Source organism: Stenella coeruleoalba, assembly GCF_951394435.1.
Source record: "Stenella coeruleoalba genome assembly, chromosome: 19".
Taxonomy (NCBI): domain Eukaryota; kingdom Metazoa; phylum Chordata; class Mammalia; order Artiodactyla; family Delphinidae; genus Stenella; species Stenella coeruleoalba.
The window spans coordinates 3,437,934-3,726,291 of record NC_137165.1 but is presented as its reverse complement, the minus strand read 5'-3'; the positions used below and the strand labels follow the sequence as shown (position 1 = coordinate 3,726,291).

Below are 288,358 nucleotides of genomic sequence, written 5' to 3'. Positions count from 1 at the left end.
AAAACGTTACTGTTTTACGTTGACCCTCTAGTTTTTCCAAGCAGGCTTTTCCAGAAGCCTAGCTGATTGGCACGTCTCAAACCGCTGTAGGTCACTGAAAGGCTTGGGCTGAACCTGCAGCCTTGTCGAGGAGCCACACAGGCAAATCTTACTGAATACTATTATTAATAATAGACTTGGAACTATCCCCACACGGAACTCCTGCGTGATGGGAAGGACCCTCGTTTCTCTGAAGGAAGAAGGGCACTGAGGACGAGAGGAAGCAGACACTCACCCTTTCTGTCTAACTTGAAAGCCTTCGGTTTCCCCGTCTCTGTGGTCTGTGGTTGCCTTCAAGAGAAGGGTTTTGCAGGGTGAGTCCCTCTTTAGGAATCCAGAGACCCAGCCAAGTCAATTGTCAGGATGTCCAACATACAAAAGCCGCACCCTTGGGCTTCCCTGGTGGCGCAGTGGTTGAGAGTCCGCCTGCCGATGCAGGGGACACGGGTTCGTGCCCTGGTCCGGGAGGATCCCACATGCCGCGGAGCGGCTGGGCCCGTGAGCCATGGCCGCTGAGCCTGCGCGTCCGGAGCCTGTGCTCCGCAACGGGAGAGGCCACAACAGTGAGAGGGCCGCGTACCTCAAAAAAAAAAAAAAAAAAAGCAGCACTGTTTCTTGATAAACCGAGGGACTAGTGCCTTTACAGGAGAGCTTGCTGGAGAGGCTGCGTGCGTGCGTGCGTGCGTGCGTGTGTGTGTGTGTGTGTTTCTCACCTAATCCCTTATTAACACCCACAGACAAGCCTTGAGCTCTTTCATTAAGTTCTTTTTGGCACCCTTTCCTTATAGGGAGAGAGCCACCTGAGTCACTGGCAACCCGGCCAGCAGTTTCTGATTGCAATGATTCATTTTACTATTGTTTGAGAAATCTCAGGATACGGCCTCTCTGCAGTAGTTAGATTACGTGTACACAGGATGGTCAGAGACTCTGGTCACCGGTACAGACCAGGAAGTTCACAGACAATCGTAAGGCAGGGAGGTCGGTGCCAAGATCCAGGTTTACACACGATGCTGCTGAAGGACGGAGGTGTGTGCGCCTCGTCGGGGGTGATCAGGGAAATCTTTTTAGAGGAGGAGATGCTTTAGGTTTGGCTTAAAAATAACAAGGAGTCACCTAGGAAATCACAGAGGAGAGAATATCTAGATCAAGCATAGAACCTTTGGGAAGAAGAAAAAGAGAACAGAGAAGCTTAGCACGTTCACAGACAAGGGGCTCAGGGTGCCTGGGAATGATGGGGGTGAACAAGAGGTGCAGGCATGGGGGTGGGGCAGGGAGGGGGCTGAGGTCAAAGGGCCCCATCAGGTAAGCCAAAGAGTCTGGATCTCATCACAGGGGCCGTGAAGGACTCAAAGGCTTTGACGTGGCCAGACTCACCCTTCAGACCCCCTACTCCACCAGCAGTCTGGAGAATGCGTTGGAAAGAGAGGGCGGAGACGGAGGCCAGTAAGACAGCTATGGCATGTCCAAAAGGCAGGGTGGTGAGTGTGGATGGAAGAAAAGAGGGGCTGAGGAGTGCGAATCCCTGGGAAATTCTGTGTTAAGAGTAGGGATGGGACCGGCCTTTTCTGGGTCCAGGCAGCCTGAGCCCATGCTCACCAGGGGACGGGCTCAGCAGAGTTGGGAAGCCTGGCTGCGGGGGGCTACCCCCAGGGACAGCAGCTCTAATTCAGAAAACATCAACTTCCTGGTCCCTTCTGACCATGACACTAAACCCCGCAACTCCTGCCTCTGCTGGTGGAAGGGATGCAGAGAAGAATGTTTCATAGTCTCGAGAACCTCCTGGGTGTGAGAGATTCATTTCCCCTGAAAGGGCTTGGAATTTCACTCCCTGCCCTGATGTCCTTAGAGCGCTTGAGGACTGGTCTTTCAAGCCAGCCATCCCAACCCACCCCAAGCAAGAAACTTTGGGGCAACTGGAGAACAGCTGGCCATAGTAAAGTCCCCTAAGCCCGGGGAGTCATATGCTAGTCATCAGCAGGAGGGCTGGGGTTTCCTGGAGAACCGCGTTCAACCCTGTCCCCTTCCCCGACCACCACCGCCAGCACCGCCCATGTGTAAAGAAGTGTTCTAGGATCAGCTGGAGATTGTAAAAGAAACAAAAGACACAGTCCCCATCCTAAAAAACGTCTCATCTAGCTGGGAGAAGCAGAACATTCACATATGTACAAAACAACTTAAAAACACATTTACACAGAAACAAAATTGAAAGCAGAAGTGGAAGAGACCACTTCCTAAACGAGGTCACAGTTGTAGGCTGTATGCTGAGCGCCAGCAAAGAAAACCTCCCTTTCAGAGCTCGCCTCGTCCTGGAAAGGTTTTGAGAGAACGTGGAAGAATTGGTTGAAAGAAAAATAGAAACCTAGAACAAAAATGCCCAGCGTTAAGTCAACATAAGCAGGGGATAGCTGTGCTTCAAAGCTACGGCTTCTTCTTCCCGGTGAAAACGAAGGCATGATTTGTTATGTAGATTCCATGATCGGATATCAATGGGACACTGAATTCTAAAATTCTACTGCTCACAGTGCGGTCCTTGAACCAGCTCCACTGAGCTTGTTAGAAATGAAACATCTCACGCCGATCCCAGACCTACTGAATCAAAATCTGCATTTTAGGAAGATCCCAGGTGGTTCCTGGGGTCCTTAAAGTTTGAGAAGCATTGCCCTAAAAGTCATCCGTCACCTGGAATTTCACACAGGAGATCCTGAATAATAAAAGAGGCCATCTATCCACAGGGTTTTCACAACACATGTGGGAAGTAACCGAATGGCTGTTTCTGACAGCAATTTTTGAAATAAAAAAGGATGTAACAATAAACTTAAGGCAAAGAGTTCTTAGATCTGACACCAAAAACACCACTTATTTTTTAAAATCTGGTAAATTGTAAATTGGACTTCATCCAAATTTAAATTTCTGTCTTCGAGAAATTACTGCTAAGAGAGTGAAAAGACAAGCTACAGGGCTTCCCTGGTGGCACGGCGGTTGGGAGTCCGCCTGCTGATGCAGGGGACGCGGGTTCGTGCCCCGGTCTGGGAGGATCCCACGTGCCGTGGAGCGGCTGGGCCCGTGGGCCATGGCCGCTGAGCCTGCGCGTCCGGAGCCTGTGCTCCGCAATGGGAGAGGCCACAACAGTGAGAGGCCCGCGTAATGCAAAAAAAAAAAAAAAAAAGACAAGCTACAGTCTGGGAGAAGATATTTGCAAACAATATATCCGACAAATGACTAGTATGTAGATGATATAAAGAATTCAACACTCAACAGTTTAAAAATCCAATTAGAAAACAGACAAAACATATGAACAGACATTTCAACAAAGAGGAGATGTAGAGGGCGAGTAGGTCAAAGAAAAGTTGTTCAACCTCATAAACCATTAAGGAAACATACATGAAAACCCTGATGGTTTATATCTCCATATACCTATTTCAACAGCTCAAAGAAAAAGTAGTGATAACACCAAATGCTCGTGAGGATGTGGAGAAACTGGGTCTTTCACACATTACTAGTGGGAATGTAAAACGGCACAGCCACTGCGGAAAATAAGTCGGTAGTTTCTCACCAAAGTAAACATACACTTACCGCGCAACCCAGCAATCACATTCTTGGACATTTATCCCAGAGAAATGAAAACTTAGGTTCACACGAGAACATGAATGCTCACAGCAGATTTAGTCACAGCCAAAAAGTGGAAACAACACAAATGTCCTTCACTGGGTGAATGGTTAAATAAACTCCAGGACCTCTGTGCTAAGTAATACCGCTCAGCGATAAAAGGGAAGGAACTGTCGATACTCAGCCATTTAGATGGATCTCAAGGGCATCGTGCTTAGCGAGAAAAACTAATCTCAAAAGGTTACGTACTGTGGGATTCCATTTCTATGGTGTTCTCAAAAGGACAAAGCCATAAGGAGGGAGAACAGTTTTGTGGTTTCCAAGAGACGGGGATAGCATAGGGGGTGGGGTGACTGTAGAGAGATAGTGGGGGCCACTTCCTTTGTAGGGATAAAACAGCTCTATTTCCTGATTTAGGTGATGGTTGCACAAATCTATCCACGTGAGCAAACTGCTTAGAACTACACACACACACACACACACACACACACACACACACACACACACACACAGAATGAACCCATGTAAAAACTGGTGGAAATTGAAAAAGGGTTTTAGTTTAGGTTCCATTACGGTACCAACGTTAATTACCCGGTTTTGATATTGTATTGCAGTCATAAAAGATGTCACCGTTGATGGTTCACAGGACTCTGTACTATTTTTATAACTTCTTGGAATCTATAGTTATTTAAAAATAAAAATTAAAAAGTAAATGAATAAAAGCTAAATCTAAAGGCAATACGGCCAAAAACCAAGATAATGTGATTTAAGGGCCATTGATATTTTGGTAAACCAGCTTTCCAGAAAAATAAAAATAAAAACAAAAACCTGATTCCTACCTTTTGCCAATTTCTACCATGTAAATACTCCCACTGATTGATGGGTAGCTAGTTTCAAGCTACCCATCGGGAGAACAGCTGGCCCGAAGAATTCCTGAATAGATAACAATCGTCTCTCAGAAGCCAGTACAGAAGCTCCAATGCACCACTGCCTTCTGATCTGATCCCTGGACCACCTTTCACAGACTGGCCTGGAGAAACTTATGAAAAATTCATATTCCTGAGCCCCAGGCCAGAACCATTGAGTCAAAGTCCTGAAGGTTCAACCGGGAAGGTGCATTTGTCACCAGTTCCTCAGGTTATCTTTATGATCTTTAAAAGTCAAGCACCGGCTTGTAAGCCCGGCTACCGGAAGCAGTAGGCAGAGCAGAAACCCAGCCCCCGCTAGATTCAAAGGAGTAGAATGAGTCGTGGAATTTAGAATGAGATTTTATCACCAGCTAGTAAAAGCAGGGAATCAAAGGCTGACTGGTTTGTGGGTTGTTGAAGCTAAGTTCCTCTGAACGCCCAAGTCCCATCACAGTGATTTTCCACAAATGGCTTCTGACTTCAACAAGTTTCACTCTGCTTTCTGTTTAGTCCTCCTAAGAAAAATCAGGGTTCAATTAAACTATTACTGATAAGACCATTTTTTTAAAGTAACATTTCTTTTTTAACCCATGGTCTAATCCAGTGACCCCCCCCCCCAACTTTTATTGCACACTGGAATCGTTTGAAGAACTTTAAAAGATATGGACATGGTCCTCCCCACTAAGATTCTGACTTCATCGATCTGGGACGTGGCTTAAGTTTTAGGAGATTTTGAAACTGCCCAAGCGGTTCTAATGTGCAGGAGAACCACTGCCGGATTCTACTGTATCATAAGTCTTTGAGTTTGGTTACCTGCTGTACTTTGTTTGTTTAAAATGAAAATTTTATTCTTTTGGAATAGGTAATACAAGTTTCATAATTCAAAACAATATTAAAACTATATAGTGAGAAGTCGTGCTCCCACCCTCCTCTACCCCAGTTCTGCCCTTCCACACACACCTCCACCCTTACATGGTATTTCCTTCCGGGATTTCTTTGTGCAAATTCTATATATGCAAATACACGTGTCTATAACATATTCATATTTGCATATATAAATTCGAAGGAAATGATATAAGTATATAAATATACAGACAGATAAATAATGTATTGTTGTTTTTTAAATGGCCCACATCAAAAAAAAACTTTATTAAAAAAAGAAAAAAGAAGGTATGTCAGAAGAAATCTAGAATGCAGCACAGAGAGACAAAAATATGAAAATATGGAAGAGGGCTGAGAGATATGGAGGGTAGAGTGAGGAGACATATATATTGTATACGGCCTCGTTTGATTGTGTTTGCTTTACTGTGCTTCAGAGATATTGCATTACTGTTTTACAAATTGAAAGTTTCTAGCAGCATTGCATATAAGGAGTCTATCTGAGGTGCCAATTTCCCAACAGCGTTTGCTCCCTTTGTGTGTCTGTGTCACATGTGGATAATTCTCGAAATGTTTCAAATCTTTTTATTATTAATAGTTGTTACGGTGATCTGTGATTAGTGACCTCTGATGTTACTACGGCAAAAAGACTACAACTTCCTTAGGTGATGGATAGCATTGTTTTGCAATAAAGTATTTTAAATTAAGTTTTCATGAATCCAGTTTAATTAAGTTTTAATTGATTAATGCAGTTTTTTAGACAGAACGCTATCCCACACAGACTACAGTATAGTGTAAACTTAACTGGGAAACCAAAAAATTTGTATGGGGGGCTTCCCTGGTGGCGCAGTGGTTGAGAGTCCGCCTGCCGATGCAGGGGATACGGGTTCGTGCCCCGCCTGCCGATGCAGGGGATACGGGTTCGTGCCCCGGTCCGGGAAGATCCCACATGCTGTGGAGTGGCTGGGCCCGTGAGCCATGGCCGCTGAGCCTGCGCGTCCGGAGCCTGTGCTCCGCAACGGGAGAGGCCGCAACAGTGAGAGGCCCGCGTACCACAAAAAATTAAAAAAAAATTTAAAAATAAAAAAAATTAAAAAATACATCAAATTAAATTGTTAAAAAAAAAATTTGTATGACTCACTTTATTGCGATGTTCGCTTTATCGTGTGGTCTGGGATAGAAACTGCAACATCTCTGAGATCTATTGAAATATACCTATGTGTGTAATATATTCATATTTGCATAAAGGAATTCCAAGGCTATACAAGGCTATAAATATACATATAGATATATAATATATTGTATATATAATACACATACGTGTATGTACATTTACAGCCTTATATGGTCTCCTTGGAATTTACTTTTTGTAATCAACTGGACAATATGCTTACATTTGCTCTTACGTGAATTCAGTTCACCCAGCCATGACCAGGCACTGACATTTGACGTGTCCTCCGTCACAGCTGTAGGGTGGCACTCACAGTGCAGAGAAGAGTCTAGAACTCCAGTAGCAAAGGTCAGATTAGTGTGTGAATGTGCGTGTGTAAGGGTGTGAATGTGCGTGTGTAAGGGTGTGTATGTGTGTGAGGAGCTGGTTGCCCTAGATCTCGAATAGATGGGTACAGTTAAGTTTCTGAGCCTGGAAATCAGAACCAATTCTGCACTCATTCATTCACCCAAACAGAGGCTCAGAAAATAGCTACCGCCCAGAGTTCCTACCTGAGACCACCCATTGTCTCCATCCACCTCTGGGCAACAACTCTCAGCAACTGTTTGAAAAAAATTTCCCCTGAGTCAAAATCTATTCTTCCTGAATCCTGAGCAAGAGATGTTGGAGCTTAACAAGTCAGGCCAATGGCTGTACCCAAACAAGTTTTGGGACGCCGATGCTGTGTTCTTTTTTTCTCAGACGGAAACCAGCCAGCATTTTCAAAATTGAGAATTTTCCTATAAAAAAAAATGCAGGTTTCAGGTCTAGCTTATAACACGAAGCTCCCACTCCCTCGTGGCTACAACCTGCTGGCCCAAGTGAGGCCATGGCCTTGGGACAGGTCACATGACCTCCGGACCCTCCCGTTCACTCAGAGGTCTAATTCACTCTGTTCTGTTACCTGCCAGGGCCCCCTCGGCCTCCAAGCTCCCTCCATCCTTCACAGGAGTTTTCGCTGCACAGTTCACCTCTCACACCGCAATGTGAAAACCAGTGGGTCGGCAGGTACCAGGGGTAGGACACATCCCCCGCTCCGCCACTTTCCAAAACCTCACCCATATCAACACCGACCCCACCAGCCTGTCCGGGTCCCTCTGTGCTTACTTCACCCAGAGGGTCGAATCCCAGTTGCAGTGACAAACTCTAATGGCTGGAACAGTTTTTTAAATTTACTTTGTGGATGCTTACACGTGCCACTCGGAGCTGATTTAACACCAGGTCCTGGCAATCTAATGGCCCTTCGTGATTAATACCAGTCATTTGTTCAAAGTTAACAGCCCCGGAGTGACAGCCATAGATAAATGAACCACATTAGAAAAACACTAAAGCAAGCATTTATAGAGTGGAGTCATTGAAGAATATGATGGTGATAGAGATCAGCTCTGCCTACCATACGCGATGAATGAATTTGCTACGTTGAAGTCATTTTTACCCAGTCCCTTTCCAATTGTCCCGAAGTTGTCCGTATTTATCTTGATTAAAAGACAAGCCAACTCCTAGAGACATTAATGGGTTTTATGTTCTTAGAAGTGAATATCACAAGCAGATGGAGAAAGTGAGGGGGGCGTGGGGAGAAGGCTTTACATTTCCATCCACACAGTTTATCCCAACGAACCCAAGGCAAGGGGGAAGGGGCCGCGGTAAATTAGAGGACTTTTTACCCCCTAAGTCCGCCAAGGACAAGTAGACAAATTTGGGCTTTGCCTTCCTCGGCTCAGGCCTGCCTGCGCCTGGTTAAATGGTCACTCGGTGGAGAAACACATGGGGCCGCAGACGATTGCTTGAAATGCCACTCCCGGTGTTGCGAGGCTGTTTCCAAGGACACAGAGTTTAAATCCTTGTTGGACTCTGTTACCTTCACCGATATTTAAACAGAGGGCGGAGGTCTCACCTCTGAAGAGCCAATGCTGATTGGTTCCACTGGTTTGGGGGAAAATACTCCTACCACTTAGGAAGTGACAGGACTCATAGGGACCTCGCTCCACAGTTTATGGATGAGGAAACTGAGCCGAGGGGTGAAACTTATTAAGCTGGAGAGGTGGGGTGTCAGGGCCACGGTGAAGGGTCAGACGCCCAGCCCCTAACCGGTCTCTCCTTTCTCACCACTGCACAGGGAAGGGGAGGAGGGAGAATACCTCGGGACAACCATTTGGGACTTACCTGATACAGAATGTCAAGACAATAAAACTTGCTTCTTACGGCCAATTTTGGGGCTCAGCCCCTTCCTCCTTCCCTTCCAGAAGGAGATGCTATTGCATCTCCTTATGGAAGGGGACAACCCGGTCACCTGGACAGTTCTGCAGCGTATTTGGTGTGATTTTCTGAATCAGTTGCTTTGATGAATCAGCTCCCGGGTCCAGGTGATCCCTGTAACAGGCTCCAAGGGCTGAGAATATAACCACGACCGAATCACTTGGCGAGGAGGCTGCCCTTCTGTCCAGTTGCTCAGATTTCAATCGCTACCTGGCGCATCTTCCAGTATTTCCTGGCTTGGCGACTTGGAAATGTAAATTCCTGGGGTCTGTTTCTCCGTCTGCAGCCGTGGAGTAATGGATTTCACTTAGGAGATCTTTGTGGGGACGGAGCTCTCCAGGTCGGGGGACCACCCGTGAACAGGGGTGGCAGCTGTGATGGGAACAGGGCCGTGCAATTGGTCCCTGGGCCAGTGGAGGAGGACCTCCTGAGGAAGGACTTGACCCAGGCCACACCGCGTGTTAGCCGCAGCCGGGGCACCCAGGTCTCCGGGGCACTCCACTCAGGGCCCCGGCAGAGGTCCCCATGCTGAGTGACAGTGGGAGCTGTCACTGCCGGTGTCAGGGAGCAGTGGGGAGTCGTGGAGAAAACGTAGTGAGTCAGGAGTCTCACCCCCCCACTCTAATCTGCCCCTATCTGCTGGGGGATTCTGGGAATATCTCCCCACCTCTTGGTAAGATGAGGGGCCGCACGACATGATGGGGTTGCCCACGGGATGTGAACAGGCTGGTGGGAGATAGCGGACGAGAGGTCACTTAAGAAAAACAGCGAAGCTGAGCTCTGGCTGAGCTGCCCGTCCTCTCAAGCCCTGGAGGGAGGGGGTCACCAAACGTCCACAGGGACTGAGACAGGCTGGGGCCTCGGACCCTTTGCTGCAGTGCTGCAGTGCTTGCACCTGGACACACCTCTCCTGGAGCAAGAAAATACAAAGAAACTGTATGGGACTAAAAATAACTGCGTGCAGCACAGTTGGGGCAAATTATGGACAAAAGATACAAAGAGACCAAAAAACCCAAATGACACTTCTGAAGAGTCCTGAGCAGAAGCTGGGTACTGCGCATGCCCCCTCCTCTCAAAACCACCAGAGCAGTGGGCAAGTCACCTAGGTCTGTCACCCCTCTGGCCCAACCCCTGGACACACCCCTACCTTCACCCCATATAAGGAACAAGCTCGCCCACTCTCAGGCAGCTGGCAAACAACGGGACCTGTTGTTTGTTCTCGCTGCCCCCGGCTGCAGCAGGGGCCCCAATAAAGCCTTGCCTGGGGCTTCCCCGGTGGCGCAGTGGTTGAGAGTCCGCCTGCCGATGCAGGGGACGCGGGTTCGTGCCCCGGTCCGGGAAGATTCCACATGCTGCGGAGCGGCTGGGCCCGTGAGCCATGGCTGCTGAGCCTGCGCGTCCGGAGCCTGTGCTCCGCAACGGGAGAGGCCGCAACAGTGAGAGGCCCGCGTACCGCAAAAAAAAAAAAAAAAAAAAAAAAGATGCAAGGATTTATCAGAATCTGGGAAGCGTGGTTGGGGAAAAGCATGTATCTATCAACTGGGGACGTGAATTTCAAGCAGTTGAGAAATAGCTACATCATCTGAAATATCTAACTAAACATTTTTAGGAAATTGACTTTTTTTCTATGCCATGAGTGGGAATACGCCGCAAACCTTTGAGAAGGTTTCACTTACTACCCCAACTGTTTGGGGACTATTTCATTATTTCCACCCAAGTTCAGGTGCTGGGCTTTGCCTTCTAAACCATCACTGTTCAGCTTAGCGCTAAGAACGCCTACGCCCTGCTTCAGGGATGTAGCCAGCATTCTCGGCTGCTGAAAGGGGCAGCAGGAGGGGAGCTGGGCTCGTAGAGCATTTTTAATGCCTTTGACAAAGCCTGGAGGTCCAGGCCAGCATCCTCCTCTGGGTAATGCATCTGTTGAAGGAAGGCCCTCACCCCCTGGCAGTGAAGGCTAACGGCATCCTGACTCCTCAATGGGAACGTCGCACACTGCGGTACTCGTTGAGATGCTAAGGAATGGTCCATGAGCGATGGCGCGCCTTCCTCTGGGCTCCAGGCACTGTTCACAGATGTGCCTCCAGTGTAGATGCCGGCCCTGAGCCTCCAGCCATGATGACCCCAGAAGGCACTTAGGTCCAAACTTCCCCAATTTCCTTGAGGGCTAAGTCCCGTACCCTTTGTCCTGCCCCCTCTCTACCCAGGACCACCTTCTTTTGGCATCCCAAGGCAGGCCGCTCCTTCCAAAGTATTTTTCTGGTCTATTGTTAAAGCTTAAACTTCACACTGTGTTTCTCTGGGGTCTTCCCTTTTCTTTCTCAATTTGTAAGTTAAAAAAAAATGAACATTTGGTCTCTGTTTACATTGCCATCATAACAACTCCAGTTCTATTCAAGGTGATGTTGATGTACATGACTGATTAAAGGACAAGACACTTACAAGCAAATGAGGGAAAGAAATGCAGAAAGATTAAAATCTTAAGAGCGTTTCAATACATTCAGACTCATTTGATGTCATATGTTTCAAATATATTTTGCCAATTTATCATGTAGTCTGTGTGTATTATGATGCATTTTTGTTGGTGGTGGGTCTTTTTAATAGAAGTTTTCTCTTTTTATCCTTTTTTTAAGAGGGTAAAGTGTTTAATATTTTTGGAATCGGGTCCTTTTTTAAAGTTTCTTACTGTATGCTTACAAGGACATTTCCATTTTGAAAAAAATTCACTGTGGTAGGGAATTTTTTTACGGTAGTGAATTTGTTAATTCACCATTTAAATAGAGAAATAGCCATTTCCCTGTCACTTAGTCCGTAGAGCTAATCTCTCACTGCAGACACCAAAAATGCTAGATTCTCACTTTCCCAGCATCCCTCGTAGCGAGAGTGGTCATGTGACCCAACCCTGGCCAATGAGAGAAAATGGAGACTATTCTGGGGGCTTTTGGAAAAGATGTCCCGTTGTTATAAGAAGGAAGAAAGCTTTACCAAGGAGGTCCCCCCTACCCCCCGCCGTCCTTACTGCCTCCTTCCTTCTTGTTTTTAGAAGCAATTCTGCATAAACTGGATGTCTGGCACTAGGGCAGCCATTTTGCTTCCGTGAGGGGATGTGACCAAACCCCAAAAGGCAACCTGATGAGGATGAAAAGATGCTTCTGATGAACTGATGCTTTGGGCCCCTGAATCAGCCTGTGAGCCCCTTCCTCCGGCATTCTTGTAACGTGACATAAGTGAAGCTCTCTTGTCTTAAGCCTCTATGAGTCAGGGACACTGTGACTTGCAGATAGAAACAACTGACACTCACACTTATATTTTCTTTTTCTTTGTGTGTGTGTATGTTTTAGTTAACCCAAATCCAAGATTTAAGATTTGTTTCATTTTCTGCTGTGAACTTTGTTTCTTATAAATGGTTAATTAATTTTTCCACAAATGTTTATTCAGTGATTCATACTTAATGTTTTAAGATGTCACCTTTAATATAGATCAGATTCTTTTCTATAGTAGGCTGTCATTAAGCCTCAAATTCCTCATTAATAAAATTGTTATAATAATAGTGCTTACCATATAAGGTTGAGAGATAATGTAAATTTGTAAGTCCAGATCCTGGCACAGAGTAAATATACCGTATATGTTAACTATTATTATTACTCGTTACCATTCCTATCATTATTTTATTCCTGGCCACAAACTTCTTCCTTGGTTTCATTTTTCTTGTTTTTTGTCTTTGCTGTATATCTTCATTATATACTGTTTTTAATTCTAATGGTAGTTAGCATTATATTTGGCAAAATTATGTTTAACTTCTTTTACTTCAACTACAAATTCAAAAATGAAATGGTGTTCTTGAGCCTTTCATATTTCAGAAGCACTTTTTAATAAATTTAGCCCTTTAAAAACAATTCTACACCTCTCTATTGCCCAGTTCCTCTTCTTACTTGTTATATTGAGTTGGTGAAGTCTAGAATTTTAGGTCCATATTACTATAATTAAATATTGTTTTTCTCCTAAATATCTTCTCCTTTTTTTTTTTTTGCGGTACGCGGGCTTCTCACTGTTGTGGCCTCTCCCGTTGCGGAGCACAGGCTCCAGATACGCAGGCTCAGCAGCCATGGCTCACGGGCCCAGCCGCTCCGCGGCACGTGGGATCTTCCCGGACCGGGGCATGAACCCGCGTCCCCTGCATCGGCAGGCAGACTCTCAACCACTGCGCCACCAGGGAAGCCCTCTTGTCCTTTAATAATAATTCTTGATTATAATTTTAATTTTGTTTGGAAACCAGATTAAGCAACATATTCAAACTTTAATTCACCTTAACTTGATATAAAAGTTGGTCACCACTCATTCTTTTCTATCAAGATTTTATACAATCTCAAGGCTTCTTTCTGTTTCTTCTCTCAGATGGCTGCAGTATATTATAAATATTCTTCTCAAGAAAGATACATATTATTGATAAGTCTCTTGCAGAGAATGTCTTGTTGTTCCCTTCATATGGGAAAAAAAAAAGAGTAAAATTCTTGAATCACAATAAGGAAGGAAAAAACAGAAGATAAGATCAGAGAAATAATGCTGGAAAGGGGATGGGTCCTGATTTCCTAAGGGCCTCTAGAGCCTTTGCAAAGATTTGGACTTTTACCGTGAATACCCAGGGGAGTGACGGAAGGGTTCTGAGCTGAGAAATGGAAGGTTCTAACTTCCATTATTAAATGACCATTCTGGCTACTGTGATTAAAATGGGCCAGAGACTGTTATAATGATCCAGGCAAGGGATGAAGATGCTGGCACCAGGGTGGTACCAGTAAAGTTCCAGATCTACTTTGATGGTAGAGGCAACAGAGTTTCCTACTGGATTTGATGTCACAGATGAGAGAGGAGATGAGATTTGGGGCCTGAGTCTGAAAGATGGACCTTCCATCAGCTGAGATGAGGAAGATGATAAGTAGGGATGATTTTAGGGAAGGGGGGCATTAGGAGTTGGGTTTAGACATGATAAGTTTGAGATGTCTATTAGGTATTTAAGTGGAGACACTGAGTAGGCGGTTGGATATATAAGCCTTTCTCCGTGGAGTTTGGGAGAAAGACCTGCATTGGAGATACACACTGGGAGTCATCAACATCTAGATAGTATTTAAGACCATGAGGCTAGGTAGACTCCAACAGTGTTTTTTATAATAATACAAATTATAAAACGTGGAACTCTTATTTTCTTCTAATGTATAGTTGAATAAGAACAGATTTCTTTTTTTCAAGATGCTGGGTGTATAAGGAGGAGTGACCTAGTTCAGAGTTCGTTGACCTCTCGCTGATCCACTGCTGGAGGGCCGGCGTACCCACACAGCTCCGAGCCCAATCTAGCAGGCACTCAACTCTCATAGTTCTAATTACCAAGATGGGAATTTGTCTCTCACAGCCCCTGCTGGGGACTCTGATATTTCCACGTGACCAAGAGCTTAGCATCCAAAATCCAGCACGCACGGCCGGGGGCCCTTCCTCTCACTTCACTTGGAAGATTGTCGCCTACCATGGCCAAGTCCTCCCGGCCTTCTTCTGCCCTGCTGGCTTCTGGAAATTATTTCTTCAAGAATTGCCAAAGACTAAGCCTACAGAGTAACTGGATTCCTCCCCAGGCTCGGATTGTGGGACGAAATATGAAATACATCCCTATCTCGGCTTCAGTGGTAATATTATTCGTGAAGAGGTTAAGTCTGAGCAAACCAGGTGGGAGAACCCAGATGCTTTTCCTCCCTCAGGGCCTGTCTACCTTGCTCTGTCTTCTGGCCTTGGGTTGTTCATCAGGCTGATTTTCAATCCCGCTCTCTCTTCAAAACTACTTGGGAGGGAAGCTGAAAGAAATTCATAAAGACCTGCTAGTCAAGGTGCCATCTTAAGCCATTTCAACTACAAAATAAAGTCACTCGGCAAAGAGATCATGCTAACATTCAGAAACGTAAATTTCTAAACTCTCATCACCAAGGCCAATGTACCAAAGTCAACAGAGAAACGCCAGACAGTGGATACTAAGTTTCCTCTCTCAGATCCCTGAACATTTTATAAACTATCTCATTTATCTCTCCAACTACAAAAAAAAAAACCCCAACGTTTTTTCCAGTCTCTTGCCATAGACCTGGCATGGAGTAGGTACTGAATATTTGTTGAATGAAAACATGTTAGAGTTTGCAGGGATTATATAGATCATGTAGTCACATTCTGTTATCAAGGGGGGAGCGCTGGAACCCAGCGATGTTAAGCAAATGGTCCAAGAATTCAAAGGAAGTTAACGAGAAACGATCATTCCACCATGAGCTTTCTAAGTGGTAGGTCCTGTCTAAGGGTTTCACAAGTGTAACAGCAGTGACTCTCAGTGTACAAGCGCTGACATGCAAGAAATACCCATTTCGCTGTTTTAAGTCCAATAAAATCTAAGTTGGAGCCCTGAGACTACTAGGCTGGTGGGAAATTCAGTCATTTGGGGATCCCTCTTCCAAGAATTGCAACAGAACCAAGAAGGTCTATGAAATATTGCAATGGTAGGAAGGGCTTCTGGTTCATCGTAACCCTGCTGAAACCCTCACTCACTCTCTGAGTCTGTAGTGATTTATTAAGACTTGGAAGGCTTTCTGCTCTGTGCCACCCATGGGTGAAGCTTAGGAATTGGTGCCTGGGCTGGATGAAGCCTCCCTAAGCATCCTGAGAAGATTGCCCTTTGACCCCACTGTGTCTTGACACTTCAGGAGGAAGCCTGTGACTTTGTATTCTTACCCAATCCTGGCTTCTAACACTCTTCTTTTATTGTAGAAACAAACTGATAATCTCTCCCCCTCCCACTCCCTCTATCTCCTGAGATCCCTCAAAGGAGATTCTTTGAATGGATTGCATCATTGCATCACTGCGTTCAGGATTTAGTAAAACAGAAGCTGGGAAGGGAAGAGGCTACCAGGCGACTCTGCTATCATTGAAATCCTTTTCCAAAGCAGAGAAGCATGAAAGATCTGTTTCCTTTGGTGGAATGGATGTGGGGGGAAAACACCTGTATTTCTCAAAAAATATATGGCCAGACTCAGACTATTTCATTAAACCTCACAACAGATTTGTGACGATGATTTTCAGATGAAAAAATGGAAAACTAAGAAGTCTTGAATAACTTCTCCGAGTTAAGGCAACTGGTAGGTGGCCAGGAAAAGAATCTGCCCAACCTCAAGCCTATGCGCTTTCTTCTGTGCTGGCTTTGGAGAAGTGGAGAGAATGCGGCGAAGAGGTGTGGAAGCATCAGGACCCGCTGGCACGAGCCGGTGGGCCCGTCGTGAGATTGAACGGACAAGTTTGCTCACCTGGAGTCAAGCGTCTACAATGGAATTTCCCTGGTGCCGAGAAGAAGGATGGTAGAAAGAAGTTTGTTTGAGGAGCAGAAACAACAAATCTGAATTATCAAGTGGGGACACTTAGAAAAGAAGGTGCCTCGGACCTGGTGCTCTGGGCCTTGGGCTCTCCATCCTGAGCCATTCAATGTGCTCCAAAAGGCAAGACATGTTTTGCAGCATTATTTTGAGCTGGGCTTTTTTTTTTAATGGATTCCAAATGAGAACCCTGTCCTCTTCGTGGGACAATCCCTTGTTTTAATGCCAAAGCTTTACTGTTTGATGGAGGAAATGTTGTCAAAGTATGGTTCCCATTGCTCAGTCATCAGAGAACACATGGGAGGGATATATAGACTTCCTGGACACACACAAACACACACACACACACACACACACACACACACACGAATAGCTTTCTTAAATAATTTGATGATGACATTTGGAATTGATCTCATACATATTAAACCCTCTGCAAAGTCCTTGTCTATGAAGAGAGGCTTTAAATACTAAGCTTTCTTGCCTACAAAGATCAAATACACCCTCTTGTGGATAAATGGCATATTTTATTTCCAGATGATTTCTGTAACAGAGCTCATGAGATGAGAGTTTGAAGAATAATGAGTATTTGAGAAGAAACAATGAAACTTACCATGCATTTTTAAAATATCAGCGAGGGTTTCCCTAGTGGCACAGTGGTTAAGAATCTGTCTGCCAATGCAGGGGACACAGGTTCGAGCCCTGGTCCGGGAAGATCCCACATGCCGCGGAGCAACTAAGCCCGTGCGCCACTGAGCCTGCGCTCTAGAGCCGGCGAGCCACAGCTACTGAGCCCACGTGCCACAACTACTGAAGCCCGTGCGCCTAGAGCCCCTGCTCTGCAACAGGAGAAGCCACTGCAATGAGAAGCCCACGCACCGCAATGAAGAGCAGCCCCCGCTCGCCGCAACTGGAGAAAGCCTGCGGACAGCAACGAAGACCCGGTGCAGCCTAAATAAATAAATAAATTTATTTATTTAAAAAATTATTTACAAAAAGAAACTTGGAAGCATTTTAAACTAGACAATAGTAGGATCTGATTTGTATTTTTTTTAAAGATGCCTTTAGATGCTGAGTAGGAAGGGGATTCTGAGGGGAGAAGAGCCGAAGCTGAGAGAACAGTTAGGGGGCCCTTGTTGGGGCCAGGAAAGAGATGACCGTAGGTAAGAGCAACAGTAGAGCAGAATTTCCGAAAGTTACATTTGGGAGCTGTGATTGACAGGACTTCCTGATGGACTTAAATTCTCTGGTATGTATCATAGCTCAAAATTGAGATGTCTATCTTAATGAAAATGAATGTAACGCATCTGCAGTAAATATGTTTATAGGAAGAGAGAGATGAGCCACTGAAACCTCAGCAGGAGTGAAAACAGGGGTCAGTGTCTGGGGAACTGCACTCAGAGTTAAGGAGACCCTGTCGTCAGAACTCTCCTGGTGGACGTGTTGGAAGGAAGGACACTGCCCGCCAGCCTCGCGTTTCCAAAGCAGAGGTTGAGGAAAGCTGGTCGACAGGAAGAGAGTCCCCACGGTTGGCAGCCTCTTTTTCTAGCCCACGGGGACCCCAGGATCTGAACTGGCCAAGGAAATTTAAAACATAAATTCTCCCTTCCCTCTGCTCTGCTCCTGAGAGATTTCAAAAAGAATCACACTAATTCTTGCAGAATCTATGCAAAAATTTCAGTAAGGACATACACCTACTATAAGGGGTGAATGGTTCAAAAGGAGACCAGTATCAGGAATCCCAGCAAATTACTTCCTTCAAAACAGACTCCATGCAATTAGCAGAAGAAAACTTTTCCAAGAACTTTACATTCTCAAGGACATTTAATTTTTTTTTAACATCTTTATTGGAGTATAATTGCTTTACATTGTTGTGTTAGTTGCTGCTGTATAATGAAGTGAATCAGCTATACGTATACAAATATCCCCATATCTCTTCCCTCTTGCATCTCCCTCCCTCCCTCCCTCCCTATCCCACCCCTCTAGGTGGTCACAAAGCACCGAGCTGATCTCCCTGTGCTATGCGGCTGCTTCCCACTAGCTATCTATTTTATATCTGGTAGTGTATATAGGCCCATGCCACTCTCTCACTTCGTCCCAGCTTACCCTTCCTGCTCCCTGTGTCCTCAAGTCCATCCTCTACGTCTGCGTCTTTATTCCTGGATGTGACTCCATTTAAAAACAAAAACAAAAACAGGTCATTGTAAAATAAAACAAGCATCCATCGTGCCCTTCGTTACATAAAGTGTCATATGTACATATAAACTTTGAACATTACACACGCACATAAATGAGGAGTTTTCTATCTTTTCTACCGTCTGGAATCATTCAGATTAATATACACATTATCGGTTCCGCTATATTGATTTCGGCTGCAAGATCGTTTGAACGTCGTTTCTTTTCAATGGTAGTTCTGTAATCACCATTTCTGTATATTCTGTGATTGTTCCAGTTTTCTAACGCTTCTTGGGTCCCTTTCAGAACTTTATATTTTAAGAGGAGACTCTCTGTGTTCTCAAGATTTTATAATAAGTTGCCATTGCTGTACACAATCATTTCTAATATTTTTAATCTCTTCCACCTTTGTATCTCTTTTCTTGTTACTAACATGGTATAATGTGGCCTTCTTTCTTTTCTTTGAATCAGAACCAGCAGGGAAATATCTATTCTATCAGTCTTTTCAGATACCAACTTTTGGTTTCATTTATCTTTTCAACTCTTTCTCTGTTTTCTAATGAATCCACATAAGCTTTTATCTTAATACCCACCTCCTGCTTTCATTTGGTTTACTTTGTTTTTCTTTTTCTCATGTCTGAGGTATATATTTTGTTCATTTGGTTTTGGTCTTTTCTCAAGATTAAAGATAACATCGTATACAGCTATACAGTTTTCTAGAAACGTAAGTTGGATCCGGTAGGTTTTGGGACTGAAATATTTTCTTTGTTATTACGTTTGAGAAAATTTGTTTTGTTTTTTTTTTTTAGTTATGATTTCTTATTTGGGTAAGGGGTTACTTACAAGTGTTCCTGAATTTATTTAAAAATCATTTTGGGTCCACTTTTCATTGTTGATTCTTAGTTTTATTGGATTATGATGAAAGAATGTGGTCTGTTAACTTTCTACTTTTGGTAAATTACTAAACTTTCTTTTGGTCAAGTATATCATTATAAGTTTTCCACAGATATTAAAAAAATCACATTTTCTCCTCAAAGATAGTCATGTTCTCCTTCTATCAATCTCTGTGTGTGTGTGTGTGTGTGTGTGTGTGTGTGTGTGTGTGTACGCATGCACGGGTGTGTGTGTATACCAAAGAGCCAAATTTTGATTGTACGTTAATTTATAGATTGTATTATTCAAATACCATGGATACCTGCTTATAGCTTGTTATTTGATTTGCCAAATGTTGAAATTTCCCACTATAATTGCATTTTTTTAATAAATCTCTCCTTGTATCTTCAATTCTTCAGACATTATAATGTTTAATAAGTGGTGCTACCATGATCTGATCTCCACCTAGACAAAAACAAAGCCAGACTCATCCCAGATGTAGTCATTCACTGCACATGAATTAAACATTTAAATGTAAAAATTAAAAACCACTAGAAGAAAAGTCAGGAGAATATATAGCTCTAGAGAATATAGCTTTCCAAAGAAGGCTAAGAAGTCCAGAACCCATACAGACATTTTTGGCTACATAAAATGTCTAAACTTTTACATTAAAAACAAAACAAAACAACAACAAAAAAAACCGCTGTACACAAAGGGAAAAGGCAGATGAAGACTAATGTAATGGCAAACGTTCCCAGGCAACTCCCCTTGGGCCCTGGGACCATCCTGCAGAGCTCACACCACAGTATGGCTTTCCCTCTTTGGTTACTGAATTGTCTCAAATTAGTTGAAGCCTATAGGCCTTAACTATAGAACAGCATTGTGCATCTTGATCAGCAAGAGTTTAAATCTATGTATCCACACCGTGTTTGAAATTAAAGCAGGTGTTGACCTATACCAGAGTCATTTCAAGGAACTGGTGGGTTACCTGTGCCTGGGTGGTCCAGCCTCTGAACACCTAGTGGTCTCAACATAATGACATACCACTTACCCCACAGAGGTGAGGGTCCTGGGGCCCATTGTCAAGAACAGGCATAGACAATTCCATACACACTGAGTTCCCACTTATGACTTTTGTACCAGCTGAGAACTGCTGGCAGAACCCATGAGGGAAAAAAACCCATTGCTTGGGATATGCAAAAGTCCGAGTCCTTCTCCTCTGTTGGCATGGTGAGAAGTCGGAAACTTTACTCCTGTTGAGTTAGGGATCTTCCACTTTCTGCCCCAGTGGGATGGGAAGAAATAAGACATCACTGAAACCTGCTACTTCTGCGCTCATACTTCTGAGTCTAGTTTCTCTGTGTAAGAGTCACTCACAGGAAAGATAGGATCTGCTTTCAGACACTGGAACTAGACAGTGCATCTCCAATCAAACTAACAAACTAGTAAAACATGTGGACAACTCAAATGACAGACCAAGTGTTAATATCCCCGAGATCAAAAGAGCACCTATAAATCGAAAAGGAGGAGATAATCAAGTATATAGAAAGATGTGCAAAGACTATGACAAGCAAGCCACAGGGGAGGAAATACAAATGGCCAGGAAGTATATAAAAGATGCTCAACTATTATATATAGAATGGGTAAACAATTCCTGCTGTACAGCACAGAAAACTCGATTCAATATCTAGTAATAAACCATAATGAAAAAGAATATATATATGTGTATATATGTATGTATAACTGAATCACTTTTCTGTACAGCAGAAATTAACACAGCATTATAAATCAACAATACTTCAATAAAATAAATTAAAAAAAAATAAAAGATGCTCCGGGTCACTCATCATCAAGGAAATATAAACAAAGCAACGATCTGATACTATTTTTCCCCTCAAAATTGACAAAGACGAAATAAACCATAGTATCCAGGGCTGGAGAAAATGTGAATAAATGGTGCTCTCATACACTGGTATGAGTGTAAGTGACTAGAATAGCTTTGCAAAATATTCTGGCAATACCTGTGGAAAGTTAGGATATGTATGTCTCCACAAGATCACCTCAGGAGATGTAATCTATAAAAATAAAAGCACCAGTGAGATGAGAGGTACAATGTCATTCGTTGTAGCAGCATCTTCTATGAACATTCTGGAAACAACCTGTGTCATTAATTAGGGGAATGCTTAAATCAAACTTGATTCCATTGTATCGAGGAATGTTATTCAGACATTGGAAAGAAGGAACCAGATCTTTATCCCACACGGTTTTCCAAGAATAGTTATTTAATAATACTAATTAAGGAAAAAAAGAAACTACTCAAATACAAAAGAGAAAGAAAAAACAAATCTATAACATGAAGAAAAAGAATATAAATATTGTTATATATTGCATATACAAGAAGAAGAAATTTATGAGAATACTATATACACCTATGTGTACACATACGTACAATAGTATATATACATACGTACTCTTGGAAAAGCTGATCTCTACAAAAGCATAAATTACACAGATTCACTCTTCCCAGTGGAGGAAAACCTGAATAGACCATTATATATGCAAGTATCTTTTAAGAAGTTATTTGATACTATCCCCAAAGAGTGCTGGGTCAGATGGAATAGAGGCAGAATTTTCACAGACTTTGAAGAACAGACTATATCTCTGCTATGTAAATTGTCGTGGAGCAGAGGGGAGAAATCTCATTTGGGGAAGCTAGCATGACTGATGCAAAAATCTGGCAAAAACACAAAATATGAGAACAAGGTAACCTGCCTGGATGCCGATAAGGTTAAGTAACATAAAATCAAAACAGGCATAAATCACAGCTTTGTGTATGAAGGGAATCCTGTGAATATTTTAATTCACAAATAACTTCATAAAGTTAATGTAATGCCAGTTAAAAAAAATCCAAGAATGTGAGGGGGGGTTTGTTTGTTTATTTGGGGGTGGTTGATGTGTGGTTGGTTTTTTCATAGGGAAGGGGGAGAGAGGGAGGGATTGTCACTAAAATTCTGAAGTTCCTCAGAAGAATAAACATAGAGAAGAGACACACATGAAAAAAAATTTAAAGAATAGTAGTGAAGGAGAATTACTTCACCAGAAAGCAAACTATATTTAAAATGATTGAGACCAATGTGGTATTGGTACAAAATAGACAGACAAATAAAGAAGAAAATCTAGAATAGCACAAGATGAACAAATTAAATGACACATGTAAGTTTTCTGTTCAGAATAGAAAAAAATAAATTTTTCAAAAATGCGATTTAAAAACTTGGTTAACGATTTGGAAAAAGATTTTGTTCAACCCAGACCTTGAAGTTAATTCACTGGTAACCCAAGAGATGCAAAGAAAAACAAGGTATTATACTTTCTTTGCCAGGCAGATGAGGAAGGATACAGATATTGTGGTCCAAAGGATTCTCCCTCTGTTGGTGGGATTAGAAATGGGCAAAATTTTCTGCTGTGCCCCTTCATCATACGTTTCAACGTTTAAAAACTGACACAGTAATCCCGCTTTGACGAACTTATTAAGGAATAGATAAGTGTGTTCAACCTGTAACATCGTGTAAAAACTAGAGAAAATAGGTTTTCCCACTGAAATAAAAACTTTTGAAATGAACCCAAGAAGACTGAGAAAACCAGAACAGGCCCTATACCAGAGAACAAATTGGACCGGCCACCATGGAGTTACTCCTGTAGGGAAGGAACTGGTTTCCGATCATTTACAGCTCAGTTTAATACATCCTTAAGGAACAGAGAATGCCTGTGAATATTTGAACCATTCCAGACTAAAGGAAAGAGAGAAAGTCCCTCCATGAATCGGGGGGATGTTACCAAACTCGGGTTCCTGTGCCCAATGCACAGTGAGGCCAAAGAAACCAAGACATGTGAGTCTGGAGCAGAGGAAGGTTTATTGCAGGGGCCGCAAGGAGCACAGGTGCTTCTGTTCAAAAACGCCGACCTCCCCAAAGGGTTTCAGCAAAGCAGTGAATTAATTAGCTGCATGGCTTGTGGGATCTTAGTTCCGCAACCAGGGATTGAACCCTGGCCCCCGGCAGTGAAAGCCCAGAACCCTAACCACTGGACTGCCAGGGAATTCCTATCAGCAAAGCATTTTTAAAGGCCAGGTGAGGGAGGGGCATCCCAGCGTATGTGATCAGCTCGAGCACGATTCTCTGACTGGTTGATGGTGTTCAATCCTTAGGCGCCGGAAGGTCTGGGGGCTACGTGCTCATCATCATCAAGGAGTCAATTTCTTCCATTGGGTGGAGGTTGTAGCATCTGAAAAACTCAGGAAATCTGCCTCCGATACTATTATCTGGGTACTTCAGAGAGGCCCTAAAGCAAAGGACATGAAGAAGGGTCTGTCCTGGGAAAGTCCAGAGGGTCCTGCGTGGTTCCATGGAGATGGGCAAGAGGAGAATTCCCACAATGGCAGCCTGCGTGGATCTCTCTCTCCACCCCAGAGTGGGAGGCTCCCTCTACCTTTCAATGCCTCCACCCACCCCAGGGCACGGGGATTTGGGAACCCTTTGTTGCCTGTGGTCAATAAGGTTTCAAAGGAACTTCCACGCTCTTGGAGTAAAGGAGAGGTCACAGACCAAGAATGAAATGCAAATTATCTTGCCTTATTATCCTGCCATATTATGTATGCATACATTTCTAAAGAATTTTCCAACAAATATTTTCAGAAGTAATCTCTAGTTTCTTGTGTTTTTGTTTTGTTTTTTACTAATTGTACCTTCTTCCTTAGAGTGTTCCATACTGTTTGAAGCTCTGAACAATAAACATGTTCTTTTATAATTAAAAAAAGAGCTCTTTTCATGTCAAAAAATTATGGGAATTTATAGATAGGTCAATTGAGGGGGCAATTGACATCTTTACGGTATTAAGTCTTCCTGCGAAGGATGATGGGTAGGAATTAACTCTGTTTATTTGAAGCTCTGCTTAGGGTATTTCAGGTAAGTTTCGTAGTTTTTTCGTGTACTGATAGGTATTTCATATATTTTATTGATTTGGGGTGTTTTTTTTTGTTGTTGTTCTTTGTTCTTTTGTTTGTTTGTTTGTTTGTTTGGCTGTACATTGCAGCATGTGGGATCTCAAGTTACCTGACCAGGGATTGAACCTATGCCCCCTGCATTGGAAGCATGGAGTCTTAACCACTGGACCATCAGGGAAGTCCCTGATTTTGTTAATTAGGTCTTTTTTTTCTATTTTAACTTCAAAGTAACTGTTGCCAGGATACAGGAAGGGATTGAGTTCAATGTATTTCTATGGACTGGCTGTCAGGAGGAAAGTTAACATCCTGGTTTTATAATCAACATTGGTGCAAATAAGTGCCTTTGGTGTCTTGCCCTGAAGGGGTGTTTGTGGTTTATTTCAGAAAGTTGTTCTTTTTATTGGTTAGGAAGTATCCCGTAGTTGCCTTTTTACAGAGTTTTTTTTTCAGGAATCTTTCAAAAATATTTTAGTATATATAAGGATTTTCTTATGCTGGTTCCTCCCAAACTATTAATACAGTCATTATTATTAATCTATTTCTAAAACTGAATCATCCCTGGGTTTTGGGAGGGGAACAAAACAACCCCACCCTTCAAGGAACAGTATTCTTTTATCATCGTAATTCTATTGCTAATATTTTTCTTTGCTTTCATATATATTTATAAATGACACGAGTGTAGCTCTGTTTTCATATGCTACATTTCTCAGGCTTTCTTAGCTACACTCTGCTAACTTCATAGAATGAACTGGAAAGTTTTCCACTGTTTTCCGTGCTTTTAAGTGCTTACGTGGTATAGAAGCTGTTTCTAAAAGAGCTGATAGGGGTTAGGGATGAACAAGATTGGCCACGAGTTGATAACTGTTGAAGCCAGATACTGCTCTGTCTACTTTTGTATATGTTTGAATTCTTCATAACAAACAGTTGAAATAATTTTTTTAAAAAAGAGCTGATAGGGCTTCCCTGGTGGCGCAGTGGTTGAGAGTCCGCCTGCCGATGCAGGGGACATGGGTTCGTGCCCCGGTCCGGGAAGATCCCACGTGCCGCGGAGCGGCTGGGCCCGTGAGCCATGGCCGCTGAGCCTGCGCGTCCGGAGCCTGTGCTCCGCCACGGGAGAGGCCACAACAGTGAGAGGCCCGCGTACCGCAAAAAAAATAAATAAATAAAATAAAATAAAATAAAATAAAAAAGAGCTGATAGACCTTGTGTCTCAATATCGTCCAAACATTTTACAATGAACATTGTAGATTATTTTTATAATCTAATAGAATGAATACTTTATTATACAAAATATGTTGAAGAATACCTAGACAAGATGAAATGTAATGATAAATTAAATAAAAACTAGGTTGTAGAAATCGTCTGTGTGGAATAATCCCAAATCACTATAAACACAGGCATTGAAATAAGCTGGAAAGAAATATCACAAGGTTAACAGAGGTTATTTCTGGATGACAGAATGACCAGTGATATTTATTTTCTCCTTTGAGTTGTCCTGCATTTTGCCACTATTTCCACCATTCACATGTAACATGTAACATGTCTGCAATTAGAAATAAGTCGATGAGTGATTTGTTAAAGACGCTGTCCCCTTGAAAGTAAGAGCTGAGGACATAATCGTGTTCATTGTCTCAGAAACCAGCATCTACTGCAGGATGATCAAGTTCTGTCCAGAAAGGCTCAACCATGCCTTTCCTCTCCGTCCATTAACAGTGTCCCACAGGAAACTGAAAAGAGGCAAGGAGCAAGGGGTAAAGGTATCCCGAGCTTTCTGGGCAGTCGTGGGAGTAGAAGGGTCAGCCCAGTTCCCCTGAGGATGGTCACCAGCCAGGGAAGGGTTCCAGCATCTATGATGAACTCATTTTGCAGACATTTCTAAGAAAAAGTCAACAATTTAAAAGATGGTGTCTCACTATTGCACTACAGCCGTACCATGATGTGCATTGTATGGTGGTGGTCCCTAGATGCAGAAGTGAAATATGATTCTTCGAAGAGGCATTGAGAGCAGATTTCCTCAGGTCGGGACTTATTCTGGTCCAGCTACCCTCACACACATCAGTTTCATATCCAGTCCGGCCAAGAAGTCCCTCTGCCTTCTCTCTGTACAGAATCACGGGGCATCACAGCTCAGCTCCGTGATGGGAGGGATGCTTCCCATCCCTCCTACCCTGGCCGCCCCAGCAGAGACAGCAGCCCTCGGCTCCTGAGACAACGCAGAGGAGAGGAAATGCCCATCCATCTCTTTCAGGTTGTTTCTCCCTGATCTCCAAACATCATTAACCCGGTGAAAAATTCCATAAAACCAGCTGCGTGGCTTCATGTCAACACAAAAGTAAACTCATCGTCCTGAGAGCAGAGATGCCCTGGAGTGTTTGCGCATTACACACACCCTCCCACTTGGCCCACCTCTGCTTTCATGTAACTGGAACCATCTGGACCATGTGATGCCCAGGCGCTGAGCAATCTTAATGCAGGAACATGCAGATTAGACACACGGGTCTTCCCACAGCTGCCTGGCCACGGCAGCCTGCTGTGAGAGGAACAAATGTTCCTTTCCCATCATCTTTCTTTCTTTCTTTTTCTTTCTTTCTTTCTTTGTGGCAGTAGAGGTGTCTGACAAACTCCTAAACTCAGTTCATGAGTCATTTCCTTTCCAAGGCTGCCCCTGATTCTGTCCCAGGTGTCCTACCCTTCTGTACCTATCTCCCTACTAGCAGTTTGTACCAACAGCCAATCATCCGTTTGCCTCCCCAACTGATAGTAAGCTCTTGAAAGATTAATAATTACAACAAAGGGTAGCATTTATTGCACTAATTGCTGCACTAAGCACTTAATATTTATCACATTTATTACAATAGTTATATGAGTTATAACATTTACATCATTTATATCATCACATACCTTGGACTCAATATATCATCATATATACATTATACTTAAAATATGTATATCATTTCTCAAAATAATCTGCAGGTCGATTCTATCACTGTTCCCATTATACAGACGCATAAACTGAGGTTTAAAGAAATGAATTAACTTGCCCAAGGTCCCTAGCTACTGGGTGGTGAGCTGTAGACTGCACAGCCCAAGCACTGCCTATGGCTCACAGTAGGTGATACACAGAGTTACTCACCTCTACAGCCCCAGGACCTCGCAGCCTGCCTAAGACAGAGAAGATAACCAGGATACAGTCATTGACTGCATACCTGACACATTTAACAGCAGAGTCAACAAAGACCACCTGCATGAGGGAACAGAAAAGCTTCAGGAAACTTCAGGGTCAATGTTACGGCCTGGTTACTTCTCTGACCACCCTCTTTGATTTACAATGTTGTGTTAATTTCTACTGTACAGCAAAGAGATTCGGGTATACTTATATAAACATTCTCTTTTTTTTAATTTTTGAATTTTATTTGTTTTCTATACAGCAGGTTCTTATTAGTTATCTATTTTATACGTATTAGTGTATATATGTCAATCCCAATCTCCCAATTCATCCCACCACCACCACCCGCCCCCTGCCACTTTCCCCCTTGGTGTCCATACGTTTGTTCTCTACATCTGTGTCTCAATTTCTGCCCTGCAAACCGTTTCATCTGTACCATTTTTCTGGGTTCCACATATACGCGTTAATATATGATTTTTTTTTTCTCTTTCTGACTTACTTCACTCTATATGACAGTCTCTAGATCCATCCACGTCTCTACAAAAGACCCAATTTCACTCCTTTTTATGGCTGAGTAATATTCCATTGTATATGTACCACATCTTCTTTATCCATTCATCTGTCCATGTGTACTTAGGTTGCTTCCATGACTAAATGTAAATAGTGCTGCAATGAACATTGGGGTGCATGTGTCTTTTTGAATTATGTTTTTTTTCTGGGTATATGCCCAGTAGTGGGATTGCTGGGTCATATGGTAATTCTATTTTTAGTTTTTTAAGGAACCTCCATACTGTTCTCCATAGTGGCTGTATCAATTTAAATTCCCACCAACAATGCAAAAGGGTTCCCTTTTCTCCACACCCTCTCCAGCATTTGCTGTTTGTAGATTTTCTGATGATGCCCATTCTAACTGGTGTGAGGTGATACCTCATTGTAGTTTTGATTTGCATTTCTCTAATGATTAGTGATGTTGAGCAGCTTTTCATGTGCTTCTTGGTCATCTGTATGTCTTCTTTGGAGAAATGTCTATTCAGGTCTTCTGCCCATTTTTTTATTCTGCATGAGCTGTTTATATATTTTGGAGATTAATCTTTTGTCTGTTGATTCCTTTCCAAATATTTTCTCCCATTCTGAGGGTTGTCTTTTCATCTTGTTTATAGTTTCCTTTGCTTTGCAAAAGCTTTTAAGTTTCATTAGGTCCCATTTGTTTATTTTTGTTTTTATTTCCATTACTCTAGGAGGTGGATCAAAACAAATCTTGCTGTGATTTATGTCAAAGAGTGTTCCTCTAAGAGTTTTATAGTGCCCGGTCTTACATTTAGGTCTCTAATCCACTTTGAGTTTATTTTTGTGTGTGGTGTTAGGGAGTGTTCTAATTTCATTCTTTTACATGTAGCGCTCCAGTTTTCCCAGCACCACTTATTGAAGAGATTATATTTTCTCCAATGTATATCCTTACCTCCTTTGTCATAGATTAGTTTACCAAAGGTGCATGGGTTTATCTCTGGGCTTTCTATCCTGTTTCATTGATCTATATTTCTGTTTTTGTGCCAGTACCATATTGTCTTGATTACTATAGCTTTGTAGTATAGTCTGAAGTCAGGGAGTCTGATTCCTCCAGCTCCGTTTTTTTCCCTCAAGACTGTTTTGGCTTTTGTGTCTCCATACAAATTTTAAGATTTTTTGTTCTAGTTCTGTAAAAAATGCCATTGGTAGTTTGATAAGGATTGCGTTGACTCTGTAGATTGCTTTGGGTAGTATAGTCATTTTCACTATATTGATTCTTCCAATCCAAGAACATGGTATATCTCTCCATCTGTGTGTGTCCTCTTTGATTTCTTTCATCAGTGTCTTATAGTTTTCTGAGTACAGATCTTTTACCTCCTTAGGTAAGTTTATTCCTAGGTATTTTATTCTTTTTATTGCAATGGTGAACGGGATTACTTCCTTGATTTCTCTTTCTGAACTTTCGTTTTTAGTATATAGGAATGCAAGAGATTTCTGTGTGTTAATTTTGTATCCTGCAACTTTACCAAATTCATTGGTTAGCTCTAGTAGTTTTCTGGTAGCATTTTTAGGATTCTCTACGTATAGTATCATGTCATCTATAAGCAGTGACAGTTTTACTTCTTCTTTTCCGATTGGTATTCCTTTTATTTCTTTTTCTTCTCTGATTGCCATGGCTAGGACTTCCAAAACCATGTTGAATAATAGTGGCAAGAGTGGACATCTTTGTCTTGTTCCTGACTTTAGAGGAAATGCTTTCAGTTTTTCACCATTGAGAATGATGTTTGCTGTGGGTTTGTCATATATGGCCTTTATTATGTTGAGGTACGTTCCCTCTCTGCCCACTTTCTGGAGAGTTTTTACTGTAAATGGGTATTGAATTTTGCCAAGATTTTTCTGCATCTATTGAGATGATAATATGGTTTTTATTCTTCAATTTGTTGATATGGTGTATCACATTGATTGATTTACATATAATCCTTGCAACCCTGGGATAAATCCCACCTGATCATGGTGTATGGTCCTTTAAATGCGTTGTTGGATTCTGTTTGCTAGTATTTTGTTGAGGATTTTTGCATCTATATTCATCAGTGATATTGGTCTGTAATTTTCTGTTTTTGTAGTATCTTTGTCTGGTTTGGGTATCAGGGTGATTGTGGCCTCATAGAATGAGTTTGGGAGTGTTCCTTCCTCTGCAATTTTTTGGAAGAGTTTGAGAAGGATGGGTGTTAGCTCTTCTCTAAATGTTTGACAGAATTCTCCTGTGAAGCCATCTGGTCCTGGACTTTTGTTTGTTGGAAGATTTTTAATCACAGCTCCAATTTCGTTACTTGTGATTGGTCTGTTCATATTTTCTATTTCTTCCTCGTTCAGTCTTGGAAGGTTATACCTTTCTAAGAATTTGTCCATTTCTTCCAGGATGTCCATTTTATTGGCCTAGAGTTGCTTGTAGTAGTCTCTTATGATGCTTTGTATTTCTGTGGTGCCCATTGTAACTTCTCCTTTTCCATTTCTAATTTTATTGATTTGAGTCCTCTCCCTCTTTTTCTTGATGAGTCTGGCTAAAGGTTTATCAATTTTGTTTATCTTCTCAAAGAACCAGCTTTTAGTTTTATTGATCTTTGCTATTGTTTTCTTTGTTTCTATTTCATTTATTTCTGCTCTGATCTTTATGATTTATTTCCTTTTACTAACTTTGGGTTTTGTTTGTTCTTCTTTCTCTAGTTCCTTTAGTGTAAGGTTAGATTGTTTATTTGAGATTTTTCTTGTTTCTTGAGGTAGGCTTGTATTGCGATAAACTTCCGTCTTAGAATTGCTTTTGCCACATCCCATAGGTTTTGGATCGTCGGGTTTTCATTGTAAGTTGTCTCTAGGTATTTTTTTATTTCCTCTTTGATTTTTTCAGTGACCTCTTGGTTATTCAGTAGTGTATTGTTTAATCTCCATGTGTTTGTGTTTTTTATGTTTTTTTCCCTGTAATTGACTTCTAATCTCATAGCGTTGTAGTCAGAAAAGATACTTGATATGATTTCAATTTTCTTAAATTTACTGAGGCTTGATTTGTGACCCAAGATGTGATCTATCCTGGAGAATGTTCCATGTGCACTTGAGAAGAAAGTGTATTCTGCTGTTTTTGGATGGAATGTCCTATAAATAAAATTAAATCTATCTGGTCTATTATGTCATTTAAAGCTTGTGTTTCCTTATTAATTTTCTGTCTGGATGATCTTTCCATTGGTGTAAGTGAGGTGTAAAAGTCCCGCACTATTATTTTGTTACTGTCGATTTCCTGTTTTATGGCTGTTAGCAGTTGCCTTATGTATTGAGGTGCTCCTATGTTGGGTGCATATATATTTATAATTGTTATATCTTCTTCTGGGATTGATCCCTTGATCTTTATGTAGTGTCCTTCCTTGTCTCTTGTAACATTCTTTATTTTGAAGTCTCTTTTACCTGATATGAGTATTGCTACTCCAGCTTTCTTTTGATTTCCATTTACATGGAATATCTTTTTCCATCTCCCACTTTCAGTCTGTATGTGTCCCTAGGTCTGAAGTGGGTCTCTTGTAGACAGCATATATATGGGTCTTGTTTTTGTGTCCATTCAGTGAGCCTATGTCTTTTGGTTGGAGCATTTAATCCATATTCATTTAAGGTAATTACCGATATGCGTATTCCTATTACCATTTTCTTAATTGTTATGGGTTTGTTTTTGTAGGTCCTTTCCTTCTCTTGTGTTTCCCACTTAGAGAAGTTCCTTTAGCATTTGTTGCAGAGCTGGTTTGGTGGTGCTGAATTCTCTTAGCTTTTACTTGTCTGTAAAGCTTTTGATTTTTCTGTTGAATCTGGATGAGATCCTAGAGTGCTTACTGCACTGTGCGATCACATCTATCTGAGCGCTCATCTGTCCAGTTGCCTGTCTGCCCCTCTTGACTATAAAGTCCTCGAGGAGATCGGCACCCCTGGTGCTTAGTGTCCTCTCTCATTCAATAAAAAACGACGGAATGAATGAATGAAATGCATCCACTTCCTTCCAAATGCAGCTCCTCCTCACTTCTCTGTATTTTTTTTTTTTTTTTTTTTTTGCAGTACGCGGGCCTCTCACTGTTGTGGCCTCTCCCGTTGCAGAGCACAGGCTCCAGACACGCAGGCTCAGCGGCCATGGCTCATGGGCCCAGCCGCTCCACGGCACGTGGGATCCTCCCGGACCGGGGCACGAACCCATGTCCCCTGCATCAGCAGGCAGACTCTCAACCACTGCGCCACCAGGGAAGCCCTCTCTGTATTTTTTAAACTAATGATGCCAAAAGCTTTCCCCATCACTCTGGCTGGACGGCATCGCCTCACCAGACACCATCAAAGCCCTTCCTCTTACTGTGTTGTGTCTCTCTCCTGCGGGGCAGTTCGACACCACCGTTGAGGAATGAACTCTGACTGCTTTTCGCAGGACAGGGGTCCTCCAGGAAAGAGCGAGCCTCCTTCAGATTCTCTCCTCCCGGGTACCTGGCCTCCTGGAGGTCTGGCTTGATTCAACTTTAGGAAAATAAAGAAATGTGACCCCGCATGTATGCTCCAATATCCGAAAGCAATCATCGTTTACAATTTTCTTGTCCTTTCTTTCCACCAGGATCCTGGTTTAGACCCTGGCCTCACGTTCAGACTGTGTAAACAACCTCCTTACCATACATCAGAGGATCTCCCATGGAAAGGGAGCTGGAAATCAGATCGATACCGCACGCCCTCTCCTGGCTCCCTCCGAGTCCCCGAGCTGTAAAGTGACTTGGGCGTTACCAGGGTCTGCGTCGTTACCAGAGCCTCACGCAGACCCTGGGCTCCTGGGCTCTCAGAGCCCTTCGGGGGTCTTTTATTCTCAAACTCACCCTCTCATCTCTTAAGACCACTTTACAGCCTGTCTCTTTTCGATGTTAAGAAGCAGAACTAGGCTCGTTCAAGAACAGAGGAAATTGCACATTTTTAAAACATCAGATTGTGAACTGTGCTGAACTAAACGCTTCCATTTCCTATAAATCTGTTTCCACTCAGTCCAGCCAGGCCGGGCCTCCCGGGCGCAGTCGGTGGCCGCGCGTACCACCCAGTGGACACAGCCTGGTACTACACCTGTGGGGGAAAAAGACCCTGGCCAACATCTGACTGCAATTTCCTTAAGGCTATTTTCACCGATGAATTTCGACCCACGTTCTTCTCTGTGTCAGTGAGCTGAGCAGATCAGCTAGACTTGAGCGGTGTTGCCACTGGGATATGATGGAATTTCAGGAGAAAATAGGGAAATCCTGCTAGCACTCATGACTGTTCATTTCCCTTTAAAATATGGAGCAGGGGAGGGTCTTTAGAAAAGGCAATGAGAATTTGCTCATTATTAACCAATGGTACTTAGAACCTACTATGTAGTGACGATCTGCTTACACCTACCTCTAAGTCCCAGACTCCTAGACCTTCATGCACAGTTCACCATTTCTCCTAGCCAGATTTTTGTAATACAACCAGCATTCCTGATTCTCGGTTGGATAAACAGAGAAAAAAGAGTTCAAGAAGCCCCTCAGTGACTCACAGAATCTCAGAGGTTCACAATAATATACACAGGCGTACTTGATGGTCTACAGTGGCTGTAACACCTTCTAGAAATTCAAGAAATTTAATTTGTACATGTTATGAAAATACAGGAAATGAAAATACACTTTAAATGACCGTCCTCACCCTTCTCAAGCTGTGAGCTAATAATTATAAAAAAATGAACAGTAAGTCAGACACAGGACACCTATGAATAAATTTTAAAGTCTCCCCCAAATCGCGCCAGTTAGCCTATATCTACCCATACTCTTCGTTGTGGGGATTAGATCTACCCCACAACTACCGAGCCTGCACTCTAGTGCCCACGAGCCACAAATACTGAAGCCCGTGCGCCACAACTACTGAAGCCCGCACACCTAGAGCCCGTGTTCCACAACAAGAGAAACCACCGCAATGAGAAGCCCACGCAACGCAACAAAGAGTAGCCCCCGCTCGCCACAACTAGAGAAAGCCCGCGCGCAGCAACGAAGACCCAACGCAGCCATAAATAAATAAATAAATAAAGATTATTTTAAAAAATCGATCATGGCAGAGCAAATTATCTCTTAAAAAAAAGTTTTCTGTGTTAGTCAGAAATGGCCATTTGCTCACATAAGTGGCTGTAATAATCCGTCAGTGAGGACGCTTTCTTCCGAAAGTATGAAAAATGGCTGAAAAAACAAGATCATTTGTTATTTCAAACAACAGGACTTGAAGGCAAGACTTGTTCAAAGTAGGTTCAACTTGTCCTCAAAGACCAGGTCTTGTTATTTTTCTACCCCAGCTAGACTCACGGTCACAAAAAAGCACAGGCATCGCTTGTAGACACAAAATCCTACAGAAAGGGCGGGGCCTTTGCGCCTGCATCTCTTTTACTACAAGAGACCCCCCTCCCAGCAGCCTTCTCCCCGGGCCCCCCCAGCCAGTCTTAGCTGCAAGGGAGGTGGGAAAAGACTCAGCAAGCTTCATGCTCAGCTCTCTTCTGGGAGGGGGTCCTGCCGGGAGGCATAGGGGGATGGGTGGTTAAATGACCATTTGGTTCTAGTTCTAGTTTTTTCTCTTTTCTTCTTTCATCCCCACGTGCTCAGCATTACAGCATGAGCCCCTTCCCCACAGCATACAAGGAGCATCTTACTCTCTACCCCACCTTACCCCCTCCCTCGCTACACAAACACAGACACACACACATACACACACAGAGCTTCACTGCATTCACTCAGCCAACGAACATATGCTGTGTCTATGATGGGCCGGACACTTAGCTAGATGCTGGAGACACAGGTGAACAAGGTGGGCGTGGTCTCTACCCTCTGGGAACGTCTGCTCCGGGCAAGGAGCTCCCCAGACCGTAAGGGAAGGGACCGGCAGGTACGACGGACGCTGAGGGACCAGCAGGGTGGCACCCAGAGGCTAGGTGGGCTGTGGGGCTCCCTGGGCCTCCCCCTCCGCCGACCCTGGCCTGTGGCACCCCACCCTCACCCCAGGAGGCCGTGAGCTCGGTGGCTCTGAGCACCCGGGCAGCCGGCCTGCCCAGGGCAGTGCAGACGAGGGCCAGGAACCTGTGGGTGACCTTCAGGGGAGCGGGACGGATGGCGGATCAACAGATAAACTTGGAGGGTGGAAGAGATGCATGGGAAGTGAGGCGTGGGGAGGGTGGGAGGGAGTACAGAGGGACGAGACTTTCTAAGAAGAACAGTGTTTCCAATCAGTGTTTCTATCAGGTTAACTTTAATTCTGTGTTGACACTGGGTTTTGGCCACAAGGAAGAGAGAAGGGCAGGAAGCAGCCCTGGGCTCTGACGGGGCGGCCTGTCCGTCATCACCTGGACCCGAAGACAGAGGGCCTGGTCTTGGTCTCCCGTCCCTGCAGCCAGAGCTCTTTTCCCTTGGGATTTGCAGGAAAGAGGACCCACCTGTTGCCATGATGCCCCCCGCCCCCAATCACAGACACCATACAGGGAGCACGTGAGGTGTTCCAAGGACACCTGTGGCCCGGAAGGATGACTTTAGGAGTAATAAACAGGGAGGCCCTTGGCCCTAAGCACATCCTACCTCAACTTGCAGATGGAGTCACAGCGTTCATTACTTAACGAGAAGCAAGAACTAAAGATGCCAGAGTCTAAACAAGGTCCCACGGGAGAAGCTGGGGTGCTGGGCCTGGACACCTGGTCGGGGGAAGGGCCTAGGGTGGGGGATGGGTAGTCCCCAAGGGTGAGCTTTCGGGTACAGAAAAGTACAAACCTCAGCCATCAGTCAAAGTAACGCTGTCCTCAGCCAGTAAGGCTTTGCAGAGAGAGAGAGAGAGAGGTTCAGGTCTGTTCCAGGACCATAGGGCTGGAACCGGGAACCAAGGGGAGGAAGGAGGGCTTGAGCCGTACTTAAATGGGATGCTTGCAAGGCAGTGGAAATAGCCTTTTCCTCCAGGCTTTTTGGTTCTCGGCTGGGTCTCTGTAACAACAGACAGATTGACAAGAGAACAGGATCCACATGCGTTTACCGTGAGCTGTATGGGACACAGGAGCTTTCAGAAGTGAAGACCCCAAGGAGTGGTACAGCCTGAGCGTTTCTGTGCCAGTTCTGATGAAAAGTGGAGGGTCCCGGGAAGACGTGATGGGACCACGGGTATGAGCTACGAGGGATGAACTGGGGGGGTTGGCAAGGCTGTTCCTTCAGATTCCTCAGCTCCGTCCATCTTCGCAGACGAGGACCCTCCTCTCCTCCGGGTACCGGGAGGGCACCTCGCACATGCTTCAGGGGAAGGTCGGAAAGCCCTTCCTGTACCTGCCGTTTCTCAAATGCCTTTGCTCAAAAATATTGCATACGCCCAGCGGCCATGTTTTGGGGTAGCATGTCCTGAACCTCGTCTTGTGTATCCACAGCGAACTATTAGAAACAGGTGCCAGGAACAATTCAGCATCCATTGCCCGTTGCTGTCTTGGTTTCACCGAGGTTTTACCTTTGGGTAAATTATTTCACTTCTCTGCAGCTCATAGATCATCTACAAAGACCTACTGCAGAGCACAGGGAACTCTACTCAATATTCTGCAATAACCTATACGGGAAAAGAACCTGAAAAAGAATGGATATATGTATATGTGTAAGTGAATCACTTTGCTGTACACCCGACACTAACACAACGTTGTAAATCCACTGTACTCTAATATAAAATAAAAATTAAATTAAAAATAAGTAAATAAAATAAAATAAAACGGGGCTACAGGTATCCACCTCGTGAGGTCATGTACGAGCCCTCGCCTGGGTTACACGTGGTGCGTGCTTTGAAGGAACCCTTGCAGGTGTCAACTTTAAAAAAAATGCACAACGTGAGAGTTGTGAGTTCAGTTTTATTGGGGGCAAAATGAGAACTGCAGCCCAGGAGACAGCACTTCAGTTAGCTCTGAGAAACTGCTCCAGAGAGGCAACGGGGAAGGTCAGGATAGATGTGATTTGGGTGAAGGGGGAGGGGAGTCCATGCGATCGAGCACATATTATTCTGCAGCACGTTTCTGCTAGTCACGAGGAGCAGTCGTCACCATGAAGGATTTTGGTGCTTTTCTAGATCCGAGGAGATACAAGAACTGGGCTCATAAAATCGGCTTCTGAAAATATTTAACTCTCTGAAGATCTGTTCTGCCAATTTTCCCAGAGCACAGAGCGCCTCATTTCTGCTCTCCACCCTGAACTCCTTTCGGGGGGTGGTGCAAGTCAGCAGCTGCAGAGCACATGATTTAATCCTTGTAGAGGTAGATGGCAAGTGTCAATTGTAGTTGACACAGGTATGGAGGTTGGGGGGCAGTGGGATGTGGTCACTGCTGCTCTGAGAGATGTTGGACTCTTTGCCTGAATACCCCCGTGTTTTTGCTTTTGTCTTCAGCTCTGGACCTTTCACAGATTTCTCCTGGGTTTGAAGTCTCTCAGCTGGTCCTCTGCTAAGGATGTGACCCCAAGTGGTTCTTTATGATCCCTTGTCATTAATGGCCTCACGCAGGTCAGCGTTCTCCACACCTCACTGAGCAGTTTCTCCTGTCTCTTCCTTAAGGAAGAAATAAGGTTTTCAAATTCACCTGAACATGTAAAGGGACAGATCGGACCTCTAGGGAATCCCCTAATTGACAGCTCAGCCCAGGTCCCTCCCCTGTCACTCCCAGGGGACTGCAGCCCATCTGCCCCTGCATCCTCCAGAAGCTGCTTCAGCGGCTGAGTGGGCTTCCGCACGCCCTGTACCGCTCTGAACGTACCTGTAGACAGAATGTCTATCTCAAAACGGAGATCATCTATGTTCCCCTCTGTGAGAGGCCCCCAAACTTTCCTGACGAATGAATTCTATTGTGTGTGCATCTATGTACTATACATGAACATAGAGGGCTCCCTAGTGTTCGACGAATGAATTATGCGTTATACATTATAGCTTTATAAAATTGCATAATACACAAGTATATAATAGAAATGGTTAACAATGAACTATAGGTCTCCCCATAAGTTTGAGAGTTCCTTCAGGATAAAGGGTGTCTTTCCCATGTCTCTGTGCCTTATAACTAAGACTAAATAAATGCTAATTACAGGAATGAATCTATTGCACACTTGCTGTGGAAATAGACACCTAGTGTTACACACTTTTTTAATTTAAAAAGATTTTTATAAAGTAGTAAAGCCATTTGTTGCCTATAATTAAGTCTTGGTTGGGTGACGTGGGACTTAGCATAAGTGACTCCATTTTGGGCCTGTTGTCTTGTTTTTAACAGAATAGACCAAAATGCAATCACTTATATAGGAAGAGGTGACATATATAAATAATATACAGTTAATATTTGCTTTGAAATTTAAAATTCATTGGTACGGAGGATGTGTCTCACTATGCAAATGACTGACGTAACTTTGCATTTGGACCAAAACATTGAGGCGCTGGATCAACTTGGCTCTCGAGAGAGAGCGTTCAGCGACTGTGCACTTCGTACGGGTCCTCGGAGCTCCTTTCTATCTGCCAGGTTGGATGGTGCCTGATTCGTGAACTGTTGAATAAAGTCAATGAGATCTTCAAAACTAATTCAGTTGAATTTTGTTTGTTAACATTTCCCTCCTCCTGGGTTTGAGGTGGTTAAGAAGGAAGATGGGGAAAGGGGTGAAGGACCTGACAACCAGAGTGGGCTTTTAAAGGGATCCTTCCTTTGCGCCATTTTCTGGCTGAAGCTGAATTGTGTGTCTAATGTTAATAGAAGTGAAACAGGAAAGAAAATGCACTGGAACCATTATTATTATTAGTGTTATTGTTGCTGTTATTATTATTATTTTTATTTTTATTTTTTTTTTGCGGTACGCGGGCCTCTCACTGTTGTGGCCTCTCCCGTTGCGGAGCACAGGCTCCGGACGCGCAGGCTCAGCGGCCATGGCTCACGGGCGCAGCCGCTCCGCGGCATGTGGGATCTTCCCGGACCGGGGCCCGAACCCGTGTCCCCTGCATCGGCAGGGGGACTCTCACCCACTGCGCCACCAGGGAAGCCCTGTTGTTATTATTATTATTACAATCTGATTTCTACTATCCTTCCAATAAGTGGGTACTGTGTAATCCCACTCGTGCTACCTACAGTGGCCATCCTCTTACGGACGTTACTGCTCACAGAATCTTCAGAGAGTGAAATAGCGGGATGCCCAGCTCCTTCTGTGTGAGCGTGATGTACTGAATCGATATTTGAATTTTAAAAGTTGGCCGTTTTCAGGGCTCCGTGTTCAAGGCATCTGATGAGAATGACTGTAAAATACACAAAAAGTCTCTGACAATTTCCTCAAGTCTGATCTCGGCACCCAGACAAAATGCTCATGACAGGTCCACATTATTTGGTAAAACGCTTGAAAACCAAGAGCCTATCGAGAACGATCCTTCCACCAGCAGTAGTTCTCTCGAGCTGTGAGCGTATCCACATTTGGGTCTTTGCAGGAGAAAAGACAGTAAGAAATGAGGTCAAGCTGGGATTTTCAAGCTAAGTTAGCAGCTCAGAATGAAGGCGTATGAATCTCTGCCTTTCTGTTGTGTGGAAAATCTGCCAGGGGCTAAACTCTGTTGTTAGATGGGCCTCAATAAGCAAGACAGGTTAGCTGGGGAGGGGAGGGAGGGAAAATGTGGCTTCCTGTGGTTTTCTGAGGGTCACATCAGTCTTAGGAATGAGGGATACTGGGGGCAGCTAAACATATGCAAATAAAATGCAACTTTTCGGAGGGAATTTATTGAGTTCCTTCATTAGCACTGAGGCCAAGGGCAGTCCAGAGCTAATGCAAAGTAGATCTGAGGGTTTCCTTTTGTTTGGTTCAAGGTCCTCCTGGCGGTGGAAGTAATGGGGTGAAAAGGCGGACAGCGCTGTCCTTGAAAGGAAGCAGGACCTGTGAGCAGTCTCAAGTCCTTTTGGCTTGAATACCAGCCTTTGTCTCCGAAGGACCATGGCTTGGGCTCCCCGAGAGTCCCAGTAATGAAGCAGTTGATTAAGACCTCATTAAAAGTTCATTGACATTCATCGCGACCCGAGCCATCACTGCAGCCCAGAGAGATGGAGCAAGAAAGGACTGGGACCAGCCAGAAGCTTAAACCCTGGGTCTGAATGCCCTCTCTGCCACGCCATGGCTCTGTGTTCTTGGGAAAACATTTTAATCTTCTGAGACGCCACTTTTCTCAGCTCGAAGTGACTCCGATTCAACGCTGCCGTGAGCAAGTACTTTGAGAGCTTTAGTCGTTGTGCGCATCTGCGCTCTTACCATCACCCCTTTCCTGTCTTCACCTGGTCGTGGGAGCCCCTTTAGGAACAGCCAAGACATTTATTTCTTGCATCGCAGCACTGTGAAGCTTCCTGAGGCAGGAAGACCTCTGAGAAATACAGTCAGGTTATCAGAAAACAAGAGTCTCTGGTCTCTGGCAGGCGCTGACACAATCCACTCGGTCCCCAGGAAAGGAGAAAGTGCAGGCAGCTTAAAGCGTCTCCGCCCAAAGGTGTCAGGTGTGCTCTTTTGCCCAAATTCAAGCTCCTGGCCTCAGATCCAGGAACTAACTAAGCACAGCCGCAAATCGCAAAGTGTGTTCTAGGGACCACTTGTTCTAACAGATGTCTGGCCTTCCACCAGGGGGCTGGGGCAGGGAATTCTGCCTGCTTTCCCCAAAAGAGCCCAGGAATCTGCAAGGCCACCTTCTTTTTTTTTATTTTTAGTGAAATATAATTGATTTACAATGTTGTGTTAGTTTCAGGTGAACAGCAAAGTGATTCCCTTATACATATATATATATATTCTTTTTTCACATTCTCTTCCACTATAGATTATTACAAGATATTGGGCATAGTTCCCTGTTCTATACGGTATGTCCTTGTTGGTTATCTATTTTATATACAGTAGTGTGTATCTGTTCATTCCAAACTTTGAATCTCTCCCTCCCCCTACCCCAAGGCCACCTCCTAGACCGTATGGTTCCATGTCAACTTCAACCACTGGACTCAACACGGGCATGTTTTGTTGTGTTTTGTTTGGACTTAGACCTGTTAAAAAATAAAATTTAACTGAGTAAAATTTAAAGATCTTATTGGCTTTACTCAATGATTCATAAATTGGTCATCATCCAATCCAGCAGAGAGGACGGAGCTCCGAGGAACTGTACAAAGTCAAAGACTTTTACAGGCAGAAGGAGCGGGAACAGGAAGTTGTACTCGGCCAAAAGCAGGCTGGTTACGGCAAGGTCACTCACTTCCCTTTAGGGGATGCAGGGGTCCACCCGGCAGGTGACCTCACTGGCGCTGATCAGGGGATTCCCGATTCCCTGGTTTAAGATTCCGTTTCTGGGAGAGGCTGAAACTGTAATTAAGTCTTGGTTTCCTGACATGGGGTTCAGCATCAGTGACTCCACTTTGGGGCGGAAATGGCCTCTTCTGCTCTGGGACCCTCCTTCAGCTCCTCTGATGATACTGTAAAAATTTCCATCCCTGACCATCACCTCCAACCTCGAGTACCCTCTCACTCTTCCTTTCTTGCCGATGGTTGAGATCTCTCCTTGTCCTGGCAGGGGAGAGAGTCTTACTTCAGCTCCAATTCTTCTCGTGCTCCGAGAGATGATATATACTTCACGTCTGATTCTTCCGCTTAGAGCCAAGTTTCTGAAAAATCAAAGCTTTATTCTCTCTACTCACAGAAGAGCGGTGGCTTTTAATTCTCTATTTGGGCTACAGATTTCTGAAGGTCTGCTTCAGAGCTCAAAAGGCAATAAATTTTTTTTGTTGCTCTCTCTGATTCTTCCCTGCCCAGAAGGCGATTTATAGAGAGTCCCACTGGCTATACGACTGCTTGGTGGTGATGACAGAGCGGTGTCTACAGAAAGAAGGATTAGAGGTAAATGGTGTTGGCATTTTTTTTTTAACTTTTTTTTTACTTTTGTAACTGAGCTATAATCGACACATAGCATTGTGTAAGTCTGATGCATTTATATTTTGTCAGCAACATTAGCTAACACTCTTATCGTGTCTTGTAACTACCATTTCTCTTCTGTGTTGAGAACAGTTCAGATCTAGTCTCTTAGCAACTTTGAAGTTTATAATGCAGTCTTTTTTACTATCATCGCTATGTTGTGCATTAAATCTCCAAAACTTATTTCTCTACCAGTTGCAATTTGTACCCTTAAATAACGTCTCCCCAAATCCTCCACCCCCAGCCCCTGGGGACCACCAATCCAGTCTCTTGTTACAAGTTCAGTTGTTGTTTTCTTTAAGTTTCCACATATAAGTGAGATCATATAGTATTTGCTTAAAGACTCGTCTCACTGAGCATAATGCCTTCAAGGTCCAACCATGTTGTTGCAAACGGCAGGATTTCCTTCTTTCTCGTGGCTCAATACTATTCCATTTCATATATACAGACCACATCTTATATATGCATTCATCAGTTGACAGACCTTAGCTTGTTTCCATGTCTTCACTGTTTTGACTGATGCTGCAATGAACGTGGGTCTGCAGATATCTCTTCAAGACAATGATTTCGTTTCCTTGAGATATACACTCAGAAGTGGGAATGCTGGATCATATGGTGGTTCAATTTTTAATTTTTTAAGGAACCTCCATACTGTTTTCTATCATGGCTGCACGAACAGTGTAGGAGGGTTCCCTTTTCTCCACGCCCTTGATGTTAGCACTTTTTAAAGGCCACTAAATTAACACTGTTCATTCTCCTCCAAAGTGCAAAATGAATAAAAAGATAGAGGAATCAGATGGAGATAAATGTTAGCTTGATTACTGATAAAAACTGGATTGGATGACACGGTCTAGATGCACAGCTAAATGGTCTTGCTAATTTTTTGCCCTTGAATTCAGTAAATTTCCCCCCTGGTCACTGGCCCAGCTTAAAGCCCAGAGGTCTTCCCTGTAATGCTACTCTATGGAGAAGCAGAGGAGGCTTACATTCCATGGAGAAACTCATTCCAAAAGAGACCCATCAGGCCCCATGTCCTCTTCAACACTCATCAATTAAGTAAGTCATTTCTCCTCCCTTGGGAAGGAGAGAATAAGGAAGGAAAGAGTGGGGATTTTCCTTGAAACATGAAGAATCAAAAACAAAGTGTTCTAAAAATATACATATATGAAATTAGAATAACAGCCAACCCAACTCTAAAGCATTATTTGCTAATAGTATCATTATAAAGTTCTGAATTCAATTTGCTTGTATTTCATTTCAATATTTTTGCATCTCTATTTAGAGGCTAGGTTGTTCTCCACTTGTGTTCTTTGTGCAATGCTTTTCAGGTTGCCCTCAAGGTATTGCAGTACTATGGTGTGTGACAGGACTTCCGCTGGCCCCTCTAGGGCCACCTCCACCTTCCTCCACCTGCTGTCTGCCCTAGGAGGCTGACCCACAGGGACCACATCGATGGACTCCATTGACCTGTGGCTTCCAGTTGGGTTTGGCCAATGAGGAACCAGGAAGGAAATCGGAGGGTGGGAGAAGAAGGGGGTGAGGGCATCTATTCTCCCAGGCCTTCCCTGCAAGTTCACGGGAGGCTGACTGGGTCCAAGGAGCAAAGATCACAACTGCTGCCAGGCCCTCCTGGGAGGTTCTGATAAGACCCTCTCCCCGCCCCTTCAAGCCAAGGGTGGTGAACAGGACTGCACTACCATCTGGTACTTCTGCATCCTTCCCACACCTTAACTGAGCTCTCTTCAAATTAGTCAATGTGAGTGTGAGATCTGTTTCCTGCTGGGAAGCTGATTGATACGTGTGGTTAGGCTCACTTAGTAAAACGAACTGGAAAGCCTTCTATTTTTATCTATGCTCTGGAACACATTAAATAGTGCAAGAATTTTCTAGCCTTTGAAGGTCAAAAAGCTGCTTTTTAGTGCCCTCTTGGCCTCGTATTTTTGGGATGGGATAGTCCTTTAACAAATGTTTAAACATTTTCTCACGGTGATTGCTTTATTTAGGTCTCTTCCTTGTGTCAAGTTTTGAATTTCCTAGAAAAGCTTCCATTTCCGTAACAATTTGAAATGTATTCACATGGAATTGTTTCCAGAATCATCTTTTTATTGTTTTAATCCACCTAGAATCTGTGGTCGCCTTCCCCGTCTCACTTCGACTGCGGTGTATTTGTTTTCCCTTATTTGGGTTAAGTTTATCTGGTTGTGTGTGTGTGTGTGATTTGCCCCAGGTCACCCTGGGCATCAAAAGCAGAATCCGTTTTCTGGTTATCAAGCCAAAATATTTTGCCTGCAAATGACAGTTTTCCCTGAGCCTCTGCCTGCCAGTCGTCCGGGCAAAGAATGAAAAGGAGCCCCAGATCACCCAGGGTCAATCCCAAAGTGAGAATTTCAGGAATCGAAGGGAGAAGCAAGTGAGTTCTTTCACAGCTCTGCATCCTTAAAGCCGATTCGTACCTTGCTAGAGCCTGTGCCGTAGGTGTTGACTCTCAGCCAGATCAGCAGGCACATGAGAGAGAGGGCAGGAGAACTCCCCACTCTGATCTTCTGGGTGATAATACTTTTAATTTTCGTCAGCGCAAGACACTGTCCCAAACCAGAAGGGGTTTGCCTAATTCATCATGGTCCCTGGCCACACAATGGGACCCCTGACAAGCAGAACATTGGAGAGTGAGAGAAATGGACCTCACGAACGCTCATGAATTGCAAATGTTTCTTCATTAGAGGATGCTCTCCTACTTGGGACCATCTGCTTGATGTAACGGGGCCCAGGTCCTCAGGCTAGAAACATCTGTCACTTTAATCATTTTACCTCTTAATTAAAGCGCAACCAAAAGGAGGCCAAACATCGCTATGACCCTGAACAGGTCAGACCTTAGCCATACAGACTGGAGAACGCATCTGCCTGGATAAAGCATGAGTGAGAGCACATAGGTGTGCGGTTCACCCGATGTATGTGCTCCCCACTGAGATCAAACAAATTTGGGCAAATGAATCCCCTTTCCCCATTCACTTTGTGTAGCATTTCAAAGACACTCTGTCTTCAAATCGAATTGATCTTCCACCGGTAAGGCCACCTGACCAGTTGTCTGTGAGCTGCTCTGCCCTGCGGCATCTCTGTCAAGCAGTTAATGATCTATAAATAAACACGTTAATACGCAGGGGAGATGCTATTTAAAGGAACCCCATGCTAATACTTTTGCACCACAAAGAATTCTTTTATAATGCAAATAGTCACCCTTTAATTGAGCTATCTTGTAAGTTCAGATTTTCATATGCATTTTCCATGCGTCATCAAAGAAACAATGCGTGGAAACACTCCAGTTCATGCCCAGTAAAGCACTTCATAAGTGGTAGGTGACACCATTATTTCTCACTTTGGGATGTACCCATATTGTTTTGAGCTTAGGTCAAATTGTAAGCACGCCACCGAGATTCTGCGTATACATCTGTCTAACCCGCCTCACTAGTCTGTAGTCTCTCTAAGATTCTAGACGTTTATATTTCTTTTATTTTGTTTCTCATAGAGCTGTCTTGTGCTGAGTTCTGTACTAGTGAAATGTTGATATCAGTTGATACCAGCAAAAAAGTCATATATGCATCTTTTAATACTAAAAATCCTTCCAAAATGCTAAAAAAAATACCTATATATATAGTTTTTGGATATATAGTCAAAAACACTGGAAACAACCTAAGTGTCCATCATCGGATGAATGGATAAAGAAGATGTGGCACATATATACAGTGGAATATTACTCAGCCATAAAAAGAAACGAAATTGAGTTATTTGTAGTGAGGTGGATGGACCTAGAGTCTGTCATACAGAGTGAAGTAAGTCAGAAAGAGAAAGACAAATACCGTATGCTAACACATATATATGGAATCTAAGAAAAAAAATGTCGTGAAGAACCTAGGGGTAAGACGGGAATAAAGACACAGACCTACTGGAGAACAGACTTGAGGATATGGGGAGGGGAAAGGGTAAGCTGTGACAACGTGAGAGAGTGACATGGACATATATACACTACCAAGCATAAAACAGACAGCTAGTGGGAAGCAGCCGCATAGCACAGGGAGATCAGCTCGCTGGTTTGTGACCACCTAGAGGGGTGGGATAGGGAGGGTGGGAGGGAGGGAGACACAAGAGGGAAGAGATATGGGAACATATGTATATGTATAACTGATTCACTTTGTTATAAAGCAGAAACTAACACACCATTGTAAAGCAATTATACTCCAATAGAGATGTTAAAAAAAAAAAAAAGGGAGAGACCTGTACCACCATGTTCATTGCAGCACTATTTACAATGGCCAGGACATGGAAGTAAGTGTCCATCGACAGATGAATGGATAAAGAAGATGTGGCACATATATGCAATGGCATATTACTCAGCCATAATAGAAACAGTCCTTTGGTTCATTTCTGCCAAAAAAATTCTTGTGCTTAGTAAACAAATAGAGCTGGAGTGGCGTGGAAGTATAGCTCAGTGGTAGAGCATCTGAATGCAAATAGAGCTGGAGGTGGAAAAATTATGCAAATGAATCCTATTCAAAATCTTTAGTTTCTTAGTTTTAACGGAGGTAAAAGGAATATTCTATTACCCAAGCAGGGGCTCCCTCTGTGGAAATCTACTTTGGAACCCATACATTGTAACTGACTCCTTGAATTACCTACTTGGGAGTGGCGTGAGAAAAGCACCCATAATTTAAAGTTTCAAGACTGACATCCCCTGTCTACCTGGGTAATGAAAGCCTTTCCAGTACTTTTGAAGGTGCGTCACGGATTTCGTCAGGTAAAAGAATATTCATCTCCTTCAGGATGAACAGTGCGAATCTAGTGCTCTTAGAGAATAGTCTTCTTGTTGTTCTTTTTAATTTGGCAAAGCCATAAAATTATCTTGGGAAATACCTAATGGAAACCAAAGGAGCACAAAGAGTAAAGGGAATGCTTTTTCACTCAATTAGGAAATGTTTCTTGTCTGCAGTCCTTCAGAGATGTGGACTCACCGTATATTTCTCAGAGATTTAGGTCCTGATAAACAGGGTAGGCGCCTCAAGGTGGTCCCATACCTCTCCCAATCTTAAACCTCCGTGCCTGCCGCATACGGATCGGCCCACTGAAGACTTTATATTCTAAATCCGAGCGCAGTAATAAAGCTTAGGCATTTTTAAATCTTATTTTTACCTTCTTCTTGGCTCCAGCTGGAATTCCAAAAAGAAAAGGATCAATATCAATCCCAGAGACGATCCACTGGAAATTCTCAACGTGTAGAGTTAAGTTTTAGAGTCCACTGATCAGATTGTGAAGAATCTAAACATCACGATCAATTATGTCAAATCAACAGGTCAATCGATTGTGAACTGTCTTACAATTCTCAGCAGTCATTGCACAGAAGTGCACATGACTTGAAAACTGCCAAAAGTGTAGAAAATGAGTCCCCCATACAGTCCCCCAACAAAACACGCTGATGTTTTCTGTGTACTAATACGGATGGAGTTCATTCCACACTTCCATCCTCAACACACAACACACAGCCCTCAAAATCAATCTCATTAACACCAAAAATGCCTTAATAAAATACTAGCAAAAATAACCCAACAATATGTCAAAAGAATGCTGCTTTCCAAAAAGTGGACTTGACTCTATTAATAAAATCAATGAGTCAATATTAAGAAAACTATTGATAGGATTCACCTTTCTTTTTTAAAGGTATAAAAAAATAAAGTCTTCTTGATAAAGATTGAAAAAAATTGGTAACATTTAATATAAATTCTTGGTTAAAATTCTTATTAAGTGGAGAATCAGAATTATGTACTTACTGAAATAAATTATTGTTAAATAATTATAAGCACTAGCGTTCCTATTAAATTCAGAAAAAAACTGGAATCATGTCTACTCTCACAGCTATTATTTGGCATGTTCTAGAAGTTTTAGAAAATTAATAAAATTTTAAGAATTAAGAACTGTAAATACAGAAAAGGAAGAAAAGGCACATTATCTCCCTTTTTTTCTGTTCTTGCTATGCTGTGATTATCTATGTGAAAAGCCAAGATAATTAACTAGAGAAATATTGAAAATAATGAGGCAATTCAGTAAAAGAAACGAGTATAAAACTTGAGAAAAATCAATGTTCCAACATGCCCACAATAACTAGCAATAAAACACCATAGAATAAAAGAAATTCACAAAAGCCATAAAGCACGTAAATGCCTAGAAACAGAGTTAACGTAAAAGTATAGGACCTACATAATGAAAACAAAAAATGTTACTAAAGTGTAAACAAAGAGTGGAATCATTAGAGTTTATCCAGACTGTGTGCCTGCCCAGGACGTTATCAATGTTCCCCCCAATTGACACTTATACATTTAAATGAACTCTTTCAAAATAAATACTGAATTTTTGTTTTCAAAATAAAAGGGTCTTCTTGTAGAATAGCTCATAGCAGCTTATAGAATAGATAACTTCTTCTGGCCAAGAACTACTAGAAAATCTGGATTCTAGTTTTTCATCTGTTTGACAGCATCAAGAGATACCAAGACCTCCAGGACTCAGGCAGCAGATGTGAGAAGAAAACCCCAATATCCTTTCCTAAATTTCTGTTTAAAAAATTTGCCAATTAATAAGCAACAGACCAAGAGATTGAAAAGCTGTCCTGAAGGCAGTTGCAAAGGGCAGGAAGGCTAAGAGCGTTCTTAGCACCTCGAAAAGTTGGGGAGACAAAACTGAAGTTCAGAGTCGCTAAGACAAAAAGGGTTCAAGGTCCTGGAGAGAAGATAATTGCAAAGAAGCCAGCCTGACACCTCCCTGCATTTGCCATTTCATAAGCGGTACCCCCCTGAGCGCAAACACAAAGCAGCTGCTAGGAGGGCAGTTTCGAACCAAAACTCCATTGCTACAAATTCCTAAGATTGCAGTATTTCTCAGAAGAGCTCAAGGACGGAAAATAAATGTCATCAAAACAACCCTCTGGGAAAACCCAAGATTCTGTGAGTGAAGAGCTATGTTAACCGTTCATCTCTAATATCCTGTTTTGCTTTATATCGCTCAGAAGGAGTAAGAATCTCATCCCTTTAAAATATACATCTGAAAGCACAAAAAATAAAAGGTGACTACTTTCCAAACAGAAAGAACAGACCTAATGAGAAAATTAGCAAGGGCTTGAGCAAACAGCTGTCCCTTTTCTTTTCTTTTTTAGGAGCTTTATTGAGATATAATTCTCCTACTATCCAATTGACCCATTTAAAATATACAGTTCATTGGTTTTTAGTATATTCGCCTCTGTGAAAAGAGGTACAACCATCATCACAATGTTAGAGCATTTCATCACTCAAAAGGAAACATCCTACTTTTTAGCTATTGCAGCCCTACATCCTCATCCGCCCTTTCCCAGCTCTAAACAAATCTGTCCCTATCCATTTCCCAGTTCTGGATTTTCATAGAAATTCAGTCGTGTAATATGCAGTCTTTTATGACCGGATTCTTTCACTTAGCATCAGATTTCCCAGGTTCATCCATGTTGTCGCACGTAGCAGTACCTCATTACTTTTTATGGAGAAAGCATGTGGATAGACTACGTTTTGTTAACTCATTCATCAGCTGAACTTTGGGGCTGTTTCCATCTTTTGACTGTTATAATTAATGCTGCCATAAACATCCACGTACAAGTTCCTGCTCAGACACATTTGTTCATGTCTCTTGCATAAATACCTAGAAGAGGAATTGCTGGGTCATAGGGTCATAGGGTTGCTATGCTTAACCCTTTGAGGAACGGACAGTATTCTCCAAAGCCGCTGAACCATTTCCATTCCCACCAGCGGTGTATCTGGGCTCCAATCTCTCCACCTCCTCATTAACCTGTGTTATTATCAGATTTTTTGATTTGAGCTTACCTAGTGGGTATGAACTAGTATCTCACTGTGGTTTGTGTTTGCATTTCCCTGATGACCAAAGATGTTGAACATTTTTTCCAGTTGCTTACTGGCCATTTGCATATATACCTTGGACAAAAATCTATTCATGGGCTTCCCTGGTGGCGCAGTGGTTGAGAGTCCGCCTGCCGATGCAGGGGACACGGGTTCGTGCCCCGGTGCGGGAAGATCCCACATGCCGCAGAGCGGCTGGGCCCATGAGCCATGGCCGCTGAGCCTGCGCGTCCGGAGCCTGTGCTCCACAGCAGGGGAGGCCACAACAGTGAGAGGCCCGCGTACCGCAAAAAAAAAAAAAAAAAAAATCTATTCACGTCCTTTGCCCACATCTTAATTGGATTATTTGTCTTTTTAATATTGAGTGTTAGAGTTCTTTATGTATATTCTGAATACAAGTCCTTTTCCAGATATATGATCTGCAAGTATTTCCACACTTAGAATAAACTATGGCAGACGGGTTCCCAGATCAGAAAGACTGGCCCGTGGACGGGAGATCCACCACAACCACTTGCAAAGGAGCTGGTAGCAAGTCCCTGTTTCTACTCAAGATGTTTTAGTTTAACATGCCTCTGTTTGGGGCAGCCCCCGTGAGTTATGTGTAGAAAAAGAGCACAGAGTTGGTCCAATTTTTCTGGAGGCAAAGTTGGCCATACCTATTATACTTCTTAAAAATATGCATGCCCTTTGTCTTGGTAATATCCTTACCAGGAATTTAGCCCTTGGATGTACTCTTAAAATGCACCAATATTCATGTGTAAGCATGTTCACTGAAGCATTCTGGGTAATAATAAAAACCAGGACACAATCAAAGCGTTTATCATTGAGGGACTGGTAAATAAGTGTGCAGCTACACAGTGAAATACTAGGCAGATCTGGAAAGACTGAAACACAGCTCGCTAAATAGAACAAGGTATATGTTCCTATAGAAAGATCTCCACTTTATATCCTTAGGTGAGAAGAACAGCATGGTGCAGAAGAACGTGAGTACTTTTCTCCATTTTGCGTAAATTTTACAAATGTATCTGTGTGGGCACTGCATTTCTTCCTGGCAGAAATCATAAACTATGTCTTCTGGTTACCTTTGGCGAGAGACCATGGAAAAGAGGGGGAAAAGAGGCTTTCGCACGTCATGATCCTGGATGTATATTACTTTTTTTAATGCCAAAAGTGTTACCTAAATGGTGAGATTTGGGCCATTTCTGTTCTTCTTTGTTCTTAATTATTAATTTTTATTTTTAGTTAAATGCTATAAAAGAAACCTTATGACATAAACATGTGCAGTTTCAAAGTTCAAGCACGTAAAGTGAAATTCCCAGTTTTTTCAATCACCTTGTGGCCATCTGTGCCACTTTACCCAATCTATCCGAGTCAAAAGAGAGAAAGCGGGTCTCTGCTGGAAACCTTGGGAGGGAGAAGCCCTTCCATCACGGATGTCCAAAGACGCCAGAGCAACCCAGGTCATCTGCCCAACAGCGGCTCCGTGACCCTCTTCCCTCTGCTCCGACACGCACCTCGCACCCTCACCCACAAAAACCCACAAGAGCTCAGTGAGTTACTCTGATGTTTATTTGAATGCATCTTAGTCCACACAGTTGGTATAAAATCAGAAAAAGCGAAGCAAAAAATATAAAAAAAAAAAAAAAGGTCTGGAGTCTTAGCATCAGAAGGGCACCGTATATACATCTACAGTTGGTGGCCAGTACAAGTCATTGCCAGACAGTCCTTGGAGTCAGAGGACAGTCTAGACCATGCTGCATCCCAGGAACCACTGTCCCAGGGGGTCTAGAAGCTTGTCCTGATGCTCCGACCATAAGGAAAACGTGGGAGTGATAAAGGCGGTGGTTTGTTATTCATTATAGTAATAACAGCAGCCTAGCTAGGTACAAATGTGGTTATAAACCATTTATCTTACACAGAATTATTCAGGTCTCCGTTCGACTTCATGCTGTAAAATTGTTAATTGAATTTCCAGTGAGGCGTTTAGACGATTAGTGATCACAAGGAATGGTAAATACATAGCACCACTTCGTAGGTTTGTTGTCCCCAATTTCTCACCTAGATGCGTGACCGGGACACCCCCCTTCAAGGGCAAGTATTCCAAAGCCACAAGCCGTGATTCTCCGAGGGCTCCAGTTTGGGGGTTCTGTCCGAGTGCAGGTAAGGCTGCACACAGAGGCGTGGGCAGTGCATGTCTGTGTGTGACGCACTGGGTCACCCACAGTAAAAGGGCTTTGGACCATTTGGGGTTTCTACCCACACTTTGGTTTTCTAAATGAGGTGGAGTGGGAGGGAGGCATCTTCTTTCAGACGAAAGGGAAGGGGCAAGATGGACTTATTTTATTTCTGGGCAAAACAAACAAAAACAAACAAACAAAAAAACTGAGCTTGATTATACGGTTAGGATGTCAAGTTCCTTAGCTACTTTAAGGTTCAACCCAAGGCTGATGGTCAACACATAAAGCAAACAATACTATGTACATATATGTAAAAAGTGTTATAAATAGGTTTTATAAACCGTCGATATTATATACATCTTCAATCAACACTAACCACCCCCCGCACCTGCTCTCTGTTTGGTTTGGTTTGAGTTTGGGTTTTTTGGCTAGCTCCTTTTTTTTCCTGGCTTCTGGTTTACTTCCTCCCTCCCTGCGTGCGCTCAGACCCTCGGACGTCCTGTCCCGGTGCCTCATTCACGTTTCCGCAAGATCACATAGATGACGCCGCTGAGGAGGGCCAGTGGGAAGGCCACCCAAGCCAGGATGTAGGCAAAGCCGTAGGAGTTCTCCGAGTTGAGATGCCATTCCGGGTGCCTGACCGTGTAGATGGATGCCGCGCTCATCACACACAGACCTGGGAAGGAGAGGGACCAGCTGGGGGCAGGAGGGGTCATGGAGCGGGGACCCTGCACCACCCCCAAACCAGACTCCATGGGACCCGGAGCACCTGCCCCACCCACCCTGCTCTCCTCCCAGACTCGACCCACCTCACACACACACACACACACACACACACACACACACACAACAGGGCACCCTTCTCTCTTTCTTAGGGAGAAGGATACGGGCTGCAGGAAGAGAGGGCACGTCCATCTCAGGCAGGAATCTGCCACCAGATCCAGAACTGGCAGGAGGGGCTCAAAGGTACCGGAACCCAGGAAACGATCTGCTCTCGGTGTCCAATCTATGTGACCCAGACCATGGCTTCCAAGGTCTCCCCTCCTCTTTCCTCCTCATTTCCTTTAACCGTCACCCATCGCCAGTTGACACGAGGTGCCCAGCGAGAATTCGGGTGGCAAGAGAAGCCCACCTATGTCTTTGCAAGGATGGCTGGGTGTGGGAGCCCCTGGAAGCCGGTAAACCACTCCACAGATGGGTGGCGGCATCCTCTGAAATCAGGGAAAGGGACACCTCACCGTTATCTGAGCGGCACTCACACGGAGCACAGGGGCGGAACGCCATGCTGACCTCCTTAGCAGGATCGCTACATCAGAGACCAAGCAAGCAACGCCCATGGGCACCACTAGGCAGACAGAAGAACACGTGGAGAGGAAAGGGGGGAAGGACGCTGCAGAGAGAGGAGGTGGTCACGGGCAAGCTGCGTGGTGCCTGGTCCCTTTCAACTGTTCTTGGTCCCCCAAGGTTGGTCTAAAGCCCAAACAAAGGTGAAAGGGTATCAGATCCGCAGGCAGGTCAGGCAACCCCTTCCTTGTCTACCACACAGCCTTGGTGGAGGGACAAGAAAATCCTCCACCTGAGATCCCACAAAGCAGGCAAGTTCAAGCGTGACGGTCCATGCCCACGGTGACGGTCAGCATCCCTGCAGGGAGGAGTCCAGTGACGTGAGCACCCCAGCCCAGAGCGGCACAAAGCCTGCTCTGTCCGCTCCTGAACACAGGGGCTTTGACAGGCTCTGACTGACTCTATTATAAGTCCAGAACGCATGTGGGATGCCTGTGGGTCCAGAGCCCCCCAAGGCCCGGACCACCTACATCTAACCTCACTGCTATTTGGGTTATTTAACTGGACACTGCGACTCTGTTTGAACAAAGTGCAGAAGTGGGACTGTGTAACATTCACTGCCCCGATAAGATTGTCCTTCTGCAAGTCAGAGAGAGAAAACACCCACTCCATTGGCCCCCGTCGAGAGAGCCACACAACAGTCTTGGGACCACAGGGGCATCAGCTCCAGGACCTGCCACCTACAGATAGCCCGGGAGACGGGAAGACATCTGTTTCCGCGGGGAAGTCACAGCTGGCCAATGGTCACAGGAGGGAAACTGCGGTTTCGATCTGCTGGACCTCAAGGTCTATAGCTCACCTCTCCAAAGTGCTAATTCTTGCCTGTCTCTTAGGCTATATCTGACCTACCCAATGATGGCAGAGCCTCAAAGGCGAGGCAAGAGCAAGCGAGAGAGTGAGATGTAAGCAGAGCATCGAAGGGCAAGACAGTGTCCAGCATCTTCCAAATGGGGCGTGTGTCTAGCCAGCAACAGCATGAGAAATGTAGTGATAGCTGCGTGGACCAGCTGTGTCCAGATTTCCCCAGCAAAGAGAAAATAGCAAAGAAAAAACACTTTGTCTATGACCTGGGGGGAGCGAGAGAGACAGGACACACAAGTGCAGTGACTAACTCAGTGGCTTAATTATATGACATTCGCCCTGGGAGAATCTCAGAAGTAAAGGGATTTATGCTTCGCTTCAAGAATCCACACGCTTGTACACTTGCAAAGTCAACAAGAGGATACACACTTTATAATTACTGTTGTCGGGAGACTGATGCTTTAGGGAATATATCATTACAAGGCTGTCTGTATGCAAAGCAACAGATGAGCCCCGGAATACAGAGCAGGTAGTGAGTCCCGAAAAGTCAAACACTTCTCCCAATAACGGGACTGTGATTCGCGTTCTTGGCCACCAGTAGGTGGAGATGCGTTTTTGAAGGTCTCCGTGGAGAAGGTAAGTGAGGCCACCGACTACACGCAGGTGTGCTGCCCTCCCCAGAGATGAGCAGGGAGGGGCCTGCGTCTGGGAGCAAAGGTCAGCTGTACGTGGAAAGGCACTGACCCTGTCCAGACAACACAGAAATGCTGGCCGCTCAAGACTTCCCAAGAGTTCCCCCCCTGCCTCAGCATGGCTGGGTCTGCATCACTAGACATGCTCCCCGAAGACCAGGCCTCGAGCCCCCTTTAATGGTGACAGCAGCCACAGGTGAACAATCAGAGCCCGGCATCTTTAGAAGGGAGTCCCCAAGAGACCAAAGGCAGAGGAAGGAAGGGAGGGGGTTCTCTAGGCTTCCTCATCTCCATTCTGTTCGGTTCAGTCAACATGGAATAAGCACCTGGCATATGCGGGTACCATTCTGGACGCTGAGTGCACTGAGATCCACAAGACGTGGTCCCCACCTTCAAGGTGAGTGTCATCCGGAAACAGACACAGCAGTAGAGACTTCCAAGAGAGTAGGATGTGATTCCAAGGAAAGGAGAGAGAAACACACCGGATGCCCTGAGAGCACAGATCGATCAGGGGCCTGGGGAATCCTGAAAGGGGACACGGGGCTTGACCGGGGTCTAAAGGATGTGGAAGAGGTGGCCAGGTGCTGAAAGGTGTGAAGGAAATCCCAGATAGAAGGGAGACCACGAGCGCGGCAAGGAGGACGGAGGGCCCCGTGGACACCACCAGCGGGTCCCACTCAGAGTCTCTGTGATGGAGGCTGGAAGAGAGGGCCACCAGGGCACTTGACGAGGTTGTGGAGGGAAGCACAGCTTTTGTGGAGGAGAAACAGGATCAGAGGTGTGTCCAGAAAGACCGCCCCAGATTTAGAGGTGGGGACAAGATCGGGGACAGGAAGGTGCGTGAGTTGGCTTCTGCCCAGCAATGGTGTTTGCAAGTAAAAGAAAAGAAATGAGCACAATATCTAGGTGTGACGCCACACAACGGAGGAGCCGGTGGGGGACTGGGGTGGGGGTGGGCGGCTCTGGCATGACTGCCTGGTGGCTTAACTTAGGGAACTTGGGGACATGGTCTTGCAAGCTGAGGAAGTACAGTTTCAAGGAGAGAGATGGCAACAGTATCGAAAGCAGGGGAGGGAGTCAGCAAATGGCCATCCGTGTACATCCGTGACCTCTGCCGAAGCAGCTCAGAGCCTGGAGCGAAGCCAGGAGCCTGGGTGGGGCTGGCTAGGGAGTGAGCACTGGGGGAGACCACCGAGATGGGCAGCGGGAGCGCCTCCCTGGAGCTCGTTTCGTGAGCGAGGCCCCTGTCTCTCCCCACCTCGCCCTTCAGGCCACGAGGTAGAGAAGGAAGAGGCTGGAAGGTCCATTACCCGGAGAGCACTGGGCTCTCTGTCCCACCCACACCGAGCCTGCTCTGTGCCGCCAGCCCCCTTTCCATTCTCAGCCTCCGTGTGATTTCTGCAGCCTTGCAAGTCGCCCACAGCATTACCAGATGCCCATCTGGGCCCAGCCAGGGCAACATCTGGGATGATTCGCCCAGAACTGGTGTTTCTTAACGTGGTCTCCGACTTAAGCTGTCTTGGAACCACTCAGAACAGGGAGGGCACTGGGCTTTTATTCCTCCCCCAGATTTTCATTCTAAATGCTCTCTACCCACCTCAATGTGTATGAAAGAAAAGGAACAAAACAAACAGAAAAAGTAAAAGTCACTTTTAAAAGGAGTTTCCTACCATCCTTGCTGTTCCTCGTAATCACAATAAACACAAATTGCAGAAACTACACAGGTGGCCTGAGTTTAATTCTGCCAAGGGAACACATCACCCAGTCACCCAACAAGTGGGACATTCAGGGCGTTCTAGGAGGTGTGCGTGGAGCTCGCCGCTGGGTGTGACTCGTGAAAGAAATCAAAACATAGTCTGTATCTCCGTGATGCTTTCCCATCCTGTGCCACTCAACCCAGCAGAGCCGGGGCCAGGGTAAGCACTGTCTGGGAACAGATGGCTGCAGGTCCTGAAAATAAGAATGACTCCAAAATCCAGATACAGGATCAGGACGGTCCTTCTCTAAGAAGAGGGTTTAGAAGAATTGATGGCTCGTGGATAGGATGAGCTCTGTAAATCATCCTAGAAGAACTTACAGTGGGATTAGGGCAGGTTAATGGCTGCAACAGTGGTGCCCAACTCTGGATGGACATCAGAGTCACCAGGGAGCAGCCCTGCCCAAGAACTCTTTTTTTTTTTTTTTTTTTGCGGTACGCGGGCCTCTCACTGTTGTGGCCTCTCCCGTTGCGGAGCACAGGCTCCGGACGCGCAGGCTCAGCGGCCATGGCTCACGGGCCCAGCCGCTCCGCGGCATGTGGGATCTTCCCGGACCGGGACACGAGCCCGCGTCCCCTGCATCGGCAGGCAGACTCTCAACCACTGCGCCACCAGGGAAGCCTCCAAGAACTCTTAAATGAGACTCTCTGGGGATGAAGCCTGAGCACCAGCGTTTTTTAAAAGCACCCCCTTTCTCACAAAAGGTGATTCTGGTCTGCAGCTGAGATTGAGGAGCACCCAACTAGATGACGGAGCCTCTCAAAACGTCTTCAAGAAGCAGCCAACCTGGGCTTCCCTGGTGGCGCAGTGGTTGAGAGTCCGCCTGCCGATGCAGGGGATGTGGGTTCGTGCCCCGGTCCGGGAAGATCCCACATGCGCGGAGCGGCTGGGCCCGTGAGCCATGGCCACTGAGCCTGCGCGTCCGGAGCCTGTGCTCCGCAACGGGAGAGGCCACAGCAGTGAGAGGCCCGCGTACCGCAAAAAAAAAAAAAAGAAGCAGCCAACCTAAGAAGTATGTAATCAAGGAAAGACAGTTCTTAAAGGTGAGACTCGCAGCTTATTATAAGTGGAGAAGAGATGATGCAGTGAGACAGGCAGCCCCACAAGCACAGGCAAGTCAGTCATCTAGAGCCAGGCAGAGATGGCTCCCAAGTCTGCAATCAGCCAAAGAGCCCCACACGCCTTTCACCTGCCCTTCCTGCATGCTCACGCGTGTGTTTAAAAAGTCCACAGCTGGGCCCTCCAGAAGGAAGCTACGCAGAGACGATCCGGCCCTGACAGCCCCTGGGACACTCAGCATAGTTTGGAGGCTTCCACACAACAGGCTTCAGTGCTTCAAGAAGCATCTGCCCTGCGTGGATCGCAGCTACGGTGGCCACAACCCACTTGTGGATTGCACATCCCATGATGGAAGGGCTCCTCCCTTCCTTCCTTCCTTCCTTCTTTCCTCCCTCCCTTCCTTCTTTCCTCCCTCCCTCCCTCCCTCCTTTCTACTCTCCTTTTTGTTTTCTGATTGTTTTTGCTTTTCTGATTTGTTCCTTGATATTAAGGGGTAATTTCTCATCCCCAACAACCCTTCCCTAACTGTCTCTCTAGTTACTGAATCCTTCATAGGCCGTGAGATAGGAAACACACATGAGCAGGGTTGTCAGACACTGAAGTCTGGAAATCTCTAAGGGAAGTCCCCACTCTCTTAAATCCCAAGTTTAGTAGGAAGACCCTACAGCAAGTTCAAACACAACATTCTAGAGAGCTGAGGTTTCTAGAAGACTAGCTCTCTCAGGTCCTTTTGACCGGACGGAACAAGCACAGAACATTCTTAGGACGTACAAAGTACAACCGCTACTCTGGATCAACACTTCAACCTCCAGACAACTTCCTATTCACAGATGGACGGCTAAACTGACAAACTGATAACCGAAAACTAGGTCTCGGGAGAGATAAGAAGCTAGATTTGAAGGGGATAACGCAAGAACAAACCATGTGCTTCTATATCCGGAGGTTTTCATGGCAGAGTTCTAGAAGGCTTGGACTGAGTTTGGAGAAGAATCCAAACAGTGAAACGAGGAGGAATGAGTAAACAAACTTTGGAAGATTAGCAAAATCTCAGTACCTAAGAGCATTTGGGTTGAACGAAGTACTTATCTCTGGACTTTGGTTTTTGACCGAAAATGACCTTGCTAAAAAGACAGTGTTAGAGAATTTTAAGCTAAAATATCTCAGTTGGAAAAATGAAGATGAGGCACTCCCTGCCCTGAGATGTCCCTTCAAAAGTAAGTTCGCTCTGTCCAATGTTTCCAGTCTGACTAGTCCTGGTGGTGTAGACTCATTCATCACAGATGTTTGGGAACTTGAGAATCATAAATGGGGTAGATTTGAACTCATCTTCCACGGTCAATCAGGTTCAATGAAAGATCATATCAAAAGCAGAGTTTCTGCTTTGGATGTTGCGTTCCTTAAAAACTCGGGTGGATTCTGAATCTCTAAATGTATTCAGTCCACGTGGGATGGGAAGAAATGGGGGCACCCGGTGTCCTTGCATGAGCCGTGTTCATTTAGCCTCTCCCAGTCTCAGTTTCTTTATCAGTAAAATAACGAGTGCTTATAGATCAAATATAAGTATTTTATATCACTTTTTCTTGAGGATATAATCATTGATACCATGGACAGGATCACCATTGATATCAAACTGCAAACAGGGAGCCTAAAAGGAAATCCCAGAATATATTCTAGTTTTCTGTGCTACTTCTGGAAATGGGGTGAATAATGATCACTGCTCCTAATGTACCCAGAAATGATATCTCACTGAAGAATTGGTAATTTAGCAAAGCTGGCAACACTCCCAGAAGCTTGGCTGATATAATAAAACCTTGATAAAATCAAGTAGCAAAGCACTGTTTGGTTTTGAAATTCCAAACGGTGCACATTGACATATTGTATTTAGGAATTTGATGAGAAATGGTTCTCTAGTTTACTTACTTTTTCCAGTAAAGCGTAAGTCTCTGGCTTCTAGAAAAGGGTCATCGACATTCAACGTCAGGTTGTGTCTTGCCATACAAACCTATGTAAGCCATGAGCTCTGCCTGCCCATCCATCCACCCATCTACCCATCCATCCATCCAGGACTTGTGCGCTGTTTTCAACCCTCCAATGACTGCTCATGAGTCATGGTGGTGCTTCAGCAACTAAACAAGAGATGCTACAGCCCTGCCCACTCAGGGGCCAGAAGTGAGAACATTTCACAGTCCCCAGATGTACTCTGGCACATACAGATTTTAAGAGTTATTAGCCTGGACTGTAGAATCCACCACACCTGCTTCCTATGCCTCTCCAGTGCTCTGCTGACTCAGGCCACTGGCCATCAACGGACAGAAGGATAAAAGGAAACGAAGTGAGACAACGGCCAGAATCCAGAGACAAGAGCTGGAACGCGTCACGTCTAGGACTCTGCACACGGTGCGTGTCGATAACCTGGAACCGATGGTGTGTTACACATGCCGAAAGGAAGACACCAGTAAGTCGGAGGCTGGTGGACTCCAGGGGCCAGAGTAAAGGAGAGTAAGAATTTGTCAGGTGACTCCATCACTGCTTAGAGGTAGGCGACAGGTACCTGAGAGCAACCTCGGCAGCAGATCGGGGCCATTTCCGTGCTGAAGCAGGGATGGTCCCGGGGCATAACGTGAGCTACAGAAATCCACCCTGGCCTGTGCTCTACCGACATCCTCAGCATTTACCTCTGATGCTATGTCCAAACTGTAGCTCCGCCCCAGGTTAGGGACCCTCCTTCCAGAACCCCTAGCCCTGTTTCCTATGCACCCCGTTCCATGGAGAAGTGGAGAGTTCCCAGATTCACACACACACACACACACCTGTGCTATATGAAGTCCATCCACGGGGAGGACTCCTGCACGCCAGTCATTCTGAGCCACGCCCTTCTGACGGATCGTGCTTTAGTCTGGGGGTGCCCAGCCCCCTCATGGACTCAGTCATCTCCGACTTACCAGCAAGGATCTGGAAGACTCCGGTGATGTAAAACCGGCCCCCCTTGGTGAGGGTGAAGAGCTGGCAGAAGAACAGGAACAGGGACAGAACGCTGAAGATGATGGACAGGATCATGGTGGCCTGGACAGACTGCAGCCATTCTGAGGGAGGAGACACTGGGTTAGGAAAAGCCCGGGCGCGGGCGCGGGGAGGCGGGGCTCTGCCGCGGGGGGCGGGGCCCGGGGCACCAAGACAGCTGAAAGCCACTCCCCACCCACCCGCCCCGGGCAGCAGCCGCATCCCTCCTGTGAACAGAAGTCGGACTATCCACCTTCCCACTCTTAAAAGTCATTCTTTATTTCCTGCTTTCTTTTGGAGGGAAAAAAAAAGGTATTAAAACGTGTTTAATTGTAGACGTTTTAAGAAAAGGCTCTAAGACACTACCTAGTCCCACCGCAAGGAGTTAAACTCCAGTTAAAATACATTGAACTCCCTTCCAGTCTTTTAGCCAAATGTGTTACTTACACAGATGTGCGTGTGTTCAAGGGGCTCTGAGCCCCGCCCTCTGCCTCCTCCCTCCCTGCCCTCAGGGGTTCGAAGGGCTTCTTGGAGTCCCTGGATTCTGAGAATAGTTCCAAACCACTGTTCAACATATTAGCATCCCCCAAGGAGACAGAGAGACCGTGGGGATGGCTGGGAAGACGCAAATGCTATTGGAGCCAAGACTAATTCTGTAGAAAGTCGCAAGAAAATGCTGATGGGAAGAGCATGCTTTATTTAGCTATGAACGCCTCTGCTCTCCCTCAGTCACGCTGATCTCAGAGCAGTGGGTGCTCAGTCCGACCATCAGATAGCACCACGGATGACCCTTCCTCATCTTTGCTGAACCCCCAGCCTTAGATCAAATCTCCAGGCACCCAACTGAAATTCAGGCAAGGAAGGGAACTCTGTAGTTCACCATCTACTGCAAATGAAGGTCATTTCAGGAAGGAACGGACAAGAGGCAACAACCTGGGCTTAACACCAGAGAGGGGAACTTGCAGTGTGCCCCCAGGAGACCTCCAGGGGCCCTGCCAACCTGTCGCCTGCATCTTTCCTTCCAAGCACCTGAGAATCGCTGGGGCGGGCGCTGCTCTCAACGAGAAAGATCAATTAGAGAAGACCCAGGTTTGATCCTCTCCACTCAGTAAAGGATTAATGGGTCTTGGCTTAGAAAAACACACACCAGTGCTTAACACAGTAGAAAAAGCTGTGAAATCGCGATGGTTAATCATCAATAACTCGCGAAGATGTTCCCTTTTTTTTTTTTTCTCTCTTTTTGGCCACACCACGCAGCATGCGGGATCTTAGCTCCCCATTCAGGGATCGAACCCAGGCCCCCGCAGTGGAAGCACAGAGTCAACCATTGGGCTGCCAGGGAAGTCCAATAACTCACAGAGGTGAACCTGGTTTGAGCTGCGAGTGGCTCAAGGCAGAATTTTAAGGGTACTGGTTAGGGTAACTGTGACTCGAGTTTCACAGACACAGACATTTTTCCAGACTGAGACCGGAAGCATTTTAGAGTTGGAAGAAGCCTGAGGGATCAACTAACCCACCCCTTTGTACTGACCGAGATTTCCAGAGATGTCTGGATGAGCCCCACTGGCAGAGCCAAAGCTGGGAGGCCCCTGATTCTAGTCTAGTGTTCTTTCCACCATGACGGACTATACGCTGCTTTTATCTTTGCAATTTCTTTGTCAATTACGGTTCGAAAAGGATGTCTAATGCGTTGTGAGCCATCCCAGCTTCATTTTTGTATCTCTAATTGAACCACTATGCCCAGCGTAGCACTTCTTCTGGAGGAGTGATCTGCAGCAAAGCCAGTGCTGCCGTAATGTCATTTTTTTGTAATAAAGCAATTATCCAGCACTTCGGTAGGTGAAGCTGGAAACAAAGAAATCTGAGCCCCAAATCTAGAACTAAAACAGTGATTCTATTTTGCTGCAGAGTGGCCTTCAAGGCACACCCTCAGAAGGGGCACAGCTGGTGCAGGTGACATCCTAGATTTCCCTCTCTGATTCTGAGATCTTTTCCTAAAGTCTTTACCTATCATTAACAACAGGAAACTTCCGCCAGACCTCATATTTAGAGAAAACTCAAAATCATACATGTTAAGCCTACATCAATAGGAGAAGTCCCTTAGATTTAATAACGTAATGAAATTCTTCTCGAAACTCTTTCACCAGGAACTTGAATTTTAGTGCCAAGCTCATTACAATTGAGTTAGCTTTCCGTAAGCTGTTTCTCACATCAGATCCCAATCAGGAAGTCAAGGAAGTTTTTATTCAATGGGTCTTGGCTGTACACCTACTGTTTTGAGCCAAGCTCTCTGGTTTGTTCTGGGGATGCAGAGTTGAAGAAGCAAGTTTTCAACCCTAAGCACAATAAGTAACACACATACACGCTGAGAGCAAGTCCAACTATATCAATCACAGCATGTGTGAATGGGTTCAGGTCACTCATTATAAGATGTGGAACTCCATCTTGAATTACATCATTTGTATCTGTAGCCTGATACAAGAGATATACCTAAAACCAACAACAGTTGAAAATCAGAAGATTTTGAAAAGAGACACCAGGCAAATATTAACCAAAACGTACAGTAATAATAGCATCAGGCGGACGGGATTCAAATTGAAAAAGAGGAAAATGGCCAGTGAGGGAAGATCCAGTTTACCATGAAGAAATAAAAGTCATAAATTTCTAGGCATATAATACCATGGCCTGGAAAAAAAATAAAGCAAAAAATAACTGAAATGTGAGAAGAAATTGATAAAGCTAACAATCATAGTGGAAGATCTAAGCATAGCTCTCTCAGAATAGATAAATCAAGTAGGTCAAAATACGGTAAGATATAGATTATTTGTATTACAGCGTTAACCAATTCAGTTTAATAGCTATGTAGATCACGTGTGTCCCTTTAACAAAGACTACAAATTATTTTCAAACACACATGGGATAGTCTTGCAAACTGCAGCAGGCAACAACCAAAAAATCTCAATACATCTCAAAAAAAAGCAGACATGATGTAAACACAACTAAAGGCAAACAGAAAGTAGAAACTCAAAACAAACCAGCCAACATAAATTGGGACATTTTAAAATAGTATCCCAGATAATCCCTTGGATAAAGAAATCAAGATGAGAAGTAAAGATTTCTTCAGCAAGGAATGATATTGACAGTACGTGTGTTAAACCCACAGGCTGTGGTCCCAGCCGTGCTCAGGCCACGCCCTCCATCAGAACAGGCCTGGGTACCCCCGGCTTAACCGGCTACTTGCATATTTTTGCCCCTGAATCCCTCTCCTGTAACAAGTGGGATTAACTATCTCAGAGGATTGTTGTAACGATCAAATAAAAGTGTTGATATAAAAGCTCTGTACAATACAAATAACCCCGTGAAAAGGCTGAGCTGAGGGGCAGGGTAAATGAGCACCTACAGACTGTTCCAGGATGGTACCTGGAGCGTCTCCACCTGGGCCGCACCAAGTACATGTATAACGGGGACAGCCGTGTCCACATAAGCCATGTTATTATAAGGTGCCAACAGGAACACCAAAAAGTATTTTAATACAACTCTGCTATCATTTCATACGGGATCTTCAGCACCGAGTTTGGCAAATTATCTGTGACGAGTCAGGTTGTAAATAGTTTAGGCTTCGCAGGCCATACGGTCTCCGTGGCAACTACTCAAGTTTGCCACCTTAGCAGAAAATCAGCCTTAGTCGATATGTAAATGAGTGGGTGTGGCCTGTTCACCTAATAAAATCTTATTTACAGAATCAGGCCGTGGACCCGACTGGACCTGCAGGCTATCGTTTGCCAGCCTCTGCTACAGACAAGCACATCCGACGTACAGAAAACAATTGTTAGAGTGGAGAGACCTGGACGGAAGGGAAAGCCCTGTCCACTGCAGTCCTGTTTCATACACATCAACCTTCATGTGAGACCACCGTGCCCAGTGGTGAGTCTGAACTTCTACCCAAGCCCCAAGGCAGTGATACTCTTTTCTCCCAAACCACAAGCTCAGGGTCGTTAGCAGAGCCCATGATCAGCGCCCGAGAACTATTCGTGGAATCCCCGGGGGCAGCGTTGTAACCTCCAACGTTGGTGCCAAGCACAGGAATTAAAAGCCTTTCGCAGACCTGCTGTTCTCATGCGCATGCCACGTAATAGGGCTGCTGACAGCTCTCTGACGTGGGCCAGGCCGTGGCTGCCAGCACACCCACTCCCCCCGCAGAAGGGAAAGCTGGAGATGCCCAATGACCAAAGGTCAGATTCCTGCCCCAGCGGCAGCTAAGCAATGAAGGAAATACATCTGCCCCCTCAGCTGTATTCTTAGCCCAGGGCCTAGATCTGGTGAGCTAAGAGCTCAGAAGGGATGCAGCCCTCTTCAGTGCACCAGCCCCGCTGCGTTCCTTTGCCTCTTTCACTCCCAGCCTGGAGCCACGCCCCTGGCAGCCCCTCCCCACCTTGCATTCCACTCAGGCAGTTCATAAAAGCTCTCTGACTCCATAGAGAGAACAGGTTTTCCGGAAGTGAACGGAAGGACGGTGGCCGTTGAGTCAGAGGATAAACTGGGGGTAGCCAAGCCAGGAGGAAAGAGGCCGTGGGGGTGAGTCACCCCTGCAGGAGTAAGTGCCGCCCATTTGCATAATGTTGTGCTGCTTCCCAAAGCGGGCGACCCGCCAGGCCTCGATCCCCGCCGATCCCCACCCCCAAACCTCGCTACTCTACCCACCGCCATCCCACAAACCACCGCTCTCCTTCCTCCTCGAGATGAATGTCATCCCAGAGACGGCTGACTTGCCCAGCGGCCTGCCTCCTATCCAGGTGGCCTTGGCTGTCAAGCTTCGCTCACCGGTGCCAGCCTATACGGGGCCCCGCGTGGTCCTCGCCCAGGGCTCCAGCTTCTTCCCATCCAGTCCAGCTGGGAGCTTTGAAATCGGGCCCAGGGCTCAGGCTGACTTTGCCCGTGACCCACGCAGGATGCTTGCCAGAGGGGAAAGCTACACAGGGGCTTTCAGCTCCCTCTGGCCAGGAGCTCACGCGGAAGAGGAAGGCCACGGGGGAGGCTCTTTCAACTCACAATCACGAGGGCATTTCAACTGCAGCAGAACCTCTGGCTGATGACTAGTGAATAGAAGTTCAAGGCGCTCTGGCTGCACCTGACACCATCACTCAGTTAACTGCCCTCCTAACCAAGAGGCTTCCTGATGGGCACAGGAGCTAGTTTTCCAGAGTCTAATTTATATGTGTGGTTTGATACCACAAGTCTTATTCTCACTAGTCTTTAGACTTGAACAGGGAATTTAATACAGCCATTGAGGTTCTGAGGTTACTGAAAATATTCAGCTGTTTCAGGCTTCCTCCATTCCCTGGTTGGAAAACTCTAGTAACAGGAGGGCCAGGTTAGGCTGTGTTTCCCAGAGACTTGTTGCTGATTAAACAGAAAAACAGAGGGAGTGGCTTCCATGGTCAAGTATATTAACCTCCCTCCTCGGACACTGCAATGTACAACGACATACTCAAGGCTCTGAGAAGTCTTACCATTAAAAAAATAGCCTGGGTAACTTTTAAATGGTGTTTTCCAAATTGACTTATTGGAGAACCATTTTTGTTGGTGTTGTTAAGAACAGGCCACCTGGACATGCGGGTTTTGGCCACAGACAATGACAGTGGAAAGGAGAAAGGCATTTTAACTGCCCGATCACAAGCTGTGCTGATGGAAATGTACAGGGAAGGAGGGTATGCCTGGGGGGAGGGGGCTCACGATCTTTGGCTTTAAAAGGCATTCTCCATATAAAAATAATCAGAGGTCCCCTCTCCTTTTTAATCCTAAAATATAAAAAGGAAGCCAAGCATCATGGAAATTAAGAGCCCCCAGCCCACCAGTTGTAGGAAAGCACCCATGCTTCTCTCCTCCCCATGCCTGCTGAAGTTCTACCCCATTTCCCAGGCCCGGCTCAAAGGTTCCCCTCCCCGCACCCGCGGTCACAATTATATCCTGAACAGGAAGAGGCTCCAGGACACATGGGATGCGACGGGTGCCTACTCAAGGTCCCACCTCCACGCTCACCCTATTAGGCCACCGGGCACCTGCCCCAGGTAACCAGCTCGTAAGAGGCAGACCCAGTGCAGAAAAGCAAGGACTCCAGGTACCCATCCACTGGGGTGCTGAGGAGTTGAAAAGCATGTTTGAAATCTAACAAATTAAAGGATCCTGCTGCCCTTCTTTAGGTTTGGCATCCACAGAACATAGGGAGGAAGGAGGAAGAATGGGACAGCAAAGGGAGAGAGTTCCCCCTTCTCTGCTCGTCCACCTGCCAAGCCAAACCACGAGCCATCTGCAGAGAAGCAGAAAGGGGCCGATGCTTGCCGTCCAGAGGCCGCACGTTAGCCAGCTGGGACAGCCAAGGACTGTCACCAGCACCAGAAAAGCCACTGCAAGAAGAAGGCAGCACAGAGAAAGGAAGATCCTGGGGAGATAAAGCCACAGCCTCCAAATATTTGAAGTCAGTCTGGGGACACGATGGGCATTTAAACTCCTTGAGGACAAGTTTGCAACCCGTAAAACCCAGGTCCAGCCCCCCAGGCATGAATGAAGACATCCAGAAACGACTGGAAATTCAGAGGACAGTCGTGGTCTCAGCTATGTAATTTGTTAATGACAGCATCCCAGGGCATTTCCCCCGCATCACCGGGCCCTCCTCCCCAACCTCTCTGCCAGCTCCCTCCTGTACCCATCCGGCTGCCGGAGTGTCACAGAACTCACTCTGGACACCTCTGCTCCTCTGCCTCTCCTCTCATCAACTCCCCGGCACCAGGATGTCAAATACCCTCCGTAGACACGGATGACTCCAAATCTGAATTTCCAGCCCAGACCTCTGCCCTGAGCCACAGATTCCCAAATCCAGGTGCTTTGCTGACATTCTACATTCTCAGTGTTAACGGCCAGGATGAACTTTCAAAACACAAGTCAGGTCACGCCACTCTTCTGCTCCAAACCCTTCAGTGTGGCTGGGCTGTCCTTCTCAGCATCATGGCCCGAGCCGTCGGCCCGTCCTCTCCTGCCTGTAGCACACTCAGACACGCCAGCCTGGCACTGGTGGACACACCAAACTCTTCCTGCCTCAGGGTCCTGGCCCTCCCATCACCTTCTGGAATTCTCTTCCTGCAGTTCTTCACACAGCTGGTCTCTCCCATCTTATAAGCCTCCATCCACGGGACTCTGGCAGGAGGAGGCCTGCCATGACCAGCTGCTTCCTCCCCAGTGGTGACTTGCTATTCCATCGCTCTCTCTGTCTCCTACAGAGCGTTGCCCGCTGCCCACAATGACTCATTCATTGTCTATCCTCCGTCTCCCCTGCGTAACTGTGAGCTCCATCCTCCGGGGCAGGGGCTGGTCTTTCTTGTTGAGCTCTGTCTGCCCAGCACCTAGGATGCGCTCCATATATTTGAAGAATGGATGAATGGACCACGCTGGCAGCTCTGAAAATGAAAGACGTTCTCTTGAAAGGTGGTGAGTTCCCCATCACTGGTAGGATGTGCACATGGTGGGCACATTGCAGACAGTCCGAAGCTAGTGGGATGGGAAGGGGGATGAATCTGATGACCTCCCAGGTCCCCGCCAAGGTCAGAGTCTACGTGTGTGCTGATGACCACATACTCAGAAGCCTTCATGCCAGACTTCCTCTTCTCAGGCACCAAAGACCAAATCCACACCCTCAGGCCACCCCACGGCCAATCCCTGCTCCTAAACTACAAGGGATGCTTTCTTGACTCTGGTAAAATCCTGGAAATGCAATTTAAATTTTTTTTTTTTTTTTTTTTTTTTTTTTGCGGCACGCGGGCCTCTCACTGCTGTGGCCTCTCCCGTTATGGAGCACAGGCTCCGGACGCACAGGCTCAACGGCCATGGCTCACGGGCCCAGCCGCTCCGCGGCATGTGGGATCTTCCCGGACCGGGGCACGAACCCGCGTCCCCTGCATCGGCAGGCGGACTCCCAACCACTGCACCACCAGGGAAGCCCAATTTAAGTTTTTTAAAAAGCAAAGCCTGAGCTTCCAGGGCCATATGGTACAGACACAGGTCTGAACAAGCGTTCTGAATTAACTCATGGATGCTGGCATCTGACGAGAGACTCCAAGGGTTGAAACATCATCATTATGACACCACGTCCCACTCCCTGCACCTCCCTCGCCTGCCAGGACCTCCTCATCCCACAAGGGCCTGTTAAATCAAGAGTCATTACTGGGTCAGAGCTTGCGGGTTGGCCCAGGGAGCCACAGAGATTTTAAATTGCAAAACATGAACCCATAAGTGCAGAGGGCCTCCTGTGTTTTCTAAATTCTGACCAAAAGCTGAGCCTCAGATGAAGAAATGGTATGATGTCCTTGCAGAAATGACAATGCCACCAAGTGGATAAACGAGATATATCTGAGATCACAGAAGACACAGACACAGGAGACCACCGAGGGCTCAAGTCGGGGGCTCCTGAGATTGGCAAGACTTATTTTTTTCTAATTTTCAATCCGAAGCATTGGTCTAATGCTGCCCACAACCTAACGGCCACGAGGTCGCTGCTGCTGGAAATAGATAGGTGCATTTCTACTTTGTAAGATTTCTGATGTATTCTGCCTTATAAACGCACAAGACTTTTACTCCATCTTGGAATAAAACAGCTGAGAAACGCATATAAGACAGAGCAGGTCTAAATGAAATCATAAAAATTAGAAACCATCCATCTGCACCAAACTCCTTTCTGGGGTCTAGAAGGCTCTACAGGCTGGCCGCTGCTCCATCTCCTGTGCTCTCTGTTCCTCAACTCTGCCAGGCTCCTTCCCGCCCCAGAGATCTTGTCCTCGGGAGGTCCCGCTGTCTAGAACCTGCCCCAGATGTCCCTGTGGCTGACTCCTTCCTGGTCATCCTCAGGCGGTCATTTCTCCAAGAGGACAGCCTTCCTCACCCAAGTCCCTCATTACACATCACCCTGCTTTATTCTCTTTGTCTTTCCTATCACTGCCCCTGACTATCCATGTTTCTTGACTGTTCCGCCCAGTAAAACGGAAACTCTTGTCCACTCTTGCAGCCTTGGTGTCTGCGGTGGAATCTTCTACGGGGCAGGTGTTCAATGAATAGTCCTGCATGAAAGAACAGAGGGAGGGGGGAAAGGAGGGCAGGGGGAGTCCTGAGGTGGGAAGTTCAGGATCAAGGAAGTGAGAGAAGGCTGAAATTCCAAGATGAAGGGGAGGAGAGATGGGACGTGAGGCTTAATGGGAAACAGGAACAGATCATTCAGGTATGGACCTTAGCACAGATGCTCATCTGAAGATGCAGACCAGTAAAGGACCTCTGAGAGGTTTTAAACTGACAGTAATACGATGAGGTTTGTATTTTTAAACATCATCCTTGATTCAATATGCAAACGAGTTACAAGGAAGGAAGAAAGGTCAGGAGTTAGGAGGCTGCAGCAGCGGCCCTGACAGTAACTGCAGGCATGGTGATGGGCGTGGAGTGGGACCTAGGATGCTTCTGAGAGGGGAGAGAAGGAAACACATCCAGGCAGACTCTGGGCATGAAGCTCACTGGATGGTGAAGCGGCATCCACTAAAACACTAGAGACCATCAAAGAGGGAGATCGGGTGGAGGGGGGCAAAGTCTGGCCGGTTTGGAGATGCCTCTGGACATCCCAGCCAAACTGTCAGGTAGGTTAGCTGTATATGCTCATCTGGAGGTCAGAAGAGAGGTCTGGACAGGAAGGAAACAAGGATTCAAGAGACATCATGAAACAGTAAGACTTGTTAACGACTTGGGAGGTGGAAAGAAAGAGAGGCAAGTCGAAGGAATCTCCAGTTTCCAGTACGGGTCACTGTCTTGCTGATGGCGTCCAGGACACAGCAGAGATGGGCCATTTGGAGAATCCTAAAGTAATCGGGCTCTGCTCTGAAACTGCATAGGACACAGCAGAGCTCTCGTGAAAGAGATTGGTATGGAGCGGGGTAGTCAAAGCCCTGAAGGGAAGAGTCTCAAGCCAGGCTTACTGGGAGGTGCTCGCTATTAAATTTCTATGAATCGAGAAGCCATGCTTCCCATGAAGCCAAATGACTCCATTCTCAGCCTCCCTTGTCACTAGGTGTGGTTCTGTGATGAACTTCCAGGAAAAGATAAAAGCAGAAGTGTGTGGTCTATCCGGGGACGTTTCATTAAACGGGAGGGGGACACATTCTTCTCCTCCTCCTTTCTCTACCCTTGCTTGAAGGGTAGAGAAATGGCTGGTGCTCTAGCAGCCTTTTGGTCCATGAGGATGAGGACCAAATCTGAGAGATGGCAAAGAAATAAGCTAGAAAGTGCCTGGGGCTCTGACAATTTCCTGGAACAGCCATACCTATCTCAGGCTGCCTACTTCCACACTTCTTTTGAAAGAGAGAGAAATAAACTATCTTATTTAGGCCACTACCATCTAAAGATGCACTGTTTTATGCAGTCAATCTTAATCCCATTCGGAACGCTAGCCAACCGGTCTAATGTGTCCTTCCATTGCCTTCCCCTTGCTTTAGGTCATCATTGCCTCAGTAGGGAATCGCCTCCTCCTTGCCTGCATTTATTTAAATCCTGCCCATCCTTTGGAGGATGGATCAAATCCCCCCTCCCACATGAGACCTGCCTTCCACTTCCTCCCCTGAACTCTGGCGCTGCCCGCCTGTCCCCACTCCTTGGGTATCTGGCCTATGCTGCCCGCACAGTGATTCATCCCCCTGCACAGAGCTCAGGACTGTCAAGGCCAACGTGCACATTCTCCAAGTCCTTATATCCCTCAGGCCGAAAGGCATTCAAAACAAGTCATGATAAATATTCCCCCACTAAGCCTCCTTCACCTCCACCTGCAGACGGGATCAGGATGGGGCCAGAGGGTGTGTAAATACATTTAGAAAATGGAAAAGCAGACAGAGTTGAGGGCATTTAGTGAGGAATCTAAAACTACTCTAATATCAAGAAAGAGTTTGAGGGAAAAAAATCTAATCTGTTTCCTTCCAACCGTATAACATAGACGTTTGACTGTTGTGCAGTTAACGTGGCACAAGCACCATCCGTATAAGAAAAACAAGGGAATGACGCCCTGCAGAGGTGCACGGCCCCAGCCCCCACGTGCAAAAACAAGCCCCTTCAGCAGAAATAGCAAGTCTCGTAGACCAACGCGTTTTCACATAACATGCTTGCAACATATTCTTCACAAATTGGTATCTGTAACGAATTACTTTCAGTTACTAAAATAAAAAGTATGTTTGAAACATTCTAAGAGCAAATACGGACCAAGGTGACTGGTTTACAACTAGCAGAGTTCATCTGTAAAGGCAGTCTAATTGTTTTTAATTCTGTATTTTTTTCACCTCTTGTTTGGCACAGAAACGGTTCAACCCAATCGAAAAGGCGAAGGAGTCCCAGGGGCTTCACCCCCATCAGAGCTGAGGTTGTAACACAAGCTGACCCATCAGAAGATGAGAGCAGAGATAGCGACCACTGGGGAAGCTTAAATGGGAAGTTCTGACTTAGAATCAGCCCAAGTGCAAACAAACCCAGCTTGTCCAGAGTTCCTCAGAACGCCCTTACTGGGAGAGCCGAGAAGGCAGATGCGGAGGAGAAGCACGATCTGGGACCCCCCCCGCCCCCCCGCCCAGGGAAGCAACCACGCGGATTTGGATAAAGACCCGCGATGCACACCCCAAAGTCACTGTCAACGAACCCAGGAAGGTGAGCTTGTACACAAAGAGCCAGCTGAGCGATAGGAATAACGCTGGTGCCTCTTTGAGAGCTGCTGCGAGGGCGGAACAGCAGCCACTCCCGACCGCAGAAGATGCAGGAGGCAGGTCCGCAGCAGGCAAACATCACGGTCCAGCAGGTCGGACAATTTAGATCACTGCGCCTCTGCCGACTCATCCCTCTTGAAACCCAGCCGGGTTGGAGTATGCCTGCCAAAACTGCTCCTTCCGGGATTGAGTCGAGAAACCCCTGCCAACCCCACGTGGCCAAATGCCAGTTGGGCAATGTCCAGGTGGACACCTGGGGGGGGGGGGTCTCAGGGAAAGCCGGCCCTTGTGGGCGGAGTCACCACTTGTGGCCACCAGGTGTCAGTAGCGAGCAGGGAGCCTCCCATCCTGAGCTTCAAGGAACTCCAGCCAAACCCTGCCCCGGAGACCGGATGCTGTGGCTTTGGGGCCAAGCAGTGCTGTGGCCACATGCGCAGACGCTCCGAGTGTTTCAGTTATTTGATTGCCAACTCACAATGCAACCTCTAGGGTGGTTTGAATTCAATATCCTTCACAGACTCCGAGAAAAGTTTAAGGACTGCTCCCTTCAACAAAGACTGGTGTCTTTTCTTTTCTTCCCCCAGGAAAGTGGAAACATAAAGCAGGGTCTTCTAGTCCTTGCCTATCCTCCCCATATAAACTACAGTAGTTCGAGCAGTTTCTCTTTATACTGAGGTTGGAGATATTTCGTTGGTGATACTTCAGGGACAGCTTGAGTACTGCTGGGTGCAGAGCCCTGAGGGGAAAAGTCCCGCAAAGAAATTGGACCGTGCACATACAGAACGAAGGGCCACTGCCCTTCCTGCTTTGTTGAGCTGCGTCTGAACTGGTTTCTCTCACTGAGCGTAACATCTTCAACAGAAATACTTGATCTAGGGGCGGCTGCAGCCTCATCAAAACGTGTACTTTGCTGGTCTTTAAACCCAAGATGTCAGGAAAGTTCTGTCACATCTATAGGTACTTCCCTCTCCAGGCTAAGGACATGTCCTTTGGAACACGAGACCATGCAGAGCCTGGCCCACCGTGTCCTCAATGCCGGGCACTGTGGCCCCTGCCAGGCTCCACGCTGCCACCAGACACCTCCCAGTCACCAAAAAGAATGCATCCTGTTTCTCTCTGCCTCTCCACATCCAAAGACACCAGGTCCCCACTGAGCCCTCCGTCCCTCTGGGCACTGGAAGTAGCTGGTGAGTGCTTCCATGGCCAATTAACTCCTTAACCTGAACCCAGGAAAGCCTGGTTTCCAATATCTCACAGAAAAGATGCTAAGGACAGAGCAGAAATACTCCCGGGCTAAGCTTGGGGTTGTGCAAATAGCGTCAATGCCCCATCTTGCAACGAGGAATCGCTCAACAGCTATGATGCTAAATGGTACCCCTGAGGCCCAAGATGCAGAGAGGAAATCCTATAACTGGAGACCAAAAGCTGGCCCGTCTATCCTCAGGACAGCCCCCCCATCACTGCACCAGGAAGACACAGGACATTCCTGGATATCCTGCCACCAAACCAAAGACGCTAACTGGACTGAAACTCCCAGTGGGGTCTGCCTAAGGTTTTGCATCATCACTGCTTATGTGTGTCCACATTTCTTCGTTCACAAGAAGCCTTACACAAGTGATGGGAAGCAGGGGGTGGGGTGCTCTAGGGCTTCTCTGTAGGTAGAGAGAACGCACAAAGACTCCCCAGGATCTCAGTGTAGCCAGTGAAGCGACCGCCCCTCCCCTTTTGTCTTGGGACGTCTTGGCCATGTCCCACCCCACCCTGGCAACAACTCTCTAGCTTATGTCTTCCAAGAACAAGTGCTTCCAGGTCTGGACAGAGAAACATGCCGCGGACAGATCAGGACGAACCTGTGGAGCAAAAAACCATTCTCACCGTTTGCTGACGATGTGAAACAGTGTTGGACGTTGCCCAGTGAAGAGGTGCTACAGTTTTGCCAGAGGTCGGTCGCGTGTCCGTTGCCCACCATCCATTGCTGGAGAGAACCAGACGTGGTAAATCAGGGGAGTCCGTGAGGAGTGACGGAAAGGGGGAGGGAGAAGACCAAGGGTAGGCAAAGAGCAACCTCCTCAACCTGTCTACGGGGCCTGCCCCTGCCCTGCCCCGGGGCTGCCTAGCCAGAGTCCAGGGTCGTGCTTGAGAAAGGGGAGATGTGGTGGTCTGGCCCAGACAGCCAGAGGGGAGGGCCGGGGCTTTGCTAGTGAAAAGCACTCTGTAAGTGTAAAAGTACTACACACACACACACATAAGTTGCTCTGCGCCGAGGTGTGTGCTGTAGTAGAAGGAGCCGTGGACTCAACCCAGGACACCTGCATCCAAGCTCCCCCCACCCCCCATCTCCCGGGTATCATTCCCAAAGCCGCAGCCACTCTGAGCCCATTTCCTTACTTACAATTCCTATCAACCTGACAAGATCGCCATAAGGCACACTTAAGATGTTGGCAGGATGCTGGTAAATGATGGACCAACTCACCAATCCCCAACATAATTATTTCTCAACCTTTGAACCAGGCCAGAACATCACGCCTGGGACTTGCTGTATATACAGAAGTTAAGGCCACGGTCGCATAACTGCCCGAGTCTGGGCTTAGCTTCAAGAAAATAAGTTTAAAAGCTAATGAGCTTGACGTCTGATGGTTTTGCAACACAAGTTATCCCAGTGACCTGTTTGTACTGGAGGAGGCTTTTCTAAGAAGCTACCACGTCCACAGCGCAAAGCAGACCTGGGGCTGTGAACTCTTAGGGAAAAGCCAGTTTGAACTTTCCAATTTCAAGTCCTAAAGGCTGTTTTATGAACTAAACCGCCCATCTGACGGATGCCATTTGGAGAAAAAACAAACCTTCCTAAATACTCCACTTCCTTCCTCAACGACCCTGCATTAAGGAAAATGCTACACAAGCTTATCAAATGAAGGGCCGGGGTTGGGGCGGGGGGAACCCCTGGATCTGTACCTAAATTCTCTGGCTTAAAGAGAGGCCTGCGTGGCTTCACCTAGCCCCGCGCTCGCTTCCTTCCTCCCGCTGAATCTGCTCTGGTTTTCGCAAAACTACTTTTGAAAAGGCGCGGATTGCCAGAAACTGCAAAGGGCCCTGGGATGTCTGAGACGCTTTGTCTGCAAACTGGAGGGGACACAGTTGGAACCGCCATCCGGAGGCCGAGCTCGGGGTGAGCCCCGGGCGCCCCTCCCGCCCGCCGCCCGCCCGCTGCCCGCCGGAGACTCACGCTGACGATCGTGGAGACGAACAGCAGCACAAGCACCGCGACGTGGAGGACGATGATACCCAGCAGCAGGAGAAGCATTCTGGCGGCGAGTTGTGCTCAGCGGAGTCTCTGCCTGGCCGGAGAGAGGGCCGAACTGGACGTGAGGCCGAGCGAACCGGCCTGACCGAGCGAGCGAGGGAGGAAAGGAAGGAGGGAGGAAAGAAGGGAGGGAGGGACGCGGAGGGAGGGTCCTGCGCTCGGAAGGCCCGGGCCTGGCGCCGCGCCCGCCCGCCCACCCCGCCCGGCGACCGCCGAGAGAGGGCAGCAGCCGACCGCGGCATCCCCGCCCCACAGTCCGTCGAGCCCGCCTGCGACCGAACATCTTCTGCTTTTGGAACAAAACAAGTGGTACGCACGACGCACGTCGAAGTCACCCCGGGAGGCGAGGTTTTTCCAGAGTGCCAAGCAGAGGCCGCAGCGCGCCTCCACCCACCTGGGGGTTCCGGGGGCAGCCCAACGAGGAGAAGGGGGGCGGAGGGCGAGAGGTCGCGTTCCCCCGTGGGGTGGAGCTGGGGGAGAGCGGAAGGGGCCCAAATTTCTGCGAGAGGCCCGGGGACACCAGCGGCGAGCTGGGAGGGAGAGCGCGCGGCGGGAAGCCGGGTTCCCAGACCCCAGGGCGCTCCGCATTCCGCTAGGCTCCCAAGTTTCCACCCAGTTCCTCCCGCGCAGGGGAGCCGTCCCGGCCCCAGCACAGCTTGGCATCGACACCAGCGGCCCCGGAGAGAAGGCGCAGAGCTGGATAGAGCGGAGAGGAAAGAACGGCCGGAGAGAACTGCTGGGGCCGGCGCCTCCTGCCCACCGCGCGCGCTTCCCCCGGCAGCCCTGCGGGCCGGGCCGTTGCGCTCCCGGGACAGGGGCCCAGGAGCCTGGATGGAGGGGAGCCAGTGTCCGGTGGGAAGGAGAGGCGGAGGGAATGGGTTGGGTCCCAGGAGAAGCGCAGCCGGACGGAGCCGGCAGGACATCTTCTCTCCGCCACGGCGTGGTCCTAGCCCCACATTTTGCAGACCTTAGGGACTGAGATCCGCCGACCTGTGGGAGGATTTGCACGTCTGCGAAGATGAGCTGCGTTTGGGGGGCTACTTCAGGACAGAATCTTGGGCCAGAGACATCGTTTCAATAACTCGGTTTTTAAAATACCCAATCGCAAACCTCTCCGTTCCTCCCCTTAAGCAACACGTTCAGTGAAACTCTGGAATGTGCAAGAGGAAATAAGCACGATTTTCTGATGTCTCCCAGAAGGTTTAAATTAAATCCAGTGACTCCTAATGCCGAGGGCAGGGGGTGGGGGTGGGGGGCACGGGGGTCCTGTACCCCGGAGATGTCCACCGCAGGGACCGCTTTGCCAGTGAGTCCAGCGAGGCGAAAAGTGCTCCGCCCCTGCCCCATACCCGGACACCAGCACCCGCGTCCCCGGCGGTTTACAGACCACCAGGCACCCCGCAATGGGTCCCTACAAGCCCCGTAGGAAGGACGCGAGACAGGCGGTGGTCTACCCGCGATCGGGGACCGCGCCAGCCCGAGGCCCCCTGCTCCGCGCGTTCTGTCACCGTCTACGAAAGATGCCCACGTTCCTCTTCCATCTCCTCCACTTTCCCTGCCAAAAGCACTTACAGCCCAAAGGGATAGCTGTCCCCGATCCTCGGAGATCCTCAGAGTGGCCTCGGGCACAGACCGCGTGCGTCCGCTCGGCGGCTGGCGTCCGGAAAGACAGCTGCTCTGCGGGGCTGCGTGCGCCGAGCTAGGGGCCGGAGGGAGGATCCCGGCGTTCCCCTTTAACGGGAACAACGCCCTGTCTGCGTCGCTGCAGTAGGGTGTGTCCCCGGGTCAGCGTGTGCAGGGGGGCGGGACCCGGGGAGGGGAGAGGGCAGTGAGGAGGGAGGCAGGGCAGGAGCCAGTTCCTCGGCCTTCACTGCGCCCCAGGAGACAGTCGATGACTCCAAAACAGCGGTGGCTTGTCCTCGAAACTAGGAGGCAGCGAGCTTTCTCACCTCCGCTTCCCTGGCTCCGCGGAGGTCACGGAGACCAAGAGTTGACCGATATACTGGCCCTTCTGCCCACGTGGGAAAGCCCACCAGAGGTCGCCTCCGTGGGTGACCAGCGCGGGGCTCCGGGGCGCACGCAGTCGGACCGCGCCCGCGGGGAGAGCCAGCCTGGATGCCCCTGCCACGGGTAGGGGGAGATGGCACTTAAGCGCTGGCAGACCTCCCTTCCCTCGGGTCCTGGCGTCCCTGGCCTGCCCTACAGTCCTAGCGGGGCGCACCCGCGCCAAGCCCGCCTGCGCGATCAGCGCCGGGTGCCTCGGATTCCCGGGACCGATCTAGCGGGTCTGCTCGGGTGAGGGTTGGGGGAGGAGGGAGAGGCCTGCCCACTGCAGGACAGCGCGCCCTGGGGTCGCTGGGGAAATCCAGACCACAACCCGGAACGCTCCAGGCGAGTTTGCCTGGCTTGGCGCCCGGCCTCGGCTCGCGTCCCCGGCCACAGGGTGGGGAGTTGGCCATTTGAGGTGGGGGAAGCGCAGCCAGGGAAATCAGCTGATTCACAGCCGCCTGAACGGGGTCCGCCCAGCGTCACGGGGAGAGAGGATAGCCCTTCCGGGCGCACGACAGGCGCGCCCCAACAAGACGCTCTGGGGGTCCAGCCTTGAGGCAGGAACCCGGAGCGGGAAGGTGGGTATTAAACGTCTGCCGGCTAATGCAGCAGGTCGTACACAAGACACCTACACCTGCCAGCGTTTGTGTCACAAAACATCATCGCTCTGAACGAGTCAAATACTCCCATGCTACTTATTTTACTATATGAAAGTAGCTGCTTATTGTAGCTAATTGTACATTCTTCAGGTAAAAATAATTTGAAAAAAATCTTCCAACAATGGGCTTTCAAAAATCCTTAGATTAAAAAGAAAACTCCTTGTAAAGTTTTCGCTCAGCGCGCATGACACACTCTGTGAGAGGTGGTGTGGTCCAATGGTTAGGCACGTTGCCACTGGGTTTAGACGAACCCGATTACCCTGCTTACTCAGGGTTGTGGATTTGGGCAGTTAGCTGAAGTTTGGGGTGCTACGGTTTTCTCATCTGGAAACAGGACTGAGAATGGCCATTTTAAAGGGTTATGGTGTTGATTAAAAGAGTGTGTGAAGCAATTAGCATAGCGTCTGGAAAAGAATAAAGGATCAGTACCCAGTAATTGTCACTATTATTATCATTATTAATTATTATTTCACATTTAATCCTCACAACAACCTTTTAAGGAAAGCCTGACCCCCCTAAACTAAAATTGCTTATCAATCCCATAGATTGAAAGCACATATGTAGGTAGAAGGACTACCTTCTACCTACCAATGGGAGTGACCTCTCGCCTCCTGGGTCATGGTCTAGGCCGGGTTTGCCCTGGGAATTATTGCCCCTCTTCATATGCCATTCAGACATTTTTATTTATCTAACCAATGTTCACATGGTCACCAGGTACCCGGGACTATTCTAAGCACTTTATAAATATTAGCATATTTAACTCAGGAGTTTCTTTCCCTTCCTTTCTTTTGTTCCAACTAAACTTTTAAATGAAGTATATACATTTAGAAAAGTGCACACGTGGTCAGATATAGCTCATCTCTTCCTTTCTTTTGAATCCAATGCTTTTATCAATAACCAGGTCACACCACACTGTGGGACACCTGAACCCACCCGTCCCTGGCGGTCACCTCACTGCCCCTCGCCTGCGTCCCGCCTACTCAGCCCCGAGGTGTGGAAGACAGGATACCACCCAGTGTGGCTGGTGTCACCAGCTCGGCCACACCCAGAGCCCAGCCAGGGCTCCGCTACAGGTGGAGCAGAGGTTAGGTTTCTCCCTAACCTGCTTACCAATCCAAGGCCACCTGTCAGCTGCGTGTGCAGAGCTGTTTCCCATCAGGGAAGGCGCATCTGGTCCCCTTTCTCCCTTCCACTGTGGGTACACTGAGGTTTCTAGATGCTCCTAGAGGGTCCTTCTCGCCTCCCCAGCCAGAGTATATATCCAGCTCTTAACCAAGGATTTTAGAAATCCTCTGACTCTCCGGTGAATTCCAACACACACGTGCCACCTCCCCTGCAACGCTTTCCATTTGTGGTTGGCAGGACGCGGGGCTGGGCAGCTCTCTGCAAAGCATAAGCACACACCATCCAGAGGCAGAGTTTGCCAAGACAACTCACCAGGCCAAACGGTGTAACCCCTTCCTCCCCGCGGCTTTCTTTGCAGTCAAACGTGACGGAGGCCCAGGCAAGGCCCCCCCGGAACAGGGCGGTGGAAAGACCGGCAGCTGGCAGATCTAGCCCCGCTGCTTCCAGCCAGGCTTCTCGAGATGTGCCCTGGGGGTGCTCCCTGTAACTGAAGCCAGACCGGGCGTCCACCCAGTTTATTCAGGGGCTGGTCCAATGCTGGGATATGTCATGGTGGCCTGAGAGCCTCTCAGCCTCTACTATTTAAAGAGACAGCGCCCAGCTTTGCGTATTTGAGAGTAAACACAATGATCCCAAGAGGCCCTGGGGGGTGTGGAGAGCCTGGACTCGGCCAGGAGAGGAGCTCTGGGTGTGCCCGTTCTCACCGCAAGTGGCAGCCTGTGTGAGAAGAAAGAGGTCCCCCAGTCCTCGGTCCCATCCCCCTCCCCTCCCAGTGGAGTCTGCAAAGATGAAATACACTGTGTGTACAACACGTGTGTGCAGGTAGGTTCCATCCTTTATCAACAACATAATTTTAAGGGGCTCAGACATTGCACAGGTCATCTCTTCACAGCATCTCTGCAGGGAACCAAATCACGTCCACGGTCCCAGCCCCCAACAGCAGAAGGGCCCTGCTACCTGCCCTGTCTGTCTAGACCCCTCTGTGCTCTACCACATGGGCGGGTACTGGAACACAGCTCCAAGAAATGGGTTCTTTCAGCTCTGTCTTCCATGGGCCTTCAATCGAGTCGTGATTAAATGTTGACCTTCATGAGATAATTCAAATAAGCAAAGCTCTGTTGAGAACATTCTAACCTGTGGGGCAGGACAGGCTGGAAGGACAATTGAAGAGCTGCTGCGGAGAGGTAGACAAATGAAAGCTGGTGTTCCTCGGGCTCTCTGCAACTTGTCCCCCTTCGAGCTCGGAAAGCATCCTCCATCTCTAGCAAGTCCTCTTGGGTGGAAGCTTCAAGACAAGGGGACTTGGTTTCACTGAATGAGTTTCCTGGATTTCTGGCAGTTTCTCCCCACCTTATGTCGAGGGTCCCCCATCTGCAGCGCCCATGCATGCGGGGACGTCCCTCTCTGCCACAGACGCTTTGCGTTCTGTTGGCCTCCGCAGTCAGGAGGTGGCCTGCTGGCCTTCCCCCGTCCTACCCCCAGCCAGCATCTTTCCAGGCCCAGTGAAACCATTTAGCCTCTTTTCATATCTCAGATCTCACCCTCAGCTGTTCCTCAGAATCCCCCGAGAGCCTGGGAATATACTCGCCCGGGCCCAGAGCCGTGGACGCGGTGGCCTGGGAGGGGGCTCAGGTGTGGGTCATTTCTAACGACCCCGGATGTTCCAGCATCCAGCCAGCTTGTCATAGGGTGTCAGGCGGTCCCCGGTTGCCTTCCAGCCGCCTTCTCTTGTGGAACCCAAATCGAGGTAAGTCCTAGTGTGGGCTGCAGTGTTACACACGCTGTGTTCAGAGTCTTGCCAGGCAAAGCAGGGGCGTGTGTGTATATTTGGGGTGTGTGTGTGTGTGTGTGCGTGCGTGCGTGTGAGACAGACACAGACAGAGGAGATTCCCACAATCCACGGTGCTGATGGGGACCGATAAGCATGATTTCCCGGCCTCCCCAGACAGCCCTCTTCCTGGGTGCCCCCATGATCCGACTCTGAGGCCTGCATGACAGAGGCCACTGCCCCTCAGGCCAGGACTCAGCCTGGAGACGTCTGAGAAGATCTTCCTGCTCCAAGCCCTAAGGATTCAGAGGAAGGAAGCTCGGGTAGGGTGGGCTGTGGGGAATAGATCTTGCTTCTGGCTGGATTGAGCCAGTCTCATCAGCCCGCCATCCTGGCATGAGCTCCGCAGCCGGGACCTGCTCTCCCAGCCCTGTGCCTCCTTCCACGTGGCCCCCTGCAGCCAGGCCCTGAGGGCCCGCTGGCTTTGGCTGTGACCTGTTTGACACGCTTCTGGAGGCTTCGAGGCGTGGGAGCCGGTCACCGCCATGCTCTGCTGGCCCCTTCGTGGGTCGCAACACGCTGTCCCACCAACCTGGGCCAGCGTCTCTGCCTCCCCACGGTCAGCCGAGGAAAAGGCCTGCCGAGACCTCTCTCCCGCTTCTGGAGGCCCCTCTTCAGCCAGATGGGACCCCACTCCAGGCATCTGTGTTGAGCAATGTATCCTGAGGACCACGGAGAGTATCCGCTGGGCTACTTGCCATGATAATTAACAGAATAGTCACCAGACCCCATTTATTATTATTATTATTAAATTATCTCCTCCCATCTTCTAGCTAGGGAAAATGAGAATTGGGCAAACTCCCTGAGGAAAGAAAGTGAAGACACATCAGACGAGCTCGTCCCGACTGGCTGCACTGTGCTACCTCAGCTCCCTAGAGATAAGTCACCCACAAGTCACTCACCAACGTAATAACAACAAGAATAGCTCCTATTTGCCTGGTGCTTCCTGCGTGTGCGGCATCATTCTGAACATTTTGTGTGAATCAGATCATTTTATCTTTACAGCAGTCTTTGGAAACAGGCACCCCATCAGCCTCTTTTTTACAACGGGGAAACCAAGACACAGTAAGACACTGAGTGATTTTCTCAAGACACCCCGTGAAGAAATGGCAGAGGCCACATTCAAACCAGGCACGTGGCAGCAGAGCCCACGCTCGGTACCCAGTGCTGTTTGGAGTCTCTTATGGGCGTCCGACGCTCATAGCACATCGGTACCTTTTCCGTGGCGCTTCCATAGACGTTATATAATCTAATTCCCTTTTCTCACCAAAGATACTGACACGCTTTATCCATTTACACACCCAGGTTTCTTTTCTCATTAAAAAAGGAAGAGAATGTCCTAAAGCCTCCACCAACTGCCCCAGTCCTGTGCGTCCCCCTTCCCAGCGCCCTGACGTACCCTGCCTTGGAGGTGTCACCGGGTGGAATTAGCACGTGGCTGACAGTTTGATTTCAGAAGACCATCACTGTTCTCTACGGGGAGGAGAATCCGAGCAGATTCTGAAAGGGAGAGGCAGCCCTTATTTTCTGCACTTACGGTGGCGAAAACGCGGTTTCATATAGTCTCTTACCTGAAGGGGAATCATGACCGTTTTTCTAGCTGGAAACTGAGGCTTGGAGAATTGACAGTGTTTCCTCCAGGGGCCAGCGAGTACCTGCTGGGGCTGGGACTTGCAACCAGCTCCTCCGATTTCCAAACCTGTGATTTTTTTTTTTTTTCCATTATGCAGACTTCCCAAAGGAAAAACAGAGGTGAGTCTCAACTGGGCATTTGTCCAGTGGATGAAGTTGTTGTTGGAGCATCGGCCCCTCACCAGGCGCTCGGTCAATATCTGGGGAGTGTTTTACTCGACCAGGGAGGACTTTCCTGTTTCATGGCAGCCAGCAGCCTGCGTGGGCGTTCCTGGCGAAGCCCGGACTCAGCTGGACTGAAAGGGTCCTCCAAAGGCCGGCTACTGCCCCATCCAGACTCTTCTGAGCAGCTTATTATTAAGAGAGCTAGCAAAGGAGGGGAAAGAAAGCAGAGCAGAGGGAAGGAAGGAAGGGGAGGGGGGAGGAGAGAGGAAGGAACGAAGCCGGTGTGACTTCCGTGAGCAGATCCCGCTAGAACTGGATGTGTCTGAAACTATGTCATCTCCAAGTCCCTGGAAGACATTCTCAATGAGCAACAGAGAAGCAGGTGGAAAGCAGCCTATGAGACACAAACTCTGGTTGGCCCAAGGCTGTTCCCTAAGTTACACAAATATACAATGTATCATGGGATAAACTGTACCTTTAGCTCCGTCACCTGTGGGAGAGAGAAAGCACAGACTGATCACGTGGAACCAATGGCATGATACAAAATACAAAGAATTCTTTGTTCCCAAACGCACTGTTGCTTAGGAAGGCCAGATTCCATAGATGCAAGCGGAGGGGGGAAGGCAGTCTTTTCTCTGACATCTCACGAGCTGGCAGAGCCAGGATGCAGAAGCAACTCAAGCAAGAGAGGGTCTGGATGGATTTGTACCTGGGATTGGAAACTCTGAAGCTTTCCTAAAAACTTTTACTCCTAGGGACATTTTTCTGCTCTGGGTGGGGAGAGGCTCCCGGAGGTGGGGAAGGGGACAATCTTGCCACATAAGGATGATGGGCTAGGAGAGGCGTGGATGGACTTTCCAAGCCCTGTGGAGACCAGGTGCGACAATGCCAATGTTGGTAGTTGTTGAGGGAGGTGGACAGGGAAGTCCACTAAAAGCCGAGGGAATGCTTGATTCAGGCTGTGGGGCATTCATCACCAGCAAAACACAAAAAAAGCAAAACAAAACCAAAAAAGTACACCTGAAACTAACACAGTATTGTAAGTTAACTAGACTCCAATAAAAATTTTTTTTTAAAGAAAGGGTGCACGCAGACCATCCCGCAGGAGACCTGGGGGGGCAGGGGGGCACACCCGCGAAGCCTCGTTGCCTCCACGATGCTTGCTTCTGTCCCATGAGCGCCTCTGAGCTGGAGGAACGAGGTTGCACTTCAAGTGAACTTGAGAGCAGAAGTTTTCCTCCTCACGACTCCTCAAACCACTTACCCAGCGTGAAACCTCAGCGGAAGCCAAGGATGTTCACAGATCGAGGTCAAAACCTTTGCAGAGGTTCAAGGCAGGACTGAGCAAAGCTTCAAGTATTTTTACTCTTCATTGTTAAAGAGTAGGAAATTTCTCCCCAGGGGACGTGGGTGATAAGGCCTGGGCTTCATGCGGCAATTACCTCAGAATTCTGATCCAGAAATTAAAATGCTAGAAATGTGGATGTGCTAAACAAAGAATGCAGCTATATGTTTCAGCACTTTTATAACGAAGGAAAACATGAACATCCTAAACCTCGAACAATAGGGGAGGGACTGGACAAAAGTCGGTACAGTCCTCGGATGAAATGCTGTGTAGATATTAAACATAACGTTGAGGAAGATGATTTAATGAAATGAGGAAAAGTCAACAACGCGTGGTTGGAGGGGGGAGTTACAAAATACCATCCCTATAATTGATCGGCACTCCCCGGGTGCTATGCTAAAACCTCGCATTTAATACCTACAAAAATCCCAGGGTGGGTGGACCGCTGTGACCCCTGCAGCCCCACAAGGCTAACCGAGTGCCCAAGGGCACAGAGCTGGCAGATGGTGGAGCCCAAGTGTAAACTTGGACCATACGTCACTAAATTCCATCCAATGTACCATCTTAGACTCATCCCAGGTTCCACAGCGACAAAAATGAAAGACTGCAAATCTTGGAGAATGACAGCTAACGTCTGTGTTTCCAACTTGTAACATAAAATGGGAAAAATAAGGTTGCATGCAACGGAACATATCACAGGGTTATTCATGATTAATAATCACAGATCTTAGCCTCGTGCCTCCGACACGATGAGCCTCTGACTTTTCTGGTGTCAGTGGAGGAATTTGCACTCGGCCCACCCCAGGGAGGGGTCAGCAGGGCCTCAGGCCAGGCCTCGCGTCATCTTTTGTGCTGTCTCCAGATGGGACTCACACACCCAGGCACGGAGGTGGTAGGACACCCCTGAATTACAAATGAAATACGATGCGTATCTTACGATGTTGATGGTCAAATGTAAGCGTTTACGTGGACCGTGAGTTTGGCAACCTTATGTTGTTCGTGTTTAAATACATCAGGAGGCTCAGAGAAAAAGCGGGGGAGTGGCCTGGACTTTGGTTGTTCTTTAGGAACCCTGAATAAGCCAACAGTTCTTTAGTTTAGTATGTGACTTTGAATCTGAGATTCCCTGCAACCCTCAGCAAAAGCAAGGTCAGACATGGTTCAGATGAAAACTGTGGTTCATTCGACCAAGGGCATTAAACTGACCCCCTTGTCTTACTAGCTTATTTCTCAGAACCTCTCCCTCCCTCCCTCCCTCCCTCCCTCCCCCCCTCCCTCCCTCCCTCCCTCCCTCCCTCCCTCCCTCCCTCCCTCTCTCTCTCTCTCTCTCTCTCTCTCTCTCTCTCTCTCTCTCTCTCTCTCTCTCTCGCCTCATCTGTCCTTTATGCCGTGCAACCATAATGAACTCAAAATACCCTTAATATCTGAATTTCAGTACCTTGTAGTTCCTAAATCCTTGGAAGACCTCAGGGCCGTTTTGAATTTTCCTCCCAAGTGATGTATCTTCAAGAGTCTCCCCAAAGGATGCTCTACCTGACACACTCACTCCTCTATAGTCTTGGATCCTTGAACTTACAATCGTGTCTTGGGAATCCCTAGGAGGGAACTAGGTGATGAAGCGTTTTCTAAATGTATGGTACCATGGAACGTTTGTTCCCAGATTTCTTCCCGAGACTTAGATTCCCTGGAGCTCACTACTGGAAACACTGGGCTACGTGACCCTCCCCGGCCTCAATCAGTGGAGACAAATGGAAGAGATGGCATTTCCTCAGACTGGCTCCAGTCACATCAGGAAATGAAGAGGCGATGTGTAGGTAGCAGGCATCGGCTAAGGCCCGCAGGCCAGCTAACTTCCCCCCAGCAGGGAAGAGACAGCTTCCACAGGGTCTGTGATCCTGAGTAAGGAATCGGCTGGATGTGGTCTGAGGTCATCGGAGCAACGTGGTTCCCAGTCGCCACTCAGGCTCTCCCCTGTCATACGTTTATTCTCCTTTTAGGGGAACCATAGCATCTTAACTCGGGGTGACCTCATCCTGGTCTTCAGAAGAACACCCCAGAACCCAGTTATGGGGTTATAGGAGTGATCCGAAGGTGGCCTCTGGGTATTGGCCCCTCAGTGGTTTATATCTTGAGCATAAGCTGAGACCCATTACCTGAAGGCTTGCTGGCATCTAACGCCAGTTTTTACACAGCCAATCAGTTTAAAATAGCCGGAATGAGTAAAGTTTTAGTTATTTAGAAGCTGCCTGCTTTGCATACCCCATGAAACCTCACCTCACATCTGAAGGCTACTGATGAGAGCCTTGTGGTTGTAAGACCCCCAAACCGCTTCGGTCCTTCAGTCCTCTGACCCAGAGACGCCCCACCGGGCAGCTGGGCAGCCTCAATGGGACACCCCCCCTCCTGAGGAGTTCCTTTCTTCTTCCCTTTCTGGATGGTGGTCCCTATGCAGGGTCTCATGCTGTGACAGACCTTGTCTCTCATGCAACCCTGTCCAAGAGCCTAATGAAGCTTGCTGTGTGTTACAGCTTCCTGTGGTCATATCTTTTTTTCCTAGATCAGCCCCAGGCCCCTCTGACGCACCCCAACGTATAGAGAGAGGTGATGCGTGGAGGAATATTGGAGCTGGTGCACAGAAACCCAGCGATGGCCGTAGGATGCAGGCTGCAGGGGAGGGCAGGAAATCCTCCAGAGAAACAGAAGCATCCTGGTCGTATCATCATGCAGACCACCCCAGCTTCCTCAAATGACCCAGCTGAAGAGCTTCTTCCAGAGAACCAGGGTGAGAGTGGTTGGCATGGGTTGCCAGTGATGGGCCCCCAACTGGAAGACCTTCTGACAAAGAAGCTTCACTCGATCCAGCTGAGGGAAAAGACCTGTCATGGGGCTGGATGCCTGGACCACTTAGCTATGGAGCTATGTAAAGGAAGAACCTGGTCCATGAACCTGTCCGTAAGCCTGGTGGCACCAGAGCCCCACTCTCTGCACGCCAGTGGGTGTGCGTCCACTCAGATGACTGCTGGGGCCATTTTCCTTATTTTTTTTTTTTTCTGGAAACGTGAGGTTTATTAGAAAAGGCAAGAAAACTTTTTCTGCAAGCTCAAGTTTCTCTATTCATTTTTTTCTGTTTTTTTTATTTTTTATTTTTTTGCTGTACGCGGGCCTCTCACTGCTGTGGCCTCTCCCGTTGTGGAGCACAGGCTCCAGACGCGCAGGCTCAGCGGCCACGGCTCACGGGCCCAGCCGCTCCGCGGCATGTGGGATCTTCCCGGACCGGGGCACGAACCCGTGTCCCCTGCATCGGCAGGCGGACTCTCAACCACTGCGCCACCAGGGAAGCCCTTCTGTTTTGTTAAATTGAGGTATAGTTGATTTACAATGCTGTGTTAGTTTGAGGTGTGCAGCACAGTGATTCTGAAAAATCTTTTTCAGATTTCTTTTCCTTTCTAGGTTATTACAAAATATTGAGTATAGTTCCATGTGCTATACAGTAGGTCCTTGTTGTTTATCTATTTTATATATAGCAGTGCGTATCTGTTAATCCCAAATTGCTAATTTATCCTCCCCCCACCATGTTTTCCCCTTTGGGAACTATAAGTTTGTTTTCTATGTCTGTGGGTCTATTTGTTTTGTAAATAAGTTCATTTGTATCATTTTTTTAGATTCCACATATAAGTGATATCCTATGATATTTGTCTTTCTCTGTCTGACTTACTTCATTTAGTATGACGATCTCTAGGTCCATCCATGTTGCTGCAAGTGGCACTATTTCATTCCTTTTTATGGCTGAGTAGTATTCCATTGTATATATGCACCACATCTTCTTTATCCATTCATCTGTTGATGGACACTTAGCTTGCTTCCACGTCTTGTCTATTGTGAATAGTGCTGCTATGAACATTGGGGTGCGTGTATCTTTTCGAATTAGAGTTTTCTCCAGATATCTGCCTGATGGAGCCATTTTTCGCCCAACAATTTCACCAGCTGATCCCTACTCCCTATTCTTTATGCACAATGTTATGTGTGAATACCTGCGTGAATAGCTGAAACCAGTTGGTGTTGTCTTAACAACCACACAATGAATGAAGATCGAGTTCCCAGTCTACACCAGTGGTTGCTTCTATATGGGAAACAAAAGCCACACAGTTCCTCTTACTAAGGTCACTGGACTTTACTGGCTTCTTCCATGATGACAGAGTAAACAGATGACTAAGCGTTTTTGGCATCCAAGGCCATCGACAGTCAGAACCAGACTCTGGGAGCAGTGTACTTTGAACATCTTAACCTCAAATATGTGAAGAGGAGGAAAACTGAAGGTCTCTTAAAAACATATTCATTCACGGCTTCCCTGGTGGCGCCGTGGTTGAGAGTCCGCCTGCCGATGCAGGGGACGCAGGTTCGTGCCCCGGTCTGGGAGAATCCCATGTGCCGCGGAGCGGCTGGGCCCGTGAGCCATGGCCGCTGAGCCTGCGCGTCCAGAGCCTGTGCTCCGCAACGGGAGAGGCCACAACAGTGAGAAGCCCGCGTACCGCAAAAAAAAAAAGTAAACATATTCATTCAGTAGCTCTTTAGTGAGCAGTTACTATGGGCCAGGAGCAAACAATGTCACTTGGTCTCTTCAATCTTGATTAGATGCAAAAATAGCCGGGAAATCTTCCCGTCCCTGTATGCCCGCCTCTCTGCAATGTAGCTTTTCTGTTCCCTCCATGAAGAGGTACAGTCTGTTTCTCCACTGTTTGAATCCGGAGCTGACCACATGACCTGCTTTGGCCAATGGGACATTAGCAGGATGACATCAGCGGAGGCTTAACCCCCACTTGCCCATTGGGGGTTACTCTCCTGCTGCTGGGCACTGTTCCCCATCATCCCAATAAGCCCAGGGAGGCCTGCAGGGTATCGAGAGACCATACGGAGCATGAGCTCAACCATCCCGGCCAACACAGCAAAGGCCCCAGACATGTGAGCCACCCCAGGAAAGAACAGCTGATGCTGGCCCAGACCAGAAGGGATGCCAAACAAAACCCAGCCAGCTCTCAGCATCGTGAAAACCAATAATGTGTCATTTTAAGCCACTGAGTTGGGATGATTTCTTACGCAGCAGAAGCTAACTGATACATGAAGAATCACAGGGATGGGGTTTGGTACCACACAGGTTGTATTCAGAAGCAGGACTCTCTGCCAGCAGAGCAGAGGCAATGTCCTCGGGGGTAGTGGATAGACTTGGTGGCGCTCTTGGTGCTCTGGGGCCTGGAAAACAGGCTTCCATTGCTGGCTCAGCTGTGTCCGTGAAGAAGAAGAGTGGTAAGGTCAGAGAGACTGAGAAGACTCCTGAGTCTCTGTAGGATCCTATAGACATGCCAGATGGACGTGTCCCCTGGTCACGCACTGGATGTCATGCCACGTAAAACTGCTCTGAAACCTTCTAAATTCTCACTCTCAACTTCTCCTTACTCACAGCAGCCCGGTACTAGTTTTTGAGCCAGCACCGGTCCCATGTGTGCACAATACTTCCAGCAGCATCGCTGTGGAGAAGGCTGAGCCCAGCCCTGCCGTTGGTACAATCCCTGGCCTGGAACCGCGAACTCTCATCTGTGGCATAAGCTTGACTATTAAAATGTTTTCTTTGAACACCGAAACAAATAGTACTTTTTCAATCCCCAACGCAAGGCCTATGGAAAATCAAAAAACAGGAAAGCTTTTATGAAGGACAGAACCCTTGCTTGGGAAGAGTGCTGAATAATGAAAACAATAACTCTCAACGTTCAGCACTTCCTTGGCTAGAAAAAGTAGTTGTACTGGGAAGTATCGTTCTACCACCTGTGGGTCCCAGTTTTGATGGCAACGCTGATCTGAGTGCCGGCCCTGCCCCGAGCGCTGGTACAAGCACTGCCCAGCGAGGATCAGCTCTCAGGGCTGCAGGAACTGCACTCCAGCCGGCGGAAGGATGCAGCCTGCTCTCTGAGCGGCCACTCCCCTCCACGGAGCTACCACTTTCTTAACAACCTGCAGACATCAGGACCACGAAGGGTGTCGTTTCCAGAGAAATCTGCAAAGTACTTTAAAGAGTGTCCCTTGAAGCATCTTCCTGAGGGAGGGTCTTGAAGCCTTAAGATTTTCCCTTCATGGGTGGAAACAAAGCTTGACATATGTTGAACTGTTCTTTGGAAGGGGGGAAGATAAGACTTGTCAAAGGGTCAGGGCTGCGGCGGCTCCTTGGCAACAAAACTGCCTGGAGTCCCAGGACATTCTAGAGCCAGCTATCCTCCATCTGGAGAGGATGGTTATCTCTGAAAGGTACCAGCATCCGTCCATTGCCAAGACCAGAAGCTGCAGCAGCATCCCAGCCTCTTCCCCTTCTCTCAACACCAGTTACCCACTGGCCACCAAGTGTTAGCAGCTGCACCTTGGAAATGTTTCCACCACCTTCATTCTCACGGCAACTACTCTATTTTAGGCCCTGGTTTAATTTCTCTGAATTACTGCCAAAGCCAAAGGCTCTGTCCGCCTCCATTTTGCCACTATCTACTTACCATTAATAATAACAATCATCACCAACGTATTCTGTTCTGGACACTGTGCTAAGTACTGAAAATTTGACCTGAGAAATAGTTACTATTCCTTTTCACCAACATTTTATTATGCAAAAAATTACCAAAAAATTCGACAGAGTGACCCAGTGTACACCCAAATTCCTACCACGTAGAGGCTCTATTTGCTCCCTTTTAGCGGCATTTGCTTTATCACAGAATTATCCATCTACCAACCCATTTAACTTTTACTCATTTAAAAGTAAGTTGCAGATGCCAGGGTATTTTTCACTCTTAAATAACGTGGCATGAAAATCGTTAAAGTGCAACACATGTTTAACTTTTCTGAGGTAAGATTTACATACAGTACAATGTGCACATCTCAAGGGCATCACGGGTGGAACTTGATAAGTGCATCCACCTGAGTAATACAGAACGTTATTGTCAACCCAGAAAATTCCATCAAGCCCTTTGCCAGTCCATCTCCAGCCTCCAGGGGCAACCACTGTTGACAACTACTATTTTTGGAACTATTATTTGTGTTGTTGTTTTTTAACCAATGAGGGAAACAAAGCTAGAAACAGTGAACAATTTGTTCATAGAATCAGTCAAAAAACCTGGGTCTTCCGATCTCCAGAGACCACTTTCTCAGCCCTGTTTTGTCCACGGAGCTTCAGCCAGGTGCCTCTACTGAGGTAGCACTGCCCACTAAGGGCTCCATGGAGCACGCTAAATATTTCTTGGGAAAAAAGTCCATGGGAGGATTTCCTGATGGACATGAGCATCTAGAAGAATTCTAAAGGTTCTGAGAAGTCCTGCAATAAAAAAAAATCAAAACAGAGCAAAACGAAAACCTGGTTATAGCCTACTTATTAGCTGACTTACATCCTTTTCTCCTGTAACAAAACTTGCTGTGATGGTGCTTTGAAATATCCCCGACATATTCCGTCCCAGGTGACAGGTGGGCTGCACTTTGCAGCGCCTCTAACGAACATGTGTGTTCTGTCCTGTCTTCCAAGCCCTGCCCTACCCCTTCTCACCGCCTGGAATTCTCTCGGCCTCCTTCTCCTCTCTGACTTGTGCTCATCCCCCAGCTCTCAGCTTATTATTTCTTGGAAAGTTCCCAAACGCCCTGAAAGGACCGGTTAGGAATCCATCCCCTGTGTTGCTACGGTCCCCACTTCACCACCCCCGCATCCCGCCCAAATAGCACTCCTCTTCGTTGCCTTGGAGATTCTCTTTTTATTTGTCCGTCTTCTGCACTGTCTCCGAGTTGGGCCAAAGCACCATTTCTGACTCACAGCAGGTGCTCCGTGGATGACTGTGAATTTTAACCTTGCAGCTTGGAGCAGGGCTGACCTTGTTGGTGAGTCCCTAGTATATCACAGAAATGAATCTGTGACAAAGTGCTGTTGGTCGGGCTCCTGTCCCACAAAACCACAAATGTCACAATCCTGCCACCAGCACCCCGGGGACTGTGCACAGAGGTAGTCGCGGACTGTAATGGGGGCACCCAGGCTGGCTGTTGACCCCTGTCACATCTGGCCCTGGAGGATGGGAAGTGAGTGAGATGGAGGGGCCATCGAGTCCCTGAGGCTGCCCGGAACCCTGGTCAGCTTTGATTTCAGTTCAAGTTCTCATATGTTCGTACAAGCAGCTCCTTTTTCTTCCTCTGTCTCTATTTCTGACAACCAGAATAACTACCTGCACAGCAAGATTTTTAACACTTCTTGATTTCATTGCTGGAGGGTCCTTTTAGGTTAGGAATGTTGAAACATGCATCAGTTTTGTATCAGATGCTTCCAAGTGATGGAGGTGGAATCTACTCCCTGGAGAGGACCCCGTGGACCAGAGAAGGACCAGTTCTGGGAGGAGGCATCGCCCGGGGAAGCGGGGAGGTGCAGGCTACTGAAGGGCGTCCGGACAGAGGAGAGCATCGGACAGCAGGTGCTTGGACCCGGGGTCCCAGGAGTGTGTGGAAGGAAGGTGCTAAGGACTTTTGGTGAGCACCAAAATGCACCAGGCTTAAGTGCCTAACACACTACTTCTGTGTTCTTCAGAGCAACCCTATCATCCCAAGCCAACTGAGGCTCAGAGAAATTAAACGAGATTCCCAAAGTCACACAATTACCATGTGCTTACAAAGAACTACGATCTCTACTACGTGAGCTCCCAACAAAATCACTCTTTTCCATTCCCTAATGATGCAGTTTTAGAGAATTCTTTTCCTTAGATCTTTTTGACGCCTAATGTGGGCCGTATCCATGCTGTGCCCCAATACCCTCACATCCCATTTTAGCATTTCTCTGCACCTGCGCCCCCAACTGCCCCCATCACTGTGCTTCCAATGGCGGGTACCTGCAGGTCTTTTTTGAAGGGCTGCCCTTGGGCTCCTGGACCACTCCACCTGCAGGCTCGGAGAGCTGGTGGTGCCTGGTGTTCACATACCTGCCTTGCACCCCCACCTTGGTCATTAGCCCGACTGTCCGGTTGAGGAGAATGAAAGCACAGACCCCTTGCTTTGGGTCGGGACAACTCGGAGGTGTAACTAGCCCTCCAAGCTTCCCCATAGGGTCAGGACAAGTTACCTTCTGCAGGATTTTGCCTGAGATGGTGGCATCTTTGCTTGGTTCCTCCCCTTTCGCTCCCTGCTTTCTCCATCCCTAACCAACCTGCCCTGGGAGCATCTGCTTAGCAAATCACTTGCTCTTGAAGCCCCATCTCAGCATCTGCTTCTGGAGAACCTGACCTAAGGCACGCCTCACATCCTTTTTGGAAGGTGGCGGGAAGGGCAGGGAAGAGAGGAGGGGAGAGAGAAGAAGCAGAAGAACTTCCTCTTTGGGTTACCTTCCTTGGCTATGACCTCGTACGTTTTAGCTTGAAGTTTCTGAGACATTTATTTCCCCACCACTGATCCCCGTAATTGTTGCCTTTAAGTCTGAAATTAGAATGGTAACAGGACATTCAGTTTGTAAAATACTTAAATAGGCTGGAGGGACCTCAGAGATTGGAAACTGGCCCCTGATAAGCTGAACTCAGCCCACCGACATGTTTGGTCTACACAGCGTAGAACCATGGTGTTTTCAAGTTGAATATGTCGCCAGCATTTCAAACCCGGAGTCACACGAAAATGTCCATTTCTGGCTTGTTTTGAAAAACTGGGATATTAGGCAACACCAATCCTACATTATGTATGGCAGCAAGCGTCTGGCTCAGACTTAAATAGTATATTAGTCAAGACAGAATGGGCTCTGATGACATAACAAATAAAACAAAAAAAAAGCTTAGCAGCTTAACCCAACGAAAGATTACTGTTCATTCACTCAAAGTCCACTGAGGGTTGGTGAGGGCTCTGCTCCAAGCAGCAACTCAGGGATCCAGGCTTCCTCCTTCCTGTGACCCATCATATAAATTAGTAGCATCCAAGATTACTGGGGGGAGGAAGGAGAGGTGGAGGAAGCACCCTGGCGGGTGACCACCCAGCTTGACATTTCGCTTCAGAATCCATTGACCAAAACTTATCAGGTGGACCCAACTCAGCTACAAGGGAGACGGGGCAATGTAAGAGCCGACAGAATACCCGGTGAGTATTTTCTCTGCCCCACAGGAATATGTGTTCTCTGTTTTGCTAAATGTCCACAGACCCTATTACCTGCTGAACATTGATATTTATTTGCCATTTATCATCTCCCACCACTCCTTTCACTCATTACATTACCTGGGTTGAAAGGAGCTGTATCAAGCTGGAGAGCCTCTGGGTCCATAAGAATTCCCCAGTTACCCTTTCAGGGCAGCCCAGAGCCTCGGACAGCCCTCCCCACGGAGGAGCGAGCCCTCAATGCTTAGACAAGACCTTCATCCACTGACCAAAAGACGCCTAACTGTTCCCAGAGGCCAGACCTGTCACCCACACCTCTCCATTTCCATTTCAGCAGGCACCTGGCAGCAGGTAAAAGGGCTTTTGGAATAAACATGGTTTCTTTGCTCTTGTCTCCCAAAATCTCCTCCAGGAAAACAATGTTAAAGTGGGGACTGTGTCTTCAAACCAGGCCACAAAACCTACTTAACAGAGAACGCAGTTGAAATTCCGTCATGTGCAGGAAACAAGCTTTTGTGGGTTAGCCAGGAATGAAAGTACCACTTAAAACTGATGCTATTGGAAACGATATTTCAAGGGCAAACAACCAGCTTATGACCTTTTCCTGCCACGATCACTTTTGTTTGTTTCCGGTCAGCGGTTAAATCCCTATCACCCTCCTTGGCCAGCAACAGAAGTCCCTTTGTTTGGTTTTTGACCAGTATTTTCCAAACAGGCGAGGGTCTTTCTCTTCTTTTGATTTTAGTCACATGGTCGGTACATGACTTATCTTCCAAGAATCTGCCCCAAGATCACTCCCTTCGCGAAGCTTAACCTGACAATTTCCCGCTACCACCACGCACTTTGTATAGAATAGAGCCTTTCTATTCGTGAGGAATACATTCTGAGCACTTCATGAGTTCCTGCATCGGGGCCCACCAGTAAAGCACCCTTATTCTCTCTAAATGCTCTGTTTTCTGGACAAGAACAGTTGTGTCCTTGGAGGTCTTTCATTTCTCCTCTTTTCTATCATTGTCACTAGCAACTGGATTTTTCTCAAGGTTGTTTCTCACTATACTGAGAGTTTTTTATGACACCGTGAAGGTAACTGTGCCAGTCCCCCCATCACTGTCCCAGAAGCCAGCATCTGTTGGTGGGAAGTCAGCTGGTGTCCTCATTAATTTGGCAACATGTTCTTGTCCATACACTTCACACTGTGGCCTCAGCCAACCAGGTCATACCGCACCCAGCAAAATTAAAATCACTGCATGTGTGAATAAACTACGGTACATCCCAACAATGGAATATTATTGAACACACACAATGAGCGATCCAGCTGTGAAATGACGTGGAGGAAATATAAATGCATATGACTTAGTGAAAGAAGCCAACCTGAAAAGTCTATACACCGTTTGACTTCAACGCTATGACATTCTGGAAAATGCAAAACTATGGAGTCAGTAAAAAGATCAGTGGTTGCCAGGAATTTGGGGAGCAGTTAGGAATGAATAAGCAAAGCACAGAAGATCTTTAGGGCAGTGAAAATACTCCGTATGATATAATGATGGGTAGATGTCATTATACATTTGTCCAAACCCATAGCATATACAACACCAAGTGAATCCTAAGGTAAACCATGGGCTTGGGATTATGATGCTGTGTCAGTGTAGATTCATCAGGTGTAAAAACTGTACCACTCTGGTGAGGTACGTTGATAATGGGGGAGGCTGTGTATGTGTGGGGCAGAGGCTATATGGGAAATCCCTGTACCTTTCTCTCAATTTTTGCTGTAAACCTAAAACTTCTCTTTAAAAATAGTCTTTTAAAAAATCAATGTAAAGGGCTTCCCTGGTGGTGCAGTGGTTGAACGTCCGCCTGCCGATGCAGGGGACACGGGTTCGTGCCCCGGTCCGGGAAGATCTCACGTGCCGCGGAGTGGCTGGGCCCGTGAGCCTTGGCCGCTGAGCCTGTGTGTCCGGAGCCTGTGCTCTGCAACGGTGAGAGGCCCATGTACCGCAAAAAAAAAAAAAACAAAATCAATGTATGGCATAGACCTATGTAAGTACTCAGAGACTGCTGACACCATGAATACCAAGTCCATTTGTTGAGAATCTAATTATACTTCATTGCATTTCTTCATTTATTTCCTTAGTGGAGTCTTCCTTCTAGGCTATAAGGCTTGGAAGGCTGGGACTTGTCTTACCATTTTCTGATTCCTGTGGCTAACTACAGTCCCTGGCATAACACAGGCACTTTATTAATATCTGTTGAATGCATGCATGAAAGGGTTGTTGGAGAAACACACAAATCTCCAGACTTCCATGTATTACTAGGAAGCCTGCACGTGAACATGGGGACCCCATGTTTATATATGCACCACACTTTGTTAAATATTGCTTTGAGTTGTTTTACAACTCATTTATTGATGTTACTTCAAGCATTTTAAATTTTCAACCTAATGATTCATCGACTATCCATTCTGTCACTTGGACTTCAAGACAGGTTTAAGGAAAATAGAACGTGGTACAGTAGAATCATAGGATGTCACAAGAATGCCTAGGGCAGTGATAAACGCTTCTTTGAAGGTCTTTATCATCTCACCATCATTCTCTATGACGCTTCCTGAACGCTAATGTGTATAGGAACTTTGAGAGCTTTCCTACAATAAAGTAGGAACCCTCTTTGCCTTTTAATCTGATTAAAAACTTAGAGCATGTGGGCTTCCCTGGTGGCGCAGTGGTTAAGAATCCGCCTGCCAACGCAGAGGACAAGGGTTCGAGCCCTGGTCCGGGAAGATCCCACATGCCGCGGAGCAGCTAAGCCCGTGCGCCACAACTACTGAGACCGCCCGCCCTAGAGCCCGTGCTCCACAGTAAGAGAAGCCACCGCAATGAGACGCCTGCACACCACAGCCAAGAGTAGTCCCCGCTCGCCACAACTAGAGAAAGCCCTTGCACAGCAACGAAGACCCAATGCAGCCAAAAATAAATAAATAAAATAAATAATTTTTTTAAAGAAACATGTTATAAAAAACAAACTTGGAGCATGTATGTGAAGACACACTATTATTATTATTCCCATTTTAAACATGAGGAAAATGGGGTTCCAAGTATAGAGAAACTTCTAAGTCCGCTGGAGTTGGACTCTTCTGCCACCAGCTTGATCTCAAACTTCAACTTTCTCCGGGGCTCATTATCTCCAAGGATAAATACTTCACGGCGTTGGGTGGCTCTAACGGCGGATCTGATAACTCCTGACGAGCCGCTGCCTGGAACAGGCTTAGGATTTTATGTGAACTATTTAGGGGCCTCTGATGAAAGGCTGTGTGGTATGAACACTCAGTCATGGTCCAAACATCTGAGGGACTGAGCTATGTTTATCCAGACCTGGCAGATCTTACGTTCAGAACTATTTTCCTGGAGCACGCTGGAGGGGTTTGTCTTTGCCAGAGAATGTTCCTATATCGTTTCTCTCGAGTGAGAGGAGAGCATCGCCCCTGCTGTGCACGGCAGGGATGCAGCTGCCTGCTCTGCGGCCCTCCCAGGGGTGTGGGAACACAGTTTTCATCAGATGCTTATAAACACTTTGTTCATTACACAGCCCTCTCAGCGCATGTGTGCGGACACCACGGCCAGACAGATACGTGGGACGTCCACGCCAGCTTGTAGACAAGCCCGGGGGTTGTGACGCCAGGTTCTTTTCTTGGCCACGAACTCCAGCCTCAGGCCACTTGTGGTCTGAGTCCTAACCCTGCTCTCAGCACGTGTGACCACATGGCTGCGGGACAAAATGACACAGCTGTGCTGTTGGGGATCCCCCTCTGGAGGCAGGAGATGGCAGTAGGACCCAAAGGCATCATCAATCCCTGGACAGACCCTTTTGTGAATGGGATGATTCGTGAGCATCTTTAAAAGCAAGCCATTTCTTACAAGCTTGATGACCTAGTTTTACCTTAGTTTGGGAGTATGGTTCCTTTTTGCTGTCTCCCAAACTTTACAGAAGCCTGCCTTAAATGCCTCCTCTCAGCGGGGCTCTAAGACATCAAAGGAAGTCACTTTCCACCCCCACTGTATTAGTTAGCCAGGGTGGCCCCAGCAAATTGCCCAGAGAAGACGGCCAACTTCTCCCTGTGTCTTCACCTGGCTTTCCCTCTGTGTGGGTCGGTGTCTAAGTACCCTCCTCTTGTAAGGACCCCAGTCCTGGTGGATTAAGGCCCACCCACACGACCTCATTCTAACTTACCTCTTTAAGGACCCTGTCTCTAAATACGTCACATTCTGAGGTACTGAGGTTTAGAACTTGAACATAGGAATTTTAGGGGGACACACATAACACGTAACACATCCCTACAGAGAACAGTGTGGTGGAGCCTTGGCGATTAATGAGGGATTCTTCAAAGGGAAGACAAATTTGAGAGGAGAGAACTGGAGCATCACGCCTGAACTCCCTTCTCCCCAGAAAAGAGCAGACTTGGAGTTTCTGGGTTTCTTCCTTCCTTTCTTCCTTTCTTTCTTTCCTTTCCTTTCTTTTTTTCTTTCTTTTTAAATTTTATTGGATTAGAGCTGATTTCCAATGTTGGGTTAGTTTCGGGTGTACAGCAAAGTGGTTCAGTTACACATATACATATATCCACTCTTTTTTAGATTCTTTCCCCATACAGGTTATTACAGAGTATTGAGCAGAGTTCTCTGTGCTAAGTAGGTCCTTATTAGTTATCTATTTTATATATAGTAGTGTGTATATGTCAATCCCAATCTTCCGATTTATCCCACTCTCCCTTGCCCCCTTGGTAACCGTAAGTTTGTTCTCTACATCTGTGACTCTATTTCTGCTTTGCAAATAAGTTTCATCTGTACCATTTTCCTAGATTCCACATATAAGCGATATTATACGATATTTGTTTTTCTCTTTCTGACTTACCTCACTCTGTATGACAATCTCTAGGTCCATCTACGTCTCTGCAAATGGCACTATTTCATTCCTTTTTATGTCTGAGTAGTATTCCATTGTGTACATGTACCACATCTTCTTTATCCATTCCTCCGTCAGTGGACAGTTAGGTTGCTTCCATGACCTGGCTATTGTAAATAGTGTTGCAGTGAACATCAGGGTGCATGCATCCTTTCGAATTCTGGGTTTTTTCTGGATACATGCCCAGGAGTGGGATTGCTGGATCATAGGTAGCTCTATTTTTAGTTTTTTAAGGAACCTCCATACTGTTCTCCATAGTGGCTGCACCAATTTACATTCCCGCCAACAGTGCAGGAGGGTTCCCTTTTCTCCACACCCTCTCCAGCATTTACTGTTTGCAGATTTTTTGATGATGGCCATTCTGACCGGTGTGAGGTGATACCTCATTGTAGTTTGGATTTGCATTTCTCTAAGGATTAGTGATGTTGAGCATCTTTTCATCTGTCTCCCACTTTAAATCTCACCCCCTGTATTAAGCTTTCCCAGATCCTAAAAAGAGCCCCCACCTCCATCCTTACCTCCTTACACCACTTCCTTCATGTTTCTTGAATGGCGCTTATCCTACCTTGTCTTCCAAGAACTGCCCCCCATGACCCTGCAAGCACAAGGGCAGACCTGTCTCCTCTTCACTTCGCTGTGAAGTGCTCCCTGCGTCACCTGACCTTTGAGGATCCCACACAAGTTTAACTGGATAGAGTTACCACCCCTTCTACGTGAGCCTTGACACCACGTTCAAGTTCTTTATTGCTACCATTATCTTCTGAGTCAATGTCTTAGTCCGTTCAGGCTGGTATAACAAAATACTGCAGATTGGGGAGCTTATGTACAACAGAAATTTACTTCTCACAGTTTTAGAGGCTGGAAGTCCAAGATCAAGGTGCCAGCAGGTCTGGTGTCTGGTGAGAGCCCGCTTCCTGGTTCACACACGGCCATCCTTTTGCTGTGTCCTCACGTGGTGGAAGGGCAGGGGAGCCCTCTGAGGCCACTTTCATAAAGACAAGAAGCCCATTCATGAGGGCTCCGCCTCCCAAAGGCCCCGCCTCCTAATACCATCACCTGGTGTGTGTGTGGGGGGGTAGGTTTCAACCCGTGAATTTTAGGGGGACACATGTTCAAACCATCGCAGCCAATGAACACTAGTGCCTGAGGGAAGGAACATCTTCCTTTTCATATTTTGGTCACAGAAGAATAGACTTTCTCTCCCCTCCTTATGGAACACTTTTGAAGGGAGCATCGCTGGCCTTTCTCTACCCCCTTCCAGGGCCCTTCCCCAGGAAAGACTGGGGATCACTGACTCACTGCACCGTGAAAATCATCACAGCACTGGGGCCGCTAGGTTCAAGCCCCTGCTCAAGGGCCTGACACTCTTTTGGGTATTACTAGCGACGTAAAGCCAGCTAGTTATCTTCACTCTTGTGCGACAGTCAGTAGCTGAGTCAGGAATTCTCTTGGGGCCCGATCTCTCTCTCTCCATTACCATCTGAGAATGTGGTCCCCAGATTTCAATTCTGGGGTAAGAGCCAGGAAATAAGAGGCCCCCGTCTTGTCCCAAACTTGAAAACGCTCTTCTAATTTCCCACACTTTGCACTGGGATGTTGGGCTCTGAATTGGTAGACCCAATATCCCATTAAAAAGGAAGCATGCAAATGAAAATGCCTCTCTGTTGCTTAGTGAGACCTGTGTTTATAATCAAACAGCAGGAGGAGAGAATGTCCTTCTAAACCTCCATTCACACCGTGGCAATTAGTCAGAAGGTTAAAGGGGGATCAATTAAATAATTGGGGCATCTCTTGCAATAAAGGGAAAACAATAAACCCCATACTTGGTTGAGGGTATTTAGAGGAACATTGTCTGATAGAATGGGGGGATCACATTCTCTGGGGAATCACACACTTTGAACTTTTCAGATGATTCCCATTTCCTGAAAACCAAAGACGGAAGGTTTTCCACATTACCTGTCCCTAGGGATACTGAGTTTTGCTTATACTGTTTTCACAAGCCAACTTTTACTGAATATATATCCATCCTGTACGAGGACATCTATCTAATTCATTTAAGCACTTCGTTTTATTTTCTTTTTAAATTATCCTTTTTTTTTAAATTTGTCATTTTTTGGTGGTGTCACCCTCTGTTGTTTTAAATCCCCAGTTCGCAGAAAAGAATCAATGGCTCAAAAGGGATTTGTTAAGAATAAGAGTGTAATGAAAATAGTAATACAAATACTAGAGCTCAAAATAACCTCATAAATATAAATAGGAAAGAGGAATTCAGTCTAGTTCAAATATAGACTATGAATCTGCACGTGCTAGAACAGTGATAGGCAAGCAGATTTCCCGCAAACAACTCCAACTGGAGAGTTCAATGAAAAGTCTGACAAATGGATTTTTAAACTGGATATCACGGTACTTAGGAATTTCTTTCTTTCTACTCCAAACTGACTTGTCCTGTTCGGAAGCTTTGTTAAATAGGAGTATGAAGATTTTGCATCATTTTCCAACAGTGACCTTTTCTAAATAAACCCACTGAGAATTTTTTTTCTAAAAACAACCTCATAATATTGCTTTCCAGTCTTCAATGGAATATTTTCCTCTAAGGAGTCTAAAACTTCAAAGCCAACATTCAAAGACTTCTCCAAAGCATAAACAGGTTTGAGTCAAAATATCTTCCCGAAGGTTTGCAAAACCAGTTTCATAGCTCTTGACACATTTATGCTCAGAGAAGAAGTCGAATGAGCATGTGGAAATCATTAGGACCATTCCCTACCTATTTCCAGTTCTCTGCCTTCCGTGTGCCTGACAGCACTGCATCTCTTTGAAATCAGGCAGGGCCATGTGACCTGCGTCAGTCTGAGAAATGATGGTGGATAAACAACTTTCAGAACTCTCTCTCTCCCGCTGCCATGACAACTTGTCCATGTTCCAACAGTGGCTTTTCCACAAGTCTGGATCCCAGAGTGAGGATGATGTGCAGCAGAGTCTTCAACTGTCCTGTGCTGGACATGAACTTTGCTGGGCTAGATCTGGGGGCCATTTGTTACTGCAGCATAACTTAGCCCAACCTGACTGATACATAGTGATGGAATTTATGACGCAGAGTATTAACAGCATATAATGTGGAAGAACAACGTCATGAGGGGTGGTGGTAAGGCTTGTGTTTGTTTTCGGTTTGCGGTTGGGTCAAACCACTGATGTACCAACTTTTGAACTCACTTGGAATATGAGTGACATATAATCAAAGAAGAAGAGGCTGGCCACTTTTTTCTGTTGGAAACTTAGAGTACAGAAGAAGAGGTATTTATTTTAGTGAGCAATTATTGTGTGAGTCATGGTGAGGATTGGAAAATGTGCGTAGGGAACACTAGCTAAGTAGGCACTGGGGGAGGAGCTGCCGTGAAAATAAACATCGGTCTTCTCAGGATCACCACTGCGCGTGTTAATTGTGATGCAATAAAGCAGGAAAGATGCTCAAACTGTAAATTACAACCGAGTGGTGTCCATTTGGCATATGTTTTTTCAACACATGGTGTGAAAGTACCTGCGGGAAGTGTAAGATTTTATTCTCTACACAGACTGTATTGGGTAAAAGGCACTCAAATGAGCATTTGAATTTAAGAATGAATGAGTTTGGGTTTTTTTTAAAGCATTACTTGGCGGCACTGATAATATCACTTAAAGCCATTTCAGTGACGTTCAGTGCTTTGTGTGTGTGGAATACCTTAACTATATATTGGGCAATTTATGAAGATTCTTCAAGAGATGGACACTTGGTACAAATGACTTAATAGCAAAGTATTTGACTCTTTCCTGACACTTTATGATTTTTTTTCCATTATCAGAAGAAGAGATAGATGACATTAAGGGGTAGACAGTGTTTTAAAACTAGCCAAATGATGCCACAGAATTTGAAAAATTCAAAAGCTCAATGCAATCAAAAAGTGAGTGAGGAAATGTTCACTGCTCCTTCCCAGCTTTTAACTTTCACATACTTCAACTGTTCTTCCTGATGTTTGACTAGACACAGAGAGTATGTACTTTCATGATTTTTAAAAATCTGTAATCTGTAGAGATTACAGATAATTTTAAAATACTGCTTCTGGAACAATAAGTAAGAATGGCTGAAAGATTTTTAAGGATATTGAGAGAAGTTTTACCTTACAGTAACATTAAAATTGTTATCAAGTAATTCATCTCTTTGGAAGATAATACATGCAGTCTCATTCTTCCAATACATTTAATTTCTCACTCTTTTCACTGGCTTCTTTCCCTATACTTGCAAACATGAACAAGTTATTGTGATCTCAAAGAAACTTGTATGGACTGCCTTGTGTTTTTCTGGGTGTTGCATTTCTGCCCTTCCTCTCACTGCTGGCCAATTCCTGTTCCCCATGGAACACAGCCCTGTTTCCCTTAAATTCCTGTGTTATCTGGTTACACTGTCCTCCCCAAAGAGAACTATTAAAAGTTATCAGTGATCTCCTTCATGCCCTTCAAGTCTTCTGATCTTCGACCTTCTGTGACCCTTTACACGATGCCACACTGGTCCCCACGCTGCCTGGACCCATCTCTGCTCTCTCTCCACTGCCCTATTCTGGACGTCCTCTGACTCTGCTGGAGGCAACTTCTCTGCCTGCACCCCCTACCCCCCATCTCCTTAACTCCCAGAACAGTCCCTCTCCTTGACGTTCCAATGCCACCATTGTTCCCAGCGCCTCTGGACATCTGGGTGTGGGAGAAATGAGCCCCTAAGGGAAGAAACCTCGACACGTGGTTTTCCTTGAAGCCCTTCCATCTTCCTGCTCTGGCCACCACGAGTCTATCCTTCCTACTTCCTTGGTAGCTTCCACTGAGAAGTTCATTAAAAGCTTCTCTGGCTTCTTGCTGCCAATAGGTCAAATCTAAGTCCCTCAGCCTGGCACTCAGGACCACCAGTGTCAGTGCACAAACTTAGTTTGCAGCATCCACACCCACTGCTACCCTAATTAACACTCGGGCCGAAAGAATCTGGATTTCAACCTGGACTCGGACTCTTAGTGGCTGTGTGGGCTTGGGCAGGTTACGTAGCCTCAGTCTCTGCAAACCCAAAGACCAGGGAGTGGCATAGGCAGTGGGGTTTACCACACGCAGCCTGTGTGTGTCAGGCACTAAAGAACCTGCAGGGTTCAGGACCCTTTGCCTCGAGCACAGACGCAGAACACGGCCCATTTGTATAACAGACGGCAACACCTCTGGACCTCTGGAGGTGAACACTTGGGCCCTCCCTTTCTCTTATTTGTCCTTAGAGGTCAACCAAGTGATTCTCTTTTCTCATTGCTCACCCTTTTTTGACCCAATGGAACTATTTTATTTCTTGGCATGCCCCGCAATACTCATGACATTTAATAGATGCTCTATAAAGCTTTGCAAGTAAATGGTTGTTTGAGACCGCCGGGTCATAGCATAGAAAAAGGATCCCTGAGAGTCAGAAGATCTGAGCTTCTGTCTGGATTTGCCCTATTCTGATTCTGTGACACTGAACGACCAAATAGCTTTCCTGAGCTTTAGGGCCCTAAGTTTTCATGTGGAACCCTGCTAATTTTCAGTGTTTAATAGACACATGTGGCAGGTCGCTACCATTCTGGACAGAGAGGATGTAGAACACTTCCATCATTGCAGAAAGTTCTATTGGACGGCGCCAACAGCTAAAACAGCACAAGAGGATGATGACGTGGCTGGCAATAATGTCATAAAATAGTCTTTATGGGAAATGCCTAGAACAGAAGCTTCACTGACAGCAGAAACACAGCCGCCTTAAGTGGAAGAGACAGCGAGTGTCTGTGGGATGTACTCCAGGGCATCGAAGGAATTAGATTAGCAGAGATTCAGACAGGCAACTGAAAAGCCTCATCGTAATCATCTGGGTGTTATCTGAGCTCTCTGCATCATAGGAAGGAAGCGGGGGAAGCAGCCCTACTTTATGTGAGTCTCCAGCATTGCGCTAAAGCTACGAGGCAATTCCCAAAAATACTGCGAAGCTTCAAACGGGAAACAGTGCTTTTCAGATCTTTAAGCTTCTTAATCGATTAAAGAAATTGAGCTTGAGCTGAAGAAGCAAAACGATGGTATTTAGCTCAGAGAAGAGAAGGCTGGGAGGACCCATGGAAGAGGTGATACCTTTCCCAACCCGGAAATTTCACCTGATAACTCTCTGCTCAGTTCTCAGGATCTTCTTCAATATATTCCTATAATGTGTAACTTCCTATAATGTGTAACCTTTAAGAACACCCCTTGGCCAGGTTTTGCTGTACCTGCTGTACTATAAGGTCCTAAAGGGCGGTGGCCATATCGCTCCTTCCACGCTTCACATCACAACCAGAGCATCTTTTAGGAATTGAGAGGATGTCTCTCCTTGCATCAAGCCCTCCAATGGCTACATAGCACAAGTAGGACCAAGATCAAACTTCCACAGCCAGGACCACCTACATACTCTGAGGGACTCAGTGCAAAATGAAAACGCAGGCCTCCTTGTTCAAAAGTTATTAAGAATTTCAAGGGGGTAACAGCAGAGCATTGAACCAAGCACGAGCTCCCCTGAGCCCAAGGCTCTGAGTGACTGCACAGGTCTCATGTCCGCGAAGCCAGTCCTGCCTGTATGTAACTCCTGTTTGTAGCTCCTCACATGTTCAGGGTCTTTGAAAATGTGATTCTCTCCACCTAGAACACCTTTGCAGGCTCTCCCACCCCCAGCACGTTGCACATTGATTTTCTTACCATTCAGACAGTTGCTTAAGCGTCACAACTTCAAGAGAGCCCTCCAAGATGCAATCCCGCTCATAAATGCTCATAATTAGCTTAGTTCTTTGTGTGATTATTTGTCAGTAGAATCCACTGGACTGCAAGCTCCGTGAGGTCAGAGACCGTGTCGATCTCGTCTGTTGTATTATCTCCAGAGTCCAATACAGCACAAACACATGGAAGGGACTCAGTAAAAATTTACTGATTGAGTCAGTGAATAAAGAACGAATTGCAATTTTCCACATACTATATCTTCAAAGAATTGGCTGGTGGGGACAGGTGGAGGGTGACGCTGGAGGACAAGATATCAGTCCAGACCCCAGTTCCTAGCACGGTTTCGCTCCGTACACCTTGCTCTGCTCTCCTCCAGGGATTCAACCAACCAGCGAACAGGCAGACAGAACGAAGCTGAGGTTTGGATTACTTACTACTGAACCATCCTGCCATTCCTACTGGGCCACAATATATCCTCTTGCTTGCCACTGGATTTGATCTTCTATCGTGAAACTGACCAAGAGTGATGGTCATTATTTCACCACTGGGGATAAGGTCTTTCTGCGTTATCCCCGAACATTTGAGCTTTCCCCTCCCTAAGAGATAAACATCATCATCGTCTTCTTGAAGCTTGAACAATAAACACATCTCAGAACTTCTCTACGAAGGTAATTATCCAGCAAACCAGAACTCAAATGACTCTTGAAATTCTCCCTAGATAGCTCTACGTGTGTAGATTTGGGGTTTTCATTGACTCTTCATCTCTAAATTTCATAATTAGACTCCTTTCAACATTTCCTAACATTGTTACTCCACAATGCCTAGTACTCATTTTACTAATACAGTCCTGTGTGTCCTGAGTTCCGTGCGAGCAAAGAAATGTGACCCAAGCTAAGGGTCTTAAAACCCACAAGATAAGATGAACAGAATCCAAACCAAGGTAAGAAAAGGAGGCACCTAGTTCTAAATTCCTTTTTCTCTCTAGAGGAAGTTAGCTATTTCTGTAGCTATAACTCCAGCTCAGACGCAACCCAGAATGCGCACAAACGGGAAAGAACCTATTTTGGTTAACTCGCACCAAAATGCCGGTAAGTGACACAAAACGCAATGGCTCCCCATTTGGGACTGAATGCTCTTTAGGAGAAATACGGTTCCAAAGACCCAGGCACATGGAGAGCAGTCCTACAGTCCATCAGTACCAACGGTTATTGCCAAGAGGATGCCAGAAGAGGTTGATTTCTAGAATTGCGTACATTCTGTCAAATCGGAGATTTTTTTCTTCTATCTGACGATACAGAGTATACACGCAGATATTATCCTTAAATGCTATTTAAAGATAGAATCAAAGACGTTGAGATTTAGGACTTGGCAATACTTTGGTAAAATTAATTCATTGTGTTGATGAGATTGATTGTTCGAAATATTATACCCTCATGGACGTCTCTTGGGAAAAATAACACTTTCGTTTTCAAATAATTTTCTTTAAAAAAACCACAAACTTTGATAGCGTCTAATTTATTCTTTTTTTTTTTTTTTTTTGCCATGCCGCAGGGCATGTGGGATCTTAGTTCCCTGACCGGTGATCGAACCCACGCCCCCTGCACTGGGAGCGCAGAGTCTTAACCGTTGGACTGCCAGGGACATCCCATGATAACGTCTAATTTATTCTGTACAGTTAGATCTCTACCATGATGCCACCAGAGTTGCTTTTTGGTCATGGTGAGCTCTTTAGAAGCTCCTTGCTAAAAGGAAAAAGTTGGCAGCAGAAAGGGTCTCCCAGTAGCTCCCAGCAGGGTCCCCAGGGAATGACCCATTAATCACAAAACAGAACGCTTCTGATGTTGGAAGGGAAAGATCTGGGCTGAGGGAGAATATAGAACTGTTTAGAGCAGAGATCGCAATATTTGTGCTGCTTCTTCTCCATCCTGGACCCCTGCAGGTTAGATTAGCCTTCCGACGTCTAGATTCTTACCTGTGTGAACTCACACATGTCCTCAGACTCCTTCTCAACATTCCAAATAAGCACTGCTATGGTCTAGAACTGGTCCTCAAGGTAAAATAGATTTTCCATCCTTGGAGAAGACATTAAGTATTGCCTCTGTTCTCCATGAATGCCTGACTATAACAGGGTTCAGAAAATATCATCATGGCATCCCACCTAGAAGGCTGGTCTTGGCAATCCCACCAATGGTGGGTCCAGCACTGCCGGGAACAGTTGAAGGGCCAGGGCTAGAAGAGTGGAGACTGACAGGGAAAACTGGGGATACATCCATGAGAACCAATTCCCCCTTCTCCTGAACTGGGTCAGCCCTGCACACAAAAGGAAGGACTCCATTCCCGTTTTCAGTGCAAAAATTATAACCAAGAACCGGACCCCACCTCAGCTATTTCCAGCATGAACTCAGGACTCAAAAGTGCCCTGCGAGGTGTTTATGACAACACTCTCCAGGGATGTAAATGGAAATTGCTAAAATTATAGGTGACTTGGTTATTTAGGGGCAGTTACACACATTTCTAAATCTGAATGATGCTTGGGTGGGTGGAAGCCTTTGACATTCCAGCAGCCCTTCTTAAAGCCACGTAATATTAAAGATAGCTTGAGCCTGAATAGATAAAGCCAGATCACGTGTTGATATTTGCGGACCTGTGATTCTGACGCAAGATCACACTCTGAGTCTTGGCTGCTCGTGGATCCCAGCGTTTGAATATCTGCCCTCGGAAGTAGCTGTGACATTTTAGACCAGAAACCGAATGTTTATTTGTGGAATTTCGCTTTGCCCACAGTTTACCAAAATAACAAGAAAAGTAGCCTTTTCCTCTGTCTGAACTATGTCTTCTTCCCATCACATTCTTGTAATGCTGGGAACATATGTTTAAGTAAAAGGACTCCACACTCACATATTCCTCAAAAAAACTTATAATTCGTGGAAAAAGTCAGCAAGATTTTCCCTGAAACATGTAACAAATAAGAGACGTGGAATTTATGTTTATTCTAACTATTGTCTAAAACTGATGACCACCAACACTTGATTACTCTAACTGCCAAGTGTCTTAGTGGCACTTAAATATCTTTGTTTCCATTAGAAGCAAAGGGAGAATGACAAAACCTACAATTTGATGTCTAAAATGATACACTGAGACCACAAAAATAACCCTAGTACAAGCTTATCATGTTTATGTCAACCCTACTAGCATTTTGAGATGTTTTGTGAAGTTGACTGACCAAGATGTGCTGAAAAATAACTTTTAAGAAACAGAAAGAGAGAGAGAGTTGGATTTGGCATTAATAGACAGTGGTTAGGACAGAGCAAAGAGAACACAGGCAGAAAAAAGATGGTTCTAAGAGAAAGAGGAGAGAAATAGGAGAGAAAAGAGAGAAACCCTTCCCTCCGGTAACTCATCTTCCCATTTCAGTATTTCCAGATCAAAGGATTCAAAGCTAGCATGCTCTCTACATCATATCAAATTGAATTCCAGATGGTTAAGGGTAATTTAAGAAGTCATGAATGGAATCAGAGGAAATTATAGGTAAATAATCTTGGAATGAAGAAGAGCTTTTCTGGTGTAACTCCAAAGAAATAAATCATCACGGAAGAATTTACACATTTCAGCCTCTGAACATTGAAAACCATGAGCAAAATGTAAAGGCAGGTGGCATACAAAGAATATATGCTCGGTACATAGGCTGAAAGTGTCACATGACTGATACACAGAGAACTCTAAAAAACAAATGAAAAAAAGAGAGATACTCAGGGGAAACAGGCAAATAACAAGGACTAGCAACTGACAGAAGAAATTCAAGGGTCCAGTGAACAAGGTTCTACACCACTATTCACTAAAGATGAGCTGGTGAAGAAAGATAACACAGCATTATCAAGATGCAGAAAGACAGGCCCTCTTACAGGCTGGTGGTGGAGTGCTGAGTGACATAAAGTTTCAGGAGGTCAATTTGATAATACACTGCAAAAGCCTTTTTCAATGTGTGCCTGACTTTGATGTAACGACTCCAGATCTAGGAACCTTCCTTAAGCAAAATATTAAAGTTGTTCCCACACATTTCACTAACAAGATTAAATCATGGCTACATTGTGATAAAGAAGAGTCGGGCACAACGAAAATATCTGATAATGGGTAACTGGTCATAGAACATTCTAGAACCTCAGGACAATGGACCATTAAAAAGCCATTAAAATGAAGTTATGGAAAGGGATTAAATGACGTGGAAAGAGTATACATTTTCAAGTGCAAAAAGCGTAAATGAGTTGAGGTGAGCAAAGCACTGGGAATGGTTTCAGCCCAAAGTAAGTGCTTTGTAAGGGTTACTTTACTCGGGATGCCATTTCTGAAAGGAAAATGTGCATAAAAATACAGAAATAGAATATAGGTATATCAAAGCATCTAGTTAGTTTAGAAGTATGGAAGAGTTTTATTTTCTTCTTTTGCTCATCTGTACTTTCTCTTTTTTTAATCGAAGTGTAGTTGACTTACAATATTATATTAGTTTCAGGTATACAACATAGTGATTCAATATTTTTATAGAATAAAATAATAACTCCATTTAAAGTTATTACAACATAATGGCTGTATTTCCCTGTGCTTATTTATTTTATACATAGTAGTTTGTACCTCTTAATCCCCTACCCCTCTCTTGCCCCTCCTGCTTCCCTTTCCCCTCTTGTAACCACTAGTTTGTTCTCTGTATCTGTGAGTCTGTTTCTGTTTTGCTATATTCATTCGTTTGTCTTATTTTTTAGATTCCACGTACACGTGATAACATAGTGAAATAAGTCAGGCAGAGAAAGACAAATACTCTGTTATCCCTCGCCTGTATTTTCTGAACTCTCCAAGAGTGGTTATTTATTGTTTTTAGAGACACCAAGGCAAGGTTTTAAAAAATGATGTTGTGGGGCTTCCCTGGTGGCGCAGTGGTTGAGCATCCGCCTGCCGATGCAGGGGACACGGGTTCATGCCCCGGTCCGGGAAGATCCCACATGCCGCGGAGCGGCTGGGCCCGTGAGCCATGGCCGCTGAGCCTGCGCGTCCGGAGCCTGTGCTCCACAACGGGAGAGGCCACAACAGTGAGAGGCCCGCGTACCGCAAAAAAAAAAAAAAAAAAAAAAAAAAAAAAGATGTCGTGCATTAACAGCTAATGACATGGAAACCCATTTATAGTATAATATATGAATAAGGAAAAGGAGATTACAAATCAGAAGTGTGGTCCCAAGTGTTATTAATTATGTATTTAAATATAAGCATTACATATGATACATATGTGTAAATAAACACTGCATATGTAAATAAATTTTATAGACACATATACTGTCACAGAAAAAGGACTGAAAGCATATACCATAAAATGCTGACCAACTTCAGTGATTATTTCTGGGCGCTGTGACAGCAAGTAATTTACAAGGAGTTCTGGGTGTGTCTTTTCCCTATTTTCCAAAACAGATATCAGCAAATGTTTTTCATTTGTAATAAAGTTATTTTAAAAAAATAAGCAACCCCTGAGATAAGACAGGACCTCCTAGAATGTAAGCAATGTCCCATTTTTCGGCCCACCCAAAGTCAGCAACTTTTTGTCACCCTGGGCCCTCAGGGCTCACTCGCCTGTGAGGTTAGCGAGTCCTGCTGATTTGTTGTAACATGCTTTGTGCTTCTCCCCTCTTGGTTTCCACGGCCATCTCTCTAATTCAAACTTTCCTTACCCGGTCATTGCTTTCACAAGGCCATGTCCCTGCACAGAGCTGTCCATCACTCCCCCTACCCTTGAACCCACCCCCCCGCAACTTTCCAGGGGTCTCAGCCATCCTGTTTCTTCATACACACCCTACGTTATGAATCACAGACAAACTGGTCTACTTACTAGTGTCCAAATGCACTATTTTTCCACCTTCGATTTTGCTCAAACTATCCCCGACTACTACCTTCCAGACACCTCTCCGGTTCTCTCAGAACCCACCTGCTGGGATACCTGCCTCCACGGCCTCAGAAAAGAATACATTGCTCCTTTCCAGCCCATTCATGTTACACAGAGAATACAAGAGTAATACAAATAAGGGTTCTTACCTTGTCTATTACATCGATTGTTTTTCTCTGGCCCAGAGGCCTAGTAAATCGTCGGCAACTAAGGTTTGGAGGCAAACGAAAGGTTTTACGAGACAGGACCGCGGCACATGTCTATAAATACGATCCTTTAATAAGTGAATATAGATTGGCCCTCGTGTAAGTGCGTGCGCGCGCGGCGCCCTGGTTCCGCCTTACCTGGGGAGCATCACACCTAGTCCAGGGGAGGGGGCCCTAGCAGAAGCCCACCAGCCGCCGGGTGCTGGGGAAGCTCCTGCGCATGCTCATGCACTTCTCCTGGTCGATGTACAGGGAGTTGGCTTTGACCGCCAGGTCGTGCTCCAGGGTGGCCTTGGTGTGGACCAGCGACTGCAGGGTGTCCTGCGCGTCCCTCAGGCGCTGCTGCAGGGTCTGGATGGTGTCGTCCACCTCGTACACCTCGTTAACCAGGCTGCGTGGGGAAGAGGCACCTGTTAGGTTAGCAGAAGTCACGCTGGTTATCAGCTCCGCCGGCGCCGAGTGTGGTTACTGAATTCCCACCGGTCACATCAACCTCAGAACTACTTCACGCTGCAAAGCCGCAAAGCAAACAGGACGATCCAAAAGGCACACCAAGGATATTCGGGGGACACCAGCAAGTTTTCATACATGCATTGCGCATACACGCGAATATTAAACCTTATAATATTTTAAAAGGTAAACTTTTAAACATTTGATTTTTTTTAATAGTAAAGATGGGGAAAATGGAAACAGCTCAATTTTCATGCATTTACTTTATCATTGAAAGCTGTTTATATAGTGAGGAAGAGGGGAACACCCAGCTTTATTCAGCGTTTAGAATTCAGCCCAACCTGTTAACTACGGTGGGGGAGGGGTTAGTTAATGGGCACTCCTCCAGTGATAATGCCCCTCCCCCCAGCAATGCCCCAAGGTTCCAGAGTAAATATCGAAACGTCAAAAACCTAATGGGACATGAAAATGATAATTCATGAAATCAGCTACGTAAACCATGAAACAAGCTGCCGTTCTGATTGTGCTGATGATGAAAAACATGACACATTTTTCAAGACAGAAAGGAAAAAAGGCATCATTTCATGTAAAAAATCTAGCATTTCCTCCTCAAATTATTTTAACTGATATCATTTTCATTTCTTTGATTATTAGTGAAACTTTCCTAAATGTCTATTGGGCATTTTGCAATTTTTCCGTGAATTGCCTCTTCCTGTCTTTTGCTCATTTTTCTACTGGGGTATTACTAATTATCTTAAACTTTGGCAAAAAGTTCTTTAAGTTTTAGGCATATTACATTTTTTTTTTTTTTGGTCTGTTAAGCTTGTGGCAAATGTTTTCTCTAATTTGTTTTTTACCTTTTAATTTAGCTTATATTTCGTTACACATAAGATTTCAATTTTTAGTTAGCTAAATCTTTCTTTTTCTTTGTGATTTCTTCTGTTGTGTTTATATTTAGAAACTTTCTCCTCCCAGAGAGCAATTAAGCAAGGACTCCTTTACCCTCTGATTTGGCCAATAATATCCAAGGGGTGGGACCATGTGGTCAATCAAGAGAAAGAATACTAAACAGGTTATAAAAGACAATAGTAAGGATAATAACTTATCTCAGTTGAAACCACCAACTCCAAATTCATCAAATTTTGCCCAGTGATTCAGAGCTAAAGTTTTCTTTGTTGGGGATGTTCATTTATCAGCAGACTGGTTGGGTGGGGGGAGGGTGGGTGTGTGCATGAAATTAACTAAAATGTACCATAATATAAAGAGAATAGTGACAGTGAACAAATAGGGGTGTGGACGTCGCTGCAGGCGGAAAAGGATTTCACGATCCTAGAAAAATACCCAGACCGTGTGGAAATCATTATACCAAGACCATTTTATAGCTTCACAGACTTTGCCACTGGAAGATAAATGGCAGAGGTCAACAAGCCCAGCTTCCTTGCTCTACAGACAAGGAAATTGAGCCCCAGGGACGGATGAACTGCCCTCCCCACAGGCAGACGGCCTACATGTGTTTATACACCACTCACAGTTATCCAGGAAGCTAAGAAGGAAATCAGGAGTCTCGGTGGCCATAATAAGGAACTGGGTCCCATTTCCTGCCCCGCCCACTCAGCTCCCAGAAGCAGAGACCTGGGAAGTTGGCCTCGGCCCTGGACCCTCTGGGTGAGACCATCTCATTTCTATTTGTCATCCCCACAGCGCGGGCCTCCCAGATAATACACAGGGGGCCCAGTTAAATTTGAATTTCAGATAAACACGTATGTTTTTAGTCCAGGTATTTTTTTCACTGCGGTAAGATAGAAACAACATAAAATTTACCATCGGAGCCATTTTTAAGTGTGCAGTTTGGTGGCATCATGGGCAGTCGCACGGCCATCACCACCCTCCACCCACAGAACTCTTTTCATCTTGCATAATGGCAGCTCTGTCCCCTTTCGACACTAACCCCTACTCCGCCCCGCGACCCCCATCCCCCGGCAACCACCGTTCTTCTTTCTGTCTCTATGAATCTGACCACACTAGGTACTTCATACAAGTGGCATCGTCCAGTATTTGTCCTCCTGTGACTGGTTTGTTTCACTCAGCATAATGTCCTCAAGGTTCATCCATGTGGTAGCACGTGTCAGAATTTCCTTTCTTTTTAAGGCTGAATAGTATTCACTACAAGTATTTTTACTTACCGTAAGTGTTTTCTGTGTAAAGATGCCTTGCGGTATTGGGGATATACTAATACTAAAAAATTATTCGTCGTTTATCTGAGATTCATATTTACTTGGTCGCTAATTTGCAAAATCTGGCAACCCTACCACAAGAACCAAAATAGTGTCAGGCCCAAAATTAGCTCTCACAGAATATTCATTTAAGACGGCACCAAAGCCACAACGTCTCTACTCAAAACCCTCCGCCCCCTGCTTTTCGTAAAGGACAAATTGTAAATGTATTATGCACCAAATCAGCAGCTGCTGGTTGAGGTTGTGGGGGGGGGGGGTGCTGGTGGGGGGGAGAGGAGAGGGAAGAAAAGAGGCTCTTGTTTTTTACTCCATATGGATCTGTACTGTTTGAATTTGTTTTAAAATCAGAGCGTGTCTCTCTCTTACTTGTGAATTTAAACAAAGTGAAAAGTTTGACAGAAAACGATAAAGGAACAATGCCTTCATTGTGTTACCCTGTACTGAGTATTATTATGAGAGAACAAGAGGAAACAAGATCCTGATGATAACGGACACCGTAGTCAGACGATGGAATACTATGCAGGCAATACTTTTTAAACAAGAATTTGTTTTTGCCTTGGGGAAGGAGACTCAGAATACAATGTTGGTTGAAAAAGTCAGGATAGAGAACTCTACATGCAGCGTGATCACAATTTTGTTAACGTGCCTGGTGGCAACCACGGTTATCCCTCAACGGCAAGGAGAATTGACGGTGATTTTTATTTTTTATTTCATTTTCTGATTTTCTATCACGAACAGATACAGCTCTTAAAGCCAGAAAGAAAACAATAAATAGTTTCCAAAAAGGAAACACAGTTTTGAGGGACTTGAACTCTCTTTGGCCTTGAACTCAGAGAGGTTACCTGAAGTGCCTCGGCTGGACCGACACCGCGACGGGGCAAACATCACATCTCCATCCGAGGCCACAGCGGACAAATGAAGGGGGTCTGGAGACTCCCCAGGACCGCCCTGCAGGCCCACGTTCTGGACACACCCTCCCTGGTGGGTATGCCCGCAAGGGGCCCACCCACGCCAAGGTGGGGTACAGAGCAGATGAATCACCAGCACCCCAGGCCACCTGCCTGCCCCATCTCAGGCCATGCTGACGTCATCCTTGCGGATGCTGGAACCGAAGGTCTTCTGATCATCCCTGACCCCACCCTCTTCCTCACACCCCTACGTAAAAATGTAAAAATCTGCGGTACCTGTCTCCCCGTGCCCCTGCGCCCTTCCTCTCCATTATGCAGGCAAGTCCTTGAATGTCCCTGCTCCGTGTCTGACCTCAGGGTCTCCCCCTTGCCGTCCCCTCAGCCCACGATGCTCTTATTCCACTCTTCATCCCGCTAATTTACGCCATCCTCAAAGCCCGGCTGGACAGACCCTTCTTAGGGAAGTCCCTCCCTCAGCCCTGGGACTAGTTCGCTGCCCGATGTCGATGTCGTGTGTTCCAAGAGCGCTAGCCCTTCTGTGGCCCTCGGGGTGCTTGTCGTGGCCTGTGTGCTACGTCTCCCTGCCGGCCATCAGGTCCGGGAAAGTGACATCCACAGCCCCTCCTGCAGTTGACAGGGGCACAGAAAATGCTTGATGGATGGGGACCAACTTCTGTCTCCTAGGAGATGCAGCCCATGATGGGAGGTAGGAAGCTGCCCGGAAGTCCAAGTCAAGCGTCTCCCAGGAACGAGGAGCAGACCCCAGGTGATGAAGAGGGAGCACAGGCCAGAGGGAGCCACCTGCAGCCAGCCCGAGGTGGGGAGCACCGCAGAGCACCCCCAAAAGGCTCACGGATGCAACGACAAGCCGTGAAAACACACCCACACCGTGCATCTCCTTTCATCTTAGAGCCTGAACTGTCTTCTTACTTCTAGTGGGGGAGGGAAGGAATTAAACTTAAGTGTGGAAGTTTCCTCTGGCCTGAGATCTGTAAACACAGCATCTGAGAACTGAGCTAAAGGCATATTTTGTTGTTGTTTAGGTCAGGCTGGATTTTAAAAGTACGTTTCTTTTTTGAAGATCCCAGGGTACACAATACCACTAGCAAAGAAACAGATCTTCAGAGAGGCTGTCGGACACGGCTGGTGACGGGATTTATGAGGGTGAGTGGTTTATAATCACACTGGCCTGCTTCTCGTCTCCCAGCCTTCCCTGAGCTGTTTTCACCGCTTCAAAAGGAACTCTGAACCCAAAGGTAGGGACGGAGCAGGGTGACGTGCGAGTCTTCACTCCTGACAGCCAAACGTTAGTCTAGTGGAAAATTTATCTGTCAGGGCTCTTCTGAAAAAGGACACATTAAAATACCAATTTTTTAAAAAAGCAATTCCAGATACTTAGAATGCAGGCAGCTAACATCCTGGTTTTCCCATCGCTGTGTGAAGGCAGCTCAGAGATACTACACCTCCCTCAACTTTCGCCGTTAGAAATACGTTTCTCCTCCCCTTTCAAGGCCACGTTCCACTCTCAGCTTCCTTATTCTTGGCAGATGGCAGACAGCCGTTCTGCTGAAACCACTCATTTTGGGGGAAATTACAGAACCGAAAAAACAGTTTGCATTCAAATACAAATAAAACTACCGTCGTCTGAAAAAAATATATCAAGATTAAGTAAAGCAGAGCCTGGTCTGGCCTGCCCTCAAGGATGCCAAGAATGTTTAGAATTGTTCTTGAAAGCACCCATTTAGAAAAAGTTCAAATGCAAATCAAAGTCTTGAAATGGAAACAGCACTTTTTCTCTGTCCTCACTCCCCTGAGTTTATGGTCCTTGTGTTTTCTTCATCTAGACAGCCAAAGGGCTGCTTTCAGAATGATGAGTTGAGTAAGAAAAATAATCCCCTCCTCCCTCAATAACGATCCTAAATTCCACTGCTGTTCCTCTAGGACCATATTTTTGGCAACGATATTTTAACCAGAAATCTTTACGGAAACAAAAGTAGGTTTTGTCCTGAAGTCAGTAAAGGAGCAGAGGAAATAGACACACTGCAGGGTCGACAGGAAGTAAAGGAAATGCAAATTCTGTTTAGCCGTGAAGGGGGAGAAAAGAGGAAAAATCATTCAGCTTCTCAGAAGCAGCTGTGAATGCCTCATTGTCTGATAACTGCAAAGTCAAATTCGACCACGACTCAAAACCCTTCTGAAAAGCAACCCTGTGTTGGTCTGATGGCAGCCCGGACAATTTCTCTCTTCCCGGCTCTACTTTTTTTTTTTTTCTTTTGATAAATTTATTTATTTTTGGCTGCGTTGGGTCTTCGTTGCTGCTCGCGGGCTTTCTCTAGTTGCAGCGAGTGGGGGCTACTCTCTGTTGTGGTGCGCAGGCTTCTCATTGCGGTGGCTTCTCTTGTTGCGGAGCATGGGCTCTGGGCACGCGGGCTTCAGTAGTTGTGGCTCACAGGCTCAGTAGCTGTGGCTCGTGGGCTCTAGAACGCAGGCTCAGTAGTTGTGGCGCACAGGCTTAGTTGCTCCGCGGCATGTGGGATCTTCCCGGGCCAGGGCTCGAACCCGTGTCCCCTGCATTGGCAGGCGTATTCTTAACCACTGTGCCACCAGGGAAGTCCCCCGTCACTACTTTTGATGACTCCGCAGAAATTGTCGGAGCATGAAACTTCAGCTCAGCTTCTCCCAATAATATTTGCATAAAACCACAATTCATGATCTAATCTAACTGGCCAAATGGATGTGATCCCACTACCAGGTTCCTGTAATAAATAGATACTTCAGCCTGGTTGCCTCCAGAGTGGCGGGCCGCTTCACCTCAGTGATGGGCTGTGTGTGAGTAGGGGTCCTGTGGAACCCACTTGGAGAAACATGTGGCCTGGGTGACCTCCTCCATGGTGAGGGCCCAGACGACAGCTCCACTAGGAGAAACACAGCTACTGTGGGAGACGAAGGCCATTTGAATCTATTCTAGAGCACACCTCTTAGCATCCAACACAGACAACACGCGTGCTGCCCATGGAGGGTGTTTTGCAGTAACGTCTCCTCTGTGACCCTCTGTTTTATCCTCTGTGAGAGTGAGATGAGGATACAGCACCTGCTTTGCTGACCCATCCCATGTGGGCATTGAGAAGGCCAGATGAGCTTAGGTACAGGACGGCGGGGTGGCAAAGGCCCCAGACGATGAAACATGGGGAAGCAGAGGCAAATTGCTGCTTTGTTTGAACGGAGCTCAGCAGGGAGATGGGCAAGGATTCTAACTACGTCTCTCCTTCCTCCCAGCAGTTGCCAGCTGGGTCACCGTCACTCAGCCCGCTTCTGCCTCCATTTACTTACTTGTAAATTGAAGAGGATGCATAAGGTAAAGTGTGCAGGACAGTGCCCGGCACAGAATAAGATCAATAAATGGCAACAGCTATTGTGATTGTCACCGTCACCACCTTTATCAGCATCTTTCTCATTCTTGGCCTCACAAAGACCACCCGAAATTTCCTTCACAGCCTCACCCCACCGCTTGTTCCCTGGGTAAGAGCTCCAAGTCGCTTTGTCCCTAGGATATAAGGGAATTCAGTCGTGCACCAGGCAGACTACAAGGCTAGTGGTCTCTCCCACTGCTCCAGTTCAAGCGCTGCCGCTTCGTCCCTCCAGTTGCTATACATTTCATTTGCTTCTGCACAAAGTGTTTCAAGACCTAAGCACAGCAGTGATGCAATCCAGAAAGAGGCAGATAGGCAGGTACTGAGAAACTGGAAACGAAGCCAGAATGGGGGTGGGAGGGCGGCCAATCCCATTCAAGCCCATCCTGAAAGGAATCTTCCAAGTTAAAAAGAAGAAGGAGAAAATACACCTAGTGTCCAGAAGATGAAGTGTAGTGTCAGATCCCTCCCACCGTGTACACGTGGGGGATGCTTGATGCTGACCAGCTGCTTTCAATTTCTGTCAAGAACAGAACAAACTGAAATGAGCTGAAATGAGCCATCGGGATTAGGGGGTCCTGAGGATGCTCTTAACGATGAGAGCAGGAATGAAGCACCCAAAGAAGCGGATGAGAGCGACGGTGAGAGCAAGCAGACGGGGTGGGGGGAGGTGGTACCCAAAGTCCCTTTTCCGATGAGTCAGGGGCACTCGGACACACACAGCGGCCAACCTCTGTACTGTTTCCGAGACAGGGGATCTGGAAACTCGGGACACTCCAGGGAGGTGCAAAGGAGCCCAACGCCACCTCCACCCCCTGGATGAGGCTAAGTGTTACCACTATTCTTGTGTGTAGTGTTGACGTCATTTCCTTTTTGTTTTAGTCGCGGTAAAATAGACATAACACAAAATTTACCATCTCAGCTCTTAAGTCCCTGGCATTAAGTACATTCACAAACTTGGCAACCATCACCACCTTCCATCTCGAGAACGCTTCATCATCCCAAACCGAAACTCCGGGCTGTTAAACACGAACCCCGTTACTGACACTTTAAAGGAGGCTCTGGCACCGTGACCATCACTAGGCCGCTCTACATCCCCGTGTGCTGGTGGACGAGCCGCAGGAGCTCAGAGCTGCCGGCAGCCTGGGGGTTTCCCCAGAGGAGCCCGAGCTGGCCCTGAGGGCGCCCCCCTCCCCATCACCGTGACCCCCTCCTGGTTCTTCCCCCGTCGCCTCTTCCTCGCTTACCGCAGCTGAGCCGTGTCTCTGCAGAGCTCTATGTTGGGCCTCCGCGTACGCTCATCCAGCCTGGTCTGAGCCACCTTCAGGAAGGCGCACTTGTCCTCAATGGCTTTCTTGATGGATTCGATGGTCATCTCCGTCTGGAAAATCTCCTGCAGGGTCTGTACCAGGAGAAGCAAACGCCCGGGGCTTTGGTACCGGGCCCTCAACAACCTGCTCTCCGACCCGTGCATCGGTGGCCGGGCCCCCCTCACGGGAAGGAGGATTGTCTGAGGGCCTCCTCCCACCAGCCCCATCCGGGACCCGCGGTGGGAGGTGCGGCACCTGCTCCCACCCTTTGGAGAGCATCTCCTCCCGACTCAGCGTGCGAGGACTTAGGCCACAGAAATGGGCGAATGCCGCAAATCCGAGCTCGCTTTCTCCTTTTCCCTCAGATCACCGGCTGTTAGATATTTACTGATACATATTTGCACGTGACTCCGAGAAAAGGGAGGCCAGCAGCTTCGAGGGTCCCCGCTTCCCTCCCACGTCGCTGCATCCTTGCTTCTTTATCGTCCCGCTGCCTCTCCTCACTAATCTCAGAGAGGTTTTCCTGCTAGGAGAGGATTTGCCTTGAGGCAAATCGAGGTCAAGCTTTGGGGTGTCTCACTTGCAAGGGAGGAGCTCATAATCTGGTAACCCCAATTTTATATTCTTCTCTCCTTAAAGAAGTCCCCCGGTTACCTAAACCTGAATCCCTCCCTGGTTCGTCTTCCTCTTCTGACAAGCAAGCCCCCTTCTTGTGCTCTGAAAACCCTGCCTTCTCCTTCGCCTACGACCTTGACCTCTGCCCCCCCCCGGGTCTCCACACCCCCCCATTAGTCCCCTCTTCTTCAGCCGCTTTCCTGTGGCTTGGAGATGCCCCCCAACCATCACCCAAATTCCTTTGAACCCTCATGCCTTCCCCACCACGCTCTCATCCAATCCCCCTGGGTCCTCTCTGGCTGGTACCTTCCCAGCCTCTCCTCAAGTTCACAGCCACATGGACTCAGCAGTGCCCTCGCCTACTCCCTCCACGTGCCACCCACCTAACCTCACAGCGGCCCCCGTATCCAGTCTCTGGCCCTGGTTGCTCTGGTGAGACCACGCACTCAAAGTCAATGATGAGGCCTCTCCGGAGTGTCCCTCCCCTTGAAACCCTCGCCTTGCTTACTTCTCTGGTCAACTGCTATCCTAATCCCTGATTTTGTCTCTAACCCCTTCTCCTCACTCCAGTGCAAGGTGCTGCCCTTGACCCCTTCTCTGCTACCTCCTTTCTCCCTGCAGAGACCTCCTGTAACCACACAGCTTCAGCACTTGTGAAAGCCAGGAACTCTTTCACCTGTCAGTTAAGCTTTGCCCTCTCTTCCAAGCTTTCAACCACCTGCTGAAAATCATTACACTGTTCTATCACCAAGGTCACCCTCAAGGGCTCCCCGCTCCACGAAGCCACCCCCATCTCTCACCACTGGAAATAACTGCTCTTTCTGCTAAACAAACTGAACCTTTTATCTGTAGCTCCAAAGGGTTCTTTCTGCACTTTTCTGATGGAACTTATCATTTTCTACGTACGTGTCTTGTCCACACAAGACACAAGATGGCAGGGTCAGTGAGTCGTCATCTGTGTACACCCCAAAGCCCCTGGCACAGCACCTTGAATGTAGCTGTTATGAGTTGAATTCTATCCTCCTCAACCCCCCCAAATCCATATGTTGAAGTCCTAACCCCCAGATCCCGGAATGTGATTGTATTTGAAGGTAGAACCTCTAAACAGCTAATGAAGTTCTTTAATGAGGTCATTAGTGTTGGTCCTAATCCAGTCTGACTGGTGTCCTTATAAAGAGAGATTAGGAGACAGACAGGCATGGAGGGAAGAGAGCACATGATGGTGTGGGAGAAGGCGCCCGTCTACAAGCCTAGGAGAGAGGCCTCCGGAGAAAGCAACCCCACGGATAACCTGATCTCAGACTTCAGCCTCCAGGACTGGGAGAAAATAAATTTCCGTTGTTTAAGCCACCCAGTCTGTAGGGCTTTGTTACGGCAGCCAGAGCAAACTAATACACTAGTAAACAAAACTTTGTTGAGCAAAGGGACTCCATCGTGTCAGCCTTCTATCGATAAAAGGCCTTTAGGTGGCCCCTCACTGCCCAGGGGACACCTGCCCATCAATGACTTCCACGGCCTGGCTCCACCTGCCTTTCCAAGCTTGTCTCTCTAGGGACACACACCGTCTGCGCCAGCCAGAGGGTCTCTTTACGGACCTGACTCAACCTCTGATTGGCTATACCTCCCGAGGCTTTGTTCACGATGCTGCCCCACCTGAATGCTCGCTTCTTCCTCCAAACTCCCAGAACGATTTCTGCGTTGGCTATTTGGCAACGGTGATCTGTCATGTTCTACTGTTTTTCATCGTGCATGCGCTTTTCACGTTACGCGCACCTTCTCCACAAATATAAGCTTCCTGGGGCAAAAACTACGTTTTATCCTTCTCTCTTCCCTTCGCTGGATGTAGAAGCTGTCTGACCCAACAAATGTGCATCGCCCAAAGAAGACACCATGAGAAGGAAAGGTAAATTACTGCAGCCTGGGAAAACACAGTGCCCTCGATAGGATAATATCTCCTGAGAGCAACAGAGCCAACATGGTAAGGTTCTTAAAAAGAGAAGTGAAACTACTCAATATTCTGCAACAACCTGTATTGGAAAAGAATCTGAAAAAGAATGTATATAAATAATAATAATATATATATTTATATATATATAAAATATATAATAAATGTATATAAAGAATAAAAAGAATGTATATACGGATAACTGAACCACTACACCCGAAACTGTGTTGTGTTTATAACACAACATTATAAATCAACTATACCCCAGTATAAAATGAAAATTAAATCAAGAAACAAAACCAGAAAACTATATGCAGCATAACCCACAGAAATAACAAGGACTCCAAGACCGATACTAAAAAAAGCAAGAGCACCTTGTTTATCTTGAAACCCATGAATTCTGCCTAAATCTTTCATCTTATTGTCCTCATAAAACACTTATACTTAAAACACTTTAAAAAGTTCAATATCAGAAACATTTTGAACCACTTAATAGTCGCCTGTATTTGGTTTTGTATTCCAGAAAAAAAGGCCCGAAATAATTTAACAGAAAACATCCCTACCATATGTTCTAATAATAAATTCACTTCCTAGCTACATATGGTGATTCATTGAACGTTAATAGTAATATTTTTGTTTCTATTAAATACTAGGAACCTTTCATGACATAGTGCATTCTTTGTGTTCCCATTTCCAATTCACGTTGGATTCCAATGTCATGTTGACACCTAGCTACCTGGCTAAAATAAATGGTGCACTCTGTACCAGTTTTCATTTTTCTTAGTCTGTATGGCCAGGAAGTCATGTGCCTTACGGTGGAGATCTGTGGTCCCAGGGCCCCCTGCTCTACCTATCCAGGTCAGCTGCGGGGGCCTCCCAGTGCTTGGCTTACCTTTGCGAGGTGAATCTGAATCTTATTTTTAGCATCTGCAGTCTCAGCAATGCGGCTGGTGAAAGCCAGGTTCACTTTGTTGAACTGATTCCACATCTCGTTGGCTGTCACCACCAGGAGGTTCTGGATGTCGTCTCTTAGTTTCGCAGAGGCAGCTCGCTCGCTCTGGGAGCGAAGAATATTGTCGTGGGTAAATTTGGCCCAGGACTCGGGCACTGAGACCCTGAAGAAAAAAGAAATAGACCCAGACAATGGAAACGATGATGAATCAGCCTAGATTTTCTGTAGACAACCGCTCGTCCGGAGAAAGAAAAAAACCCCAAATCACTTGATCCTGGTTTTACTGCATGAAATGTAAACATCAGAGCAAAGCTTCTTTTAAAATTTTCTTAATTGTTCCTTGTTTGAGTGCTTTCTCTCTGTAAATCCGCAGCATAGATTAAGTCCTCTGCCAATGTGCAGGGGCGGGGGAGGGGATCGGCGAAGGGTATGAGTACGTCCATTCATTAGAAATGTGTGTCTCACCGGCCCCATAAGCGTTACGAAAAAATATTCAACCTCAGGACTAATCAAAGTGGTACTAATGAAAACAACAACATATTAACAACGCTTTGTCAGAATAACAAAGAATGAAGAGAATGATAATTTTCTGGTGAGCATGTTTAGAAAAAGATTCTCTCATCCTGCAGGTAGGAAAGTTGAATGGGTACGGCCATGCCGGAGAGCAAATGTGCATACCTCAGAAATTCCACTTTAGAAAGTGTTTTTATTGAAATCTAATTGAAATCTAATTTATTGAAATCTACTATAACATTATATCAGTCTCAGGTGTGCAACATAATGATTTGATTTATGGGTACCTTGCAAAATGGTCACCACAGGAAGCCTAGCTGACAACATCCACCATCACACACAGTTACAAACTTTTTTCTTGAATGAGAATTTTTAAGATCTACTGTCTTAGCAACTTTCAACTATGCAATAGAGTATTGTTAACCAGTCACCATGCTGTGCTTTACATCCCCGGACTGAAAATACAGAATGCTTCCTGAACTGGCACACCATCACTGCGCAAGGGTCATGCTAATCTCTGTATCGATCCACTTCAGAAATTGATCCTAAGGAAATAACCCAAAGATGTACAGGTAAGGAGATTCATTTTTAGCAGTGTTTATGCCAATCCCTGAAACGCTGGAAACACGCTAAAATGTCCCAAAGTAAAGAAAAATTTGAGTAAATGATGGTACCTTTTAAAAAGTAATCCATACAGCATGCGAACTCACGCTGTAGAAGAATATTTTCACAAACAATGTATTTGACATATCCTGAAGTGAAAAATCAGACAGGCTATACAAACAGCACATGCGTAATACCAATCTTTAAAAATATAAATCGATATCTACACGAGTGGAAGAATACTGGAAGGGCTGACGGTAAATTGTTAATATTGGGCCTCTCTGTGTGGTTTCTTTGCTTGATGGTGTAATAGGATGTCAAATGAGACTCTTACTGTCGATTAGGGTTTTAGCTCAGGCCATGATGACCAAAAATAACATCCTATCTGTTCCATACCCTGACACCCTACAAGAGACGGCTAAGAGTTCATGCTGGAAATAGATGAGGCCCTTTATGGAGGACCAAGTGGTCAGAGTGTGTGTGGTTTGATCCCAGCCCACCCGCCCCTCCACGTCCACCCCAGAAGGAGAAAAGGAAGATGCTTCCTGCTCTCCTCAAATTAAGTAAGAGGCACTTCATGGGGACCACTTAGGACCGAGGGTCTGAATCTGATTCACACCTGAAGAATCTGAATGACAAAGTTGGTACCCGTTGCTGCTCCTATTACAGAAGAGCTAAGAGGGGGTCTGCTTTGGGGTGACCAGCCCTAAAGGGAGCTTTAAAGGGAGTCTCTTTAAAAGGGGGAGGGGCCATGAGTGTGGATATGGTTACAGTTACATAGGCATAGAAATTTGTTAAAACTCATCAAAATGTACACTAACGCCAAATGCATTTTAGCATAGGTGGATTTCACCTCAATCAAGTTGATTTTTTTTTAATGTTCTATGCCACTATTTTCCAAAGAGATGTGAAAGCGACAGGACCATTTTTATAAGATGGTAAAGAAAGATAGCAGGGTTATCAAGATGCGGAAAGACAGGCCCTCTCATAGAGAAAAGAGCATGAACCCAAGATCGTATCCAGGGGCCTGGCAAAGAAACCACGGACGGGGCAGGTGTAAGAAAGAGTGGAAACAAATTATTCAACATTCAGCTGTTTTTCAGCTTGTACTTCCCACCCGGGGCCCACGTCCAGGGCATCCAATACATTGGTAACATTTTATTTTCTTTGTGCTAAACTGTGTTTTCTAGGTTCTTGTGCCTCAAGCAGGTGCTATTTTCACAGTTAGAAATATAAACAATGAATATTCTTCTACAAAAGATTACAGCAGGATGCAAGTGTCTGCAGAACACCGTGCTTACTGACGACCTGTCCATCGCAGGTGCCTCTTACCTTTCCGCATCCTCCCAGGATCTCCGATTTACCTGTGCGCTGCATCCTTTTGAAAGGAGAGAGAATGAATTAAGTGACATGGAAATCACAGAGGCGGCACGCGCCCTACTCACATGGCATTCACCCGCTCCACTCCGCAGAAGTAGCTGACGCCGTCCGACGTGTTTCGCAGGTGGTGGCATTTATCGTCGATGCGGCAAGCCGCCTGCTTGTCACTCAGGTCCTTCTCCAGCTCGTGCTGGGAAGCTCTGTTGGCTCTAAAACACAGAGGGGAGACAGAGCTTCAGGCTAAGGGAACAACGTCACAGGAGGAAGCATGACGGCCCTTCGGGGTGGGGACCCACCTCCAACCCCCACGCGCACCCATGATGGCTCTCTGGGTCTCTCCTCCTTCCCACGATGTCCAACTTCTCCATTAAAAGCAGCTTCCCCTGGAGCTGTCCCTACATGTGGGCGATGAGAGCCCTGCCCACACTGTCCCTTCCATGGGCATGAGACGTGCAGACACACAGAAATTGGTATCTGGAGCTCCCCCAGGCTGGGGCCCATCTTCCTAGTACCCAAACTGCTGCAGACAGGACACTGGTTTGGAGCAATCTGTCCACATCTGTGCCTCCCTTTCCTTCTTCCTTTTCCTCAGCTACGTCCTAACCCCTCTCTCCTCCATTCCTAGAGTGCAATTCCCTGAGAAGTTAGGAGGTATTCACAGCCAGCCTCCCTCCAGCTGTAAATGACCTCACTTTGCAGTTGTGCCAGGCCTGGAGGTAGAAACCGCGGGTCAAAATGGACCTCCCCTGCAGGAGTCAGCGTGTGGAAAGAGGCCAGGAATTGGCAGCCCCCGGCCTCCCGCTCCCGCCAGAACCCTCCTGGGAAGGAAGAGGACTTGGTGAGCTCTGAGATGCCTGGCATTCCTGCCCTGCCATGCAGAGAGAGGACCCGGCAGGCAGCTCAGTCCCAAAGAGACAGGCCGGTGGGGCAGGCGTGGGTGACAGGTGAGCCACGCCCTGACTTGTGGCATAGTTCATTCCACATATCATTACAGCGTGCCTACTCTGTGCCAGGATGCATCACGGACAAAGCAAACGTCACCTCCCTAGAGGAGCTCACATCCTACGGGGGGGTGACAGGCAGTCCCCATAAGGAATAAGCAAATCCTGTGGTTTGTAAGCAAATCAACGCAGAAAACAAAGCAGGAAAAAGGGGGCCAGGAGTGTGAGCGATGATTCTAAATAGGATGGCCAGGGTAGGACTCTCCTCAAGCAGGTGATACCAAGACTTGCAGAGGGAGAACCAGACCTTGCTGCCCATTGGAATATGTCAGGTTTTCCTCTGAGTGGAGTGAGAGACCACCGACTTACAATCTTCAAGGATCATTCTGGTGTGGGGTTAAGAACGGACTGCAGGGGACAGAGAGACCCCATGAGCAGACCGGCGAGGCTACCCAGGTGAGAGATGGTGGTGGCCTGGACCAACGGGGCGGCAGTGAAGGAGGTGAGAAATGCTCAGATTCTGCAGATGCTTTAGAGATGGAACCAGGACTTATATACACGACCAAATGTAAAATGGATGGCTAGTGGGAAGCAGCCGCATAGCACGGGGAGATCAGCTCGGTGCTTTGTGACCGCCTGGAGGGGTGGGATAGGGAGGGTGGGAGGGAGGGAGACGCAAGAGGGAGGAGGTATGGGGATATATGTATATGTATAGCTGACTCACTTGTTATACAGCAGAAACTAACACACCACTGTAAAGCAATTACACTCCAATAAAGATGTTAAAAAATAAATAAATAAAGAGCGCAGGCTCTGGAGCAAAAAAAAAAAGCCAAAGTTGAGCCATTGGGATAGCAGGATTCCATCAGCAGAGGTGAGCAAATCTATGGGTGGGATGGAGGGCTGGGGGAGAAGACAGCAGGCTTTGCTTTACGTTTGAGTGTCCATTAAACATCCAAGCGGAGGTACCAAGTGGGTTGTTGGAATTGGGGAGAAAGGTCTGGGCTAGAAATAAAAATTGGGCAATCGCATACAGAGAGCATGTGAAAAAGCCAGAGAACTGGATGATCCTAGACATTTCTCTACTCCCGGGGCCCGAAAAAGGCCCTGGCATAGAGGGACCACCCAGGAAAGCCTGTGTGCAACTGAAGGGCTGATCCTCCTTAAATTGGCCTGTGCCTTCAGGTAAGTCACTTGACCTGTCAAAGCTCTTTGTTTTGTTGTTTGTAAAGTGGAAATGAGGGTAGCAGTACACAGGTCATCTGCGTTTTGTGAATTCTAAATCAGCGTGTGTGTGCAGAGGAGGAAAGGAGAGGAAGCTGCATCCCTGCTGCTTCCGAGTTCAGGTTACTGGGTTGAAACTCTGGGATTCTTAGGCCTTTCTCATCTGTGGTCTGGGACCATGATGCTCCCCAGGCTTCCTCTCTTGGGCTGACACCCTTGGCCTCCTCTGACCTGACCTCAGAGCCTCCTTAGGAAGGCCTTCTATCCATCCACCATTTAGAGCCCAAGATGGGAGAGATCTAGGCCTCCATGTTGGTTTCTAATGAGATTCCATTCTCAGCTGAGATCCAAGCCCATCTCATGTTCCTTCCTGAATTGTTCCTTCAAGACAAGTGGAGCTGAAAACCTTCCTCCCATCACCTTTGCTGGACCGAGCCCAGTAACCATGTTAGAGCATCCTTAGCCAATCCTCAGCTATCCTCACCAATTTCTGAATTAAGGAGACCTTCCAATGACAGCTTGAGAGAGAACTCAGCCATCTGAATCTCACCGACCTTCATAGCATCGATCTTGATGGTCAGCAGACTGAGCGAAAAGAACCACCACCTTTAGAACCACTATTCCTTTGGCTACATCACACGCTACCCCTGACAACATCAGTACAGGCAGAATCATCATTTCCTCTGTGTGACATATTCAACACTACTCCTTTCCATGGCCGTCACCAAATGAACGTTGACCTTCCTAGTCCTATAAGGCGACAGGCTCGGCCAATATTTTTTCTATGCTGACAGCTGTTATCATTGCTTCAAACCCTCCTTTGATTATTCTTCTTTGCCGCCAACCCCCACTATAAATATTAAGCGCCTACTGTCTACTATTGCCAAGAGAAGAAGAATTTGTATTCTGCTAGAGAGTAGGATGGGTGAACAATTACAGTGCAATGGATGCAGTGAATGCAATGGTGTAATCACAGCACCAAGGACCACGTACCAGGGTTGCCGAGAAACCGGAGGAGAAGGCTGAGTTTTTAAGGAGAAGTGGAAAGTAAATATATAAGTGTGCCACAGTTCATCGCTTTTCCAGCTGTCGGGCTGCACGTGTACAAGTCTATCTCTTATCAAAGAATAAAAGTCTTTTGAGTTAAAAGTAACCTTAACCACACTTCAAGGTTGGATAAAAATCCTTTCTGAAGCATTGCAAAAATTATTTCTTTAAATAAAAGTTTAAAGTAAGTACCCCAAGTACTCATTTTACCTTCTAAATAAAAACGTGTATGTGCACGCGGATGTGTGTCCATGTATAAGAAATCCTTACATAAGAAGCTAGGAGAAATCTGATTGGGAAGCATGGAAGTACAGTTTCGTGATAGAGTTTCAACTATATAGAGAGATAAAAGCTCTTACGCCAGTTGGGCAATGGCCTTGTCCAAATGCAGCTTCATCCTTTCTTGACAACACAGAATAATATCAACCTCCTACCCAAGTGAAAAAAAAAAGCCACATTAATGTTTTGATATTGAACATAACGTTCAGAGTCGACAATGTAACAGAACATTGATGATAGAAAACTTTGTTTCTGGGAAAATCGTGAAGTAAAACAAGAAAAGAACTTTATACCCACTTATTTACCTACACGCCCCCGTGATATTGCTGTCTTAACATAAGACTGAGATTCACCCTTCACAGGGCTTTAGGGAAATATATTATGGAACAAGTTGGGACACGGGTAAAATTTTAGGAGTTTTATTTTTTATCTCTGGTCTTTGATTGAATCAGTCAATCAATCAATCAAATTCTGGTGATACCCAAGGTTGAATTTAATGCATGGCTTCTTCTGTACTAAGTATTCTTCCAAGAAAAGTGAATCTGGAAGGGAAAAGGACAGCCTAAAAGGCAGTTCTCTCAGGCAGTGCATGTGACCTCCAAAAGACCCAGTTTTTTGTTCCAAACGGAGGCCAACCTCCACCCTAGGAGGCCAGGTCTCCCCTTGTCCTGCCTCTGCCCTGCAGCCCAGCTGCTATACTCGTATAAAATCTGCACCACCCATGCCACTCTGCTTGACCACGCACGTGGCATTTTGATGCTGCTGGGATGTATATATTGTTACACGTATAGCAGAGATTTTGTGTGGTAGCAGAGATTTTTCAAATAAATAGTTACTTCCCTCTGAAGTTCATATTCACATTACAAAATTTAGGAACCCAAAATAGCACCTAGAAGACATTTAAAAAGTGCACATAACGATCGCTACCACTTTTTCAAGTGAAAAGTGATCATACCATCATACTGAACATGAAACTTGAACACTTTCCCATGACATAAAACTATACTGCGATGAACAAGCTCAAAAATATTTAGACCCCACCAAGGGGGATGCCTTTTTTCAAGGTTTTGACAAGTACAACCAAATTGCCCTTCAGAAGAGTTGCACCCATTTACAACAATAAATGAGTGTGAGCTTCCTCACCTCACACACCCAGTAGACACTATGGTTCCTCTCAATCTTTGCCAACATGAAAGACCACCCCCCAGGAAAAGCACACTTGTTCAGATTTGCAGGTTACTATTATGACTGGGTATTTGTTCATGATTTGACTTTCTTCTCTTGTGAACCACCTGTTCATGTGCTTGTCTACCTTTTCTGTTATGTTTTTCTTATTTATAAATATTCTTGTATTTAAAATTCAACCCTTTCCCATTATATGACACATATATATATATATATATTTTTTTTTTTTACCAGTTTAGCTCTTGCCTTTATATTTTGTGTGTGGTGTCTCTGATCTACAGACATTTCTGGTTTCTATGACATCAAACGATCAAATGTTCCCTTTGGGTTTCCGCCTTTGTTCATGTGATTTTAGAGGCCTCTTCACTCCAATGTTAATTATTACTCAACTATATAGCCTTCTTATTCTTTTATTGTTTAATTGGTTGTCGTAAAAATATTATGCCTAGAGTTTATTTCAGTGATAACCCTCCTGCCTGATTCTTTGATACTCTGAATGACTGGAGTAAATGAAAAACGCAGTTCCCATGACATGTTAGCAAGTCCCCCTGCCTTTACAGGCAGCAAGGATTTCTCACACATTCTCATTGCAGGTGGTGCCTGTCTTTGATATTTTTGGTTGTCTGGTCTTCATCTTTCTCTATGGCTTGGGTGTGTGTGTGTGTGTGTGTGTGTGTGTGTGTGGCCATTTCATGGAGGTGTTGGCAAAGGATACATGGAATACTGCTTAGAAAATATCACTTAAAACCCAAAATCCCAGTGAGCTTTTATGCTATGTGTACACTATTCACACAGAGGGAATTCCTGGAACTTTCAGTGGAAAAAATTACGTTTAATGAGACTCTTGCTATAAAAAATCCCTTCAACACTACTTTTTATACTTGAATTTAAATAATGTCATATGGTGAACATCGTGGTTGGAAGCAGAAGGCTTCCTTGGAACAGGGAATGCCTGAAACCAAAGACTTTTGTAACTGTCCCCAACGCTAACTTACCTACTAGTCTGCACTCACACATGGGGCTGGTCTGGAAACGCCTCCATGAAGTGACTGCAGGGCAAGGGCCTTATTCCCTCAACCGCCCGTGAGAAGGAAGTTTGCCAGAAGGTGGTGGGTACAGACAGAGGGCAGAAGTGTGAGAAGAGCCCAGATGTCATCAGACCGACAGCTGCCACCTGACACCCAGGGAAGTGAAGGTCATGGCAGAAAACCCAAGAACCACACACTAGGAGCCTGGCAAGTGATGCCACCCCTTCTGGATCCTGAACTTGGGGAGGAAAAATAGACCCCAAGAATAAAAGGGTGGCAGTGACTCCTCTGAGTTTCTCAGAGTCTCAGTGGCCAAAATGAATACACTGTGGCTTGAGATGGAAAGAGAACAAGGAATCACATCCAAGCATTTGAAGAACCTTGAATTAATCCTACTATCTGAGCAGGCGAAACCTTTGCAAAGCATCCCTTACGGTTCTCCTCTTGGGAGCTGTGGTCTTGGGATGGGGTGGCGGAGCGCGGAGGTAGAATAGAGGCTTCACAGCCTTTGGCGTGCCCTCACCTCGAGCAAACCCCCCCCCCCCGTTGCCTCACCCCCCTGCGTCTTGGGTGGAATAGTGGTTAAAGACGTGCTCTGGCATCAGATAGCCCAGGTCCAATGCTGCCTTTGCAAATGCTGGGAGCAAAGGCGAGTTATAAACAAAGGGTAATAACACCTGCCTTTCTAGGTTGTGGGGTAGATAATTATGTGCCTTGCAGATGGAAGCTCTCACTAAAGGGTAGGACTTATAATGCGACATGGATCATAAAGTATGATCTAGAACTTAATCCTCATGTGCGACGTGGCCTCCACCCTCTTCTTGGCTGAGAAATACTGGCCAGGTCACAAGAACTCCAAGTTCTGACCACACACATGGATGTGTGCTAACTCTCGGCTATACCCTGAACTGTGGATATACGATCATTTCTGGGACCTCACTGTTAAACCCAGACCCTGCTTCCTGTGGTTCTATGTATCCACAGATACATACAAACTTAAAGGCTTAACTGAGCCTTTTTAAGTTTGGGGTAAGTGGGTAAACTATCACACTCTTAACAGGTAGAATAGGCTACTGAAATCACACTTTAAAAATCAAACTATAAGTCCAAATGGAATCTGGATAATGGCAAATGTCATCTATAGGAGCAAGCACCCCATTTCTATAGACAGTGTGTTTTGATGATGACATTCTCAAATTCTCACTCATCCCTGAGTTTGGGAAGCAGCGGTGTTTCCTTAAAGATGTGCACTCTCAGTGTTTGCTCCTGAATCACTTGAAGTTGACCCATCACCCAGCTGGTTGTGAGGGGGCTGGGGTCCTACAAGCCATTTAGAGGCGGAAATCCCAGACGGGGAAGGCGTTTCTTGCTACTGGTGGTGAGAATCCACCCAGACATTCTTTGCATGCTGGTATCAGGTTCTATTCAATACTGTCTCAGAGCAGAACCCTCTTGGGATGGAGTCATAGAACCAGTAACAGTACCATCAATAGGAAGGGGAAGGCAGAAGGCATCACGGTCAAAGAAAAGTTCACTTTTAAGCTTCATGAATGTGAACCAAAAAATGAGTTACCAACGTACATACGTCTGGCACTTGGGGAAGCAGAACGAACGCTTAATAGAGTATCCAGGCTAAAAAAAAAAGAGAGACTGGGAAGGGTCCCAGGTACCTAAGGGCTGAAATCTTAAGAAATGGCAGAGATCTTGTGGGAGAGAGCCTAGGAGGTAAGCTCCCGGATGGCTGATCAAAAGCTGTCCAAATGCATATACCCTTTGATGCGTGGATTACAGTTTTGGAAATGTATCCTGAGGAAATAATCAGAAATGCATACAGTTATCAATACGATGCATGTGTGGAGGCAGGGGCCACATGGGAAGAAACCTCTGGACCTTCCCCTCAATTTGGCTGTGAACCTAAAAGTGCTCTAAAACATTGTCTTCTAAAAAAACACAACACTGCCTTTCCACGTCTACATTTAAGAATAAACATCATTGGGCATTTATCCAACAAAAAAAGCACTATTCAAACGCATAGATACACTATAATTCTAACCTGGAAGATATGTCTGTGTGTCTTTAAGTTGGGTGGTATCTACCTAAGTATGATTATTAAAAAGACTGAAATACTCTAACATTAATAGTCATTTCTGTCTAATTGAACTTAGGTGATTTTTATCTTTACTGCATTTTTCAAATTCTCTCAATAAATATCTATTACTTTCATAACCCCCCAAAAATATATCTTTTCTAAAAAATAACATAAACAACAAAGTCCTACTGTATAGCACAGGAAACCATATTCAGTATCTTGTAATAAACCATAATGGAAAAGAATATGCAAAAGAATATACATATATATATGTATAACTGAATCACTTTGCTGTACACCAGAAACTAACACAACATTGTAAATCAACTATACTTCAATAAAAAATAAAATAAAATGTATCTTTTCTAAATACCATAAATATCTGATACTATAACTCCTTACTGTGTCTTTACATAACATCATTTTTTGTTTCTATACATTAAACGCACATTTGCAATGAGGTTTCTTGTTATTGAAGGGTTTGCCCCATATTTACCGTCAGCAACTCTTTTTCCACTTCATCATGAACTAGATCGATTCCCATTCTCTTCTCTCGATGAAACAGACATTCCCGGGCTACCTACAGATACACAAATAATGAAAAACACTAATACAACCTGACTAAAATCAGTGACTAGCACTTCTAATAACCTGTTTCTAAAACAAGGCAATAGATGCTCCCAATACCAACTTTTCAAGGCATTTCCCTGGAAATCAAACAAGAAACTCAGTGTGACAACGAAGTGAATCCCTGCTGCTAGTGAAAAGGTAAAGAGTTTGAAAAAAATTCCTAATTTGGAAAGTTGACAAACTGAAGCAGATGGCATCTACTTAATCCCCACAAATCAGCATCTGAGAAAACTATGTGACATCAATTCCTTCTAGAGAAATAGTTCAATAACCCAGATCATAGTCTTCAAGATCTTATTTCCAAATGTTTTCTACTGAGAAGAGTGAAGAAGAAACAAATGATTATTTAAAGACCTCAAAATATTTGTGTGGCCAAAAATCCAGGTGATTATTGTTAAAGTACCATTTATTGTTTTCCTAATTATAAAAGTAATATGCGGGGCTCCCCTGGTGGTGCAGTGGTTGAGCGTCCGCCTGCCGATGCAGGGGACACGGGTTCGTGCTCCGGTCCGGGAGGATCCCACATGCCGCGGAGCGGCTGGGCCCGTGAGCCATGGCCGCTGAGCCTGCGTGTCCGGAGCCTGTGCTCCGCAACGGGAGAGTCCATGACAGTGAGAGGCCCGCGTACCACAAATAATAATAATAATAATAATATGCTTTATCCATTAAAGAGAAAAAGTAGAGAGAAGTCAAAAATGAGTTATCCATACTCCTATCAGTTTTGTTTGTTTTAAACAGAAGTTACAGTGCCCTCATAATTTTATTCTTTTTAGGATTGATGTTAAATAGTAGACTTGAAATAGTCTATGAGACAAAGTACATTAATGACTCCAATGGAAAGCAGCTTAGATAGCCAACAACTAAATTATGCATGAAATAACATCATGTAAATGTTAAAATACTTTTTTCAAAGAGTAAGTATTTCATGACATGGGATGACTATAATGTTAAATGTTTAAAAAGCATAAAATATAATAGTATGTACACTGTAATCTGGATATGATGTCATTGAACAAAATCTTGGAGTGAATCTCTAATTTTTTAATAGTCTAATGTACACTGACTAGAAGATGAATTAAGGGGTTGAAGGGAACTCTGATTATTTTCATGTGTATTACGAAATTGCTTTCCAGGAAGTTTCTGCTCATCCATAGTCTACTAGCAATATCTGAAGTGTCCGTCTTCTGCACTTTTGCCAACCCTACACATTATCGGTTTTCATTTTTGCAAATTTGGTAAGCCAAAGACGGTTACTTCATTGACTTAGTTTGCATTTTTGTTATTGAGTTTTAATATTTTTGTCTTATATACAGTTGATCATCAGTATTTCCTCTTTTGAGCTGTATCTGTTCATGGGACTAGTTCTCATTTTAATTGGGATCTTCTGATACCGTGTTGATTGTAAATGTTTAAACACACAAGATATCTGGACAAAAACTGCAGAAAAGTATTGAAATTATGCCCATCTCATTGAGAGCAGTCATCACTGAAAGGAGTGTCAAGGGAAGAAACTGAATCTCCTCTGGAAATTAAGTAAAAGGTAAGTGGCTGTCATTTTAAGGGTTCATTAAAGTAAGTGGTGGGTGGGGTGGGATGGGATGTATTGTAGAATAGACCAGGAATCCTCAAAATGATCCAGAGCTCAGAGAAAGTATGGAAGGGCTTCTGATCCCATGGTGAGTTCTTTTAAAAGAATATCATTAGTGTCCTGTCGACCTTTCTCAGGATTTCTGTGGTCGTGTGTATTTGTGTGCACTCGTGTTTAGTGGGGAGGAGGGGTGCAGTAAGAAGCTACGGTGTGCAGGGGTCTCCAGCAAACCCCCCAAACAACTAGACTTCTAGCTCTTCGATTCTCTAATCTCACACAAACATGGAGAAAAAGAGTGTTCGCTTTGCCCATTCACATATACACAACTTCTAAAATAATCTGCATCATTTGGACATCTTCACATACAGAATGTCTTCTTCCAACGGTGGTGGATAGAATGGGGTCAGGGGGCCCATCGCACACTCAGAGGATTAAAGGTAATTTGATCTCCATTCAGAAGCCTGGTCAAAGGCCAGCAACCAACTGAAAGGCTGCCTCTAGGACCAAAACTGGCTTAACTTCTATCCCATTTCTCTATTTAACCAAACTCATTCCATTCCCAAGAAGCTCTAATTTGATCGTTTCACCGTGCCTGAAGTGGAATCATAACATACGTGCAGAAGGCATTTCATGACACAGACTAAAAGAACAGTTTTTTCCCTCTCAAACAACGTTGATGTTAATCCAGGGACAGCAATAACCAAGCAGCCTATTTAAGAGATGGGAAGATGGCATTTTCACCATAAAATACTGTGCGTCTTAAGAGCGTCGCTTTAATTAGCCTCCTTTGCTTTGCATGCAGAATTCTCTCTACTTTTTTTTCTTTCTGGGCTGCACCACTGGGCTTGCGGGATCTTAGTTCCCCAACCAGGGATTGAACCTGCGTCCTCAGCAGTGAAAGCACTGAGTCCTAACCGCTGGACCGCCAGGGAATTCCAGAATTCTTTCTACTTAAATGGTTGTTCGGTATAATGTGAGAAAAATGGCAATGGTTTTATCGTCACTGAAACCCGGTACAGATTTATTGACAAGGGCTTGGCTTCTACAGGGGAAGCGAAATATAATTCAATAGATAAATAACCTCAAAATTTCAACGACAGGGTTATAATCATAAAAATGCACTGTCCTTTTAATAAGGTCTTATAGTTACCTGAAGAGGGGCTTCTGTCTCCATCAAAGCCCTCTCCAGTTTTTTCTTAACATCGGTGAGTTCATTTGTCTCTCCAATCATTGCATCCAACTCATGAATGATTTCAGATTTCCAAAATCCTATGTCGTTGACTCGTTCTCCCAGATTGTGGGTGGAGTCTGCCTGGGTTTTTCTCGTTTGTTGATATTTGTCTTGAATCAAGCGAGATGTATCTACCCTTAGTCTCTCTGAATTGTGTCGGGAGGTGTTGGATTCTTGAAAGTTGGCTAAGTTGGACCTGTACCAATCATCTGGGGTATATCTGGTGAAGAGTGTGGTTCTGTTGGAAACACAGGGAAGCGTGGTGCTCTCGGACACCCTCTGAGATCTGGTGCAGCACGGGTCCAAGGCTGGCGAGTTGGAGGCTGCTTTGTAGTACATGCTTGGTCTCCAAGGCAGGCTCAGACTGTGGGTCAGATTGCAGTGCGGGAAGCAGTTCCTATAGCTTGAGGCCATGGCACTGATGGCTGGTAGGAAGTTGGCTGGTGTTGGTCTAGGGTGGGCATAAGGTGCCGCCAAAGTAGAACCTAGAAGCTCCATGATGCTCAAGCACTATTTGTAAATCTCTCCTGCTTAAAAGGGGGGGAAGCAAAAATAGACAGTCACATAAATAACCTTCGGTGAAAACTCACAGATAAAAGGGTCCATCTGACTTACTATAAGCAGCAGTGTTGTCTAATACATTAGATATTTGTTTTAATTTGATAACCACCTTTACTTGTGATAACATATTCTGCATTTATTTTTTTTTTTTTTTTTTTTGTGGTATGCAGGCCTCTCACTGTTGTGGCCCCTCCCGTTGCGGAGCACAGGCTCCGGACGCGCAGGCCCAGTGACCATGGTTCACGGGGCCAACCGCTCTGCGGCATGTGGGATCCTCCCGGACCAGGGCACGAACCCATGTCCCCTGCATTGGCAGGCGGACTCTCAACCACTGCGCCACCAGGGAAGCCCTGCATTTATTTTTCATCTCTGTCTCTGGATTGTATTCAAATTACATTTTTGTAGATTGGCACTTTGAAGTTTTGAAATATTTTTTCAATCATGAGAAGTAACACCGTCTCGTAACAGATTCAAATGAAGAGCCTGAACTATGCTTTCTAACAGATTGGGATTCAGATCTCGGCTCTGCTATTTACTAGCTGTGAGACCTGGTGCAAATGACTTAAGCTCTCTGCCCTCATCTCTAAGTTGGGAATAATAATAGTAATTGCTACTTTGGTTTGTTATAAGCAGTATTAGCCGCAAGGGGTTGCTGAGCGGCGCCCACCCCCCACCCCCCAGTCTTCCTAAATAAACACACGATCAGAGTAACACCGGTGTGGCAGGTAAGCCAACGTAACTCAAGGAAGTACCTAGATCCCCTTTTCCTGGCAACTTCCCACCTCTAAGCAACTCCGGTATAGACAGACATGCTATGGCAGCCCCTGAGCATTAAGTAAGATGATGCTAAGTATTTGGAATACTTAGCACAGTTCTGGGCACATAGTTAGTGCTCAATAAATGTTAGCTTTTAAAATTACTAGCTCAGAGGTGTATACAAAGTAAAAGATAAATATCCACTCTCCCCCCTTCAAAATAAACTCCTCAGAAGTAGACACTGTGAATAATTCATTACTAGTTGTATCTTTCCAGATTTTTCCTTTTCATATACCAACATATATATTATTTTTAAATCTATATACATATGCACAGTTTTTTAATACAAAAATTGAATTATCTTAATCATTATATGTATCATTCCAGAACATGCATTTTTGAAAATATATGTATTTTGGACCTCTCCCCCTGTTAAAACATAGAGAGCCACTTTATCCTTTTTTACCAGCTGAAAATATTCTATTGTCCAGAATTTGGGGTCATTGTTAGTCCAGAAAGCCAAGGATGCCATAGACTATGACATACTTTTCAGCATCTGAACGTCATTCTGTTTGGGGGTTAATGTCTATAGATGCATTTACTGAAAAGGAAAAATAATATCAGATCCAATTCTGTAGGCTCCTACTCAGAAAAAACAAACAAACAAAAACACATTCAGAGTCCGCCTGCCGATACAGGGGACACGGGTTCGTGCCCCGGTCCAGGAAGATCCCACATGCCGTGGAGCGGCTGGGCCCGTGAGCCATGGCCACTGAGCCTGCGCGTCCGGAGCCTGTGCTCCGCAACGGGGGAGGCCACAGCAGTGAGAGGCCCACATACCGAAAAACAAAACAAAACAAAAAAAAAACACATTCAGTGATTCTTTAAATAGCTGTTTTGATGCCATTGGTACCCAAACCACAAAATAATCTATTTGTAGAATTGTGGCCAAATCAAAATCCACTCGGACTACATGTGATGAAACAGCTACCCACTGCCACTGGTGGTATCCCACCTGACCCTGGCTCCCTGATGTTTTCCTTATTCTTCCCTCCCTCAGCCCCCAAACACTTTATATGGGCCAAGCTTAGAGTACGATGGTAAAAACGAAAGCCTTAATAACCACTTGCCATTCCACACCTAAGTCTGAAACTTAAAACATTGGTTTTTGAAAAGGCAAATTCCAAGTAACTTGAGCCACGAGGGTCCTCCTGGCTACTTTTAGTTTCAACCCCTTCCCCAAGTCACATCTAGAAATAATCCCATCAGTTTTCTTTGAGCAAGAAGCTTCGAGTGGGATTGGACCACTCTTGCTTGGCTTTTCTTAGTTCCTGACAACAATGAATCTAAAAGCTAATGTCACACTTGGTCCTTCAATCACGGAATTCCAGGTGTAGAATTCCCACATGTATTTACTCGACACCTATGATGCTGAAATCTTGAGGCAGCTCAATCCATGTCTGTCAAATATCAAACCACGAGTGTTCAGGTTTAACACATGTGTGAAATGCAGGGGTCCACAAGCCAGAGGAGACATATGACTTGAGAAAATCAATATGGTTTGTAAAAGCATCCAGTGATAATTTTTAATTAGAGATGGGATATAATTTAGAATCTGGAATCTGAAGCATAAAGTCAGTTGTTTAAAAAGTTCCCAGATGTAGAGCTCCTCATATATGGCAGTAAGTTTCACATGAGAGACAATATTCCATTGCCATTCCATATTCCAATATTCCATGTTCCAGCTCCAGTAGGCCCCCTTCTAAGTCATTTAGGAAGACCCAATAAAAGACAACAGCCTGGCAATGTCTTTTTTTCTCTTTTTTTCTTTTGGTCATTATTGGCCAAGAAAATTGAGAATCTCATGGCCTAAGAAATATTTAACTCAAAATAGATTTCTGCCTTCAACCAGGATAGAGTAATAAAAACTAGACTTAGCCTCTCACACCTAAAATCTAGACAAAATATATGAAACAACTGTTTTCAGGCTGCACAGGACTCTGATCTGTGAGAGAAGAGAAACAAATAAGGTGAGCCCTCTGATCACCTGGAGGCAATTTCCAGACTATGGGGAAAATGGATGGAAACCAAACAGAGCCTGGCAGCATCTGTGAGCTGAGGAGGAGGCCAGAATTTGGGGAGGCTGAGACACCTGGAAGTTGGGACGCGGGATTCTGGAGTAAAATGAGTTATGCAGAAAAAGCGCTCCATAAATCTATGTAGGGGTCCACTTGGGTCTTTGCTGAGTAATAGGTTGTACATACATCAAGGAATGTTCCACAAACCTTGGCAAATAATGATGGCAGTGTTGTTAGCTGCACAATTCCTAGAGCTCACAGAGGGCCCAGAGACATTTTGAACCCAGACCAGTCAGAGTGGGGAGTTGTTAGTGGTCACCTGGAGCGTTTGATGGAAAGCCCAGAGAGGTCACGCATTAGAATGGGGCCGACCTATCTTTAGAACGAAGGTACTAAAGACTCTGGAAAAGCTTGAATTCAGGCCTCAAAAAGCTCCAACTAATCCACAAGTAAAGTGCCTGCCAACGTCAGGAGCTCAGATATAGAGCACCACAGTGTCCAGCATCCAATCAAAAACTTCCAGACATGCCAAGAAGTAGACACGTGTGGCCCGTAATTAGGAGAAAAATCAGTCAATAGAAACAGGTATACAAATGGCGGAAATGTGACGGCACTAGAAAACCACGCGCAAGTATTTAAAGGAAAACAAGAACATAATGAAGAGAGACATGGAAGACTTAAAAAAGAACAAAATGAATCTTTAGGGATAAAACATACAATATATTCTTGCACAATTTCACTAGATTGGAGTAACTGCAGATTAGACACCAGAGAAGCAAAGATTAGTGAGCTCGAATCTAACCAAATCAAAGCACAGACTTTTTAATTCACTGGAAACAAAAAATGAAAAGAGCCTCAGTAACTTACGGTATAATATCAAGTGGTCTAACATCAAGCACTTGGGGTGTCACGTTAAGACGAGAGGGAGACAAAATATCTGAAGAAACAATGGCTGCAAATTTCCCACATTTGATGAAAAGTACAAACCCCTATGTCTAAGAAGCTCCACACACTCCAGGAGGATAAGCACACATCCATGTGTGTGTGCACACACCACTGCCTCAAGGCTCATCATAATAAAATGGATGAAAGTTCACAATAAAGAGAAAAAATTAAAATCAGAGGAAAAAAGACACAATAGATAGAAAGGAACAAAGATAAGAATCAGTGAAGAATTCTTGTCAGAAACTATGCAAGCCAGAAGACAATCAAACAACATCTTTAAAGGGCTGGAAGAAAGTGTAATCCTAGAATTCTATTTCCAGTGAAAATATCCTTCAAAGATGAAGGTGAAATAAAAGGTTTTTTTAATATATATATATATATATATACATATATATATATATATATATATAAAAGCAAAAGCCAAGAGAATTCAACTGCAGCAGAACTGCACTAAAAGGGCTGTGAAAGGAAATTCTTCAGGCAAAAGGACATTATACCAGATGGAAACTTGGAGCTACACAAAGAAATGAAGTCTCAGAAATGGTAAGTATGTGTGCTAATAGCAAAAAAAAAAAACTTTTCTAACTTTTAAATTTCTTTAAAAGATGGCTGCTTGAGTGAAAATAATAAAAATTCATTGGGAGGTTTATAATAAAAACAAAAGTAAGTTATATGGTAATAACAGCACCAATGATGGGAGAGCAGAAATGGAAAAGTACTATTGTAAAGGCCTTATGACTAAAATGGAATAATGTTATTTAAGCATATACTACAGTAAGTCAAAAATGCATACTGTAAACCGTAGAGCAGCAGTTCTCAAAATGTGACCCAAAACCATGGGCTTGCCTAAGACCTCCTCTGGAGTGACAAGGTCAAGGTTATTTTTATAGTAAACACCCAGATGTGATTGGCCTTTTTCACTCTCGTTCTCTCAGAAATGTACAATAGAGGTTTCCAGAGGTGACATGATATGCGATATCACAACAGACTGAATGCAGAAGTAGATATGAGAACCCACCGACTAACAAAAATTTTAAAACTTTACCAAAAATGTGAAACAGTGCCACTCTTCTAACTAAATTTGTTTCAGAAAACATAGTTTTTTAATGAAAAGTATTGTTTATGTTACTATATAATAGGTTGTTACGGTTACTTTTAAGAGTTAATATTTTTAATTTCTCTATTTTAATTTCTGATATAATAAATATCAGTAGCTGTAATCTACATAAACTAAAGCTCTACAGAGTATCCTCTCTGACCATATCAGAGTTAAATTAGAAATCAATAATAGAAAGGTGTTCGGAAAATCCTCAAATACTAGGAAGCTAAACAACACACTTCTAAACATCCTATGGGTCAATGAAGAAATAACACGGGAAATTAGAAAATATCTTGAACTGAATGAGAATAAAAAACAGAACGTATCAAAATTGTGAAATTCAGCTAAGAGTGTTTAGAATGAGGTTTATAGCTTTAAACGCTTATATAAGAAAATAAGAATGAGCTAAAATCAATGATCTATACTTTCATCTTAATGGCTAGGGAAAAAAAAAAAAAGCAAAGTAAACCCAAAGTAGAAAGAAGGAAATAATAAAAAGTCAATGAAGTAGAAAATGAACAAATTTTTGAAAAGCAATGAAATCTTAACAATAAAATTGATAAACCTCTTGCAAGACTGATCAAGATTTAAAAAAGAGAAGACAAATGACTACTATCAGAAGTGAAAGAGGGAATACTACTAAAGCCCCTGCAAATGTTAGAAAGTTAATAACGTATGATTACTAACAACCTATGCCAAGGAATTTGACAACAGAGAGGAAATGGACAAAATTCTTTAAAGATACAAACAAAACTGCCTAAGAAGAAAAAGGTAACCTGAACAGCTGTATAGGAATTAAAGAAATTGAATCTATAGTTTAAAATCTTTCTTCAAAGAAAACATCAGGTCCAGATGGGTTCACTGATAAATTCTACCAAAGTTTTAAGGAAGAAATAGTATAGCTTTTAAAAGCCTATCGCTTACTTGCGTGAGGTGCCTTTCACAATGTTTAAATTATTCTCTAAATTCTAACTCAGCCTCTTCCTAAAGAGGCAATGAGCACACACTATGATCCTTAACTGATGCTATAAATATCTCACATTTGCAAGTAAACTAAACAAATTCTTTGGGAAGATGACTGAAAATAGCTGTGGAAAAATTCATCCCCTAAATCATGCAATTGTTTTTTTATTATGCTTTTAGTCATGACCAAAAAAGCATTTTAAGAAATCAGACCTGCTACAAAGTCAAATACAGTATTTGACTGTATTCATTGAAGTTGGGGTCAATAGTTATTTACATACTGGAAAAATGCTACAATAGTCTTCTATAAATATTAACATGCTAAAAACATAATTAATCACACAGAGACTGTAAGTACTGGAAAGCTCCATTTCAAACCCAAAAGGTGGCCTCAAGCTGGAGAAATATATTTTATTAGCACATTTACGCAAGACTTTAAGATCATAAATATTTCAAGGTATAAAAACCTATAGCTCATAGTCTGCAGAAGGCATGACAAGGACAGAAAGTTTCCATGACTTTTTTCACACATTGCCTCAGATCAGTGGCCAGCACAGGCTTGAAAGAATCACACAAAACCCCTGTTCCTTTGATCATATGTATTTAATTCCTCACAGTTTCAAATTGAAGCAGAAATAAAACACTGCCCCTGACACATTAATAAGTACCAGACTTAGGAGAAAGTATATCAGATTTCAGCGTTTAAGTAATTTCTCTCTATGCATATATTAAATAAGAATGCAGGAAAAGTTGAACAATCTGTTTCTTTTAAAAAAGTTTGATAAGGAACTCTCTTCATTGATGGTGAAAGTATAAATTACTACACGTTGGAGAGCTATGGGGCAGTATCTACTAAAGTTAAAAAAGCACATTCCCTATGACTCAGAAATGATACAATTAGAATGTACAAGAATATGTTTCTGGTGATTTTTAAAAGGGAAAAGCGTAAAAGTCCATCGACAGGAGTATGCATGCGTAACATGATAAATCCATGCAAGAATTATCACACAACAGTTAAAAGCAATGACCTAGAGCATGTAGAGAATGATAGCATTATATAAACGTTTAAAATGAGACTATATATTGGTTTCTGGATAAATACCTAAGTAGCAAAAGTATAAAAATATGCAGAGTATAAGTAAACACTAAATTCTTGTAGGTGGGGAAGGAGAAAAAGGCATGCGATTCCCAAGGGGTACATAGGAGGCCTCTTCTGTGTCTGTAAGTTTTTTTGTTTTGTTTTGTTTTTAAACAAGGGGTGGGTACCTGCATGCTTGAACACTTTGTGAAATATTTTAAAACGAAAACAGTTGAATATTTTATCATACACCTCAATACACTTGGCCTATGAGTCTGTTTGCTTTTTTCACAATAATCAAACGAGTAATTCTACTCATTTCTAAAATGTTTATTCAGCTACGCCACCGTAAGCATCTAGGGAGAAAACATACCGTTACTTTGTGCAAACTGTCAAAATACAAGTGAGTGCTTCACAGCCAGAGCTGAACAGAAAAGGCCACGGACAGTAAGGGAACAACTGCTGTGACCTGAATTTCAGCAACTCTTTGAACGGCCAGGTGACTGGTTGTCCAGCCCTCCCCTTGGCTGCATTTGGAAGACCGGGCTAAGTAAGCCGGGAGAACAAGGCAGAGGGTTGAGGCACACAAGAACCACAGGGACAAACACAGCACTGCCAACAGGTGTAAGGTATTATACGACCTAGGGTCTGGGGTTCTGACACACCTTTCCTGGTTCTGCATTTATAAGTAACTTCTCAATCCGCGAAAAGCACCAGAAACGTACATTAAGAAGGCTTGAGAGACTGGGTAAGTGTACCTGTGGGTTTTACGGTTTTCATTTGCAGGGGTGAGGGTAGCGAAGTGAAGATGGAGGCGGGGCCAGGGTTTCCACGACCTCACCCCGAATTCTGAGGCCAGACGTTGGAGTCCTAATAGGGGCGGGGACTCTGTCGGTGTCGTCCCAGCAGCAGGCAGGTAGGTGCCCGAGGGACCACTCACCTGTCGGCGGTGCCGGGCGAGGGGCGGGGAAGCGGGCGTGGGCGGGAAGGGGTCGCAGCCCCACAAACTACAACCCGCTGGAGCGCGGACTAGCGGCCCCGCCCGACCCCGCCCCGCCCAGCCTCGCCCTTCTGTGACGTCAGCGCCCGAGGACCACTCAACGACCGCCGCTGCTGGCTCCCCGGCAGCCGATTGGCCGGTGGAGGGAGAGGCGGGCGGCGGGAGCCGGAGAGAGGAGGGAAACCCTGCGGGCAGGCGACCGTTGCCATGGACGCTCTCGCGCGTAGTAACCACAGCTCCGGGGGAGACAGAGAGGTGGAGGGGGTGAAGGGGTGAAGGGTCCCCCGCCTCCCCTGCGGCGCCTAAATCGGAGCTCTCTCAGCTGCGCAGACCTTGGTGGCCCATTCTAAGGCTCGGGAGGCTGACAAGCTCCCGCGTTTCAGCCTGGCTGGGAAGACAGGCTGACCTTAACCCACACCCTAACCTGGCCATACCCATTTGTGCTTCTCCCTGTGACATAGTGGATGCCATTCTTTTATTGAAGACACAGATAAATCAGTTGTGTCCACGTGGCTTTGGAGAATGGCAGCAGTTAACTAGAGATGGACAAGCCATTTTTTCTCCAAAGCCATGCGTACATAACTGACTTATCTGTGTCTTCAATAAACGATTCTAACTCAGTTGTGATTTGATGACAGTTGCCCTTGTATGTATCCTGTCTAGGCATTGGGGGGTGAGGGTGGAGAGGGTGTGTTAAAGGGCGGCTGGTGGGAAAATAAAGGAAGAGGAGAAAAAAAGTAAGAGAGGTGAGAGCAATATATGGGGATATGAGTGTGTTGGGCTGAGAAGGAATGTTTAGGAAAATGAAATGGAAAATATTGCCTTTACAGCCAACTGTCTCTAATCTCTCTGTGCCTTCTAAATTTTTTTAATCCCATAATTCCATTTTTATGGCTATTTATACAGGGAAATTGGAAATATTTCACGTTGTCAAAGTTGGGAGAGGTGATTACAAACATTTTCGGTCTAAATTTTAGAACAATGTAAGTTCTTGCAATGTATTCCTTATCATTGTTCTTGGAAATTACTCAGAAACAGATTTGGGACATTTTATTCCAATTTGTACCATCAATATCAATGGTATTCTTTTCCTTGAGTGCTGTGTTGAGAATCAGTAGTTTTGGAAACTATAACCTGTAACTGGGTATGGGATCCAAATGGCCTTCATGCACAGAATATAACACTAATATTTACAGAAAAGTGCTTTGTGGAGTGTTTATTGGCAACTTAATTGAGTGTGTGATGTGTTCATTGAGAATTTTATCATTTACAACCACAGGAAGGTAGTATCCGTTGTCACTGTTATGTTTTGCTTATGTTACTAGGTTATTTATAGGGGTGTGAATCACCATCGGCTTTTTTCATTGAATGACTTTTTCATGACATGAAATTGCAGCGCACACCTCGTTGAGAGTATTCCCAGAGAGCCAAGGTACACAGACTCTATCAAGTTCAGATATCATATTCTAGCTCACTTATTTAGCAAGTGAGGAGCTGTGTCCTAGAGGCTAAATGACATGCCCAGGGTCGCATTTCTGTGTGTGTCCTTCGGATCAAGTAGAAAACAATGGACTCCCACAGCCTCTCTTTCCTTTTGTTTCCATCAGAGCCATTATGTCACCGTCGTATGTTTTCACGTATTGTCTCCCCCATTAGACTATGTCCCTGCGAGGGCAGAGACAATGATTTTCCAGCCTTAGTCACGGGAACCATTTTTGAAGCACTTGCTCTGTGCCAGCTTCATACACATCATTTATGACCCTCATCATAAGGTTGAAAATATGATTCCCCTTTTACAGGGACTTACAGGTTAAGTAACTTGACCAAGGTCACATTAGCCAGGAGGTCATAGAGCTGGAGTCTAACCTAGGTCTGTCTGACCTCAAAGCCCATGGTCTTCCCCCTACATCAAATAGCTATATTCCTTCTCGTGTATTCTCCTTTCTATCCTCAGCACCAGCCATCGAGCTTGGCCTACGGTGTACTCCTAGTGCATGTTTGTTGAATGAATGAATGAGCGCTTGGAGAAGGAGGGACCAGCTTCCCTCCCTGGTACTTAATAGTGATGATTTGGGACAAATTCCCAAATCACACCAGGTCTGTTGTATCTCTCCATAAAATGGGGCTAATGATGCTTCACTGGCCTGAAAGGAAGAGCATTAATCAGATGCTCTATTGAAATCCTTCCCAGAAAATAGATTGAAATTCAGATGCTCACTTATGAGTAGTTCTGGGAAAGCTAAGTGTATTTAGCCCACCTAAGGGGAATGGCACCCACCTCTACAGGGACAGTTGGATGCTTCTCTTTCTCCCTGAGATAAATAAAACTCAAGGGAAAAGCAACCCGGATTGGAGCTATCAGGTGAGGTGTGTTGTGGGGTATTAATCAGAAGCCGCCCCAGCAGCTGAGATAGCTAGACAATTAATTGAGCTCTATGACCTAAAGTCTTATATGATGTGGGACACCTCTGAAATCTAATCTTAAAGTTCCATTAAGATTAGACCATTGAGAAGGTCCTGGTATTTATTGGCAGTCTAACGTCATCAATTAATCATCATCCACAATAAAGATGACTCATTTTAAGTGCTGCAGGGAGATCCTGACAATCTAAAGGAGGAGAGAAACAAAGACACAAACAGGACACTTTAAAGATGTTAAGAGTCATACAGTGGTGGGACTTCCCTGGTGGCTCAGTGGTTAAGCATCTGCCTGCCCATGCAGGGGACACGGGTTCAATCCCTGATCTGGGAAGATCCCACATGCCACGGAGCAACTAAGCCCACAAGCCACAACTACTGAGCCCACGTGCCACAACTCCTGAGCCCATGTGCCACAACTCCTGAAGCCCACACACCTACAGCCCGTGCTCCTCAACAAGAGAAGCCACCGCAATGAGAAGCCCGCGCACCGCAACGAAGAGTAGCCCCCGCTCACTGCAACTAGAGAAAGCCTGTGCGCAGCAATGAAGACCCAGCACAGCCAAAAATCCATTTTAAATAAATAAATGAATAAATTTATTATTTTTAAAGAGTCATACAATGGTATATGTTAGGTTGTGGATTATACTTCATGCTATGTATGAAAAAACAGGGCTATATCAAGGCTACTTAGAATCTTGATCTGGCATTTTAGGAGCTGAGGCCATTTTGTAATATTCTCGTGAAGATTCTGCAGAGACTGCATTATTTTTTCAATGTGACTGACACAAGACTAACGGGTCTGAGTAGGCTGCTTTATATCAGCGATACACCGTATTTCATCCAGATGAGTCTTTATCAGTTAAGAAAAATTAGCTTCTGAACTCAGCTACCACTGGGAGGTTGTTAAACTTTAGTCAAGGAGATAGAGCATGTCAAACAGAGTCAGACAGTCAATGTCTCGAATTTACTGGACCAAGATCCCTCATGCAAGCACTGAAGGTATTTTAGCTGTGGGCATGCAAGGCAATGAATTAGACAGGTAACTGGCAGTAGTTTGATTTATAGTGGCTCACAACAGCCCATTGTTAAATTTGCAGGAATTTTGCAAGCCCATTGTTAAAGAGTCCTTATTAAGAGCTAAATTATATCAATGTAGCATTAAATAAATTATATTGAAACTATGGTAATAAATACTCAAAACATCACTTTCTAATTCTTTTCCAACACTTTACTGTTTTTCATCCTTTTGAGTTTATCTTCATCTGTTGCATCATTACGGTGGAAATACTACATAATGACGGTATCCCTTATCATTTTTAAGTTCAGCAATGTCACATTGGTAAATTGGGATTGACCGTGATGGGAGTATTTAAACCATGGAAATCATTAAAAGCTACAAATCAAGGCTTCATTTATTGTTTTCTTGATTGCCTAGACTCAAGAAAGTCATAGAGAAAATGCTATAATGCAGATGAAACTTTAAAAATGTCTTGTGTCTGTGGCCATTACATTGTGACAAGCAAAAAAAATTAAGTAGCTACATTCTCCCAGTATTGAAGACAAACATCTGATTCAGCAAAGAAGTGATTCATATCATTAAGTGAAATTTCAACATGCATCTTCAGTTTTGTCTACTCAACAACGTAAATGAAAATATCAACCAGCATTCAAGCTGAAACTCCTTTGTTCATCAGTTGCAAGGTTGGCTAGAGATACGAGTGTAGCAAAAATCAGTAAAAGCATTTGGCAAAAATCAATTGACTGGATTCACTTTGTTATAAAGCAGAAACTAACACACCATTGTAAAGCAATTATACTCCAATAAAGATGTTTAAAAAAAACAATTGACTATGTGGAATTTGCAATACAGAGTATTGTGTATTTTTGTGACTATTTATAAGTTGTGGGCTATGTGTCCTTTATATCATTAAAATGTATAATAAACTTATGTATGTATGCATGCAGACATTTTTCCCAGAGAGCCAGCTGTTAAATGTTTACATCACTGGAAGTGGGCCCCTGTTTTTATCCTTAAAGAGATTATTCTCTGGCAGGACACAGGCAAAACCCCTGTGCTGCAGACTCCAGTGTGGTGAGAAGCATCAGTAAGGAACTCAAGTCTCCCAGGAGTTCTGAAGAGGGCAAAGCAGCGTCATCCAGGGACTCTTGAAAGATGAGTTCACAGGTTATATGGAAAATCGCCTAGCTCTTTAGACCGATGAGGGTTTGTGGAAATAAAAATGGAGTAGGATAGAGATAGATGTGCTGTATGTGTATAAGATATACATACAAGCTCATCTAAGCAGACCTGCTCTCTCAGGAAGCCAGACCTTGAGTCATCCAGAGAGTAGCTGAGTCATCATATGTGATGTTGCAAAACTCTGGTTGAGAATCACAGACTAGGCCTGCCAGGGAGCCACCAGATACCCTGTCATTGTGTAACGAGCAGGACCCTACGGGGCCTTCCCCAGGACAGGCTTTTCCGCCCCCCATATCCTTTGCTTTAGCTTCTCTCTGAACTACCTAGATAATAGTATTTGATGCAAATTTCCCGTGTTGTTTTGCAGATGTTGAAAACCCCCCACCAAATGGAAGATGTTAACTACTTGATGACCCTGAGCACATAGCCCCAGGCCTCCTGGAGCCTAAGGACTAATGAAGTTAACCCCTGTGACACCACCCTGCTCCCTGTGACCCCCAGCCTCCCTCACCTGGCTTTTAAAAATGCTTTGCGGAAACCCTTCGGGGAGCTCGGGGCTTTTTAGGACATGAGCCACCTGTTCTTGCCTCGTCTTGCAATCAACCTTTCTCTGCTCCAAACTCCGACGTTTCCGTTTGTTTGGGCTCACTTTGCTTCGCTGGGCACACGAACTTGCGTTAACAACTGGAAACCTATTGCCTCCGCCGTGACTTTCCAGTTTTCAAACGGTCTCCCATTTGCCATGAGATTTATTTCTCCAGGTCTCCTTCTTGGAATCCTCATGACTCAAGGTAATCGGGTGTCTCTGTTTCTCAAAGAGCCTGAAACACAAGCTAGGAATGACCTCAGGAGGGCCCCAATTTTCTGGCCACTCGTCAAATTCTTAGGGAAGCGTCCTGAAAACTATCAGGGAGGCCGTAATGATACAGCAGAAGCAAGGTGAAGTCAAGACAGTATTCAAATCAGTGGAGCGGTGAAGATGGAAGGAAATCTGGTTGCGATATCGAAAAGCTGAAAGGATGCAGGTGAGTGTTCGTGCTTGCGGTAGAAGCGGCAGCTGAATGCCCTTGTCTTCCATGTCCCCTTCTCTCCCAAGGTGAGGCTATCAATCTAGGGAGGAGAGCGGTAGCAGAAAGAAAGAGCAGGAAGGCTATAAACCAGGAAGCTCTACAAACCAGGAATGTTGCGCCCTTTGGCCCTTGGCTCTCTGAGTCTTTGGCTGCCTTTTGCTCAAGAAAACACGTTAGTTCTAGGGATCAATGGAAACTGAGACGTGTTGTCTGGGCTTGCTCCAGGTTCGCCCAATAACTGGATTTAAAAGGAACTTCTGGGCTTCCCTGGTGGCGCAGTGGTTGGGAGTCCGCCTGCTGATGCAAGGGACACGGGTTCGTGCCCCGGTCTCGGAAGATCCCACGTGCCGCGGAGCAGCTGGGCCCGTGAGCCGTGGCCGCTGGGCCTGCGCGTCCGGGAGAGGCCACAACAGTGAGAGACCTGCGTACCGCAAAAAAAAAAAAAAAAAAAAAAAAAAGGAACTTCTGACCTAGCTCTGCTCACCAGGGCCCCAGAAGAGACAGGGGCTCAGGGCAGACATCTCTGTTCAGAAATGTAGGTTGAACAGTCCTTGGAGTAACAGGTCAAGTAGGGTGTGGAGAAGAGAGATACCAAACTACAACCCTCCGTATCGAAGATGGAAGGCCAGCACTTTACAGGCTCCGGCAAACAAAGAGAAGCTGTGCTTGCCTGGAATCAACAGCAGCTCCTGCAGCCCACACCCCACACTTCTCTGGAATGCTCGTAAAAATACTAAGTGCTCCAATAATTAGCTCGCCAGAATCACAGTGCAGGGACATGGTTGCTCTGTTAGGACATTCCCAGGTGAAGAAGGGGACACATCAGAATTTCCCAGAGATCTTTTCAAATGCAGATTTCAGGATCTCAGCCCAAGAGGATCTGATTCTGTAAGTCTAGGGCGGGGCCTGGAGATCCAGGCAAACTTTACTTGGATTTGAGCAATGATACCCGATCTTACATTTTTGTTCAGATGGCCCTTACTTTAATCTTTATTTAAAAAGTTGGGGAATTTTAAAGGCGAAGAAGGCCCCTGTATCCCGTTTGAGATGAATATTTGTCTACTTACCTAACTTGCATTGGAAATAAGTTGCCCATTTTTTGCTTGTGGGTGAGATGTTTTTAATAGTTATATTTCTCATTTAAATTAAGTTTAAAAACTGTTTTTAAGTATTCAAGAGGAATCTTTACATCTCTCCTGTTTCTCCCTTACCTGTCCCATTAAGCATACAGTGTCTTTGGAAAGAGGTTTCAGGTAACTGAATCGAAGTTGATGGAATCACAGAAAGTGAAATCTAGAAGGATCTTAATACCTCCCCAGTTCAGCCCCTTTATTAGATGAGGAAACTGAGACCAACGCGTTCAACGTGCCCCATGTCACCCAAGTGGCCACGGAGACCTGCCCCCAACATCCTTTGATGCTGCCCTGCACCCAGAGGCCTGGCGTGAGTATTATCATCTCACTGGAGCTTTTCTCCTAGTCTTGTTCTGCAAACAGCACCTCTGGCCCAGCCGAGCAGGGGTAGGCTTGCTGTCTCTGAGCTCAGCTCATCATGGGGCTCTCCGTCTCCCCTCTGCTTGATCAGACCCTGGCCACGGGGATCCATCCATCACCGCTTGAGGCTTCCCTAAGGAAGAGCCTTCAAGGTGAACATTTTTTAATTAGAAAAGAAAAGCAGACTTCATCATGCCTCAAGATACTTTCATGTCTTCTCAGTTACCTAAATCCCTGCAGCCTGCTTTCATATATCTTCTGAAAATACATACACCTATACGTTCTCTCTCTCTATATATATGTATATCACATACATATATACTCTCGCTATATATACATACACATATATATGGATACACTACATATAGGCACATCTATATATTCTCTACTTCCTCAGAAATTATTTATTTGAGTCCAAAGTGAGAGTCACCAACCCCACGCTGTATTAGTTCTTCTTATCTCATTTTGGACTGTCGTCAATGGAGAGAGAAGGAGAGAACGCCGTGGGCAACGCCATGACCAGTAGGCAATCTCCTGCCACCTCCTGCTCCCAGGGACAAGGGCTGTCACTCATAACCACCTGCAGTGTCCCTCCACATTCCTCCACCATCCAAAGTCACCACTGCTCCAAGGACACTAAGTGCGTCATCACCGTGAATTCGAAAAGGGACCATCCATTGCTTATCCCATGAAGGGACACAGCTCCGCAGAGGCCCCGCTGCGACAGAGGCTGTTCCTTTAAGACCAAGTCTGCTTGGCACCTACATGGTGGGTCAGCGCCCCAGCACCCAGGCCAGCACAGTTACCAGGGTGCCTCCTTCAGCAGCCAGGTTAAGGTCAGGCCCCTGGCCTCCAGCCTTGGCCACCTTCCGCTGTGTAACCCAAGCTGTCAAATACACGTTTTCCTTTTCTCTATGAGCCACGACGTGGAAAGGGTGAGGCAGCACTGCTCCGGACTCACAGCTGCCAGGCATCCCTGAAGACCGCAGCATCACCTGCGGCCACTTCCCACGCCCCCGCCCGGGCACCTGCCCCAGCCAAGGAGCTGCGTGTTCCAGCCCGGGAAGAGCCGTGGAGAAGTCTTTCTGCCTGAGGTGGGCCCTCCGCGTGTTGGAAAGCACATGGGGTCAGCGATGAGACGGACCCAGACTGCAGCCTTGCTTCTGCCCCTGCTGGCCCGAGACCATGAGGAAGCCATTTAAACCTCATTGAGACTCAGTTTCCTCATCTGCAATGCTGGGATAATCATACCACCTTCCCAGCTTCTTACGCAAGTTCAACGAGAACACAGGTGAAATAGTACCTCCCCTCCCCTCCCCAGAATCCTGTTGCTCCTGTGAGACGAGAGAGGGGTACCTGAGGGGAGGTTTGGGAACCTACACGGCCCCAGGGAGCTATTTTCTCCTGGCGGGAAGGGAAGCACCACATCATCTTACAGCAGAACCACAGCAGGATGGGCCTTAATTATATGTGGCTGCAAGTCTGCCACAACCTGGGATACTGCATCAGCTCTTCCAGAAAATGACCAAGGGCTTCTTGAAAGGTGACAACTATTTTTAAATAACTAAACTGGAAAAAAAAAAAAAGAGTTTTCTTCTTTCTCCTCTCAGCTTAAGGCAGATGGGCCCAAGGACTAACCTAGATCAGGGTTTATGATGAATCTTGGGGCTAATTTTTTTTCCCTAGAGTTCCTAAGTGTTCCAAGCACACAGCCTAGAAATAATCACGGAAACAGATTACCTGATTCCTGACGCACACGTCCAGGAAGTTTAATTTATCTGGTAGTGCAGTCTTTCCCTGGAGTCTCTAATGGAGCCCAGAAGAGACGGCAAAGGATGGGGACGCAGTGAGGCTACCATGGCTCGCAGGGCTGCTCTCAGGAGGCACAAAGTAGAGGAAGGGGCAGGAAAGTGTCTCACTGGGTCTGGGGCATTGTCCTAGATGCAGCCCAGCTCCCCTCTGCAGCCCAGAAGAGACCAGCGGACGATTGGACTAGCCCACTAGAGGTACCGAAACACTTTCCAAGGGCCAGGCGGGCCCTCCAGTGGTTTCAGGGCAACCATTTCCATTCTGTACATATTCATTTCTACAACTGATCTGACCGGAGGGGAGCAGGGTCCTGGAATCCTCCTGGCTCCCCGCCCCTTTCACAGACACCCTTCTGACTTTCAGGAGTGTGTTGCCCTTGGGTGAAAAACATCTCAGGGTGTCCAACCAAGGGACAGTTCAGACTTGGTAATGGGTTCAGAAAGTGTATCACTCTGATAATTAGGTAGTGAATTTTGTTGCCAATCCCGTGGTTTCCAGTTGGCTTCCTGCAACAAAGAAGGAAGAGCTAAACGCTTGTCCATTCATCAAACAATTTTTGGTGATAGATGATCTTGTCATTTTTGACACATAACTCAGAAGGTGTTCTGTTTCCAATTGAGTAGCATTGATATAAGAATACTCCTTCCATCAGTCAGAAAGAGAGAGACAAATATCATATGATATCACTTATATGGGGAATCTAAAATAGGACATAAATTAACTCATCTACGAAACAGGAACAGACTCACAGACATAGAGAACAGACTTGTGGTTGCTGAGGGGTAGGGGGATGGGATGGGGGGGAGGTTGGGATTAGCAGATGCAAACTATTATGTATAGAATGGATAGACAACAAGGTCTTACTGTATAGTACAGGGAACTATATTCAATATCCTGGGATAAACCATAATGGAAAATTATATATATTTATAAACATATAATATATATTATACTATATAGTATATATAGTATATAAATATATATTATATAATATATAATTTCTGTACACCAAAAAGTAACACATTGTAAATCAACTATACTTCAATAAAATAAATTTTTAAAAAAAGAATACTCCTTCCAGTCCTATCTAATTTGTGTGAACGAGGTTTCTCAACACCAATAGCTTGAAAAATGAGGCACTGGCACAGAACTGACACTGAAACTAAGCTCAGTTTAGCAATGATATGTGCATTGATTAAATAAGTAAATAATCTCCCATCCATCTCATCAAGAAGAGCATTTCCAATCAAGTTTTGCTTTGGGGATTTAACAATAAATTTATGTAGTTTCGATTCACAGTTTGTTTGACTAAAAATAACCACAAAATTTAAGAACATGTTTTGGGTTTAAATATTAGCCAGTAGTGAAAGAAGGGGCTCAGGCCAGCGCAAGAAAGCCACTTCAAGACCTCAAGAAAGAGGGCAACTGGTGCATTTTTACTTGGTAGTTCTGTTCCACAAGCATCACACTTATATAGACCACCCCAAATTCCTTTGGGTTACTCACCCAAAGGAAGGAAGAACAGACTTTTAGAGCTAGAAACATGTCAAGTGGCTTTATTTTTATTTCTGTCTTATTCCGGTATCAATGCTTTGTTCCACAGGAAGCGAAAAGTATATATGCTTGCACTTTTTTTCCGGAAAAAGTTCATCCCTAACCTCTTCCTCTTGTCCTGCAAAGCAAAGACTACTGGGAATCTAAGGAAACTCAAAAAGTATACTGTTCAATCTCATCTCTTTACAAACAAGGAAAGCGAAGGGGAGCCCAGGGAGTTGCGACAGTCACAGTGTTGGAAGGTTCTGGCCCAGAACACAGATGCTCTGACCCCAGCCAGGGAGGAGCATTCCCCACCCCCAAGTCATGATGGCTTTCACGGAGCACATGTGAGCTCCACTCTGCACAGCTGACATCCTGAGACTTTCATTTACCTTTTTTTTTCTCTATTAAATATTGTTTCCTGGCTCCATTGCTTTTTTCCATTTCTGGTTTTCTCTCTCACTTTAGTGGAATAAATCTTTACAGCTTCTTATGCGAAGGTTCACGGTCAGTAAAATGTGTAATTCCCTTTTCCTCTGAAAATGTCATTATTCTTCCCTCACACTTGAGTCCCAGTTGGTCTCAGTAGTAAATTCTAGGTTGAAAATAATTTCCCCTCCGAATTTTGTCATCTACCGTTCAGGGCTGTGTGATACCATTTTGACTCCTAATCCTTTTTGTATGTGACCTGGTTTCCCTCTTGTAACTCTGTGTCGTTAATCACTATTGTTCTGAAATTTCATAAAAGTAGATTTCTTATGCGTTTGATTTCTTGTTGATTGTTTGTTTGTTTTATTTGTCATGATCCCAGACACTTCGTTGGTTACTATGTGGACTGTCATGTCCGTCTGTTCCAGAAAACCTTCTTGTACTATTTGTTTGATAATTTTCTCTCTTCCATTTCCTCCAGAACTGACATTAGATGATTTTTTGTTTCTTTTAAATTGATCCTCTTAATGTTCCCATCAGTTCTCTCCTGTTTTCCATTACTTGGTCATTTAACTTTTACATTGTGGAGTATTTCCTCAATTATATCCCCCATTTGTTTTACTCCCATACTTTTAGTTTCCAAGAGCCTTTTAGCGAGACCTGATTTCTGTTTTATTCTGAGAGCAACGCTCTTGCACGACTGCAATGCCATCTTGTACCTGTTTGGAGATATTAAATTACACAGTATTTTAAGTTTTCTTCTCTGCCCTGCATAGTTTCTTTCCTCTTCTCCTGTTCATTTTGGACTCTTGCCTCAAATGCCTGGTAATCCTTGACACCCTTTTATTATATGTGTCAGAGCAAGGCTCTAAGAAAGACACTGGAAGCTCTAAATATGTGAATAAGGCTTCTCGCCTGGTGGCCTCCACATTGGGCACTTCCAGATTTCACTGTGTGGAGCTATTTTCTCTGGGAAGGAATTCCCAAATCCCCACCCCTGCATATAGCTGCAGGGACTCTGTGAGCAGAGCAGGGAAAAGGGGCAGGGAGGGGGTTAGGGGATCAGACTTTCATTTCATACCTGTTTTTATCCCTACACCACACCCCTTCCCCCCCCAAATTGTACCTGAAACGTCCAGGACCAGAGCTCCTTCTATTTAATTTGTCCAGAACATAAACCTGCAGTCTTCTGAGTGGAGTGGGGCAGAGCTAGAAAACCAGGAGCCCTGGATGGAAACAGTGGTCCTGTTTCCCATTTCCAGCCTCCAGCTTGCCTCCAACTTTCTGTGATGCTACCAGGTCCAGAGCCTTCAAGGGGTTTTATGGAATTAAATGGCTTGTTTTCCTTCAGTATTCCCTGCCTACACACATTAGAATGTAGTTTCTTCCTCCTTACTTAGTTCCTCTCTCCCATCTGTTTTCCATCTTGTAGAAATCTGTTTAAATCTCTTGTCCACTGGGGGCTCCTGTCTGCCCTTCTTAGCCCTCAGAAGCCCTACACTTTTGTCCTCCTGTAACGTTATTTTAGGGGGGTACGGGCAGAGAGGTGGGGAGAGAGGAAAGATACATACATGGATGTAATCTGTTCTCTTTTATTGGGTCTTCTATTGTTGTCTAGTTTCAAAGTTAAGCTCATAGTACGAATTGGGAACGTTTACATCTTCTTCTAGGCTCTGGGAAAGTTCCTATATTTCTTGGTAGAATTTGTCCAAAACAGGATCTGGGCCTTATATCCTTTCAAGGGTTGGATTTTAGACTGCCTTTTCCATTTTTCTATGGTAATCGGTTTATTTAGGTTTTCTACTGCTTCTCAAACTTTTTCGAAATGTGGTGTTTGGAGCTTCTGGGTCTCCAGTCCAGATCTTTTACCTTTTGTTTCATTCTTTCTTTTTTTTATATAAATTTATTTATTTATTTTTGGCTGCATTGGGTCTCCGTTGCTGCACACGGGCTTTCTCTAGTTGCGGCGAGCAGGGGCTACTCTTCGTTGCGGCGCACAGGTTTCTCACTGCGGTGGCACCTCTTGTCGCGGAGTACAGGCTCTAGGCGCACAGGCTTCAGTAGTTGTGGCTCTCGGGCTCTAGGGCGTAGGCTTGGTAGTTGTGGCGCACGGGTTTAGTTGCTCCACGGCATGTGGGATCTTCCCAGACCAGGGCTCGAACCCGTGTCCCCTGCATTGGCAGGCGTATTCTTAACCACTGTGCCACCAGGGAAGTCCCTGTTTCATTCTTTCATCTGTTTGTTCTATAGTATAAAAACCCAGGACATAGAGGCATTATTCACAATAGCCAAAAGGTGGAAGCAACCCAAGTGTCCATCAATAAATGAATGGATCAGCGAAAGTGGTGTATGCTTACAATGGAATAATATTCAGCCATAGGTAAGAGGGAAATTCTGACACATGCTACATCGTGGATGAACCTTGAGGACATGATGCTAAATGAAATCGGCCAGTCACAAAAGGACAAATGCTGTAGGATTCCACTTCTATGAGGTCCCTAGTGTAGTCAAATGCATAGAGACAGACAGTAGAAGGATGGTTTCCAGGGCCTGGGTCGGGGGAGGGGGGCAGGAATGGGAAGCTAGTGTTTAATGCGGACAGAGTTTCAGTCTTGCAAGATGAAAAGAGTTCTAGGGATGGATGGTGGTGACGGTTACACATGATGTGAAGGTACTTAATGGCACTGAACTGCACATTTTAAAACGGTGACAATGGTAAAGTTTATGTTATGTGTATTTTACTGCAATTTTTTAAAAAATTAATCTACATTTTTTAAAAATCAGGGAGAATTTCTTTTTTTAATTAATTAATTTTTTTTTCATGGAAAGGCATTTTATTTGAAATACAGCAGTGTGTACATGTCAATCCCAAGCTCCCAAACTATCCCTGCCCCCTACCCTTCCCCATAAATAGAATAGTACAGTCTATAAACTATTGAGACTGAATCCGGCCCCCGGCAGTGAAAGCACCAAGTCCTAACCACTGGACCGCCAGGGAACTCCCCCCAAGCCAGGGAGAATTTCTTGCTTTGACCATTTGGTGCCTGGATTTATTTTTTATATTTAGTTACTCATTCCATATATTGAAGGATTTTTTTAATTATCTTATTTTGAATTTATAAAATGTCTACTTGATTCTTTTTTAACGTCAGTCGTTATTGTGTTGTGATGATTCCTCCCAGTTAGCCCATCATAAGGTAATAATTATCTATATTTTAAAGTATTTTTCTGTTTTCACTATTGGCAGGGGGATGATTTGCCCCCTTGTCAAGCTTGGTGGTTCTCTTTCATGAGGTTGATCTTCTGCAAAGGCCGGTGATTCTCACGCTTCCCTTCATCTGGGGGATTCCCTCTTTGCCTGTAGACCCGTTTATTCTGTGGACCTCACTACAGGGAATTATGAGCAGGGGTTTTCTGGGTGTGAGCAGGTCTCCACTCCTCCCTGGGTTCAGTAGCCTCTGGGGACACTTCCTTCCATCTTAGCCCCAAGTACTCACTCTTACTATCCTAGTCAGTGGACAGAAGTCATTACTTCTTGAAGTAGGAGCTGGAAAAGGGGGTTGCCTAGCCCAGCTCACCTTCCAAAGGCAGCTTCCAACTACACCCCTAAAGTAAGACTAGGGGTCTCCTACCTGAGCCTGTGTTTCTGTCTGGAGACTCTGGGCTTCCTCACATCACTGCATCTCATGGCGGCCTTTCAATGGACTGTCCCGTGCTTTGGCTTTTCTGCTATTCTTGTTGCCCACCCCCCTGCATCTTCAAAAACTGTCCTCCATCCTTACTGGCTCATGGCATGCCATCTTATTTTTTCGTGCTGTTATCCTTTCAAGAAACTTTCATGCAGGTGTTCAGCCCACCCCCTCACATCCTTCCTTTGTCTCCTTTTGAGAAACCTCTCTGGGTAGGACCAGGTTTCTTCTTAGGCCAACACCCAGTGGGTGGACTGAATATCTTTGCAAGGTGCTGCCTGTTCCCCATGCTGGGCTGGACCTGTAGAGTTAGTGCCCGGGACATGGACACAAACAGACAAAGGGGACCTTATGGCCAGTGGAGGTGCTTCCCACCAGGCTGCCAGGTGAGTGAAGCTCATCACTTCCCACTTCCCCAGCCTCACAAGCACGTCCCCGGGAGCACAGGTGACCCACGGCTGTGTCCTGTGTCAGGGAGCAGATCGTCCAGGGGAGACACTGGCAGTTTTGATACCAACGCCATAAAGAATCAATGCACAGCCATGGGGTAGAGAGGACATAGGCATCCTTTTGTTCACAGCAATTAATGCATTCCAGCCAAGCCAGTTCTGGGCAGGGGGCAGAGGGAGTCACCACAAAATGGCCTTTGTCTGAACTCCCATAAAAAATTCCAGCCAGTGGGAGTGAGCACAGACAGAGTCCAGGGACTCGATTGTAGATGTCCCGGATCTCGGCTTTTACAGCGAAACTATTCCAGGAATCCGTGGACCGTGGTCTATCCAAGGAGGAGGAGAGCAAATACCTCCTCAAGAAAAGGTGCTGCTTTCAAAAGAGCTGATTTGATGGTTGAGGATTTATTGTTCTGAAAAGCTCTAGATATCTCTAGAAAGCTGGGTGGGTTCTTTTGTTAATGCAGTTAGATAGAGCCATAGAGAGATATCTTTCCATCTTCACTCACCCGACACCTACACCCAGTTCCCTCATGACACACAGAAATAGGTATGTGGCCATTTGGTTCACAGCTAAATAACCTTAAAACTGTACTGCATCTTTCTAATGACAGACACACAATAAAACTTGCTCACTATGTAGTTATCATTATCTCTGCTTTAGAACTGGGGGAAATGGTGATCCAAGTGGTTAGGTAGCTGGATGAAGGTCAACTGGCAGGGCTGAAATGTCCAGGCCCACCTTCGTTACCTGGACGTCAGATCCACCACATGGTAAGACGGCCCAGGTCGGAATATTGCTCCTTGACCATAAGCTGTAAGATGAGCACAGCTCTGTGCTTTGCTTTCCTCAGCTCTACAGTGACCACGACCACACTGCCTCCATCACAGAAATTCTCCAGCATCCAGTGATAGACAGTGGGGCGACCTATAGAACAGAAGCTGGCACTTAGTGAGCAGTAAATGGACCTATTTCAATTAGGTCAAGGGCACAGAGGAAGAGCCTGCCCAAGATGAGGAAGGATGTGCTTCAAAAGATTTTTCCAACTTGGAGGGATTTGCACTGATCCACATATTTTTAGTCTCATCTTGAGCTAATCATGTACACTCAGAAGGGGGCTGGCCATATTAACGATGCACTTTGCTTTCTTTTTCTTTTTTTTTGGCAGCGTTGGGTCTTCATTGTTGCACACAGGCTTTCTGTAGTTGAAGCCAGCGGGGGCTACTCTTCGTTGCGGTGCGCGGGCTTCTCATTGCGGTGGCTTCTCTTGTTGTGGAGCACGGGCTCGAGGAGTGCGGGCTTCAGTAGTTGGTGCTCACGGGCTCTAGAGCACAGGCTCAGTAGTTGTGGCGCACGGGTTTAGTTGCTCTGCGGCATGTGGGATCTTCCCGGACCAGGGCTCGAACCTTTGTCCCCTGCATTGGCAGGTGGATTCTTAACCACTGCGCCACCAGGGAAGTCCCTAATGATGCACTTTTTGACGACCAGGACATTAGCTGAGGGCAGATGCCTTAAGGGTTGACCACCACTGGACAGAGTGGACAAGAGGAACAGGGCACACCCTAGTGTCCTGGTGTCCACTCTAGAGGGGACGCCCTAGCTTTCCTTTTGTCCAAGAAGATAGGATTTGCTCCATGAACTCTCCTAAGAACCTTGAATAGAAGGCATGCGATGGGGCTTCTCCTTCACTCACTGGGGGCCTTCACTTCTTCATCTGCACAAATAACGAGAGGAAAGGAATCCTCATCTACGCTTTCCTATAGTTCTAGAAACATAAAATTCTGCAGCATTACTTCTTTGTGAAAATCAACCATGGTTTGTCCCAAGGCTGGATTCCAGCCAACTACCACAAAGGAGCAAATCCAAATCCTGAGTGATTTCAGTTGAATTGAACCAACTCTCAGCTGTCAAACTGGAAACAGTATGAGCAAAGCCTTTGCAAAATAACAATAAAGCACAATAAGACATACTTGGGCTCTTCCTAGGTGGTAAATTCACCTTCTTACCTTGTACAGAATACTTTTTGGGTGTTTCACCTCTAGTGCTTCATTTCCACTGAATTTGGCATATAACTTAATTCTTATGAGGTTTGAACTTTTTATTAGTGGGAGGGTAGGAACAGGTTGTGGGTTTCATGCCTCCACTGAAAATCATCTCATGGGTCCGTCCTGACCCACCTGAAATGATTCACAATGTCTTCATCACCATCGTCAGAATAGCTGCCCTTCCTCAGTCACTGTGCTCCCCCCGGGGCTCACAATAAATATCCTTACACGACTCGCAACCCTGCAAGGGAGGGGGCCCCGGGTTCGTTAGAATTGAGGAGTCCCTTTCCCATCCTGCTGCAGGGTCTTCACTATGACGAAATATATTAATGCAGTTGAAGTTTAGTTATTTTGAGTTACAGAGAATCAATATATAATCAATATGTGTACAGCTGATTCTTGTTATTCACGGCAGTTCTGTTTTATAAAGTCACCGAGAACACTGAATTAGCGAGTCCTAAACCTTTGCTCCTGGGGGAAATATAGGGCTAGGCTCCTGGGAGCCTCTGATGACAACATTTTCATCGACCAATCGACACATAACCTTGTTTTATGTGTGTTTCTGTTTAAAGACACTTTAATATACATCGTTGATTCACTAAACTCACGGCCGTCAGCACTACAACAGGTGCCCGACAAAGCTTCCCTAACACGTGTGTTTCCTCCATAAGGGACCATCACAGCCTACTTGCACTTAGGATCACTGGACAGCAACTCAGCGCTATTCTTGGAAGCCGTTCTAAACGCAAAATCAGCGGCAAAACGCGCAAAAATCCACACAGCTGTGAGTTTCTAGACGTTTCTGAGCATACCACCCTCTCGCTTTTGTAATAACTTATTTCCACTGGACTTTGATATATCATTTTCTTTTTATGAACCTTAATATTCTGCTTGCTAGAAGAATAGGAAAACGAGTGACGCTGACATTTACGCAACATGTGGCTACACCCATTTGGCCCAGAGTCAGAAGGCATGACTCACTGGGTCCTACACGGTTGTTTAACCTCTAGGTAAATCTCAGATAACACACATGCCTTACAGTGTGAACTGTGGAGCCAAAGAACGACCATCAGGTGACAGCTCACCACATCACAATTCTGTTTCCTTAGAGTATCAATAAACTTCTTTTCAAGGTTGAATTTGCAGCCTGAAATGTTGCACATTCACCGTGCATGGTGACTGGAGTTAATAATACTGTATCTCATCACAAGAAAAAATAAAGTGTACCACAAATAACATTATGAATAGTCATCTCAAATACGAACCGTACAAATTCATTTGTTAATTTTCAGTGCACCTTAATCCAAAAAAATCAGGTTTCTTGATAGTATCAGAATAATGAAAATCACCATGATCACCATGCTTATTAACATCTGAGCTGTCCCTGGGGAAGGAGAAGGGCAAGAGAGCACAAGGGTTAGGGTAGTTTGCTTCAGCACAGGAATGGGGAAAGACAGCCGTCTTCAACCAGAGCTTGCATTTTTATCGTTTGAAATGACATCGTAAGAACATCTAGGAAATGCCAGCCCAGAGATGGCAGATAAGAGAATCGGCTCTAGCTCATGAGGGGTGGTCCCTCGGAGCCCTGTTGCAGAGGATTCTGCCATCACGCTTAGTGGGAAACAGAGCCACACACGCAGGACGTCAAGTCTGACCTCACGCGGGCTCTGTGATAACTGCTTTCTACGCACTGGCTCGTGGATTCATCCCAAGGAGCACCGTTGATATCGCCATTTTATGGATGAAGAAACTTGCACAAGGTCCACCGACTAACAAAGCTGCCCAGGGGGATCGTCAGGGTGCTTCACTGTCAGAACCCTCCAGCTGGGAGGCAGTGCCTTTGAATGTGGTAGTTCCTGCTCATAACACTTAGTAGCCTTGAGACCGGGGGCATTGTTTTAACCTCTCTATGCCTTCATTTTTTAACCCACCTCATAGAGGCAATCATAGTATCATAGTAGCGTAGGGTTGTTAGGATTGGGACAGTGCCTGGTAGACAAAACGTGAGCTATCGTTATTGTCGTTACTGACCTGCCAGCAAGCACTGTCCACGGTGCCTCAGGTGCTGCAGCCCCAGCCCTACCCGAGGAGTGAGTGGCCAAAGTCCTTTGATGGGAAAATAATGTACGTTCATCCAAAACGGATGAAGCTGCCTCTCAGCAGATCAACTTTGCTCAGACTACATAAAACCGCCCATCAGGTCATCTGCCTTTATGGCAGGTCATCAAACTATGCCAAACAGTACAAAACTCCTTTCCCAAGGACCCCAGAAATGACGCCATAGGTACAAGTTGAATGTGCTTTTATTGCAGAGATGATCATAGCACATGGTAGCAAACAGAAAACGCAAATGAACAGAAAGATGAAACAAAAAAGCACCCACAACACGCCCTCTGAGATATAACCACTCTCGACGAGTTTGCATATATCCTTCCAGACTTTCTCTACCTCTATGTGTGTATTTATTTTTCACACACACACACACACACACACACACACACACACAAAAGTAATCATATGGTTTTGCGGCTTAGCTGATTTCATTGGCTGCGTGCCATTTGGGACCCTGGCAGCCTGCCAGTAGCCGTCCCAAGCACCTGTCTGATTTTCCTGACCCAACGAGGTTGGCATCCTTAAAACCACTCTCAAAGGGGAAAATTAGTGCTTTGAGAGCTTAAGTAAACTCGCCAAAGTCCACAGAGCCGGCAGGCGTCAGAGCCAGGCTTCATCGCCAGCACCAAGGCCTGTTCTGCAAACCAAGCCTCATGCTTCCGCAGAGGCTTTGCAGACACGCATCCACTGGGACAGAACCAGACTTTATTTGACCCACCTCCCATGACTGTGCGCGTCGAATGTTATCAGTTCTTTTCACTATTATGAACAATGTGGCAGCAAATATCTTTACGTATCCTTTAGTTATTTTCTTAGAAAAAAATATTTCTAGAACCAGAGTTGCTGGATGAAAAGGTGTGTATGTTTAAGGCTACTAACACATAGTACTAGGTCAGCCTCCAAAATACTGCACCATCGAAAACCCTCCATAGTCCCTTTCCCACACCATGTACCCCTTTCATCAACAAGTACGTGTTAAGCACCTGTTAGAGGCAAGGCACTTATTAAGCACCACACATTTGTAGTCATGGGATTTTTATTATATGATAATATAACGTAGGTGGAAAGGTACGTATTTGTTCACTGACCCTCACAATAATCCAGGAGAGAAGCAGAGAAGGAAAAGCTTCGGAAGAGGAAATAGACACCCACGGAGATTCAGGAGCCCACCTGAGGTCACACCGCTGGCAAGGGACGGAGCAGGGATCAGGGCCAGACCCATCAGGCTCCAGCGCAGAAGAGGTCTTGCCTTTCTGCCGCCCGGCCAACCCCAGACAGCAAGGATCATCTGAGGGGTTTTGTGCAATTTCCTGTCCCTTCCCCACACGCTGCCTATTTTGACCATCAAAGGGAAACATGCAGAAGAGCTGACTGAGGGAAAGTTGAAAATGGGGTGACACTTCCTGAACTTCCAGGCTGGCTGGAGTAGGGTGGTTGTCCAGATTCCGTCCATCGAAAGAAACCCAGCAGCAGATGCGTGGCAAGGTGATGGCTGCGCACACCAGCTGCAAATGATGTTGAAACCAGAAGAGATTCCAGCCAGCATGGGGCCCAGCTCCTTTACTTTACCTCCTCAAATGGCAGCCCTGCTCTCTTTCCATAAATCTTTTCTGAACAAGCCCAGATGGTCCTGAGTCCTTTCTCCTAATGCCCAGAACCCTCCTCTCATCCCAGTGGCCCATCAGTGCCAAAGGAAAGTACCTGGAATCTTTATCTCCATGTCTCACCCTTCACAATCCTGCTGCAAAAGTGTAAGACTCCTATGTGAAAAAAAGGTCAACAAAACATAATAACAAACTGGTAAAAAAAAAAAATCTGCACATCATGTGAAATATATATGTAAATATTAATTACTAAACAGATCGTACAGATCAACAACAACAAAAAGCCAAACAATCCCATAGAAAAATGGCAAATGGTAACAAACAAGCATTTCAGAGAAAAAGAAACACAAATGGTCAGTCCACTTAAAAGATGCTAAATCGGGGCTTCCCTGGTGGCGCAGTGGTTGAGAATCTGCCTGCCAGTGCAGGGGACATGGGTTCAAGCCCTGGTCTGGGAAGATCCCACATGCCGCAGAGCAACGGGGCCCGTGAGCCACAACTACTGAGCCTGTGCGTCTGGAACCTGTGCTCCGCAACAAGAGGCCGCAATAGTGAGAGGACCTGCGCAGCACGATGAAGAGCGGCCCCCACTCACCGCAACTAGAGAAAGCTCTCGCACAGAAACGAAGACCCAACACAGCCAAAAATAAATTAATTAATTAATTAAAAAAAAAAAAGATGCTAAATCTCACTCATAATTAAAGTCAAACCAAAATAAAGGCGATTATTTAATGAATAAATAGCAAAAGTGTAGCAAAAAATAAAACAATGGTATCTCATTTTAAATAAAGCTAGCAAATATTTTAAAATATTTCTCAGTCTTTGGCTTCTCCTTGCTTTTTCTGTCATCCCAGTAACATGGAGGGAATGTTTCTATCATTTGCTATACTAACTGAACAATATTTTTTAAAGTTAAACATATACTTACCATATGGCCCAGCCAGTCTGTGTCTAAGTATTTATCCCAGAGCAATGGAAGCATATGTTTATACAAAAACATACACCTAAATGTGTATAACAGCTTTATTTCTAATACCCCCAAATCAAAACCAACCCAAATGCCCATCAACGGGTGGGTGAATAAACTAAATGTGGTCTAGCCATCTGACGGAATACTACTTAGCAATACAAAGGAATGAACTATTATTGCATGCAGCAACATGGATGAATCTTAAAATAGTTATGTCAGACAAAAAAAGACTACAAACTATACTGTATGATTCCCTTTGTATAATATTCCAGATAATGCAAACAAATCTATAGTGATTAAAAAGTAGATCAGGGGCTTCCCTGGTGGCGCAGTGGTTGAGAGTCTGCCTGCCGATGCAGGGGACACGGGTTCGTGCCCCGGTCCGGGAGGATCCCACATGCCGCGGAGCGGCTGGGCCCGTGAGCCACGGCCGCTGAGCCTGCGCGTCCGGAGCCTGTGCTCCGCAACGGGAGAGGCCACAACAGTGAGAGGCCCGCGTACCGCAAAAAAAAAAAAATAGATGAGTAGTTCCCCAGGGACAGGGTAGGGGCAGGGAGAAATGAGAGGGTGGGGCAAGGAAATTTTAGTGGGTGGTGAATATGTTCATTACCTTGATTGTGGTGATTGTTTCACGAATATACTATATGTATGTATGTGTAAGAACTTAAAAATTCTTTATGTCATACCCAGACAAAATTATAATTCAAAAAGACACATGCACCCCTATGTTCACAGCAGCACTATTCACAATAGCCAAGACATGGAAACAACCTAAATAAAGAAGATGTGGTACATATACATAATGCAATGGAACATTACTCAGCCATAAAAAAGAACAAAATAATGCCATTTGCAGCAACACGGATGCAACTGAGATTATCATACTAAGTGAAAGAGAAAGACAAATACCATATGACGTCACTTATATGTGGAATCTAAATTATGGCACAAATGAACCTATCTACAAAACAGAAACAGACTCACAGACATAGAGAACAGACTTGTGGTTGCCAAGGGGGAGGGGGAAGGAGGAGGGGAAGACTGGGAGTGTGGGATTAGTAAGTGTAAACTATTATATACAGGATGGATAAACAAGGTCCTACTGTACAGCACAGGGAACTATATTCAATATCCTGTGATAAACCATAATGGAAAAGAATATAAAAAAAGAATGTCTATATGTGTATAACTGAGTCCCTTTGCTGTTCAGCAGAGATTAGCACAACCTTGTAAATCAGCTATACTTCCATTTTAAAAAATTAAATTAAAAAAATTTTAAATTTGTTTCTTTCAATCATACCTCCATTAAACAAAGGCTAGCTATTAAACAACACCATAACTTGCCTTGTTCTCCCCGGCATAGCCATCTACCTCATGTTACCCTGTGATTTCTAGTTTCTCCTGCCCTCATTCTTGGGGCTTGCAATTTTTTTTACAGTTGTTTGTACTTCTTTATTTGTTGTTTGAATATTTAAATATTCACTGCATGAATTTTCTTCATGTTCCTATATTTTTCCATCAGCTTCGCTCTCTTATGAATTTGAACCAAGAAAAAAACCTGGAAATAACAGTAAGATCATCGCAACAAATGCAAGGTGGGGAGAGCAGAAGTGATTATCACCCGTCATGGAGAAGGTGACTCAGTTCAGAGCAATTCAATCATCTGGGTAAGATCCTGGTCGAGTGCCGCTTCTACTACACCTCATGCCATCCACCCTCTTACTCACTTAGATGCTGACAAGAAGGGAAAATATTTTTCCCTTTGTCCCCACACTTCAGCCTCAGCCCGGAGGTCAAAGAATCATTGAAACTTCCAGTTTACAACCTGTGATTTCCACAGGAGCTGGGGTTGATGATCTGATGTGGGAGTGTCTGTGAAATTCACTGGGTCTTGTTTGATTGGGGAGGTGGAGTACATCCATGCACGGGGTCTCCCTGTTCCCAACCCTCTGCATCCCAGCCTGGGTGAGTAAGTCCAGTCCTGTCTGCTCCGCATGGACCACCCTAGATTCCTAGAGTCCGTGTGGCCTCCTGACCAAAGCTACAGCCACCCATTCAGCTTTCCCAGGGAGCTCTGCCCTGGGACTGGGGCATATTTGCCATGTACCTGGGCCTTTCACTTTGTCTCAGAGGGGAGAAGGGGTATGCATCAGAATTCATGCATCAAAACCAGTTTGTAAATCCCTAACTCTAATCTCCATCACTCTGCCACCTCCCACCTCCTCCAAAAGCCCACTCTTGACACCTACAACTCACGCATTCCTTCCTTTATGAGGCAGGCACATAAAATCTTAAGCAACATTAATTTTACGATCCAAAAGGACTCCCCAGAGCCCACGAAATGAGATTAGTGTGGCAAAAACTGCAGGTTAACAGAATTAACGTCCATTCCCGCTTCCTTCCTTGGTAATAGAACCCTAACTAGTAGCTGGGAACATTGCTGATCGGAAAAGGAAAAAAAGCCGATTTCCAGCCTCCCTCACAGGTAGGTATGGCCAGGAGACTAAGGTCTCACCACTGAGACAGGAGCAGGAATGCTGCGTGGAACTTTCTGGAAGGAAGGCTGCTTAAAAGAGCTGCCTGAGATGCGAGGGGCTCGTCTTTCCTGCCTGGAGGGCAGATGCCCTGGCTGAAGTTCCTTCGGCCTTGGAGGACCAGGGGACGAGGAAGCCACACTTTGACGATGGTAGAGCAGGAGACGAAAACCTGGGTTCCTGATGCCCAAGAGCCTCATACCAGCTCTGAACTGCCCACTTCTGGACATTTTTTATGTGCAAGAGAAATACACATCTATCCTGTGGAAGCCACTGTTATTTTGAGGGTTTCTGTTCTATACATTGGATCCTGATCAAAGCAATGTACTTCGTCTTCTGTCTCTGTGTCCACAGCACTTTGGTGGCTTATTGAATTCTACTGGGATTATCACCCGATGTTCACATCTCTCCACCAGACTGTATTTGGTAAGAGCACGGACCGTCTTTTAGTAGTCTCCAGACGCCTGGTACCTCCCCGTCGAGCATGCAGCAGGTACCTGGGGAATATTTTTAAATATCTGAAGGAATGAATTTCCAAGATAAAATTCAAAAGCTGTCTGAAGGTAGGGAGCTCTATAATCTTTGCCCCTGGGGTAACCCCTGCTCCTCTAGGTGACTCATGATGTCTGGCCCCAGGGCTTCCCTCCCTGGCAAACTCAACTCACTGGAGACCAGAAATATGGGTGTAAAAAAAGCCATTGTTAGCTCCCCCGGCATCTTCCCCCTCTCTCGCTGATGACAAAACGGACGCTTTGTTTAGGCAAAGTACAGTGTTACACATTTCTGACCTCTCAGACCCCAAACCTTCAGGAGTGGAGAAAAAAACAATTTGACCATTACTCCTTGTATATCCAAGCCAACATTTATTTAAAATATCTAAACACTGTTTTAGTATATTTTTCTCTGTCTCAGATTCCTACCCAGTTATTGAAAACCGCCCCCCTCCATCTACCCTTCTATCTGCGGCATGTCCAACATTTCTATCTCCTTATTTACTACTTTCCTTTTTTTCTGTAAATGAATTACCTTTAAAAATATTTGTTGGGCATTCATAAATGCTAAACACTGTGCAAGGTTCGGGGAATATGAAGATAGCTTTGATTACAAGTTGCGTTTGGCCACCAGGTGTAAACCACAAAACACAACTTGGCAATTGCTGTAACGGAGGTGCCGGACACAGTGGTTGCCTTGAGGAAGGACCACCTCAGTTTTTCCAAGACAGTTGGAAGAAGCTTCATGGAGACCATGGTGGCTGGGAGATCCTTGAAGGACCATCAGGAGGTCAGCAGAAGAGCAGAGGGGGCAAGTATTTTGTGCAAATGTGAGTTGAGTGAGAAATATTCTAGACGGCATGGGTGCACGTGAGGAGTGAGGCAGATCGTGCCATGGCAGGTGGTCAGAGGTGAGGCTGGACGGATGGGCATGGGTTAGACCAAGCAGGGCTCAAAACATCGTATCCCAGTTTGGACCATCACCTGCAGACGCTGGAGAGATATGGAAGGGATATGTGCTGTAGAGTCATCTCCATGATGATGGCCAACTTTAGAACGACCTCCCTGGCAGGAGTATGGAGAACACACAGGGGTGAAGCCCAGAGCAGGCAGCCATCGTGATACTCCAAGTGGGGGATGGTGGGTAGGGCTCTGAGAGATGTTAAGGTCTTGGAAACAGCAGGGCTTAGTGCCTACTGAATTTGGGGGTGATGGTTTTGACTTTGTGCAAGTATGTGGTAGATACATTTGAGATAGAAATCACCCCATCACTTCTACTTTTCTTGGATATTATCTTACCTGGGAGAAGAGGCTATGGGTGGAGGAAGCATCTCCCTCAGCAGAGAGGCTGAGCCAGGGGAGATGCTGGCCCTTCATTTTACACTGCCCAACTGTCCCTCCCCACTTTATGCTGACCCATATTAACCTCCACCTTCCCCAACTCCCATGCCTGTGTTGCCCATCTCATCCTACTCTCTCATTTCCAGTAGCTCTCGCTTTTAGAGAAGAGTACATGGCAGGCGATGGGCTGTCTCAATCACCCGAGCATCTCTGAAGCAGGGAGACTGGGGCTGGACACTTCTTCATTGGAAGATGCCCAACACACAGTAGTCAGTCCATGAGAACAAGACAGGTGCCAGGTGGGCAACCACTGGCCTTGGGGACTGGGGATTGGGGGCTGGGCAACCAAGAGAGTTACCTGGGCCAGGTCTGTGCTCCGACCTGCCTGATCTCTTCACACTCTCTTCTAACATCCCCCAGGGACTAGAGGGAATAGTTGTACTGCCTGGGGGAGAAAAGAGAATTGAGTCCCTCCTAGGCAGCAAAGAATAGGAAGAATATATTTTCATTCCATACATCTCTTTGAACTTAGTCACCTGGTCACAGGTGACTTGCTAGCTGCAAGGGAGGCTAGGAAATGCCTTTATTGTGGATGACCATATTCCCAATTAAAGATTGGGAGTTCTAGGCTTGTGGTTGCCAAGGGGGAGAGGGTGGGGGAGGGATGGATTGGGAGTTTGGGATTAGCAGATGCAAACTATTATATAGAATGGATAAACAACAAGGTCCTACTGTATAGCACAGGGAACTATATTCAATATCCTGTGATAAACCATCATGGAAAAGAATATGAAAAAGAATGTATATATATATATGTATAACTGAACCACTTTGCTGTACAGCAGAAATTGACACAACATTATAAATCAACCATACTTCAATTAAATAAATTTTTAAAAATTGGGAGTTTGTGTTGTTGTGGAAGGTGGGTAAAATTAATATTGGACGACAGCTATGAACATCTGCTGCCCCCTTGTTCAGGACTACTTGTTCTACCCAGTCTTTTCTCACACCCTCACCTCCTCCACAAGCCATCTTTCCATTTCCTGAACTCCTAGTTTATCTGACCTTCCCTCCCAGCACATGCATGTCTCTTCCTACTCTCTTATGGCCATCTGTGTTCTTTTATTATATCCCCCGCTGTCCTTTGGTCACCCACAGGGCAGTATTCTGTGCTGAACTCGCTTGAACTTCTCCTGTCCTCACCAGCAATGGGTACATAGGGGGCAATGTTTATCACAGGAATCTACAGTGCTCTGGCCCTTGGCCAACCTCCAAATTCTGAGCCAGTGTCTGTGAGCAGTTTCCACGATGACGATGATGATGTTTCAGGTGTACAGAATCAAAACTCAACATCTGCATACACCGCAAAGTGATCACCACAAGTCTAGTCACCATCCGTCACCAAACAGTTGACCCCTTCACCTATTTTCCCCACCCCCCACTCCCCTTCTCCTCTGAGTTTGTTTTATTTTGTTTGTTTGTTTTGATTCCCCATATGAATGAAATCATACAGTATTTGTCTTTCTCCATCTGACTTATTTCACTTAACATAAGACCCTCAAGGTCCATCCATGTTGTTGCAAAGGGCAGGATTTCATTATGTTTATGGTTGAATAGTATTCCACTGTGTGTGTGTGTGTGTGTGTGTGTGTGTGTGTGTGTGTGTGTGTGTATGTATCTCACATCTTCTTAATCCATTCAGCCAACAAATAAACACTTAGGCTGTTTCCGTGTCTTGGCTATTATAAATAATGCTGCAGTGAACACGGGGGTGCAGACATCTTTTCCAATTAGTGTTTTCCTGTTCTTTGAATAAACACGCAGGAGTGGAATAGTTGGGTCATATGGGTTCTTTCTTTTCCTGATAATCCATTAGTAGTGTATAGAAACACCACTGATTTCTATATATTTATTTTATATCCTGCAACTTGACTGTTTATTAGTTCTAACAGATTTTTGGCAGAGTCTTTAGGGTTTTTTATATATATAATACCATGTCATCTGCAAATAGTGACAGTTTTATTTCTTCCTTTCTACTTTTGATGCCTTTTCTTTCCTTTTCTTTTTCTTTTTTTCTTTTGTTTTTTTGCCTAATTGCTGTGGCTAAGACTTATGTTGAATAAAAGTAGTGAAAGTGGGCATCCTTGTCTTGTTCCTGATCTCAGAGGAAAAACGTTCAGCTTTTCACTGTTGAGTATAATGTTAGCTGTGGGTTTATCGTATACGGTCTTCATTATGCTGAGGTATGTTCCCTCTATACGCACTTTGTTGAGAGTTTTTATCATAAACGGATGTTGGATTTTGTCAAATGCTTTCTCTGCTTCTATTGAGATGATCGTGTTGTTTTCATCCTGCTTTTTGTGAATGTGGTACATCACATTGACTGATGCGCAGATATCAAACCCTCCTTCCATCTCTGGAATATATCCCACTTCATCGTGGTGCATGACCCTCTTAATGTATTGCTGGATTCTGTTTGCTAATATTTTGTTGATAATTTTTGCATCTACGTTCATCAAGGATATTGGCCTTTCATTTTCTTCTTTTGTAGTGTTTTTGTCTGGTTTTGGTATCAGGATAACACTAGCTTTGTAAAATGTTTGGATGTTTTCCCTCCTCTTCTACTTTTTGGAAGAGTTTGAGAAGGAAATGTATTAATCTTCTTTGAGTGTTTGGTAGAATTTGCCAGTGAAGCTCTCTGTCCTGGGGTGTTTTTTGTTGGGAGATTTTTTTTTATTACTGTTTCAATCTCCTTACTAGTCATCAGTCTATTTTCTATTTCTCCACAATTCGGTCTTAGAAGAGTGTATGTTTCTAGGAATTTGTCCATTTCTTCTAGTTTGTTTAATTTGTTGGCATATAATTGTTTGTAGTAGTCTCTTAGGATGTCTGTGGTATCAGCTGTAACATCTCCTCTTTCACTTCTGCTTAATTTATGTGAGCCCCCTCTTTTTTTCTTGATTAGTGTAGCTAAAAGTTTGTTGATTTTGCTTACCTTTTCAAAGAACCAGCTCTTAGCTTCATTGATCTTTTCTATTTTTTTTTTTAGCCTCTGTTTCATTTATTTCCACTCTGAGCTTTATTATTTCCTTCCTTCTATCAGCATTTTTAAAAGCACACCTTTTTTTTTTTTTTTAACTTTCAGATCCTCTCTTTTCCTTGAACCCAGAAATATGTCCATATACTGCGCTGTATATACTGTACTGTACTGGGGATGGCTTTGAGTGACACCCACACAGACTCACCTCTCCCTTGTAATGACTAGAAAGATCCTTATCATACTTGGTTCCTCCTGCCACGGGACAGGCAGCCTCCCAGGATGCCCTCAGCCTCTTGTGAATATACACACTCCAGGGTCCACCCCGTCCCTCTTCTGCAGACACGTCTGAATTCCATCTCAGGCTCATAAGCTCTTACATAATCATAAGCTGTTACATAAGTAATCACAGACAGTTACATAAACAATACCCAGAGCCTCTAATTCTGTGCAAAAACACAGTGTTATCAACATTTGATGGGTGGATAATTATCGCCTCCAATTTACTGACTCTAGGAATCATTTAGTTGGGCTTAAGTGCAGAACTATTTCTGAAATACAGATGGATAACCATGGAGTCTCAACTGGAGGTAAAGCTAGTGATAGTGGAAAGGACCAGTTGTAGATAAATAGACATTTTGTCAGGTGACGGAAAGGAAGGGGCCCTGGGGATGTGCCCGCAGAGAGGTCTTTTCTGTCTTTAAACAAAAATGATGTCCAGAGACTCTCATGTTTCGTGAATGATGCTGGATCCTTTCTGTGCATTATTTCTTAGCCTATAACAACTTGAGGGTAGGAACCCCACTTTACAGAAGGGAAAATTGAGGCTCATAGAACAGAACTGATTTGCCCTGGAGCCCATTAATAGATTTTAGATTGGAACTCAGATCTGACTACAGAGCCTGTGGGGTTTCTGCTACTGCATGACTTTTCAGATATTTGACGAACTCTCCTGTGGAACAAGGAAGAGCCTTTGGAATGTGTTCAGGTAGGCTGAGCAGGGGTCAGTGGGCAACAGTACAGAGAGGCCAGCGGGGCTCAGGGGCACAGGGGTGGCCTAGGAGGGAAATGGTCTGGCTTCCTAAGCGATGAACTTCCCATCGGGGGCGGGTTTGAGCAGAGGTCTTGAGACCAGATGTCAGGAAGCTGCAGAGAAGGTTACATCTGGCTGGAGGTTGAAACATGGTTTCTAAGGCTCTACCAAGTTCAAGACTGCAGCTAGAAGACGGTTCTTCATCCGGGCAGACAGAGCAGGCTGCTTATGAAGAATGTGGACATGAGATCAGGCCTAACATGCCTGAGGAAGGTTGCACAACAGTGTGAATGTGCTTAACGCCACTGAACCGTACATTAAAAATGGTTACGATGGTAAATTTTACATCGTGTATATTTTACACAATAAAAAAAAAAAGTCAGTAGAAGAAAAAGAAGTGACCGATCCACTTCTAGACTGAAAACAGCGCAAACACAGGAGACTTCCAGCGTTACTGTAGAGGACGATGGCCCTGTAGACTCAGACAAAAGAAGCCTCTCTGCTACAAGACTGGCCATGTCTTGGAATTTAAATAAAGAAGGAGGACTTCCCTGGTGGCACACTGGTTAAGAATCCGCCTGTCAATGCAGGGGACACACGTTCAAGCCCTGGTCCAGGGAGATCCCACGTGCCGCAGAGCAACTAAGCCCGCGAGCCACAACTACTGAGCCCGAGTGCCACAACTCCTGAAGCCCGTGCGCCTAGAGCCGGCGCTCCGCAACAAGGGAAGCCACTGCAATGAGAAGCCCGTGCACCACAACGAAGAGTAGCCCCCGCGCGCCACAACTAGAGAAAGCCCGCGCGCAGCAACGAAGACCCAAAGCAGCCAAAAATAAATAAAATAAATAACTTTTTTAAATAAAGAGGAGGGATGACCAAAAATTGGTCAATAGCAGTCTTTGCCCACCCACTGTGCTCGTGTAAACAGCCCTGTGACGTCCGGCAACTCTGAGTCCCATTTCCCTTGCAATTCAGAGGTTGGTCCACCAGAGGTGTCAGGAGGGTCAGTGAGGTTTTGTTGTAATGATCAAACATTACAGCTGGCTTGACTGGGCACTTACTACCTGTGAGGCGCATCACGCTTACTTTACTGGAGCAGAGATGCACAGGGTCAGCGGTAGGAAGGAGAGAGGTGGGCCGAGAAGGAAGGAAGGGTGGGAAAGGGCACCTGGGAGAGGCTTCGGGCCTGATGACCAGTGAGCATGACTTCACTGCCTTTCTGGATGGTTCCCCTGGGTGGTCAGTACATCCAGCGCTCTGTGGGTGGACAAAGGCTGCTAACAGATTGAAAAAATCTAGGAGAATATTGTTTTCTGTCTAAAGACAAGTTTTTTTGGTTTTTTTTTTTTTTTGGCTGGGATTCCTTCAAATAATTCAAAGAGCTGGGACTTTGCTTTCATAAATCTAGCGTTCTTACCTGCCAAAAATCTTTGCATTTGTGAAGAGCGGCAGTGTCCTAGGACAGCCAGTGAGCAGAGTCACGGGAATAGACAAGCCTTTGCCTTTTGGGTTCGCAGGGTTTTTCTCACTTCCATCCCACCCCTGTCTTAGCCTACACCCTCTACGCCTCGGTTACAGTCAAAGGCGTTTTGGGTTCTCTGCCACCAGCTTCCCCAGACCCCAACCTAGACCTTCAGCTGTAGAAAAGTCTTCCTGAAATCCCGGGTCCATGTCTTGCTTACAAAGCCGGCAAGGATCTTTCTTCCCAAATAGGAGGCCCCGATTTGGTATCATCACAGCCCTGGGGGCCCGCTTCACCCTTTCCATTCCTGTGCACCCTGTACCATCCCCCTTCGCTCTGGTCAAGCCCATCTCCTCCACAACTGGCCCTTCCTGGCCTCTGTGCTTTGCCAAGACTCATCCCTCCCATCATAAAAGCTCCTTTCTCCCCATCAATTCAGGGCTACCAGCTCCTGCGAGACTCAGCTCACTGTCTGCAGGAAGTATTCCAAAATGGCCATTTGAGATTTGGGTCATTGTGTTCCATGTCTTTGGGTCATTGTGTTCCGTGTCTTCGGGTCCAGAAACATCTTCAAAATGAAGAATGTCTGGTTTTCTATCAGGCTGTGGGCCAGGCCGTCAGTCACCTACTGTGCAGAGCAGAGGCGGAAAGGGATGGGGGCAGGGGAAGGAGTATCGTACTTCTTCTTAAACAGCTTTCCAAGGAATACACTCTTCTGACGTCCACTTCTAAAGGCATGTGGGGCTGCCGTTCCTGCGGCTTTGGAGGGTTCCAGGGTGGACACTGGGCTTCGCCTCTCTCACCCAGGGTTAGCAACGAGCTTCCCATATCCGCTAAATTACTGACTGTGTGTCCACATGCTCTATCTTCCAAAATGCGGCTACAATCAACTCCTCTCTCATTTTCCTTATGCTTATGTTCGTCTGCCTTTCTTCCCAACCCCTCTTCTGTGATCGATGGCATGTTCTGCCTTTTTTAACCAGAAGTCCTAAGTGGCTGTTTGCACTTCGCTGCTGAGTTCTTTCTGCCCTAAATGTATCTGGCCTCCCAGCTACATTCTAGACGCTGGTGGCTGTGGCTACCTCTGTGGAAGGGACTTCTCTGGACACACACAGACATGGTTTTTGACTGATGACCTGAGTAGCCTCTGCTGCCTTTGGTGGGTGGAGCTGGTCATGGGTGACTGAGTCCTGGGAATCACTGAATCCTCCCTGGGGAGGGCACAGTGCCCCTTCACCATTTGCCAAGCTATGGGGTCCGTCAAGCCGCATCCTCTGTCATGTCCCGGGTTTCCCACTGGGTCTGCAGGCCCCTGCTGGGAGGTGTAGACGCAGCGTCATTAAGGCAAACGCAGCCCTTGGCCCGCATGTTCTCATTTCCCAGGTGAGAGTTGAGCAGACATACAATGAAAAGAGCCTCACGGCCCTGGAGCCACCCTGACCGTTCATCCCTTGGTACCGGAGCTATGCGTGATCAGAGGCATTGCCAAGCCCCAGCCCTGTTCTGGGTCACTCCATCCCACACGCTCACATGCTAACCAGCTGGGCACCCAGGAGAGAGGCAAGGAAGAACCGACCCAGGTTGGTGGGTTGCTCCTTCCTTCCCACCTGTGTTGTTGGAGTTTCCTTCCATTGATGTGTGTATGGAGTGCCTCCTCTGTGCAAACCCCGTGTTAGCCCTGGGGTACCAGGAAATCCTGTCCTAAAGGAGTTTAAAACTGATGGAAGCCGTAACCAGGTCAACGGTACCCTTGGCATGGTGGGTGTCGTGCCAGGGTGTCCAGAGCCGTGTGTGATCCCAGACTAGGGGTGAAGGCTGGCATCCCGTGTGGGTGGTGAGTGAGGTTTAGGGAAACAAAGAAGGCAGGCAGGGGCCTGAGCTGAGCACATCACTCAAACCACCTGCACATGGTCCCGGGTTCACATGGGCCTGGAGATCACGTAAGAGTTTGCACTAACCCTGAAGAACAGTGGAGAGCTGCCAGAAGGTTCCAAGCAGGGGAGGGATTCACATTTCGGAAAGATGTCTCTGATCACTGAGAGCAAAACGAATCGCAGGGGAGGGGTCTAGGGCGTGGCAGGAAACCCAGGTCCCAGCAGGTCCTGGCGAGAGCCTGGTGGCTTGTGAGAGGTCGTGCAGGATTTGTTAGGTCCTCAGCAAGTGGGGTCACTGGGATTTGGAGATGGATTCACTCCAGAGAATGAGGTTCAGGAACCTAGGCAGGGGTCACGTTTCTAGCTCAGGCCTCTGTGTGGGGACATTTGCCAAGACGGGGAGGACTGGGGCAGTTCAGCAGGATGCGCTGCATCTTTCGTACTTAAAAAAGGCAACAGTCAAGACTAAAGACGCCCCTTCGCAGAAACTCCACTCCACGAACCTGAGCCAGGGGCCGGGTCTACCCTGAGTTCATTAGCGCTTTCTCAGCACCGCCCTCTGCCCATTCATGGCCCACCTCCTCACCTTAGCCTCTAATTGGACCTTCTGATCAATGAGAAGCCAAAAAAAACCCAGCTCCTAGGGTCAAACTCCATAACATCCCCAAGCTAAGCCCCAGCTACACCTGGGGACGTCAGCTGTCACTCTGCAGCCCCTCACTGCCCTGTGCTTACACACAAGCGCATCCCAGGCATCATAGCAGCCTGCAAACCCACCGCGTCCCCTTTACTTCTGAGACCTGCGTGCATGCTGTCCCCTCTGCCTGGACCACTCTCCCTAGCCCCGGGACCTCCCTCAAAGCCCACTGGATCCCCAGGCCTTCTGAGATCCCTTTCTAGCTGGAGGCAGAACAGGTGACTGTGGCCCTCTGTTTGATGACACACACAAAACATTCAGGTAAAAGCAAACTGACGGGCTTCCCTGGTGGCGCAGTGGTTGAGAGTCCGCCTGCCGATGCAGGGGACACGGGTTCGTGCCCCGGTCCGGGAAGATCCCACATGCCGCGGAGCGGCTGCGCCCGTGAGCCATGGCCGCTGAGCCTGTGCATCCGGAACCTGTGCTCCGCAACGGGAGAGGCCACAGCAGTGAGAGGCCCACGTACCGCAAAAAATAATAAAAAATAAAATAAAAAATAAAAAGTGAAATGGGGACTTCCCTGGCGGTCCAGTGGTTAGGACTCCACGCTTCCACTGCAGGGGGCACAGGTTCGATTCCTGGTGAGGGAACTAAGATCCTGCATGCCACGTGGCCAAAAAATAAATAAATAAAAAGTGAAATGAACCATAATAATATATTTCACCCAGGATATGCAAAAGTATCCAGACCCCCATCTCTACACACCTCTCCTTCCACCAGCTCAAATCACGCTCTGCACCTGCTAGGACTTGCCGGGAAGGAGGGCGGGGAGTGGGGGTCTGGCTCTGAGTAGCAGCCTCTCCAAGGAAAGCAGTCAGCGCGCAAGCCCACTAAGCCACACATTTTGCAGAAAATCTGCACTTCTCTCAGGAGCCTGAAGCAGAGCGAGAAATGTCCCCATAATGAAAGTGTAGGCCGTGGTAGACATTGTCCCCGCCTACAGCACACAGAGGACTTTTTATCCAGCCACCCATTTCCAGGGCTCTTTTAGCTGACACAGAAGGCCCGTGGGCTACTGGCATCCCAGCCATCCCCTGAGGTGGCTGCCCGTGGGTGGCACAGCCAAGTCCTGGGAGGAATGCGGGGACAGAAGGGCCTGGGGAGATGGACCGGCTGGCCCTAGTGCTGGAGGCCCAAGAGTCAGCCCAGATGACTAGCGCGGAATTCCCATCCCCCTGGGTCCAGGCAACGAGACCAGCTTCCAGAGTTCCACTCCCTTCCAACAGCCTGGAATTCCACATCAGGCCCTTTAAAAGCTGCTGCCGCCACTGGCTCTGCTTCCACCTTGTCCGAAGGTGTCCTCGTGCATCCCTGGGCCAAGCGCTTCTTCCCTGGCCCTCCGGACAAGCTCTGTGGGGACCACTTAACGGGCGGGCTGCCGACCAACGACAGGTTCCCAGGTCACAGAACCCTAAGAGCGAGGCTGGCGTATCGCCCGCCGCCAGCTGGCCCAAGGCGTGGCTCACCTGAGCGCCGAGCAAGGTGGGCGCTCCGATGGGTGGAAGTAGCCAGCTCCTCAGACAACAGGCCATCACAGGGTTTGCCTGCAGGCTTTGCTTCAGACTCCCACTGAAATGGCCACTGAGCCCTTGCAATGTGGCTAATCCAAGCTGAGATGCTGTTAGTGCAGAATACACACCAGAGGTCAAGGACTTCATGTGCAGGAAGGGTGTAGGAGACCTCGCTGAAAATACGTACGTTGCTTCCACGTTGAAATGAGCTTATTTTGCATATACTGGATTAAAGGCACTGTATTGTTATAATTAATTTCCTGTGTGTCTTTTTACTTTGGATGTGATCACTTTAAATTTTTAAATTACATAGGTGGCCTGCGTTTTATTCCTACTGGACAGCACTGTTCTAGTGGCAGCATTTTATTTGCAAGATCACTTCCTGGGATTTAGTTCCAGGACAAGGGGTGTGAAATGAGAGTGTTCGGGCGCCAGGGGCCACCACCCCCATCACTGGCCCTTTCTCCACCCTGGAGGCTGAGGCGTATAATTCAGATGAGGAACCGTCACCTAGACCCAGGCCTCTCATCACTGCCCTGTGATGTCAGCCAGGGCATCTCCAGGTGAGGGCTGAGTTATGTGATTGCTTCTTACCCTTTAGAAATGGAACATAAAGTCTAGCGCTGCACATCAGGACCTCATCAACACAGGGACCCCTGGGACGATGGAACAGACCTGTACCTTGATGTTGGTGGTGGATGTATGAACCTCCGCAAGTGATAAAATTACACAGAATTAAGTACATACACACATACACGCCTGTATTATTTCTGACCACTGCATGTGAATCTACAATGATCTCCAAGTAAAAATGTTCAATTTTTTTAAAAACCTAAGCCATATTTGCACACCCATGTTCATAGCAGCATCATTCACAATAGCCAGAGGTGGAAGCAGTTTTTTTCTTTTTTGGCCATGCCACGCGGCTTGTGGGATCTCAGTTCCCGGACCAGGGATTGAACCCGGGCCACGGCAGTGAAAGCACCGAGTCCTAACCATTGGACTGCCAGGGAAGTCCCAGAAGCAACTGAAGTGTCCATCCACAGATGACGGATAAACAAAGTGTGGTAGATACACATGCAATGGAATATCATTCAGCCTTCGAAAGGAAGGAGATGATGACACCTGTTCGTCCACACGGACGAAACTTGAAATTATTATGCTGAGTGAAATAAGTCCATCACAAAAGGGCAAATACTGTATGATTCCACTTACGTGAGGTCCCTAGAGTAGTCAGATCCGTAGAGACAGAAGGTAGAATGGTGGCTGCCAGGGGCTGGGGGAGGGGGGCCTGAGGAGTTAGTGTTTCGTGGGGACAGAGTTTCAAATGGGGAAGGTGAGAAAGTTCTGGAGATGATGGTGGGAATTGTTGCACAACAGTGTGAATATACTTAACGCCCCTGAGCTGTGCACTGACACATGGTTACGGTGGTAAATTTTATGTTATGTGTATTTTACCACAATGTTTAAAATTTTTACAAACCAGGGCCTGTCGACTTAAAGATGAATGACTTTCTCTCCCGAGTCACTCTGCTCACAGAGGGAGAACCAATAAGCTATTGGGCATGTTAGCAGGGACCAGACAGCCCGCTTCTGGGCGATCACCCTTTGAGAGAAGCCAAGCAGGGCGTGTGCTTGGCAAATGTGTGGGCATTGGGACAGGTGAGGCCCAGCTAGTGCCAGGCCTCACCTCAAGTATGTCCCATCCCCAGCCGGATCTCTTATGCCACCTAAAGGTGGAACTAAACCTGTTATTACAGAGGTGGCCTTGATCAACAATGTTCATAACCGTGGAGGTCAGGGAACTGAAAATCTAGGTGGAAATGTGCACGTCTGGAGTTTGAAGCAGCTGGGAAGGCGAGGGCTGAACCCTGAATTGGCAAATGGGATCTACTTTAACGTGGGAGGCGGGATCGGCGTTTGGGGATGTAGTTCTTAATACCAGCTCGCTAAAGGTACCAGGTTTTTCCTGTACAAACTAAGGAGGGGTTGACCTTATGAGCCCCCCACCCCAAGTTGTGCAGTTGAAGCAGGCCTGGGCTTCTTAGGACAGGGAGGGTGTGAACAAACCCGCTGAGAGGGGCAGGGCAGGGGAGGGGGTCTCTGCACCCCACCCCATCTCTGGGAGGTTAGTGGCAACCCAGAGATGACTTCAGGGTAACAGGGGAGGAAGGAGCTGCCCAACTGGGAGTGTCTTTCTTATCCAATCATCAAAGAGCACACGATACCAAGGGTCCATCTTTGGGAATGGGGGCATCCCAGAAGATAACTATTTCTTTCCTCTGAAATCCACCCAGGCGGGCCAGGAGCCCCTGGACGGCCTGAAATGTTTATTAAAGACGCCAGATGTCTCAGCATTCATTTTCAGCCACCGGGGCATTGATCAAGATACACAGTGCCTCTGCCGTCCTGCTCCTGGCCTCCACCACGGCTGGTCCTCACACGGACACTGTGCCAGGCAGCTCTTTGGGTGGTCTTGCACCTGACCTTGGCAAAGGCAGGTGGGCACATCTGCATGATTCTGCTCCACTTATGATGGTTCCCTGGCCCCTGCTCCCTGAGCCAAGAGATTCAACTTTTTATGAAAAACAGTATTGTTTTCTCTCTCGGTTGTCCACATCATGGGAAATTTTTGTGTGGTGATGCAAAAATCCCAGAAAGTTTGGTTTAAAAAGTTCCCTCAAATGTGGGTGGTTCCTCAAGTCTGTCCAGATTTACTGAATATCCTGTGTCCATAAAACAAGCCTGACGCTTTCACCCCAACACCCCTCAAGGGGCCCCTGGGGTTTGTAGAGGCTCTCATTAGCGAGATCTGGAAACAGGCGGTTGCATGTAGCACTTTTAGCCTTGAAACTGAGATGACCCTACAAGCCTGAGTTCACAGGGTTCTCTCTGAAAAATCTTTCTCTGATGTTTTAATCCGTCAACAGCCCTTTCCTGAGCACCTGTGTGCGGGGCTGTGGCAATGCTACCGCCCCCGATTCCCCCTCCTGTCCTATCCTCCCACACCGCCCTCCTCACCCAGAGGAGGACTTGTCTGAGACGCCTCCGCGGTGACCAAAGCAGCCACTGAGAGTGATGGTGTCAACGGCGTCTCGACAGGGAGAGACGACGGAGGAGGGGCTGACAAAGGCGCCCTTCATGCCGCCTTCATAAATACTTCAGTAGTACACCTTTGTGGATATGTACGTACAGAGAGGTAGATATTCACGTGTATGTTTCAGTAAAACATATCTGAGAGGATACGCACAAAAGTGCTCAGAGCGATCGCCGGGTAGGAGAATTTTCTTTTCTTTTAGCTCCTCTGTATATTTTTCCTAGAGTAAATATGTATGACGTGTGAAATCAAAGAATAAATATGCTTTAAAGGAAACATCGGCGTTGGTAGTAGATTTGGCAGCCATTTAAATTGGTTTACGTGTGTGGTTTGGGGAATTCAGAGTTCTGGCTGAGATCATGGGCACCTCTGCACCAACGGTTTAAGCCTGGACAACGAGAAATGTAAATTCTGTGATTTTCCTATTTATCCCCTGGGTGGGATTTAAATTATATCTATAAATATTTATGCCTATATATACGTTTATTATATACATCATTATTTATCAAGGAGCCTTTACAACCACTAACGTCGTCAGTATCTGTATTTATTACTGCACCAGGCTTAGCCCTCGCACTGGCCTTAACAATACGGATCCCGTTACCTATACCATATCCAGTAATTAACATAAATTTATGTGTATTGTTTAGATCAGCTGTATCAAGCTTAGCTGTGTATCCTAGTCTCTGATCGGAAGGATGGGCTTCACACTCAAAATACACCTCGACAGGTGCCCTGGGAGAGGTAGCACAAGCTTCACACGAAGGACCTCAGCAATCATCCGATGATCTGCACTATTCATCACTTAAATATTAAGGTTAATGTTCATATTAACCTCCTCCCGGACCATGAGGGCGGCATCTCCTCTCGTCTGCTCGGGCTGGTTCCTGGCCCTGCCTTGGTTGTTCTGATGGGTCAAAGGCTGAGGCTGGAGAATAGATTAGGAAAAAGCTAAGAGAAGTTAAATTGATCTACGTAAGAAAAAGCCTAACAAAAAAGTGGGGCAATACCCCATAGGGGAAGGAAGTTGAAAGAGCTTGAGCAGAGAAGGGAGGGGGAATAAGGTAGAAGCAGTGCATCTGGGGTTTTTTAGAGAAAAAACTGGGAGGAGGGCTTCCCTGGTGCTGCAGTGGTTAAGAATCCGCCTGCCCACGCAAAGGACACAGGTTCGAGCCCTGGTCCGGCAAGATCCCACACGCCGCGGAGCAACTAAGCCCGTGCGCCACACTACTGAGCCTGCGCTCTAGAGCTCGTGAGCCATGACTACTGAGCCCACGTGCCACAACTACCGAAGTCCACACACCTAGAGCCCGTGCTCCGCAACAAGAGAAGCCACCGCCATGAGAAGCCCGCGTACCGCAACGAAGAGTAGCCCCCGCTCACCGCAACTAGAGAAAGCCCGCGGGCAGCAACGAAGACCCAACATAGCCAAACATAAATAAATTAATTAATTAAAAAAAAAACTGGGAGGAAAGAGAAGAGATTTGTGGGAAGCGGAGAGAAGGCTCAACAGCACCAATTGCAGGAAACGTGGACACAACCCACACTGGCTCCCCATCAAGGAAACCTGCAGTGAAGAGTCACTTTACTCATCAAGGTCTGGGGCTCAAGGGTGTGTCTCTTTGGGATGTGTCAGTTGTCGGATTGGGAGTCACCTGCTAGAGTGGGAATCCAGGCGGCTGAGAAGATGAGGCAGAGCCCCGAGAAGCATCGGGAAGCAGCCCATCTCTGCCCAGCAGCCCGGACGGCTGAAGTCAGGTCCCCACGCCCCAGGGTCCCACCACCGCAGCACGAGCCACGCACCCACTGAACTGGTTTCCGAGGGCTGTTGTCACAAAGTGCCGCGGACCCGGCGGCTTCGACAGCAGAAACTTGCTGTCTCACCGTTCTGGGGGCTGGAATCCAAGATCAAGGTGGTGTCAGAGTTGCTTCCTTCCGAGCGCTGGGAGGGAAGGGTCTGCTCCCCGGGCGCCTCCTGGCTTGTAATGGGCACCTTCAGCCTCTGTGTCTGCCTCTGTGCCCCAGGTTCCCCTGTTACAAGGGCACCAGTCTTACTGGATCAGGGCCCACCCTAATGACCTTATTGTAACTTGACTACCTCTGTAAAGACCTGATTTCCAAACAAGGTCACATCCTGAGGGACCAGGGCTTAGGACTTGGACATACAGATTTGGGGGTGGGCTCTGACACCTGCTGACAGCTCCACGGCCGTGCTCACCCTGCAGCTACATATCCCCAAGCTGTCCCATCCTCACCGTCCTCGGAACCCCGGCGTGGTGACCTCCCCCTTCCCGGTCCGCAGCCGGGTCCTGAGTTTCCTCCTGTGCTGCCGGTTCCCTGGCCGATGCGGGGGTGGGGACTGAGGAGAGGGGAGAACCTCGCGGGTGGGCTCAGATCCCGCCCAGGGGAGGCTGAAGTTGCTCCCACGTTACGATGCCCGCCGATTACAGCTTCGTCCCTGGGGGGGTCTTCAGGTGGCTGGACGGACAGCCCTGGCCACCGCCCTGGGACACACTTGGCCTCATTGCTGCGGGGGTTCCTGGGCCCTCTTGAGGACAGGTCTGTTCCTCAACGCCTCGGTCCTCTGCCCTAGATGCCAGCTGGGGGTCTGCGGCTGGAGGGACTGGGGAGCGAAGGGCACATTGGGCCGCCCAGCATCACTTGGGTGAAGGCTGGGGTTAGGATGGACAGCTGGCCAAAGGGCACAGGGAGGAAAGGGGCCTGAGACAAGATGGGAGGAGGGGCTGGATGGCGGGGCGAGGCGAGGCGGAGGGCGCTGCTTAGACAGACATGATGTGTTTCTGCAAGGGGAGCCAAAGATTTGCACTAAAACCCCAATCCCTGGCACGCACACCGGGAACTGTGGTTCCTGACGAGAGCAATTTACGTTTGGGAAAGGTTTTTAATCATGTGTTAGAGGATTCGTAATTGTAGGGCTTCTTAAAACTACTGGTTTGCCTGCTGAGCTCCCAGGGTGTGCTAAGCCTCCTGCAAGGAAATGGGGAAGAGCCTGACCAGCCTCCAGAGCCCCTCCCACGCCCTCTGCCCCCGCCTCCTCCCCGCCTCCAGGCTGGCCACCCAGCTTTCACCTGCTTGACTTCACCCCAGCGTGACTTCAAAGGTCTCTGTGATTACAAAAAGAGACCTCTGTGATTATATTATTTTATATATAATATCAATATATATTATTTATAATATCACACTGTATTATTTTATACATTAAAATATCTATTATATATACATATGTATATATATGCCACTGATTTAGCTAACGAGTTCTCCATGCATATAAAATCATTCAAAATATAAATATTCAACGACAAGGTCCTACTGTAGAGCACAGGGAACTATATTCAATATCCTGTGACAAAGCATAATGGAAAAGAATGTACATGTATGTATAACTGAGTCACTTTTCTGTATAGAAGAAATTAACACAACACTGTAAATCAACTCTACTTCAATAAAATTTTTTTAAAAATTTTAATATATATATATACATATTCAACTTACATATGATCTCTCTTTTCTGAATCACATTTGCTACGTGGAGTCGACACCTGTGTCTGTAATTCATTCCGAATGAGAAAAGGCATCTTCAACACAACAGGAAATAAACTCTAACTCGAGAGGAGATCTGTCCCTAAGGAAGATGCTCCAGCCGTCAAAAACAAGAAATATTTGGATGGAGACAGTCTTTGGCTGGGATGCTCTTGGCCGGTCCTGCATGTACCACATCAATGCTTCAAAGTTAAGCCAGCTGAGAGGACCAGCTGTTCTTCCCCAAAGAGGCCATGGATGCCGAGATGTTCTATAGATCTGACTGCCTCCGTGGAAGCCCCTTCTGGGAAAGGAAGGGCTGAGCTCGCAGGGCTGCGCCCCTTCGCACGAGCTGCACGGTCCTGCCTCAGAGGTGCGCTGCCTGAGAAGCAGGTTCTGGGGCCATCTTCCTGAGTTAAAGTTCTCACGTGTGGGCCTGGGTTGCAGCAAGCAGAGCGGCTGGAAGGAGAGACATGGGTGGCTGCCTGTGCTGGGCTCACTTTAATTCTGTTCCCAGTCCTTAGTGGGGCCTCCTGTCCGAGAAGCCCTGTGCTCCGAGCTGGGGGTCCCGAGGGTAGGGAACGAGGGTCCTTGTTGTGTGGTCGGGGGAGGGGCCCCACGCACAGATGATGAAATGTCCTGTGTAAGGTGCTGTACTCTGGTCCCGGGGCCCCGAGGTGGGGCAGGGCCCGTTTGGAAACGCAGCGAGGCTTTCTGAGCTCCTGGCAACCTCGCCTGCACTCCCATTGCGGGACTTTCTTGATGGACTCTGGGTCTATAAATACCTCCAGCTGTGGCGAATGCCCTTGCACAGAAGGATAGAATTTCAGCGTTTGAAGCAAGCACCATCTCCACGAACCCCCGCGCTGGTCTGATGCGGGAAGCCCCTCCAGCACACCCTCACGGGTCGGCGTCTTTTGATTGCCCTCAGGACAGGGTGCTCACTCCCACCTGGCAGGGGCTGGGACTACCTGGGCACCCGCTCAGAGGCGCCTCGTCTGTAGAGGCTGCATCCTGTTTGGGGCATGTGAGGCTGAGGAATGATGTTCGCTGTGTGTCTGGCTTGCTCGGCTTGCCCAGGGCCCCAGGCTCTGGGATGCCGGGGCCTCGGGTTACATCCCAAAGTGGTGCAACCGAGCGGCCAGCTGCCAGCGCTCCTTCTGGAGGCACCCGGCTCCTCAGGGTACGGCATGTGCCTCTCAAGGCAGCCGGCCCAGCCAGAGGGTCGGGGCCAGCACACGGTGCCCCTGCATCTGGCCCCCTGCTCGGCCACGGGCCCTGCGGTGACCTAAGCCCCGCCTGGCCTGGCCGTCAGCTCAGCTCAGCCCGTAGTGCCTTGGGCTCTACTTGGATGTGCTGCTCGCCTGGCTTTGGAGAGTTCTTTTTTTTTTAATTTTATTGGAGTATAGTTGATTTACAACGTCGGGTTAGTTTTGGGTGTACAGCAAAGTGAATCAGTTATACATCTACATAGAGCCACTCTTTTTTAGATTCTTTCCCCATATAGGTGATTACAGAGTACTGAGCAGAGCTCCCTGTGCTATACAGCCCGGTCCTATTAGGCATCTAGTTTATATATCATAGTGTATATGTGTCAATCCCAGTCTTAGCTTTGGAGAGCTCTAATCTCACCTCTTTCGTTTCTGCTGTGGCCCGGGGGGTCCCCTTCACTATTCCAAGTGCATCAGAGTTCCTGTGAGCACAGGGGCTCTGTCTCTCCTGTAAAGTCACATCACTGCCACCGTCAGTCCCAAGTCCCCCCCGCCCAGTGCATCTTCCAATCCTCCCCAGAGCCACCCCCCACTGACCCCGCCTTTTCTCAACTTCCATGGCACTTTCGTGCCACACCTGCCCAGCCAGGGCCCCACCGCATCCTCTCTCCTGCTACTTCTCACCGATTTTCTCTCTGTCGGCCTCCTCCCAGTGAGCCCCTAACAGAAGAATTTTCTCTCATCCCCCTTTAATCCCCTTTGAAGCACATCATAGGTTTCAACGAATGTTTGTTCAATGAAGAAATGAATACAGTTTGAGCCCTGTCCTCAAATAACCTCATAATCTACGGTGGGGGGGGGGGGGGAGCGTGGGGGGCAGGGAAACGATAACAATCACTGCAAAGCGGCAGGAGGGGGGGCAGCAGCACAGGGCCAGTCACCCCAGGGTCCTCGGTGATGGTCTGATTGCTTGATAAGATGTGCACACGATCTGTCTCTTTCTTCTCGTGAGCCATCGCATCCAAACATCAAGCCGGCTTTATTCCTTACAGCGCACCCTTGGGTTTATGCTAAAATAAGGAGACGTGTCATCATGAAAATCACAGTGATTGCGCTTGGGCGATGATTTGCAGTCTTCAGAGCTTTCTGTGAACAGAGCGTTTGCATGTGGTAGTGACGGGCTAGATGGTTTCTGGAACTCTTTCTAGATCAAATCCCCTTACTTTACAGAAAAGAACAGGTTTTCCAAGTGAGTTTCCCCAGTTCCTGCAGGGGTGTGGGCTACCAGGCAGCATCTTTGCTTCCAAGACCTTATTCAGAAAAATACCGTGGCGGGCACCGTGACACTCCCTTACCTAGCGGTGACAGATTACCCCTGGCTTTCCCACCTGTACCTGAAGGTTCCCCAAACCATTTGCCCCTGAGCACAGACCCCTCTCAGGTGTTCTCCTGCTCCCATGGTTGAAGCCCACAGGAGTAAAACTCTTCTCTGATTAAACTTTATTGCAGTATAGTGAAGATGTTTCCTCCATTTAAGGCATCTGGGAGGGTCCCCTCTGGGAGGGTGTATTGATTTTAGTAGGGGCCAAGTCTGAGATGATTTCTAGGTCAATAGGAGTATAATCTTAGTAGTCATGGTGGTGAAGTGGACTCTTCGGGAAAAAAAAGGAAAAGAAGTCCTGATTTGTAGTGTCTGCTGATTTCTGTGGTGTAAATACTCCCACCGTGGTCGATTTCAAGCTGCCAAAGTCATGTGGTGGAGTTGGCAACGTGCCAGCCGTACTTGGCATTGGAAAGAGACATGCACAGTTGGCTCCTAGGAGCCGGCACGAGCAGCTGCTCCAGCCACCACATTTACTGAGATTTTTCTAGGAGCTAGGCATTTCTTTAGGCTCCCTGAATCCGAGCACTTCACTGTGATTTATATACAGAAATAGGAACAATTACAAATCCCTTCCTCTCGGGTTTTGTGAGGACTGAAGTCACACAAATGACTTAGAGCACGCCCGGCACGTAGGACGCTCATAGTAAACAAACACAACTGTAACTGTCCTTATTACTACGTACATCATCTCAGTTACTTTTTTTTTTTTTTTTTTGGCTGTGCCACGTGGCTTGTGGGATCTTAGTTCCCCAACCACGGATCGAAGCCAGGCCCTCGGCAGTGAAAGCACGGAGTCCTAACCACTGGACCGCCAGGGAAGTCCCTCAGTTACTCTTTTCGACAGCCGTGTGCCGCCGATGTCTGTCGGTAGCGAGCAGGAGCCTGACTCGGTGAGCACGTGTGTGGTAAGAGCGAAGAGCGCCGCACAGGCTGCTGATCTATTGAGAAGACGATGTCACACGTTTATCTTTTGACCCCAACTCCCATTTTACCAGACCTCCCTGGGGATGAACTGTGATAGTTTTATACATCAGTTGGGCTGGGCTAAGGGATGCCCAGATAGCTAGTAAAACATTATTTCTGGGGGTCAGTGAGGGTGTTTCTGGAGGAGATTAGCGTTTGAATCCATAGACCGAGTAAAGATCACCCTCCCCTGTGCAGGTGGGCCTCATGCAATGGGCTGAGGGCCTGAGTAGAACAAAAAGGTAGAGAAAGGGCAAATTCTCTCTCTCTCTCTCTCTCTCTCTCTCTCTGCTTGAGCTGAGACACGCATCTTCCCCTGCCCTCTGGCACTAATGCTCCTGTTTCTTGGGCTTTTGGACTCGGACTAGCCCTTACACCATCGGTTCCCGAACTCCCAGGCCTTTAGCTCGGACTCATTTAGACCACAGGCTGTCCTGATTCTTCAGCTTGCGGAGAGCCGACCGTGGCCTTTCGTGGCCTCCATCACGCCGTGAGCCAAGGCCTATAATAAGTCTCTCACACCTGTCAGTTGAGCCGGGCCCTCACTGAAGTTTGGGGGTGGTTGTGTGGGGCACTGGCCTGGAGGCAGGGGACCCCCCTCACCTGACCTGTACTCACAGCTCCTTCACCTCCTCCCCCCAGCCCCATCATCCTCTCCCGCCCTCTCCGTCTCAGACACACGTCCACGTGGTCCTCGAGAAAGGGGTGAGCCCAGCTGTGCATGGGGCCCATCGGCCTGGGTGGGAGAACCAGGTGGGATCCCTCCTCCGGGCCTGCGAGTGCCAAGCTCTGGGCACCTCCTGAGGTTTGGGCGATTGTGCAGGACAGATGCTTGCGGGGAGGTCTGGGTACTCTTACAGCTGCTCCCCGGGGCCCCGCACACTCTCTCCTGGGGCGGCCGACGGCCCCCCGGCCAAGCTGTCCAGGGCGGGCGTGTACAATGGAGGCCTGTTCCTGGGGAACCAGGAATATTCTAAGAGAAAGAAGCCGGGAAGGAAAAAATGTCTACGTATCTGGTTTTGCTTCCCACGCCTCACCCACTGCAAACATTGACTTCATACCAAAAGCTCCCACTGAACCGGGGACCGGCGACTCGAGCAGCCCGGGCGGAGGAAGGCCGCTCTGCCCAGCTCTGGCCCTGCGTCAGCCTCACGGCCTTGGCCCCGTGCTCCATGCTTTCGGTCTCCTGGAACGTTTGACCGAATCGTCGGCACCAGTCATATTCCAAGGGTGACAAGGGAGGAATTTCTTTCTGCTTTGCGTTTTCCTTCTGTTTTGGTATCACTTTTCTAAGTGGAAAGGGAGTGCCTTCAGACTGATGGGCAAGTTCAAGTTCGGACGCTTCCCATCACATCCGAGGGAGGTACCCCAGTCCCAGCACACCTTCAGCACCTCAGGTGGCAGGCAGGTTATCACCTCCAGGAAGGGAAGGAATACAGGTAGCTTTTATTTTGCTGTCAACCTTTTAGCAGGAAACGGGGCTTGTCAGTTAAAAGGATCAAGGAGCCTGCCTCCCACTCACCAGTCTGATCACCTAAGAGAAAAGGGGGCAATTTTACTACCTGAAAATCACTTTCATTCTCGCCAAAAGGCTCAGGGGCCACCAGAAAAAAACTTCAGAAAGGCCCTCGGGGCTTACACTCTTATCAGACAGTAAAAGAGGTTTTTAAAGCTGCAGTAATGAAAACAGTTTGATTCTGTCACATAGACAGACAGATCAGTGAGCTGAAATAGAAAGTCCTCAGAGAGACTGGAACACAGCACGCTTTAAGGTATAAGAAAGGGAAATTCCAATCACTGAGGGAAAGGTGGATTATTCAATAAGTGTTGTTGGAAAAACTGGCCAACCCAGAGGGGACAAGTTCAACTGCATCCTCCTTCATGTCTTTATACTAAAATCCATTAAAGGTAAAAATATATATTTAAGAAACAGAAAAGCTGTAAAAGTACCAAAAAGGAACATGAGGTAATTTTTTCATGTACTCTTGGGAGAGGAAAAAGCTTTTCTAATTAAGGCAACATTCAGAAGCCATAAATAAAAGTATTGATGAGGTTGACTGTAAAAGTATTTAAACTTTATCCATACCAAAAATACTAAAATGACATCAAAATACAAGTGAAAAGGTGGGAAAATATTTGAAAGATGGGTTATGAACAAAGGACTGAAGGGCTTAAGATAAAAACAGGACTTGCGAACCACAGGTTAAAGACCAACAAACCAATTTTTTTTAATTAGGAAAAGATATAAACAAGTGGTTCACAGAGAGAGAGAGAGAGAGAGAGAGGAAAAAAGGAAATGGCATATAAACAAATGCAAAGAAGAAAGAAGAAAGAGATGAAAATCTGTAAAATTTTTACTGATTAGGTTGGCAAAGATCAAAAAGTTTGCTAACACACGTGTTGATTAGGATGGGGGGAAACAGGCCTTCTCACCACTGTGGGGGGATGTGAATAGACGTGGCCTTTTCCGAAAGCAATTTGATAGTTTCTGTCCAGATGAGAATAAAAAGTGGCTACCACACCCCAGGAACTCCTCGTGTGCTGATGTGTCCCCGTGTGAGCAGAGACGTGGGACACATCAGCTCTGTTTCTGGCTAAAGACCAGAAACCACCCAAACGTCCATCAAGGGAAGGCCAGCTGAATAGCTGAGTTCATGACCGACACTCACAGGACCTTACACCCTGCAGCTGCTTAAAAGGATGCAGTGATCCTATGTGTTCCAAGAGAAACAACCTCCAAGATGGCTACATGGGAAAAGCACCGGGTAGGACAGTGTGTATCGTATGATGTGTGTGTACATTCATTCAACAAAGCTTTCCCAAGCAGCTACCTTGTACCAGGAACTGTTCCAAGCGCTGGGGATACAGCGGTGAACAAAAGAGACAGACCCTCTGCTTTCCTGAGCTGATATCCTACTGTGACAAGCAATAAGTAGATGGTGGAGTGGTCCAGCAGGTGGAAAGTGATACGGAGAAAACCAAAGATACGTGTGAGGAGTGCAGGGAATGGGCTGCAGCAGATAAGCTTCTCAGAGAAAAGCTCCGCCGAGAAGGGGGTACTTGAGCCAAGACTCTCAGGACGTGAGGGAGAGAGCTATGCACGTGGATGGGAAGGAGCCTTCCAGGCAGGAGGGTGGCAGGTACAGAAGCCTGAGAAGGGAGCCTGATGGCTGGCGTGATGGGGTCCAGGAGGCTGGAGCTGCCAGGGCGAAGGAGAACGTGGAGAAGAGGTCCAGAGAGGAGACTAGAAGAGCTGGCTGGCTGTTTGAAGGGCTCTGGTTTCTTACTAAGAGGGGATATGACGTGATGTGACTTCAGGTTTTCAGAGGATAACATTTCCAAAGGGACACACATCTACTGGTTAGGGGTGGTCACCTCTTGGGAGAGGGACAGGCGGAGGCAGGCAGGGAGGTGGGGACAGAGAACTGTTTTTCATCATATTCCACGGACGTCTTTTTGGCTTCTTGACCATGTACAGGCGCGTTGTTTTTTCCGTCTTTTAAAGAGCCTTTTTGCCCTGAGTGAAACACAAAATAAGGAACTTCCCCCAGAAAGGGACTCCTTTATTCCTGGGTGGCTGCATAATCCAGGGATTGCCTGCATGATGTCTTGGGTTGCGTTCCCCAAAAGCAGACTCTAAGATGAGGATTCAAGAACAAGGAGTCTACTGGGGACATGAACCTGGGAGACACAGCAGAGGAGTGGAAAAGTAGGGCAGAGGAGGAAAGGAGGCCGAGGGTCAGGGCATCCTTGAGGGGACGGCTACTCGGGTACCCGAGGCTCTGTCCCGCTGGGAACTCAGAGACAGCGTGGGACTGGCTCACTTATCCACCCAACGTAGGGGTAAGGAAGCTGGGCTATTTGTCCTCCACCTCCTGTTGGCCATACCGAGGGCAGCTCCGGGGACCTCAACGCCCTGTCCGTCTGCGGCAGGGCATCAAGAGAAAACTCCAGGTGGAGAGTGACTGGTGGCTGGGGTGTGGGCGGGGGAGGGGATGTGGACCAGTTGCCACAGAGCTCATTTTGCCTCTTTAAAGGACTGGCAATGGTTTGTCCCTCCAGCACTTCTCACCCTGCCTTTCGTAAAGAATGCTGCTCTTTAATTCATTACACGTGAAGATGGAATCGATCGAAGGGAACGGGGTGGGCTTGGAGACGTTTCGAAAAACCCAAGTCTCCTGGAGCACGAGAGACAGGGATCGTCCCGGAACCAGGGTGTGGATGCAAACACCACCTGCCTGTGGTGCTCTGCTGGGAAAGAAAGTTTCAACAGAATCTTTAGCTTGCCTTTTTTTTTTTAGGAAAAGGAATTGTAGATGGCGGTCCGTGTTTGGATGTACCTGGGATGTCCCACCCTCTCATCCACCCTGTTTGTGTCACTGCCTGCTCCAAGCTCAGTTCTTGCAGGAACCCTCCTGAAGGAATTCCAGCTGCCTGCTCTGGGCTACCAGGACAGGCCCCGCCCTCGGGCCTCCTGGCCCCTTCCCCGGCCCATGACAGGCGTCAGCAGCGGATGGGGAAGATTTGGAGGGACTGCATTCAAATCCTCGGCCAAATCACTGGACCTCTCTGACCCTCTGTTCCCTTGTCTTCAGAACGACTGGGTGAGATTAAAGGAGCCACCCTTCCACATCCTCCCTCATTCTGTGTTTCTAAAGCATCTGGGTTTTGGTACAGCCCATGAACTGACTCAGAAACTATCATGACCAAACAATGGAGCTCAGAAGGCTCCGAGCAGGCCCAGCTTTGCTGGAACAAGGCACAGTTTCTCAGGTTGGCAACATGGAGTCAGTGGATGACTTGGAAGGGGACCCCTGCCACTTGAGGAGGCGATGCCTGTATATACTTCTAACATCACTTGTGAGCTCCTCAGAGGCGGGCCGTACATCCCGCTTTTCCTCACCCCCCATCTTTAAGGGTGAGCTATAATGTTCACAGTGCCGGGCCAGGGAGAGAGGAATCCAAACAGGGTTTAGTCTCCACCAACAGAGCTTGCTATTTCCCTGCCTAAAACCCCGCAGTGGCTGTCGGTCATTCTTAGGAAGAAGTCTGTCTTTCGTTTTTGTGTCTTGAGGTGACCCACTCTCACACCCTGCCTCCCCAGCCTCCACTTGGGTCCCTCAGCCCACACCCGCCCCCGACACTGGGGCTTCTCAGAATGTGCTCTTCAGACCTCCTTCAAATATATAATACGGTATTATTAGCTATAATCAGCATGCTGTACATTAGATCCCATTCATCTTATAACGGGAAGTTGGTACCCTTTGACCAATATCTCCCCGCTCCCCCCACCCCCAGCTCCTGTAACCACCACTCTATTCTCTGTTTCTCTGAGTTCAGCCTTCTTAGATCCTACTTATAAGTGATATAGTAAAGTATTGTCTTCCTCTGTCTAATTTATAAAATAGGCCTTTTATTGAGACTGTGTCTTTGCTGGTTTAATAATTTTTCAATAAACAAATAAGGGCTGCACTTTCATAAATTTGTTCAGAGGTGATGTGCTGGTGATGGTAGTGGGGATGGAGTTGCAGATGGGGGAGGTGAAGGTGAAAGTGGTGGTGATGGTCACAGTGGTGGTGATGATACTAGTAATAGCTGTAGATGGAGGTGAAGGTGGAGGTTGTGGTATTGGTGATGGTGGTCATGATGTTTGTGCTGGTACTGGTGGTGGTGATGGTGGTGGAGGTGGTAGTGGTGGTCACAGTGGTGATGGTAGTGGTGGTAATGATGTCAATGGTAGTGGTGGTGGTGGTGATGGTCATGGTGATGGTGATGATACTAGTAATAGCTATAGATGGAGGTGAGGGTGGAGGTGGTGGTGGTGGTGGTGGTGGTGATGGTGGTGGTGGTGGTGGTGATGGTGGTGGTGGTGGTGGTGGTGATGGTGGTGGTGGTGATGGTGGTGGTGGTGGTGGTAATGGTGGTGGTGATGGAACTGCTGATGGAGATGGTGGTGGTGCTGTTGTGTGTATCCTGCCAGGAGCTTCCCACCCTTGGACATCAGAAGGCATAACTTCCCCACATTCTGCCAGCAGGATCCCGAGAGGACTAGACAAAGCCCTCTGCTAACTGTTCTGAAGCCCCAACTGCACTGTGTTCTCTTGAATATTGTGATTGTCTTCTCCAGGCCAGGAGAACTAAACCACCTCTTAGAAATGGGCCACTTGGTATCCCAGTGGCAATTCTGTGACCAAGAGGGAGGTTATTGACCCGGGAAAGGAAGGTGGAGGTGGCTCCAGTGGCTCCAGGATTAAGGGGGAACTGGCCCTGGATTCTGAGTTAACGGCCATGAGTTGAGATCCATATTGGAGGTGGAGCTGGCCCTCACCAGGGAACAGCATTCAGATTTAGGCTGTGGGCCTCCCAAAAGAGACACTTCCAATAGAATTGTGATTTACTCTGTTGTGCTTCTGCCACGCCCAGGCCTTCAGGGTAGACTTGCTGATGCGACAACCTGGGAGAGCCGTGCGGATGGCTGGGCTGGGGAGAAGTGGGACAGCAGCGACCTGGGACCTTGGGACAACTGCTCTGGAGTGAGACAATGGCCAGGGTGACAGGGGCCCTGAGGGGCGGTTTCGTGAGCTACGCAAGCATTCCTCAGAGCTTCCCAGAGAGCGTCTGGGCGCTCCCCGTGGGCCTCAGGAGGGAGGCTGGGACCCACGATCCCAGCATTAAAGGGACCTGCTTCTCCTAAAGTTTGTGGAGCCTGGGCCATCTCGGCTCCCTTCTACCGCAGGGAGCCGGAGCCACTTAAAACAAGCGTCATTTAATTTTGCAATGGCAAAAAAAATAAATAACAATGAAATTCAAATGGAAAGGAAGGAGGGGGGAAAGAAAAGGAGGGAGAGGCTCTGCAGACGAGGGCAGAAAGAGGAAAGACGTAGAGCGGGGACCCTGCCTTCCCGGGGTTGAAGCGCACCCCTTGCCCCGGTCTACAGAGGGACCTCCACAAACCCGGAAATGCTGGTAGAAAGCACGGAAGGCCAGAACTGGTCTCTTTGCTCCGAGACCTGGGGAAGTTGAGGTGAGGCTCAGTGGGCCAGAGGCCAGATGCTGAGGGCTTGGGCCTGGTCCCCGCCCGGGGTCTGGTCAGGGAAACACAGGGGCTAGAGGCCTGCCTTGAAGCTGCCTCGCCAGCCCTCCAGCCAAAAAGGCAGGAAGTGAGTGGCCTGGGGTGAGCAGCGTGCAGATGTGGGCGCCGCCTCTGTGTTGCTTCGTGGGGCCGGGAGGGACAGGCCATGCCCTGAACCTCGGCCCAGCCAGGGGACAGCTCCATGGTGCTACAGAAACAAACAAGAGAGCCAGGCCAGCATACACTGAAGGCAGCTTTGCAAAGTTCAAAACCTTCAGCAGGCCACTACGCTTCAGTTTGGCCAAACTTGCGCCATGACCTCACCCCTTTTCATGAGCAGCTGTCCTGATCCGAATCCTGCTTCCTTCTCTAATCCCTTCCTCATGAGCCTGGGGAGGGTACATGAGGAGCTCAAGGCAAGAACGCCCTCACAGAATCCTGTGCTTCTCTGTAACACCCCTCGCAACCGCGATGGCATGAAGTGATTGTCCGGTGTTTGCACCACCAGACGGAAGCCTGAGTGTCTGCCCTGCTCACGGCTGGGCCCCAGCAGGGTACCTGGCACAAGCCAGCACCCAGTGCATATCTGTCGGGTGCCCTCGATCGGCACCCGAGAAACTGTTAGGTCTATGAAATTTTGTCCCTTCTGATAAAGCCCGGAGGAAATATGTATAATTAACTTGGAATTCCATCAGACAGGCATGGATTGGTCGTTTAAAAGGACAGAATAACTAGATGTTAAATTTTAGGAGACTGTGTGTCCTGCTACTCTATCCCTCCCACGTCCTACAAGGAAGGGCACGTCCAAGGTGCCAGCTGGGTCCTTTGTTCGAATCACACTGTCAGGACCAGAAGGAACCTTACAGCAAAGGTGCCTGCCGCTTGCCTCAAACTTTCTACACAACCCGGCCAAGTGGTCTCTCCAGCCTCTGGATATTACAAAAGAAACCACCGCTTCGCCATGCATTCTGTTTCGGGTGTCAGGACCTGGCGTTGTAAGTAATTGAGCCCCAACCGTGTGCCAGGCTGTGGGCCGAGCTCTGGGAAGATGACCGTGAGCAGGGCTGACCTTGTCCAGATCTCACGGCCCTTCCAGACCCTCCTTCCTAGCTCTGCTGGTCCAGCGGCAGACGGTGAGTTAGCTCTGGTTCACGGGTCACACACGACGGGCTTCTAGTGAAGCCACTGCCTGACAGATGGGTCAGCAGCCACAGGCAGGACACACCTGCCCTCTTGAGGACGCGCCAGCAGGACTGCCGGTGATGAAACAGAGGAGGAGAAAGAGGGGGAGAAGGGGGAGGGGACCCGGGCACAGGGGAGGCAGCCTGGACTTGGGCTTGAGGGCCTGGGTTCCAGTCCCAGAGGGGCTCACTTCCTTCAGGGTCAGCTAGGAAAGCATGCAGAAGCCCCTGGACAGTGAATGGATGTGGACGCGCTGCAACACGCAGAAGCGTGTGCACAGGTGCTGGCGCACGTGTGGCCCTCGGGGCGAGCTTCCTTCCAGCCGCCACTTTCTCTGGAACCAACTCCTCTCTCCACAAACCCCTCCTGACTGGCGGTCCGCAGAAACCATGCTGACTTGCTGGAAGAGTTGTGCTTCTCACCTGCCTTGTCTACCAAAAGCATTGGAGGGTCCTGGGTGGCTGAACACTTAGACCTGAAGAGGAAGTGGATTGGTACCACGAGCTCTGCCCGGCCCCCAGCAGTAGAAGCTTCCTAGAAAGGCCTCAGGTGGAGTGGGAACTTTTATTTGCCCTGGAATAGAGAGCCTGGGAGAAGAGATGGGGGCCTTGGCATTAAGCCCAAGGTCATTTTCATGACACTGTTTATCCCGCCCTGTCCCATATAGACATCGGATCATCGTCAGGACCAAGGCACAGAATATGGGGTGGCACCTAAAGCTGGGGTGTTCCCGCATCCCCTGCCGGCGCTGCCTGCCCTCACCCCCGAAGAGATGCGAGTGGGGAGGGGTTAGTGAAGGAGGAAGAGGGAGGGTTTCCTGATTATTTGACAAACACAAACCCAGGTCTGAGCTTCAGTCCGGGCTCTGACGACATCAGCTCACAGTAAACCCCAGGCCCCTGTTTACCTCCCCCCTCCGGCTCGCATCCTGTCTTATCTGTGGCCCCGATAACCTGCCGCCCCTGCCCGTCACTCCAGAAAGGAGGGGCTTCCAAGAAGCTTCTAGGAACGAATGACTCAGCTAAAGCTGAAAAGAGACGCTCGGTCCTGACGGGCACCCTGGCCAGCCCACATCTCACAAAGCACTTCTACGATCTTTTTTACCACCTCTGCCGACACGCGGAGCGAGGCTACGGGGCTGGGACTCCGCTGCGGGTCTCCGTCTCCAGGGACACGGAGCCAGTCCCTGCTTGGGGTCCCTGGGCTACGTGTGACTTCTCCTCCACCTCCCAGGACGCCCACCAAATCCCAGGGGTCAAAATCCCTACCTCGGGGTACCCAGCTTTTATCCATGTCCTAAGAAAAGATTAAGGGGACTGTGGGGCAGTCGCGCCTCCTATAGCAAGGTCCTCCGGCCCACGAAAGGAAGAGGAGGATTTGCTGTCTATCAAGTGCATGGCTCCCCCAGGCCCCTGGGTTGAGGCCTTCCCCCCGCCCCGCCCCCCGCCTCCCTTGCCAAGTGGAGGGCTCCCAGGCCACCGCCAAGCACCCGGCCCGCACCCACCAGCACTGCAGCCTTGTTTACACAGTCACCCCCCCAGGGACCTGCGAACCCAGCTTGGCCTTGAAGGGACTCCCTCCTTTCCAAGGAATTAGACTGTTTCTCTCTCAAAAACGGCCTCAGGAGACAATGCGTCTGGACCACAGTCACAGACACAAGCCATTTTCATCACAGCATAGAGTGCGTATGTCCTTGGTTCCTGCTTGTGTGGTTGTAACAGGCTGAGAATTAAACTAATCTAAACAATACTATCTATAAAACAACCATTTTAACTTAGAGAGTATATGCGTGTAACAACTGCCAAACACCTAGAGATTTAAAAAAACAGAAACAACAAAACACCCAAAAAACTATGCGAACACTAACACAATGAGGATCTATAATCCATAGCTTCCCAAACATACTCTGGCTATAAACCCCCATAAAAGGAGAGAAGAGAGAAGAATTCTCATTGGGAATTTATCACCAGCCTCCATGTCTATAAATGTTCCGTGGACCCAAATACAGTCATTCAGATTCACTGGAAATCACCTATTCTTTTTGCAAAAATTCAGCCTCTTCCAGCAACTAGCACATTGCATCTTCTATGTCTCCGTGAGGGAAACAGGGTGAGTATTAACTGCTTCACAAATATAAGCAGAGAAACTCAGGTGAGGGCAAAGAAGAGAGATGCTACCAATGAGGGCATGCTCAGCAGGCAAGCCCCAAGCCTGAGACCGTGTGGTCTGCCTGTCATAACTCGAGTCTCTTTGTGTCTAAAGACAGAGTCTTCTGCGTCCAGACTGAGTACAGCATCGTTTGCTTTGAGGCCAAGTGGGAACAGCTCAGAGCATGGGTGGACCAATGCCAGCTGCATCTGACAAAGCATAGCTGGGGTCCAGCCGGGAACCTCTCCCCCAGCCAAATGAGCTCCACAAGACTTAAAGAACTACAGGGAAGAAAAATCCTCCATTTCTCAGCAGGGGACGCCCGGGTCTCCACTGCCACTTTGTAAACCCTCCAAGGAGCAAACATCCCAATACCAGGTGCCAAGGCGGGCAGCAAGGTGGGATCGCCCAGAACCCCACCGGGCAGGTAGTGAGCTCATCTTCCCTTGGCTCCAAGCCCATCCTTTTGCACTCTGCTTTGAGATGCAGGACTTGGGATCCTGCAAATCACATTTCTGCTCCCCTCCCGGTGAGGCTCTGCCCATCAAAAGAGCCAGAGGGAGTCCGGAGGCTGAAGGAAGAAGAAGGAACTCGCTCCTGATTTGTTTCCTGTTTACCTCTGTCGGCTTCCTGTCCCTTTCTGTTTTCCCCAGCAATTCTCGTTCACTCGGACGGTGTCAACTCCTTCCAGAAACAAATATTTGAGTCCCATTTTGGTTTTCCGAACACTCTCAGAGCCAACTTCGGGGCGTCCGTCAGCCAAACAGCTCCCCCTCCTCAGAGGCAGGGCTGCCACCCCCAAAGGGGTCTCCTGTGAGCTCAGGACACCAGCGTCTGGGAGCTGAGATGCAGCCCACCTGCCCCTTCTCCGAGTGTCTAACTCTTAACGCCTTCTCTTTGTCCCCCCAGCCTGCTTCCTGCGGGCGCCCCCTCCATCCACATCTCTGTGCCCCCTTCCTGCCTTTGCAGCTACCTGGCTAGAAATTCTTTCTATCAAAGGATCTCTGGTGTGATTGCTGTCTCCTGCCTGGACCAGGACTGATTCACCCCCAGCTGGGTCCTAAGCATCTCTGGCAGGATCTAGAGCCCGGGGGCTTCCCACCCGCACATGACTGCACTGCCAGACGGGGTGCCCTCACCCCCTCCGTGGCCCACATTCCATCTGGTTGATCTCAGCCGACCTCTGCCCGAGCAGGGGCAAGTTCCAACGCAAAGGCCGTCACGAAATATGTGGCAAATGGCCCTTAACTGCTGTACAAGCTTGGGGGCGGCTGCGGGGACTCCCTGTTAAACGTCGGGGCGTTTCTCCTCGCCGGCCAGCAGTGAGCGGTACGGAAGCACCCTCATCCTCGGCTTCCGGGAGAAGATGATCTTGTTGTAGTCGGCGGTGGGACTTGCCCTAGCATCCGCGTGGAAGTGGGTGCGCTCTGGAACCACGGGGGGACCCGTGTCCGACATGGAGAAAGAGCCCCACGCCGAGAGCATGGTCTCTGACCCCACGTCCTTGAACATCATGTTGCCTAAGGACGTGAAGGACTTTCTCCTTTCCAGCTGGATGACGCTGGGAGGCTTTCTCTGCCTGCATGTCGGCCGGCTCTCCTCGGCCGTTTGCAAGCGTTCCACGTCTCTGGCTTTGCTTTTCTCAATCAGTCTTTTCACCAGCGGGGATGTGTACGTGACATAGGCGGGCCACAGGTCATGTTTCTCAAGCAGATTCACAGGAAGCCCGATGTTTTCTGTCAGTTCTACCGGCAACGAGAAATACGGGCAATTTAGAGGCACTCGCGGCCAATGATTCCATTCTTTAAGGGTCGGAGGGTATCGGAACTACATGTTGGATTTCCCCCCCATCATGCATGATAGCCCTTCCATCCCCCGTATTCAGTGGGAATAAAATGAAATCCAAAGTTAGGAGACATGGACTTTCCTGGCAGTCCAGCAGTTAAGACTCTGTGCTTATCGGAGAATGGATTACTTTACAGGTTCATCCGCGAACATTGGAAAGTCCCAGGGAATGTGTCCACTGCCTCCTGCCAACGTCCAAGGACTAAGAGATCGGGTGGCTTCTAACAAGGTCACGGGTGAGGTGGGGAGCTGTGACCCCACTTTGAGAACCATCGGTCCAGGGCCACGCCACTCCACCTCTGTGAGCACTAAACCCCGGGAGAGCCTGGGAAAACACGGCGGCGGGGTCCCGGCCCAAGGATGCAGACTCCGCAGAGCTGCTCTGGGGACTGGAGAACTTGCATTTCTAAGTCACTCCCAGGCGCCGCTGCTGGTTTGAGCACCTCCTGTGAGTGGCCCTGGTTGAGGCTGAATAAGCTCTAAATCTTTCTTTTGGCTGCAACATACACGAGGACCGGCTTGTGCAGGTGGGAAACGCGGCCCTCAGGGGAGCGACTGCCAGACTTTCCACCCCTTTTCCCTCCTCATCGAGGAACCACTGTGGAAGGCAAGGGAGCGAGCTCTTGACGGGGGTCACCTTCAACGCCACTGCATTTATAAGTAACACTCCCAATGTCAGTGTTTTATTATAATATACCTCACGAAGCATAGCATCCTAAAGATTCATTCAAACTCTTAAAAAAAAAAAAAAAGCGAGTTTTTGTCAAACCTAGTCAGATTCAGGCCTCATGGATTCCTAACTGCTAAGTCTTAGTGGCAATCTTTCATGACAATACTTTTTAGGAGAATTCACAATATCATTTTTCTGAAGCTAGGGAAGAAATAATGCTCAAATAGTCTTCTAAGCTAGAGAGAGTTTCATGTAATAATAATGATGCTAAAATGGAAGTTGAAGCACCTTATGTCTCCTTCTAAGACCTAGAATGTCAGGCCATCCATTCCAAGTCCCCAGCAACACAGAGTATGTCATCCAAGGGGTCACTGTCCTTGCTTGCCCACCTCTAACCAAAGGAATTCCTGGCTTATCCTCCACGTTTGTAGGGCTATTAGAAACGTGAGTACCAGGAGTCCCCTGGCGGCCTAGTGGTTAGGACTCGGCGCTTTCACTGCCGTGGCCCGGGTTCAATCCCTGGTCAGAGAACTGAGATCCCACAAGTCATGCGGTGCGACAAAAACAAAACAAAACAAAAACAAACTAACAAACAAAAAACACATTGAATTATACAATAAAAATAAGTGTATTTTTTTTTTTTAAGTAAGAAATGTGAGTACTTCTCCCCATACATACAATAGGATTAATCAATCATGTCAGACGGTGGAAAAATGCTCTGAACCGGTGATATTTGGGGGATGTGGGATCATTCATCCTTGCTTCTAAGCCTCTAGTTTATGAGCCCTGAAGCTTCAGAGAAGCCCAGTTACTAGTGAATCGTTCGTTTCCACAGCATCCCCCTCAGAGCCCCTTGCCCCATCCCACTGCTCCCATAACAGCCCCCACGGCTGATAGGACAATTCCACAGACTGGTAGGTGTTCTCACGCCTGCTGATGCAGAGACTAGGATACTGCACAATCAAGGGTGGGAATGTCCGAGACAGCCTCAAAACTCACGGGGAGGACTTGTTTAAAAATCAAAGGAAAGGGACTTCCCTGGTGGCGCAGTGGTTAAGAACCTGCCTGCCAATGCAGGGCACATGGGTTCAAGCCCTGGTCCAGGAAGATCCCACATGCCGCGGAGCCACTAAGCCCGTGCACCACAACTACTGAGCCTGCGCTCTAGAGCCCGCAAGCCACAACTACTGAGCCCACACGTCGCAACTACTGAAGCCTGTGCGCCTAGATCCTGTGCTCCACAACAAGAGAAGCTACCACAGTGAGAAGCCCGCACACCGCAACGAAGAGTAGCCCCCGCTCGCCGCAACTACAGAAAGCCTGCACGCAGTGACAAAGACCCAACACAGCCAAAAGTAAATACGTGAAATAAATAACTTTATAAAAAAAATAGAAAATCAAAGGAGAGAAATAGTCGACATTAAGTCTGAAGACAAGCTGTGGGCTCTGATAATTTCCTCCAACTCTGGCACGCGGGGTCCATTCTGTGTCCCTAGAAATGAAACGCAGACCAGTGGTCCCCAGACAGAGGCAGCATTGCTAGGGCAGGAGGCATGACACTGAAGGGGTTTTCTTGTTTCTCCTTCAGGCACGAAGGCCCGTGTTCAATCCTCTGGGTTTTCAAGCCCAGTTCCTCCCACCCACCCCCCGGTCTCATATCCCAACATCCCCAGAATCTAGTCTGATTGGCCGGGTTTGGCCCAAGTAAGGAATGACACTTGTCTGGAACCTGATCTGTGACCTGGATCGTGTCTCTTCGCCCCGTACGACCTTTGTCATCTCACTTACGAGGTGAGGACGAGCTCCTGTCCTGCTTCTCTCACAGAGGCGTGGTCGTTATAATAAAATGTTATAATAAAAATAAAGTGCTTCTACGTCAGTGCCCCCAGTTTCGCTGCATGTTGGGATTACTGGGGATCTTTAAAAAATTCAAATACCTGGCTCTTCCCTGCCCCCACCCCACCACATTGTGATCTAATTGGAATAGGATACAACACAGGCAGCGGAATTAAAAGCTGGATTCTAACATGCAGCAAGGTTTGGGAACCGCTATCGTAGAATCTAAACCCCCCCAAAACACTGAAGGTTTATAGGGTTTTAACTACTTCAGAGATAGGAAACAGGTCCAGGAGGTCACTTCAGTCTTTTTTAAGTTCTAAGACACAGATTTAAGAATTTACACATTCAATTCCGACGTATATTCAAGGATTCTTTGTTATGTATGTTCAGGACTGCATATCAGTGGCCTTTAACCATTTTAAAGGACCCTGGAGCATTCCCACCACCACCTGCCAATACGGGAACCACTAAGACCGAAGAAAGCGCTGAGCTAAGAACACTGGGGTTGAGGGTGGTGCTTCGGTGCAGAACTAATTCACGCTCTATCTGTGGCCACAGGCTGCATCCTTATCTCGGAAAACCATCCTGCAAAAGGATTTTGTGGGTTCCAGGCAGGACCGATTGGATGAGTGGGCACGAGTCCACCCCACTCAGACTGTTTGCCCCACAAATGCTGTGTAAGTAGTGCTGTTTGCACACCCCTGATGGGCAAGACAGTATCTGGCTCCAGTGTCTCCTGAGCTGTGCCCCCAGAGAACGCAGGAATCTCTCAAGATGTTAAGAGTGTTACTTAAAGGAGGGGAAAAGTCCATGGCAAAGACCACCCTCTAAGGGCTGCATATACTTTTTAATCCAGGGGGCCCCCATACACATAGTCTGTGTGGTTTTGCAATAGAAATACAGCAAGCCTGTCCGCAGTCCAGCTGGCCTGAAAGATGACGTGTTAAATTCCTTTAGTGCAGGCATTTCAGAGCCTGTGATAGGCTGACTTGTTCTGTAACTCTCCAGAGGGAAACTGGGATGCAGCATCCCCTAACCTCATATGACCAGGGAATCATTCATTCATTCACTCACTGGGAAGGGCATCTCAGGGAACTAGTAAACCAGGGAAACGGCTGGGAGAACTCTGAAACAATGTCCTCGCCAGCCCTTGTTTTGGAACCTTGAGCATCAGAGGAGGCTCTGCCGTAAGTGGACAGAGGGACAAACTTGCTCAGGGTATAGCTGGGTCTCCAATGACTCACTTCCTCCAGAACCAGCCTCAGAAGGTTGGCCTCACGAAAGTGCCCATCCCCAGAAGCGCCAAGCCAATGCGAGGGCCCAGCACTCCCCGGAGACCAGACCCACTTCCCTCTGTCCTCTCTGCTCTGCTCTAACCTGCAGGCATCTTGTGTTGCTTGCATCTCCTCTCACTTTTCTCCCTAAACGATCCGGGGAGCTTGTCTGTTCCCCGAGGGAGAACCACATTTTCCCCGACAGGAAGCTGATGCAGAGTTTCTTTTCACCTCTGTGTGTTACCCTCCTCAACTTCCCGTTTCCTCCCCTGCCCGCTCTTTCCTTATCTGCCCTCTGGCTACTACTCATTTATTTGGGGTGAAGAGGAAGCTTCCACTTAGGCCAGAAGTGCCTGGAGGCTTATCTCTAAGAGCTGGGCATGAATCAACTTGGCGCCACGTGGGGTGTCTGCACTGATCTTCATCCGAGCAGTGCTCCCATCTTACAGGCCGAGTGTACGCTTTGACCCCCTCCCTGCACTTCAGACCTGAGGAAGCCCAGTGCCCCCCACGGACCTCCCGTGAGCACCACCCCCATCACGGCTCTCTCCACCTCTTCACCCTGTCCCGTCCCCCCGAGACCATGGAACTGGTGGGCTCCAGGGGGGCCTCCACGAGATCCTGATCTGATGCTAGGGAGCCCTGAGGATTCCAGAGCTGTTCACGCAGAGGGGAGCGGGATGGGGAGAGGCAAGTTGGTGTCCCCTCACCCCTCACTATGGGACAACGTGCTGGCCACCTTCTCTTCTGCAAACACACACACTCCAGGGAGAGGAGGGACAAGCCCATCACTGAGCTCTGTTAAAAAGCCAAGTTGCACATGACGGGCAGCTTTGGTAGCTGATACAGACCACGCCTCTTTCGGGGGGGGGGGGCAACGATCTCCAAGCACACCAGGGGTGGGGGGAGAGATGGGAGTCTCATGAGATGGGACGGTCTTCTAACACAGACCTGGCATCACCGATTCACCATTGCGGCGGGAGGGAGGGAACACGCCGCTTCTTGAGAACCCTTCTGTACCCTCCACATTCTCTAGTGATTATGCACGGACTTTGAGGGACACAAAAGTGGAAACAGAGTTCAAGTGCCCACGGCCACGCAACATCAGTTCACTCAGGCACGCAGGCACTCCGCAAATGTACGCCGAGCTCCAAACACCGCACTTCTAAGAGGTGCGGATCCCGCGCTCACCCAGAACCCGCTGTGGACGCGCCATGCTCACCTCTTGCCTTGGGGGGTCTACCCTTCTCAGTGTCAAGGGTCCACAAGGCACGTTCGTTTCCCACGCTGATAACAGATCAAACAAGACTAATCCATGCCACCTGAGTCATCAGAAACAAAAGCGGAGAAATCCCTGTAGAGACCAGAACAAGTCCCCTCGGCCACTCTGCAGATGGGTGTCCGGTGCCTGCACGTACCAGGCCCAAAGCAGAATGAGACCGAGCCTTGGTTCAAGGGGCTCCCTGCCCAGTGAGGAGACAGACCACAAGCTTCCTAACTCAGCCTGGGTGGGGAGGGATGGCAAGAAACAGGTTCAAGGAGAGGAGATGATTGTGCTGAGTCTTGAAGGACCCGGGGTGGTGGACGGCAGGCCTCGAGGGTCTCAGATTCCGAGTGCACCGCGTCTCTGCTCGGAGCCCACATTCCTCTTCTCTGTGTGAGGATCACACAGGCTGTTTCCAAGCAGCATGGATTCTGCATAGGAACCGCGATGCTGAGTTGGCTGAATAAACACTTGACAAACGCGTTACAGGAAGAAGCATTGGGCACTGGGTAAAACTACGCATCTGAATTTTATATTTATCTGAGGAATGTTCAGTTATAAATATTAAAATTCCCACTTTAAGATGTAATACAAAGACCCGTCAGGCTAAAAGCACCCATGGCCGTAAGTGTCTAGAGATCAAGTTTCAAATTTTTTAATGTAATTTCCCAAACAAGCCCAACAGGCCTGATCAGAGGAGAGCTTTTCAGCCTTTTCCTTCCGTGGCCGTTTTGGGGCAGCCGGGTACACTGATAGGCTAGACCGCTAGGAAAGAGATGAAAAACCAGGCAGCAAGAACCAGCCCTGCCTTTTCGTACTCAGGAAACCAGACATGAAAGGCTTCAAGCAGTTTGTGCTCGGAGACCCTGTCTCTGCCTGACAGCTGGCTCAGGAGTAAAGGGACCATGAAAATGTGTGGCTTCACAATGTGTAATCAGTCAGAAAGAGGAAGTTCTGCTTCTCTGGAACAATGAGGGAAACAGACAGGCATCTCCCAGGGCTGGCCACAATCAGCGGCCCGGCCACCCCCTTTTACGATGCTCAAAGCACTAGCAACCCAGGCCAGTGTTTGCTTTGAAGAAGGTGACTTGCTAACTGCTAACATTGGTTACCTTCAGGGCAGGGACCAGGGGACCAGAGAGCGAAGGAGGGAATTCAAATTTCATTTTATCCCTTAATGAAAAGGGTGAATTTTTAACATGGTATATATTACCCACATTTAAAATATCTTTAAGAAAAAAATAAAAGAAATCTCAAGCAAATCATAGAAACAATGCTTTCTTTTACAAAACAATATTGTAGGTAATAATTAGGAGCAAAATTTTATTTTTTTATCCTTGTATTAATTTGATTTTTCTGCCTGTTTACCTGTACTTATTTTTCTTAATTGGGGAATTTTTCATAAGGCCTCGTTCCACCTGATTATTTTCTTAAACTTTGCTTTAAACATATTAAAATCCTTTATCTTGTTTAAAAAAAAAGAGAAGTGACTTTCATTTGAGACTGCCTAGAAGCCAAGTACCAAAGTGGCTGCCTTCTGCAGGGTTCAATTATCCCATCAACACATTGACAGCGTGGCCTCAGTGTCAGGCTTTATCCCGGTTCATGCCAGGATGAGAGACAATCCAGGCATCACACTTCGCACCCAACTCTTGGGTCACCCGTAAACACAAATTGCAATGAAATCAAACTCCCAGCTGTCTGGGGTGAGTTGTCCGCAGCTGAACCACAATATAGATAAACCACCCTTGTGAAAATTAAGGGTTTGACTTTGGCTGCACCTTGTCCTGAATCTCTTCATTCATACTCAGCAATCATTTCAGTCCTAAAACAGCTTACAAGATGGAGATGAAACAAAAGGAAGATGCGACGTTTGGGGATGAAGCAGAGGAGGAAAAGCCGCGTAGATGGATACTCGGCACCGTTAAAGTTGGAAGATGGAGTGAAGGAGGCTGAAATCAAAGCTGGGCGGAGACGACCCTGTTCAGTAACTGGAGTCCCACACCCCTTCCCACGTCACCAGCCCCACGTTCACGGGCAGATTGTGAGCAGGAAATAGAGCAAATCATCCCCTTTCCCAGAAAAGCAACTCAAGGCCTATGTCGTGTCAATGACGGTCAGCTGCATTTTGCTGTATTGCTTTTTCTTTTCTTTTCTTTTTTTTTTTTTGGTCTAGAGGTTTTCGGGATCTTAGCTCCCCAACCAGGGATCGAACCCAGGCCCCTGCAGTGGAAGCGTGAAGTCCTAATCACTGGCCCGCTAAGGAAGTCCCTATTTGTATGTCTTCCCATAACGGGAATTATAAATCAGCATTAGAGAAAGTTTGGAAATGCTATGTTTTAATCTCACAGTCCCATTACCATCACACGACTCTGACCTATGTGCTCTCACCTAGTTCTAACATGGTATGGGCACAAAACGTAGTTTCGTCTTAATCTATCATTTTTGCTCTAACATTAAACTATCTACCTTTGTGGTCTTAGAGATTCCTCTGCTTAGCCATCCATCAAATGAATGAACCATTATTAATCATATTATTAATCATTCCTCCGTTCGTGTTTTTAACTTTAGCCACTATGAGTGATGAGCAGTGACTCTGAAAGATGAAGAGCTCCTTGGTGCCCTTCTGCTTTTATAAACCTGTGCATTGGAAGGTGCTCAGAAAATGTTGGCCACTGAAGGTTTCTGGTCCCCCAAAGTTCTCGGTACCACCAAAGCCCCTCCCCTCTCAGTCCTGGGAGGTGGGTAGTATCCTCCCTGATCCCCTATCCTCCCTGAGCAGCAGGATATTTGCCACCACGGTCTCTAGGGTTCCTACCAGCTCCAAGGCCCATCGTTTACCGCAGCACATTCCACACTGATGAGGCCAGAAGCTAAAACAGAGTCTGTGCGCGACTGGCAAAGTGAAGCCGACTTCAGGCAGGAGGACCACAGCTAAAGCCCCAGATGCCACCGTCATAGAAGGTCAGGGAAGAAGTTAGAGAGAATCAGCTCCCTGAGGCCAAGACCAGCTGTGCACGGGGAAATCGCCGAGAAGCACGCTATGCTCTGTGAGGCTTTATTTTGGGGTTTTTTTTATCTTTGCACAGATATTTAGGGTTTTCCTTTAATTGAAGTATAGTTGATTCACAATGTTGTGCTAGTTTCAGGTATACAACAAAGTGATTCTGTTTTATATATATGTATATATACATACCACTGAATATAACAGTTTTATATATATAACAGGATATATATGCATGTGTATATATGTACGTATATGTACATATGTGTATGTGTGTGAATATGTATACACGTGTATGCATACATACACGTGTATATGTATGCGTGTATATGCATGTGTGTGTATATTCATATATGTGTGTATGTACACACACATATATATACACACACACACACACACAGACACACACACACACATATATGTTATTACAAAATATGGAGTTCCTGTGCTGTGTGATGCTTTGTTAAGACTGGATGTGCTAGCAGGGAAACAGCAATGCGATCAATGAAAAATGCTCTCTAAACTTTCAAGGGGTGGGTCTCTAGGGCTCCAGGCATAGGAGCCAAGCGAAGGCCACACCACAACCCTCTCCCAACCAGGAGGGATGAAACACTCCAGCCGATGGTCCAGACACCGTGCGACCGGGAAGGGAATGAAAGAACTTCAAAAAGGAAACCAAGTTTCTATAAAAGCACAAGGAGCGCAGGGCACTTAGTGAAGGGCCACCAGCCTCAACTCCCCGCCCCAGCCCCCTGCCGTGACGAGGCTGTCCCAGCACGACCACAGCCAGTAAAAAGCACAGAGGTCCTCAGTGAGGTCCCTGAGCCATCACGAAGTTGTCGAATTGTGTCCTATATTTTCTACTAAGAAAGCAAGGACATGTGGGACAGATCCTTCCACAGTTTGCACGTTTCCTCCACGCTGTGCGGGGGAGCAGGGACTTGGGAAGGGCAGGGCTGGTTCTCTGAGAAGTGACCAAACACAAGGCGGGCTCGTTGGCTATCTGAGTTGATTAAAGGGGTCCCCTTTTGCTCTTGTGCTCTCAGCAATCTTCTAAAAACCAATAACCCAGTAACTCATAGGTACAGGTCCCATTATAAATTTAAGATGTTGGCATCCTGAATGATGATTCATTTTCTTTTGAATTTGGTCAAAATTAATCTTTCCACCTGAGCCTTATCACTCTGTAACCTCAATTCCACGGGGACCTTGACAATGAACCAAAACATGCTCCTGGGACCCATCTCTTCCCTGAGACTAGTCCCTTGTTTCTAACTGCTTATTAAACAACCTCCTCTAAGCACTTGTATTTCCATCAAATTCAAACTTGTTCAAGACCAAAGTCAGTAGCGGTTACCACCCCACAGGTCCACAGACGCCTCGTCTGTCTCCACACGCTGTTTCTGTCAATGGCATCAGCATCCTTCCCGATGCTCAAAGAAGAAACTCAACTCCTCCTTCCTTCTTTCACCCCAAATTCAGGTGCCAAGGTGACGTCCATCGGTTCTGTGGCTTGGCATCTCATCTATCTGCCGAGTCTTCACTCCAGCCTGACCCCCTCCCCAAAGTCCACACCTAGACTTTAGCTGCCGTCTTTACATCTTCATTGGTGTGTCTAATAGGATATCAACGTTTTCACGGCTCAAAAGGAACTCTTGGGCTTCCCTGGTGGCGCAGTGGTTGAGAGTCCGCCTGCCGATGCAGGGGACACGGGTTCGTGCCCCGGTCCGGGAAGATCCCACGTGCCGCGGAGCGGCTGGGCCCGTGAGCCATGGCCGCTGAGCCTGCGCGTCCGGAGCCTGTGCTCCTCGACGGGAGAGGCCGCAGCAGTGAGAGGCCCACGTACCGCAAAAAAAAAAAAAAAAAAGGAACTCTTGGCCTTACTCCCTAAAACGTTCCTCTCTGGTCTTTTCCATCTCAGAGAGAGGCACCAACCACCATTCACCGAATTGCCCAGTTCAAAAATTGGGGTTGGGACTCCCCTGGGGTCCAGTGGTAAGATTCCGCGCTTCCAAGGCAGGGGGCGCGGGTTCGATCCCTGGTCAGGGAACTAAGATCCCATGGGCCGCAGGGTGCGGCCAAAAAAAAAAAAAAAAATCAGGGCTGCCTGACTCCTCTTGCTGCTTCACTGAATACATGCGATCCATCATCCTGCCCCCTACCCACTGCCCCCACCATCACCCCCTCCCATTGCCTGACTTCCCGACCTCTCCATCCTTAGCCAAGCATCAACAGCTGCCTCCTGGCTGACTGGTCTCCCTGCTTCTCTTCTACTCTTGTTCTCTGCGAGCCCTTCTCCCCAGGGGACCCAGAGCGATCACTTGTAAACATAAATCAGATTAGATTATCCCGCTGCCAACACTCCAGTGGCTTCCCATCCCATTTAGGACACAAGGCAAATCCCTTCCCCTGACCTACAGAGCTCCCCTTGGTCTAGCCCCGCCCACCCTGACAGCCTTCACCGCCCCCGACCACAGGTGCCTCCTTCTCGCCTCAAACACACCAAGCTTCCCACGTCGGGGGGGGGGGGGGGGGGGGGTCCTTCTGTAGCTGCTCGCCCTGCCTGGGACGCACTTTCCCTGATTTTCGCACGGTTCTTCCTTCCTAGGAGTCAGGTCGCAGCTAAGTGTGAATTCTTCAGGAACGACTTCAGGACAGCCTGAAACAGCCCGCAGTCACTACTCTGGCTCCTGTTCTAATCCCCTGTGTAGCACTATCCCTGACCGACACATCTCATGATTTACTCATTTGTTTATTTTCTCTGAACCAACTAGAAGGCAATTTGCTCTGTCCCCAGGCACTTGGATCGTTAGATTAAAGGATGTCACTGCAGTCGCCACAGCAATTTCCCCAGAATCTCTAAGGATTATTAGGAATCCAGACACCAGGCAGCTCCCCTTGTACAGGACCCAGAGGAAAGCATGAGCTGGCTGACTTGATAACAGCCACGACGAGAGGTCAGATGGCAAAACACGGAACGTGACCTAAGAAATATGAGGAACGGACATGGTGCGTGGAGAGGCCTCGGTTTACGTCCCAGCGCTGTCACTTACTGCCTTTCACTGGGCAAACCACTTCCCCCCTCTCTCGGACCTTTAGGTTCTTCCATAGGCGAAGTGGGAATGACACCCCTCTCCCTTGTAGGATTATTGTGCAGCCTGAATGAGACACTGCATGGGAAGTGCCCAGAAAACAGCAACAAGGCAGTAGCTTGGGGCCACCAAGTCCAGGATTCAGGCTTCACTGAAACCCTGTGTAACACGGAAAGTCCACGGGGCCTGAACAGACCAAATTCCAACTCAAGCCCTACTCCGATTTTCCTCAGAGCCTCCATTTCCTCTCCCACCTGGTCCAACACGTGCTCCATCCCCTGTGCACCTACCAGAGGTCACCACCGCCAGACGCGGCAACGGGGGAGTCGGCCATCTGCTCTTAGTGGATGAAATGGCCTTTTCTTCCCTCAGGATGATTATACATTTAGACGTGTGCCCCCCCCCCCTCTAGTCCCTTTGTCGCTCCTTCCGGGACTGTTCCAATGACACTTCTTTCGGGAGGCCGACCAGCCCCCTAGGTGGGCTTCCGCCTGCCCCCCCTCTGTCCTCCCAGGTGTCCTATCTGTGCCTCATCTACCAGAGCCATTTATCCCATTGTGCGTGACTTGGTATAGGGGTCTCTCTCCCTGGGCTTTCTCACCTCGTTTTGATCGCCTCTGGTTCCCACTTCTCCCGCATGGAAGCTTCTGAAAGTCCCTGGCGTGGCTCATTTCACAAGGTTTCTGGAAAAACAGTTTGAGGAAGGCAAACTGGCAAAATAGACTATCATGTAACTACCATGGATGGTTTGAGGGAAAATGGACAGTTGAATACACAGGAAACTGTTGCCTATGGTTAAAAGAGAAAAATAGCAATGATCAGTTCCCCAGAGATCAAGAAAGAGGTCTTTTGAAATCAGGGAGAAACATTGTGCTACTAGTTTCAAATGAATCTTTCTAGGCACAAATATACACAAATAGTGCACAGCAACCCGTAACTGCCATCCACATAGAAAATATGTGTGGGTAACGTGCCAGGAAATTCTGAGGTACTGACAAAAGGAGTTTTTGTTGAGTCAGAAATCCAGTTAAACAAGGGCTTTAATGTGTGTCTTTGGCACAGTGGAGGGATGCATGGAATACTTTTACAATCCGGGAACGGGCCCTCCACGGCGTGTGCCGGGTGGACGGACGCTCTCTCCCAGTGAAGGCCTGGCCCTGCCGACCCACCCTCGTGCAGCCTTGCAGGAAAACCAGCTCTCTCCTTGCTGCTTTCGTGTTTCTGTGATCTTATTGTGTGTGTATTTCAATATCTCCGGAAGGCGACATATAAGAATTAGCCAAAGTTCCTAACGGAACAAGGCTGCCTATGAAATCATTGTTTGGAGTAAAGCATAGAATTGAGAGCAAGCGTGCAGGACAGGCAGCTACTGCTCAGCTGTGTGACCCGAAACGGGATACCTAAACTTCCTAGGTCTCAACGATCTCATCCGTAAAATAGGGTCAATGACAGGAACTGCCACGAGGACGCTGTCAGGAGGTGTGTCATGTGAAGCACAGCGCACGGGGCCCGGGCGCATGTGAGGGTGACTGGTTGGACTGTTCTCACCCTCGTTAACACGCAGGACTGTGACATCCGCAAAGAGGCTGAAGCAGGGGGAGGGGGCAGAATGGGCTCAGGGTGGGGGGCCCCCAACACAGCTGCTGCCACACTGCTGTCCCAAAGTCTCACTCATCCCCCATATCCGCCCCACTCCCAACAGCTCCGCTTATACCATCTGCTGACGGAAAGGACACCCTCTGCAGGTGACCCCTGAGGCCGGCAGCTCTGAGGCATCAGGGTCCACCTGCAGCCACGTGTGTTCAGATGCACAGACAGGTGCACGGCCCTGAGCCCCAGGGGCGGGGAGGGGTCTATGACCTACACACACACACGTGCACACACGCACATGCACACACGCCCCATGTTAAGTCTGTGACATCCCTGGGCGTGTCCGCTGGGTGACCCTCAGCTTCGACACCCCTGGTCCCAGCGGAGCCCCATTTCTCTTCTCGGGCCACCGCAGTTCCGGCCTAGAATGACTTAATGAGCAAACCGGGGCCAAGGAGTCTCGCCAGATTCCTGCTGGGAAGAATCTAGAGAACTGGGTATGTGAGCAGCTTAAAGGGGACGCGGAGTGTTTGTTTTAATTTTACTGGCGTATAGTTGACTTACAGCGTGGTGTTAATTTCTTCTGAACAGAAAAGTGACCCAGTTATACATATATATTCTTTTTCATATTCTTTTCCATTATGGTTGTCCATTCACGGAATATTGAATGGACCTAGAGATTATCATACTAAGCAAAGTAAGCCAGAAAGAGAGCAACAAACACCAACTTCACTTCTGTCCAATCTTGAGGAGGTTACTTGATTCTTCCGAACTTCCGTTTCTCTGTGAGAAACACCCTGCCTCAGGGGATGTTACTCAGATCCAATTAATTCAGGTGGAAGGATTTCATGACTAGTAAGCTCTCTCTAACCATCTGCTTTTATAGAGGAGACCAGGAATCCTGAACTAATGGTATGAACTTCCCTCTCGGGTGCGTGACCGGGGCTCACGTTGGTAACAAGAATATGCTGTAACATTCACACCCAAGGCAAGAACTAGATAAGTTCCAGAGAGAGTAGCCGTGTCGCAGAGCTTTATCCAGAGAGTGGAAGAGACCACAGCGGGGGTGGCTGGTGTGGCTTCTGCCTGAGGCTCGTTCGCTTTCCTTGGGGTGGAGGTGGGATGGGAGGGGAGAGTGGAGTGTACGTGTAGCCAGTTTAGAAGCTCAGAATCACTGGCCCCTGAGAAGTCTCTAGAATGCTGTGTCTTACCCCCAGGAGGAGCAAGGGTAACCATGGAACTCGTTTCCCTCTGCCCCTCACAGCCACGGGCTTATCAGAATAAGTGTGGGGTGGCAGAGCCCATGGGCTGAACAGACTCAACCGCAACTGGGCCCACAGGCCTCGGTAGGCAGCCTCCCAGATGGCCCCCAAGGATCCCCCCTGCTGGAACTCACATCCTCTGAGACCCCCTCCCCCTGCATCTAGCGACTCACTTCTAACAAATAGAATGTGGTCAAGTGATGGGACATCACATCGCAGATGAGGTTACACAGAAACCTTGGCTTCCAGCTTCAGCTTGCTCTCTGTGTCTCTCTCTCTCTCTCTCTGTCTCTCTCTCTGTGTCTCTGTCTCTGTTTCTCTGTCTCTGTTCATCTGAGGGAAGCCAGCTGCCCTATTATGAGCTGCCCTACAGAGAAGCCAGAGGCAAGGAAGTGAGGGGCGTTTCCAGCCAACAGCCAGCAAAGAACGGAGGCCCTTAGTTCAACAACCTGTGAGGAACTGAATCTCGCCAATAACCACACGAGTGAGCTTGGGTGGGGCCCCTCCCAAGTTAGCGCTTTGGACGGGACCACAGCCCTGGCCAAAACCACGACTGCGCCCACCCCCATGGAGAGACCTGGAGACACAGGCACAGTTAAGTCTCACTCAGATCCTCGACCCACAGACACTGCGAGATAACACGTCTGTTTTAAGGAACTAAGTTTGGGGGTAATTTGTTACACAGCAAGAGGTAACCAGTACAAGGCCCCTATCAGACTTTCCAGGAAGGATCCTAGTCCTGAGACTGAACAGAGACGTGGAATCTGCCAGCCGTGGGAGCAATTCCTCTGCCTGGTTCCCCCTTCCGCTCTGCCCCCGTCTCGGGGAGGACAGTGCAATTCCTGCTACAAGGGAACACGTACACGTAAAGGATTCATGGCTATCAAACACCATGGAAATGAAGCCATCCTCCAACAAAGCCAATTTCAACAAGGCCATCTCAACACCGTGGACACACTGCCGTGGTCGGAGGGATCAGGGTCAGAGTGAGGGACGGGGCAGGGTGGGAAGTGGGGTCTCAGGGATGGTGCCAGGGTGCTTTTCCTGCACATTCTTGAGAGGTTCAGGAAGCAGAGCTTTTAGTGGTTTGTTTTTAAGACCAAGGAAAAACGACTTTGGCATCAAAATGGCTTTGCGGAAGCAGCCAGATTATAAAGTCAAGTTCTATCAAGCAACTATTTTATCCACCCCCGCTACATAAATACCGTTTGGGCTCTGGACCTGGGTGGATGGCCACCCATCTTTCTCTCCTACTTGTGCGTGCATGAGCGCATGTGTGTGCACGCACGTACCCACCCACTCACGTACACAGACACACACACACGTACACACACCATAACAGGGATTCAAGAGTAGGATTCCAGGGTTTGAGAGCACAGGGTGAGAATGCCGGGGGTTTCAAGGCCACTGCCTGCCCCCTGCCCAACGTGGATTTGGGCTGTTCCAGTTCAAGAGGCTGAAGGGCAGCTGCCCCAAGGCTGGGGCTTCACCCAGGACCCCACGGAGAGCAAGTCATCGTCGATAAAGAATGAAGGAGGGCTTCCCTGGTGGCGCAGTGGTTGGGAGTCTGCCTGCTGATGCAGGGGACACGGGTTCGTGCCCCGGTTCGGGAAGATCCCACATGCCACAGAGCGGATGGGCCCGTGAGCCATGGCTGCTGAGCCTGCGCGTCCGGAGCCTGTGCTCCGCAACGGGAGAGGCCACAACAGTGAGAGGCCCGCGTACAGCAAAAGAAAAAAAAAAAGAATGAAGGAACAGGTTATTGTGCTCGGAAGGAAGAGCGCCTTTATCTTTGAATTGATCCCATTGCTTTCCCGAAAGTCTCTGTACCTTCACGAAAGAGAAGAGAGTCTCCACGGCCCTGTGTGGTTGTGCTGCTCAGTAATAAACGACCGTAAGAGTCACAGCTTATCACAGGCACCTACCAGCTCGGTCCTGAGACCCAACCAGCTGTGTTGGGGTCTTTCCAGCCCAGCTCTCTAGGCCTCATCTCACTAGATTTCTCTATGAAAATAAGGGTTCCCCCACCCCCACCCCCCCAGTGCTGACCTCTTCCCCACACAGCATGCCAGTTTCCCAACATCCCACCAAATGAATTCCTTATGAGCCCAACTTCTGGGTTTATCTTAGCTGAGAAGACACAGCAAGCCCTGGCCTTCAGTACTCAGCTGGTTCTCCCTTCCCGCTGCGTTTCAGCAGAGAAAGCTCACTTTGCCCTCTAGGGCGGGAAATGCGAAAGGCAGGGCGCAAAGCTGGGGAGAGGCCGCCACCAGCCCCTCACAGGCAGGCGCAGCGCCCACAGGGTGGCTGGCGGTCTTTCCATCCGCCCATGGAAATTCTAGACGCAGAAGGTGCCCGGACGAGCCTGCTTTCACGCCCTTGCCAACTGCCGTAAACCTGTTTCTGTCCCATTGGAGTTGCGACATGAAGCCAGAAATCTGGAAGAATTTAACACCCAGTCGGTTCAGACAGAGGAAAACATTGTTCAGAGTAAACACTGGAATCCCTCCCTCATCACCCAGGAATGTAGAGCCAGCGGGGAGGGATCAGCGCGGCTCTGTGAGGGCTGCCACGGCAGGAGGGCCAGGAGGGGCTGTGGTCCAGCCTGGAGCCTGGCGCCGGGGGGCTTCTCCCTTCCCTCCGTCAAACCTGGGCCTCGGCTCCAGAACCCCGTTTGCCGGCAGGACCCTGCCTGCCTGCGGAGGCCTGCACGTCTGTGAACTTGGGAGGAGGCTGGAAGAGGCAAAGGGGGGACCTCGTGGAACCCAGAGGGGCTCAGGATGCTCTGGGACTTCCCATTTCCTTCAGCTGCACAGGCCGTGAAAGAGTCACTTTTCCTCGAGGAAGAAAGGAGGCTCTTGTGCACGGCGAGGGCGCGATGCCCGCAACCTGGAGCCGCGTGTGTCGGGCGGGCTGTGGACGCCGGCATCCATCTGGCTCTGATGGAACCTTGACGGACTCCGTCTCTCAAAAGCCACAGGCCGGGCCCCACCCCATTTCCTCTGGCCCTGGAGTGGGGAGACGAGGGACTGGCTTTCCCCAGGGCTACATGGGGGTCCCAGGAAGAGGGCACTGTGTCACCACGTCCCTCTGCCTAAAATGCTGCCTAAAGTCCACCCGCGAACACGCAGGCCTCACCTGAACTGCTAACATTTCTGACAGTCGAGGTCAAGGAGGAAACCTGAGAGTCGGGAAGGCTTCAAGAAGGTGGTGCAGAGTCCGAAGACGGCTGCTTTGTCGCAGGAAGCTCTGGTGGGGCTGCCAGGGAGCTTAGGGGCAGCAGCAAAGCTGGCGACGGCCGCCCTGCGTGTCCCTGCGCCTCACCACAGCCTTCACCCCACTCTTGAGCCCCGAGGGATCCACAGAAGGCACATTTAATGTACTTACGGACGCCTCCCCCTGATGCCTTCCCTGCTCTCAGGGAGCGTGTGACCCAGCCCAGAGGTCGCCAAGGGTGGTCCAAGGGCCAGCCGCAGCGTCACCTGGAAGCTTGCTGGAAATGCATTTCCCCTGGTCCACCCTGGCCTAGCGCGTTGGAAACCCTGGCACGGGGCCCGGGGGCCTGTGGTTCAACAAGCCCGCCAGGTGATGCTGGCACACAAGAAAGTGCCCGTCTGCCACCTCCCTCCCGCTGGGTAACAGAGAAAGACTGAAAGGTTAATAGTTGCTTCCGGGAAGTCGCAGAAATGGTGTGTGAATGTGTGTCTAGATTCAAAACTGCTGCACCAAACTCTGGCGTCCGTGGAAATTCTGATTCCGGTTTTAGAAACACTCTTTCCGCCTCAGTTTGGTCCCCCGTTACGGGTGGTTTCTAAAACTTTATTCTGAAGCTGCGGCAGGAGCAAGAAAACAGTGGGATTTCTTCTCACTTGGAGCAGCCCCCAGCCCTGGGCCGTGGCAGCTCCCTCTGGAGGCCATTCTGAGGGGCTGGAGGCCCTGCTGCCCCCGGGGGCTCTCACCTCACCTAATGCTTGCCGGGCGGCAAGGAGAGGATACAACCAGATTCTCTAACTGAGCTGACCTGTAAATTGAATTACCAATGGATAAAGTAAAATTTCATCCGTCCCACCGGCAAATGACCTCCATGCGGCCCAACTCCATCATCTACGCTGTAATTTGCAGAAGTAGAGGCAGCCCCTTGAACTTGCCTTGTCTGCTGGCAGCAATGGAACCCGCGGCCTCTCCTGAAACTCCCTCTTCCCTCAGCCCCATCCCTCCACTCGGTCCCAGTTTCACCGGCTCCTCGTCAGATCCCACCCCCCTGCTCCACCTTTAAAGCGAGGGGTCCTGGGCTCCCCTTCCTTTCCCCATCGGCACCCTCTCCCAGGGTGACCCCATCATTGTGCGTGGCTCCCACCTGTGTGTCTCCAGCCCTGGGCTCTTCTCTGAAAGCCAGGCCCAGACGTCCTACCCCACCCTTCCCAGATGTTTTATAGGTGCCTCACAACTACCCTGTTCAAAACTGCTCAGAGCTACCCTGCTCTGATACACACACACACACACACCCCAAAACCTGCTCCTTCATTGGTCTTCCCCATTTCATTTAAGGGCACCACCCACAAACCATTTTCACAAAAAATGAGCCTTTTTTTTCTCTTTCCTTCATCCTCAAGATTCAATCTATCAAGTCATGTTAACTCAGCCTGCAGAAGTATCCTGAATGCGTCATTTCCTCTCCATTCTACTATGATGGTAGGTGCTGCTGCAGCTGCTGCTACTACCGTCCCTCCTAGTGAAGACGACGATGAGAATAACAGCTCACGGCGTGGATGCCCGTGCTCTACACGTATTGACGCACTGAGTCCTCCCAACAAATGCAGGACTTACATGCTACTCTTCTCCCCTCTCACGGAGGTGCATCTGGGGGAGAGGAGCTCAGGGACTGTCAAAGCCGTCTGTCCTCCAAGGGGGAGCTAAGACCTGGGCGCTGGGGAGCCGGCACCGGCTCCCAGCTGCCTCCGCACCCACAGGATGCTCTCATGACCTCTGACTGGCCTCCCCGCTCCTACCCTAGTCTCCATACGATTTACTTTATACACCCAGCAGCCTGAGTGGTCTCCCCAAACCATGCAGCAGGACCCATGTCACCCCCCAACCTAGACATGCCTCCCCCAGGATTCCACAGAGTCCTGGAAGTGAAGCCCAAACTCCGACCAGGACTGCCTCTGCCTCTCAGATCTCTCTCCCTCTCCCTCTCTCTCTCTCTCCCTCTCTCTCTCTCTCTCTCTCCCTCTCTCTCTCTCTCCCTCTCTCTCTCTCCCTCTCTCCCTCTCCCTCTCTCTCCCTCTCTCTCTCTCTCCCTCTCTCTCTCTCTCTCTCCCTCTCTCCCTCTCTCTCTCTCTCTCTCCCTCTCTCTCTCCCTCCCTGACTCTCTCCCCCCTCTCTCTCTTTAAGAATCACTAGCTTGGATGATTTCCTGGCCCCAGGTGACCACGAAAGTACTCTGTGAGAAGCTGTGTGCCACTCACTCTGGTAGAGACGTGGCTGACGCTGTGAGAAAGGGCCACCCAGCTCACCTGGGAGAAGAAAGAATCAGAGGCACTTCTAGGAGGAAATGGCACCTGAGTTTAGTTCTGAATAACATGTAGGCATTACAGAGACAAGGGAAGAAAAATAGGAAACGTGAGTAAAAGCAGGAAGTAGCAGGAAGTAGCATGATGTGATTCTAAAAGTTAAAATCTATTTCAATATTGCTGAAGTGTAAAGTATAAAACCGAGATTAGCTGAAGGTAAGACTGAAGCCAGCACCAGATACCAGTCTCTTGAAAGATGAGTAGCAGGAAGCCAGGCTGAATGAGAGCAGGTGAGCCTGACCTACTCAGAGAACTTCAAAAACTTTGGCCAACACATAGGGTGCGCATAGGTGGATGGAGAGGGTCGCAGGGAGAAGTGAGTTTGTAAACAGGTAGAAGCCAAGCCATGAAGAGTCCCACCCTGGGGCTTTGTGCTACCTGTTTCCTCTGCCTAAAATATTCATGCTGCAAAGTTAGATCTTCACCTTGCAGGCACCATGGTATCTGCTGAATGACTTTAAGGAGAGAGAAGCATTATCAGCTCAGAAAGATCCCTGAGGCAGAGATCTACGGTTGTGCACCAAGGGTTTGTACTTCCTGTCCTTCGTGTCAGCCTGACGCTGGGAATCAGTTGCCCAGCCAAGAACTCTATTTCCCCCACCTTGTATCCATCATAAGGTACAGCCTTATGTCTGAGTTCTGGCTATGTGCAGACCTGGCCCAGGAAAGCACCAATGTAACCCTTCATTCCCTTTTTTTCCCCATTCATAGGCTAAGAAGCAAAGGAATCCAAGGTCCCAGGAGACGCAGAGCCACAAGATAGAAGGAAACCTTGGACCACCACATGGCAGTTGACCACAAAACACCCAACTGAATTCTACAGGAGTGAGAAATGAACATCTATTGTGTTAAGTCCCTGATACGTGGAGAGTTATACACATATAACACCTCGGGATATCATAATAGATTCCTATGGCTTTGCTATGATCATGAACTGGAGGCCAGCAGGACTGGCGGAGGGAGATCAGTAAATAAGCTGTTTAGCAACTGGGGGAAAAATTATGAGAAACTGAAGCAAGTTAGTGGCAGTGAGAATGAACAGAAGCGGACAGAAGGTGACCACAACTAACTATAAGGATGAAGGAGAGAGTGGAGTCTAGGAAGATGCTCGGGTCTCTGACTTGGGTGATGGAGACAAGCAAAAGAGAAAGACAGCAGGTTTGGGGAAAGGGTGCTTATCTTTATTGGGGGCATCCTAGAAAAAGCAGGTAGTCGTGCCCACTGGACGGCTGTCCAGATGACCCTGGAATCCAAGATGGCAGCCATGGTTATAGGCACAGAGATTTGGTAAAAGATGAGGCCAGAGATTGTCATAGGTCTCATTTTCATAGGGTGAGTTGAGAAGAGGGATGAGAAGGGAACCATGAAAAAGATCAGCATTTAAGTCATGAGAGGCGAAGAGGAGACTGAGAGGGGGCCAGGCAGAAGAGCTGGAGGAGCCGCCTCAGGAAGTCAAGAGGAATTACCTGCTGAGGAGACTGTGGTAAAATAACACAATATGTGCTCCTTGTCCCGTTCCTGGCACAGAGCTCCTAAAGCCTGTGGAGCTTATTGCGTTTTGTGCGCTAATACGATTGCCAGTGGGGGAGCCCTTGATAGCTTCAGGATGGGGGCTGGTGGCAAGAAAGGGGATCTTTAGAAGGTTAGGACTTTGACCCCACCCCCAGCCCCTGGAGCAGGGAGAGGGGCTGGGGATTGAGTTCAATCGCCAATGGCCAGTGAGCTCATCGATGGTGGCTACATAAAGAGAACCGTAAAAATCCCTCAACGATGGGGTTCGGGGAGCGCCCAGGTTTGTGAACAGTCCATGTGCTGGGGGTGGCAGCCCTGGAGAGGGCATGGAAACCCTGTGTCACCCCCATCTCTTCCATTTGGCTGTATCTGACCTGTATCCTTTACAACAGCGGTCACCAACCTTTTTGGCACTGGGGACCGGTTTCGTGGAAGATCATTTTTCCACCGGAGGCGGGGTGGGGGAAGGTTCAGGCGGTAATGTGAGCGATGGTAAGTGATGGGGAGCGGTGGGGAGCGGTGGGACATGGTGGGGAGCGACGGGGAGTGGTGGGGAGTGACGGGGAGCGGTGGGGAGTGGTGCTGAGCGGTGGTGAGCGGTGGGGAGCAGTGGGGAGCGACGGGGAGTGGTGGGGAGCGATGGGGAGTGGTAGCGAGTGGTGGGGAGCGGCAGATGAGGCTTCGTTCGCTCGCCCACCGCTCACCTCCTGATGTGCGGGCCAGTTCCTAACAAGGCACCAACCAGTACCGGTCCACAGCCCAGGGGTTGGGGACCTCTGCTTTACAATAAACTGGTGAACATCAGTAAAGCACTTCCTGAGTTCTGTGAGCAAACCTAAGGAAGAGGTGATGGGAACCCCCAAATTTATAGCCAGTTGGTCAGAAGCAGAGGCAGCCCCTTGAACTGAAGTGGGAGCAGTCTTGTGGGGCTGAGCCCTCAGTCTGTGGGACGTGATGCTCTCCAGGTAGACAGCATCTGAATTGAAGTCATTTGTAGGACACCCACCTGGGGGTGGAGGATGGAAGAATTGTTTGGTGTGCAAAACCTCACACACTTGGTGTCAGAAAAAAGACGTCACAGAGATGGACATGTCGAGGCCACAGAAACGTCAAGAAACTCAAGGACCAGATAAGCCTGTTGACGTTGACCCTAGGAGCAAGTTTGAGGGCAACTCCATAAGAGGACAGGGTGAAAGCCAGAATTTGGGGAGCTGTGGAGCTCATGGGAAAGGTGGGCATGGGGACAAGGACCGGGGTAACAAGTGTAAAGGGAGGCCCGTGAGTGCCAGCACTGCCGCCAGAGGGACACGCTCCATGTCATTCATTCCTCGTCGCTGTACACCTATGACACAGCGTCCCTGTTCTGTAGGGGGAGAAATGAGCCTCAGAAACACCAAGCAACCCTCTCAAAGCCCTACCTTTGTCAAGTGCTGAGGTTCGGATTCAATCTGATTCTACAGCCAGTGCTCTTAACCAGTGTACAGTTGCCTCCCACCCGCTATCCACGGACGCCGAACTCGCAGATACCGGGCCAACCGTAAGGAACTGGAGCATCCCTGGATTTTGATAACCACAAGGGGTCCTAGAACAATCCCCTGCACACACGGAGGGAAGACTCTGACTGCACGTGTAGAAACCCAGGTGAATCTACAAATAAACTATTAGAATTAGTGAGTTTAGCAAGCTTGTTCGAGGCAAGGACAACGTACCAAAATCATCTGCATTTCCATATACCAGCCAGAAACAAATGACTAAAAAGATACTGTTTACAGTTGCCTCAGAAATGCCAAATCCAGGGATAAATCCAACAAAAGATGTGCAAGTCCTCTCTGTAGAGAAGTAGACATTATTGAGAAAACATGTTTAGAAATCTAAATAAATGGAGGGATATGCCATGTTCACTGTAAAAATGACAGTTCTCCTAAATTGGGTTGTAGATTTGATGTCATCTCGACCCATTGAAGAGTGTCTGCAGAAACTCACAAGCTGATTCTTAAATGTGCTGAATATATGGACATAGGGCAAGCTAAGAATAGAGAAGGTAACTCAAAGGTGGACAAACCTGAAGAATGCATTATGCTTGAGTTTCAAAACTTATAAAGCCAGAATAATTAGGACAGTGTAGAACTGGTACACAATTGATAAATAGACAAATGGCATAGAATAGAAAGCTCAGAAAACACCCACTTCTCTATGGCTCTGCAGCGCAGCGAGTGAAGAACATTATTTTCAAAACTGCTGCTAGATCACTTGAATAATCATGTGGAAAAATCATTACATTTAACTCCTACCCTCTCACAGGACCCAAAAATCAGTTCTGGGTGGGTTGTCCTTCTGTATGTTAGAAGTAAGACAATAAAACTTCTAGAAGGTAAAATGGGAAACTATCTTCATGCCCTCAATGTAGGAAAAGATTTCTTAAAGTTAAGAATTTCTGTTCACTGAAAGATGCCCTTAAGAAAATAAAAAGTCAAACCTCGGTGTGGAAGCAGACTTTTGTAGTCCATATGACAGAAGAGGGTTTATACACAGAGTATATTTTAAAATTTAAAAAAATCCCTATAATTAACCAAAAAAAAAAAGACAAAAAAATAGAAAATTGGTCAAGAGACTTTAGGTATATCACAAAAGATGATATTCCAAATGGCAAAATAAACAAAGGAAAAGGTACTCAACCTCTGGTAAATTCACATTAAAGCCACCAGGAGATAGCACTATACCCCACCACATGAATGGCTAAAACTTTTTCAGCTGACAAGTAGAAAGAAGACGTAGCGCAATGAGAAAGCTCATAACTGCCAGTGGGAATGAATCTGAAAACAGTTGGACCTCATCTACTGAACACAAACATACACCCACTCTTTGACCCGGCAACTCCACACCCAAGTTCAGAACCGTGTAACATGAAAACACACAGTCAAGAAGATTTATAACTGCATGACTTATAATACACCCCAAACTGGAAATAAACCAAATATCCATCTAGGGTGAGATGGATAAAATACACAGCAGTGCATTCATTCAATGGAACACTGCGTAGCAATGGAAATAAATAAGCTACACCTGTGTGCAACCACACGACAGAACCTCACAAACAAAATACTGAAAGAAGCCAGGCACCCATGAGTATATGTAGTATAAGTCCATTTACATCAAGTTCAAAAAGCAGGCAAAATACACATGATCCAGCAATCCCACTCCTGGGCATAAACCTGGAGGAGACTCTAATTCAAAAAGATACATGCACCCCAATGTTCATTGCAGCACTATTTACAACAGCCAAGACATGGAAGCAACCTAAATGTGCATCGACGGAGGAATGGATAAACACTATGTGGCATATATATATATATATATATATATATATATATATATATATATATATATATATATAATGGAATACTACTCAGCCGTAAAAAAAGAATGAAATAATGTCCTTTGCAGCAACATGGATGGAGCCAGGTTATCATACAAAGCGAAGTAAGTCAGAAAGAGAAAGGCAAATACCATATGATATCACTTATATGTGGAATCTCAAATATGACACAAATGAACTTATCTACAGAACAGAAACAGACTCACAGACATAGAGAACAGACCTGTGGTTGCCAAGGGGGAGGACGGGGTGGGGAGGGATGGATCGGGAGTATGGGATTAGCAGATGCAAACTGTTATATATAGAATGGATAAACAACGAGGTCCTACTGTATAGCACAGGGAACTGTATTCAATATCCTGTGATAAACCACAATGGAAAAGACTATGGGGAATGCGAGCCTTGCGGAGGAGCGACTGTTGGAACAGCTGGTGGCGCTAGGCTTAGTCAGGTCTTGCACCTGGGAGTGAGGCAAGGAAGAAGAAAGGATCCTCCTTGGTCTTCTCATTCACAGGTTAAGCCTACCTTTCCAGATAGTGCAACAATTAAGTCACCAGTTTCCAAGGGCATTTGCACTACCTATGGAAAACATTGGATCTGTGCACACCAGACAGATCCTTGACAACTCGTCCCACCATCCCCCTGCACAAAAGTTGCTGCACCAGCAGACGAAGAAGGCGACCACTGAGTTTCTTTTCATTACCAAATAGATATAATATCCCTGCCAACAAAAAAGAGTACACAAAGTGTCTCTTCATAATTTCACAACCAGTTGAGACCATGCTAAGAAAATCAGCTTGCCTAGATGAGGACCCCTTCTCTTCTTGGGTAGCCAGCATTTGAAGGAGAGACTCTGACCTGTGCCACTGATAAGTGACTAACTTTTACACACTGAACTGGTCCTGAGAAGTGAGCTGTCTTCTTTGTAAGTGAAGAACATACAGCATAATCTTGAAGAACTGCACAGTGGTGCGAGCCAGAGGCATACCGTGTGTGTGTAACAGACTGAGAAACAGACAAATGAATCCTATTGAAAGGATTTCTCATCTTCTGCTTCTGTTTGCCAGTGTTAGTGTTTTACTGGCTTATACTGGTACCTTTTTCTGGTACCTTTTTTTCTATCCCATTGTTCTGTTCTAATGGGTCCTAGAAATCCCTCTCCTGACCCCTTATCAGAATCAGAAAGTGAGGAAGAAGAAAACGCTAAGAAAACGCTGAACACACGCTAACTACCTAAATGAGAGTTCTGGGGAAGAGTGGGATTCCTCTGAAGAAGAGGACCCTGTGGTGCCCCACCTAACACCTCTTGAGAGTCTTGCCTGGCCGGTTAAGTGCCTTTTAAAATATCCTACAGCTTGGGAACCTTTAAATCCTAATTCCCGGTTGTGTCATGCTAAACTCTTGGCTGCTAGCACACCAGTCCATATACTTCGAGAGACCCAAACTGGAACCAATTCCTGAGTGGCCTCCTCCAGGCTCTTGTGGAGTCCCACCTTTGCAAAAGCCCCTTATGAGTCCCAGCCGGCTTTCTAGAGATCGTGCCACTCTCAATGGAGTACCGTGCTTTGCCACCGAACAGTTAAGCCAAACATTGAGTACAGCCACTCCCATACCTGAGTCCCTAAAACAAATTCCTAACTCGTGTGTTTCTGGTTGTTGCTGGGGCTGGTTAACTAAAACAGTTAAGGACACGACCCGCACTGAACCCATCCACACTACTTACTCCTACACTGAGTTCCAAAAGGCAGTTAACAGACTCCTAACTGCATCACGATAAAGATGCACCGTTCCTTCTCCTATCTCTTGTGTTGCCAGTTGAGAAAGGAATGCAGTTCCACAGCCCGCAGTCGAGAAACTAACGTCTTCCCGACCAAACTATGCCCTGTCCTGATATGTCAAAATACGATCAAGTACTGAATATAATACCCAAGGGTCCTGTAACTCAACTACAGAAGATGTTCGCTGTGAGCGTTCCCTTTGGAAGACCTAAAATGTGAACTTCAGTAGAGAATTAGTCAAAAGGGACCTTATTACATGAGATAAGTTGACTATTCTCCACACTCAGTGCTCCCCACAATTTACTCTGCCTATCTAATGGACTTAACTAGATACCTAATTATTAATGGGAAGGAAAAGGAGGCCACTACCCTATTTGTTACCCAACCTTCAGAACAGCCATTGTGGAAAGTGATAAGTTAGCTACTCCCAGTAATACCTTTCTGAGCATACTTTTCTCTGATATTCATTTCTAGGGAGGTAGTTGAATTAAATTGAATAACCAGATTTAAAAAATGGTGGGAATATGGATTTATCTCCCAGTTTTTATATTGGTAGACCTACATATGGCAGGCACCTTTTAGGAGTTCCTATTTTGGGGGGAGGGAGTGCAGTAGTAGCCTACACTACCCCAGATCTATTATGGGACCTGCAGTTATAGCATAAACATTTTATAGGCTCCCACCAGTCTGTCTCTAGCTAACCTGGCTTATAAGATCATACCTGGGGATTAAACAGACACCTGTTCTGTAGGGAATATATTTCCTGCATCTTGGCATCCAGACCTTAGTCAAGAGCAAATAAAACCCATTCCAAAGACCAATGGGGAAAAACTAAGAGAGCATTTATGCTAGTGGATTAAAGTATTTCATCTGTATGATGCTTCCTGGAGCAGTACTTCATGTACTTTCCACATCCATTGCAAACTTTTCAGGAACACTTCTAACTTTAAAGAAACTTACTACAGAAAATCTCAGCCTAATACAGTCTGAAGTTGAAGAGGTTTTTTAGCATCATTGCTTTTCTACATCTAGCTGTAGATTTTTCTTTTCTGGCTGAATAGAAAGCATATGTATCCTTGTAAATGAGTCTTGCTGTGTTTATTTGGATGAGTCAAAACATAGAAATCAACATACATAAAATGCATGAGACCAGTAAGTCTTTTCACACACCTACAATAAAGAGTGAAACCTTTGTGTGATCCTGGTTAACTGGGCCTCTAAAGGGAATCAGAAAACAGATTGTTAAAGATATATCACATATCCTTCCTTATTTTAGTTTTGCTTTTTCCTATTCTCCATAATTAAGTGCTGTATACACTGTGGCATCAAAAACTTGAAACATTGGGGCTTCCCTGGTGGCGCAGTGGTTGCGAGTCCGCCTGCCGATGCAGGGGATACGGGTCCGTGCCCCGATCCGGGAGGATCCCGCGTGCCGCGGAGCGGCTGGGCCCGTGAGCCATGGCCGCTGAGTCTGCGCGTCCGGAGCCTGTGCTCCACAACGGGAGAGGCCCCAACAGTGAGAGGCCCGCGTACCACAAAAAAAAAAAAAAAAAAAAAAAATTGAAGCATTAATGGAATCACAAATTCTATAAATGTATAGCAACTTTAAGGAGAGAGAAGAATGTTTATAACCTAATGAGTAGTTTCTGCTGAACCTTAGTGGTCTCCTCTTGAGGAAAAAGGAGAGAATTGTAGTGGATAGAAAAAAATATTTGTTAATGGAAAATTGTTACTGAACTGAAACCATCTAATGTTAGTGTAACTGAATGTATCGGTAACTGTTCCTTTGTAGATGTCCTATGAAGTTGGTTTTTAAAATGTTACAAAAACCTCTTTCTTTCTTTCTTTCTTTCTTTCTTTCTTTCTTTTAGGGGAAGGTGGGAAGAGGTAGCAGGGTCTAAAAATTAAAATATGTTGATGCTTATGTAACCATAATATGTTCGTGTGTGTGTGTATAAAAGTGCCTTGTTCATGAACACATTTTTGCTGTTCATTCCCAAAGGAAGCCTTTCTTCAGCTTCCCTGCTGAATAAACCAACAGCTTTGTACATGCAAAAAAAAAAAAAGAATATGAAAAAGAATGTCTATATGTGTATAACTGAATCACTTTGCTGTACAGCAGAAATTAACACAACATTGTAAATGAACTATACTGCAATTAAAAAAAAAGCGGCAAAATAGTGTTTAGGAATACACTTCCTCAGCGTAAAGCACGGGTATAATTGATTACCATAAATTCGAGAGAGCAGTTACCTCTAAGGATTAAAGAAGACGGAAGTGATGGGAGGGGGCTGGAGGGGAACTCCTGGGGGTGGCACTGTCCTACTTCCTGATGTGGACGGTCGTTGCCAGGCATCCACTTTTGAAACATCACAAAGATATAAAATGTATGCCTCAGTGCACTTGATGTATTGATACATCTCAATTTTTAAAAAATGCTTTAAAGATATAAGGATGGCAGGGCTAGAAAAAGGAGTAGGGAGGGTGGGCAGGACTGGAGCAAAAGCTGAAAGGGAAAGGGGAAACGGAGGATTGTGGAGACTAACTGGGTGTCAGCCACAACCCCGCCACTGGTGGTAAGGCCACCAGTCTGGGGTGGGTCTGGATGTGGGGGAGGGAGTCTCTTTAGCGTCAGAGAGGAGACTTGGGAAGAAGGGTGTGGGATGAAGAAAAAAAGGATCAGGTGTGGTGGAAAACCCAGAGGGCCATGGGGTCGGGGAGGGTCAGGGAGGGTCAGGCTCTCGGTGAGCCGGGGTGGCTGGAGAAGAACGCAGGGCCTGGAGACATCCTGTAGGCAGCCTCCCCCTCAGAGAAGCCCTGGCCACCAGCCAGTGACTTTTAGGCTGTAATTAGCTAATTGGGTCTTGTCTCTCCATAGCCAAAACTAAGTGTCAAAAACCAGGACAAAGTCATTCTTTCCCATGTTCCTAAAAACCTTGAGAATTACAAAGGTGGAATAAACATTTATGCTAGAAATAAACAATGAAAGTTGAAAATCAAAGTGGGCCAAGTATTTGCCAGGCAGCCGGCCTGACCTGCTCCACATTCCTGATGTCTGGTTTCAACCACGTGCTCCCCGCCAGTTGGCAACCCGTCCTTCCTTTCTCCTTGATTTCCCAGCACATTCCCCACAGCGCCAAGCCCTGTGAGCTCTGGGTTCGGCTCCCCATTTTCTCTCTCTGCAGCCCACTCCCCACCACACATTTACCAGGGGCCACGAGGCATGACACTGGCCCGATCCAACTGGAAATGCCTTGTCACCAGCACCCTCCTGTCTTCCCGCATGTCTGTCTGTCCCGTCACCAGAAATGTGGTGTCCTGAGGAAAACAGGGACTGGGGACGTCGCCTGAGGTCCTGGGGAAGAAACAGGGGCCAGTAGCTGGTGGGAAAATCTGAACTGGCACACAGGCTGGCTGAGGTTTCAACAGTGAAGGGCCAACTCAGGAGCAGGCAAAGCAATATTAGAAGATCAAGCAGGCAACAGAGCCAGAGGTCAGAGGGGGACCAGGGACCAGGAACCCAATGCTACAGAGGCGTCCAGAGCTTGAACACTGGAGTCAGATGGCGCTGGGCTCCAGTCCTGGTTCTGTCATTTACCAGCTGTGTAACTTTGGGCAAGTTACCAACCTCTCTTGGCCTCATTTTTCTCTAGTGAAGTGAGGATGTGGATGGGCATGGGGATGGGGATGGGGGTGGGGATGGAGGGGGATGGGTGGGGAGAGGGAGGGGGAGGGGTGGGGATGGAGGTGGGGAGGGGGAGTGGAGGGGGTGGGGTGGAGGTGGGGAGGGGTGGGGATGGAGGTGGGGAGGGGAGGGGGAGGGAGGAGTGGGGATGGAGGTGGGGAGGGGAGGGGGAGGGGAGGAGTGGGGGTGGAGGTGGGGAGGGGAGGGGGAGGGGGAGGGGGAGGGGTGGGGATGGAGGTGGGGAGGGGGAGTGGAGGGGGTGGGGTGGAGGTGGGGAGGGGTGGGGATGGAGGTGGGGAGGGGAGGGGAGGGGAGGAGTGGGGGTGGAGGTGGGGAGGGGAGGGGGAGGGGGAGGGGGAGGGTGGGGATGGAGGTGGGGAGGGGAGGGGGAGGGGATGGGGATGGGGTGAAGATCCACATGCCAGGCAAGCCTTCAGGTGTGAGAGGCTGATACATCTTTGTCGCATGAGATGCTGAGCCTGTTAAAGGCAGAGAGCAGCTCCTGGCCTGGGCTTGGTGTTTGGCACCTTCTACCTGCCCCTTTTGCTGGTCAGGGCTCATTCCCAACAGCACCAGCACAGCAGCTGGGTGTGTGAGCAATCTGGGTGCTTGGTGACCAGCCCGGGACGGAGAGCAGCTGTGCTGACGTCCACTTTCCACGTTCCGTCCCCTCCGCACGCCCCGCCCATTGGCCCTACTCCCTGCTCTCATCACCAGCATTTTCCAAATGTCCCTCCCTTTCTGCTTTCAAACATCCCCAAGTCTCCCCTCCCCTAGAAAATTCTTCTCTTGACCCCAAGCTTCCCTGACTTCTATTTTCCTCCTTTTCTCTGCCAAAACTCCCCAGGGAGCAGCCTGTACCAGCTGCCACTCCTTCCTCACTCCCCAAGGCCCAGCACTCCCCAAGGCCTGGCGCCCACTGACAGCCTCCGGGCGGGAAGGACAGAACGCACAGCCTCGGAGGGGCTCGAAAGTGGGAGGGTGGGCACACACCCATACAGGGATGCACACACAGGCACACACACATACACGTGCACACACAGACACACACGCACACAAAGATGCACACAAACATGTACACATAGGCACGCACACAGAAATACAGACGTACACACACAAACACGCATGTACATTCACAGAGACACACATACACACACAGAGACACACAAGCACACAGAGGCACACAGAAATACACACACAGATACAAATACATATACCCAGGCACAAAGACACACAAAGAAACACAAACACGTAAACACACAGGCACAGACACATACACTCACAGTCACACACACCAGACACAAAGACACACACACACTAATCCATTCCAATACGACAGCCGAGGGCCCGCACTCTGACCAGAGAGAGGAGGAGGGACCCCCGGGGTCATCTCTTGCTCAGCCTGAAAGCTCCAGACCCCTCATGGAAGCACCAAGAGCGCAAAGAGAGGCCGCTGGAATCGCTGCCCTGCGGGCAGGCCCAGGCCATAGGGGCCTGACCGTCCACAACCGGGGAGGAAGCATCTTTATACCCTGCACAAGTCCCAGCTGTGAGCGCTCAGAAGACACCCCTGAAATAATGTCCGCTGAAAAGGAGGGAGCGAAGTGCTGGTGGAGGCCTGGAGGAAGACTGTGACCTTGGGACCCAGAGGGTCAGGCGTGCAGGACCAGCTCCCTGACCCCAGGCTGGTCAGTGACCATCTCCCAGACACGGGGCAGAATCTGAACTGAACCCCGGGCTCTGGTCCCCTGCGTTCTTGCCCCTCACCTTTCTGCTTCTCTCTCACCAACTCCACGCAGCTCAACAAGAGCAGAACCAGAGCTGCCGGCATAGAGAGGGTGGCCTCTGGGGGGGTCTGGGTTGTGGGCCCAGGTCCCCCTCTCCCGTGGAAAGGAGTCCTTGCTCCCCTTCCCCTCGCCCGTCTACACTGTGGCCTCACTGATCTCAAGGTTTACAGATTGTTGTGTTTATTTACTGACCCTTTTTCCTCCTGTTCTTAATTATTTTTAAATAAGCAACTGGAATATTCATCACCAGTTTTTAAAAAACCTACTGTCCGGGTGGCTGTAACAACCTTCTCCCCTATGGGTTCCTACAGGCTCTTAACCGTGAGAGCTAAGGAGATACTTTCCCAGTCCCGGCCGAGCATCTCCTGGGTCCTGAGCTCCGGAGCGAACGTGATAGGAGCCCCGCCCCACACCTCCAGCGAGGAAACGTGGGTATGTTTTGTGTGTTTGTTTGGGTTTGCTTTGCTGCTCAAGTAGACTTGTCGCCTTGACTGCACTGTGGAGTCACCTGACCGTTTTTAAAAACATGCCCGAGTCGTCTGCAAAGTTAATCAGACTCCGGACCTCAGGAGGGTTACAAGAGTCCGGGTGTGGCGGGCGGAGCGCGACCAGACCAATCGGGAACCGGCAAGGAACGCGGAGGCTCCAGGAAGGCTCCTGCTGTGGAGGGCTCGGCCTCGGGCCGGTTGGGTCTGTGCTTTTTTCACCTTCATCCCTGACTCTCCTCTCTGGCACACCTGGCGTCCCAAGGTGTGAGATAGGACCCACACACACACCCGGCTGTTACCTGAGAGGCTCCTGCGGTTCCCCACACTTCCTTCAGGATCCTGGTAGTTCTCCTGCCCAGGGCTTATTTCTCCCCCGCAAACGTCCCCCGGTCCTGGATCCCCCCTCCCCCCTCGGTCCTCTATTTGCTGCCGCCAGCCATCCTCTCTCTGCTGCCCCCAGGTGGTCCAGGAGCCTGGAATCAGAGTAAATGGGGCGTTGTGACATCAGCACTTGCCGTGCTCCCTGCCCTGGAGTGTTCTCTCCTCTTCTCTTCTTCCCCAGGGAGCTCAGCCAGCTCCAGGGTTAGCCCAGGTACCGTGTGCACGACCTCACTTGGGTCTCTGCCCCCAGAGGAGCAAATACAAAACCTTACTCTGCGCCAGACCCAGCCAGCTGGAGAGCAGTGGTCGCCTGCCTCCGTGTGGTCACCTGGAAGGTCTGTTGAGACTCGGCTTGCCGGGTCCCACCCCAGAGTTTCTCATTCAGTAGATCTGGGGTGAGGCCCAAGAATTCACCTCTCCAACAAGCTCCTTTCAGCAGAAATAAGCCTATTTCTTTGGAAATAAGATGCTCTTTGGATGAACAGCAGAGAATTGCTGTCACCAGAAGCTGATGGGAATCAGCCCGTCTCCTCCACTCCAGTGACATGTCCATGTTTCTCTAAGGAATGTTCAACGTGTAAATTCCCACCTCACCTGAGACCCCAACTCTGGAAAATTCCCCACGATTCCAGGAGGACCCGGCACAGAGCAGTGTAATTGTGGGTGTCAGCTTGGGACCCATCTGAGAGCCAGGCTGGACTTCTCTGCTGCAGAGTCATCACGCCCCAGGTAGCCCCTCCCAAATGCCTCTCCCAGTATCCACTCTTCTCCATCCCCCCACGGCTCTGTCCCTGCCTGCAACCTGCCCAGCCAGGAATCCAGTGTTCTCTGGCCTCTCTGCACCCAATCAAGCGCTTCATCTCCCTCACGATGGTCAGCAATGTCCCGTTGTCTCCAGGGTTCTCTGGCACGTGCTGGGGAAAGCCCAGGACCAGGAAAGAGGCAGACGTGTCTCTCTGTGTCACAGCATCATCACTTAGTGGCAGGAAAATGCACACCCAAGTGTTCTGCGGCACAGACCCACGTTTCCTCCTGCCCACGAGCCAAAGCCTGGTTGCTGTCCTTCTCCAAAAGCCTTCCTCTATCCATCCTCTCTCCAGATTCTAGTTCTTCACATCCCGTCCCTCTCCCTGGGCATCCTTCCCCCTGCTAGGACCCCGAGTCACTGGGGCCTGCCTGTCACCTCTCCTCGGGCACCATGAAGGGCATTAATAAGAGATGGAGCCTGCAGGGCTCCAGTGCGGGCACACTGCAGGGTCTGCACGGGCAAGGAAGGAGATGAGCTCTGAGAAGCTCCACCCTCTCTCCCGGCGGGTCTACGGAGACTGTGGACACCTTCGTGTGCAAAGGCCAGGGGCAGCGGTAGGTTTGCAGTGTTGGGGGTGGCAGGTGACCACGGTTTCACAAGAACCTCCAAAGACACAGCCCATAAAGCCTTCCACAGCTTGAAGTGGCTCTCTGAGCTCTTCACAGGCCTAGCGCTGCAGGTGACAGGGCCCAGGGCCCAGCTGGGAGCCAGTTAAAGAGCCTTCGGAGAGTGACATCAGCCCCGCCACCTGCCAGCACACAGGGGAGGCCATGATGCTAACCACACCCGCGTCTATGTCGTTCATGGCGAGGCTCCAAATCTCACAAAGAAAATCCACGGCCCGAGTTATTTTCCTCCTACAGGCCTGCCGGGCCTTTGATTGCCGGCTTTGGAGAGGTGCATTTTTCCCTCCTCTGTGGGCAGCAAATTCCCCGAGAGTCAGCACGCTGTGCCTCTGGGCTTCTCCCCCAGCTGCTGTCACCTCCGAGGGACCAGCCAAGGCAGTGTGCTGGGCGAGCCCTGGGCCTCCCGGTGCCAACCAGCCCAGACGCCCCAGGGCTTCCAGGGTCCCTGGTGAACCCGGTGCTGAGCAGGTGCTGAGCCCAGCCCTTCCCTTCACCGACGGCACAATGACTTAGGGCACCCGGGGGTCAGGAGCTGGCTTCGGGTCCCCCATGCACAACCCCCGTGCCAGGGACTGTCCTCAGCTTCCCACACATTCACCGATCTGATGTTCAAAGTCTCCTCCATGGCCTAACAGGTAGGTTCCGCTACTTTAACTTGACAAGCGAAGGCACTGAGGCACAGAGACAGTGAGTGAGTTTTCCGTGGACACACGCTCTGTAAGTATGAGAACAGACTCCAGAACATACGCCACTGAGAAGGGGAAGCCCAGGCAACTATCTGCGTCAGCTCATCGTGAGGTCCCACTCGAAATCCATGGCGGGCACTGCCCGGACCCCTAGCTCCCACCTCTCCTGCAGGCCTTCCTCTTTCCCTCCCCCTTCCCAAATCACTGGCTACACAGACTCAGACATGTCTCTTTGGCACTCAGACTTTCTAAGAAAAATGAGAAGAAAATCAGTGCTTTGGGTCAGAAGTTGATCAAACCTCTCTCTGGGTCCTCAAGTTGCCTTCCGGGTGCTAAACACCAGCACAAGTCACCCCTCCCTACGAGGGTCCCCCGTGGCCCTGCACCTCCACTTGAGTAAGTCAAAGACGGACAGACGATCCCAGCAGGCGGTCCACTGCCTGCCCTCTGACCTGTGGCCTGGCCTGGAACAAAGAGAGGACCTGGGCCAACCCAGTTGTCTTGGGAACGCCAAGAGAAGGGAAAGAAAGGCCTGGCACCGACAGCTGGAGCCCAGCTGGAAGGATGTCCTGAGGAGCACAAGGCCATTGAGGGGTCACGGCAAACCCAAACAAGGCCTGGGGGCTGCAATCGGTCCATCCACCTCTTAAGTCTCTTTGATTATACAGGCTTGTACAATAAAAACTTTGGTTCCTTGTGTGTAGAAGGAACTGAGACTCCCACGGTCTGGACTGTGCTGATTACATCCCCATGGTGTCCTCGAACTATGTGTTCCTCTGTCCCCTATGAACTGGCTGTAAGATCGAGAGCCTTGACCAGGTCCAGTTTTGCTTTTCCAGAATCGGTGTTGTAAGCATCAGCAGGCGTGTCGTCTACTCTGCCGTGTCTCCTTTTGTGATGTTAGCAGCTGTGGATGATCCATGACTAGAAGAGTTACTTCACGGGCAGTTTCAACAGGTAATATTCTAATTCTAGCATTCCTTCTTCATTTTTCATCCAGAGATCTTCTATAAGGAGACACTTCTCGCCGACTCGTTGGCTACACTGAGACGCAGTTCATGGGAAAAGCAGGACAAATCCTGGATTGTTTCCCCTTATCAGTTTTCTTTTCTTTTCTTTTTTGGCCGTGCCACGAGGCTTGTGGGACCTTAGTTCCCTGACCAGGGATCGAACCCGTGCCCCCTGCAATGAAAGCACCGAGTCCTAACCACTGGGACTGCCAGGGAAGTCCCTATCAGTTTTCAAAATAATAACCTGGGTGCTTTGCATGACCCAAAAGTGACTAGGGTTATTGGGTTTTGTAATGAATTCATGGGCTTAAATATATTTGAATTGTTTCAATCCATTACAGCTCTTATTCTTAGGGATGTCCAAGTATCCCTCCTCTAGCCAGTCAGAACCTTTTCACGCTGGTTCCTGAGTCCTTTTGACATGACCCTCGAGGTCTTTGATAGCTTCCTTGCTGTTTTTACAACAAGCTGCTCCAGGCTCATCTACAACATGAGATAAGCAATTCCCCTAAGGAGCCCTCTTCCTCTGGTGGGGTTGGTTGTCAGAGGCTGCACGGAGACTCACTCCCACTGCTGTCTGTGGACCTGTCCTCACCCCTCCAGATGTTCTATGCAGGACCTTCCCGCAAAGCCCCGCCCAGGGACAGCCTGCAGACCCCATAACATAGTACCCCAAGGTAGATTTCCAGAGATCCAGTGCTGTGCTAAAAACCATGCTTACTTCACTTAAGCTCTTATGGGTCTGGAATTCAGGAAGGACTTGGCTGGTCAGTCCATCTCTGATCCACGTGGCATCAGCCAGGGCAGCGGGACTGGAGGATCCATTTCCAACACAACTTCGTTATTACACGCTGGCATCTGATGCTCCTTGGTCTCTCTCTCTCTCCCCACCATGGTGCCCCATCCTCCAGGCCTCTCCATGTGGTCTGGGCCCCTCAGCAGCAGGGCAGCCTCGGGGTGGCCACACCTCTCACGTGGAGGAAAGAAGTGGAAACCTCAAGGCCAGTTAAGGGCTGCTACTGGAACCAGCAAGGCATCATTTCTTCCAGATGCTATTGGTCAAAGGGGTCACAGCACTTAGCCAGACTCAGCGGGGCGGGGGGGCAAAACAAACCACATCTTCTGATGGAGTGACAAGAACAAGTTGCAGAAGAGCACGTGAGGTAGGGGTATTATTGTGACCATCTTCAGAAAATAAAGTCTGCCAGAGTAACTACTTCACAACCCTAGGAATCACGCACACGTTCCATTGACTCGTTCACGCATCCATCCAACAAATAATCTCTGAGTGAGGCCAAATAACTCTTGCTAAGGACTTTATACAGAATTTCTGAGAAAATGAAAAAGGTTCGGAAACCATTTCAATTTTTTAAATTGACTTTCCCCTTTAAGTCCCAGCTTTTTTCTCTTAAATCTCATAGAAAGAAAACATTGCCTATCTTGGGCCAGCTCCATTGTCACCTCCTCTGGGAAGCCTTCCTTGATCTCCCTTCAGGCATACTGTTAGCCCTCAAGCACCCTGTTCACAAACCAGTGCGATGTTTATATCTGATCTGTATCTGAGTTCACATCCACCACAAATAAAGACTACATTTCCCAACCGCTTTTGCAACTAGATGGCCATAACACTACGTTCTGGCCCGAAAAATGTAAGTGGAAGTGGTATGTGCGACATTCCAGAGAGGTCCCTAAAGAGAGGGACTGTACCTTTATCCTTTCTTTTCCTCCTTCCTGCTGCCTGGAATGCAGTCCTGATGGCTGGAGCTAGAGCAACCATTTTATACCATATGATGACTTTGGGAACAGAAGCCACATACAAAAGAACAAGATAAAGAGCTCAAGTTCTTGACACTGTGGAGGGCCACTCCCACGCTGGACTTCCTACACCCAGGTTTTTACATGAGACTGAAATGAACTACTATCTGGTTTAAGCCACTATTGGGATTTTCTGCCACTCACAGTTGAACCTGATCCTAGCTGATATGACACATCTCAAGTGGGGGAAAAAGGCAAAAATGCCATGTGATGCCCTCTTCACTGAACTATGTGCTCCTTGAATTCAGGGTTTGTGTCCCTGTCGTGCTCACATCTCCAGAGCCCACATGGGTGTACAGTAGGTGCTTGATAAACATTTTCTAAATTAAAGACAAGCACACAACATTTTAACATATCAAGACACATAGAAATGAATTATATGAGCTTCTAACAGACACAGACAGAACTTGCAGCTATTGGTGGGAAATACTAATTCTACTAACAGCCCAGGCAGGAGAACGAGTACCTCAAATAGTAGCATAATGGCCCACAACAATGCATCTGGGAACATTGTTCATAATGTCAAGAGTCTGGAAACAACCTAAATGCTGATTGAGGGGGCGTGGATTAAAATATGGAACATGCCCATAATGGAAATTCTATGTCTCTATTTAAATGAATGAGGCAAATCTATATATACAATGATCACAGTAAGTATTTAAGTAAAAATGGCAAATACTATCACCCTAAGGGAAACCAAAGAAAGTAGGTTAAAAATGAAAAAGGTGGGCAAAAGTGGATAATCGCTGAAGCTGGGTGATGGGTATGTGAGGGGTCCCTGTACTTGCCTCTCTCACTGAAGTGTACATTTGAGAAAATCCTGTAATAAAAGTGAAAACGGAAACAAAACCATGTGGTTCTGAGCCTTGTTTTTGTTTTCACATTTGATTAAAAATATTTTCAAAAGGCTGCCCTTGTGAAGAACTAAAGGGAAGAAGGGGGATGAAAATACATTTAAGGGCTTAAGTATGCACAGAAGATTTGTCTCTGGCATGCCACAAAATTCCAGCTGCAACTGAAGGGGGGAAGATGGGAGACGGGAAACTGACTCTTCATTCTGTCGTTTGTTTCACCATTCGCCTGCGCAGCCCTGTCATCATGGACAAACTCATTGTAAGAGGAAGCATGGGAAAGAGTGCCACTAATCACCGGTAGGGTTGTAGGCCTGGAGGCAAGGACATAAGAAATCCCCATCTCCCCACCGGCCCCCGCTTTTGCTCCCTGTCTGTCTAATTCAGAAACAACCTTTAAGTTCCAGGTCAAAGGCCATCTCCCACGGTGGGGACCAGAACCTAGGGTCCTTGATGAACAGGCTGGAAACAGAAATGCCCCCCAAAAATGAGCTTAATTCACTAAGGAGTGATGGGGATGACGGCCTGCCTAAAGATGTTGAATTTGAAAATCGTTAAAACACAACAGCGGGGCTTCCCTGGTGGTGCAGTGGTTAAGAATCTGCCTGCCAATGCAGGGGACGTGGGTTTGAACCCTGGTCCGGGAAGATCCCACATGCCGCGGAGCAACTAAGCCCGTGAACCACAACTACTGAGCCTGCGCTCTAGAGCCCGCGAGCCACAACTACTGAGCCCGCGTGCCACAGCAAGAGAAGCCACCGCAATGAGGAGCCCACACACCACAACAAAGAGTAGCCCCCGCTCGCTGTAACTAGAGAAAGCCCGTGCGCAGCAACAAAGACCCAATGCAGCCAAAAATAAATAAATTAATTAATTAAAAAAAAAACAAAACTCACAACAGCGACCCTAAAATATCTGTGTGTCGACCAGGTCTGGGCCTTGACTCCAGGTTGCCATCCTGCAAAATTGCCTCCCCTCCCCTTCTACCTGTCCCTTCCCCACCTGGAACTGACTGTTCCCTCCACTGGGCCCGTGGCCCTTTGATCATACGTCTTTCGGGGAACTTACATTGTACTACAGGCGTTCACGTGCCTATCAGACGGTAGGTCTTTGGAAAATTAATGACAATTATTGTCAGCCTTTATTGAGGGCTTATCAGGGTCCAGGCAATAGGCCAAGAGCTTTACATCTATTTTCTCACTGGGTCCTCAAAGCCAGCCTAGAAAGTAGGCTTCTTCAGATGAGGAAACTTGAGTCTGAGAAAGGTTGAATAACCTGTGGTAGGTCACAGAATGATCATTTGGGTGGCGAGCAGAGCTAGGACTTGAACCCAGGCATTTGGGCTCCAGAACCAACTTGCTTAACCAACACTTTATTTTAGAAGAGAAGGCGTGTGTCCCAATCCTACTGGGACATTGGGCGCCTAGCACCTTAGCTGAAATCCACCTAAATTAATACAATAACACGTTATGGGGCAACTATGACATGCAAAGTTTGCTCCCTACCCCGATAAAAGTCGTAACAGGGAATCATTCTCATCATGTCTCACCTGACCCATAGGTTCTTCTCAAGAAAAAGAGCTGCTACGTGGATAAACCTTGAAAACGTTAGGCTAAGTGACAGCAGGCAGTCACAAAAGACACCATATGGTATTGAAACAGAGCAGGACGCTATGGTCCTTGTGCCCCCATGTCCTCAGCCTGCCTTTAGTCTGTGGAAAAGCTTTAGCCAAAGAATAAGTTTAATCAGAGAAGTGAGAAAATGCAGAAACAAAGGAAAACGGTCAAAGGAGACCAAATAATAATAGTTTAGTCATTAAGCAAAGTCAAGGACCTTTAGTTCCTCCTTAAGGGTTACAGATAATATTCTGAGCCATGTCCTGGGAGCTGCCTTATAGATACTGAAACCCCAGCAGGTGGAAGAAGTTAACCACATGATGATCAGGCTGTAGCCATGACATAAGCTGCCACAATTCCGAGAACTGGCCTCAAGGAAATGGAAACAAACCGACCCTGGAACTGAAGATTAACTGTACCTGCAACGCTCGAGATGACGCTGGTCAGACCACCGATGACCAACTTCAAGGTGACTGTCAGAGCTGACTGCACTGTTTCTGCAGGCAGCCCCCTCCCTCTGTCCATAAAAGCTCTTGCCCCCTGATTGTCAGAGGGGGAGTCGGCCTTTGGACAGGCATCCGCCCTCCCCGCCGCCCCCCGGTTGCTGGCCTCCGAAATAAAGCAACCTTTCCTTACCTACCAACACTTGTCTCTCGAGAACTGGCCTCCGAGCATCGAGCAGCTGGATCTGGGTTCGGGAACAGATTTTTGGCGCCCGAAGTGGGGCTGTGCTCTCACGGCATCTGGCTTCCCTGGGTCTCCCAGAGTAGAGCCACCAGCTACAGCAAACACGCCAGGGTAAGCCACGACGAGCCCGCTGCTTGTGGCTAGCCAGCCCCGAGGGGGGGATTTCAGGGGATGTTCCCGGCAGCTGCTCAAAGCATTTGTTTCGGGGTTCCTCCCTGTTTCTCCCCTGCTGGGCACTGGCTTCCGACTTTCGCTTTTGGTTGGTGGAAATAAAACGTGCGTTTGGGACGAGCTGATGAGCTCCAAGGCTGGGAAAGTCCACCCGCGTGCACCGGGGCAACCTTCCCATTTGTGAGCGCTAAGTGCTATCTGGGCCTTTTTGCCAATTGGTTCTGATGTGTGTCTGATGTTGAGGACTGTTTGTGAGCACTGACTGCTCAGGGGTGGGGCAGTCAGCCTTTAGACAGGCGTTCGCCCTCCCCCCACTGGTGGCTGGCCTCTGAAATAAAGCAGACTTTCCTTTCCACCGACGTGGCCTCTTAATTGGCTTTCGAGCGGCGAGCAGCCGGACTGGGGTTTGGTGACAGTATGATTCCATTTATATGAAACATCCAGAATAGATCACTCCATAGAGACAGAAAATAGGGCTTCCCTGGTCTGGGAAGATGCCACATGTCTCAGAGCAACTAAGCCCGTGCGCCACAACTGCTGAGCCTGCGTTCTAGGGCCCGCGAGCCACAACTACTGAGCCCACGCGCCACAACTACTGAAGCCCGCGTGCCTAGAGCCCGTGCTCCACAACAAGAGAAGCCACCACAATGAGAAGCCCACGCACCGCAACAAAGAGTACAGACCCCGCTCACCGCAACTAGAGAAAGCCTGCGTGCAGCAACGCAGACCCAACACAGCCAAAAATAAATAAATTTAAATCAACTGTACTTCAATAAAAATTAAAAAAAAAAAAAGAGACAGCAAACAGCAGAGAGAGAGCCTTAGACACCTAGCTGTGTATACACAGCACATTCTGACCACTTCTGATGCCCCATGTCATCTGGGTTGACTGTTACTCTGTGCATCACAACTCCCAGCTTGGAATGTGTTATCATGTCAGAGCACAAGACATATTCTACCCAGTCAGCCCTCACCTTTCAACTCAAGAAAGAATGCTGCGATACAGTGATCCAGACCCAGGCAAGCCCGCAGGAATTTCTTTTATCTCTGGAACACTTTATGTAATTTATTTCCCAAGACATCCAGACACCTAATTCCATCTTTCATTGGCGACTATTAATAGGAGTTCACGCTGCTCCCAGATGAAATTCTGGAGCTACAGGGGGTGCTGGTGGAGGGGACGGGAGGAGAGATGGGGAGAGAGCAGAGTCCGCATCAGGAGCCCTGCAGCCCTGAGAGGAAGGGACTCTGGCCAACCTGACCTCAGCTGTGGACCCTGACTGACCCATCAAATGCAGACACCTACCATCCAACAGCCCCCTGAACCAAGCAGGAGGAGAGATTCAAACGCCTCATAAGGGGTTGGGGCCACGAAACCAAAATCTTTTTTTTTTAATTTTTTAAATTTATTTATTTATTTACTTATTTGGCTGCATTGGGTCTTCACTGCTGCACGTGGGCTTTCTCTAGTAGCGGTGAGCAGGGGCTACTCTTCGTTGTGGTGCGCGGGCTTCTCATTGCGGTGGCTTCTCTTGTTGCGGAGCATGGGCTCTGGGCACTCAGGCTTCAGTAGTTGTGGCACGTGGGCTTAGCAGTTGTGGCACACGGGCTTAGTTGCTCCGCGGCATGTGGGATCTTCCCGGACCAGGGCTCGAACCGGTGTCCCCTGCATTGGCAGGCGGATTCTTAACCACTGCACCACCAGGGAAGTCCCATGAAAGCAAGATCTTGCCCCGTAGGAACCAAACAGAACCTCTGGGGGACTTATTTCCCTCTGAGCCCAGTCAGTGGGGCCAGCGTGCAGCTCCGGAATGCTCCACATTCCCAGCTCCATCAGGCATGTTCACACTGTGCCCTCCACCTGGAAAGCCCTCTTTTTCTCAACTTTGCACAACTCTGTTCACCCTTCAAGGCTCACTTCACCTCTGTGAGGCCTCTGATCCCACCAGTCAAAGCCCCTCACTCTCACCTGGCGCTCCCCCAACACGCCACTCATACGTGTCTCACTGTAACAGCATCGCTTCTTCACATGTGTGTTTACCCCAGTGGGTCAATGGCTTCTTTTTTTGTTTTTGTTTTGGCCATTAGGTATTCATTGGTATATTTGGTCTTAGCAATTCCCTCCTAATAGTTTCAGAAGTGTGTAAATAAAAATAAATTACACAAAAACAAAAAAAATCTAAAGGCATGAGAACAATATTGTAAATAGTGCCAAAGTGTTTACAACACAATAATATATATTATAGAGCTTAATTTTGTCTTTAGTTTTTTTTAATTAACTTTTATTGGAGTATAGCTGCTTTACAATGTTGCTCAGGGAACTCTATTCAATGCTCTGTGGTGACCTAAATGGGAAGGAAATCCAAAAAAGAGGGGATATACATATACATATAGCTGATTCACTATGCTCTCCAGCAGAAACTATCAATGGCTTCTTAAGGGTAGCAATCATGTTTTTAGTTACCATTCCATCCGAGGCATAAAGGGCTGGTGATGTGCCTGGCACACCTCCTGCCGTACATTATCGAGCTACTGTTTTTTAGAAATCCCATGATTAATTTAAGATACTACAACTGTACTGCACTGGGCTTTTAGTCTATTGAAAAGTGTCATCTTTTTTAAGACTTTATTTTTTTAGAGCAGTTTCCAGTTTACACAAACCTGGGAGGGTGGTCCGGATCTCCCATTTCCCCCTGCCTCCACACGTGCATAGCTCCCGTATTATCAGTATCACTCCCCAGAGTGCTACATTTTCTGAGGATGAATCTACACTGGTACGGCATAATCCCCCAAAGTCCAGAGTTGACCTTAAGGCGCATTCCTGACGTTGTGCATTCCATGGGTTTGGACAAGTGTATAAACGACCTATGCCCATCGTTATAGTACCATCCAGAGCATTTTCACTGCCCTAAAAATCCTCTGTGCCCTGCATATTCATCTCACTCTCCAAGCCCCTGGCAACCACTGATCTTTTTATTGTCGCCATAATTTTGCCTTTTCCAGAATGTCATGTAGTTGGAATCACACAGTGTGAAGCTTTCTCAGATTGGCTTCTTTCGCTTAGTCATATGCTTTTAAAGTTCCTCCATGTATTTTCATGACTTGATAGCTCATTTCTTTTTAGCACCGAATAGTATTCTATTGTCTGGATGGACCACAGTTTATCTGTTCATCTACTGAAGAACATCTTGGTAGCTTCCAAGTTTTAGCAATATGGATAAAGGTGCCGTAAACACCTGTGCGCAGGTTTTTGTGTGGACTTAAGTTTCAGTTCATCTGGATAAATACCAAGGAGCACAACTGCTGGATCATATAGTAAAAGTATGTTTCATTCTGTAAGAAACTGCCCAAATGTCTTCCAAAGAATCTGCACCGTTTTGCGTTCCCACCAGCAGTGAAGGAGAGTTCCTGTTGCTCCACATCCTCTCCAGCATTTGATGTCATCTGTGTTCTGGATTTTGGCCATTCTAATAGGTGTGTCGTGGTATCTCATTGTTGTTTTCATTTGCAATTCCCTGATGACATACGAGGTGGAGCATAAAATTATTACTTTTTCAAATTAAGCATCAAAAATATCACAGTGAATTTAGAAACTTGTCTTCTCGTTTCTGCTTTTTACAGGTCCAGGAACTCTGAGGCGGCCTGTGGCTCTCTTGACCTCCAAGAGACCCTGTGCATACCTCAAAGTCCATACAGAAGGTCTTCGGGAGATAACTGCTGATCAACTGCTACTCTATCGCAAACTTCCTTTGAGAGGGACCAAAGCCGGAGACGGTAGTTTTTCCGTAGGAAGACAGACGTGATACTTCTCAATTTGCTTTATGGAACTTGATTTGCTTCACGAAACTGAAACATTAAAAGTGTAAGGCTCTCAGCTGCAAGAGATGCACTCTGGGCTGAACTGCATCCCCCAAAAAAGATGTTGAAGTTCTAATCCCTAGGACCTGTATGTGTGACTTTATTTGCAAATAAGGTCTGTATAGAGGTAATCAAGTTAAAATTAGGTCATTAGGGTGGGCCCTAATCCAAAATGCCTGGATTTCTAAGCCATCCAGTTTGAGGTATTCTGTTAGGACAGCTCTAGGAAACTTATAAAGATGGACACTAGCTGAAACAGAAAAAGCAATGTCATCAGAACTTGGTGTTTCTTGGTTTCTCTAAGCTCTGCTTTCCTCAGTCTGGGCTCCACTCCCAGGCAAGCTGTCACGACATGGTGGGCCCCAACAGCAACAGATATACAGTCTTCCGGCTTCAAGTCCTCTGCGGGGAGAGCTTCTCTGCCCAGGAAATCCAACAGAAGACCTGGGATCCGGTCTTAGTGACTTGAATCTTGAGGGTGAGATTAGCCTCCTCCCACACCCCAAGGTCTGAGAGCGGGAGGATTTTTCTTCATGGAAAACCAGGGTTCTCATCCCAAGAGTGGGGGAAATAGATGCTGAGTGTCAGGCAGGTAAAACATAGGAAGGTCTCTGGAACACATGTGAACACAAAGGATTCATGCAGCCATATTCAGTCAGCAAGTCTTTCTTGAGTGCACGGCATTATTCTAGGTCACCGGTCCTGCGTCAGTGGGCAAAGTGGATAAAGATCTCGGCCCTCCTGGAGCTTACAGTCTCGTAGGAGAAAGAGTTAAGTGGCTGAAGGCCGAGGAAAGCACTGGGGCAGATTCGGTGCCGGTCGTCCTGTGGGCTCTGAGTGTTTACTGAACGAATAAATGAACAGCAGTGAGAACAAGTGGCTCTGCCTAGTGAATCCCCGCTGCGTCTGAAGCCCATAGAGACGGGTTATGGGATTCCCACATGCCACGTGGGATGGGACTAAAGTACAGAGACGGGTGGACCTCTGAACCCCAGGGAGGTGATAAGAAATAACTTCACCCAAACTGGAGAACCCAATGCCCGGTGATGTGACATTCTGTGACAGACACACGGGAAACGTGATCAAAGTGGACACACACACAGAAAAGCCTGTTACAATGGTCCTTTTATGGAGTGAAAACCGGATGTCACTGTAACACTGTTTTTCTGTTCTTTCAAGGAACGCTTGCTAGGCCGGCCCAGTGTGAAGAGAACTGTGCTTCTTCTAAGGGGAAAAAAGAAGAGCATGAAGACGCTCCCTCCCGAATGAGATCACGGACGGAGTGAGAACTTGGAGCTCAGTCGGTGAGCTTTCAGAAAAAGCAGAATTCTAAAATAACGGCCCCAACACATGCAGCTCCCTCTGAAATTCTGAATCATTCAAACAGGTTCTGCTCTCTGAGCGAAGGACATAGTCTCTTTGTTTGCTTTAAACCAAGGGCAAAGGTGGTGCCACTGGCAAAGGCTTTAGTGGAAATTCACCACCTTCCAAATCATCAGTGGCATTTTACTCATTTATGTATTTGCCCATCAACAGATTTTTCTGAGCACTGCATTCAAGCACGATCAGCAAAAACAGACTCAGTTCTACTCCGATGGAGCTTAGGGCCTACCCTAACTTACAGTTTGTAAGAGCCTACAGACGCCCATCGATCCATCACAAGTAAACATACAATTTCAAGTTGCATGAGAGCATAAATGTGGAGATTTGACCCAATCGAAGGGGTCAGAGAAGACTTCTCTGAGGAACTGATAACTCAACTGAAATTTAAAGGATGGAGCAGAAGGTACATGATGACGAGAAAGGAGAAGCAGTCATTCCAGGAAAAGGAACAAAATGTACAAAGGTTAGTAGTGAAAATGAGGGACCCTCAATCTGCCTGAAATACACACAGGGATGCAGTGGGAAATGAGCCTGGAAAAGCTGGGGGGAGCAGATGTTGAAGAGAAGCCACACGAAGAAGCTTTGTCTTCATCCTAAGAGTGACGGGAAGGCATCCAGGAGTGAGTGGTACGCTCAGATTTGCGATTTGAAGCTGTGGTGGACACAGCATGGGAGAGAATGGAAGGGTCAGGGTGGAAGCAGGTAGAGCTTGCAGAGCATCCTGGAGTCACCCACGCGAGGCTGATGAACTGGGATGGCGGTGGAGGAGAGGAAGGGAAGAGGACGAATTCGGAATTGTTTATGAGCTCAAAGCAGCAGATCTTGCTGATTAGACTGGATGCAGAATTGAGTGTGAGAAGGTGTCAAGGTCAACTCCTGGATTTCTGGCTCACATAACTGGATGGTTGGTGGAGCCATTCACTGAGATAGGGCTGGAAGAGGAGCGGGGTTGAAGAAGTTAGCTGCCCAGTTTGTTGTTGTTATTGTTGTTGTTGTTTTAATTAATAGACTTTACTTTTTACAGTAGTTTTAGTTTTACAGAAAAATTGAGAAGTACAGAGTTCCCATACAGTCCCTCACCCACTTTCCCATTACCAACACCCTGCACTAGTATGATGCATTTGTTACAACTGACGAATCAGTATTGAAACGTGATTATTAACTAAGGTCCGTAGTTTACATTCGGGTTCACTCTTTGTGTCGTATAGTTCTGTGGGTTTTGACAAACGTGTGATGTCATGTATCCACCACGGCAATACCACACAGAATAGCTTCGTTGCCCTAAAATTCCCCTGTGCTTCATCTATTCATCCATCCCTCTCTCCTCCCACCCAAACTCCTGGCAACCAGTGATTCTTTTTTACTGTCTCCATAGTTTTGCCTTTGCTAGAATATTATACAATTGGAATCATACAGAATATAACCTTTTCAGATTATCAATATGCATTTTAACTTCCTACTTGTCTTTTCCTGGCTTGATAGCTTATTTCTTTTTTTTCTTTTTTTTTTTTTTTTTTGTGGTACGCGGGCCTCTCACTGCTGTGGCCTGTCCTGTTGCGGAGCACAGGCTCCGGACGTGCAGGCTCAGCGGCCATGGCTCACAGGCCCAGCTGCTCCGCAGCACGTGGGATCTCCCCGGACTGGGACACGAACCCGCGTCCCCTGCATCGGCAGGCGGACTCCCAACCACTGTGCCACCAAGGAAGCCCCAGCTTATTTCTTTTTCACACTGAATAATATTCCACTGTGTGGATGTACCAGAGTTTATTTATCCATTCACCTAGTGAAGGGTATGTTGGTTGCTTCCAAGTTTTGGCAATTATGAATGGAGCTGCTATGAACATTCTGATGTAGGATGTTGTGTGACATAAGTTTTAAACTCATTTGGGTAAATATCAAGAAACCCAATTCCTGATTCATATGGTAAGAGTATGATTAGTTGTGTAAGAAACAGCCAAACTGTCCTCCAAAGTGGCTGCACCATTTTGCATTCCCACCAGCACTGAATGAGAGTTCCTGTTGCTCCATATCCTTGTCAGCACTTGGTGTTGTCAGTGTTTTGGATTTTAGCCATCCTAATGGGAGCGTAGTGGTGACTCCTTGTTTTCACTTCCCCTTCCCTGATGACATACGATGTTGAGCGTCTCTCCACGTGCATATTTGCCACCTGGATATCGTCTTCGGTGAAGTGTCCGTTCGGATCTTTTGCCCACTTTTTAACTGGCTTGTTTGTTTTCTTATTGTTGAGTTTTAAGAGGTCTTTGTATATTTTGGATACAAATGCTTTATCAGACATGACTTGTCTGTGGTTTGTCTTTTCTTTCTCTTAACAGAGTCTCTTGCAGAACAGAGGTTGGTGAGTCGACTTTGAACTTGATGACCCTGAAGAGCCTTTGTGGGGTCAAGGTGGAAATGCCAAGTAAGCAGGGCAAAAGCCCTGGGACAGGAGAGAGCGTGGGAAGTTCCAGGAACCCAAAGAAGGGAGTGTGCTGAGCAGGGCGAACAAGCCCTGTGGGTTTGGGAGAGGAGTTTGGTCTTCATCCCATTGAAGGGTTAATTCCGGAAATGCTGAGGAGTCACCTCTGAAGCCAAGCCTTTCATGTTATTCTGATAGAGTTAACATCATAGCCAAATTCCCTTCTCAAAGACAGTGGGAAATCACACCTCAGGGTTTAATGCAGTGCCTTGGGTTGCATATGTGTTTAATCAATATTTGCTGAGTAAATGAATTAAATGTCTGATTATGTTGTATGGTGGCGTTTATATAAATATCCACATGATAAATTATTTCATTCATTCAAAATATATTTCATGAGTGACTAACACATGCCAGGCATTACACTAGTTACTGTGAACCAAACAGGCTAAGATCACTGCAGCCCTGGAGCTTACATCCCAGCAGGAGGAAATGGTGAATAAAATACAAACATAGCAAGTAAATGAAACCGGACACGAAAGGGATTACCAAGCTCTGGGAGAAAAGCAAATGTAAAGCAAGATAAAGGAAGTGCCCAGTTTGTGACGTCCAGTGGAAGGCCATGGCATGCTTCACTGACACGTGACCTTTAAACAAAGGTTTGAGGGGTAGGGAACAGCTGTGTGGACACCACAGGGGGTGGGGTAAGAGCCGAGGTCCCAGGTGGCAGGAGGCAGGCCCCGTAAGGTCCTGTGTGTGAACCCAGGCTTTCTTTGCGTGAAACGAGGAACTGTTGTGGGGTTTTGCATGGAGGAGTGACGTGATCTGGGCTGCATTTATACAGTGTCCCCCTGTCTGTGGAGGAGGGTGGGAGGCCAACCAGCTCATGACTGCAGTGATTGGAGCAGGAGGTTGAGAGCGGCTTCACTCTAGATCAATGCTGAGGACAGGTTTTCCTGACAGACTGGACATGGGATGACGAGAGAGTGGAAACCAGGATGACGTCAAGGGCTTTGACCTGAGCAACTGGAAGGATGGACCTACCAGCAACTGAAATATGAAGCGGGAGCAGACCTGGGGCAGGTGATCAGGAGCTCGGTCTGGAGGCACCAGCGGCAGGTGCCTGGAGGAGGGCTAAGGAGTACAGGTGTCAGGTGGGCAGCTGCAGGGAGCCTGCACTTGATACAGGAGCTGGAGGGCGCGTAGAAGACACTTAACACTGTGACACCAAGTAAGGTCACCCAGCGAGGAGAGACAGAGAGGACAGCCCACACGGAGCCCGGGTTCTCCAGCACACCTCTCCTCACCACCTCCTCACTACCCCCTGGTCCACAACCCAGCATCACCTGCATCTCACAGCCTCCAGTCGGCCCCCCTGGTTCCACACCTGCCCACCTTCAGCCCACGCTCTACGCCGCGGCCAGGGTGGGCCCGTTAACGCTCAGACCCTGCCGTGTTAGACAACCAGGATGTCTGTCAGCGGATGAACAGATAAAACAAACGTGGTGCATCCAGACAACGGAATAGCGTCAGAAACGTAAAGACTGAAGTGTGGATACACGCTACAATGTGGACGAAACTAGAAAACCTTATGCTTAGTGAAGAAAGCCAGTCACAAAGATCCCATATTACACGGCCCATCTACATGATACGGCCGGAACAGACAAAGCCATAGAGACAGAAAGTAGACTGATGGTGCCCACGGGTTGGAGGGAGGGAGGGAAGAGGAGTGACTGCCGACAGGGAAGGGGGCTCAAAACTTACATAGTGGTGATGGTGCATAACTCGGAATGCACTAAAAACCATTGAATGGCACAGTTTATTTTGTTAACTTATTTTTTATTGAAGTATAGTTGAATTACAATGTGTTAATTACCGCCGTACAGCAAAGTGACTCAGTTATACATATATATACACTCCTTTTTAATATTCTTTTCCATTATGGTTTACCATAGGATATTGACTATAGTTCTCTGTGCTCTACAGTAGGACCTTGTCGTGTATCCATTCTATACATAACAGTTTGCATCTGCTAATCCCAAACTCCCACTCCATCCCTCCCCCCCAACCCCTTCCCCTTGGCAACCACAAGTCTGTTCTCTATGTCCATGATTCTGTTTCTGTTTCATAGATAGGTTCATTTTTGTCACATTTTAGATTCCACAGGTAAGTGACATCATATGGTATTTGTCTTTCTCTGTCAGACTTACTTCACTTAGTATGATAATCTCTAGGTCCATCCATGTTGCTGCAAATGGCATTATTTCATTCCTTTTTATGGCTGAGTAGTATTCCATTGTATATATGTACCACATCCTCTTTATCCAGAATGGTACAATTTAAATCGGTGAATTGCATGGTATGTAAATTACATCCCTGCACAGCTACTGAAAATGCCTGCAGGGCCCCCATTGACTGCAGACAGGAGTCTAGTCACTCAGGCCCCCACCAGCTCACACTGCTTGTCTGCGGTCTGATCTCTACTCCTCTCCCCTCCCCCATCCTCCTGCCCCAGGCTTGCTGTCCCGCAAACATGCACACTTGCTTTTCCTTCCTAGTCTACCACCTCGGGTCCTCATTCCAATGTCACCTTGTCACCTTGGCATCCCACACGTGCCTGTGGTGGCTGTGACTCCCCTTACCACTTTCTCACTTCATCCTCTTCTCACCACCTAGCCCACTGTGGACTCACCCATGGGCTTTACTGCCTGTGTCCCAGCTGGAAGGGATGCTCCTGGGAGGCGGGGAGTTGGCATGGGTTGTGCCCACTGTTGAACCCACAGGACTTAGAACAGAGCTTGGCACCCAGAGGCAGTGAATAAATAAACAGGTCTTCACGAATAAATGGTTATCTCTGTGGGCTACCTTGTACGTCGTACCTTCAGATTTCTTTTCTGACATAGTTGTTTTTTTTCCTGTAAGTTTTCTAGAATGAATATGTATTACTTATACAGTCAGAGGGAAAATGTCATATAAGGAAAAAAAAAAATCCTGACACTGCTCCCCACTGCCCACAGGATGAAATCCTAAACTCCTTAGCATATCCCGGCTTAACTAGAAGACAAGCTCCCCAAAATGGTACAGATAAAGCAGCCTGCAAGGCAGAAACAGAGACACAGATGTAGAGAACAAACGTGTGGACACCAAAGGGAGGGGGCGTGGTGGGATAAATTGGGAGATTAGGATTGACATGTACACACTGATACGTATATAACTAGTATGTATGTAACTAGTAAGAACCTGCTGTATAGCACAGGGAGCTCTACTTCACTTCGCTGTACAGCAGAAACTAACACAACACTGTAAAACAACTATACTCCAATAAAATAAATAAAGAACAAAAGACAAGTTCCCCATCCCCTCCCTGCCCAAGGATGGGATGCATCCTACGTGGTTCTGGTTCCTCAAGTTAAAAGTAGATGTTTCCTGAAACAGAATGGGGGCTCCTTTGCTGACAAACAGTTAAACAGATTGTGTCTCGTTTTGTCTGTTTTGCTAAGGACCTTCCATACAGGCAACGCTGCCTGACTTACTCGACCCGGGAGCCCCTTCGGGGCAGGTGGCTGGTGTCCAGGGAGGAGAGTTCCACGGAACACGCCGAGGAGCACCACCCCCGGCAAGCAGGGCTCCCAGCAATCCAGAAGCACTTCATGGTCTCTCAAGAGACGCGGCTGGAATCCTCAACCCTTTTCCCCGCAGAGACGCTCCTCTTGCTTCAGAACCCAGTCCAACAAAGTCCCACCTGGGAGGACTTCCCCCACCTCTTAATCCAAGCTAATGCCTCACTCCCTTGCATTCCTATAGGACTCTGTTCATATGATTTGAGCTTGTGTCATAATCGTTGCTTGAGTGCTAAGCGATTGAATGTGTCTCCAGCACCAGACCGTGAGCCCCCGGAGGGCAGAAGTGGTGCCTCTGCTCTTGGGTACCAGGGGCCCAGCGAGGGGTGTTTGTGCTCCTGGACCAACTCCCTGGGGGCAGGTGGGCCCCCCAACCCATGTGGCCGGCAGCCGGAAGCAGGCTGGAGAGAATCCCATGTTCGCATTCTTTCCACTTGCCCTTCTCCAGGTCTCTGGCACCTTAGGGGTGAGCGAGCGTCCAGATATCTTTTTCTTAGCTGTTCTCTTTCTGCATCTTTGGAATTTCTCTAAAAGGCTGGGGGATTTTCTCCAGTTTTACTGTGATATAACTGACAATATAACATTCTACTCACTTCAGGTGTGCAACGTAATGATTTGCTATAAGTCCATATTAAATCTAGTGATCACCACAGTAAGTCTAGTTAACACCCATCACCTTGCACAGTTATAATGTTTTTCTCTTGATGAGAATTAAGATCTACTCTCTTAGCAACTTTAAAATATATAAGTGTATGCAGTATTGTTAACTATCTTCACCACGCCGTACATCACGTCCCCAGGACTTATTTATCATAGAACTGGAAGTGTGTACATTGTGTCCACCTTTACTCATTTCCCTCACCCTCTGTCCCCCGTCTCTGGCAACCACCAAACTGCTTTCTGTATTTATGAGCTCAGGTTTTCTAGAGTCCATGTATAAGTGACATCATACAGTATCTGTCTCTGCTTGACTTACTTCACTTGGCATAATGTCCTGAATGTCCAGCCATGTTGTCACAAATGGCAGGATTTCCTTCTATTTTATGGCTGAATAATATTCCATTGTACACATATACCACGATTTCTTTATTCATTCATCCATCTATGGGCACCTAGGTTGTTTCCATAGCTTGGCTATTGTGAATAATGCTACAGTGAACATGGGGTGCATATACCTTTTCCTGTTACTGTTTTCGTTTTCTTCAGATAAACACCCAGGAGGGCAATTGCTGGTTCGTATGGTATAGTTCTACTTTTAATTTTTTGAGCAGTCTCCAAGTTATTTTCCATGGTGGCTGCACCAATTTCCATTCCCACCCACAGTGGACGAGGGTTCCCTGTTCTCTACATCCTCGTCATCACATACCTCTTGTTTTTTTGATGACAGCCATCCTAACAGGCGTGAGCTGATCTCTCCTTGTGATTTTGCACTGCATTTCCCTGATGGTTAGTGACGTTGAACACTTTTTCATGTACCTGTTGGCCACTGGTATAAAAGGGCTGTTTTTAAATCAGAGGATCTGGGTTCTGTCATACTGAGCCTGTCATGCTGAGGCTGACATCTTCTACCAACTTATTAGTTGGCAAAGGAGCTGTTTAGAAAATAAAAACTGCCCACTCTGTGGAAGGAGGGCGGATCTGCTAGAAACTGCACTGGACTGTGAGTCAGGAAACTTACATCTGAGTCTGAGCAGTATCACTAATATCGTAAGGATCTGGGTCAATCACTTAGCTCTTCTGAGACTCTTCTTTCCTCAGTTCGAAAATGAAAGGAGCTCAGAGATCCTTAACTCTTAACTTAGCTCCAAGACGAAAGCCCAGCTGAAAAGCAGTAGCCCTCAGGGAACACATTTGCTGAGAACTTGCCCTTGAGACAGTCTGATGACCATACAGAACCCTCTCGTGCAGGAAAGCTCCATGGTCTCCACCACCATCAACCAGAAAATTCAGATGGGATTTTCGCCCCCCTTGCCAGGCCCTTTCTAGACGGTCTTCGAGGAGGTGTGTGGTCATCTTCTCTCTGGTAGAACATGGGTGGTCAGGTCGGAGAGAGCTTGGCTGTGCCTGGCACTCACCCTACACCACCTCCCTCTGGGCAAACCATGTCCAGAGAACCCAACACGAGGCCGGTTTACAACACGTGCTCCTCACGCACCATCAGCACCCTCTCTCCATCCAGGCCTCTTGTCCTGATCTAGTCTGGAAGCAAATGGCTGCTAGAGCGATGGCTCTGGCCCTCCTACAGGCGAGAAGCTCATGGGAGAATGAGTCAGCTCCTCCTGGACTTCCAGCAGCCTCAGGGCAGAGGGAGGAGGGCAGGGAAGCAGAAACAAACAGAAATCCTGGAGAGACAGTCACCGAGCCTTGCCGATCCTGGGACCCTCCCTGCACAGCGGGGAAGGGCCATTGATCTGGCTGGGGGACGCGGTGATACCGTGCGGGCGGCGTCTCTGGCGAGGAAGGCACAGATGTCCGTGCTGGCTGAGATAAGAGGCTGCTCGGGAAGCCTGAGTCACCGTGGGCCGACTGTCTTTGGAAGCAGGGAGACCTCCAAGCAGTGCAGCCCAGAGGCAAGGCCGGGCTTCCTCCCAGCCTGCGGGCCCTGGGAGGCAGCATTTCCTGTTGGTGTCCTCTGACCTGGGTGGCCACCACCCCTGGGAAGTTTCCGGCCACCCTCACCCAGGCACTGTGAGCTTGCTGCTCCGAGGTCATTGTCTCTCTGCTCATCTTGCGTTTGTTTCCTCTGGAATGTTCCAGGCCCCCTGTAGCGCCCTGTGCCGTGAATCCGAACATTCCAGAGCGGGAGAGGCTTCACTCATTCCTCCTGGGGTTTCCCGATGAGGATCCAGAGAGCTGAACTCTGGTCCAGGTCTACAGAGTACTGGCGGTCACAGTCATGGCCCCCTCTAAGCCTTAATTTCCTCATTTACCTAATTGAGGGTGAGAGGCAGGATGGAACAATTTGGGGAAAACAGACTTTTGGAAGTAGGGTGATACTAGCACCCTATGCCTCCTGCAAATGATTTGCTACCTGCTGGCCGACACCTGCCATTCCATCATTGGATGGCAAGGAAGTACTTCAAGCTGTTCTCATTCATGATTTCTCATGGAAGCAGAAATAACGGTAAATTCCACAAAGGCACTGGTTCCCTTCGGGGGTACAGGAAGCCCTGGTGAAGACTGGGGAAGGAAGGAAGCACAGGTAGAAGATTCCACTTCACGCATTTCTTAGGTTGTGGCCCAAGTGAAGGGACTTTCAGAAATTAGGATGTAAGGGAATACGTGTGAGAACAAATAAGTCACTGAAGGTCAACTAACTCACCCTGGATTTTCCAAGTAGGGAGACCATTACGTCAGTCTTATGAAAGTTCCCAAAGCCAGGAAGGGTGCCTGGAACCTCCACTCAGCAACTCACCACTCTGGGCAAACACACAGTCTGTCGGGTCTCAGTTTCCTCAACTGTCAAATGGGGATGACAGCAGGATTATGAGGAACAAGTGAGGCGCTACCCATCACGTCTGGCCAGTGGTCGCAGGGGGTAAATGTTAGAAGGGTAATAATAGCAAGAACAGTAATAATAGTAGATAAGCCACCCGGCTCTCCGACAAGTTCTCCCCCAACAACCACAGCTAACCATCCTCCTAACCAGCACTCTTGACCCTTCGGTGAAACTTTTTTTAAATGGAAGCAACACAAAATTCTTCTTAAATGAACCTAGCTTCAGTTTTTCACATCCCCATTTCCCCAGACCTCCCTGTGCTAAAGAGGCAAAACCAGCCATCACCATCTTGCCCCCGTGGGGGTCACTCTGGGCTCATTCAAAGGAATGGCGCTGCTGGAGGGCCCCCTACCCCCGACCCACACCAGTGACCCCAAACTCCCAGAGAGAAATCAGCGTGGAGGTGCGATCACACAGCTACCAGGCTGAGGGAACCGGAGGTGAGCTTGTGTTCTCGGAGACCTTGCAAGGGAGGGAGCGGGCTCCTCAACCCAAGCCCCATCCTGGCGCGAAGGCTGAGGGCTGTTGGAGGGGAAGACAGCCCGGTGCCTCCCGGGCCCGGGGAGCAGGACACAGGGACCAGAGCCCACCCTGGGTGGCAGCCAGAGCCGCTGCTGGGGCCGGCGTCCACTGCTGAGCTGTCCTGCGCCCCAGAGCGCCAGTCTTTGTCAAAAGAAGGGATTTGTGCGGTGCAAACCCCCAGGGCCCAGCTTTGTGGAGCTGTCCGTCTGCGTTTCAGCTCCGGGCTTCACCCTCTGGTGAAACTGATCCCTCAGTCACAGCACATCCAGAGCAGAAACAGCAGTCTCACCCTTTTCTGCTGAGAGCTTTGTGTGATCCAGGGCAGTGGGGGGACTCCTGGAACCAGACGCCTGCCCCTGCCCGCAGGGTCCTGCTGTCCTGCTGGGAGAAGGACCCCTGGGCGTCTGGAGTCACAGGAACAAAGTGCTGTCTTTCTCGGCTCTGGTGTCCCCGTCTGAAGGAACACTGCTGACTCAAACTCCATCTTCCCTAAAAGGGGCTGAACACCACCTGTCCTCCTGGAGGCCTGACAGGAACCTGAAGGCGGCAATGCCGATGGTGCTATTCTGGGCAAACTGTGATGAAAGCGTCCTTCACTGCATGTCACGCTTGTCAGGAGAGCCGGGTGGCATTATCACTGGCCGCCACCCATGGCGGGCTCTGGCCCCCGTGCCCTGCTCCGGGGCCCGGGAGGCACTGCGCTCTAGGGCCCACAAGCCACAACTACTGAAGCCCGCGCACAAAGAGCCCGCGCTCCGCAACAAGAGAAGCCACCGCAATGAGAAGCCCGCGCACCGCAACGAAGAGTAGCCCCCGCTCGCCACAACTAGAGAAAGCCTGCGTGCAGCAATGGAGACCCAACACAGCCAAAAATTAATTTTTTTAAAAAATCACTTCCAGGTAAATCAATTAATTTTTTGTAGAAAAAAATGCAAAATCATGTTTCCCAAGGAAAATAAACTTATTTTGTCACTAATGGTACAGACCAAAACACAGAGACATTATTCTGAGTGAAACTAGAGTAGCAAAAACAGCTCACACTATTTCAAAGAGGCTGGGGGTAAAAAGACTAAAAGATATGACAAATGTTGGGCTTAGAATAAAAGAATGCTTTTCTTTTAATTTATCAATAAATTCCTTTATCACATGATCCTACTGGATCCATCTGCTATAACATCACTGACCATAATGTCAGTGATTACGTGTAAGAACGATTACTGCTGAATGTGACAGCAGATACTTTCATCTGTCATTTGTCTAAACTGGTGGTTCTCAACTGGGGGTCAGTTTTGCATGCCTCCCCCTCCCCAAGGGACATGTGGCAATATCTAGAAATATTTTTGGTTGTTATAGCTGGAGCGGGGGGAGGGGGAGTGCTACTGGTGTCTGCGTGTAGAAACCAGGGATGCTGCTAAAATCCTACAATGCAAAGACTGTCCCCACAACAAAGAACTACCTGCCCAAAGGTCAGCAGTGCCAAAGTTGAGAAGCTATGGTCTAAACCACTAATGTGCAGACGCGTCAGCTATGTGGGTAGACAGAGAGAGAGGAGAGAGGAGATGATGGGGGGGTAGAAAGAGCACACAGATTCTTGGTTCTGTCTTTCCTTGGAAATCCACGCTCTAGGAGAAGAGGACGGGTTAAGGTGGTGATTCTGTTCTGAGCCACGATGCTCAGCGGCAGGTGCAGCCTCTCTGCTTGGTGAGCCGGCCCTCCCAGCCAGGACTCAGCGGTGAGGTAAATCATGAAAACTGTGAATGTGGTCAACTTGTGGTCACTGAAAGCTCACCTTTTCAGCTCATCTTGTGAGGAAATGAGCCCAAGTTCAAGGTCCTCCTTTTCCACCCTGCAGGACGCAGGGACTCAGGGAGGAAGCACATTCTTGAGGTTTTGAAAAGAGTACTTGAGTTAAAACTTCCTGGATGAAAATTATATCCGGAAAGGCCATTTTCAGGATTCCAGGTAGCTCACGAGGGAGGTGTACCTCACTGCTGTGTTGAGGATGAATTTTCAAGGCAAAAACGGCCTTTGCACAGGAGGGAACAGAGCGAGCTGCCCTCATGGCTCTCTTGCGGGGTTTCCAAACCTGCCTGGGGCTCTCCCATCGTCCCCACCCCCGCTCTGGAGGTAACTTGGGGGGGTCGGGGGGAGGGACCTTCTAAGGGAACTTAAGTCTGTCCTTCTCCTTCACCTGTCTCTCCTCCAGACCAAAGGGAGTGTCTAAGTTGCTCTCAGGCAAGAGTGTTTCCATTCCCCAGGGGAAGGTGGCCCCGGGAGAGTGGGACAGAGACCCCTGCAGGGGGTCAGTCCAGATGGCTAAGCTCCTCAGAGAGTCCTACACACCCTGGGGTCAGGGGAGCGGCCACTGCTTGAAGGGGAGCAGACAGGGACCTGAGAGCTAGCGCACCTGATGTCCGAGGGCCAGGACACACATGCGGTAGGGACCAAGCGACTTGAAACCCAGTAAGGATAAGGACACATCAGTGGGTATAGTGCTGATACAGCATCCCTGGGACTGAGGCCTCTCCACTGCCCCCGCCTGTGTTAGATGATGGGTGACAGGACTCAGACACCTTTCTGGAAAAACAAAGGCAGTGTGAGAACCCTAGATCTGAATTTTAGTGGAAAACACAGAAAGTTCCTGACTTGACTCTGAATCAGCCAAGTTGTGTTTCCTACCCTCAGGTGGAATTGAACCTCAGAATCGAGAATCTTTTTTTTTTTTTTTAGGTACGCGGGCCTCTCACTGTTGTGGCCTCTCCCGTTGCGGAGCACAGGCTCCGGACGCGCAGGCTCAGCGGCCATGGCTCATGGGCCCAGCCGCTCCGCGGCATGTGGAATCTTCCCGGACCGGGGCACGAACCCGTGTCCCCTGCATCGGCAGGCGGACTCTCAACCACTGCGCCACCAGGGAAGCCCCAGAATCGATACTAATAATACTACTAAGGATACTAATAATGTTAATATCATGATTATAAGAAACAGAGCTCCCTTTCTTGCAAAGTCGAGTACAAAGTTTGAAAACGTGAGCCCCTGGCACTCGTGAACTTATTGGAAATGGAGAAGCTTGAGGCAGACGTGGCTTTCTCTCCTATGGAGGGGGCAAGGCTCAAGAGAGGGAATACCAGCCCTTGAGGCTCCAACGTCAGAAGTTAAATACCCAAACCCGGGGACAGCTGTTCCTGCCTTGGCTTCGATGCCAAGCACATGCTCGATGCCTGCGCTGGGAGTGCTCTAGGCCCAGAGACACTTGAAGAACACTGAGAAGAAACATCCGTCATTTGCTCTGCTTCCTTCGAACAGATTATTTGGGTGTTGGAGTCTTCTGAAACCTAGAATTTCCTTTACAGAAAGCAGGCTGAAGGCCGAGAACTGGGGAGAGGAGCTGGTGACGAGAAGGAGTCCAAGGAATGCGTGGATTCTGCTCAATAGAAGAACACGGGCAGTTTCGTCCTGTAACTTCCAAGCAGCTGCCAATCCCCCGGGAGCACAGGTCCCACCCCGTCCGGTGGCAGCCACGGCCAAAGCCAGTCCTTCTCTCCCGGCCAGTGGCAGGGGGCGAGAGTGTACGATAACAATCGCTTCCAAAGCCATGCTTCGAAGCTCGCTCCAAAATCAAGCACACGCCCACATAAAACAGACCACAAAGCTCATCAAATGTTAGAGCTGAGAAGTGCTTCCAAAATTATCCAGTCTGGCGCCCTCATTCTGCAGATGGGGACTCAGAGACAACGTGCCCTCATCTTGTCACCAAGTTCGAGACCGGGAATAAAGCTGGGAGTAAAACTGGTTCTCCGGTTTCCAGAGCAGGCTGCTTTTATCCACGGCTAACACTTTTTGAAAACAAACAAAACAAATGTTGGGTTTTTTAATAGATATTTTTCAGTACTGACCTCCTCCAGGATGACAGCAGGACACAGCAAGGAAGTAAAACATGACAGTGTGACCCGGATGCTTCGCTCCCCGAGCTGGTTCCAGCTCCCCCTCCAAAGCGATCAGGGTCCGGTTGTGGCCCTGCCAGGGGGCGCGTCTGAGTGTCGCTTCGGCCACGACTGTGGGACATCAGGCAAACCTCTTCTCGGCTCTGTGCCTCAGTTTCCCTACAGTAAAACCAGCTTAGAAACATGATGACTCGAAGCCCCAAGGAAATTCCTGAGCAGCTCTGTGTCTCTGCGCCTCCAAGCCGGCGAGTCCCCTTCCAGAGAGGAGGGATGGACCTTCCTCTGGGGACGTGTCAGGTGGTAATTAGTACAGAGAGACTCAGGCCTCCCAGGGGTCACAGAGCTTCCCTGCTGCGGTGGCCCTAACTCTCCCCCGGAAGGCTCTGCCGGTCAGAGCCCCCGTCTTGTTCCGGGACTATGGGCCTGGCTGCAGGAAAGGACATTTATGTGGTTTCTCTGCCTCTGTTTTGATTTTTTTTTAATTGTCCTGCATATCAACCCAGCAGGCTACAATTTGTTTTATCTAATTTGTATTGGATGGAATCCATTGGGAGACCTGACCATCCAGGCCATACAACGTATGACAATTATTATGCTGGATTCTTGATTACTTGACCTCTTTGAACTTGCAAAATTGTTTTTCATTCTATGATTTATTCAATCATTCAATGAGAATTTGTTGAAAATTCATCGTATGTGAAAATACCTTGTAAACTCTTAAGGATATATGCAATTATTAAATTTTAAGACGTGTGGGAGATACGACAGATGTAGAAGACACAATTTCTGCCCTTAAGGAACTTATAACTTGTTTAGCCTATCATGTGTATTTCCCCTAAACTTCTTAGACCAAGACTTGAGCGTCTCCTAATAACAGAGAGAAGGTGCCAGGTGCAGCTGGAGCCTTTCCATCGGGGTTTTCCCAGTGTCCCTCCCTAGTCATCACTGTCCCATCCCAATGACCCATGTCAGCTTGGGATTCACTATGATCACTAGATCCTTTTCTTTTGTCCTCTATTCCATTTGGAGTTCATTCTGACCACTTGGAGATTATTTAATTCTATAGACACAAAGCCTACCTCCCCAATCTCGAGCTGACTTTGGCGACCTAGTAACAATAGTTTCTATTTCATTCAATGTGTCATTGGGGAAAGAGGGGGACATCACATTTGTGGGACCGGCTGCAGCAGGCCCCCAATCCGAAGCCTTGTGACCTGCTACTAATGATATTTCCTCAGGGAGCCCCTGGGGAAGGGGGCCAGAGAAGAGCCTCACAGAAAGCCAGCCTGGCCTGGCCTGGAGCTCTGCTCACAGCTCTGAACACTCTTCCACACGCTTCGCCAAAACACAGCCTTCAGGAGCAGTGAGAGAACGATGAGTTTGTCCCCAGCGAGGCAGCCAGCCGCAGTGGTTGAAAACTACGTGGTTTAGGTGGGAAGGGTGAGAAAACCAGATTCAGGGGGTGCCACCTGCCTGAAAGCAGGGGTAAACAACCCCTCAGCGGGCGGGCTACAGGCAGAGCTCCCGTCCACCGTAGCCACGAAGGCATCTCTGGCCGCAAGAAGGGGAGGGAGAACTGGACCTCACTCCCTACCTGGAGAGGGTGCCTGGCTGGCCCTCTGCCCCCATGTCCGTCCCCCTCTGCCCCCTGTCCCCACCCAGAAAGATGCCTGGACCTCACTAGACAATGGATCACATAGCCTTTTAGGCACTAACCACTTTCCACCATCAAGGCCCAGAAAAATAATAAAAGGGGAAATCCAAGGTGGGGAGGGGTGATTGAGTGACATAGCAAGTTTCTGGAATTGGACCCCTTCAGCTGTACCCATCAGTCACCCTCGGAAGCAAGGGTATGCATGCAGAGGAGGAAGGTGGACGGCCTCCGCCCTTCCCTCCTGGTCCCCGCCTAGGAGGGACCGCCATGCCAGTATGAGGGGGGCTGGCAGGCCCTGCGCTCTGGGGACCCTGTCATGTCACCCTTTGTTTGGAACCCTCTGGCTCACCGCTTCCTTCCTCCAGGCCGCGCGCCCCGTCCACCGGAGCGGACGTGCCAGGGGTGGGGCTGGAGGCGAGCGAGGGGCGGAGGCACACCCTGCCCTCCAAGACGCCAGGCTGCTCTGCATCTGCTCGGCCCTCTTCCCCTCTCTTCCCCTTCCCGGTGTTTCAGGCTGTTCTCTCTCTCCCCACGTCTCTTCCAAGGAGACGAGAGTCAGACCTGCGGGCGTCGCTAATGCGTTCCAGGCGCCAGAAGAAAGCCTGGCGCGGCCTGCCCCGCACCCCACCCCTGGCCCAAGCAGGCAGGTGGCGCCACCCGATGGCCGCGGCCTGAAGCTCAGCGGGAAGGAGGAGGCTTTTAGGGTGGGGCTGGAGGTTTCCGGCGACCAGCTCAATTCAGAAGCTCTGGGGGGAAGAATTCCATCAAAGGTCCTTGCGGCAAAAGTTCCATAAATGAGAACGCTTCAGTCCTTAGAAACGAACGGTGACGAGCACTAAAGATTTGTGGGGCGTTCGGACAGCCCTCTTTGTCTCATTTTGCTACCTCCGTACTTCTATCAACCTTTTTTTGCTGTTAATTCCAGTCTGGAGCCCAGCTGGGTTGTTTCTAACGTCCAGTCCTTTGAAGAGTGGAGATTTGTGCTTCCAACCTCGTGTTAAACAAAACAAACCAAGAGAAGACGCTGTGCAAATTCAATTACCTAGTCAGTGTGTGGCCTGGTGAAATCTAGAGGAGGAGGGGAATTTGCAGTAAACGAAGCAAGTGGAAATAAATGATGGTCCTGTCTTGGAGAGACACCACAGGCCACTGATGTGGAGAGAATGGAGAGACACCACAGGCCACTGATGTCCGCTCGGACCCCAGCCACGGTGTCCTGCTCCAACCTGGCCAGGAGCTGCGCTCCCGTTCCTCAGACACCAGTCTCCAGCGTCCAGACTTCCAGCTGCTCTTTATGTTACCGAGTCCAAGCTTGCTCTGCTCACTACATGACAGACCAATGAATGGGAGACGAGGTGTTGAGGCAAGGAAGACGGCTTTATTCGGAAAGCCGGCAGACCGAGAAGATGGCAGACTAGCGTCTCCGATAAACCGTCTTATCGGGGGTCTGGATGCCGGCTTCTTTTATAGAATCAGAGAGGGCAGTGAGGAAGTAAAGTAAAAGGGCCATCAGTCTTGCAAAACATCGCCTGGAATGACCGGCCTCGGTGAGGGGATGTGTTAGTTTCTTTTTTCTTGCAGCCATTCACAGGTGGGCAAGGTTCCCTGAGGCAGGTCATTATGTACAATTATAATGACAAAAGCAAAGAAAAGCAAAGGTTAAAGTCAAAGAAGCAGATCCAACGTGGAGTCCAATTTAGCTCTTCCCTGTTACTTTTCCAGGGGGCTCACAAGCCCCCAGACCCCTCTGTTGCCAGTCCCCATGTCCTGCCAACCTCCCAGAATCCTTCTCGCCGGAATCCATCTTGGCTGAGTGATGCGTGCGCCACCAGGAAGGACCCTGAGTCAGAACGATTGGCCAGAGACAACCCAGAAACTAACCCCATCACCATAAAACCCGAGACTGCGAGCCACGAGGCAGAGCAGTCCTCCTGGGTTCCCTGACCCTGCTGCTCTCCACCCGGGCGCCCCTTCCCAATGAAACCTCTTGCTTCATCAGCAGGTGTGTCTCCTCGGATAATCCATTTCCAAGTGTTAGACAAGAGCCCACTCTCAGGCCCTGGAAGAGGTCCCGCTTCCTGCAACACCTCCCCGTGCCCCTCCCCATGGCTTCCCTATTGTTTCTCTCTGTGCACCCAGAGCTATAGGTTATAAGACACACCGTGCTTTCAGAGCTGTTGGAATGTGTTTTAAGTGCTACTTAGAATTAATGAAACACAGGCCCTGGTTTATAGCTGCCTCACCCGTGTCTAGGACAGTGTTCTGCATGCAGTACATGTTCAGTAAATATTTCTGTGCTTTGTCAGAGGTTCTGGCATCAAATCCCAGGGGAGGGAGTGGTGGAGCAGAGCACGGGCTGGAGGAAGATAAAAGCAGAAACGGACGAAGCAAGACAAGATGAAATCCCGGGAGCCCTCCTCATGGGTCGGATATGTCCGCTCCCCGTGGTTCAGGGAAAGAGTTCGGGGCTGAGGGCCCAGTCACCCCAGAGTTCCAGCTCTCTGATGGCCTGGCTGTCACCAGAAAGCCACTTCATCCCTCTGTCATGCCCCACATTCAACAATGACAAGGTAGTAATAGCTAATCTTTACCAAGTCCTAACCACACACTTGAGATTTTACACGTATTAATGTATTTTCCTTAAAAATGGAGAACCAGAGTCACTGGCCCTTTTCATTTTAAGAAGGATAATGGGAGGGGCAGCCACCCACAGGTCATGTGACCTTGGACAAGCCACCACCCACGCTTCACAGCTAAGGAAACGGGATCACAAGAGTTAATCACAGATACCCTGTCTCCACTAGAGGTATTTTATAAAGACAAAATACAAGACTGAACATCAAAGAGCTTTGAAAACCTCAGAGCCAGACAACTGTGAGAGGTTATTATGGGCAAACAATGACATTACAGATTGGGAAGTGCTCACTGTCATCAAGGACAAGGGTCCTATTTCGCTCCAATGCATCACCATAAGAGAGACAGTCCCTGATCTCAAGGCATAAATTTGCCCCAATGAAGCCTTCAGAGATGGTCCAATCGTTGTCATTACTAGTATCAGAAAACACAATATAGGGCAAAAAAAGCATCAAGATGATCTTATTGCAATTTCTAAAGACGGTATAATAGATGTGGACATTTATGTATTAAATAAAAGTGTGCTGTGTGTATACTTTTTTAAAGGTGAATTAATGGACACTTCTGAGATTTTGTAACCAACTCAATTTATAAATATTCAATTTTATATGGGCTCCCCTGGTAGCGCAGTGATTGGGAGTCCGCCTGCCGATGCAGGGGACACGGGTTCGTGCCCCAGACCGGGAAGATCCCGCATGCTGTGGAGCGGCTGGGCCAGTGAGCCATGGCCGCTGAGCCTGCGCGTCCGGAGCCTGTGCTCCGCAATGGGAGAGGCCACAACAGTGAGAGGCCCGCGTACCGCAAAAAAGAAAAAAAAAAAATTAAATCTTATACTTATATTTTATGTTTTTCCTTTTCATCTTTCCAAGATTGAATCTTCTAATAAATAGTTCATTAATAAATCATAGCAGGAAAGAAAAAAGCATCCTAGATGTTTCTACAGATTCCAGGAACCCAAAGGAATTGATTTTAGGTCTTGAAGAATTAGAATCATATAAAGTACCAATAGAGATAATGGTAGTCCTACAAAGACGGAGGATAGAGGGGTTTTTAATTAGTCCCATTTTCCCTTGTCTCTTTGTTCTAATCAGAAAATCATTTCAGTCTCTATCTTCCTCCAGATCAGTACGGCCTTGAGTTTACAGGATGGGCTTCCCTTGCCCCCACCTGACGGCTCAGGAGCCACTGTAATACTGCTCATTTCCCCTCTTCAGTAGTATTTGTGACTCTGTAAAAATAACTTACAACAGCTGATATGTAAAAGTTCGGCAATCTGATACCTTTAAATACGCTCAACATCGGACTTAATTTCTAGAAGGGCAAGGGAGACTCAAGGAGCTGGAAAGTACAGCTTCATCAGCACTCATGTAGAGGAGTGATTCTCCGTGAGCATCAGGACCCCTGGACCACTTGTTAAGCACAGATCCCTGGCCCCATCCTCAGAGGGCTGGGGTGGGATTCCAGGACCTGCATGTCTCATAACCTCCCAGGTTACGGTGGCGCTGCTGGTCTTGGGATCCCACTTTGAGAACTACTGACACAAACAATGGTTACTGGAAGAGCCAGCAAAGACAAACCATGGAAGCCTTCTCTTCCGTTTTCCTTGGGATGTGGGCTGCTACGGGCAAAAGGGCTGGGATTAGGAAAAGACTAGGGAAGACACATTGGGCAGGGGGATGGGCCTCGTGTATAAAACCTTTGCCACAGTGTTTCTGAGTTGGGCTCTATATGCGCCCTGGCATTCTCCATCGGTGGGCTAGACATCATGAGATCTAAGGTTTTTCTTTTGGGACCAGATCCTGTCTGCCTCCCTGGGATTCCAAAGGGGCTTTCCCTGAGGTGACTCAAAGAGGCCAAGGCTCCAGGGGGAATTCTCCAGCACCAGTAACCATGACAGAGCCCACACAGCCCCTGCAATGCTCAGAGGCTCATAAAGAAGGGGAGTACATGGTCCCATCCGGTGGTACAATGGGAGCTTCCCATCTGGAAGTGATCTGTGTTGCTACAATCCGAGACTACTGGGAGCATTCTCTCTCTGCGGTACATATTGATTATTAGATAAGCACTATAGATAGGTAGATAGGTAGATAGATAGATAGATAGGAGAGAGAAGGGGGAGAAAGAGAGACAGAGAAATTTTAAATAGCCCATAGATCATTGAGATATTTTGTGTAATGCAACATAGTTCAGATTTGGAAATACTGGGTCACACTCCCTGTTTACCACCTCCTGAGGCATCCATGTGTGTCAAGCAAACCAATGCTACCACCGTGACCAGACCTAACTGCACCAAAGGAAGGTGCCCGGATTAGGAGCTCCACTGAGCCAAGAGGGAGCCGGCCCCCCACTCCCCCGCTCGGGTAGCTGAAGGAAGGGAAGCAAACGGGCACCGTGAGCCCTCCCCAAGTGCCTGGCCCTCCCTGGGCTTTCATTTCTTCCTCAGCAACGTGAGGATGCTGGCTTCCACCAGCTCGGGGGCCCTTGCGGCTCTGACCGACATGAACACAGTAACCTTCTGTTCTTTCACACGCCACCACAGGTCCCCTCTTCTCTATGCTATGCCCGGAACTTGCTCTATCATCAGATTTGAGTTGGGGGGTGTTGGATGCTCAGAAAGGCTGAGAACAGCCCATAGGAAACCAGGGCCGACTTCGCACTGTACGGTCAGACTCAAATGGCAAGGACCGTAGACAATGTTACATTGTGGGGTTTAAAAACACTCATTTCTAAGAGCCTGGGCTTACTGAGTCAGCGATCTGGAACATTCTCAAGACACTAAAAATATCCTGAGAGTGGACTGAATTTTAAACTGTGCTTTAAGAAACTTTCTGTGCGAAAACAATTGGGCATTTCTTCTTTAAAACAGTTATGCATTTTCTTTATTTAGATTTTTCACTACTGGAAAGAATAAGAAATACAGAGGGTGTTCGAGCCTCAGAGGGGAACTGAACATCAGGGCCCATAAGGCCATCCAGTCCTAAGATTCTATCCAAACAGCCAAGATTCTACCCAGAGGACCACGGTTTATAACCTTAAATCTCTCAATTTACATTTTCAAAGCAAAAAAGATAAAATGCTTTCTTTCCCTTCTGACTGATAGTTTGAGGGTTCCCGTTCCCGGCATCAACTTGCAGGACAAAGGGTTCTTTTCAGCCAGGAGTTGGCATCTACCGAATGCTTAGTTCTTGGAATCGCCTGCCTGCTCCTAGCAAGACGTGAGCAACATATCCGTAAACGGTCTGAAACAGGTAAAATGGACACCTGGGTCTCACCACCCCCCAGGCAACCTTTTCCTAATTCACACTAAAATACATTTGGGGACATAGGGAAGGCAAAAGTTCATGATGCTGAAAACTGAACGTGGTAAACCACTGCCTGGATCCCAGCACAAAACAGAAGGAGCTGAAAGGAGAAAGTGGCTTCTCTGATGTTCTCAGATGGGCTCTGAATCCAGGGGCTGACAGTGAGAGAGGCACAGAGACCCAGCGGCCGTCACTCGCCAGAAACCGCGGCATCGAGATGCCGCCAAGAAGACGTTCCTTCCCATTCGGGGGCTCGCCCAGGGCCTTCCCTCGGGCCTATGGATTCAGACTCCAAAGATGAACGGGCACCATCGATCTGGCAGCAAACACACCCTTTAAAACTAAAATAATCTCCCCTCAGGTTGGAGCAGGCTCTTCATCCATCTGGTCTTAGCTCGGGCCACCAGAACTAAACCCCATAGACGAGGCGGCTCAATCAACACAAACGTATTTTCTCACAGTTCTAGAGACTCAAGTCCAAGATGATGGTGCCAGTATGGTCAGTTTCCAGTGAGGGCCCTCTTCCTGGCTTGCAGGTGGTCACCTACTAGCTGCGTCCTCACAGAGAGCAAGCGAGCGAGCACAAATCCCATCATGGGGGCCCTACCCTCATACCCTCATCTAAAACCTAATCATCTCCCCAAAGCCCTGTCTGCAAATACTTTCCCACTGGGGGTCAGGGCTTTCACACAGGAATCTCAGGAGAGACGCAATTCAGTCCACAGCACGTCCACTTACTGACCACCTGTTATGTGTCAGACGTGCTGGTTGCAAGGGATGCAGACGTCAAAACACAGACCCTGGCCTTAGGGAGCTCCCAGTTGGGAGCTTTGCCCACAGTCTCAGGGACCCCTTCACTGTGGGGGGGCATCCTTTCCCTGGCTTCGGGGGGCTTTTTCCTTCCAACAGCCCACAGATGCAAGTCTTTTTTGGACAGCTGCCCTTGGGCTACTGGAGCGGCTCTTCCAGAACCAGCCAGAAATGGCGGGGAGCCTCCAACCCCCGCTTGGTGTGGCCCGTGGCCAGCGATTGATGGGTAGGAGCCCAGAGAACCCGGCTCCCTTGCTCTTTGCTCCCAGAGACGCACTCAAAACTTACAAAGGCCTAGCTGACACTCCAGGGCTCCCCTTCAGAAACAGGCTGAAGTTACCCCTCCGGGACTCAGCCTAAAACCACACCCTCTCCAGCCTGCTCCTCCCACTGCTGTGCGGACACCAGGAGCACAAGGCTTGCAGGAGAATCGTCATCTCGGTATCCCTCCTGGGGGCGCCTGACCCAGAACCAGCACCTGGGTGAACGGGGCACAGTGCCAGGCTCCGTGGAGGACTTGCCACCCAGAGCAGCAGCATTTCTCCACTCGGGAGGCCTCCCTGGGGGGCTGGGCCTGAGCAGCGAGACACCGGCTACTACGCTGGATGTGACTTTTATGACGAAATGTTACCAGAGTCACTTGGGTTCAGAGGAGAGAAATCATGGAGTATTTTTTTTAATCATTTTTGCTTGTGGAGAACCAGAATCCAGAAAGGCCAGGTAATAGAAGACAGGCCTCTGAACAGCACACCAAGGGGTTGAGACTGTAATTATCCTAAATCCCATCTTTCATCAGTATCTCCCTTGCTCTGGAGTCTCTCGTCTCCAGGGCAGATTGCAGGTTCCAGACACAGTGAGGCTTGGGGCTGCCACAGCAGGGCGCCAGAGCGGAGGCAACCGCAGGAACAGAGAAGAAAGCCTGGCGGTGCTTGTGGAGGGAACCCCAGGGGTCTGGAAGCTGGTGTGAGAGGTGAGATGGAAAATGGTTAGTGTCGGAGTGGGCTCAGGCCCCCGTAACAAAGCACCACAGGCCGGGCAGCTCAGACAAGACACTGACTTCCTCACAGTCTGGAGGACTCTGAGATCAAGCGGCCAGCAGGGCTGGTTTCTCCCGAGGCCTTGCTCCTGGGCGCTTAGATGCCGCCTTCTGCCTGTGTCCTCACCTGGTCGTCCCTCTGCATGTGTCTGCGTCCTAATCTCCTCTTCTTGTAAGGACACCAGTCTGGGCATAAAGCTTGGACTAGACGAGCCTGCGTGCCTGCCCACCTCGGGCCGCCTGGCGAGGTGGGCACACAGCATCTCACCCCAGGGGTGCAGGTTCAGAAACGCAGCAGGGTCCGATCACCAAGTGCTGACCAAGCCCCGGTGAGTCAGTTCACACCCAGCAAACTCAGAACAGGCGGCTCCGTAAGCTAGAGTGCCTATCTAATAATCTACCTGCAGAGATTTCTGGAAGGTTACTGAGTGCCGGTCATTTCCGTGGGACCCTCTTTTCCTGCCCTATCCCATCACCCCACACTGATTACAAGCTTTCTGTGGCCCCCAAACTGTGTCCTACTCGATTTCATGTCCCCGTTCACTCATTCCCAAATGTATCTTATTAATATTTGTCCACCCAGTACCTAACACAGCATCTTGCATGGAGCTGGTGGCCAACATATGCGTGTTGGTGGCCACGCTGGCAACACGGGGAGTGTCAGCTAAGGGCACAGGCTCTGGGTCAGAACCCTGTTTCTACCAAGTACCAGCTGTGTGACCCTGGGTAGAACCAACTGCTCTGAGCCTCAGTTTCCTCATCTTATCAAGTTAGGGTGATACTTACAGAACCTCACAGCGTTATTCTGAGCATTGACTGAATTAATCTATGCGTTCATTATACCCAAAGAGCAGCAAACGGCACACAGTGAACAGTATGTTCGTGCTGGTCATTTTTTTTTTTTTTAATATCCACTGTGTGCTTGACACATTACCTAGTTTTTCTCATTAAATCTCCAGACAACTATCAGGTGATGTTGTCACCTCCTCCTCAAAGAGGTGGAGGCCAGGCTACTCACCTGGTAGGCGGCAGAGAGAGAGAACATGAGCTCAGAGCTGAGTCTCACACCTGCCCTCTCTCTACTGCAGTGCAATTAGGCTGAAATCAGCCTCACCCAAGAGGAACATCTGCAGGTGCTCACAGTCTGAAGTGGGAGGCCAACATCGCATCAGGCTCCACCCCAAAAATAAGGGGTTCAGAGATGTGATCAAGTCCCACCTCCTACCGTACGTGGTTGCAACCCTGGATGCTATATCAGTATCCCATCCAAGTTCCAAAGCCTTTTCATTCCATCAGCCCCAAGGCATTCCTAGCATTCAGTGCCCCCAAAATGTCCCCCTGGCTCTCAGCCAGACCACCAGCATGCCAGCTGTGCCCACGTACTGGAAAGCAGATGACCGTTGGTGAAAAACATAGACTGTGACCAGGACAGGATATTACTGTGCTTTTTGACTCCTAAGCATTCCTTCAGCCCCATGATGGCGGAGAGTTAAACACTGTCAGCACTAATTCTAATTAATTAGAAGCAACAGTCTAGAGCCATGGCTGAGGCTGAGCTCAGTGGAAAAGAACTCCATGCTTGACTAGCGATGTCCGCCGGGGCACAGGAGGAAGGGCAGCACACAAGATGCACGTCTGCCAGCCCTTCCTCAGGCCAAGCCCCTACGCTCAGGTATTGAGAAAGCACCTGGTAACCATGGGGTTTATTCCCGGGAGGGGACGGGAGGGGGACATGAAAACATAGATGTGCCATGGTCCCTGCCTTCAAGAAGAAACACACGGAGGTGACAGATCAAATTAAAATATAAATACAAATGATGCGTAGGGAAAACTGCTCTGTTTTTTTATGGGGTGGGGCTTTCAGGGACTTTCAGTTTTCTCATCAGGCTTTAAATGCAGTCAGTTGTCGCCTGCCTCTTACAGAAGCCAGGCTATCAAAACCAAACCATAATCAACCTCGGGACTGGGCCCTGCACAGCATTGAGCCCAGCCCGTCCCCCTGCAAAACCACCTTCGGCAACAACCTGGCACACTGCCCAGTCCCTTCATCAGCCCAGCCGGGCACGGCAGCCACTCCAACCCAATCAACCACGACTCCTAGAAAGTGTTTCCTTGGGCTCGGCCCAAACCTCTTTTCCTAATTTCCATCCAATCGTCCTGATTCTGTCTTCCAGGGCCATACACAGCATGAAGAACACCACTCATCTGAGGTCGGCGCCCTTCCTGCTCCCAGTTAAGCAGTCCCAGGACTTGCCCCGTTTTCCAGGTGACCTGGTTTTCTCAGATCACCTAACTTACCCTGGGCTGGCTTCTTTGGACCTTCTTTGATCTCACAACTCAAGGCGGCTGCCTGCCTCTCTCTGGGCTCCTCCTCCCTGATCCTGGTGTCAAATTGCCTCCAGGCAGAAAGCTCCGGCGATTATAAGGCTCACTTCATTGTCATCCCTTTTCTCAGGCACCACAGTTGTGCACCACCTGTTGTCCGATGCCTGGGAGAAAAAAGTTCTTTTATGTACCCTGTTCAGCTTTCCAACTGACAATGGGAGGTTAAGTCCAGGCCTTGTTATCACACCATGGAAGTCCCCACAACATACATTTGTGATTTTGAGAGCTATTTCTGAGCGTTTTTAGAGATCCATCCAGTTGAGAGTCCCATCAGAATGTCTGGTCCGGGAGCTCTCCACAGGGTTTTTTATGTCTGAATCTATACAGGTGCTGGCATGTATGTTATCACTTAATTCTCACAATTCTGTGAGGTGGGTATTATTACCTCCATTTATCAGATGAGGAAACCAGGCTTGAAGGGATTAGCAAGGTTAAAAGTGATGGAGCTCCACACCCACAAGGAAAGAACCTGGACACTGACGGGGGTGGGACCAAGTTAGACACAGCCAGAGCTCCTCCCTCTAAGCCCCAGCCTCCCAAACACATACCTAAAATTAAAGTGTAAATGGGAAAATGTGTGCTTTCTAGTGCCTGCGACTCTACCTGACCAAGAGATCTTTCTAAAACTCCGGCCTGATCATGTTTTCACTCCCATGTTTCAAAACTGGGCAAAAGGGACAACTCTCTTAAAAATATATAAAGAACAGACTCAAGAAAAGCAGCCTGAACAGACTAATAACAATAAAAGTAATCAAATTAGGAATTTAACACACACACACACACACACACACACAATCACCCCACCTAGAGTTTCAGAGGCCGTTTCTATTAACATTCAAGGGATGGATAATTCACATTTTATACAAACTGTTCCAAAGGAAAGAAATATTCCCAAACTGATTTTATGAGGGTAATGTGACCTTGATGCCTTCCCACAAAGAAAACACAAGGCTCAGGCTGTTCTTCCAATGCACCACCAACTATTAAGGAAACAATAATTCCAGTGTTAAAGAAGTGGATGATATAGGGAACAAGGGAATGCCTGCCAGCTCACTTTACAAGGCAGTCATACCCTTGATATCAAAACTCAACAGGACAATCTGAAAAAGAAAAATTTCAGATCAGTGTCACTCATGAACATGGATGAAAAATACTTTTTTTTTTTTTTTTTTTTTTTTTGCGGTACGCAGGCCTCTCACTGTTGCGGCCTCTCCCGTTGCGGAGCACAGGCTCCGGACGCGCAGGCTCAGCGGCCATGGCTCACGGGCCCAGCCGCTCCGCGGCATGTGGGATCTTCCCGGACCGGGGCACGAACCCGTGTCCCCTGCATCGGCAGGCGGACTCTCAACCACTGCACCACCAGGGAAGCCCCAAACAATATTCTTTTAAAATATAAAATCAACAACAACATGGTTGGACTTGTAGGATATCATGCTAAGTGAAATAAGTCAGTCAGGCAAATACTGTATGATATCACTTATACGTGGAATCTAAAAAATAAAACAAACTAGTGAACATAACAAAAAAGAAACAGACTCACAGATATGGAAAACAAACTAGTGGTTACCAGTGGGGAGAGGGAAGTGGGGAGGGGCAAGATAGGGGTAGGGGATTAAGAGGTACAAACTACTACGTATAAAATAAATCATCTACAAGGATATACTGCACAGCACAGGGAATCTAGCCAATATTTTGTAATAACTATAAATGGAGTGTAACCTTTTTTACTGAAGTATAGCTGATGTACAATATTATTTAAGTGACATGTGTACAGTATAGTGATTCACAACTTTTAAAGGTTATACTCCATTTATATAAACCTATACAATATTGTACATCAACTATACCTCAGTAAAATATTAAATTAAAAATAAAATAAGGATTTCCTTGATGGCGCAGTGGTTAAGAATCCTCCTGCCAATGCAGGGGACACGGGTTTGAGCCTTGGTCCGGGAAGATCCCACATGCTGCAGAGCAACTAAGCCCATGCACCACAACTACTGAGCCTGCTCTCTAGAGCCCACAAGCCACAACTGCTGAGGCTGAGCCTGCGTTCCACAACTACTGAAGCTTGCACGCCTAGAGCCCGTGCTCCGCAACAAGAGAAGCCCCCACTCACCGCAACTAGAGGAAGCCCACGTGCAGCAATTAAGACCCAATGCAGCCAAAAATAAACAAATTCATTTTAAAATAAATTTTAAAAATAAAATAAGTAAAATATTAAATCAAACCCAATTAAATATATTTAAAAATGGTAAAGTAAGTACTCAAATAGAGAATTGGAACTGAAAAGAGATTCCAGAAGCAGACCCACATGCGTGCAGAAGTTTAATTTATGGCAGAAGTGGTACTGGAGATCAATGTGGTAAGGATGGATATTTCAATAATTGGTTATCCATATTGAAAATAAAAATAAATTAAATCTAGTGTTAGTCAGCCATGTTGCTGCAATGATGCTGTATAACAAACATGCCCCAAGATCTCAGTGGCTTACAACAAACAACATTTCTTTCTCATGCACATACAGGTCTGTATGCCAGCTGTGACATCTAACAGTTCAGAGTCAGGTCTGCTCCAGCTGTCTCTCATTCTCTGAGCCAGGCTGGAGGAGAAGAGGGGACCTGGGACACGCACTTCTCATGTTGCAGGTAAGGAACCCAAGAGGGTGAGCCAAACCACATAGCACACTTAAAAGTCTCTTGTTGGCTGGGGCACACATTATATCTGCTCCCATTCCATTCACCAAAGCGAGTCACATGGTTAAGTTCAAAGACAGTCAGAAAGTGGAGTATATTCTGCCCACAGTGAACCATGGCAAGGGCACAGAGAAAAGGAAGAATTGTTTTAAAATAATACAATTTACTACGGATCTCTATCTCATACCATACAAAAAAAGTTCATCTTAGAGGCTTAAACACATAAAGGTAAAAGACAAAGTTATGAAACTTTTAGGAGAATATCTTTATATCCTTAGGGTAAGAAAAAGATTCCCAAATATGATGCATAAAAAAGAAACCATTAAAAATTGATAATTTCAACATTAAAAGTAAAAACTTCTGTTGATCAGAATTTCAAAATGAGATGAAACATTTGCAACATATATCAATGGTAAAGGATTAGTATCCAGAATATATAAAGCACCCTTCCAAATAAATAAGAAAAATAGACCTGTGCATATGGCAAACTTGATATTTGACATAAGCAGCATTACAATCAGAGAGAAAAATCTGAACTCTTTTGAACAAGGTGCTGAGACAACTGACTGTCTATCTGGGGAAAGATAAAAAGAGATCCCTGCCTCACACTGTATACCAAAATACATTCTGGATTATTTAAAAAGCTATATATGAAAAGCTACATTGTCATTTTAAAAGAAAATATAGAGTACCACTATGCACTGCTTAAGGAACAAGTGTTTTAAATGAATACTGAAAAATCAAGTCATAAAAGGAAAGGCTGACAAATTGACTACATATTTTTTTAAAGCTGTTATGCCCAAAAACATCCTAAACCAAGTTAAAATTGAAGTTACAGAACACATGTCATGGACAAGGGATAAATATCCAGAATAGTTAAAGGATGTCTGGCTAAACAAAGCCTTGCACATCTGAAGAACAATGAGGTATCTCCCGTGGCTGTAGCACACAGTGGTGTGTGCGCGTGCGCGCGCATGCCCAAGCATCTGCGTGCTACGCTCCACGCTCCTGCACGAGGAATTCTTTTGACTCAGAAAGCCCTTTCCCTGTTTTCTTCTAGGAGTTGGAAGAGACTTCAGGGAAACTAGTCTCTCCTTCCTTGATGCTTCTCTGGCTCGTTTCACATCCTCTATGAGACAAGCTTTAAAAGATTACAATTCATTATGATTAGTATTGCAGTGGCAGCTTGGGCTATCGTAAGAAAATACCATAGATGAGGTGGCTTAAACAACAGAAATTCATTTCTCACAGTTCTGGAGGCTGGAAGTCCAGGATCAAAGTGCCAACGTATTCAGCTTCTGATGACAGCTCTCTTCTGGGCTTGCAGACGGCCACTTTCTCTGTGTCCTCACACGGCCTTTCCTTGGCATGTGCACATGGAGAGATCTCTCTCTTCCTGTTCTTATAAGGCCACCAATCCTATTAGACTAGGACCCACCCTTCTGACCTCATTTTACCTGAATTACCTCCAAAAAGCTCTACCTCCCAAGAGTCACAGTGGTTAGGGCTTTGACATAGAACTGGGGGAGCCAGGGAGGGGACACAACTCAGTCCTGGCAGGTATTCTGCCTCCACCACCCCTGTTTTTTAAAAAGCTTTCTGAAATCTGTACAAGCCTTGAGCAGCATCTGCCACAGCCCGCCTCTGTCCTAGGGCTTAGGGTATCAAGATGAGTTTGGTTGTCGTCAGGTTACTCCTGTAGATACAGCTAACGAAGGGATGCGTCCATGCTTCTAGGAGGGCAGCGTGACGAGATCCCAGAGAAGACAGAGGAGAAGGTGAGCAAGTGTTCCAAGATGTGTTTAAATGCTCTTCAAGGAAGAGGTGATGCCATCCTCTCTGAAGTGGTGGGAGGTATGAAACCAGATGCCCAAGAAGGCTCCCCGAAGGATGGTGTTTTTTAGCCTAATTTTTGGTGGCTTCTTCCACCATCTGGGTGGCATCCACTATGCTGTCTCCATATTTTATCAGAAGAGGCTGCCAGGCCTCAGAAGGACGCATGCAGGGCTGGTCTTTCAGTGACCACAGGCACTCATAGATCCACAGTTATCCACTCTTACCTAACCTCACAGGTTGTGCTACATTGTGCCTTCATCCCAACGAAGACAAGTAGCATCAGTGGCTGGAAACAGGTGCCAGCAGACACCCAGCATTCTACAAGGACCCCCACCCAGCTCTTAGTGGTGGCAGCAGCCCTGCTCCCGGCCCCAGCTGGCGAGGACCATTAGTTACTTCATCTTCATTTCTTGCTGCTCAATCCAGGGGGCCCCAAAGGAAGTAACATGGGACTCAAGACACCGAAAATCTGTACCTCTCCAGGTCTACAGTTGAAAGTTCACTTCCGCCCAGGCTGTTGGAGCGTCAGTACACACTCAAATAAGGTTTGTTGGGTGCCGCTGGGTCCCTGGCATTGGTCAACAAGAAAGAGAGCCTCGTGCTGTCGCAGCGTTTGCAGACCACTTGGAGAAGAGTGATGGTTAGTTTTAGGTGTCAAGTTGGCCAGGCTACAGCACCCAGGTCTTTAATCAAACGCTAATCCAGGTGTTGCTGTGACAGCATTTTGTAGATGTGGTCAACACCCACAATCTGCTGACTTTAAGTAAAAGAGATTACCCTGGAGAATGTGGATTGGCCCCGTTCAAATTAGTTAAAAGGCCTTAAGAGCAAAACTGAGTTTCCAGAGGAAGAAGGAAGTTGGCTCAAGACCAAAACATCAGCTCCTCACCAGGAGTCCCAGCCTGCTGTTCTACCATACTGACCAGCACTGGCCAGCTCCCACAGCTGCATAAGCCAATTCCTTGAAATAAATGCGTGTGTGTGTGTGTCTGTGTGTGTGTGTGTGTACATGCACTAGGTAGGTAGTTATAGATATGGAGAGAGAGTTTATTTCAAGGAATATATCCATAAGATGTAAATATAGGCATAGATCTATAGATATAATTTACATTTGTATCTCCTACTGGTCTGTTCCTCTGACTGGTACAAGGAGACTCACACATACACGAGGCATTACTAGCCAGTGTCCTACGCGCTACGACTGGGGGAGCCTCACATGCCGTACGTAACGGTGTAAGCCTGAGTCGGACCCTCCAGATCTGAATCTTAGAGCCATCATGCACTAGATGCACCATGACCTTGGGTCAGCTCTTATGTTCTGCAAGCCTCAGTTTCCTCACCTGTAAAATGGAGATAGCATCTTCCTCCTGAGGTCAATGCAAGGGGTCAAAGAGGTCACCTGTCTCGCCCAAGAACACGCCGCTAGGAAGTGTGAAGCCAGGACTTCAACTCAGGACTGTTTGCCACCAGTGCTCGCCCCCCTAACCCTCTGCCGTCACCTTCTCCTTGGGGATTACACTTCAGCTGTTTCTTCTTTAACAGACGCTCTGCCCAAAACAGCCCACATATGTTGTTACAACTTCAACTCTGTTCTGCAGGGATGCCTCTTAAATTCATAGCTTCTGCCCAATCCTAAGGTAGAATTCCATGCTTCCATTGCATTCTGGTACTTGGATGTGACCACTGGCTTCAAACCCAGCATATCTTAAATTCAAACTCATCATCTTTCCCTGCCACTGACCAGTCCTGGCTTCATCTCTCTCTAGTTGTATGACCCTGGGAAAGCTACTGACCCTCTAAGCCTCAGAGTCCCCATCTGTTCAATGGAGGGAGGGGGGTGGTGATATGAGGAAAGCAGACACGTATCCTGTATGTAGTACCTATCCTGGGGTCTGGTACATTGTAAGCACTAAATGTATGATTGTACTTAGTCATTCAGCATCTATCCATTCATCAGCACTGCTTTAAATTTATTCTACAGTAGGAGGCATGGATTTAGTCCTAACCCACTACTTGCAGGCTAATTTTCCAGGAAAACTATCATTTCCCACTAAATCGAGTAAATAAGATGCTACAGTATGGCTGTTTCCTTTCCATTTTATGTTGGTGTATTGCCATCTAGTGGACAATGCACAAGTTACAAGCAAAAGAAGAAAAGGGCGTGCAGACAAAGGCGATAATCCTAAAAGAAATGTTTACCGTGAAGACTGGTCCATAGCATTGTTGGATTTCAACAACTATCTGAAAAACATAAATAACAAGATGTGCTCTGAATAGAAAATAAATTGTAAATGAACACTACAGTAAGTTGCCAGCTTATAATATTACAATCTCTAACTTGTTCTAAGCAAAATAAAAAATAAAAGAATCAGCATTCTTTCCTGCAACTGACCGCTTTTCTCCATTTGAATTCTCCATGCCACATACTGGATGGGAATCTAAATCATAAGGAAGCCACTCAACCAGGAGTTAGACCTCCTGACTGCTCTACCTTTAACTAGCTAAGCAACTCTGTTTTCCTTTCTGAGTATGTTACCATTACGGAGTGCTTACCATATGCTTGGGACTATGCTGAATATTTTATATGGATTATCTCTTAATCATTAAATTATTAATAGTGAACCACTAGTAATAATGATTACTGAGTTTTTTATTTCTCTCTTCAATCCTCTGACCTTTTGCTTCATGCATTTTGGACCTCTGTTGTCAAGTGCATATATGTTTATAATTGTTATGTCTTCCTGATGGATTGACCCTTTTATCAGTATGTAATGTCCTGTCGCTTGTAACAATTCTTTCTGTCTTAAAGTCTATCTTGAATGTGTCATCTGACCTCATGGTTTCTGATGAGAAGCAAGCTTTTAATCTTATTGAGCATCCTTTACATGTGATGCATTGTTTTCTCTTGCTGCTTTCAATATTCTGTCACTGGCTTTTGACAATTCAACCATGATGTGCTTAGATGTGGATCTCTTTTGAATTTATCCTTAGAATTTGTTGCACTTCTTGAAAGTGCAGATTAATGTAGGGTTTTTTTTTTTTCCAAGTCTTTCATGAAATTTGAGAAGTCTCCAGCCATTAATTCTTCAAATATTCTTTCTGCCTCTCTTGTGTCCTGGGACTCCCGTAACATATATGTTGATATGTTTGATGGTCCCACAGGTCCCTTTAGCTATATTCACTCTTCATTCTTTCTTTCTGCTCCTCAAACTACATTATTTCAATTGTCCTATTTTCAATTGTTCTCTTTCATCTGACTGTTGAACTTCTCTAGTGAATTTTTCATGTCAGTTACCATACTTTTCAGTTCCAAAGGTTTCTGTTTGCTTCCTTTCTATAAATTTTTCATCTCTTTACTGATATTTGCATTTTGTTCACAGCTCATTTTCCTACTTTCTTTTAGTTCTTTGCCCAAAGTCTCTCTTAGATCTGTGAACATACAACATATATGACAGCTGATTTAAAATCTGGGCTTCCTCAGGGAAGGTTTCTGTTGAATATTTTTTTCCTGTGTACGAGCCACTCTCTTGTTTCTTTGCATGTCTTATAATTTTTTGTTGTTGAAAACTGGACGATTTCAGTAATATAAGGTGGCAACTCTGGAAACCAGATTTGTGGCCCCTTCCCTTTAATGCTTATTGTGGTGGTGGCTGCAGGCTTTTTAGTGACTTTCCAGAACTAATTCTGTAAATCCGTACTCTGTCATGTGTAGCCACTGAAATCTCTACTCAGTTAGCTTCATCTTCAGCTAATAATCAGGCAGATATTTCCTTAAGCACCTGAAATAAGTCTTCTGCCTTTTGCTGAGGGGCTCATGTGCATTGGGGCACACCTTCAACACTCCAGAAGTTTACAACTCTACCTAAGCCTTTATTTCCTGTCTGTGCAGCGCCTCAAGACCATCTAGAGATGAGAGATTAGGGCCTTTTCAGGTCTTTCCTGGGCATGCAAATCCTGCACATGCATGTGACACACAGTCGGGTGCTCGCAAATATACATATAATTCCCGTATGTGGCCACTAGAAAGCAGACTAATGCAGCTGCAGAGGTTTTAACTTGCAATTCAAATGCCATGAGCAACATTGACACGAAAACTGGTGACAGTTTTCAAACTGCTGAGACACTTTGTAAGGTATTGAAAGAGTACAACCTTCTTTCACTTGAGAGTTGCGTTTTTGGGTAAGTCAAGTGCTGCAAATCTGCAACAAAAAAGGACTTACAGTCTAAGCTCAGATAATTATTAATCAGTGTCAATGCTCACCAGCTAGAGACCCTGCGGAACAGAACCGTGGTTGAACCAAAGTGGGTTTATTAGCACTTTTCGCACAAGGAAGACCACACACCATGGGGTGTCTCAGTACAAGGGCGCTAGGACGGGCTTATCACAGAATTTGGGCCTGTGTTAGGGGATTTCAAGCAGGGTTCCATGACCCATAGTTTTACTCCAGATTGGGTGCTTTCAGAAAGCAAAGCAATTCTGAGTAAGTACCTTAGGAAGAACAGAGTGGTCTAAGACCATGCTCAGCAGAGCAGCCGCAGTCTCGGCATAGGCCAGGAGAGGGGGTGTTTGTTCATGTTTTGTGGTTTGCACGGTATTCTTGTTTCTATGCTCCAACATGACTACAAAGCGTCCTCATTTCTGTCTTGCTGCCTCATGGTCACAGAGCAGCCTTGTCAGATGTTGGTGTCGTAGAGAATTACTCATGTTCAAAGAGAACACCAGAGCCTAGCTGTAAGGGCCAGGTCAGCCTCCAGCTGACAGCTGTCAGGGGTTGCTTTTCCTTTCTCTTTATAGCAGGACTGTCATGTACATAATTTTCATGGGACACATGGAAGCTACAGAGATGTAGGACAATTGGGGGTTGTACAGGACTGTCCTATGCGCTACAAGCTCCAGGTATCCCTAGCCTCCGCCCACTAAAATAACCAATCATCCTGCTAACCAATGACTAACACATTTACAAAAACACCCTCCCTCGGGGGCAGCACCACCTCAAGAGAACTCGAGGGTGTAGCTCTAAACATCCTAAATCCAACCCCCAAATCACATGAAAGTAAGAATATAGACATAAGAGTACAGCAGGCTACGCCCTCACAGAACTATTTCACCAAACAGTGCTTCAATGGCTTTGCATCAAAAGTTGGCTTTGAAAAGGCCGTCCAGATCCAAGGCTATTTATTTACTGTAGAAACGGTGCTGAGAGCACCAGCCACGGCAGCAGCCGGTGCCCTCTACATAAAGCCCCCAAGAGAAGTATGTGGTGGGCGCTGCCAGTTTCCCACCCAATGTCCCTTTCTCCTTTCTCCCCTAACAAAACCTCACTTTTACTCAAGGCAGCCATGTGCCCACCTTCATACCTGCTTTTCCAGACTTCCGTACACCTGGGTGACACCACTTTGGCCAATGAGATGTAAGCAAGCAGAAGCAAAAGTCTACAGTGGTTTCTGAGAAAGCTTTTGCTTTTCTGCTAAAAGGGAACAGATAGGACGGGGACCTCCACTCTCCTTCCTTGCTTATAAACAGATGAGTCATCTTCAGCTGTGACAGTCATCTTGTGACCCTGAGGCAATGAGCATGGGGACAAAAACCAGCTTTCTGAGGAACTGTTTAGTAACTGCATCAACACCAGCAAGTGCCCAGTTTTAGACTTCCTTTGTAGAGAAACACACAAACCCTTTTTTTGTTTAAGCCACTATTATTTGTGGAATTTCCTGTTACTTGCAGTTGAACAAATTACTAATAGAGAAAACAGTTAAACATCAGATAACTTAAGGAATAAGAAACGGGGGTTTATGTTAAGCCTTTAATGTTACAAACAAGTGGGGGGAAAAAAGTGCTCAAACTATATGAGGGGGAGGGGTTTGAGTTAAATCTTCATTTTTCTTAGCAGGAAGCCAACAGCTATTATAGCAAGTTGATAAGTCAAGAAACACTGTACAAACAATAAGCATTTTATTTAGTATGGAAGTAAATACCCAAAATACAAAACCTGCAGCAGTTGAAGATGTTTGCTTCTGGGGAGCAGAACTGAGAGTGGGATAAGACTTTGTAGCCCTTCGGTTTTCTGACCATGACTGCTTTAATTATTTTGTAATTAATCATAGTGGGGAAAAGTGATATATAAGACTAAACTTTTTCTTGGCACTAAATTTAACTTCTTCAGGAAAGAAGGATTGCTCTTTTCCTTTTAGAATAACAGTATTAAGGTTTTAAGGAATGCTTCCTGCTTCTCACAAGAATTTGGTATTATTTCAACTTTACTTTTAATTGAAAAATGTATGTGACATATGATTTGAGAACGTGTTCCTCAAAACCAGGCAGACCTTGGTTTCACCTTCCCAGCAGTGGTTTGCAGCAAACAGTGGCTCGGGGGCTTCTTGGAAAATGGTAGTTAAGGCTGAGCGGGTGATTCCAGAACCTCCAAACCTGTTTCCTCTAGAGCAGCTCTGCTTTGCTCATTACAGATATTCAGCTTTGACACAAGACTTAGAAGAAAGAGCTCTACTAGTTTGAACATCACTGCAATGCCACAAAAGTTAGCACAGCTGAACCTGACCTGCAAACATACTCAGTTTGACTTCACATGTTTTTTTTCCTTTTAAAATTTAATTTACAAACATTAAAAGATCAGATTTCATATAAACATCCAGATTTTCCATTCCTCTTAAAAAACAGAAAACCCTAGCAACACAGGAACCACATTCCTGAGTGGCAACAAGTGGCTGGAAATGAGAAGCTCCTGCTCCTTTAGATGGAGGTGGACTCTCCTAGTTGAATTTTCACCTGGTCAACCTCACCTGTCTGTTCTGATTAGAATTGGTGATGCTGCACTAAGGGACCAGATTGCAATTTCTTTCCTTGCAAAAGTAAATAGCATGGAACAGTGGAGAAATTACTGAATTAGGACTTAAGAGTTTTCTGAGTATTACTTGTCAGGTGTGCACCTATATTCGTCAGAAGAGGCTATTACGCTGTGTTATGTTATGGAAACAAATTAACCAGGAAATCAAGTGACTTCACACACCAAAAGTTTATTGCTCA

The 288,358-nt window shown here is 47.3% G+C and overlaps 3 protein-coding genes and 1 pseudogene across 8 annotated transcripts; 1 reads left to right on the top strand and 3 right to left on the bottom strand.

Annotated features, from left to right (window-relative positions):
- Nucleotides 1-51,401: 51,401 nt before the first annotated feature.
- PMP22 (peripheral myelin protein 22) lies at nucleotides 51,402-77,615 on the bottom strand. Of its 4 annotated transcripts, none has more exons than XM_079903883.1 (5): nucleotides 77,384-77,615; nucleotides 75,738-75,849; nucleotides 74,390-74,489; nucleotides 60,689-60,829; nucleotides 51,402-52,769 (listed from the first exon to the last, which is right to left on the bottom strand). In XM_079903883.1, the coding sequence occupies exons 2-5, from the start codon at nucleotides 75,813-75,815 to the stop codon at nucleotides 52,606-52,608; spliced, it is 483 nt and encodes a 160-aa protein (XP_079760009.1). In that variant the 5' UTR covers nucleotides 75,816-75,849; nucleotides 77,384-77,615; the 3' UTR covers nucleotides 51,402-52,605. The 4 variants fall into 4 exon arrangements, with proteins under 4 accessions (XP_079760009.1, XP_079760010.1, XP_079760007.1 ...); XM_079903884.1 differs by having other exon boundaries at nucleotides 75,738-75,845; nucleotides 77,388-77,615; XM_079903881.1 differs by having other exon boundaries at nucleotides 77,388-77,614.
- Nucleotides 77,616-112,378: 34,763 nt separating this feature from the next.
- TEKT3 (tektin 3) lies at nucleotides 112,379-276,775 on the bottom strand. Of its 2 annotated transcripts, XM_079903871.1 has the most exons (9): nucleotides 276,698-276,775; nucleotides 138,066-138,676; nucleotides 135,194-135,277; nucleotides 130,476-130,546; nucleotides 126,970-127,113; nucleotides 124,349-124,571; nucleotides 120,834-120,988; nucleotides 112,723-112,975; nucleotides 112,379-112,585 (listed from the first exon to the last, which is right to left on the bottom strand). In XM_079903871.1, the coding sequence occupies exons 2-8, from the start codon at nucleotides 138,642-138,644 to the stop codon at nucleotides 112,759-112,761; spliced, it is 1,473 nt and encodes a 490-aa protein (XP_079759997.1). In that variant the 5' UTR covers nucleotides 138,645-138,676; nucleotides 276,698-276,775; the 3' UTR covers nucleotides 112,379-112,585; nucleotides 112,723-112,758. The 2 variants fall into 2 exon arrangements, with proteins under 2 accessions (XP_079759997.1, XP_079759996.1); XM_079903870.1 differs by having other exon boundaries at nucleotides 112,379-112,975.
- Nucleotides 204,322-216,693, bottom strand: CDRT4 (CMT1A duplicated region transcript 4; the record flags this gene model as incomplete). The annotated part of the gene is made up of 2 exons (XM_079904489.1): nucleotides 204,322-204,779; nucleotides 216,624-216,693. The coding sequence occupies 2 exons, from the start codon at nucleotides 216,691-216,693 to the stop codon at nucleotides 204,322-204,324; spliced, it is 528 nt and encodes a 175-aa protein (XP_079760615.1).
- Nucleotides 230,475-231,112, top strand: LOC307177381 (DDB1- and CUL4-associated factor 16-like; annotated as a pseudogene). The gene has a single exon. The product of its transcript is annotated as a DDB1- and CUL4-associated factor 16-like (transcript).
- Nucleotides 276,776-288,358: the final 11,583 nt, after the last annotated feature.

Excerpts from the sequence above, each read along its gene's own strand:
- PMP22 (XM_079903883.1), bottom strand. The coding sequence starts at position 75,815 with ATGCTTCTCCTGCTGCTGGGTATCATCGTCCTCCACGTCGCGGTGCTT. Across the intron at positions 74,490-75,737 it reads TCGTCTCCACGATCGTCAGC|CAATGGATGGTGGGCAACGG; the intron begins GTGAGTCTCCGG and ends GGTTCTCTCCAG. Across the intron at positions 60,830-74,389 it reads TTTCACATCGTCAGCAAACG|AATGGCTGCAGTCTGTCCAG; the intron begins GTGAGAATGGTT and ends CTCCTCCCTCAG.
- TEKT3 (XM_079903870.1), bottom strand. The coding sequence starts at position 138,644 with ATGGAGCTTCTAGGTTCTACTTTGGCGGCACCTTATGCCCACCCTAGA. Across the intron at positions 127,114-130,475 it reads AAGGCCATTGCCCAACTGGC|AGCCAACAGAGCTTCCCAGC; the intron begins GTAAGAGCTTTT and ends TCTGTGTTTTAG. Across the intron at positions 112,976-120,833 it reads AGAGACACGGCTCAGCTGCG|CCTGGTTAACGAGGTGTACG; the intron begins GTAAGCGAGGAA and ends TTCCCCACGCAG.